Source organism: Carcharodon carcharias, chromosome 4, assembly GCF_017639515.1.
Source record: "Carcharodon carcharias isolate sCarCar2 chromosome 4, sCarCar2.pri, whole genome shotgun sequence".
Lineage (NCBI taxonomy): Eukaryota > Metazoa > Chordata > Chondrichthyes > Lamniformes > Lamnidae > Carcharodon > Carcharodon carcharias.
Window position 1 is genome coordinate 127,974,550 of NC_054470.1, and position 288,358 is coordinate 128,262,907.

Sequence of the window (288,358 nt, forward strand, 5' to 3'; positions counted from 1 at the left end):
CCCTCTCAAAGCCCATCTCCCTGGCAATGTGAATCACATGGGCCTTGCATCCAGGCACTTGCTCAGCTATTCTTGAGACCCTAACTTTCTTTTACCTTGCAAGTAAATAGACTGATTACAATCCAAAATTCTCAACACTTTTCTGGGACTTTGGAGACTCATAATTAATCCACTGTTAATAGATATGCTGCTTCCATAGTCTCCAAGTGTAAGCACCTTGCACCTTCTTCCATGTAAAACAATCTGTGCTCCTTTTAGCAGTCAAAGAATTTTTGTCAGACAGACGTCAGAACAAATCACATGACCCCTGCATTTTGCCTTAAATTAAAGATCCAGTCCCAAAACATAACAATCTTATAAACCTCATAATTGTAGCATCAGCTGCTCTGCTACATTACTGCCCATATGATGAAGATAAAAATTGATTTCAAACATTTCTACATTTTTGTAGAAATAGGCAGTGACTATAGGGTACTTTTTTTCGCAAGAAGAATATGGGACATTGCTACATGTACATTATACTGGTAAAAGTTTGCTTGTATTTTTAAACTTTTGGGCTGTCTGTCTATTCTCCTTTTTGCATCCCAGTACATTTTAACTTTTTATGTACATGAAAGGCACAATGGGGCAACCACAAACATGTGTATGCATTAAAATACCTGACACAGTGCAACAGTTTCAACTTCCACCACAGAGTTTATTCCATGCTTGAGTCAAACTTTCATGAATTTATCAACTATTTATTATGACTCTTTTATCGGTTGTAAATTACATAGCACTCATATAGAATTGCTTCGATATTATTCACATAAGCACTTACTGGTATTGCAGACTTGCGTGATAATATAAAGTGCAGAGACCTTTTTCCAACAAGCCCACTTCCATAATTGTGCTCGATTCTTAAATGTTTAAAATGTTTACACTTCACATGTTATGTAATAAGAATTATTTTTAGGTCTATACAGTGGCCATCAGGAAATTCAGTGATTTCTTTTTCTAATATAAATAAATAATCATGCTGACTCTGTAACTCACTGATAAAGTAAGAATAATTTGGCTAAAGTTAACCTATAAACCTCAGAAAATTCTTCAGCCATAATTTTAGTGCAGATTCAATGGAAATCCCATTGATGTCAAAGTTATGGTTACAGAGTGAGAGAAGTCTCATGGAAGTACACTGTTACAACCAGGTGAGGAGGAATGCAGTGACTCCTCCTTTTTACCGCTCCTCATTTGTTTATAGCAGAGGTTTTGAATTTTAAAAGGAAGCTGTATAACCAATTTAGCATGTACTTCACTGTGTTCAGTTTGTAAGAATTAAGCCAGATAGACATTGAAGAGTTAAACATGTAAGGGATTAGTTTCATTGTATTAAAGCCCACTCAGGTAAAAATATTCAATATGTACAATACATTCTACTTCCCACTAACGTGCACAAACACACTCAAACCGCAAGCATGCAGGAAAAAAATACAACTTTACAGAGTATCAGATGTTAAACTTGGCCAAGTTAAAGTGGAGATTAAAAATAAAGGGAAGTCAATAAAGATTCACTAATTTTATCTGGAGGCACTGGTTCTCAACTTAGGCAGTTACTTTTCACGTCCCTCTTTTTCTCCTGGAAGCACTGTTGTAGAAATCCAACGGCTTTGAGACAAGAGTCTCTGGTCTGCTGTAGAAATGTATGCACAATTTTAACTCAGCAAAACAGGTTCAAAACTTAAATGAACTTTGTAAAGAGAGAGAGACTGGGGTGAAAGACAGTCAATCTCTTCAGCAGATAGATTATCTCTCCCAAATCCCAGATTCAAGCATCCACATCAAATGTGGCACCAAATGATCTCTCTTCATGTCAGTTGTATGTGCTAAGAGAGGTGATCAGCTCACGTCTGGCACAGCTCCTCTTTGCTGTTGTGATAGCTGAGGTGATTAATTTTTAGGGTAGAATTTTCCCCCGGTTAGGGGCGTTGTGTGGTGGTGGGCGCGGGCCCAATCAGCACCCCTGATCGGGTCCGCGCTGCCATTTTACATGGCTGGGCCAATTAAGGCCTGCGTTAAGAGTGACAAGCAACCAGAAGCACTGTGTGCTCCCTGTGTGGGCGGGGGTGGGGTTCCCTCAGTTGGGAGTGCACTCATTCACGCATGTGCGCGGAAGAGCGCAGAAATCTCCCTGAGGCACCTTTGTGCTTCAGGGAGATAAGTTTTAAGTTTTAATAAAGAAAGAAAAATATTTAAGACATGTCCCCTCATGTGACAGTGTCACATGAGCTGGGGCGTGTCTATGAATTTTATTAAAATTTAAAAACCTCCCTGAAACCTCATCCCGCCCGTGGATGAGGTTTCATGATAAATGTGAAAGCTGCCTGGGCTCGTTGCCTGCCCCCCAATCTTAGGTCAGACAGGCAGCTCTGTTAATTATTTTAAGTGACGTGTAAATGGCCTTAATAGGCCTTTGACAGTTTGGTGGGCGTGCAGCCGACTCCGGTACATGCCCGCCAAACTGAAGATCTGAATGACGCGCGGTGACATCGGGACGCACGCCCGACGTAACCATGCGTCATTTTACCTGTTGGCGAGCAGGGCCCGCCCTGCATGCCAACCTGAAGATTCTGGCCTATGGGTGGTGGGTCCCACACTCCTGCATATAAAATGATGCGCGGTGAAGTCGGGTGAGTGTCCCAACGTCACCACACGCCATCGCGATATTTCTTTGGGTGGGTGCACGATGATCTCCGATGCGCACCAGCCATTAATTAACAGGCAACTTAAGGCCCTTGAGGCAATTGACGGTGATTTTTCGGCACTCGTGTGAACTTTAGGTCGGCGCACGGGCACAATGGGCAGGCGGATAGGACACATTTGTGTAAACCTCATCCACGGGTGGGATAAAAGGGGTCAGTGGGGTCGTGAGTGTGCTTTATCAAATATAGATTTTCAAAGTTACTGATACTCGCCTGGGTGATCTGCAATACTTCAAAACCCATACCAGCTGCTTGGTCTGGATTCACAACCTTCAGGTCAGCACTCAGTAGTGAGAAATCTTTTTTGGGCCTGCAGGTTTCAGGAAGCCTTCCCTTAGCCTGGGAATGGGAGTTGTCCTCTCCACTGGAGGCACCTCCTCTGAGATGGAAGGGAGGGCTAGAAGGGGGAGGAGGCCAGGAGTGCACATTCAGCCTCCAGGGGAGTTACCTTTAGGAGGACAGGCGCAGGCACAAGGGGCGCAGGGCCAAGAGGTAGACTAAGGTGGAAGGGGCTACAGAAGATGCCACTATCCTGCTGCCAGGGTATACAGGCGGCGAAGCAGCGACCTCAATATGACTAAGGTGCCGTGCCAAAGGAGGCTCCGTCTCTCAAGGGAGACAGTCAACTATATCTGTCAGATGACTGGCCCTGAGATCTCCGCGAACTGTGTGGGCGGACACTCCATGTCAGTGCCTCTAAAGGTCACAGCCGCCCTCAACTTCTATGCCCCTGGCTCCTTCCAGGGCTCGGTGGGTGATCTTTGCGGTGTCTCCCAATCAGCTGCCTGCACTTGCGTCAAGCAGGTACAGACGCTCTGTTCAGGCCTGAATTGACCTTCATCCACTTCCATTGGGACCAGGCAAGCCAGACACTGTGAGCCAGAGGTTTTGCAGCCATTGCTGCCTTCCCTCGCTTCTAGGGTGCAATAGACTGCACACATGTGGTCATCAAGGCGCCAGCAGGTGAGCCCGGTGCCTTCGTCAACAGGAAGGGCTTCCACTCCATGAACGTGTAGATAGCGTGTGATCACAGGATGCTGATTCTACAAGTCTGTGCAAGGTACCCGGGCAGCTCCCGCGAGGTCTACATCCTCAGACACTCTCAGGTGCTGGGGCTCTTCAGTGCTTCGGCTCGGCTGGATGGTAGGCTGCTGGGTGACAAGGGCTATCTCCTCAGAAGGTGGCTCATGATGCTCCTCCACCATTCAAGAACAGAAGCTGAGCAGCGGTGATACAATAGGAGCTACACTTCCACAAGGGCTGTGGTGTAGAGAGCGATTGGTCTTCTCAAGATGTGCTTCTGATGCCTGGACCGCTCAGGGGAGTGCACTCCAGTACCCCTCAGATTGTGTGGTTGCATGCTGTGCTCTCCACAATCTTGCACTGGAAAGGGGGGATGCTGTGGACAATGAAGATGTAGACGCAGTGGCTGTGGCTGCACACGATGAGTCCAGCAGTGAGTCCGAGAACGAGCTTGCACAGGGAAATGATGAGGGGGTCGACGCTGACTCGGGCATATTGCAGGAAGGCAGGGACACCCGGGAGGCATTAATCCAACAAACCTTTAGCTAGCACACCACATATGGACCTCCAGGACAAGCCTGGGCTGTATGCTCCATATTCGAGACCTAAGTGCAAAATCTGCCTGGTTAGGAACATTAACTAAGGGTCTTGTTAATAAAGCTGAATGTCCCACAAAGCACTCATTACATTATTGGAAACCATTCACCTGCAGAACAAAAGAGGCACCCTCAGCCATGGTAATATGTCTGAATTTAATATTGCAACCAAAGAAACTTAATGAAACAAAATGAAAAAGGTATTAAAGTTCACACCAACTCATAAAAACCTTATTGCGGGCCAACACAAAAGTACCAGTGATAAACCTGTGGTGTGCCTAAGGTGCCTTATGTTTATGTTTTCAGGTGCTACGTCTTGATGCTGCCCCATCGCTGGGAGTGGCATCTGAGACAACCTGCTGACTCTGCTGTCCTGTTGGCCTTGATGACCTTGGCGGTCGTCCTCTGGCCCGTGGAGCCTGTGCTGACCCCGCCTGGGAGGGAGCTGCCAGTTCCACAGCTGGCATCTCCCCAGTCGTCACAGCCGCATCAGATGCAATGGTCACTGGCAGAGGGGCGGAGGAGCTGCTGCCCTCATCTGGAGCACCCTGAGAGGTGCCCGCAGAGACGACAGGCAGCTGCTGCGCCGACGTGATGTCGCTTCAGACCACCCTGCTCACCGTGGATGGAAGGTCACCAAGCTGGGAAACTTGGTGTCCAGACCATTTCCCACACTGGCACTGACCAGCTGAGGTCAATGCCAATGTGAGGGCTTGCTGGTCCGAGCGCATCCCCAGGAAGCCCTGATGGGCCTCCTGGAGGAGCCTCTCCTTGAGAGTCGCCACTCTCTCCATGGAGGACGCATGGTGCTCAGGCATGAGGGTCATTGCTTCAGCCATAGTCCAGGTAGACTCCTCCACCATGGAGACCAAGCCAAGCATAGCGTCATGTATCTCCCCCAGATGCTCCCACACACCCGACTGCATTTCCTGTACTTGCTGCATTGTGGACGACTCCAGAGGCACATCATCTGACACCGACTGAGCATTGCCTGGACTCCTGCAGTCCTCCGACTGCTGGCGCCATAGGCGGTCTCTGTCTCTGCCAGCTCCTCCAGCAATTATGAAGTGCCCTCACCGCTGTGCCCCGGGACACTAGCCGATGCTCTAATTCCCACCGAGGTGCTAGTATCTGGGCTGGTGCCTGCATGGCAGAGATGGTGTGATGCTGGCGAGACTTCAGGGGCCGCAGATGTGAGAGGGGGCCTCTGCTGCTTCTCCTTCCGGCCCTGCTCCGATGATGCTGAAAGGAAGAACAAGGACACTGGATCAGTTGACATGGAGACAATGTCAATGTGCATCCCTGTCCCCCAGGTCATTATGCGCTCTTCCTTCCATAAGCAATAGTCAAGCCATGTTGCAAACTTCAATCACTGAACATTCAGCACTGCTATGGCTGTTGGGTGAACAATGCTGACCTCACTGCTGGGCAAACATACCTGCCCGAGGTACCCCAACCTCACCGACACCGTTGGACCTGGGCGCATGGCGCCTCTCCAAATCTAAAGCCTCCTGCTCAAAACGGCTGAGAATCACTAACTGTGCCAGCCCACCGCCAATCCTCAACCACTCAATGGCATTAGATGCATTCTTCTCCTGAAAAGGAGGGAAGAGCATTGATTAGTGGTAATTGTATCTGGAATCTCTTTGCGGACTGCCCACCCCAACCAGAGTGGGATATTGCAGGGCTCCAGTTTCTTCTCACCCTGCTGCTGACGAACACACACACAAAGATGCTAGGCCTGTCCCTATCCCTCCCTCACCCCCTTGGCCACATGCTGCTTATATCACATCAGGCACCACACGGGCTAACCTTCCACAGCAAGGAGGCGCAAGCACGTGGAGTACAGGGGGCAGCAGATAGATCAGTGCCATGCCACCTTGAAGCTCTGTCCCAGCATGTCATCACCCTGACTTTGTCATGACCTAGAGTTCCAGCACTGCACCCAGGTGCAGCTCCTCCAGGTTGCCCCCAAAGCAGTAATGTGGGTCCCAGTGTACCACATGCTGCGGAGGCAGAACCCATCTCTTGACCACCCTATCAGGGTGACCTCGGCATGGGTAATATCTGCTGGCCCACCCAGCAAAGGACACATGCCATCAATGATTCAAGGCAGTCACTTGACTCAGACTTTGGGGCGGGGGGCACCAGTGGGGAAAGCCTACCTGCTGGGTTAAGTGTCTAATGCCAACATGGTGCTCACCCTTCCTGAGCACAACAGGTCGTTGAACGCTTGCAGCACTGGATCCAGGTGAGCTGCACCATGTCACGGGAGCTCACCACCTCTGCCACCTCCTCCCAGGCATGTTTGGTCTTGTGGGGGGGGCCTCCTCCTCTTGTCCTGGGATACGAAGACCTCCCGCCATGTAGCCACCTCCTCGAGGAGGGCAGCAAGGCAATCATCAGAAAAATGAGAGGCACGCTGGCCCCCAGCCCTACCCGCCTGCCTGGCCTACTCACCACCAGCGCTCTGGGAAGCCTTTCCACTGGCCATGATTCACAGCCTTGGAAAGGCTGCAGCAGCTTTTTAAAACAGGCCACCGGGTCGCCATTGGACCCAGCAGTCATTGCAGTCCCGCCGCCACCTGCCCACTCCCGCTGTCTTTGGAAGCTGCAATTCACGCTGGGTGGGCCTTAATTGGCCCGCTCGCGTAAAATGGCGGCGTGGAGCTGATCGTGGGCAGCGATCATGTCAGCGCCTCACTGTGCCTGTTCCTGCTCCGCCAGCCAAAAAATTCAACCCTGTGTCTACATGAATGGATTGTGGCTACACAGATGCAAATTGGCAGCCGTTTTAAGCCAGTGGACAGAATTTTCCATTCCCACTGGCGTTGGGCATGCTCAGTGGTGTGAGCAGACAATGTGGTGAGAAGGCCAAAAATCAGTTTCATGATGTTGTGAAACCAGTTTGCAATTGTCCGCTCTGCCCGTCAATGGTAGGCCAGGTTTCCTGCCGCCAGACATTGGGAACCTAATTGTAATGCATCTGCGTATAATTATAAGCCCAGCCCGCTGGAACGATCCCTCCTCACTGGATTGTCGAAGCACATCAGCATGCAATCACGCCGATGTTTCAAAGCAGCATATATAAGGGGTGCACTTGCTGGATTGCTCTTCACTAGGGACTTCAAGGTTTGTTGGCCTACCTTGCTTCGGTCAGCGCTCGCAGTCATCAGCACCAGGCTTTACAGATGGCACCACATCACTTTTAGGGGGTTGATGGGCAGGTCTCTACCTACCTGACCAGCCATGAGGAGTGAGTGGCCTTTCAACAGCTGCAGGGCTAGGGCTTACTTGGGGAAGGGAGAGAAGTTGCCTCAGGCAAGGGAAGAGGCTGCAGGGTGAGGGCTGTGTGGGTAAGGAGGGTCTCCCAGGGTGTGCGTGGGGCACATGTTGATCTGTGCAAGTGGCCTCAAGATTGTGAGGGCTGAGGAGGCAGTGTCCAGAGAAGATGAGGCCAGATGGACATGTGAGGGTCTGTGTGAGAGAGAGAGTGGTGATGTCTCTTGAGCTGGCAGTAAGTGAGATGCCAGTGAATGTGTGATGGGCTTGAGTGTGTGAGTTTAGTGTGATGAGATGGTTGACTTACCCTGGCAGCACGGATGAGATCATTCATCCTTTATCTGCTTTGGATGGCCAACCTCTTCTGTGCAGCACTGGAACTAATCACCACTGCAACATCTACCAAGTTGAAGTTGTAATGGTGCTGCCCCTCCTGTGGCCAGAGCAGGGGTAGAGGATATCACAGCGGGGCTCTGCGGCACCCAAAATACGCTTGAGAGACGCATCACTAAACCTGGGAACTGCAGTCTTCTTGTCTTTCAGAGCCATGTCTTCTTTGCAGCAGCCCTGGGCTGGAAGCTCCGAGAGGTTTACGTGTGGCTGTAGTTTAAATGTGGTACATGGCGTGATGAAGCGGCAAGGTGACGACGTGGTGGGTGAACTCAAGCCCACCCGCCATTGAAACAGCGTGTTTCCCAGGAATGCATAACTAATGCGGCGGGATTGGGGCAATATGGCGTGAGAAGCCGCCATTGCGGCTGGCGGGTAACACGTCATTTTTCCTGCCCGGTGCTGCAATTAGTGCAAATCTGGGAAGATTCCTCCCAGTGTCTTTGTGTTCTAGACAAATGTCCCTTTTAATATGTGAAACTAGCCGATGAGATAGCAAATTAAGTCTATATAGCATATCTTTGTGACAACAATCAAAGGGCTGGATTTTCCAGCCCCACCCACTGTCAGGATCGTCCCGTCCCACCGAAAGTCAATGGGCCACCAAATTTCCTGCGGTGGGTCCCACCATGACAGGGTCAGAAAATCTGAGCCATAATCTCCACTAAGGGCATTTTCATGGTGACAGTTACCTGTTAGGCATGAATGAAAGTCAACATCACAGAATGCAAAGTGTTGTTTAAAGTACCTGCCTGGATTTTGCAATGGTAATAATATTGAAATTGTTAGCGATTGCAATCATTGCTCCGCTGAAGCTGACAGCAACTTGAGGAGTTCACACAGACGCAGAATGAGGAAATCAGAAATCAAGAATTTGCTGTCACTGATTTGACGCACCTCCAGAGAAGACACTATTGAAGCCCCCTCAGAAAAAAATCCGCATATTTTTACAATAGTATTTTTTAAACTTTATTTATTTTTATTTAAGCTTCTATGTTAATCCAATGATCTTTGTTTCTATCTGCAAATTTGGGTTAAAAGTGTAGGGATTCCACACTTTTAACTTCCTATTCTGCTATCTATGAGAATTCTTCAATGTGATTGGCTGCTTAACCTGCTTGATAACATTGCTGCTATTGGACTCCTGGGGCAGGATTTTAGGCTGGCATGTGGGAAAGTTTGGCGGGCCCAGGAGCGGCTGGGGAATGGACTGCCGCCCACAATCAGCCCCCAGCCGCAATTGCACACTGGCTGACCAATTGATGGTCAGCCAGCGTGAAACGTGTGCTGAAATGCTCAGCGCTGCTGGGGTGGGTGTTGGGAGGAGGGTGGGCGCTGACGTAAGCGTGGGTGCGGGCGAGCACTGAATGAAAGTTCCCTGAAGGCAGAGAGCTGCCTCAGGGAGATGAAGACTTCAAAACAATTAAAGAAAGATTTTAAAATCACGAAAACAATGTCCAAGCATCACAATCAGTTACCTGAACATATACATGTTAAAAATTCTGTCCACAGATTTTTACTTTTCTTCCATTTAATAACAGAAACCTCATCCTGCCCTTGGATGAGGTTTCATCAAAAATGCAAAGTCCGCCTGGCAGATTCGCCCAATCATAAGATTGGACAGACCACGAAAAATCAGGGACAGTTGAAACTTTAACGACTTTAATTGTCTTCTTAATTGTCGGCAGGCATGCTTCCAACATTCGCGCGCACCCACTGACCAAAATATCGTGCGAATGTGGGATGACATCGGGACGCTCACCCGGCGTCATCTCGTGCGATTTTGTGTCTGATTGGGTCAGATGCCTGCCTGCATGCTGACCTAAAAATTCTGCCCCTAGAGAATCACCTTCTCTTGGCTCCAGATTTAAACTGCCGTTCATTGTGAACAGGGAAATTGGCACCACAGAGATCGCTAGATCGTTGTGGGCAGCCTATTTCGAGGTCAGTGGTGAGCACTGTTTCTTCACTGCTTACCATAAAATCTGGCCCATTGTTTAAAATCAAATATCCTTATACATGATGTATAATTGAATCGGACAGGGGATCAGTGAATCTCTGAGTCATCAGGATTTTCTGATTTATAGAACTGAAATAGTGTTCCATTATTCCCTGTTGATATCCTCTAAGTCCCACTCTCTATTTTCTACAGGCTATTTGATTGTGTTCAACCACAAAGCAAAAAAAAACATGAACTTACATTATTTGTTTTATCCAGTTAGAAATGAACACAAAGAAACACCATTTAACAGAGTGAAAAAAAACAAAAAAACTGCGGATGCTGGAAATCCAAAACAAAAACAGAAGGGTTCTGTCGAAGGGTCATGAGGACTCGAAACGTCAACTCTTTTCTTCTCCGCCGATGCTGCCAGACCTGCTGAGTTTTTCCAGGTAATTCTGTTTTTATTTAACAGAGTGAGTGATTCTATAAAAGATGTTGTATTTGTCAACAGAATTATTCTGATAACCTGTCACAGTAAAGGAGTGAAGTGTTCCCATGTGAAATATATAAGGCAAGTCAAAAGCCATGGGCTGGACTGAACTAGGTCATCACAGAAAAATAAATGCCAGTAATGACTTGCTTTTCCTCCATAATCAGTTAATGGTGACAGAGTAAGATAAAATTTATTTGACTAAATTTTAGTCCAAGACCCTTACCATTGTTTTGGAGAACCCATTTCTCGATTCCGATTATTTAAAATTGGAACCATTTCTATGAAGTTAAGTTTTGTTTATCTTCCAAAAGAATATAGAATTTTCTGCAGAGTTCAAATGAAACTTTATTGGAGACAATGGGGGAATTTTTACATGATTAATTTGTGCATTTAGGTGCGGCTGTGAGGTGAAATCCTGGAAAAATGCTACATGTCGTGATGCCTGCCCCAACCCACTGACTTCCGTATTCACTGCAGTCCTTAGGCTGCATGGACACAAACAGAAGAGGCAGACTTTCAATTTCAATGTGGTGTTTGGTAAATCAGTGATATTGATATAGGTTTCGAAATTTAACTTTGGATCCATAGGTTTCCTGGGGTTCCTGAAACTCACCAGTGAAAACAAGGCAAAGACACAGCAGCAACTGAGGAGGATAAAGACCTGACTGGGAAATGCGCTATAATATACTCACATCTGCTTTCCCGCCTGCTTTTGTGAAAGGGATTCGCAGTATTTGATGTTGAGAGATCACTTTACACACTTCGGAGATGTCATCTACACTTTGGATATTTGGTGGTCTGATGTGCACTTTGGAACACTGATCCACCAGATCAGAGTTGGTGCCACTATGCTGGTATTCCAGAGACCCGGGGTAATGCTCTGGGTTCGAATCCCACCACGGCAGATGGTGAAATTTGAAAGCAATTGAAAAAATCTGGAATTAAAAATCTGATGATGACCACAAATCCATTGCTGATTGTCATAAAAGCCCATCTGGTCCATTAATGCCCTTTAGGGAAGGAAATCTGCAGCCCTTGCTGGTCTGACCGAATGTGACTCCAGACCCACAGCAATGTGGTTGACTCTTAAATACCCTCTGAACAAGGGCAATTAGGGATGGGCAATAAAAGCTAGCCTAGCCAGTGACTTGAACATCCCATGAACAAATAATAGAAACAAATTATGACCAAGGCGACCATCAGCAGGAGCATTAGGACCTGAACCATCAATAGGCTGTTCTTCACAGACCTGCAGCTCCACAGGAGAGGAGTTCAGCAGAGAGGTGCATCTCGCGTGAGCCATATACAGCACACAGACTGAAGATAAGCTTCCTCGACATGTTTGAACATCAGTATTTCAGGAGGCTCAAGGTGGTGGCAGACATTTGCAACCTGCTGGAACAAAACCTGCTGCCTACTGGACCTGGTGGCCATGTTTTACCAGTGGCTATCAAAGTCATCAATGCCTTCAACTTTTTTTGCCTTTGAATTCTTCCAGGGCAGAAACATTTGCAGGATCTCCCAGTTGGAAGCACACAAATGCATAAAACAGATGGCTGATAGATTGTTTGACAGGGTAGGTGATTATGTCAACTTTTCCTGCCCTTGATGATGCCAATCAGAATGGATGGGTGCTCAAGTGTGTGGCCCTGGTTGGCTTCCCACAGGTGCTGGGTGTCATTGATTGCACACATGTGCCAATTAAAGCACCTAAAAATTACCCAGGAGTGTTTGTCAGCCAGAAAGGCTTCCATTCCATCACCATGCAGCTGGTGTGCATAGAGAATTATATTTATGCAGGTATGTGTAAGATTTCCAGGCAGCTGCCAGGATGCTTTTGCCCTACAGCAATCCACCCTCCCTGATTGCTCTTCACATCTGGAAGAAGAGTTACCAACTGGCTGCTTGGAAACAAGGGATACCAATTAAAATGTAGCTGGTGACATCTCTCAGAAGTACAAGGAGTGAGGCCCAGGAGTGTTACAATCAATGCCTTATCGCCAGATGTGTCATCAAACAAGCAACTGGCTTGCTTGGACAAATCTGATGTCACCCTTCAGTACGTATCAGCTAGAGTTTCCAGAATGGTTGTGATGTGCTGCCATCCAAATATTCCACCTCCCATATATGTTGAATGAAAGACTCTGGAATATGTTGAACACTTCCCATTCTTTGACAGCTACCTCCCTCAAAAGACCACCATTGAAATGAAAGTCACCGTAGTCCTAGAGGACCATAGGCTGCTCTCACATTATGGGGAGATAACTGGTGGTGAGTTTAACCTGAGGGTCATCACACTTCAGGCAAAGGACAAGGTTGAGAAGGCAGGGCCTTCATGGATGACCTCAGCCAGTATGGAAATTGAATCCGAGCTATTGGCGTCACTCTGCATCACAAACCAGCCAACTGAGCTAACTGACGAGGAGGATAGCTAACACTGAATCAGCTCAGCCTTCTACAAACTACGGAAATGAGGGTTTGACAACAAATACCTCTGCAAGTCAACATAAGCCCTATTGTACAGAAGAATTGTCGTCACCTCTCTCCTGTACCACAGTGAGAGCTGCATAGATAGAGGGATGAGTGGGCCTGCAAAGTAAGTTAGTGTTTTTTTCACTTTGTGTTCATGAGGTGTGGCAATCACAAGCAAGGCAAACTCCATCCCTAACTGTTCTTGAAAAGGTGATGTTGAGCAGTTTCTTAAGTCCTTAACAACAATGTACACTCACAGTGCTGTTAGCAAGGTGTTTCCAGGATTTTGACCCAGTGATGGTGAACGAGCAGCAATATATTTCCAAGGCAGGATGGTTTATGACTTGGAGGGGAACTTGCAGGTGGTGGAGTTCCCATGAGTCCACAGTTCCATCCATTCTTTAGTGACAAACTAAAACAAAATTGGCCTTGACTGTCGTATATTGAATTACTGGTTATTCAGCATTATGTTCCAGTTCCACCTCTGTGCATGATCAAACTAAGGGCACTGGCACTGTTATTGTGTGTAGCTTGGGTCATTATTTGCCTTCCTTCAATCAGAATTATTTTGAGCGGATAAAACACCAAACTGTTTATGAGCAAGTTTTACATCAATGGAACATATTTTTTGCAACATGGTCACATACCCACTGGCAATGTGTCCATGAGTACAGCATGACTAATATTCCTTTCAGTGTAGAATTGCTTTTGATGGTTCTCTCAATTGTCTGTTGTAACTTAGCAGAAACCCCGGAGAAATGGGTTAAACAGCTATTTATCTTGGGTTTTCATCAATCTTCCACTGAAGTTACAGAGGGTATCAGGACAACCCACCACAGAGATTCCAGGTGTTCAAGTTTTTGTCACACATTGCAATATACCCTGTCAAGTCTTGTTCATTAGGAGCATCACTCATTCTTTTTGGTTTGGAAATATAATACCTCAAAGCTTAATCAGGTTTACAATTAGTTTCAGTCTTGTAACCATATATCACACCCTTGTTACTTTCCAAATTTTGCTATCCACGTACCACAGTGCATGTGTTTGCATTCTTTGGAGAGGAGCCAGGATGCATTGAATTGTCACTTGTCTATCCATAACCAACTTTTGTCTTTCAGTTGTGGCTACTTAATGCACACGTGCTACTCTTGCTTCCTTAGGTGTTAGACTTCACCTCATTGACACATTTGTGTAATTAATAAGGCTTAAGTTATCAAATTATACTGTACAGAAGTTTAGTGATAGAAAGTCTTAATTTATTTGTATTATTGGAATGTTGTTAAGTCTTTAAGTTGACATCTCTTTAAGAGTAAGATACTGCAATGTAGTTTTAAGGAGAAAAAACACAGGAATGAGCTGAGGTTGTAGTTGGGACACGTGTTGCATTTGGGCTCCAGTGAGTCCAGTATCATCAGTAAACAGAAGCCAGAACTGGGATACTGATTGGTTAAAAGGGTTACCTGAGGACTAGAATTATAAGAAAAGGGTGCCAGTCAAGGTTAGTTCGTTGTAGGGAAGCCATAGTGTCATGAAAATATAACAATTCTCATAATATTATTGTGATTTATTGTAAAAGTAGATTAATAGTGGGATTTGGATAGTTTCTGTGTGTGTGTATGGGGGGAATTAAACTAAGTTGGAGAGAGCTAGTCTGGAAACTTTGACTCATCAAAAGAAGCTAGGTTTGAAATGCTAAATACATAAACATGGCTGAAGTTTTAGAATATGAGGTGAGGAGAATTTACATTTTTAGATAAATTAGGGTAGTTTTAATTTCAAAGAGACGGTAGGATGTTACACCTAGCCAGAGAAGCTAGGCCAAGCAATGTGTTTATTTTCCCTAAGGTTATTGATGATATTAGCACCATGCAATAATTTGTATTGCAAGGAAGGTAAAGTTCCAAAGACATATGGGAACAATGGAATTTGCATTAAAAGGGAGAGACATTTATAAAGGAGATTGAGACTGTGTCAGAGAGAAGGCTTAACAAGATCTACCAGAAGCGTGAAAAGCCTCCAGTATGTGTGCCTCAAACCTGCTGCCCACAGAAACTAAAGCTGGGAAAAGCCATTTTGAACTCTAATGTCTAGAGTATTGTTTTGACTTGCCTGGATCTGTTTAAATCTATTCTTTACCATTGCCTTAATGGGGGTGTAACTGGAAGACAGCTCAATTAGGGATTTTAGGAGTTATTATAATAGTAATTTGTAGGTGTATGTATGTGCTTGAAATCTTTTTCTTTGTTAATAAATGTTTAATTTAGTTTTGTAAAAAAAAATCTCGAGTACTGGGTGGATTTCCTACTACTGAATTCAGAGCATGCAGATCAAAATAAAATACAAATTGCAAAATCGTTGTGACTATGTGATCAAGGTTCCCCCATGGGTTTGATCCACCTGGCACATATCATCTGCCATGTCATAACACATAGTACTTCTCTATTGGTCAAGAATTGTAAATATGAGGTGTAAATTGAGGTTAGGTAGATGTAGGGAAGCGATAAGCCCATTTCCCATTGGTCAGAAGTTACACATATTTGGGAGAAGTTACTATCTGTATTTACACAGATGCTCAGACTTGGGCTGAATATTGCAAAAGCGGCCTGCAAAATAGGGGAGCAGCATTGGGATAGTTTTGCCAGGGTGCAGCATTAGTCTCGAGGCACTTTCTGAAATGGGACTTTTGCTCGGAGGGAGTTAAGAGTTATTAGTTATGCCAGTTGACAGGCAAGGTTTATGGTTGACTGCAAAAAACCCAAAGATAAATATATGTTAGGTTTTGCTGCAAGAAGACCGAGGTAAATATAAGTTTAGGGCTTGCTGCAAGAAACCTACAGGTGACTATAGGTTTGGGATTTGCTATAGGAAGTCCAAGGTATCAGTGTTAGATTGGCATTAGAATTCAGTACTAGGGCTAGAAGTACTTGCATTAAGAAGGAAGTGAAAATGAAAATTGCCTTCAGCACTCAGCAGCAATTGTAGAGAGAGCGAGAGAGACAGAAAAGGCATTCAGCAAGTGGCTGTGAAATATAGACTGGGAAATTAGAGTTCAAGTCTTAAAGCTGCAAAGGGGCTTTTGTATGGATATTAGATTTAAATTGACTAAGGTAGAATCTTCAAGATTTTGATAGTCAGGAGATCCCAGAAGCTCCAGGAAACAAGAAAAGAAGGCACCAGTAGTCCTTGGAACAATGGGAAAGATAGTGTAACATGCCATGTCTTGACCAGTGACATGTTAAGTATTAATCTTTGTTGTCCAATGAACATTGTTAAATTTGCATTCTAAATTACTGATTTTCTTTGTTGCCAATAAGGTTATTTCCTGACAAGAATTTTCTTACTCTAGGGTTAGTATAGAGTTCAAATCCCATCACAGGGTTTACCTAAGTGCAGCTAATTATCATATAGAATTGGATGCAAATTGAGCTCCTGACTTTTGTCCCCAGACAAGACAGAAATTCAGATTAGGATTTTGAATGCTTTAACCATTTGTTATTAATATCACACAAAAGGATTTCAATTTATGGTTTCCTACAGTTGCTGGCCCACTCCTATCAACAATAAGTTCCCTTTTCTATTTCCTAATTCATGTACATTTGAAAAAAAAAAGTTTTACCACATTAGATTTAGATGCTGTGAATATTTTTATTGACACTGTACTTCACAAAAAATGTTGGCTTGCTTCAGGTCTTCTTCCTTCTTTTAAGCACTTTTGTCACATCTGGATGTTCTGAAATGTGATAAATTTTCCTGGAAAGATTGTTGATGAAGTACAGTCCCACCAAAGAGAAAACTAAACTGGAAAAAGAAAAGTTATCATTTAAAATACAAAAGTTCTGTTACACTTCATACACACTGCATTCCAAAGGATTTAGATACTGATGAGATTTTACTATGTTTGTAAGATGCCTTATTACACTGCTAATGTGAACTATTTTCTCCTTAACATAAACATTGTCAAATCAAAGAGTCAAATGTAATTCTGTTGAACTCACACCTCTCAGTGCAGATGGGGGATTAGTAAAACATCATTAACATTCCAGACACTTGTTTATTTGACTACAGAATGGCGATTAAGTTCAAGTACAAGAGTTGGTCATTAGCTGTAACGGCTGAATGTGTAAATGGTGTATCTAATTTCATCGTGGGAATTTGATATCAGCAAATCAAATCACCAGTACTTAGGAAAACACAAGGCTGCTAAACCAGCATTACAAAGCAGCTAAAACAAAGAGAAAAGAATGTTCTTGAGTTGAATACAGAAACCCTTTTGGGAAAGAGGGAGTTATATCCTACTTTAGACTTTTTTCACATACATGCTATTCAAGTAAATTTCTATTAAATCTTTCATCTCTCAGCTGTATTGTCAGACTTCCTCAGAAACTTGAGTCACCTTTAAGTGGCTCTTACATTTACCATAACATCTTCTTTCCATGCAAGGACTCTAGAGTAATGGAATTTCCTCAGGATTTTCATCAGCATAACTACAATCTCTTGACCTTAAGCAAGTCTGCTTTGTTCATCAGTCGAAGGTACAAATCACTTGCAGTGTGAAGGTTGTGCCTTGTTAAATTTCAATTTTATCTCAATCAATGTAATACACTTAGTATGTTTCACTGCTTAATTCCTGATATATTTCCAGTGTACTTAGAGGCTAAAGGTTAAGTTATGTGAATATGTGGAGAGGTTTTTTTTAAACAGAATTTAATCTAAATTTATATTATTTCCAATTAAATGGACCAAATTGTATAATTATTATAAATGCTGTGGTGGGAGAAAATTCCTGGGATGTTGTGACTGATGCAAAACATCCATTGGTGCCTGTGCGTCAAGGGAAAAACTAAGGCCTGGATCTTTTTGCAGAACACATAATAAAAATAACTCAAACCTGTACATTCGGACAGCTGCTTTCAGTTCGACCTTTTGACAGTTTACTTATGACCTGATGATGTCACAGATCTCGCCTATGGTGGTTGCTAGGGTGGAGTTTGGGTGGGGGGTGGCGAGGTGAGGTGGTCACACAGTACACCTTGTACAAAAGAAATCTACCAGCATCTCTATAAATCTGGTGGATATTATGTAGTTTGCAGTATGGTGAACATATTCAAAGGGGGAAATGGGAAATAATAAATTACAAATAGTTTAAAATGGCTTTGCTAATTTTGACTGGAAAGTAGGCGTGAATCAAAAGGAGTAAAAACAGAAAATGCTGGAAAAACTCAGCAGGGCTGGCAGCATCTGTGGAGAGAGAAATAGAGTTAACGTTTCAGGTCCATATGACTAGAGCTCTGAAGGAGTCATACAGACCCAAAACGTTAACTCTGTTCCTCTTTCCACAGATGCTGCCAGACATGCTGCGTTTTTCCAGCATTTTCTATTTCTTATTTCAAATTTCCAGCATCCGCAGAATTTTGCTTGAATTAAATTGTGCTAATGAACTACTCATCCATGTTTGGCACTGATCTGAGGCTCACTAATCCTCCAAAAATGAATGAACAAACATCACTGGAATGTGAGAATAATGTCAATCTTTATAACAACTAACAACATCCCTCATGCATTAGAGTGTCTCAGGACGTTCAACGATGAGAACAAAGAAGCTACCAAGTGGCAATGGGTAAATGACAAGAAATCAAAGTCCAAACAAGATTTTTGGTAGGGGTGAGAGAAGTAGTGAGGTGGATTGGCTGTTGTGGAGGATAGGGGCATAGTGACTGAAGGATCAGCCACTGATGTTAAATGGAGGGAGTGATGAATAAGCAGTATATCAGAGTTGGAGAGTATGAGGGTATCTGCGGAATACATACAGTTAGAGAAGATGTTGAGATAGAAAGGGGTAAGGCCATGAACACATTTGGAAACAAGGACAGGACCTTGAAATTGATTTGCTGAAGGACAGAGCCAGTGGAGCTTGACAAGGGCAGGTTAAGAAAACCGCCATATTAATTATCAATTCTCAGGAAACATACCCTTCCCACGGTGGGGGGGGCTCTCATTCGCCCACTATGCCATCACTTTGCCGCTTCATCACTCCAGGCACCATATTTAAAGTGGAGCCGTGCACACACCTCTCAGAGCTTCCAGCCCAGGACTGCTGCAAAGACATGGCCCCGAAAGGCGAAAAGCCTGCAGCTCCCAGGTTCAGTGATGTGTTCCTCAGCGCCTTTTGTACACAGTGGAGGTTCATTGTGATGTCCTTTACACCCACTCTGGCCGCAGAATGGGCAGCATCACTAATCCGGCTTGGGAGGCGGTGGCAACAGTGGTCAGCGCCAACGCCCTGCAAAAGGGGGCAGCCACCCAGTGCAGAAAGAGGATGAATGATCTCCTCCATTACCCCAGGTTAAGTTACTCGTCTCACCACTCTCAACTCATACACTCATAAACCCATCACACATCCACAAGGACCTCACTCACTGCCAGTTCAAGGGATATCACCATTCACTCTTGCACACACACCTTCATTGTTCTCATCCTGTCCATGGGACCACTCGCCACTCACACATGCCAGGCATACTTACCTGGCTTGGCAGGTATCCTGCTTACACTCTCTCTATCTGTATTCATGCAGGACAAGTTGGCACACAACAAGAGGGAGGGATCTCAGACCGGTGGAGGAATTCCTGAAATCAAGGTCCTCATAGGCTTTGAAAACAGAGCCATCCAGCTGGCCAGCGAAGATCTGGACCATTCCTGTGCTGACAGTGAGGTTGGCGGTGCTCTACCAAGTGAGGGCCCAGCAGTGCAGCATCCATCAGACAACCACGCTGTGAGTGATGTGTCCTGTTTCACAGGCTACTGCCATGCAATAATTATCTGTTCTTGCTTTTGTAGGCACATCTGGAAGACAGCCGACAGAGCCCATCACCCAGGACTCCCGATCAAGCTCCGAAGAAACCTCTAAAGGGGAATCTGAAGGCATCCTCCATGAAGTCCCTTCACAGCTCTCACCCACACCTTCCACCAGTGCAGAGACACACATCTTGGTGGGACCTAGCTTTACAGTAGACTTGGGATCACAATCTGGTGAGCACGTTGCACTGTCTGATCCACAGCAGATAACAGCAGGTCCTTCCCAGGTGTCTGGCACTCAGAGGACTGCTGGAGGCCACACATTTGCTGAGTCAGATGACAAGCCTCTGGACTTGGTCATGTGACAGTTGCTGGCACTGCAAAGGCATGCTTGGGAACATCAGGAAGCACCCCTCAGATTGCAAGGCACAATGGAAGAGTTCGTCCGCCTTCAGACTGAGGTGATAGCGCTGGCATGCCAACGCACTAAGGTCAACACTGGTAAGATGGTGATTGCCATGGAGACCTTGGTCCAGGATGTCGCTCCTCCACTGCCTCATGGACTGAATTCCATCATTCACGCCAGTTTGGGTCTCCAAAAGTGTGTACTTAACAGGGGTGTGGTGCAGCTTGATCTTACTGCAGCTACCCCTTCTTCTTGAGGAGTCAGCCAGGGACCCATGGGCACCCAGAGGGAGGAGACCATAAGGATATAAGATGTAGGAGCAGAAGTAGGCCATTTGGCCCGTCGAGTCTGCTCCGCCATTCAACGAGATCTTGGCTTATCTGGTTGTCCTCAACTCTACTTTCCTGCTTTTTCCCATTACCCTTGATTTCCTTACTGATTGAAAATATGTCGATCTCAGCCTTGAATTTACTTAACGCCCCAGCCTCTGCAGTAAAGAATTCCAAAGATTCACTGCCCTCTGAGAGAAGAAGTTCCTCATCATCTCTGTCTTCAATTATCAGATTATGCCCTCTGGTCGTAGACTCTGCCACAAGGGTGAAATAACCTCTCAGCATCTACCCTCGCAAGCCCTTTAAGAATCTTACAAGTTTCAATAACATTGCCTCTCATTCTTCTAAACCCCAATGAGTACAGGCCCAACCTACTCAACCTCTCCTCTTAAGGTAATCCCTCCATATCAGGGATCAACTTAGTGAACCTTCTCTGGACTGCCTCCAATGTCAACCTATCTTTGCTTAGATAAGGGGACCAAAACTGTTCACGGTATTTATAGGTGTGGTCTAACTAGTGCCTTGTATAGTTTTAGCAAGACTTCCCTATTTTGATACTCCATTACTTTTGAAATGATGGCCTACATCCTATTTTATCTTCCCTATTATCTGTTGAACTTGTATGCTAGCTTTTGGTGATTCATGCATGAGGACCCCAAATCCTCTGTGCTGCAGCTTTCTACAGTCTTTCTCTGCTGAAATAATATTCAGCTCCTCTATTCTTCCTGCCAAAGTGCATAACCTCACATTTTCCCACATTATATACCATCTGACAGGTTTTTGCCCACTCACTTAACCCGTCTATATCCCTCTGTAGACTCCTTGTGTCATCCTCACCACTTAACATCCCACCTATTTTTGCGTCATTAGCAAACTTGGTGATAGTACATTCACTCCCCTCACCTAAATCATTAATATATATTGTAAATAATTGTGGTCCCAGCACTGAACCCCTGTGGCACTCCACTACTTACAAGTTACCATCCTGAAAATGCCCCCTTATCCCAACTCTCTGCCTTCTACTAGTTAGCCAATCCTCTATCCATGTTAATATACTATCCCCAACATTATGGGCTCTCATCTTGTTAAGTAGCCTTATGTGAGGTACCTTACTAATTTGGAAATCCAAAACATTACATCTACTGGTTCCCCTTTATCTACCCTGCTTTTTACCTCCTCAAAGAATTCTAGTAAATTAGTCAGGCATGCTTTCCCCTTCATGAAGCCATGCTGATTTTGCTTCATTATATTATGCATTTCTAAATGCTCTGCTATTACATCCTTTATAACGGACTCAAACATTTTCCCAATGACAGATGTTTAACTAACTGGCCTATAGTTACCTGTTTGTCTCCCTCCCTTTTTGAATAAGGGTGTTACTTTGGCAGTTTTCTAATCCTCTGTGACCTTTCCAGAATGTAAGGGTTCTTGGAAGATTACTACCCGTGCATCGACTATTTCTGTAGCTACTTTTGTTAATATCCTAGGATGCAACCCATCAGGTCCAGAAGACTGATCAGCCTTTGGCCCCATTAGTTTCCTTAGTGCTTTTCTCCAGTGATAGTTATTGTATTTATTTCCTCCCCTGCCTTTTGCCCCTTGATTATTTAGTATTTTTGTTTGCTATTGGTGTCTTCTACCATGAAGACTAATGCAAAGTATTTATTCAACTCCTCTGCCATTTCCTGGTTCCCCATTATTATTTCCCCAGCCTCATTCTCTAAGGGGCCTATGTTCGCTTTGGTCTCTGTCTTCCTTTTTATATATTTACAGAAGCTCTTAGCGTCCATTTTTATAATGCTTACTAGTTTACCTTCAAAGTTTATTTTCTCCCTTTTTTTTTGGTCATCTTTTGTTGGTTTTTAAAACTATCCCAATCCTCAGGCTTACCACTAATCTTTACCACTTTGTATGTTTTTCTTTCAATTTGATACTATCCTTAACTTCCTTGGTTAACCATGGTTGGTTTATCTCCTTCATAGAATTCTTCTTCCTCACTGGGATATATCTTTGTTTTGAGTCATGAACTATTTTCTTAAACGTCTGCCTGTGTTCATCAACAGTCTTTTTTGTTGAGCCCATTTCCCAATCCACTCCAGCCAACTCTGCCCTCACTCCTTTGTAATTACCCTTATTTAAGTTTAGCACAGTTGTTTCCAACCCAAGTTTCTCACTCTCAAACTGAATGCTAAATGTTATGGTCACTGTTTCCTAAGGGAACTTTTACTCTGAGATCATTTATTAAACGCACCTCATTACATATTACCAGATCCAAAATAGCCTGATCCCTGGTTGGATCCACAATATATTGTTCTAGGAAACTGTCCCGAATATACTCTATGAATTCTTGTTTGTGGCTACCTTTGCCAATTTGATTTTCTCAATCTACATGAAGATTAAATTCACCCATGATTAATGCACTGCCTTTTTTACATGCCCTCATTATCTCCTGATTTATTCTCTCTCCTATAGTATAGTCACTATTAGGGGGCCTATAGATTACTCCCACCAGTGTCTTCCTCCCTTTATTATTTCTTACCTCCTGCAATATAGGTTCTACATCTTCTGATCCAAGATCATTCCTTGTTATTGTACTTATACCATCTCATACTAAAAAAGCTACTCCACCCTTTCTTTACTGCCTGTCCATTCGAAAAGTCACATCCCCTGAATATTTAGTTCCCAGCTTTGATCTCCTTGTAACCATGTCTCTGTAATGGCTATAAGATCATGCCCATTAGCTTCTATTTGTGCCATTAATACATTTATTTTGTTTTGAATACTGTATGCATTTAAGTAAAGAGCCATTAATTTTGCCTTTTTATCATTTTTCCCCCCCTTTGGCTCTATTTGCTGCTTGTACACTCTGTCCCTTCCTGTCAAACTCTGGGTATCATTACCTAAGTAGCTGCCCTGCAATGATGCCATATTGTTTTGCTTTATAAGTGTATATATCCCCTGTCTAGAACCCTCCCCAACTCTATTTAGTTTAAAGCCTCTCTACAGCCTTAGTTATTCAATTTTCCAGAATGGTTCAAGTGAAGCCCACCAGAACAGTTCCCTTCTACCCCAGTACTGGTGCCAGTGCCCCATGAACTGAAACCCATTCCTCCCACACTAATCTTTGACCCACGCATTTAATTATTTGAATTTATTTATCCTAAGCCAGTTTTCCCATGGCTCAGGTAGCAATCCTGAGGTTACTACCTTGGAGGCTCTGCTTTTTAATTTAGTTCCTAATTGTTCAAATTCGTTCAGCAGAACTTCCTTTCTAGTCCTATCAATGTCGTTGGTACCAACAATGACAATGACAACTAGATCCCTCCCCTCCCACTCCAAGTTTCTCTCCAGCCCTGAGGAGATGTCCTTAATCCTGGCACTGGTCAGGCAACACAGCCTTCGGGATTCACGCTCATGGCTGCAGAGAACAGTATCTATCCCCCTAATTATACTGTCCCCTACTACTACTACATTCCTATTTCCTCCCCCCACTTGGGTGGCTTCCTGTATCACGGTGCCATGGTCAATTTGTTCATTCTCCCTGCAGTCCCCGCTCTCGTCCACACAGCTTGCAAGAACCTTGTAACTGTTGGACAATTGCAGGGGTCGAGGTTCCTTGAACGCTAGCCCTTGGGTCCCCATACCTGTCTCACCTGCAGTCACAACCTCCTATCCCTGATCACAGAATAAATTTGAATTACCTAATCTGAGGGGCATGACCACTCCTGGTACAAAGTGCCCAGATAACTTTCCTCCTCCTTGATGTAGTGCGATGCCTGCAGCTCAGACTCCAGCTCCTCAACTTGGGTCCAAAACTCCTTGAGCTGCAAATTACAGATATGTTCGCTCTGGGACACCTTGGTGTCCAGCAGTCCCCACATGCTGCAGCAGCAGCACATCACTAACTTATTTTATTCAATTTATTAACTAATTACTCTAGTATCCCTGCTCTTTATACTTGAAGGACCCCCAGCTCTTTACACTTTACTGTAATAATTTTTTTTACACCACTATCGGTCAAATACTTATAAGGTATTTTTAAGAAAAAGAGAGGAAAAAGACTAGAGACTAAACACAAACTAAAGACCTTACTTTTACTCTAAAGGCTAAAGATACTCATCAATACTACTTACCAATCAACTGCTTTCCCTACACTCATGTCATGTTTGTGATGTCACTCCGCTGCTGGTCTCACTGGATCAGCAGATGCACAGCCCGGGGCCAATCACCCATGTGACTCCGGAAGTGTCCAGCCCTTCCGAAACTACCCTTCCTGTCACCCCAGCATCTCCAGGTGCCCCTGCCACACAGCAGAAACCTGAAAGCAGATCGAAGCCTTCCAGGCCTTGGCACCCAGAGGATGCCCATCAAGGCCATCACAGACAGGACGTAGTGGTCAGCAGGCTGCCTCCAACTCTGCTCTGACTGGCCAGGGAGCACAAGAGGAGCAGGGTTAGGAAAGTTAAGAAGAAGTAATTGCACAGCCGGGCATGGGTGTTAATCACATGTACATAATGCTCACTATTGTCAATAAACTTCCCGGAATGTCTCCCTGCCTAATGCCCCTTGTCCTGATAAGCAGTGTTCATGTCACTCAGATGTGAAACCTTTCTGCTCAACATAAAGGCAGGTGTCTCAGTCCAGGGTCTCTTCCCTGTACTTTGTGCAGACTTCAGACTAAGGTGATGGTCCAGCCTTACACTCCCTGGACACATTACTGATGCCTGCACCTCAACAGGGCTTGTAATTGCTGCCAAAATATCTTGGGCAGGCATCATAGAGTTCTCTCATTCTCTCTGTGTGCTCTCAGCACCTTTAAGGTGTGCCTGGCCCCCATCTCTTCAGCATCTGCGACCAGTGACACTGTGCTCCTGAAGAAGTCAAGTGCTGAAGGCAAGCAGGTGCTTTTAAAGTGCATCTCTATGATATGACCCTGATCACAGAGCACAATCGAGCTGCCTTTGGCCAGACAGGAGTCAGACATTCTCAGAGGCTGTGTGAAGATCTCTGGAGTGTCCTCCTTGCATGTTGTCATCATCCTCCTGGAATCGAGCAACTGTTAGAGACTCCACTACATCTCCATGACAGGAGAATTCTCACAGAGGGTATGCGCACTGCCATAAGCCAGACTGGAGTCAAACGTTCATAGATGCAATGTGAGGATCGTGTGGTATCTCCTCACTGCATGTTGTCATCATCCTCCATAAATCTAGCAGCTATGAGGGCATCCCGAGCAAGCCTGCCTCATCTGGCCAGTGTGAGGGCCTCAGCGCCTTCATCGTCACCTTCGAGGACCTTCTTACCTTCATCCCCATCCACCTCCTCCTCATCGGAAGAGACCTCCAGCTCCTGCATCTCCTCTTCAGCCAGCTCCTCTCCCCATTGCAGCACCAAGTGTAAAGGGTGCAGCAGGCAATGACAACGTGTGACCCCCTCTGTGGACTATATTGCAGGGCTCCATCAAACTGGTCCAGGCACCGGAACTTCATTTTCAGTATCCCGCTGGTTTGCTCCACCAAGTTGCAAGTTGCAGCATGAGCCTCGTTATACTATCTCTCTGCTGCAGTCTGAGGCTGCCGCATGAGTGTGATCTCTGGGTAGTCCTTGTCCCCGAGGAGCCATCCCTGCAGCCTCTGTGAACCCTGGAAGACGTCAGTGATCTGTGACTGACTGAGAATGTAGGAGTCGTGCACATTCCCTGGAAACCGTGCACAGACCTGCAGGATTCGTTTGTGGTGGTCGCACACCAGCTGCACATTCAGCAAATGGATGCCCTTGCGGTTGACATAGTTGACCATGTGTTGCAACGGAGATCTGAGCACCACCTGAGTGCAGTTGATGGCACCCTGCACCTGCAGGAACCTGAGATCTGGGCAAATCCAATTGCTCTTACATCCTGGCTCTCCTGGTGATGGGCAAAATGCACAAAGTTGTGTGCCCTCGCAAAGATGGTATCCATGACCTCATGGATGCATTTGCAGGTGGAGGCTTCTGAAATCCCACAGAGGTCACCTGTGGAGCCCTGAAAGGAGACACTGGTATAGAAATTGAGCACTGCGGTCACTTTCATGGCCACTGGCAGTGGGTGCCCTCCGTGTCCACTTGGCACCAAATCCTGCAGCAGCTGGCAGATGTGGCCAACCAGTTCCCTAGACATGTGCAGTCTTCGACGACACTGGTTCTCAGTCATCTGCAGGAATGAAAGATGGCGTCTATAGACCCTGGGACTAGCTAGGGACCCAGGCCTGCGAAGGCTCACTGTGGCTCTTTGACAGCGTGTGTGGGAGCCCCAGCTGCCCCTTCTTCCAGAAGGTGTTGCTCCCCCCTCTGCTAGGCACCTCCGTCGCTTTCTTCTCCATTGTCTTCACTCTATGTATGCCATGAGGCATACAGCTGGTTCACCAGGCTCCATGATCCTGATGTACTTCTCCTGCAGGATGAAAGAGAGAGTTGTGTAGACTAGCATGGATGTACTAAGAACTTGTTCTGGTTCAGTCTGAATGCCCCTTAACACATCCCGGAGAGTGTGGCCACCACTTGAATGTCCAGAGCTTAGTGTGCTTCATGGCTGCCCAAAACACCACCCACCTCCGCCTCACTCCACCTGACCGATTGGCAGCAGCTTTGCCCATTGGACTGCATGCTGTGCTCTCAGCTCAGGTGCAGGCATTCTCCTAACCCGCACTGCTAGGCTGCGCTGTTAGCTTGAACCATGGTCTAAACCGGAACAATGACATTGAAGGGGCTATGAGCACCTCCACCAGTAACTGCTCCATGGCCAGCTTTCGCAAGGAGATTGTACAACATGCCCAGTCCTCCAACTGTTCTGCAGTCCACCAAAACACTTATTAGTTTGCAGTCTTTGCCTGAGGGGTGAAAAGCTCTGCAGCACTTGGTGGAACTTTGATGCCTCTGTGTTGCTTGAGTGAGCAGATAAGCTAGAGTCCCAACTCCAATCATGTCAATGTGGATGTGTCTGAACCATCTCAGCTGCAGAGGAAAGGTCACTTTATACAAGGTTTGCCTAATGCGTGGCCGCTTCCCTCTCCCCCACACCCCACCTCCTCCACAACATGCTTGTGTGTCGCCTCAACTGCAGGGCAGCTTTTGGCCCATCCCCAACGCACCCTCCAACAGGTGACCCTCGCGAGCACACCACAATATTCCTGTGCACTCACCTCCGAGTTCCCCTCAAAGTGCAGCTGCCAAATGCTTTTTATATGCTGTTGTGAAAAATGTTGGCGTGCAATCATGCCGACAAGAGTGGATGATCTAACGGGGTGGGATGATTCTAGCAGGCTGGTCTTATAATGATATGCAGATGTATTACAATGAGGTTCCCAACGTCCAATGGCAGGAAACATGACCCACCATCAACAGACTGAGTGGATGATCGCAAACAGATTTCAAGACGTTGTGAAATCATTTTTGGCGTTCTCACCATATACACGCACGCCACCCAATACACCTGACACCAGCGAGCACGTAAAACTCCACTCTTTGTCTCCTGTGTTAATATACCCATAGTGTCAATTCTTATTCATAAAGCTCCTCTGAACTGCCTTTGGATGTTTGATTACATTAAAGGTATTACATAAATGGAAGCTGGTGTTGTTGTACTGCCAAAGAATGGTCTAGCAGCCATGAGCAGCAATATTTCAGAGAGCAAGAGAGGGAAGAAAGCACAGCTAGATCTGCATGGGATATAAACAAAGACCTACAGAGACAACCAACGCTCTTTATTACTAGCCGCAGTGAACGCTATTTTTCCTATTAACATTTAAACCACAGGAACACCTACAGAGATGTCACAGGAGTCAGCCAATGCAGAAAATGCTGGAAATGCCCAACAGATCAAACAACATTTTTTGAGGAACAGAGTTAACTGGCTGGATTTTTCAGGTGCCATGGCCCCAACCCTCCTCCCAGTAAAAAGACAGAGGGCAGCCCGCCCAATATTCCAATGTTTGCCCCACAGCAACTTGACGCTGGGAACAGAGTTAATTCCTTTAAGGCAAAACATCTGCCACTTTCTGGGGATGAAGTCCCACCTTAGAGAATTGCCAGCCAATCAGATGGCTGGTAGCTCTGTAGTGCTAGCTGGAAATGGTGGCCACTGCTGGAGCTACAGGCAGTCCGACCATGCCAAGGAGCCCAGGTAAGTCTGGGGTCAGGGGTCTCAGCGAGGGGTTGAGGAGAGGCTGGGGCCCAGATCAGGAAGCCAGGGAGAGGGTTAAAGGGGGAGATGACCTTGAGGAAGAGAAGATACCTCTGACTCACCAAGGGAACCCACAAAGGTGGTTCCCTGCCCTTGCCCAACACCAGTCGATGCAACTAAAGCTGTTAGGTTTCCCCTACGGTGTGGGGGTCCCCCCACCGTGGGTAAATTACTGGTGGAGGCAGGTTGAGGCCCTTAAGTGGCCAGTTATTGGCCACTTAAGTGCTTCATTAGGCCCGAGGGCGGTCATGCCACCTGACACCTCTCCATCCACCTATTAAATTTCAGACAGTTCAAAGATGAGTGGGTTGTCGGATTTCCACCACCACCCAAACCCCTACCCCTCCCACCTCCCTCCCACCACCACCACCATCCTTCACACCCCACCCCCCCACCACCCCCCGCATGTCAAATCAACAGGTGGGGGTGCTTAAAATTCTGTTCAACAACTCTCAATGATTCCAATTGCCCCACTAAGTATTCCCAGCATTTCCTGTTTTTATTTCAGATTTCCAGCACCACATTATTATATTTCTGAGATTTTTTTAATGTATTCGTTCATGGGATGTGGACATTGCTGGCTAGGCCAGCATTTATTGCCCATCCCTAATTGCCCTTGAGAAGTTGATGGCAAACTGTCTTCTTGAACTGCTGCAGTCCATGTGGTGTCAGAACACCCATAGTGCTGTTAGGAAGCGAGTTCCAGGATTTTGATCCAGGGACAGTGAAGGAACGGTGATATTGTTCCAAGTCAGGACCGTGTGTGGCTTGGAGGGGAACTTCCAAGTGGTGGTGTTCCCATCTATCTGCTGCCCTTGTCCTCCTAGGTGGTAGTGGTCACAGGTTTGGAAGGTGCTGTTGAAGGAGTCTTGCTGTGTTCCTGCAGTGCATCTTGTAGATGATACACACTGCTGTCACTGTGTGTTGGTGGTGGAGGGAGCGAATGTTTATGATGGTGGTAAGGGTGCCAATCATGCGGGCTGCTTTGTCCTGGATGGTGTCGAACTTCTTGAATGCTAGAAGGTCAGTAAATTAGGCTGAGGCCTGAAAACTTTGGGTCTGGGTCTTGTGGTGGGGATTCCACAAAGCCTTCTAAAGAGGTAGAACTTCAGACTGCCCTGACAAGGCAGTGTATGAGAGGCAGGAAATCCCAATATAAGGAGTTCCCGTGGCATCAGCTTCCCATCAGTTAGACATATTTACAGCTAGATGCTCTTCTTTTCTTTTGAGGTTATGAGATGGCACAGATTTGCCCATTTGGAAATATATATGTTTTGCAATTTTCTGCTTCATCTAAATGGCTTATAACACCACCTATACTTGTGTCATTGGCAAACTGGATATACAGTAAAATCCCGATGAGTCAAATGCTAGGGGATTCGCCCATAAATTCATTTTAAGCAAAGCTTTGTGATAGCCAAGGAGGTCTCATCCCCACATGAATACATCTCTATGTAACCCGAAATGCCTACAAATGTGGTCTGTGACAGAAACAATAGATTCAAGTGCCAGATGAAAGCATGGTAAAGTAACTGCGTGAAAAAAAATTGATTCAATTTTGTTCACACTTTCTAATTACCTGACCTTGTAAAAGAAGCTTTGCAGGCCTAAGCTTTAGAAAAGCTCTGTAACATTTTTCTGCTTAGCATGCTGTCCTTGGGTGTGTGCAATATAATCCACCATGTCATCAGTTCAGTCAACCATAGCCTGAATTTTGCGCTCGTCGGGCGCGAGCCATCAGTGGGTCCAGAAGCGGATGCGAAATGCGCTTCCGCCTGCTGATTGGCTCTGAAACACACCCAGAGGAAGGCTCAGCACTGCCACTGGGGGCAGGGAGAGGGCGGGCACCGGCGTCACCATGAGCACTTCGAGAGAGCTCCCTGAAGCAGACATTTGTCTCAGGGAGCTGCTGACCTGCAAGTAAGAAAATAAATCCCAAAAATGCTGCACAAATGTCCATGCAGCACAATCAAGCACCTGAAAGCAGGTCTCACAAAAAAAAAGTCCCCAGATATTTCTTTTTATTTTATAATCCTAACAGAGATTTCATCCCACCCTTGGATGAGGTTCCATCAAAAATGTAAACCCACCTGGCCAATTGGCCCATCCGCAACCATAAGGTTGGACAGGCCACGAAAAATCACTGATAATGGGACATTAATGGGCTTAATTGCTCACTTAACTGTTAGCAGGTGCTCTCCCGACGTTTGCACGCACGCGCTGAGCGAAACATTGTGCGAGTGCGCGATGACATCAGGACGCTCGCCCAACATCATCTCGTGCAATTTCACATCTTTTCGGGTTGGGCACGTGCCTTCCTGTGGATCATAAAATCCTGGCCCGCTTTCCAGTGTTTTTGTGCTGCAGTGCAAAATCCCAGAGCATATCTACGGCCTTTATGGCATTGACTAGGGAGACGAGTGGGAGAACATTCATCAGGATCTTCAGGGTCATCAACCTCCTAGGTTGAAGAATGTACTGTATCTACGATTGAATCATCTGTCAGTTCTGTCGTGCAGTGTGTGGCTTCATCCACCTCCCAACAAGACCGAATCAGCCAGTACCACTCCGCAGACTTTACCCTTAGCCCTGCAATGCTTTTCCCTTCAGGTGCTTATCAAATTCTCTTTTGAAAGCCAAGATAGAATCTGCTTCCATCTCAGGCAGCACATTCCAAATCCTAACTATTCACTGTGTAAAAACAGTTTTTCTTCATGTCACCTCTGGTTTTTTGTCACTCACCTTAAATTGGTATTCTTTGGTTCTCAATTTTTCTGCCATTGAGAAGACTTTCTCTCCGTCTACTATGCCCAGATCCCTCATGATTTTGAACACTTCCATCAAACCTCCACAAGGCCCAGATTTACACCATGACAGAGAGCCTCTCCATTGTGGTGAAAATAGCAGAACTGCCCAAAAAGACTAACCCCAAACCACAGCAGTTCCAATTTTCGTGGGGGCAGGAATAGAGGCAGGGTGTGTTTCATGCATGCATGTTTTACAGAGGGAGCTGGCCATTTAGATCATTAGCTGGGGTTTTGGGAGTCTTGGAGAGTGAAACCTGAAGTGTGGAGAATCAACTTCGTAAAAGCAGGTCTGAACTTTGTGGATTCACTTGGATAGCCAGGGTACAGGGTACCCCTTTGAAGAGATAAGGTACCCTCTTTGATCTGGTCCCAGGATGCCCTTGGTGCTCTTTGGTGGAGGTCAAGTTCCCTTTGGAGCAGGTCAGGTGCCCTTTGGGGTAGGTTAGGTGCACCTTGGGAGAGGTAAGGTGCCCTTTGGAATTGCTAAAGGTAGGTGTAAATGTGTGTAAAAAGTGCATGAACTCATTACTGACAAGCTCGTTGGAACTCAACGCACCTATCAAAATCAACTGGCTGAACTGTCAGAAGCACATGTCAAAGTGACCTGTCAAAAGAAGAAGATGGTTGTGGTTTTTAGGGGTCAATCAACTCAGTTCTATGACATTGCTGCAGGAGTTCCTCAGGGTAGTGCCCAAGGCCCAACCATCTTCAGCTGCTTCATCAATATCCTTCCTTCCATCATAACGTCAGAAGTGGGGATGTTCGCTGATGATTGCACAATGTTCAGCCCAATTTTTGACTCCTCAGATACTGAATCAGTCCAATGTGCAAATGCAGCAAGACCTAAACAATATCCAGGCTTGGGCTGATGGGTGGCAAGTAACATTTGTGCCACACAAGTGCCAGGCGATGACCATCTCCAACAAGAGAGAATCCAACCATTGCCCCTTGACATTCAATGGCATTATCATCACTAGATCTCCCACCATCAACATCCTGGGGGTCACCATTGACCAGAAACTGAATTGGACACGCCATATTACTACTGTCTTTACAACAGCAGGTCAGAGGCTAGGAATCCTGTGGCAAGTAACTCACCTCCTGAATCCCCAAAACCTGTCCACAATCTACGAGGCACAAGTCAGGAGTGTGATGGAATACTCCCCTCTTGCCTGGATGAGCGCAGCTCCAACAACACTCAAGAAACTCAATGCCATTCAGGACAAAGCAACCCGTTTGGTTGGCACCCCACCAACACCTTAAACATTCATTCACTCCACCACCGATGCACAATGGCAGCAGTGTGTACCATCTACAAGATGTACTGCAGGAACACCTGCAGGCTCCTTCAACAGCGCCTTCCAAACATGTGACCTCTACAACCTAGAAGGACAAGGGCAGCAGATGCATGGGAACAGCACCATCTGCAAGCTCCCCTCCAAAGCACACATTCTAACTTGGAAATATATTGCTGTTTCTTCACTGTTGCTGGGTCAAAATCCTGGAACACCCTCCCAAACAGCACTGTGGGTGTACCTACACCACATGGACTGCAGTACTTCAAGAAGGCGGTTCACCACCACCTTCTTAAGGATAAGTAAGGATGGGCAATAAATGCTGGCCCAGCCAGCAACGCACATTCCTTGAAAGAATACATTTTTAAAGAACTGTCAGAAGCACCTATCAAAGGGAGCTAACAAGCTGTCAAAGCATTTAAAAGTCCTGCCTTTTACATATTTGTAAAAGATGTCTTGCTATTTCACTCTGTCCATTGACATAAGCCTCAAGTTTTCCACCACTGGATTAACACCTGCCATTTCAAAGTTTGATTGCCAACTGCATGTTTTTATAAATTCTTTGATGTGGGAAGGATTGGAATGCTTTTTGCTATAAGGGATGAAACGCTTGCCATTTTAAGGCTTTATCTAGTTGAAGGAATGTAAATGTAGTAAATACGTTCTTATGATTGAGTGCTTTTTTCAATGTAGTGAAGACTACAATAGATACTTAGAACAGAATTTAGACCTCGGTGGGTAGGCGCGCACCCGAGCCGCTTGAGCATTAAATGACACGCATTGATGTCATGGGAGTGTCCTGAAGTCAATGAGCACTCGTGCTGTATTTCAGTTGGCAGGTGCGCGCAGGAGATGGACCTGTGCCCACCATTAATTAAGAGGCCAGTTAAGGCACTTGACACCTCAATTGTCGGCGATTTAACATAGCCGTGTGATTTCTCACCCATCGCATGGGCAAAATAGGCAGGCAGGCAGCCCACCTTTTGCAAAAGCTCATCCACTGGTGGGATAAGAAGGGTCAGCAGCATTGTCAATGCAAGCAATGAGGAGTTTCTGAGATCATGTGCTGCTGGTTGCTTTTGTGAACCGGACAGCTTCATCTAAGTTCTGAGCTTCACTCTGAGCATTTCTAGGCTTCATTTCAGGACTTTTTAGTCTCTCCTAGGCCTCCGGAGGATTCTGACTGTGTGGGCCCTTCCAGGTATCAGACAGACTTCCCTTACCCTGACAATGGGGATTGTGGTCTCCATTGGAGGTACCTCCTCTGAGGAGAGACAGAGGGACAGAAGAGAGAGGAGGCCAGGTGAGCCAATGCACCTTCTGGGGAGGGATCTGTGGGAGGAGAGGAGCAGGCACAAGGAGTGGAGGGCCAACAGGTAGTTCAAGGCAGAAGGGGCTGCAGAAGACATCACTATCCTGCCACCAGGGTTTACAGGTGGCAATGCAGCTACCTCAATATGCCTGAGGTGCAATGCCAAAGGGAGCTCCGCCTCTCCAGGAACTGTGACCTCCAATTGTCAGATGATTAGGCCTGAGATCAGTCCCGACTGTGTGGCCGGACACCCCATGACAGTGGCTCCGAAGGTCACAGTGGCCCTCAACTTCTATGCCTCCGGCTCTTTCCAGGGGTCAGTGGTGGGTGTGTGTGGAGTGTCCCAATCAGCTGTCCACAGTTATGTCAAACTGGTGACAGAAGCTCTGCTCATGCATACATTGAAATGCATTCATTTTCACACGAATGAGGCTGAACGAGCCAGAGGCTTTGCAGTGATTACTGGGTTCCCCTGGTGCCTTCGTTAAAAGAAAGGGCTTCCACTCCGTGAATGTGCAGATAGTGTCTGATCACAGGATGCAGATCCTGCAAGTCTGTGCAAGGTACCCTGGCAGCTCTCATGATGCTTATATCTTAAGACACTCCCAGGTGCCGTGGCTCTTCAGTGCTTCAGCCCAACTGGATGGATGGCTGCTGGGCGACAAGGGCTATCCCTTGAAAAGGTGGCTCATTACGCCTCTCCGCCACCCAAGAATAGAGGTTAAACAGCAGTACAACAGAAGCTATGCATCCACAAGGGTGGTGGACCATTGATCTTCTCAGGATGTGCTTCCGATGCCTGGACCATTCAGGAGATGCTCTGCAATACCACCCCAGACCGAGTGTCACTGATAGTGGTTGCATGCTGCGCTCTCCACAATCTGGCACTGGCAAGGGGGAACACAGTGCAGGAAAAGGATGTTGACTAGCTCCACAGGGAACCGATGATGAGTCCAGTAGTGAGTCTGAAGATGAGCACAGTGAGGAGAACGCTGAGGGTAACGCCTTGGTAACCTCCAGGGAGGCAGGGACACCAGGGATGTATTGATCCAACATTCATTCAGCTAGGCTACCAAATAAGAACTACCACCTCATGCCAATGCTGCTGCCTCCATCCTAGATCCCAGTGCCTGTGCAATAAAGTTTCAAGAGAACCACATCCAGCATTAAATACTGGCCTGCTCTGCACCTAGAGAACAAATGAAGCATATTCGGGCCAGTAACACAAAATTAAATGTAATTTAATGTTGGAACTCATAGATTCTTTAACTTAACAATAACCGGTGTTGGTAACCACACTTTTAAAAATGAAAAGCCAAATAGGGGGAACAAAAGTTCACCAGTGACCAGCCTCTCCTGTGCTTAAGGTGCTTTAAACTTATGTTTACGGCTGCTATGCCTAGCTGCTCCCCCTCCACTGGCATCGACATTGTAGACAGCCTGCTCACTTTGCTGTCTTGTTGGCCTTGATTACCTTGGTGGTCATCCTCTGGCCAGTGGAGCCTGGGCTGGCCCCGCCTGGGAGGGAGCGGCTAGTGCCACAGCTGTCATCTCCCCAGTCACTGCAGCCTCAACAGATGCCACATTCACTGGTGGAGGGCAGAGGAGCTGCTGTCATCATCCAGAGCACCCTGAGAGGAGCCCGCAGAGATGACAGGCATCAACGTGAGGTTGCTCTCGACCTCCCTGCTCACCATTGATGGAAGGGCACCTAGCTGGGATACTGGGTGCCACATCCATTCCCACATGGGCACTGAACTGTGTATGGGCTTGCTGGTCTGAGTGGAACCCCAGGAACCTCTGATTCTGTCCCTGGAGCAGCCTCTCCATGAGAGTCACCATTCTCTCCATGGAGGAGGCAGTGCGCTCAGCCATAGGGTCAATGCAGTGCTCATGCTCCATATGGACTCCTCCACAACAAAGACCATGGCACACATACCCTCATGGATCTCCACCAGATCCCTCCACACACACCACTGGATGTCCAGTATCTGTTGCCTAATGGACAACTCCAGAGGCCCATCATCAGCCTTTGACTGAGCATCATCCTGGTCATCGGCAGCACTCCAACTGCCTGTGCCCTGGGCACTCTCTGCCTTTGCCTGCTGCTCAAGGGAATGTAAAGTACCTTCACCACTGTGAACCGAGATATTAGACGATGATCTAATGTCCACCGAGGTGCTGGTATCTGCGCTGGTGCCTGTTTGAGAGACCGGGTGAGACGCAGGTGCTTGGGGAGCATGGTGGTCCTCCGGGGTCAGGGGTGGTCCTTCAGGGTCCTCAGTGCGAATGCTTGCTGGTGAACCTAAAAGGGAGAAGAAGGACATGTCATTAGTGAAAGTCATCACACTGTCACTGTGCATGCTAGGCACCCTGGTGAGACAACGGAGATCTGCAATATGGTGCCATCATCTTTTAATGCTCAGTGGGGAATCCAGATTCAAAGCTCACATTAATGAAAAGACTAAACTAGAATGGTTGCACAAGCTGAAATTCTCATCTCAGTGCACTTACCTTCGTCTGACACGCCAATCTCACCGTGGCTGGTTGATCGAGGTGTATGCCGCCTCTCAAACTCCAGTGCCTTCTGCTCATAACGTGTGAGGATGAGGTGGTGTGGGAGTCCCCCACCGCTCTGTGAACTCTCAATATTGTTATGGGATGTCTTCTCCTGAAGGGACAGAGGAGCATTGATTAGTCTACTCTCTACCTGCAGCACCATTGGCCAACTCCATGAGAAAAACCTCGGAGGGTACATCCGAGTCGTGGCCCTCGAGTCACAAGGCACTCAGTCCAAACAGCCAGGGCTCACCCCGTTGGCCAACTCCGGCATTATTGACAGTTGGCATTCAGACTCTAGCACCCCTGAGCTCCACGGGGAATGGCCAGCCCAAAACACTCAGTACACTGACCCATGCCAACATGTACTCACTCTACCTGAGCGCAGCAGGTCATTGAAGCGCTTCCAGCACTGCACCCAGGTGTGCCACATCACATTGTGGCTGCTCACCCGGGCTGCCACCTCCTCCCATGCCCTCTTAGTGATGTGCAGTGGCTTCCTCCTCCCATCTCTGGGGACAAGGGTGTCCCTTCTGGCACCCACTCCTCCAGGAGGGCAGTGAGGCACTCATTGGAGAAACGCGGGGCTGACTGCCCTGCCAGCCTTACATGGGTTCACCTTCCTGGATCACAGCCATTTTGCTGTTGTAACTGTGATGCAGGCAGTTCCCTGGGGCTACCTGCGCCGCTTTTGAATCGGCCACCGGATCGTCATTGGACCCAGTGGACAACATGCCCCTGTTCCCACCTGTCCCTTCTCAGGGCATCTCCAACCGGCTTTCACGCTGGGCTGACCTTAATTGGCCCGCCAGTGTGAAATTGCCTTCTGGCCTCTACGGCGGGCAGCAGTCGGCTTCCCGACCGCCACCGCCCACCCTTGCCAAGCCCGCCTACCGAGGTCAAAATTCTGCCCTTAGAACTTTATTTTATAGAACTTTATTTAGTCTCATCTCTGCGTGTGTCCTCAGGTCTGACCATGGTGGTTACTAGGTGTGTTGGCATGGTAGGTGTAAAGGCAAATGCTGGTGGGTGAAGGGGGGGGTATGGATTGACATGCATTGGCACTAAGTTGGCATTGGGGCTATAAAGGGCCCAACCCACCTCCACACTCAGCATACTCCTCAGTTCTTCCAGGGTCGCCCACCCCAACCTCTAATTCAGCATGTCCCCCACACCACCACCCCCCACCTCTGGTCTGAAAATCTAAGGTCTGGGCAGCCATTTTTAAAGGTCAGGCTTGCGGAGCCAGGGATTGCCTTGTCTCTGCTCACCAGATTCGGGAGCAAAAATCTGAGCCACAGACTCTGAGTCAGTCAGGCAGAGAGATTTGGGGAAGAAGACCCAGAACAGGTGCTGCTAGTCAAAAAAGATAGAGCTGATTTTGAGTTAATCCCCAAGTAGAGGACAGACCCCCTGTTCAAAGAAATGATGCTTGTAGAGAGTTAAAAACCAAGGATTTGCCAGAGGGCATATTGCTCCTGGAAGTCCATTTGATGCTCAGAAGATTGAGTAAAGGGACTTAACTCAATCTTCTTGGGGTAGGGAGAAGAGATCCCATTAAAGCTGGGAAGAGCATGGGACTTTATACGTAAGACCATATTTCTGCTGAGCCTGTAGTGTAACGTGTAAATGTGGCGAGGGATTTCTGTTAGGAATCCCTTTTCGGTAATTTACTGTATTAGTTGCCAAGTAAATAATGTTTAGGTGCTGTTGAAATGTCTTAAAATGTGAAATCTTGGGGGGGAATCGTCCCAGATTTGTACTAAGTGCAGTAGTGGGCGGGAAAAACGACATTTTACCTGCCAGGTGCAATGATAGCTTCTCACGCCGTATCATCCGAAACCCACCATATTACTCAGGCATTCACAGGAAACATGCCATTTCCATGGCTCTCGTTCGCCCGCAACACCATCACCTCACTGCTTCGGCATACTGGGTGCCATATTTAAAGTGCAGCCGCACACTCACCTTTCAGTGCTTCCAGCCCAGGACTGATGCTGCACAGATGATATTGCCCCGAAAGACAAGAATACTGCAGCCCCCCAGTTTAATGATGCATCCCTCGAGTGCTTTCTGGACGAATTGGAGGACCATCATGAAGTCCTCCACCCTTGCTCTGGCCGCAGGGGGTCAGCAACATCACTAACCCAGCATGGGGGTGTTGGCAGCAGTGGTCAGCGTCAATGCCCTGCAAAAAAGGACAGCCACCCAGTGCCACTACAGGATGAACGGTCTCATCCATTCTGTCAGGGTAAGTCACTCCTCTCATCACTCTTAATTCACACGCTCAAATCCACATCAAGGGACAACATCACTAACTTTCACACACACGCTCAAATCTCCATCAGGCTCATACCCTCTCAATCTCGAATCCACATCCTGCCCATGGCTCCACTCACAACATGAACATTCCATTGAGTGCCATGTGTTCTGCTGAGACTCTCTGGTTGGACAGACTGGGTCCGTTTCCACTGGAGTTTACAAGAGTGAGGGGTGATTTGATTGAAGTATATAAGATCTTGAATGGCCTTGACAAGGTAGATGTCGAAAGGATGTTTCCTCTTGTCGGTAAGTCCAGAGCTAGAGGGCACTGTTTTAAAATTAGGTGTCATGTTTTAGCACAGAGATGAGGAGAATTTTCTTCTCTTAGAGGGTTGTGTGACTTTGGAATTCTCTGCTCAGAAAGTGATGGAGGTGGGGTCATTGAATATTTTTAAGGTAGAATTCTTGTTAGGCAAGGGAATCAAAGGTTATCGGGTAGATGGGAATGTGGAAATTGAAACACAAGAAGAAAAACCATGATCTTATTGAATGGCAGAGCAGGCTCGAGGGGCTGAATGGTCTGCTCCTGTTCCTAAATCTTATGTTCTTACATTCCCTCCATCTGTTTTCATTCTGGGGAAGCTTGCTCACAACAGCAGGGAGAGGTCCCAGACCAGGGGTGCAGTGGCCCACGTTAGGCCCCTCACTCACTTTCAGGAGTGTGCCATTGCGCTGACTGGTGAGGACGTGGACTGTGCTTCGGTGAGGGTGAGGCTGGCGAAGAACACACTCAGGAGGACCCTTCAGCACATCATCCCTCTCTCAATGCAACTGTGAGTATTCTCTCTTCTGCTTTTGACTCTGCTGCCATGCATCTCTACTTTGGTTCACAGGGAGCTCTGCAAAGTGACTGACACCCTCAACCAACCAGTCCCTCAGCTCCATCCAGGTCCTCATCTTCAGCGAAGAGGACACCTCCTCCATTGAAGAGCTGGAAATAAGCAGCCTGGAACACACGTCAAAGCGCTTACCAACACCCTCCACCAATGCAGAGACACACACCTCAGTAGGAGCTAGATCTAGAGCAGGCTTGGGTTCACAATCTGGTGGTCACCGCATGGACATGTGTTCGCAGCAGGAGGAGGCAGGTTTGTGTGAGCTCCCTGGCACTCGGAGGACTGCAGGGTAAGAGACATCTGTGAGGTTCGAGTCAGATGATGAGCCTCTGGTTTTGGCCTTCCAACTCATTGTGGAGGGTCAGCAGAAGACGTGGGAACATCACGCAGAGCTGTTGGAAGCCCTCAACAGAATGGCACGTGAGTCAGAGGAGTGCATCCCCCTGCTCTATGATGAAGTGGTGCCTCCATGTGCGTGTATAGAAGCCTCCATGGGAGAGATGTGTGCAGACACGCGCTCCATTGCTGGAGCCATAGGTGAGTTCATGCAGTGGCAATGTGAGAGGGAAATGGAGCACCTTAACAACCCTCCAGGTGCTCCTAGTCTCAAGATGCAGCAGCTAGACATCCCTGGGACATCCACTCAGGAATCTCAGTGGCTGTCCACTCCCCCTGATTCTCCTTTGCCTATCATCCCCTCAACCTCGTCCTCGTCCTCTGTCACTGCAGAGGGAGCAGCTGGCCCACAGGAGATCAGCCAAAGCAAGCCAGGGCCCTCAAGGCCTCGGCTCTCTAGTGGACCTAGGATAAAGGAATCAGAGGCAGCAGGGCCAACCCTTGCATAGGCTGTTTCCACCCCTACTGCGGATGTCAGGGCAGCAACTAGAAGTCTAAGGTGTCCAAAAGTTAAGAAATTCTGATCACAGTTGGTTGCATGAATAAACACAGTTTGTCACTTTACAATCTGGAAATATATTTACTTTCACTGAATAATGTGTAATGGTGTCTTTCAGCTTCCTTGACAGACTTCGCGAGTCCTCCCATTGCATCCTCCTCCACTAACAATTCAGCTGCACACAGCCAGCCCACGAATGATTCTGGAGGGAGAAGCGTATGTGCGGCAGGGCCTTTCGGAGCCTTGTGCAGGCACTCGCCCACACTCATTCATCCTTCACATGTCACACTTATCTCAATTTCCTGAGCATTTTGGCACTCTTGTCCTTCAACATGGTTACTTTGCTTGCACAAATTTTGAGACCAACCCTGAGTCAATATTAGTTCCCTTGGGATATCCCCTATTGAAAATACCAAAGCAAATTAAGTATTTTACATTTCCGCCAATTCCTTATTTTTAATTATATCACCATAGCCTGTTTTTAAGGGGCCAACATTGCTCTTAATCACCTTCATTTTCTTGAATGTGTTTTGTGTTCATTTTGATATCCCTTTTCTTCTCATACTTCCTTTTCATAGCTCTCACTATTACCATTTGCCATTCTTTATATCTCTCCCATTCATTAGGATCTAAACTTTTTTTGCATTCTTACATGCTTTTTGATATATTGTCTCTTGCCTCTTTAGTCATTCATTGCTGTTCTTTAGGGCAAATGTAATTCCTGCCCCTTAGGGGTATAAACTGGTTTAGTATCATTTTAAATTATTTTTTGAAAATGTCCCACTGACATTCTGTCATTTCACCCCTCAACAGATTTACCCAGTTTACTGTTTGTGTCACAATACATTGAAGTCAGCCTTATCTAAATCTAGAATCTAAAATCTTGTAGGTATTTTGCAATTCTTCCTTTCAAGCACAACATTGAGCTCAACCAGATTATGGTTGTTATTTGATAAATGTCTATGCACTATTAGCCATTATCTAAGTCTGGTTCATTGCTCATTATTTAATCTAATATAGCATACTCCCTTGTTGCTTCTAGTATATATCATTGCAGAAACTATCCTGAAGACACTGAACAAATTTGCTATCTTTCTGACATGAGCTTGTCTGCTTATCCTGACCTATATGGAATTTAAATCCCCATTAAACCATTCTACCTTTACTACACACTTGGCTAACCTCAGCATTAACACATTCAACCACATCACAACTGTTACCAGAGGCCAATATGTAACTCCCACTGGAGTCTTAAATCTTTTCCTCTTTCTTGATTCCGCCCATTAAGTCTTCACTGGCTACTTCCCTCTCATTATAGCTTCTCTTATCGCTGAAGTGATTTCATCCTCAATCACAAATGCTAATAATCTTCCTCTATCAGACTCCCTAACCTTCCTATAAACCTTATATCTAGTGTATTCAGTTCCCAGTCCTATCTTGCAACCACACTTAATTAAACAATTACTTTCTTATGGTATGGTACATTGTGTAATACCTTGGCTCCAACTCTGTTGCACATTACTCTCACATCTCCTTGTTTATTTGCTGTATCCTTGCTAACATTCTTCCATGACACTGCAACACTCTTCGCATATTTCACAACTATTATTTACCCTCTCATCTTGTGCTGCTGCTTTATAGTGATTGTTATACTTTCTCTGCACTTTTCTTTAAGTTGCATAGTTTATTCCTGACCTTCTGTCAGATCCTCTGAGCAGTTACCACTAGCTTTGTTCTTTCGTTGACAGATCACCACACTTGTTTTCTCCTTAGTATAACTCAAGAAGCTGAATGCAATGATGTATTGCAAAGGTTATCAGTACATACACAGCTTGTTCACTAAAATGGGTTTTCTCAATGCCATTGAACCATTTTCCAAAAATACTGCACACTTCACAGTTATAGTAACAAACTTTTGAACATTTAGATCAGTCATGTGGCTCATTAGCTGCTTTAGAAACATTAAAGGATCATTAGTACAGGTACAAGCATGAAAGAATCATTGTTCATTTTTCATTGTAGCTAATAAAACCACATTTTCAGGAAGTGCATATTTCAAAAGTGTAGGTTCCCACCATTTTATTATCAGGTCATAAATTAAGCTAAAAAATAAGCATTTGCAAGAAGAGGAAATCTAGCCCTATTGTTTCTCAAAACAGGCTTCAGCGTCAATGCCCTGTGCCGCAGTGACCCCAGTTAATGACCTCAGCTGTGATTATAAATGAATATAAACTTTGTCCAAATGAAGTTCTATTTGGTTTGCAACATGAGTTTTGTACTTTCATCAGTCATGAGGAAAGCAAATAAAGACATGAATTTCTTACAGTTTTTAGGAAGCCTGTTTAGAAGAAGCTTGAATCACAGTTGAATATAGTACAAAGAATCCGTTATCGGTATTATTATGTCTTCTAGTTCCCACACGTTCAAAATAAACACACTTTAGACTCAAAAGGGCTGGAGCTTCATCAAGTGTATTTCTTGTATCTCACCATGTAGCTAGTAGACTGATACATTGTTACTCAGCACGTAACTCCAGTGCAAAATGTGGCATCTCAGATGGACATTTTCATAACAATAAGTTCCTATTTTCTAATTAACAAAATAACAGGTGTGGTCATGAGCTGAGGCTTGCTGGCTTGCATGCGGGACCAATAGTGTTATGATTATCTCATTCAATGTGAGCCTAGTGTTTAAGTTACTTTAGGTCTGGTGTGGCACTTGCAGCCAGCACATCTTAGGAAATTGCAGATGTGTGGTCAATAACTTTACATTAATTTCTGGCATAAATGTCCCCATGAGCACAAAATCCTGCTGGTAATTGTGGATCACAAAAACATGCCAAAAATGTCATGGTGATGAAAAACAAAAAAAAAATTAATCACTTCTCATATGCAAGCACCCCTTTAAGTCATAATGGGTTTAGATCTTGCCCATGCTGTAGCATAGGAACTATAGGAATACATTTATATTTTAGTGAAGTTTGTGTGCACTCATACTATATTCTGAAAACTGTGTCTGCTATTTCTAGCAAGTGCAATTGCTTAACATTAGTGAACAAAGAATGAATAGTGAACACAAAAGTTTTGGGATTTTGCTCAAGAATAATTGATATACTCTAATATTCGATCAGAAACTATACCCTATACAGTTGTTTCATATGTACAAAAGTCTTGAAATTCTGCTGAAATATTTTAACTCACTGAGTAATGCATATATGCCACATTCCTTCATGTACTATTTTAACAACATTGTCAACATCTTTATGTTAATAGGAATTTACATGATCACATTAACCAGTAAGCAGCAGAATTTCAGCCCAAAGTTAAATGGATAAGAATATTTGTCATCTGGACTTTAGCATTATTATGTTCATTCGTGCAGACATAATGGCACAATAAAGTAGTTTCACTTGCCTGGATTTTACAGCGATGAATCAGGTGGCTGTCCCTCCTGCCCCTTAGGAAAATTGGGTGTTATGACGTCGGGTCGGAAACACGACCCATGTCTGTAATAATGCAAAAGGCGAGCGGGGTGTGAGATCAGAAGTCCAAAATTGGACTGCCTTCCAAAAGATGCTGTTGTCTGCTAGTTGAGGTACTTAAAGGTGCAAATGAATGGATGGGGCCAATGCAATTTTACAGAATGCACACGGATCAAAGGGGGGAGTGACTCACGGTAGGTAAGCAGGGGCGCCACATGGGCCTGAGTTTTTCAGTCGGCAGGCAGGGTTGGAGGGAGCGCGCGGGGGCGGTCACAGAGCCCGCGATCGGCTCCAGGCCGCCATTTTACACAGTGGGCCAATTAAGGCCCACCCGGCATAAGACGTGAGCCATAGCGCTCAGCACTACTTGCACAGGCGGGGGGAGGAGGGAGAGTTGCGGCGTGCACATGAAAGAGCGCTTCAATCTCCCTGAAGCACAGAGATGCCTCAGGGAGATTGAAGTGCTTTTGAAATAAATAAATAAATGGTTTGAAAATTTAATTAAACATGCCCCTTTATGTGACTGTGCTGCAAGAGATAGGACATGTTTTTATATTTCAAAAAATTTTTTTATTTAAGTGGTAAAAGCTTCAGGAAACCTCATCCCATTATTGGATGCGGTTTCCTAAAAAACCTGAAGGCTGCTTGGCCTTTTCGCCTGCCCACCAACCGTAAGATTGGACGGGCAGCATAAACAATTGCATTAAATAAATCATTAATGGCCTTAATAGGCCTATCAGTTATCAGTGGGAATGCAGCTGACTCCAGCGCACGCCTGCCAAGCAAAACATCGCGATGCTGTCGGGGCACATGCCCAATTTCATCGCACGTCATTTTACGCGCTGGGATGTTGGGCCCACCACCCAACGCCGACTGAAAAATTCAGGCCATGTGTACAATATAAAAGATGGAGACTAACTCACTCTGGGATGGTGGAGGTGGCATCTTAGCCTGCTTCTAGATTTGAGGTGCTTTTGAATTTTGGATCTTGGGACAACTTTCCAAGGTGATACATTGCAAATAGAGCTCTGGAAAGGAGTCATAGTTCAAGGTACCTGGAGCTACACAGGATTCTTAAAAGAGAAGGATCAAATGATGAAATCAGATTACATTGTCCCCAGGCGCACTGTTGGAATCTGGTGTAGGCTCCTCCATTGAGGAGGAGAATGGACGAGAGAGAGAGAAGGGCAGCAGTCCCAGGACAGATGTGCCTTGCTGACCAGGTGCATGAGGAACCTGGGGCAGGGTTTTCCCTTCATCGGGTAGGCACAATGAGGGGGCCCAGGAGCAACTGCGAAATGGACCCCCACCGCAATTGAGCCCCGACCACAATTTCACGCTGGCAGGCCAATTTTGCTGCCCAGCGCAAAACATGGCCCTGCACTGGTTGAGAGGGGCTGAGTGGGGTCTGGGGCCTGTCGGCCGCTGGGTCCAATGGCAACCTGGCAGCTGGTTTAAAAGTGGCCCAGACAGCCCCCGGAATGCTGCCATGTTCACGGAGCTGGCACTATCGACCCGAGTGCAGCTGGACATGGCAGGCGGGAGGGCAGATCGTGTGGGCACTCAGCCCCCCACTTCTGTGATTAGTGCCTTGCTGTCCTGCTGGAGGAGGTGCTGCCAGGAGGAACACCCTTGTCCCCAGGGATGGGAGGAGGACACCACACCTCACCAAGAGGGCATGGGAGGGGGAGGCAGCGCTGGTCAGCAGCAATGACATGGTGCAGCGCTCCTGCCTGCAGTGCCAGAAGCTCTTCAATGATCTGCTGCACTCAGGAAAGGTGAGTACCATATTGGCATGGGTCAGCGTGCCGATGTGTTAAGGCCTGGCCATCCCCCTGTGGACCTCGGGGTGCTAGAGTCTAAGTCAATCATGCCGGAGCAGGCCAAGGGGGTGAGCCCTGGCTACTTGGACTGAGTGCCTTGCAACTTGAGGGCTATGACTTGAATATGCTCCTCAGCTGGGGTTGGCCAGGTTGCAATGGCACTGCATGTACAGAGTAGACTAATCAATGCTCCTCTGTTGTTTCAGGAGAAGACGGCCCACAACAATATAGAAAGGCGCGGGCCAGCAGAGGTGTCCTAATCCTCTTGAGGTATGACCAAGATGCCCTAGATCGCGAAAGCCAGCATACCCCAACAATCGCTGCAAAGCCTCTGGCTTGTTCTGCCTGGCTGACCTCGTCTGTACGGTAAAGAATAAAGGTCAGTACCCACCTGAACAGAGCTTCTGTCACCAGTTTGACACAACTGTGGACAGCTGATTGGGAGACTCCACACAGGTCCCCCACTGACCTCTGGAAAGAGCCGGAGACATAGATGTTGAGGGCCACTGTGACCTTCAGAGCCACTGGCATGGGGTTTCCACCCACATATTCAGAACTGACCTCAGGGCCGATCATCTGACAAATGAAGTTCATGCGCTCCCTTGAGAGGCAAAGCCTCCTTCGGCATTTCACCTCGGACATATATTGAGGTAGCTGCATCGCCGCTTATAAACCCTGGCAGCAGGATAGTGGCATCTTCTGCGGTCCCTTCCACCTTGGACTACCTGTTGGCCATGTGCCCCTTGTGCCTCTACCACTCCCCCCACAGGTCCCTCCCCGGGAAGCTGCATTGGGACATTTGGTCTCCTCTCCCTTCTGCCCCTCTCTTCCTCCTCAGAGGAGGTGCCTCCAGCAGAGATCATAATCCCCAATACCAGGGTAATGGAAGGCTGTCTGATACCTGGAAGGGTCCACATGGTCTGAATCCCCCAGGGGCCTGGAAGGCAGCATTGAGTCCTGAAATGAAGCCTAGAAATGCTAAGAATGAAGCCCTGAATGGAGATGAAGCTGCCAAGTACCAATAAGCAACCAGCTGCAAACTATCTCCAAAACTCCTCACTACTTACATTGGCAAAGCTGCTAACCCTTTTTATCCCATACTTGGATGAGGTTTGTGAAAATGTCAGCTGGCTGCATGCCCATTTTTCTTGTGCAATGAAGAGAAAATTGCACAGTCAATGTAAAGTCACAGTCAATTGGGCTGTTAAGGGCCTTAAGTGGCCACTTAATTAATGGCGGGCACCGTTCCGGCATCCGCACATGCCCACCGAGCAAAATATCATGCACTATTTTACTCTCATGCGGGTCGGCCATGTGCCCGCCCATGGGTTGAAAAATTCTGGAGTTGTTTAAGGGGCAGAAGGCTGCAGAGACGGGCAGCCAAATGTCAGATGCCTGTCCCTCAGAGCGTCAGTAGCACTGCCGGCAACCCTTTAAATCTAGTGCCTGTTCACGGTCTGCCCCTACCACAGCAGGACATCCTGCCCTAGGCCACCAAATCACCAGGAGTCCCATCAGTTGGCCGCTAATTGGCGGCAGCTCTGCCAAATGGCCATTAATTGACCAGCAGTCTTGTGGGTAAGCTGCTAGTTGGCCAGCCAGCACTTAATCATGACAGGAACATGGAAATGGGCTTGAGGGGCTCATGGCTCACTTTCACCTTTGCCCATGTGACCCTGGCACAATCCGTAAAATCCAGCCAATTTATTCTGAGTAGATTTCTTCAGGTGAACCTTTTCTATACTTCTTGCTGTCTCTTTGGCTTAAACCAATTTTTATATTAAGTGTTAAATTGAATAAAATGTTGATATGCAGTCTCACTGAAACACTTTGGCCATTTGAGTATTGGGATTGTTTATGTAAAGCTGAATTGTGATAAATTTGGGAATTTGGGACTTTGGCAAATTAGTTTGATTTCTTCAATTCAAGTCACTTTGGTTCCAGGATTCAGAATGCAGTTCTTTTTATTAATTCAGTCGTATCTAGTTGAGAAAATATTGAGGGTCATTTTATTCAGATCCCCAAATAGTTTTCAGAGAAAGGAAATTTTATCACATTGTTTGGATTTCTCCTGAACACAAGGCCTAGGGGCAAAAGGACAGGACGCAGGTTTCAGAGATAAAGGAACAGTGTTTTCTAACACTACTACTATTCTGTCTCCATATGCTTTCTGTCAGTATGAAGGATATAGTCAATGGTGCTGCCGGTTTTATGCAGTACCGAAAGTCAGAGAGCCAGCTGAGCAGTGGGTTGGGAGCTTGCAGTATAAACCCAGCTGGATCATTCACAGTATAGCCATTCATATACAGTTCCGTTTGAGTCACTTTTTATTTCTCTTAGCTAACACTTTGTTCTGCCTTTGAATTTGCTTTTGGTAAGCTACCTTTTTCATTCTACAGCTTTCAGCTGAAACCTGAGAGTTTAAAATGGATGCATTACACAACATTTTGCAGCCAGGTTTTAACTTCTGTAAGCTATATGGTATGAAATAAGAAAGATGAAGATGTTTCAAAAGGATCACGTGTGAAATCAATTAGTAGTGTCACTGCTATCTGAAATGTGACTTAATTGAAAAATTCAAGATGAAAAACAACATAAAAACTAATGTATGTTAAATAGATTGACCATGAGGTAAAGCTAGATGAGTACAGGAGGGAGAATGGAATAGACAGTTATGCTGATATTGTTAGATGAAGGAGGATGTGAGGGGGCTCACATGGAGCGTAAACGTCAGCACAGCCCAGTTGGGCTGACTGACCTGTTTCTGTGGAGTGCAGCATTGCCAACATATAATTTGATCAATGATTTGCTCATTTGTTTCAATGCATGCAATTCCAGATCAAGCAAGGCAGAAGAAAAGGTTTTTTTTCTCATCTATCTAAGAGTCAGACATATCAACACAAAGATACAAAATCAAAAAATCCTTAACCAAGCTATAAATGTTTGTAATTCTGTACATAAAGAATGGCATTAGTAAAGAATGCAGCTGGAGTCATCATTCAGCAGAAGAAATAGCACTCTGATTGCTGAGAACAGGTTTGGAGAATTTGTAACAGGGAACTAGTCGGAAAGTTGAGACCTTTTCACTGTGCCCTGCACATGATTATTAACTTAGCGCAACCAACTCTTTTGAATATTTTACCAGTTGTAATATTTTAGAGAGCTGAAGGCCTAACCATGGCGGAATTTTACTCTCCACCACATTGGGAGTAAACTGTCGAGACGATACCTGCCTATTGTCAGAAACTGCCCAATTTCCACTGAATTCAACTGAAATGAAAACTGAGCAATTTCAATAATGGGCAGGCAACTCACCCCATCACTTTATAACCCGAACAACGAAGACAGAAATTACCCCTCTCCCTATATCTCTTTGAGGTTTTAGAGGACCGGTTTTAGCTCAGTATTTGCCATCTTCATTCAGTCCAATAAGTTTATGGGGTCAGACAGCAAAGTGGAGTTGAGACCATAACCAGATTAGTCATGACCTTATTGAATGGGGAAGCAGGCTGAAAGGGCTGAATGACCTATTTCTGCTCCTAGAGTCCTGTGTTAATTGATTCGGGCTCTGCTGACATTCATGCTTCTGTTATACTTTATAACTACAGCATTTATGGCACTCAACCATCAGATTATAAAAATAAAGGGGTGGATGGAGAATTTATTTGCACAAGGTGGTATCTCACAGACAATTTTCTTTTATTTTGACTGAGAGGAGATAATAGTTGGTTTTAGATATTGTTAGAGACCATGTAGATTTAGTTTCTAACTTCACTACCTCGCCTTGATTCCTGGCTTGCTTTAGCAAGCTATTTACCCCAAAAAAACAAACTTTGTTGGTCAAAATGTATGACCAAGTTCCATTTTTCAAATTCTAACAGGCATTATTTTTCTACTATGGTGTATGTTTTTTTTTTATAAAGCATTTTGACGGAATAATTGGCACAGAGTGTATCCGTGAGTAAAATATTTCAATTTGCCATCCCTTTAAAATGAGTTTAAGCAGAGGGTTTCTTAACTCCCTCTCAGTATGCACACTGAGCAGCTGTTGATGTCAACATTTCTTGAAATGATTCAGTTGCTTTGTTAACATCTTCCAGAGCTATTAGGAGACATTTCTTTTCTTTTTGATGTTCAATGGCCTTCAGCAGGAGATAGTACAAATGTAGTATCTGCTCCTTTGTGTTCTGTTCATCTGGTCAGCCCATATTCATTTATCTTGTCAGAATTCTTAACTGTAAGCGAGGGAACCAGAGACTGAGAGAGACCAGAGAGCTGCTTTCTGAAGTTGATCCAGGTCATTTATCAGAGTGTGGGCAGGAGGGAGATGGGCTCGATTTCTGCCTACTGCACTCCAGATGGTTTTTATTCTCCTAATGTGCGAGTATTATTTCTAACACATTTTCACAAATCACTTCATTGAAAGTTAGTGTGAAATTCTACTAATATACTGTCTCAGTATCCATATAATTGTACAACACTTCATCTCCAGGGGTCTGGAACACAAAGGGGAGGAAGTTATATTTCAGCTGTGTAGAACCTCGAGCAGACTCCATCTGGAGTACTGCTTTCAGTGCCAGGCACTGCACCTTAGAAAAGATATATTGACCTTGGAGGGATTACAGCACAGATTTGACAGAATGATACCAGAACTTAATGGGTTAAATTATGACAGCAGGTTGCACAGACATAGCTATTCCCTTTAGTATAGAAGATTGAGGGATGAGGTTATCAAGGTGTTTAAAATGAAAATGATATAGGATAGATATGGAGAAAGTATTTCCTCTTGCGGAGGAATCCAGAACAAGGGGGCATAATATTAATGTTAGAGCGAAGCCATTCAGAAGTGAAATCAGGAAGTACTTCCATTACACAACGAGCGGTAGACATCTGGAACTCTCCCTCACAAAAAGGTTGAGGATGCTGGGTCAAGACTAAGATTGACAAATCTTTATTAGGTGAGAGTGGCGATAGATGGGATTGATATAGATATCAGCCACAAACTACTCAATGGAGGAACAAAGCTGAATGGCCTACTTCTGGTCTTATGTTTATAGAGCTCAGTATAAAGGATAACTGTCACATTCTTGTCAGATCAGTACTACATTGTGACATAGATAAGAGAAAAAGGGACTGGCTCATCTATAATCACAGTAGTCGCTAGCGTGTATTTGTATTCCAAAGAAAGGTTATCATATTGAGAGGCCTAGGGAGTGAAATTAGTGCTATTTTTTGGCACTAAAAGGTCCGTTAACATTTCTGACAAAAACTGCACTGGACACCACATTTGCCAAGGGGCCAGCACATACACACTTAGGGCTGGATTTAATGGAGGCGATGGGGGTCTCACTCGCCAGCTGGAGAGCGAGCGGGAGCCCTGCGCCTCTTCCTTTGTCAAAGGCCCGCCAAACTAAGAGTCACTGAGGCACTTAACTGGACAGCAGTATGCCTTCCCCATGATCAGGGACACTGGGAGCGGAAGTCCTGCTCCCCAAGAGGTCTCAATTGATGGCGGGGCAGGAAGGCTGTCCACGGGCCTTCCCACCACAGGCTTAATTGGGGTGGAAGCGGAAAGACACAGGGTCCCCACCCACCAACCGTTGCCCAATTAAATTCACACCACCATTAAACTTGCCACTGTGGAGGGCATTAAACTTAACACCTAACGTCCACTGGCAGCATACACACATGGCTGATGATAATGTTTATCAGTCTGCAATACTGGCATTTTGGATCTCATGCTCTACCTTAAATTCCCTTTTAACCTTCCACAACTGAACATTGCATAAATTACTTCCCCACCATCTGCTATTTAAAGGGATCATTAACTACTAACAGGTTAATTGCTAGTTTATTTCTCTTGCAGCTGCCGCAATTCTACGCATTTTGCATACTCTTCCATACTAGTTAAAAGTTTCAGTAACATACAATGAGTGGCAGAGGTAAGTGCTGAAATATGTATTTGGTAACTTGTACATGGAGCAGGGTTCCCAGATATGGGTGAACCTATAGGGCTTCCTCTTGGCATTGAGCATGTCTAGGAGAATAAGCAGAGGTTGCATGGAGCAGGAAAAGCTGCTAGAAGAGCGCAGCAAGTGTTTAGGTGCAAATATCTATCAGCCTTCTTCTGTAGCTTGACCTATCAAAGTCATCACCTGAGTCTGCTGCAACAGAACTAGAATGCAACTTCACCCTCTGGAAAGTTCACACCTGTGCTATCTTTTCCCTCAGCAGTGGCTACAGCTCCCATGTACCAGGTTCAGATCCCACCTCTATCCTATTGTCAGTAACTGAGCTGGCAGGCTTTAACTGTGAAATTAAGTGATAGTGTGCCTTTACCTTGCTCCTCCTCCACTGCCTTGTCAAGTTGCAGTTCTTGGGTATATGAAATTAAAAAAAGGACAAGGCTAGGTTGTGGTGAGTGGAGGAGAGAAAGTAAGAAGAGTATGCTTAAACCATCAGCAACCTCTTAGTTGGAAGAGTTACCATTGACCAGAAACTAAACTGGACCAGCCATATAAATACTGTGGCTACAAGAGCAGGTCAGAGGCTGGGAATTCTGCAGCAAGTAACTCACCTCCTAACTCCCCAAATCCTGTCCACCGTCTGCAAGGCACAAGTCAGAAGTGTGATAGAATAGTCTCCATTTGCCTGGATGAGTGCTGCTCCCACAACATTCAAGAAGCTCGACATCATCTAGGACAAAACAGCCCGCTTGCTTGGCACCCCATCCAACATCTTAAACATTCACCAATGACCCACAGTGGTAGCAGTGTGTACCATGTACAAGATGCACTGCAACAATTCACCAAGGCTCCTTCGACAGCGCCTTCCAAACCTGCAATTTCTACGACCTAGAAAGTCAAGGGCAGCAGATGGATGGGAACACCACCACCTGGAAGTTCCCCTCCAAATCACTCACCATCCTGACTTGGAAATATATCGCCACTAGGTCAAAATCCTGGAACTCTCTTCCTAACAGCACTGTGGATGCACCTACACCACATGGACTGCAGTGGTTCAAGAAGGCAGCTCACCACCACCTTCTCAAGGGTAATTAGGAATGAGCAATAAACGTTGACCTAGCCAGCAATGCTCACACCCCACGAACAAATTAAAAAAAGGGATTGTGGGATGTGGGAAAAGTGGGATAACAGTAAGCGGATTAGAAATGAGGATACCATCATCTTCAATGACTTCAGTCATCTTGATGACGTCGCAGCAATGACCTTTCTCATAGTGGCCAAAAACATGAGGGTCAAACTTGTTACAGCGCTGCATCCAGGTCCTTGGGGCTAAATTCCTAACGTTGACCTCTATGGCTATCTGTTCCCTTGTCTGGAGAGTCTCCCGCTCCACTGTGGATACAGGACATTTCTTCTCCTTTCCACCTTCTATCCCTAGATCTCCAGTGTAGCACCCATAATCCTGGATGCCTACACTTTCCCATGGTCAGCTATTCTTCACTCTTGCCCAGGACAGATTCACTTGTGGAATGACTTTCAGCACCTGCTCCAGCCATACTGTACTTTCCCTTTAAGAGTGCAGGCCAGCTTTAAATAATGTAGATTAGCTTTAGGTAGTAGCAAGTTTAGTAAGAATATTTGTCCCTCTGCTGAAGCGTGTGACCAATGAATAGTGCAGAGAGTGTTGGTTACATGCAGATATCATTTTAATGAGTATGAATTTGGCGTGCTGCCTTCATTCCATTCAACCAGCACAGGTTACAAGATCCCAAACCCATTCTCTGTCACTAATTGACTTAAAAAAGAAAAAAGAAAAACTTGCAATTATATAATGCTTTTCACAACCACCAGACATCTCAGAGTGCTTTACAGTCAATCAAGTACTTTTTTAAGAGTAGTGACTGCTGTAATGTAGGGACTTAACCTCCTCAAATTTAGGAAGGATGTGAAGGCATTAGAAGGGTGCAGGAAAGATTTGAGAGAATGTTTCAAGGGATGAAGAACTTCAGTTACGTGGATAGGTTTGAGAAACTGGAATTGTTCTCTTTGGAGAAGCGAAGAGAGGATTATAAGAAGATTTGTTCAAAATCATGAGGGGTCTGGAGAGAGTATTTAGGAAGAAGCTGTTCCCATTGGCAGAAGGATCCACAACCAGAGGAAACCAATTTAAGGCGATTGACAAAAGAATCAATGGTGACATGAGGAAAAGCTTTCTTACACAATGGGTGGTTAGGATTTGGTATGCATTGCCTGAGAATGTGGTGAAGGCAGATTCAATGAGGCCTTCAAAAGGGATAATTATTTGAAGAGAAAAATTTGCAGGGTTATGGAGAAAATGTGGGATAGTGGGACTAGATGAGTTAAGGGGAGGTGATGGCGTAGCGGTATTGTTACTGGACTAGTAATCCAGAGACCCAGGGTAATGCTCTGGGGACCTGGGTTTGAATCCTGTCATGGCAGATGGTGGAATTTGAATTGAATAAAAATCTAGAATTAAAAGTCTAATGATGACCATGAAACCATTGTTGATTGTTGTAAAGTGGTGGTTCACTAATGCCCTTTAGGGAATGAAATCTGCTGAACTTACCTGGTCTGGCTTACATGTGACTCCAGATCCACAGCAATGTGGTTGACTCTTAAATGCCCTCTGAACTAGGGGGCAGCTAGGGATGGGTAATAAATGCTGGCCTGGCCAGCAATGCCAACATCCCATGAACAAACAAAAAAAAAACTCTTGCAGATACCTGGCATGGACAGAACAGCAGAATGGCCTCCTTCTGTGCTGTAACCATTCTATGATTCTATGGATTAGTGAAAACGGGGTGAGGTTGTCAGATTCTGGTGGCTGGAACACCAATTTTGTTTGGGGTGGTGGTTCAGATTTCTCATCCTGGGGTTGGATGGGGTGGTCCAATCCCCAAACATGGGAGGGATGGGTGACATGTCTGATGGCAGCAATAAAGGTAAGCTTGAGGGTCCAGCTCCTCCTGACCAACAAGCAATGCGGAAAAGGCATGAAACAATGCTGGAACAGTTCTCACTTCCCTTTACCTGCCAGTTTCCTGAGACCTGCTTAAATCTGCCATGTGTAGCCTCATTATAATGTTTAAATGACCAAACAATTTCCTGTGAGCATTTGTCACCCCCTGACCAGGCTCCTTTAAACCAGGAAGTGTGCGGCTTGAAGGCAGGTTAGCATATTTACATCTCACAATCCTAACCCAACTGTTTCAGGGTTTAAAATTAGCAGCATAAAGGAAAGCAAGAAAATTTGCAACAGACATAATGCCACCGGTCACAAAATGGGCTTGGAGTAAATTATCCAGTGCCTAATTTGATGTTAGTACACAGTGTATTAAATTTTTGCCTTTTATCGCATCCTGCAGCCCATAAATGGGATACAGTTGGCTACATGTATCAGCAAAGAGGTAACTTTTACAACTACCTAGTTTTTGAGCTCAGGGCCTTCCAGAGTCAGTTATTTAGCCATGCCAACTTCAAGTCAGTACAAGCATATGATGATATTGAAGAATATCACAATTAAGAACATTAGATCAGCCTGAGGCAATTCACAAAGAAAATACCGGACCCAACTAGGCAAAGTCACCACAGAAGCATTGGCCACCTGGAAGAAATAAAGATGAGCTCTAAGATGAAGATCAGTCCAATATTGTGACGGTATATTTCCAATTCTTGAACACCACTAATGCCTCTATCTCAACCTGCTCCCGTTAATACCTTAGCCAATATTTTGTCATCTCAAAGCTTACTTTTTCCAATACTCTCCAATGCTCTTCAGCCCAAACAAACTGTACCTCACCCAGAACTTTGCGCTAAAATTCTATATTACACAAAGAATCATACAACCATTACTTCTATCGACCACTTCTGTCCAACAGTTAAGAGTTCCCACGACCAACAAATCAGATCAAAGCTCTATAGTCCTGCCACATCCAGTCATGAATTGTGGTGGAAAATTAACAGAAGGAGAAGGCTCCACAAATATCCCCATCCTCAAAGATGGGGTGGCCAGCACATCTATACAAAAGACAAGGCTGAAGCATTTGCAACCATCTTCAGCCAGAAGTGGCTGATCAATCTAGGTCTCTTTCTGAGGTCCCCAGAATCACAGATGCCAGTCTTCAGCCAATTCAATTCACTCCATGTCATTTCAAGAAATGGCTGAATGCACTGGATACTGTAAAGGCTGTGGGCCCTAACAATATTCCAGCAATTGTACTGAAGACTTCTGCTCCAGAACTAGCTGCACCAAGTCCTAAAGGACATTGCTGCTAGACTGGGTCTCTGGCAGGTGGTGAGGGAACCAACAGGAGGGAAAAACCTACATGACCTCGTCCTCAACAATCCACCTGTCACAGATGCATCTGTCCATGACAGGATTTGTAGGAGTGATCACAGTACAGTTCTTGTGGAGACAAAGTCACATCTTCCCATTGAGGATACCCTCCATCGTGTTGTGTGGCCCTGCCACCATACTAAATGGAATAGATTTTGAACAGATTTAGCAACTCAAAACTGAGGATCCATGAGGCATTGTGGGCCATCAGCAGCAGCAGAATTGTATACAACCATGCCAGGAGCGGCACCAGGCATATCTAAAAATGCGGTGACAACCTGGCGAAGCTACAACACCGGACTACTTGCATGCCAAACAGCAAAAGCTGCATCCAATAGACAGAACTAAGTCATGAATGGTGGTGGACAATTAACAACTAACTGGGGGAGAAGGGTCCACAAATACCCCCATCCTCAATGATGGCGGAGCTTAGCACATCAGTGCAAAAGAGGAGGCCGAAGCATTTGGAACTAGCTTCAGCAAGAAGTGCCAATTGGGTGATCCAACTCAAACCTCCTCTAGAGGTCTACAGCATCACAGATGTCATGTCTTTGGCCAATTTGATTTGCACACTGAATATGATATTGTGATATCAATAAACCATTGAAGGCACTGGATATTGCAAAAACTGAAGGCCCTGACAATATTCCAGCAATAGCGCTGAAGACTTGTGTCTCGAGTCAAGCTGTTCCAGTCAGTTGTTCCTGACAAGGTGAAAAGTTGCCCAGGTATGTCCTGTCCACAAAAAGCAGGACAAATTCAATCTGGAAAATTACCGCCCCATCAGTCTACTCTCGATCATGAGCAAAGTGATGGAAGGGGTCATCGACAGTGCTATCAAGCAGGACTTACACAGCAATAACTCACTTACTGATGCTCAGTTTGATCCACCAGGGCCATTCAGCTCCTGACTTCATTACAGCCTTAGTCCAAATGTGGACAAAAGAGCTCAATGAAGAGTTGTGGTGAAAGTGACTACCCTTGACATGAAAGCAGCATTTGATTGAGTGTGGCATCAAGGAGCCCTAGCAAAACTGGAGTCAATTGGGAATCAGGGGGGAAAACTCTCCACTGGTTGGAGTCATATCTAGCACAAAGGAAGATGGTTGTGGTTGTTGGAGGCCCAGGAATTCACTGCAGGAGTTCCTCAGGGTAGTGTCTTTGACCCAACCATCTTCAGTTGCTTCATCAATGCCCTTCCCTCCATTATGAGGTGAGATGTGGGGATGTTCGCTGTTGATTCCATGAAGTTCAGTACCATTCACAACTCCTCAGATACTGAAGAAGTCCGTGTCCATATGTAGCAACAACTGGACAACAATCAGGCTTGGGCTGTTGAGTGAGAGGTACCATTTGTGCCACAAAAGTGCCAGGCAATGACCATCATCAACAAGGGAGAGTCTAACCACCTCTCCTTGACATTCAATGGCATTACTATCCTGAATCCCCGGCTACCAACATCCTGGGGTTACTACTGACCAGAAATTGAACATCACCAGCCCATATAAATACTGTGCTTACAAGAGCAGGTCAGAAGCTGGGAATTCTGTGGCAAGTAACTCACCTTCTGACTCCCCAAAGCCTGTCCACCATCTACAAGGCACAAGTCAGGAGCGATGGAATATTCTCCACTTGTCTGGATGAATGCAGCTCCAACAACATGCAAGAAGCTGAAAGCCATCCAGGAGAAAGCAGCCTACTTGATTAGCACCCCATCACCACCTTAAACATTCACTCCATTCACCACTGATGCACAGTGGCAGTAATGTGTACCATCTACAAGATGCAATGCAGCAACTCCCAAGGTACTTTCAATGGCACCATCCAAACCTGCGACCACTACCACCTAGAAGGGTAAGGGTGGCAGATGCATGGGAACACCACCACCTTGAAGTTCCCCTCCAAGCCATTTGTCATCCTGAATTGGAATTATGGGCAGAATTTTCCGCTCGGCGTGCGGGTGTGCGCCCGACTTGCCAAAGCATGAAATAGTGCACAATGATGTTGGGTGAGCGTCCCGATGTCAACGTGAACTTGCGTGATATTTTGGTCAGCGTGCATGCATGAGAGTCGGCAGCATGCCCGCTGACAATTAAGAGGCCTATTAAGTCCACGAATCAATGAATTAACTTGTATTTTTCACTGCCCATCCAACGTTACGGAGTGAATCCACTTTGTGGACATTTTTTTCCAGCATTTTAAAAACTTTATTCATTGGTTTAAAATACTTCAGTACCCTGAGGCAGCTCTCTGCCTTCAAGGAGCTTTCATTGAGCACTCCCCGATGCCTGCGCTGACTTCAGCACCTGCCCTCCTCGCGCCCCCACCTTGACAGCACTGAGCTTCTCTGTAGTGCCCTCTCTGTGCACATTTCCCATATCTGTATTATTTCTAACACTTCTTAACTTCGTTAACTCAACCTGCCCACCTTGCCCACTCAACAACCCAAAAATCTGAAGAAGGGTCATACGGACTTGAAACGTTAACTCTCTTTCTCTCTCCACAGATGCTGCTGGCCTAATGAGTTTTACCAGGATTTTCTTTTCTTGTTTCAAATTTCCAGCATTCGCAGCATTTTGCTTTTAACCCAAAAATCCTGCCTTATATCGCCGTTCCTTCACTGTCACTGGCTCGAAATCTTGGAATTCCCATCCCCACAATACCCACACTATATGGACTGCAATGGTTCAAGATGGTGGCTCACCATTATTTTCACAAGGACAATTAGGGATGGACAACAAATGCCAACGATGTTCACATTCCATGAAAGAATGCAAAGAAACTTGGTCCCTCCCCTCCAGCATGTTACCTAAAAAGCTTTTGTACTTATATTCAAATTCCTTGCTCTTGCTCCCCCTGGTATCTATAAAACTCCATCCCCACAGCCATGCATGATTCTCCATTGGTGCTCTTCAGACTGTGATCCAATGTGTATCCCTATATCGTTTGCGCTCAGCAGTGAACCCTTCACCATTATGCTTGTGTACTCCAGAATTCTCTTCCTAAACCTCTGAATTAGCTACCTTTCTCTAATCTTTCAACTGACTCCTCAAAGATCAACTTTTTTGAACGTGCTTTATGTTATCTCCCACAATTTTCATTATTCCCGATGTTTGCTGTCAACTGCTTACCCTTGTAACGCACCTTGATACATTTTGCGATGGGCACTATATGTAAGCGTTGGACTGTTGGAACTGATTATTGGTATTAATGTATGGTTTTTACATTATTTGTGGGAAATTAACAAGAACCAGATGCTCCATTAGCTCTACTTGCTGCAAATTGCTGATTTGCTGCTCCATAATGCTTCCTGAATATCATTTGCTCACTAGTTGGTGATGAGATATTTCCACATTAGCGGGAAGTGTTATGAGCTGTACAAATTTCACACGCAAGCAAATTTTCCATGAATGCACATTTGGGGAATAGACCATGTCTACAAATTCTTCAAATTAAAAATTATAATTGATTTTTTTTTGATTCTCGAGGCCTTTGCTAATTGGGACCTAGTTGGACTTCAGCTGTTCATAATTCACTCTTGTGATTTATATATAGAATAAACAATGGAGAAAACACAAAAAATAAACCACTTAGTGACATAGGTTTACACAGCGCTGGGCTCTTGGTCATGTAGTCTGGTGTCAAGAAAATATTTATTTTTCTGTGAACCACTGATCTTTAAAGATTATTTGATTTGTCCCACTCCTAACTTTGTTATTGATGAGGAATATAAAGTAGCTTTAATCTCATTTTAGACAAAGTTGTATACAAGGTGTACAGAAAAAGACCTGATATTCAGTGATGTAATCCTCCATCTTGATGCCAGAACTGAGTTAAGTGTTAGAAATAACACAGGTATGGGAAATAAGCACAGAGAGGGCACTACAGGGAGAAATTAAAAAGAGGATTAGACACAGAAAGGAGCAACAAAGAAGAACAAATGAGTTAAAAAGAGCATATTTTTAAGTGAAAGTGAACATAAAAACAAGAGAAGGCTGATAAGAAAAAGGATAAATGCAAAAAAAACTGAAGAATGAATTAAGATTTTCTTTCTTTACTTTTTGAAATACAAATTTGAAAGGCTGGGAGATGAAACTGAAAGGTCGGGTAGATGTAACTGAAACACATCTGGAAGACTGAAACAAGAAGATTGAAAAATACTTGGATTGAATGCAAAGGCATTTCAATCAGCCCTGGAGAGAGAAAGAGACAGAAAGAATCAGATTAAGAGTTAGAAAATGAAGTGGACCTAACCTAGACAAGATGAGTGATGGAACTACTTGACTTAGTTAAACATATTTGTAACTGCAATTACTTCCTAGGTGATGTACATCACATTATTTCCCTGTTGAATCTGACTCTATGCACTTACCAATCTTGACATTTCTGCAGTAAACAAAATAAAGAAAGAAATAAAATGTGGCAGATTGAATTGCAGGAGATGACAGAAAAATGGAAAGAGTAATGAGGTATTTAGGGTATTTGAAGTAAATGCTGAAAATATGTAATTGTAGTATGAATAGTTTGGATCAAGGTTAATTTTTTTGTTCTTCCCCTATATCAGTAGGCATTCTCTAATTATTAGTGATAAATTGGTGGTGTTAAGATAAGATCCATTAGGCGAATGAGAACAATATGTAAAATAGGTTTCATGGAAAACCTATGATTATGTTTCTGTTGTGAGGTCTTCAACAGTATGAGTCTGTAGTGACCAAAGTCCTGACACTTGTTAATAATGGCATGTTACTATAGTTCAATCAGTGGCTCATGGAAGAATTGTACAAATTGGAACAAACATTCATTGCTCTCTTTTTCCTTTTGTGTGGTCATTTATGTTATAATATCATGGCCAACTGCTTTCAACTTTACCATCAATCCTTATAAAGCCATGTTTGTTAATAACCTAAATTGCAATTTGAGTGCCTACTTGCATTAAGTTTCAATCTGTGAAGGCAGTACTACATAAAACTGTGAGATTTATAGAATTACAAAAGAGCTGACAAGTTTAAACGTGAATGATCCAACAGAGGGCACTGGTGAGAAGTGGCTGAAGCATTCTGGGAGAAGTCACCGCAGACACCACAGCTCAGGAAGGAATCGAGGAGAAGGACTCTTGCACTCAACTGGAGGAAGAGCATCCAACAGAGGACACTGGTGAGAAGTGAATGAAGCATTCTGGGACAAGTCACTGCAGACACCATGACTCAGGAGGGAATCAAGGAGGATACATTGTCAAAGAATGGAATAGCCCCAAACGTTACATTGCTGTAGTGTTTCCATCCCCCCCTCCTCCTCAAACCTTAAAAAAAGAGAGAGGAAGAGGCAGTGCCTTCAGGAGTGCACCAGACCTGCGATGGACACTCTTCTGAAATTGGATTTTAAAGAAAAAGCAACTGATTGGTGAGTAAATCCTGGGAGCAGACTCAGAGGGAGGAGCACCGGAGCGGTGAGTATAAATCTAGCTTACCTCGGGGATTTGCAGCCTTGTCTCTATGGAGCAGACTCGGAGGGAGGAGCACCGGAGTGGTGACCTCGGAGCACAAACTAACTGAAGCCAAAACTGAAAAAGTGACATCACAGGAAAGCTGTGACCTGATTGGTTGGTAGGAAATCTACAACAAATTTGAAAAAAAAACACTGCAAAGCTAAGTCGAGATGGCTGGGCAGGTGAAGTGCTGTAGCTGTATGATGTGGCAGCTGGCAGATCCCATTGTGAGCCGCAGTGACCACATCTGCAGCAAGTGTTGGTTGCTGGAGGAACTTCAGCTCAGAATTGATGAGCTGGAGTCCGAGCTCTGGATGCTGCAGCACATCCGGGAGGGGGAGAGTTACCTGGATGCTTTGTTTCAGGAGGCGGTCACACCCGATAAATTAAGTACCTCAAATTTGGTCAGTAGTCAGGGTCAGCAGGGTGTGATTGCAAGTGAGGCAGGTAGAGGGATCCTGTGTTCAAGAACAGAGAGCCTCAGCTCTTGACCTTGTCCAACAGGTAAGAGGTACTTGCTCCCTGTGTGGATGAGGAATAGGGTTGTAGGGAGGATGAGCCAGCTGACCACGGCATCGTGGCACAGGAGGCCATTCAAGAGGGGGGAGCAAAAAGACAAGTGGTAGTTGTAGGGGATTCTATAATTATGGGAATGATAGCATCCTTTGTAAGCAGGATCGAGAATCCTGCATGGTATGTTGCCTGCCCGCTGCCAGGGTGAGCGACATCTCTGACCAGCTTGAAAGGATATTGGAGATGGAGGGGGAGGATCCAGTTGTTGTGGTCCACGTCGGGACAAATAACATAGGTAAGACTAGGAAAGAGGACCTGTTTGGGGATTATCAGGAACTAGGAACTAAATTAAGGAACAGGTCCTCAAGGATTATAATCTCCGGATTACTACCCGTGCCATGTGCAAATTGGCATAGGGACGCGAGAATAAGGGAAGTAAACACGTGGCTAAAAGAGTGGTATGGGAAAGAGGGGTTCCATTTCATGGGGACTGGCATCAGTATTGGAACAGGAGGGATCTGTACCATTGGGACGGTCTCCACCTGAACCGATCTGGGACCAATGTTCTAGCGAAAAGCGTAAATAGGGTGGTCAGCAGGACTTCAAACTAGAAAGTGGGGGGGTGTGGAGGGAAGGGTAAAACTCCAAGAAATATGACTAATGGGAAACAAAGCAGCAGGTTAGCGTGTGGGGGGGTGGATTCAACTTCATGGAAAATGATGAAAAAACTGAAAAGAAAGGAGAGCCCAGGAGAGGCTATTAAAGTCTCCAGAACACAAAATAGGACAGAGTGTTTGGAAAGGGGCTAGGAATCTAACTTCAAGCACATCAGATAAAGGGATGATAATGAGAAAGGGGATGGGAAATACAGGACAGAAGGTGTTGTATCTGAATGCACACAGTATACAAAATAAGGTAAATGAGTTTGTGGCACAGATTGAAATTGGCAGGTATGATGTGGTGGGAATCACGGAGACATGGCTGCAAGGGGATCAGGACTGGGAGCTAAATATCCAAGGATATACATCCTATCGAAAAGATAGGCAGATTGGCAGAGGGGTTGGTGTTGCTTTGTTAGTAAGAAATGAAATTAAATCAATAGCAAGAAATGGCGTAGGGTCAGATAATGTAGAATCTGCGTGGGTAGAGTTGAGGAACCGCAAAGGTAAAAAAACCATAATGGGAGTTATGTACAAGCCTCCGAACAGTAGTCAGGATGTGGGGCACAAGATACACCAGGAGATAAAAAATGGCGTGTAAGAAAGGCAAGGTTACAGTGATCATGGGGGATTTCAATATGCAGGTAGACTGGGAAAATCAGGCTGGTAGTGGATCCCAAGAAAAGGAATTTGTGGAATGTCTACGAGATGGCTTTTTGGAGCAGCTTGTGGTGGAGCCCACTAGGGAACAGGCAATTCTAGATTTAGTGATGTGTATTGAGGCAGATTTGATTAGGGATCTTAAGATGAAGGAACTCTTAGGAAGAAGTGACCATAATATTTTAGAATTTACCCTGCAATTTGAGAGGAAAAAGCTGGAATCAGATGTAACGGTATTGCAGTTGAATAAAGGAATGAAGGAGGAGCTGGCCAGAATTGACTGGGAGATGAGCCTAACAGGATAGACAGTGAAACAGCAATGGCAGGAGTTTCTGGGAGTAATTTGGGAGACACAGCAAAAATTCTTCCCTAGGAAGAAGAAGCATACTAAAGGGAGGATGAGGCTGACAAGGGAAATCAGGGACAGCATAAAAGCTAAAGAGAAAGCATACAATGCGGCAAAGAGTAGTGGGAAACCAGGGGATTGGGAAGCCTACAAAGATCAACAGAGGACAACTAAAAAAGAAATAAGAAGGGGGAAGATTAAATATGAGGGTAAACTAGCCAGTAATATAAAAGAAGATTGCAAGAGTTTTTTTTAGATATATAAAGGGTAAGAGAGAGGCAAAAGTGGACATTGGACCACTGGAAAATTACGCTGGAGAAGTAGTAGTGGGAAAGAAAGAAATGGCAGAAGAACTGAATAGGTACTTTGCGTCAGTCTTCACGGTGGAAGGCACGAGTGACATCCCCAAAGTTCAAAAGAATCGGGGGGCAGAGGTGAGTATGGTGGCCATTACCAAGGAGAAGGTGCTAGGAAAACTGAAAGGTCTGAAAGTGGATAAATCACCTGTACCAGATGGATTACACCCCAGTGTTCTGAAGGAGATAGCTGAAGAGATAGTGGAGGCATTAGTGGTGATCTTTCAGGAATCACTGGAGTCAGGGAGGGTCCCAGAGGACTAGAAAATCGCTAATGTAATTCCCCCATTTAAGAAGGGAGTGAGACAAAAGACGGGAAATTTCAGGCTGATTAGCCTGACCTCGGTCGTTGGTAAGATTTTAGAGTCCATTATTAAGGATGAGATTTTAGAATACTTGGAAGTGCATGGTAAAATAGGGCAAAGTCAGCATGGTTTCATCAAGGGGAGGTCATGCCTGATAAATCTGTTAGAATTCTTTGAGGGGGTAACGAGTAGGTTAGATAAAGGAGAACCAATGGATGTTATCTACCCTGACTTCCAGAAGGCCTTTGACAAGGTACCACACAGGAGGCTGCTCAGTAAGATAAGAGCCCATGGTGTTAGAGGCAAGGTACTAGCATGGATAGAAGATTGGCTGTCTGGCAGGAGGCAGAGAGTGGGGTTAAGGGGGTCCTTCTCAGGATGGCGGCCGGTGACGAGTGGAGTTCCGCACGAGTCAGTGTTGGGACCACAACTTTTCACTTTATACATTAATGATCTAGATGAAGGAACTGAGGGCGTTCTGGCTAAGTTTGCAGATGATACAAAGATAGGTGGAGGGACAGGTAGTATTGAGGAGATGGGGAGGCTGCAGAAAGATTTGGACAGGTTAGGAGAATGGGCAAAGAAGTGGCAGATGCAATACAACATGGGGAAGTGTGAGGTCATGCACTTTGGTAGGAAGAATAGAGGCATAGACGATTTTCTAAATGGGGAGAGAATCCAGAAATCTGGCGTGCAAAGGGACTTGGAAGTCCTAGTCAAGGATTCTCTTAAGGTTAACTTGCAGGCTGAGTCGGTAGTTAGGAAGGCAAATGCAATGTTGGCATTTATTTCGAAAGGACTAGAGTATAAAAGCAGGGATGTGCTGCTGAGGCTTTATAAGGCTCTGGTCAGACCACATTTAGAATATTGTGAGCAATTTTGGACTCCGTATCTCAGGAAGGATGTGCTGGTCCTGGGGAGGGTACAGGGGAGGTTCACGAGAATGATCCCAGGAATGAAAGGCTTAACATATGAAGAACATTTGAGGACTCTGGGTCTATGCTCAATGGACCTTAGAAAGATGAGGGGGGATCTGATTGAAACTTACAGAATACTGAAAGGCCTGGATAGAGTGGACGTGGGGAAGATGTTTCCATTAGTAGGAGAGACTAGGACCCGAGGGCACAGCCTCAGAGTAAAGGGAAAACCTTTTAGAACAGAGATGAGGAGAAACTTCTTTAGCCAGAGAGTGGTGAATCTATGGAATTCATTGCCACAGAAGGCTGTGGAGGCCAGGTCATTGAGCGTATTTAAGACCGAAATAGATAGGTTCTTGACTGGTAAGGGGATCAAAGGTTACGGGGAGAAGGTGGGAGAATGGGGTTGAGAAACTTATCAGCCATGATTGAATGGCGGAGCAGACTCGATGGGCTGAATGGCCTAATTTCTGCTCCTATATCTTATGGTCTTATGGTCTTATATTGTTATGAAATATCTTTATTTTACTTTTTCTCCGAGTATTAGTTGACATTCTCTGATCAGATTTTTTGATAGTGCTCTTGTGAAGCATTTTACTATATAAAAGAGGCTATATAAGTTGTCATTGTTGTTGTTATGATTGTTAGTCATAGATTGGCTAAACTGAGATAACATGTAGAAATTTCTTCAGAACAATTTGTGAAATATTTTATCCCTGTTGTAAGGTTCTCAACAGAAAGAACCTCGTGACAATCACTCACTTTTCCAGAGCTGCTTTATCCAATTCAGGGTAACAGGGAGTTGGAACCTATCGCGACAGGCAATGGGCATGGAGCACCCAGGACAGGGCATCAGCCCATCACACACTCACTAAGGGGCAAGTTAACCATAGCCAATGCATCTAATCAGCACGTTGTTGAACAGTGGGAGGGAACTGGAACACCCAGTGGAAACCCACACGGACATGGAAAGAATTACAAACTCCACACAGACAGACACCCAAGATCAGAATTGAACATGGGTCCCTGGAGCTACAAGGCAGCAGCACTAACCACTGTGCCTCCCTGCCACCTCATAGTGGCGATCATTAGTGATTAAAAGTAGTGTTATAAGAACACTTTAGGATATGATATTAGTGAAGAGATATAAATGTCTTGGATATAGTGTCTATGATAATGTGCGAATATATTAGTTTATGCGATATAATGATAAGGGACATGATGCGTGGGACAGTATGAAGCCGCATTTATTCATACAACTTTCCTTCTTCGGTTATTTTAACAGGGATGAACAACAACAATCACAATTACATAGTGCCTTCAAAGTAGTAAAATATTTCAAGGCACGTCACAGAAGCGTATTAAAAATAAATTTACATTGAACCACATAAGGCCATATTAGACCATACAGCTTTTAAGGAATGCCTTAAAAAAGGGAAGAGAAGAGATTTAGAGAAGAGAAGAGCAGAGCAAAGAGTATTGGTAGTAGAAGACGCAGCCACCAATGGTGGAGTAATTAAAACAAAAACAAAAAATGCTGGAAAACTCAGCAGGTCTAACAGCGTCTGTGAAGAGAAAGACAGAGTTAACGCTTTGAGTCCGTATGACCCTTCTTCATCTCTGAAACGTTAACTCTTCCGCCCTCCCTCAGTTGATGATTCAGTGCCCCTCCATGTTGACCACTGAGGGTGGCAAGGGTGCAGAATGTAGTTCGGGTGGGGGACTTCAATGTCTATCACCAAGAGTAGATAGGTAGCACCACTACAGACTGAGCTGGTCAAGTCCTAAAGGACACAACCGCTTAGTCTGGGTCTGCGCCAGGTGGTGAGGGAACCAACAAGAGGGAAAAACACACTTGACCTCATCCTCACCCACCTGCCTGCCACAGATGCATCTGTCCATGACAGTATCGGTAGGAGTGACCACCACCCAGTCCTTGTGGAGACGAAATCCCGACTTCCCATTGAGGATACCCTCCATTGTGTTGTGTGGCACTACCACCATGCTAAATGGGATGGATTTCGAAGAGATCTAATAACTCAAGATTGGGCATCTATGAGGGGCTGTGGGCCATTAGCAGCTGCAGAATTGTACTCAACCTCAACCTGTAACCTCATGGCCCAGCATATCCCCCACTCTAACATTACAATCAAGCCCAATACTCACCCGATGCCATTGCATGTCATTTTATGCTCGAGGGGGTCAGGCACGTGCTCACCTGCTCAGCAAAAGATTCAGTCCAAGTCTATTGATTCCCCTTTATCCATCTTGAATGTTACTTCGTCAAAAAACTCTAATCCATTAAATAAACATGATCTCCCCTTTACAAAGCCATGTTGGCTCTGTTTGACCACATGGTGATTTTCTAAGTATCCTGCTACAACCTCCTTAATAATAGATTGTAGCACTTTCCCTATGACAGATGTTAGGCTAATTGGCCTGTAGTTTCCCACTTTCTGCCTCCCTTTCTTGAATAAAGGTGTTGTATTAGTTATTTTCCAACATGCTGGGAGTGTTCCAGAATCTAAGGAATTTTGGAAGATTATAACCAATGCACCTAGTATCCATGCTGCCACTTCTTTCAAGACCTTAGGATGCAGGCCATCTGGTCCTGGGGGCTTGTCAGCCTTTAGGTCTAATAGTTTTCCTTGCACCTTTTCTTTGGTGCTACACCAAGTAACCTTTGATATGGTACCTTGTCAAACCCCTTTTTGAAATTTAACTACAGCACATACACAGTTATCCACGTTACTTATCCACGTTACTTGTTACTTGATTAAAGAAGTCCAATAGATCAGTAAGACATGACTTCCCTTTCACAAATCCATGTTGATTCTGCCTGATTGCATTGAGATTTTCTAAGTGCCTCACTATAGCCTCCTTAATAATAGATTGCAGCAATTTCCTGACAAAAAATGTTAAACTAATTGGCCTCTTGTTTCCTGCTTTCTTTATCCTTCCTTTCTTGAATTGAGGAGTCACATTCACTATTTTCCAATCTTATGGGACCTTTCCAGAATCTGGGGAATTTTGGAAAATTAAAACCAATGCACCTAATATCTCAACAGCTACTTCATTTAAAACTCTAGGGTGAAGTCAGACAGGAGCTGGGGACTCTTAGCTTTTAGTTCTAAAAATTTTCTCAGTACCCTTTCCCCGATGACAGTAATTGTTTTAAGCTCCTCCCTCCCTCCTTTTCACCTTCTGATTCACAATTATGTCTGGGATGTTATTTGTATCCTCTGCAGTGAAGACATGCAAAATATCTGTTCAATTAATCTGCCATTTTCTTATTTTCCATTATTAATTCCCAGACTCACTCTCTAAAGGACCAACACTCATTTTACATGCTCTTTTCCTTTTTAAACACCTGTAGAAACTCTTCCCATCTGTTTTATATTTCTGGCTAGCTTCTCTCATATTCTAATTTCTCCCTCCTTATTAATCTTTTTGTCATTCTTTGCTGTTCTTTATATTCTGTCCAATCTTCTGACCTGCCACTCATCTTTGTGGAATTATATGCTTTTTCTTTCAATTTGATAACTTTGTTAGTTAGCCATGGATGGTGCATCCTTCCCTTAGAGTCTTTCTTTCTCACTGGAATTGAGGTCATTAATTAATCCTGTCTCATTGCACATTACCAGATCTAGTATAGTTTCCTCTCTGGATAGTGTTGCTCTACAAAACTACTGAAAACGCCCTATGAACTCATTATCCAGACTATCTTTGCCAATTTGATTTGTCCAATCTAAATGTAGATTAAAATCACCCATGATTATCGCCGTACCTTTCTCACAAGCCATTTCTCACAAGGTCATTTATTCCAGTATACTCTATCCTACAGTGCGGTTACTGTTAGGGGGCCTATAAACCATTCTCACAAGTGTCTTCTTACCTTAACTGTTTCTCATCTTTATTTTCTACTGATTCTACATCTTGATCCCCAGAACTAAGGTCAACTCTCTCTATTATACCAATGTCATCCTTAATTAACAGAGCTACCCTTCCACCATTTCCTAGCTTCCTGTCCTTCCTAAATGTCTTGTACCCTTGAGTAACCTTGCAGCCATGTCTCTGTAATGGCTATCAGATCATACATATTTATTTCTACTTGTGCCATTAGTTCACCTGTTTTGTTATGAATGGAAAAGCATTCAGATGGAGAGCATTTAGTTCTGTCTTTTTACTATTTTTGTAACCTCTAGCCTTATCTGCTGGTGCACTCTTAGGTTTGTATATTCTGTCCCTTCCTGCCATTCTCTGACCATCATTTCCCTTGTTGCTATCTTGCTCTTTTGCTTTGCATTCTCTATTTAATTTATCTCATCGTCCCACTCTTGATCCCTTGACCCTGCTATTTAGTTTAAGGCCCTCTCTGTGATGTTACACTTTGATTTCTCTCAAAATGTGGCTGCTGTGCTCTGGAGCCACTGATTGAACTGGATTGGATAGCTCTCCTAGGTGCTGGTAGCTGCCTCTGGGTCCCCTTTTCACTCACTCTTCTAGATACTGTTGACTGTCTCTCGGACCTCTTTTGTTGTTTTGTTGTACTCATCCAGGCAAATGGAGAGTGTTCCATCACATTCCTGATGAGCTTTGTAGATAGTGGACAGGCTTTGGGGAGGCAGGAGGTGAGTCAATCATTGCCAAATTCACAGCCTCTGACCTGCCATAGTATTTATATGGCTATTGCAGTTAAGTCTCTGGACAATAGTACCCCCACAGAATGTTGATGGTGGGGATTCAGAGGTAATGCTGTTGAACATCAAGGGGAGATGGTGGATTTTCTCTTGTTAGAGCTAGTGACTGCCTGGCACCTTGTAATTCAAATGTTACTTGCCACTTATCGGTCCAAGCCTGAATCTTGTCTAGGTATTGCTGTATGTGGGTACAGATTGCTTCAGCATCTGAGGAGTGCAAATGGTGCTGAACACTGTTCTATCATTAACAGACATCCCAAATTCACACCTTATGGCAGAGGGCAGATCATTAATGAAGCAGGTAAAGATGGCTGGGCCTAGGAAACTGCCCTGAGGTACTCCTGCAGTGATGTCATAGGCTGAGATGATTGATCTCCAACATTCACAACCATCTTCCTTTGTGCTGTATGAATCCAACCAGTGAAAAGTTCCCATTGACTTCAATTTTTCTTGGGCTGCTGGATACCACTTGGTCAAATGCTGCCTTGATGTCAAGGGCAGTCACTCTTGCCTCACCTCTTAAGTTTTGCTCTTTTGCCCATGTTTGGACTAAGGCTGTAATGAGGTCAGGAGCTGAGTGGCCCTGGTGGAACCTAAACTGAACACCAGTGAGCAGGTTATTGCTGAGTAAGTGCCATTTGATAGCACTGTTGACGACACTTTCCACACTTTGCAGATGGTTGAGAGTAGGCTGATGGCTGATAATTTGCTGCATTGGATTTGTCCTGTTTTTTGTGAACAGGATACACCTGGGAAATTTTCCACATTGTCAGGTAAATGCCAATTTTGTTGGTGTACTGGAACATCTTGGCTAAGAGTGCGCTAGTTCTTGAGCACAGGTATTCAGTACTGCAGCTGGGATATTGCCAGGGCCCAGAGCCTTTGTTGTATCCTGTGCCTTAAGTCATTCCCTGATACCATGTGAAGTGAATGGAATGAGCTAAGACTGGCACCTGTGATGCTGGTAACCTCAGGAGAAGGCTGAATGGATCATCCACAGGGCACTTCAGGCTGAACTGGTTGAAAATACTTCAGCCTTTGTCTTTAGCACAGAGGTGCTAAGTTGCATCATCTTGAGGATAGGGGTGTTTGCGCAACCTCCTCCTCTGGTTACTTGTTTATTGGATACTAACATTTGCCGCTTGATCTGGCAGAGCTGAAGAGCTTTAATATGATTCACTGGTTGTAGTATTTCTTAGTCCTGTTTATATAACACTCTGTTTGGCATGCATGTGTTGTGTTGTATCTTCACCAGGTAAGAATCACATTTTTAAATATGGCTGATGCTGCTCACAGTATGTTTTCCTACACCTCCAAAGGTTGATCCCCTGGACTCTGACACTTCCTACCCAGCCAAGGTTGATCCCCTGGCTTGGTGGTAATGATAGAGTGGGGGATATGCAAGATCATGAGGTTACAAATTGTGGTTGAATACAGTCCTGCAGCTGCTGATAGCCTATGCACTCCATGGATGTCCAGTTTTGAACTCCTAGATTGTTTTGAATCTATCTAATTTCACACTGTGATGCTGAATACTTGTGCTCAAGAATTAGCGCACTCTTATCCAAATTGTCCCAGTACACCAAAAATATGATGAATGGCGTACTCAGTGCAAAATGGGATAGATTTGAACACAAAATAATGAATAGTGTCCTCAGTGTGAAGACAGATCTTCATCTCCACAAGGACTGTGCAGTGGTTATTCCTCCCAGCACTGTCACGGAGAGATGCAACTGCAACAGTTAGATTGGTGAGGAACAAGCATTGTAGGATTTCTCCTCTTGTTGCAGCATCTGCTGCAGGTCCAATCTGACAGATATCTCCTACAAGGCTCAGCCAATTCAGTCATTAGTGGTGCTAGTAAAACACTCTTACTGATGGACATTGAAGTCCCGCACCCAGAATGCATTATGTGCGTTTGCTGCCTGCAGTGCTTCTTCTAAGTGGTGTTCAACATAGAGGAGCATCGACTCAACAACTGAGAAAGGGCAATAGGTGGTAATCAGCTGGAGGTTTTCTTGGTCTTGTTGGACCTGATGCCATGAGACTTGATTGGGGTCTGAAGTTAATAGTGAGGAATCCCACCTGACTGTACACCACTCTGTAATCATCTCTTCCCAAAACATGGTCGGGCTTATGATGCAGACTGAGCATTTATCTTGGAAGCTTTTCTGTATCTAGTAGGTAAAAATTATAGGAACAATGGCTGGAAATTGCATTGGAGCTTCTCCCATTCTGCCACTGAATCTAGACCAACAGCATGTCAGGAACCTGTTTACATGATTTCCACAGCATTTCCAGCAAAGTTAAAATGATGTAGTGGGAGCACCTCCAAGGATATTCCTTTGCATTAACCTGTAGGGAGTTGTGATAAAAATTCATTGAAGCCCACTTTTGGACACAGGATCCAGCGTGTGTTCAAAATCAGAGGTCTGAGGCATGGCAGTAATTGGGCGTAGGATCTCATTGCAATAATAACAGAAACCTACTGGTTTTTGTCTTAAGCCCAGAAGCAGGTTGCCATTCCAGGGTCCAGTGTGGGCCACTTGCCTCAACAACAAGCAAATCCTAGAGGGGGTGGAGGAGAATGGGAGGTTGGCTAGTGTGGGGCTGGAGCAGCCAGCAGCAGTGCTGTGGTGCTGAGAAGATCACCTCACTCCTTCCAGCTCCACATTGTATTAAGCTGTAGCAAACAATAGAATGCCAAAGCAGAACCAACCAGTTATAAGAGACTGAATCTGAAAGTGGACATCTGATAACCTCAATTCCACATTCCCGCCTACCCCCCAATAATCTATCTAGCTTTGCCTTAAAAATATTTAATGACCCTGCCTCCACTGCTCTCTGGGGAAGAGAATTCCACGTAATAACCCTCTGAGAGAAAAAAAATCACCTCGTCTCTGTCTTAAATGGGTGACCTCTTATTTTTAAACAGTGACTCCTAGTTTCAGGGGAAACACCCTCTCCACATCCACCCCGTCAAGACCCCTCAGGATCTTAAAGGTTTCAATCAAGTCACCACTTACCTTTCTACACTCCAGTGGATTAAAGCCTAACCTGCCCAACCATTCCTCATGAGACAACCCGTGTATTCCTGGTATTAGTCCAGTAAACCTTCCCTGAACTGCTTCTAACACATTTACAGCATCACAGTATCTTTTTGGTGCAGGAGGAGGCCATTCAGCCCATCGAGTCAGCAATGGCTCTCTGAAAGAGTATTCCACCTATTCCCACTCCTCGGCCTTATTCCCATAACCATACACATTCTCTCTTTTCAGATAGCAATCCAATTCCCTTTTGAACACCTCAATCGAGCCTTCCTCCATCACTCTTTCAGGAAGCTTGTTCCAGACTCTAACCACCCTCTAGGTGCAAATTATTTTCCTCACGTCACATTTACTCCTTTTGTCAATATTTTGAATCTGTGCCCTCTAGTTCTTGATGTTCCCTCAAGTGGGAACATTTTCTCACTATTTACCCTGCTCATACGCCCTCAGGAACTTGAACACCTCTATCAAGTCTCCTTTCAGCCTTCTTTTCTCCAAGGAAAACACTCCCAACCCCTCCAATCTATCCTCATAGCTACAATTATTCATCCCGTGACTTTGTGATTGTGTGGCACATAGTCTACAATGCCAGCACTACACAAAGCTCTTCATGTATGGTCATAAACCTCATGGATGTGCGTTTGATGTCAAAAACATATTTCTTACCCAGATAGAAGTTTTTGTTGAGAAACAAAGAAGCAAGGTGGCCCCTGAAGTCTCTCCTGTATTGAAATCATTCTTGTGAATCTCCTCCATACTTTCTCCAATGCCTTCGCATCCTTCCTCAAGTATGGTGTCCAGAACTGGACACAGTACTCCAGATGAGCCCTAACTAGTGTCTTATACAAGTTCAACATGACCTTACTCTTATACTCAATGCCTTATTAATAAAGCCTAAGATACTATATGCTTCACTAACTGCTATCTCAACATGCCCTGCCTTCTTCAATGACCTATGTACGTATGCACCAAGGTCCCTCTGTTCCTCCTTTAGAGGTCCTCCCTTTACTTTGTACTGTCTCACCATATCTTTCCTGCTAAAATGAATCACTTCACATCTTTCCTCAAATAAGGAGAACAATACTGTACACAGTACTCCAGATGTGGTCTCACCAGTGCCCTGTACAAAAATAACCTCCCTACTTTTGTAATCAATTCCGCTTGCAATAAACAATAACTTTCTATTAGCTTTCCTAATTACCTGCTGTACCTGCATACCAACATTTAGTGATTTATGCTCCAGGACACCCAGATACCTCTGAATCTCAGAACTCTGCAATCTCTCACCGTTTTGATAATAAGCTTCTTTTTTATTTTTCCTGCCAAAATGGAAAATTTCACATTTGCCCACATTATACTCCAATTGCCAGATCTTTGCCCACTCGCTTAACCTATCTATGTTCCTTTATAGCCTCCTTACGTCCTCTTTACAAATTACTTTCCTACCTATCTTTGTGTCATCAGCAAATTTAGCAATCATTCCTTCGGTCCCTTCATCCAAGTCATTTATATAAATTGTAAAAGGTTGAGACCCCAGCACTGTCCCTGTGGCACACCACTCGCCACATCCTGACAACCAGAAAAAGATCCATTTGACCCAGGGGTCAAAATCGTGGAACTCCCTCCCTAACAACACTGTGGGCGTACCCACAACACATGGACTACAGCAGTTCAAGAAGGCAGCAGACAGCTCACCACCACCTTCTCAAGGGCAATTAGAGATGGACAATAAATGCTGGCCTAGCAAGCAACACCCACATCTCATGAATGAATAAAAAAAATGTCAATTCTCTATTTCCTGTTAGATAGCCAATCTTCCATCCATACCAATCTGTTACCCCCTACACCATGAGATTTTATTTTCCGAAATAACCTTTGATGTGGCACTTTATCAAATGCCTTCTGGAAATCTAAGTACAGTACATCACTGGCTTCCCTTTATCACACGTGACTCTTTCAAAAAGCTCCAATAAATTAGTTAAATATGATTTCCCTTTCATAAAGCCATGTTGACTCTGCCTGATTGAATTTAATTTTTCTAAGTGCCCTACTATAACATCTTTAATAATAGTGTCTAACATTTTCCCTATGACAGATGTTAGGCTAACCGGCCTGTAGTTCCCTGCTTTCTGTCTCCCTCCTTTTTTAAATAAAGGAGTTACATTTGCTATTTTCCAATCTAATCGGACATTCCCTGAATCTAGGGAATTTTGGAAAATTAAAACCAATGCATCAACTATCTCACTAGCTACTTCTTTTAAGGCCCTAGGATGAAGTCCACCAGGATCCAGAGATTTGTCAGCCCGCAGCCCCAACAATTTGCTCAGTATCACTTCCCTGGTGATTGTAGTTTTCCTAGTTCCTCCTTCGCTTCCATTTCCTGATTTACAGTTATTTCTGGGATTTACTTACATTCTCTATAGTGAAGACCGATGCAAAATATCTGTTTAATTCATCTGCCATCTCCTTATTTTCCATTATTAATTCCCCAGACTCACTTTCTATCGGACCAACACTCACTTTGTTAACTCTTTTCTTATTTAAATATCTATAGAAACTTTTACTATCAGTCTTTATATTTCTAGCTAGCTTTCTGTTGTACTCTAATTTTTCCCTTTATCTTTTTGTCATTCTTTGCTTTCTATATACTCTGCCCAAACTTCTGATCCGCCACCTATTTTTGCACAATTATATGTTTTTTTCTTTAAGTTTGATGCTGTCTTTACTTGTGTCTTTTCAAACCACAACAGTCACAGAGAATTAACATTAAGATCCTTTAACTTGTGTATATTTACTGCTGATTTGTTCTTTTGATTATTTTTATTTTAAAGAAGCTTGTGAAGATAGTACAACTTTAAACACTGGACCTTGATATTATAATTTTATGGTTCTTTCTTGGGATGATCATTAGTGGCCACTGCTGGTATTGCAGCAGGCCCCATAGCAGCTAGTATGGAGAAGGCCCTGGAGTGCAGACAAGTTAGTTGAGTTCACCAGGGACGGTCAGCTTTTATTGGGCAGCCACCTAGCATCCCTGCCATTGGTAGAATACTAGCAGCAGTGGGATCAAGCCATTAAATGGCAAATAATAGGCCACTTAAGCACCTCAATTAGCTTCTGGGCATGAAGGCCGTCCTCGACTTTCCCCACTCCTGACTTGAATGGTAGAGTCAGGAAGTGGATAGCTATCCCACTCCCCCTTCCCTGGCTTTTCCTCCCAATGCTATGGGTCCTGCTGTTCCCCAGCCTGCTCCCTGGGGGGAATCAAATTCTACCCATCATATGCAAATCCTGCCTCAATCCTACCCTCTAAAATAAGCACAGCTCACAACCTGCGCTGGTGGCTGCGAGTATGAGGGCAGTTGATGGTGGTTTTTATTTGTCACAGTTTTATTGCTCTTTCATCTCTTGCTCTTCGACCACTGCCTGGCCAGTTTACCATTTTTGGGTATATGAAAGGAGAGAGGCTCAAGGGTAGGCTTAGAGTGAGGAGAGGTTGCAGTGGGGAGGGTGTGGTGGGGAATCAGGAGGTGCACACTTATACTGAGCAACCTGTCTGCAGTTATACCATCTGCAGTTTGTAAATCAGGAGAGATTACGGGATGAAGGTGAGTGGGAGGTGAGGAGAGTGAGTACATAGGAGCATAGTATTATCTTCAATGTTTTCAGCCCTACTGGTCAGGACCACAGTCATGGTGACTCCATTGGCGGTAGCGCTATTTTCTTCACAGGACATGTAGCTGTGCATGCCCTCTGCCAGTTGGGTTCTGTTGCCTGCAATGTGTGCCTGCAATGTGTGCCACCTTGTCCTGCAAGAGAAGGGAGGTGTGTCAGTGAGTGTGCAATGTGTCTGGGTGTTGTGGCTGTCACAGTTAAATAACTGGTAGCGTATTTGAGATGTGCATGTGAGTCTTGTAGCAGTGCTAAGTGTGTGGGGGTGTGGTGAGCCTATGATTGCTAGATACGAGCCATGATTGATAGGGATTGTTGGTAGGTGAGTAATGGGTTTGTAGTGCATTGTGCAGTATGCAAGGCCAGTGATGCAGTTGGTGGGATATAACATTTGAAGATGTCTCACTGATATTGACCACTCATATGAGATCATTAAACTTCTTGTAGCACTGTATCCAAGCCCCCGGGGCTACACTGCTGACATTGAGCCACAGGCTATTTGTTCCCAGTGTCTTCACAGAGTTAGTCTGGAGGGCCTCCTGGCTCCCTGTGGATAGAGGGCTCTCCCCTCTTATCGACCTCCTGCACCAAGGTCTTCCATGCTGTGTCAAAGAACCTTGGTGCTGGCTCTCTGCCATGTTGTGCCATTCTTGTGTCTTCCCCAGGTCACTGACTCCCAGCACCTGCTCCAGCCAAAAAAACCCTCCCCTTTAAAAAGCATAGGCTAGCTTGACCTCATGATTTTTCATCCTTTACTCAGGCATGCAGCTGCATGCTGTAAGAATTTAAATAAGCAGAAGCATCAAGTTTGCATACTGCCTGCATCAGAAGCAGCAGGCATGGGTTAATCACACACCGTGATCCCTGCACCCGTCTTCAAGTGTGTTTGAATTTTGGAGCCATTCCCTCTTGATGTTGGCTCAATTTCCTCACACTGTTGAGCTCAGTAATTCCTCCAACTAGTGCAGAGTCAATCAACACTCTGGAGCAGCCATATTTTCCTCTGTGTAAATTTAAAAGAAACATTATTTCACTGAACTTTTATTAGGCTTAAAGTGACAATTTGGTAAAGAAAAAATTCTTGAACTTCATACACAAGAAAATATATCAAATACTTTGATAAATGTGCTCAAATAAAGTGACAAAAAAGGCAAAAATAAACAAAGGGATATTGAAAGTAATAAAAATTCATTGTAACTCTTTGGCTTTTAAAACAAGTGACTGATGATAACAGCAGCAATTTAAATATAAAATCTTAATTTTTTTCCCATTCAGTCTTAGTGACTGTCCTTCCATTATGGATTATGATCTGATACTAATAATGCTAATATCCAAATAGTTTGCATATTTAAACACTGCAGCCATGAATATTGATACATTTATAACTCTATGGAATTCATCACTAATGTAACTGAAGAATAGCTCTAGTCATTAATATAGCAGCAACCTGTCAAGCATAAAATCTTCTGTGACAGTATTTGCCTAAAACATCAATTTAAATGGCATTCCATAATGTTTGGAAAATAGAATAAATGTTCTTTTAAATATGCATTAGTAAGATTGTGTATGAAATGAAGATTCTTATCAAAGCAGGATAATATTTTACAGCAACATTTATCAGCATCTCACTGATACTATTCTGTGAAGATTATACCTCATTTTATTTCAAAATATTTGTAGATTTTAATTAGTCACAACTGTTGAAAAAATGTTGCTATTGAAGTCTTATAGAATTTTATTTAAAGAATTGGAAAATTATTGGAAACAAAATTAAAATTTCAATAGACAAAAGCAGTTTTAACCAAATTCATGCCAAGCAACATACGAAATGCCCTTTGCTGCTGCCAATGACTGTTATTGTTTTCTCTCTTTATAGAATTCCTCTTGCACATAACAGGCAGCTTTCTCTCTCTCTCTCTCTCTCTGGTAGTCCCTCGAAGCGAGGAGGGTACTTGCCGCGGAGCCTGTGGCAAGAGATTGCACGTGGAGGGAGGCTGTTGCTCTGCAGCTCCCACATGGTTCTGATAGACCGGGAGACTTGCCCACTCTTACCACCTGCCATAGGAGTATTGGAAGGATTTGCATGTTGATAATCAACCTTTTTGGCCACATGATGAATGCAGCTTCATGTGTTGGACTGGAACCCGGAGCTTCTGGTTGAAAAGTAGTGATGCATCACAAGACCTCCCCACAGGCAGCTTTACAAGACCTAATACAAAATTCTGCTCCTCAAAGGCCCAGATCTTCCAGTGATTGATGATGCTGCGCACATTGCCGCTGCCACCAACATTTCTGCACCCTGGCCTCTTTGTGATTAAGATCTGACGAGCATAGTAGTAGACAAGCAAAGCAAGGACACAGCCCCTTTTTACAAAATTAGCTGTCATATTCAGTAAGTTTTTAAAGATTGCAAGTTTTTCAGTGGGTTAGTGAATGGATGAGTGGCGTAAATGGATGAGTGGGTGTGAGTGAGTGTATGAGTAAGTGAGTGAGTGTGTTGTTGAGTTGGTGGATGAGTAAGAGGGTGAGTGGGTGGATGAGTAGGTTAGTAAATGAATGGGTGGGTCAGTTAGTGAATGAATGAGTAGGCGAGTGAATGAGTGAGTGAGTGGGTTGGTGAGTGGGCAGTCGGGTTGGGTTGGGGGACTGGTGCTGGGAGAGAGGGTAATGTCCAGTTGGGAGGGTAGTTGGGTCGGGTTGGGTGGGTGGTGGTGGGAGACAGTTGGGCAGGGCTGTAGGGGCGAGGGTAGTTTGATTTGGGGTATAGCTGGTTCAGGTTGGATATGGGAGGTGATTGGCATTGGTTCTGGTTCTCGGTTAGATATGCTGACTAATCATTGAGTTAGACGAGGTATTAACCAATGTAATGTCTTCAGGGTAATCATTCAGTTAAGTCCCGCAGATTTTTCTTAAGTCTCCAATTCTGAGCTCAAGGGTGGAGAGATTCATAGAGGGTCCCAGGCAGTGGAGATCAGCCTATCAAAGTTTAAACTTCCTGAGCAATTTCAACACATCTGTGGGTTGGTGCTGAGACTGCTGGTGAAGAGAGGACCCCAAGGTCCTGGATCCCCAGAGCAGGTTTGTCCAGGGCCTTGGGCTGGGTGAGCTTAGGTAGTTTAGGGAGAAGGGTTGGGGGGATGGGTTTAAGGGAGGGAGCCGGTAGGAAGGAAGGAAGGTACAACCTAAGGGGCCGCCCACGATCGGCAAAGGCCAGCCCCTGAAGATTGGCCTACCCCTTTCCTTCCTGCCGCTTAAACATTTAAGTTCAAAAATCGGGCTTCCCACTCCCGCCCTGCTGCTCACGCCATAAAGCATCAGGCTTGATAGCAAGCCTAATTGACTCATAACTGCTTATTTAAATATGGCAGGTGACTGTTGATTTCAGGGCCCTTACACCCCCTTCTCACTATGGGAGTGAGCTCAGGGGTGGGCAGGAAGGTGGCGGTATGGGCATCCACCAAATTCAGCCCATTGTTTGGATTGCACCACAGTGGTGGTGACCCCACTGATGTTGGATGGATGCACAGAAACCTTGGCCAAAACTGGAAACTGTTTAAAAGGGCTCACTGTCACCATGGGAGATCAAAGTCCGGTGGATGAGCAGTGGGGTCTATGATGAGAGAGTGGTTTTTGGTGGATGCTTTCTCCTGTCAATGATCCTGCCATAGGTCCTCAGCTGCAACTCCTCAACGTGGCGGGTTTAACCATTTGAGATGACTTGATGGAAGACTGGTGGGTTAAGAAGCTCATTGAATAAGGGCAGGTTTGTGCTGGAGTACATTTTCTCCGGTAGGTTGCCTGTTGCAATTCCCCTCCTGATGTGGGGGTGGGAGGTATGGGGGGCAATGTTGCTCAGTACTCAGAACCAAGGTCGGTGAGTTGGTTGAAGAGTACCTGGGATGATGCGCATTGTTGAATTGTATATCAATAATTTTGGTGTGGGCAAATTGGTAGCATACTGGGGCACAGTAATCTGCAGGTGAGTTTGTGATAGCAAGAGCAGAGGTCCTTAGGTTCTTGGCCTGTCATCCCCATGAGGTACTAGCCGGTTTGACAGGGTAGATGCTGAAAAGGATGTTTCTCCTTGTGAGGGAGACTAAAACCAGGGAACACAGTTTAAAAATAAGGGGTCCCACATTTAGATGGAGATGAGGGGACATTTTTTTCTCTCAGAGTGTCATTAGTCTGTGGAATTCTCTTCCCCAGATCATGCTTCAGCCTCTGGCCATAAAGGGTGACATTCAGTTCCCTCTTGGCGCTGGCATTGTGAAGGTGGAATGTGCTAGAGACTGTTTTACTGGTGATCGGTTGTAGGCACGATGTCTTGCTGTAGTCAGCCAGCTTTGCAATATCATCATTTAATGTGTCTTCCAGCTCAAGGAAAGTCTGAAACAAAAACAGAAAAGGCTGGAAAAACTCAGCAGACCTCACAGCATCTATGGAGAGAGAAAAACACAGTTAACATTTCGAGTCCGTACGACCCTTCTTCAGCGAAAAGTCTGAGCCCGTATGCCGCACTAGATGTCATGTGCACAGATAAACTTCCGGGACTAGGTTGGAAGTAGATCATTGGTGCACAAGCTGAACAGGGTTGGAGCTGAAACAGATCCCTGGGGTAGCCCATTCACCTGTTTCCTCCAGGCACTAGTCTTGTCACCCAAATGCACCCTGACCCATCTGTCCCGCAGTTGTAATTCAGTGGTGTCAGTAACCCAGTGAGGGAGAACCCTTGATATTTTAATGAACAGGCCAATGTGCATGACTGCAGTGAAGTCAAGGAAAATTACTCCTGTTTTGAGATTTCTTTGAAAGCCATTTTTAATGAAAGTTGTTAATGCGAGGAATTATATCACATGTGCTTCTTCCTTGTCAAAAGCCTGCTTGGTCTGCACCCGGGATGTTCTCCACTCCTGGCTTGATCTGCTGTCTGATTAGATGCTCTATTACCTTGAAGCATTCTGATAGCAGAGATATTAGCCAGTAATTTGATGTTAATTTAGGGTCTTTGCCTGGGTTGGGAGGCCAGTGACTTTAGACATGTGCCAGGATTTTAGCTACCTTCTCCTGCAAATGACCCTCCTAAAGAATTGGGCCAACCAGGAGCAGGCTCCTGGGCCAAGGTGTTTTAGGAACTCAGGGTGAATGCTGTTATAACCAGCAGCAGTGCTCAGCTTGATGGTTTGTAGTACTTTGCTCAAATCCAGGGTAGCAAAGTGTTCAGGGTGATGTCTGGAATTGCGATGCCTGTGGAAGGATCATCACTCACTCCAGATTTGCTTCTTCACTCTTTTTCTGACAATGCCTTTCCCATGTGAAGGAGATGGCTCGTTACCTGATCGGCATTTACAGCTGGGCAGCTTGACATTAATAGTCGCTGAGCTGCTTCGAGGTGACATAAGTAACCCAATAAATTGTAGGGTACTACTTTTGAAAAGCTTTTAGGTTTAAAACCTGGGAGCAATATAAACTGTGATCATTAACAAATCTTCGTGAAGAGATTTGTGCTTTACATCAATGTTTGCAGGAAGGTTTTACTTACCCCCAGCAACACATTTTGTAGCCCATCCCTCTAAAATTCCTTTGTGCGCTACTTTAGTGCAATCATTAGCCCATTTGAACTAAACAGATTAACTACTATGTTACAGTGACAAGTGAAGTAATTTTATACAAATGTATCCAGTACACTACCAGGGGAAATTAGATTCACTAATATTCTATCAAATATCCATATTCATATTTCAAAACAACTGTGATATGCAGGTAAATATTGTATTATGGTATGCACATGTTCACTGGAAATATACAGCTATGGCCAGTCTCAGAGTAACAGCTACAGTTCAGGTTCTAGCCCAGGCAGATCAGCATTTACCCTCTCCTGTCCAGCTGGGACCATAGCTGTCTTGTTTAAGAGAGAGTGTTGTACATATCTGTATCAAATCGTGTGCAGAGTTCTCTAGAGTTTTAAAAAGTTTAAATGTTTAGAGAGCAGGGAGGAGAGAGGGTCCTTACTTTTTAAACATTTGGATCAAGGTACTGAACACACTGTAAACCAGCTTTGACACCACATTGGACTTACTCTATGCAGTGTGAAACTGAAGCATCGTGAGCCTACTGTCCTCAGGCAATCTCACTCATATTCTATGTGGAGGCACTCTAAATTTACACTGTGAGTTCAGTGTTGCTGGAAATTGCTTTGCATGATTTATAATCTCTATGCTCATAAAAAGTACACATGTTTATGTAAAATGACTAGTAGCATTCTGTACTTTTAAAATGATTTAAAGAGTTTTAAAAACAGGCAGGCTGGCTCAAATGTAGCTTCCATTCACTGTGTTCAAGGCTACTCAACAACAAACTTATTTACAAATGCCTTTGACCTCAAGCTGCTTCACAGAGGCATATGGGAGAAAATGGATATCAAGCCAAAGATGGAGATGGGATGTCCAATGATTTGGTCAAAGAGGTGGATGTTAAGGAATGTTTTTAAAGGAGGAGAAGACTCAAATGTCAGTAGAAGGGCAAGAGAGGGATGCACTTTACTAAGCGTAAAGACAACAAGGCACAAGAAAAGGGCATTTGTTCCATTACACTCTCTCTTTCTACAAAGCAGTTTGCATTTTTGTGGGGTCTACCCCAATTATTTAATCTCCTGAAGAAGGAGAATAATTAAGGATAAATCACTGTGAACTTTTTTCCATGACCTGCAAATCAAACATAGCATTATTCAACTTTAACAAAATATGAAAGGCCTCTAACAGGCCTGTGTCTGCATGTCAGCTCAGAAGGTAATACATGGTTACTTTACAATAGGAAGATCTGGCTTGAAGCTGATCATTTGTTATAGCAAAGGTTCATTAACAGTGACATGAGTTTTTCATGGTTATACAACAACACACTAACATAAAGTATACTGTTCACAGCTCATTATTATAGATAAACAATATGATATGCTCTGTGCTGAATTTTCTTTATATATAGCTGCCAGAAGCTATAAAGAGTCTACTGTGCACTGCTACTGACGTCAATTTGTCTTCGGATTTCATTCAATTTGTGCCAAATGTAGTTGTGACCCACAAAATAATGAAAGTTTGTGGCTTTGCCTCCTTAAAGTCACACAGCTATGTTGCAAAGGCAATTTTATCAGTTTGTCAACCCTAACAATTAAAATCTTGATGCCTGCACAAAACTATTTATGCTTTTTTTTAGCATCTATTAAGATGAAGCCCAGTGGATTTTTAAATTATCGAAAACAATTAATTAAATCCAATGCAGGAACTTAGCAATCGAAAACTTAAACTTGAGAGTTGAAATCAGAATCTGAAACCCAAATTAATTCTAAATGTCTTTCCCCAGTAAACCAGTAATAATCAAAATGATCTGTGTGAGGATACTTATTTTGCAGCTAAATGGATAAGGATTTGGGGGCAGCTTGATGCTTAGGTCTGCCACTTTAATTCTGTCAGGCCTTAATAATTAGAGTGGGAGTGTAGAGCATGGTCAGGCTGAGGTATTTAGTTGCAGTAAATATGCTACCAAAAGGGAGGATGAAACCTGTGATGTTGCCTGTCTTGTCTTGCCACAAACCCCATTCAATGTTAACATGTCCCAAACCAGCATTGGCAGGATCTTTGGAGAAGTCAAGACTGCATCTTAGATTCCAGATTAATACTGGGAATGGTAATGGAAAAAAAGTACTGCCCAGTCTGAGGCCACGTGACAGAACAGAAGTGAGGAAAAAATGTACATAAAACATAGAAATAAAATATACAATAATATTGTTCTTAAATTCTGTTTTTCTTTCTGTGCTTCTTTGGACAATTTTAACATTGTTAAATGAATGACGTTCAGTAGTCATAGCAAATACTTGGAGGGTAATTTTGACCATTGCCGCTTGGGCAGTAATCTGGTGGATCAGATTGCCCACCTATTGTAAAACTCATCCAATTTTCATTCCAATGATTTCACCAACAGGGTGAGCGATTCACACCATCATGTTACCGCGCAGTCAATGAAATTGAAAATGATCCCCATTAGCGGCTCTACAGGGGGTGTGTGATCCACTCTGCCAGGTGACCACCAAGTGGGGAAGTTGAAAATTACCCCTAGAGTCATTAGATAGAGTTCTATCCGCTTTCCTGTCTGTCTCAGAAACCTGGACAATAAGTAAAGATCTATGGGAGTAAAAAGAGGCCTTTGAAATGTGAATGCTACTACGTATGCTTAAAATTCCATATACAGACCTAAGACCAATGAAGAGGTACTTGAAATTGCAAGAACAAAAAGGACTCTAAAAAGCTACATCCAGTAAAGCAAATGTCAGTGTTTCGCCCATTTGATCAGAGCTGAAAAGCTACAGAGATCTCTTCTAGAGCGCAAAGTGGAGGGCAGCAGAAAGATGGTCAACTTAGGCATATTTGGATGACAGGTGTCACAGAGTGGTTACACATGAGCTATAGTGGATGTGTGAGGACAGATGAGAGCGATCTGCCATTACAGTATATCTCCCGGTAAGAGTAGCTGCAAGCAACAGCAGCAGCATTAATAGAGTAGAGCATTTTAGTGAAGAAATCTAACAAGCTATAAAAAGATATTGTACTTGGTTTTCCACATTGACATTTTGAAACAAAATGCAAGAATATAATAATGGACAATGAGAAAGAGTACAGTTCTTGTAGCCAACTTTCTGATGTCAGATTTCATGTCAGATTTGTGTGAAAATTATTTCCTTTGAGTAAGCCAGCAATAAACAAGTGTTGGTGCCTCTGGGAAAGTGGGTTGTGGAAGCTTCCTTCTAGTGTAGGCAGCTGCAGCTTGTGCCAGTTGCTTCCTTTGCCGACATCAGGGCAGACTGTTTATTTTCACATGCAGCTTCATGAGCCATTATTTCAAAAGTTAAAACACATCTGAGCATTACAACTGAATTCAAAGAACTGGAAGGAGTTGTTTACCCAAATGCGTGCTTCCTCCAAGGTCAGTAAATTGTTGCAAAGTCAGTCCAAGGCCAATTGTGTACACAGGCAGAATATTAGGCATGTGCTTATCTTCTTCAAATATGCTGTATGCTGTTAACTAATGCTATTGGAAATTCTGACTAGTTTGTGATCTAAATATAATTTAATCTAAAAAGTCACCGTTGTAGTATAATTGATTAGCTTTTTCCCACACTATTGCAAAGGGCATTACAGCCTTTGCTTAATGACACACTGACAGATTAATTTAACTCTCTGAATGCTTGCCACAATATACAATACACAACTGCTGCCATCTAAAAAGACTAGGGCAGCAGATAGATGGGAACACCACCACCTGGAAGTTCCCCTCCAAGTCACTCACCATCCTGACTTGGAAATATATTGCTGTTCCTTCACAGTCACTGGGTCAAAATCCTGGAACTCTCTTCCTAACAGCACTGCGGGTGTACCTACACCACATGGACTGCAGCGGTTCAAGAAGGCAGCTCACCACCACCTTCTCAAGGGTAGTTAGGAGATGGGCAATAAATGCTGGCCTAGTCAGCGACACCCACATCCCAAGAATGAATTTTTTTTAAAGTACAGCAGCTTCAAAGCTAATGGTTAAGTAGTAAATTGATCATATGGTATAGTACAGAACCAAATAACCCAGGAAGGTTTAAGTTTGGTTCCTACTTTGTGATGAATTTTCTGATCTTGTCAGAGCAGCTGTGAAAACACTACAATTGGCCTCAGTAGGTGTAGGTGCACTCTAGTATCAGCTTGAGACCAAAACTTCAGCTTGCCAAGCACAGTCAACAGCACCCATTTCCAGCTACGGCTTTCCTGGTGCTCAGGTGGAGTCCAAATAGCTGTGACCACTGCTCTGATGCCCATGCGATGCCAAGAGGGTGAGGACCCCCTGAACTGGAAAAGTGCTTAATTCTGGCTCCTCCCTTGACCTGTAGCGGGCTGCTACAATTTTAACTTCAGCAGCGTCAGCTCTTTAACCTATGCAAAGCATGAACACTGACCTTCTAAAATGCTTCTCACCTCCATGACTCATCCCTGAATGGGGCTCACCTGCCTGCAGCTGGTCTGCAGCAGACAGTCATTGAACCCCGGCTGTCCTTACATTTACGAGATGGGCTTTTAACAAGCCCTTAACAATTTTATTTGGACTGTGTTTAGAAGCATGAATGAGTTCAGTCTTACAAGGGAGATCAAGTGAACTGCTTTGTCTTGGATAGTATCAAGCTTCTTGAATCTTGTTGGTGCAACACTCATCCAGGCAAGTGGAGAGTATTCCATCATCTACAAGGCACATTTGTGCCTTGTAGATGATGGACAGACTTTGTGGAGTCAGGAGGTGAGTTACTCACCACAGGATTCCTAGTGTCTGACCTGTTCTTGTAGCCACAGTATTTATATGGCTGGTCCTGTTCAGTTTCTGGTCAATTAATCTTCAGGATATTGATGGTGGAGGATTCAGCACTGAATGTCAAGGTGATGAGATGGTTAGATTCTCTCTTGTGAAGATGTTATTTGACATTTATCAACCCAATCCTGAATGTTGTCTATGTCTTGCTGCATGCGGACACAGATTACTTCAGCATCTGAGGAGTTGCAAATGGTATTAAAAATTGTGAAATTATCCGTGAACATCCCCACTCCTCACCATATGTTGGCGGGATGATCATTGATGAAACAGCTGAAGGTGATAGGGGCAAGAACACTACCCTGAGAAACTCCTGCAGCGATGTCCTGGGCTGAGATGATTGTCTTCCAACAATCACAACCATCTTCATTTGTGCTAGGAATCACAAAAAGTTAGCATGCAGGTACAGCAAGCAATGAGGAAGGCAAATGAATGTTAGCCTTTATTGCAAGGAGGATGGAATATAAATGCATGGAAGTCTTGCTAGAGCTATACAGTGCAATGGTGAGACCACACATAGAGTAGTGTGCACAGGTTTAGTCACCTTACTTAAGGAGGGACATGCTTGCTTGGATGCAGTTCAGAGAAGGCTCGCTAGGTTGATTGCAGGATGAGGGGCTTGTCCTTTGAGGAAAGCTTGAACAGGTTGGGCCTACATTCATTGGAGGTTCATTAGTGTTTGGAATTCTCTTTCCCAGAGAACACTGGAGGCTGGGTCACTGAATATATTCAAGGTTGAGCTAGACAGATGTTTGGTTGACAAGGAAGTTAAGTGTATGGGGGGGAAACAGGAAAGTGGAGTTAAGGCCACAATCAGATTACCCATGATTTTATTGAATGGCTCAAGGGGACAAATGGCCTACTCCTGCTCCTATTTCTTATGTTCCTATGTTACATATGACTCCAACCAGTGGCGAGCTTTCCCCCTGATTCCCATTGACTTCAGTTCTGCTAGGGTTCCTTGAGGTCATACTTGATCAAATGCTGCCTTGATTTCAACTCTGAAATTCAGCTCTATGTTTAGACAAAGGCTGTAAAGAGGTCAGGATCCAAATTGTCCTAGCAGAATCCAAATTGAGCATCGGTGAACAGGTTGTTGCTGAGTATTTGGCCTTGATAGCACTGTCGATGACACCTTCTATCACTTTGCTGTTGATTAAGAGTGGACTGATGGGGCAGTAATTGGCTAAATTTTGTTTTTGCAGACAGGCCACACTGGGCAATTTTCCACATTGTTAGGTAGATGCCAGTGTTGCAGCTGTGCTGGACAGTTTGGCTAAGTGTGAAGTTAATTCTGGAGCACAAGTCTTTGGTAATACAGCTGGGATGTTGTCAGGGCCCATGGACTTTGCTATATCAATGCCTTTAGCCAGCTCTTGATATCGCAAGGAGTGAACTGAATTGTCTGAGGACAGGCATCTATGATGGTGGGGACCTCAAGAGGTTGAGATCTGCTCAGTACTTCTGGCTGGAGATGGTTGCAAGTTCTTCAGCTTTCCTTCTGGACTGATGTGTTAGGCTCTGGCACCTTTGAGGATGGGGATATTTTTGGAGAATCTGCCTTCAATTAGCAAGTTAACTATCCAGCAACCTTCATAACTGGATGTATGCAAAGAACCTCTCTTCATTACTTTCATTGTGTTCTGCATTCTCTGCAGAGCATGGGTGGCTTACTGACTCCCAAGTTTCTTTCAAATTTGGTGTTGAGGAGTGTGTGAGACTGACATTCCCTCCAATTTTTCCTCCCTGTGAGGTGTAGGGCGGAATCTTCTGCTCTGTCCACTGGTGCGCTTTGAGGCGGGAAGGGCATTTAATGAGGTGGGATGGTAGCGTACCTAAAAGCCTACTAGCTTCCCACCGTCGCCAGAATTAAGTTCTTGGCAGGAAGGCCCATGGTCAATCTTCTCAACCTATCGCAAATTGAGGACCCTAAGTGGTCAATTAATAACCATTTAAGGGCCTCATCCCGCTGCAGCCAGTATTAACCAATCTGCAGGTGGGCCTGTCACCATGTGGCGTGCACAAAAGCTAAAACCACGTGGCCACCTTGTCACCTCCTGGGGAGGCGGGGATCCCTTGATCAAAGGCACTCAGTACCTGATCAAGGGACTGGACATCAGGGGGGGCCCCACTGAGAGCCACATCCTTGCCCTTGCTGCTGATCCCCCTGCACCCTTCTCCCTGTGAACCCCGCCCTGTGGTCACCTGCTGCAACCCCCCACCAACACCATCCCCGGCCAAACCCAACATTACTCACCTGTAGCCTGGCTTGTTCCATGATCCTGGAACTCTGGAGCCTGTCTTTCTGGCAGCAGCCACGCCCTTCCCAGTGATGCGGCTGGTCACAAGAGCTGCCGGCCTTTGATTGGCTGGAAGCTCTCATTAAGTGAGACTTCCGCCTCTGGGGTCTTGTTCCCAGGGGAAGGCCCACAGCTGGCCTCACCACTGCCTGATTGGCGAATGGTTTGGCAGGCCTTTCAAAAAAAAGCTAGCATGGGTCTCTTGTCAGCTCTCCAGCCAGCAGGAGAGGCACCCAATGCCTCAACATTTCCACCCAATGTCCAGTCTTTACTCAATGCAGAGTCAGTTTTTAGAGGAATAAATTCAGCTGCTTCATCAATGACCTTCCTTCCATCATAAGGTCAGAAGTGGGGATGTTCGCTGATGTTTGCACAATATTCTGCACCATTCACAACTCCTCAGATACTGAAGCAGTCCATGTCCAAATGCAGCAAGACCTGGACAACATCAAACAGAGGGTGGTAGTGAGAGGTGACTGAGAAGTATTCTGGGAGAAGTCAGCCCAGTCACTGCAACTCAGAACGGGATCAAGGAGAAGGACCCTTGCACTCAACAGGAGGAAGAGCATCCAACAGAGGCGGTAGTGAGGAATGACTGAGAAGCATTCTGGGAGAAGTCAGCGCAGTCATCACAGCTCAGAAGGGGATCAAGGAGGACCCACTGTCAAAGAACGGAATAGCCCCAAACAATACATTGCTGTAGTGTTTCCATCCCTCCCCCCTCCTCAAACCAAAAAAAGGAGAGAGGGAGAGGCAGAGAAGCGCACCAGACCTGCGATGGACACTCTTCTGAAAGTGGATTTAAAAAAAAACAGCTGATTGGTGAGTAAAACCTGGTGAGTTTTTTTTTCAATCTATTAAAGTAATTCATTGCTTAATACTAAGGTAGGAGCTAAAAAAAAGTATAGAGTAGTACTGTACAAGTATAATTAGTCAAGAAACAAGGTTCCTAGCTAACATAAATAAGGCCCTGAGCTAGCGTATTTTTAAAGGGAGTAACTAGCTTACTTGAGATGGATGTCATGGCAGGAGAACTCAGAGCCATGATATGCTCCTCCTGCGCCCCCAGCATCCTTCCTGACTGTGTGTGCGGAAGGTCTATCCAAATTTAGCTTCTAGCTAACCAGATTTTGGAGCTGGAGCTGTGGGTGGACTCATTGTGGAGCATCCGCAATGCTGAGCAAGTCATGGATAGCATGTTTAACGAGGTGGTCACACCACAGGTGAAAATTACACAGGCAGAAAGGGAATGGGTGACCATTAGGAACAGTATAGGCAACAAGAAGCAAATCAGGTACTTGTAGAATATAGAAAATGTAAGAAAATACTAAAAAAGGAAATCAGGAAAGCAACAAGAAGACATGAGTTGCTTTGGCAGATAATGTGAAGGTAAACCCAAAGGGTTTCTACAAGTATATTAAGAGTAAAAGGATAGTAAGGGACACAATTAGTCCCCTTGAAGATCAGAGTGGTCGTCTATGTGTGGAGCCTCATGAGATGGGGGAGATCTTAAACAGTTTTTTTGCATCAGTATTCACTCAGGAAACTGGCATAGTGTATAAGAAAGGAAGGGAAACAAGCAGTAGTGTCATGGAACATATAGAGATTAAAGAGGAGGAGGAGCTTGCTGCCTTACAGCAAATAAAGGTAGATAAATCCCCCGGGCCTGACATGATATTCTCTCGGACATTGAGGGAGACTAGTGTAGAAATTGCAGGGGCCCTGGCAGAATATTTAAAATGTCCTTAGCCACGGGTGAGGTGCTGGAGGATTGGAGGGTAGCTCATGTTGTTCCGTTGTTTAAAAAAGGCTCCAAATGTAAACCAGGTAATTACAGGCCAGTGAGCCTGACGTCAGTAGTAGGTAAATTATTGGAAGCTGTTCTGAGAGATCAGATATATAATTATTTGGACAGCCAAGGGCTGATTAAGGATAGTCAGCATGGCTTTGTGTATGGTAGGTCATGTTTAACGAACCTTGTAGAGTTTTTCGAGGAGGTTACCAAGAAAGTAGATGAAGGAAAGGCTATGGATGTTGTCTACATGGACTTTAGTAAGGCCTTTGACAAGGTCCCACATGGGAGGTTAGTTCAGAAGGTTCAGACACTTGGTATCCATGGAGGGGTTGTAAACTGGATTCGAAATTGGCTGTGTAGGAGAAAACAGAGAGTGATAGTGGATGATTGCTTCTCAGACTGGAGGTCTGTGAGTAGTGGTGTGCCTCAGGGATCTGTGCTGGGACCATTGTGGTTTGTTGTCTATATCAATGATTTGGATGATAATGTGGTGAATTGGATCAGCAAGTTTGCTGATGACACTAAGATTGTAGACAGCGAGGAAGGCTTTCAAAGCTTGCAGAGAGATCTGGACCAACTGGAAAAATGGGCCAGAAAATGGCAGATGGAATTTAATGCGGAAAAGTGTGAGGTGTTACATTTTGGAAGGTCAAACCAAGGTAGGACATACACAGTAAATGGTAGGGCACTGAGGAGTGCGGAGGAACAAAGGGACCTGGGAGCTCAGATACATAGTTCCCTGAAAGTGGCGTCACAGGTAGACAAGGTTGTAAAGAAAGCTTTTGGCATTCTGGCCTTCATAAATCAAAGTATTGAGTATAGGAGTTGGGACGTTAAGGTGAGGTTGTATAAGACATTGGTGAGGCCAACTTTGGAGTATTGTGTGCCTAACTACAGGAAGGATATTAGTAAGATTGAGAGAGTACAGAGAAGATTTACTAGGATGCTGCCGGGTCTTAAGGAGTTGAGTTACAGGGAAAGATTAAACAGGTTAGGACTTTATTCCTTGGAGCGTAGAGGAATGAGGGGACATATGATAGAATTTTACAAAATTATGAGGGGTATAGACAGAGTAAATGCGAGTAGACTCATTCCACTTAGATTAGGAGAAATAAACACGAGAGGACATGGCTTTAGGGTGAAAAGGGAAAGGTTTAGGGGGAACATTAGGGGGAGCTTCTTAACTCAAAGAGTGGTGAGAGTGGAACGAGCTACCATCTGATGTGGTATATGCGGGCTCACTCTTAAGTTTTAAGAATAAATTAGATAGATACATGGATGGGAGAGGTCTGGAGGGTTATGGACTAGGTGCAGGTCAATGGGACTAGCGGAATAAGATTTTGGCACTGACTAGAAGGGCCGAATGGCCTGCTTTCTGTGCTGTAGTGTTCTATGGTTCTATGGTTCTAGTAAAAGACTCAGGGAGGTAGTGCAGGGGTCCCCTGTGGTCATCCTCCTCTCTAACAGATATACCGCTTTGGATACTGTTGGGGGGATGGCCTCTCAGGGAAAAGCAGCAACAACCAAGTTCATGGCACCATGGGTGGCTCTGCTGCTCAGAGGGACAGGAGGAGGACAAGTGGCAGGGCTATAGTGATGGGTGATTCAAAAGTTAGGAGCACAGACAGAGGCTTCGTGAATCAAGGATGGTATGTTGCCTCCCTGGTGCCAGGGTCCAGGATGTCACGGAACAGCTGCAGGACATTCTGGGGAGAGAATGTAAACAGACACTGGCCATGGTACACATTGGCACCAATGACATAGGTAAACTAAGGGATGAGGACCTACAAGCTCAGTACAGGAAGTTAGGAGATAAATTAAAATGCAGGACTTCAAAAATAGTAATTTCAGGATTACTCCCAGTTCCATGTGCTAGCGAGAGCAGGTATAAGAGGATAGACCAAATGAACATGTGGCTGGAGAGACGGTGTAGCCGTGAGGGGTTCAGATTCTTGAGGCACTGGGACCAGTTCTGGGGAAGGTGGGACCTGTACAAACCGGACGGGCTTTTGCTAATTCTGTTGCGGAGTATTTAACCTAGTGTGGCAGGGGGATGAGATCCCAGGAGTAGGATCAGATAGGTCAGATTCAGATCAAAAAATGGAGGTAGAACATAAGCTAGAGATGTTGTGATGGACATGGAGTTACAGGAGAAGCAAAGTTTACAAAGCGTCCAGCAAGGGAAATTGACGGGGTTAAACTGTTTATACTTCAATGCAAGGACTATTACAAACAAGGTAGATGAGTTAAGGGCACAGGTAGACACATGACAGCAGGATGTCATTGCTATAACGGAGACCTGGCTAAAGGAGGGACAAAACTGGCAGCTTAATATCCCTGGCTATTGAATCCTCAGACACGATAGAGCAAGAGATAAAAAAGGAGGGGAGGTAGCACTAATGGTTAAAGAATCAATTCCAGTTGTGAGAAGGGGTGAGATACTAAATGGGTCAACAAACGAGGCTTTATGGATTGAGCTTAGAAATAAAAAAGGGGCAGTCACACTACTGGGAGTATATTCCAGACCTCCAAATAGTGAAAGGGAGATAGAAGAACACAGATGTAGGCAGATTTCTGCTTGTAAGAACAAGAGGGCAATAATGGCAGGAGACTTCAACTATCCTAATATCAACTGGAATTCAAATAATATAAGGGGCACTAAGGGAGAAAAATTCATGCAGTGTATCCAGGAAATTTTTCTCAACCAATTAGTGACAAACCCAACAAGAGGAGATGCAATTCTAGACCTAGTCTTGGGGAACGCAGAAAGGCAAGTGGATGAAGTGACAGTTGGCGACCATATCGGGGACAGTGATCACAATTCAGTTGGATTTAGCATTACCATGGAAAAGGACAGAGATAAGGCAGGAGTAAAAGTCTTGAACTGGGGGAAGGCAAATTTTGCAGAAATGAGAAGGGACTTGGGTAAGGTGGATTGGACAGCACGGCTGAAGGATAAAACAGTGGAAAACCAGTGGGAAGCACTAAAAAGCGAGATCCTAATTGTACAAAACAGACATGTCGCCGACAAAAATAAGAGTGGTACTGCCAAATCTAGACCCCCCTAATTGTCTAGAGGAATACAGGGGAAGATGAAACAGAAAAAGAAAGCATATGATAGGCACAAAGAACTAAGCACTGCAGATAGCCTAGATGAATATAGGAAATGCAGGGACGAAGTAAAAAAGGAAATAAGGAAATCAAAGACAGTGCATAAAAAAAATTAGGAAGTAAAGTTAAACTTCAACCCAAAGATGTTTTACCAATACATTAATGCTAAAAGGTTAGTTAAGGAAAAAGTGGGACCTATCAGAGATGAAGATGGAAATTTGTGTGTAGATGCAGAGGCTGTGGGAAGGATTTTGAATGAATATTTTGTCTCCGTGTTTACAAAGGAGGGGAGGGCATACATACAGTAGTCCAAGAGGAACACTGAGAGATATTGGATGGGATAGTTATAAAGAGAGAGGAATTACTCGAAAGGTTGAAATCCTTGAAAGTTGATAAGTCACCAGGGCCAGATGGATTGTTTCTGAGGCTGCTGAAGGAAGGCAGGGAGGAGATAGCAGATGCTCTGAGGATGATATTCCAATCTTCACTAGATACAGGGGAGGTACTGGAGGAGAAATGCAAACGTAGTTCCATTGTTTAAAAAGGGATCAAAGGACACGACAAACAGTTATAGGCCAGTTAGTCTTACATAAGTGGTAAGCAAATTAGTAGAATCAATCCTGAGAGATAGGATTAACTGTCATGTGGAAAGGCATGGATTAGGCAGGGATGGTCAGCATGGATTTGTTAAAGGAAGGTATTGCCTCACAAATTTGACTGAATTCTTTGAGGAAGTGACAAGAAGTGTTGATGAAGGTAGTGTAGTGAGTGTTGTGTACATGGATTTTAGCAAAGTATTTGACAAGGTCCCACATGGCAGATTGGTCAGGAAAGTAAAAACCCATGGGATTCAGGGTAATGTGGCAAACTGGATAAAAGGTTGGCTTTGTAACAGGAAACAAAAGGTAATGGTCGATGGATGCCCTTGCAAATGGAAAGTTGTCTTAAGTGGTGTTCCACAGGGCTCGGTGTTGGGACACTTGCTGTTTGTGTTATATTTTAAATATTTGGACATGAACGTGGGGAGCACAATTGGGAAATTTGCAGATGACACAAAGATTGGCCAAGTAGTGGACAGTCTAGAGGATAGCCATAATCTTCAAAACGATATAGATGGGTTGGTGGAGTGGGCAGTAAACTGGCAGATGGATTTTAACATAGAGAAGTGTGGGGTCATACATTTAGTGATGTCAAACAATTACAGGGATTACACAAAAAATGGGAATATACTAAGAGAGGTCGATGAAGTGAGAGATCTTGGCATACAAGTACACAGGCCCCTGAAGGTAGCAGTTCATGTAGACAACGTTGTAAAAAGGCATATTGAATGCTCTCCTTAATTGGCAGAGGTATAGAATATAAAAGTAAGGATATAATGTTGGAATTATATAAAACACTAGCGAGGCCACAACTAGAGTATTGTATGCAGTTCCGGTCACCACATTACAGGAAGGACTTAATAGCTCTGGAAAGAGTGCAGAGGAGGTTTACAAGAATGTTGCTAGGGTTTGAAAAGTGTAGCTACGAGGAGAGATTGGATGGGTTGGGGTTATTTTCCTTTGCATAAAGAAGGCTGAGAGGTGACTTGACTGAGGTGTACAAAATTATGAGGGGAGTAGATAGAGTGGACAGGATAAAATTGTTTCCCTTGGTGGAGAATTCTAGAACCAGGGAACATAGATTCAAGTTAAGTGGCAGAAGGTGTAGGGGGGACATGAGGAAGAACTTTTTTAAGCAGAGGGTAGTGGGTGTCTGGAATTCGCTGCCCAAGTTGGTGGTAGAGGCAGAAACTCTAAACTCTTTTAAAAAGTACCTGAATCTTCACCTTAAGTGCTGTAAACTGCAGGGCTATGGGCCGGGTGCAGGAAGATTGGATTAGAAAGGGCACCTGAGTGTCCTCGGGCTGGCATGGCCTCCTTCTGTGCTGTAACTTTTCTATGGTTCTATGGTTCTATGGCTGACAAGTGGCAAGTAACATTCGCACCACACAAGTGCCAGGTGATGACCACTTCCAAGAAGAGACAATCTAACCAACATGCCTTGACATCCAATGGTATTACCATCACTGAATCCCCTACTATCAACTTCCTGGGGGGTTACCATTGACCAGAAACTGAATTGGACTAGCCAAATAAATACTGTGGCTAACAGAGCAGGTCAGAGGCTAGGAATCCTGCCACGCATAAAACACCTCCTGACTCCCCAAAGCCAGGAGTGTGATGGAATACTCTCCACTTGCCTGGATGAGTGCAGCTCCCACAACACTCAAGAAGCTTGACTTCCAGGACAAAGCAGCCCACTTGATTGGCACTCCATCCACAAATATTCATTCCCTCCACCATCTATGCACAGTGGCAGCAATGTGTACCATCTACCTGATACAGTGCAGGAACTCACCAAGCTTCCTTAGGCAGCATCATCCAAACTCACAACTGCCACTATCTAGAAAGATAAGGGCAGCAGACAAATGGGGCAGAATCATCCCAGATTTGCACTAATTGCGCTAGTGGGCTGGAGAAAGGACGTTTCACCTGCTGGCCGCAATGGTGGCTTTTCAAGCTGTATCGTCCCAATCCCGTTGCATTAATCACGCACTCCCGGGAAACATGCTGGTTCAATGGTGGGTGAGATCTCATTTGCCCACCACGCTGTCACCTCGCCGCTTCATCACGTTGGGTGCCACATTTAAAGTGCAACTGCACACACACCTCTCAGTGCTTCCAGCCCAGGACTGCTGCAAAGGACACATAGCCATGAAAGGCAAGCAGTCTGCAGACCATGGTTAAATTATGCATCTCTCGAGTGCCCTTTGGATGCCGTGGAGGCCTGCCGTGAGGACCTCTACCCCCACTCTGGCCAGTGGAGGGGCAGCAACATTACCACTCTTGCTTGGTAGGCAATGTAGGGGTGACCAATGCCAATGCTGCACAGAAGAGGTTGGTCATCCAGTGCAGATAGAGGATGTATGATCTCATCCATGCCACCAGCGTAAGGCAATCATCTTACCATTCTAAACTCACATACTCACAAGCCCATCACACATTCACTCGCATCTCACTCATTGCCAGCTCAAGGGACATCACCACCCATTCTCAAACACATATCCTCACATGTCCACATGGCCTCATGTCCTCTGGAGACTGCCTCCTCAGCCCTCACCATCTTGAGACCACTTCAGTTCAACTTGTACCCCCACAAACACCCTGGGATATCCTCCTTTCCCAGTACTGCCCAGGTTTAATCCATGGGTATGTTTTAATTGGATTAAAGCCAGCTAGCCTGGGTGCTTTGATATGTACTAGTTTTGAGGTGTAAGACAGGTACAATTCATATGCATTTTTTTGAATAGAGCATTCAAGAAGTGGGGTGAAATCTGGCACCTAGCAAGCAGAGACCAAGCAATATGTTTATGTTGCTAATAAAGTTGGTACTATGAAAGAGGTTTTACTGTTAGAAGAAGCTGGTGATATAATGAGAATTTACATTCAATGAGATATGCTAGGTATAACTTCAGCAGTTTTGTGTGTGCAGAGCAGAGGCAATGTAAGATCAAAGTAGCTATAAGCCTTCAACTGTCTCCACAGGAACCAAAGTGAAAGGAACCTCATTTTGAATTTGTAAGGTGAAAATGCTTTGCCTGGTGTCTGCTGAAGGTCTATGGCCTGAATTTTTCACACGGTGAGTGGGCTCAGCAGGAGCTAGCAGGGGCGGTAACGGAGCCGATGGCCACCCGTGATCGGCTCTGCACCCACATTTCACGTGGGCATGCCAATTAAGACCTGCCCAGTGTAATACATGAGCCGCAGTGCTTAGCGCTACCTGTACTGGCGGGGGAGGAGGGAGACTCAGGGCCAGCGCTCTTTCACGTGCATGCATGCGAAAGAGCGCTTCAATCCCCCTGAAGCATGGAGCTGCCTCAGGGAGATTGAATCATTATTTTAAATAATGAATAAAAGGTTTAAAAATTTATTTAAACATGTCCCATCTCATGTGACACAGTCACATTATATGCTGAAGACATCTCCAAAATCTTGCAAGCTCACACTTCTGCCAGGTCCAGAAATTATGTAAACTTCACCTGTGATGTTGCGTATTAGAATGAGTTCTGGTCTTCATTCCTGGCTGACTTCCCACAGGTGCAAATACATGGCAATCCGTGTACTGCCAGATCAACCGGGATATTCATGACAATCAAGGGTTTCCACTCCATCATTGTGCAGTTGGCGGGCAATTACAGAAAACTATTACTACAGGGGTTAACAAGACCCCTGGGGAATTACCACAAAATTTACCATTTCACCCTGCTGCAGGCCTCTTTCGACCTGCAGGCAGACTTCAGTGTGGCTGCCAGGAGATAAGGGATATACACTTCAAATGTAGCAATAGAACTACAATGAATGCACTGGGCTACCTGCTGTGTCATTGAACAAGCCATTGGCACGCTAAAGATGCACTTCAGGTGCCTGGACAGACCTGGAAACATCCTTCAATACATCAACCTGAACCTCCAAAATGATCATGGTGTGCCATACTCTTCACAACATTGCGCAGCAGTGAGGTTAGGATCTGCAAGTAAAACAAGGAGGGGAGTGCAGATTGGCTGCAGATGTTTCCAAGGAGGATGAGGAAAAAACAATGAGGAGGAACGGGATGGGGAATTGCAGCATCAGCTGCTCACAGTGCTGCTGAGCAGGCATTAGTGAGGCTGACCCTCTGATGTGGACTATGCATAACTATCCCAGCCACTACCATTTGCTCTTGATCACTTCTGAAGTGCGTCAAACAGCATAATATTCATCATTTGTCTACCTCTCTCCAGTTTCGAAGAAGAGTCATATTGGACTCGAAATATTAACTCTGTTTCTTTCTCCATGGATGCTGCCAGATCTGCTGAGTTTTTCCAGCATTTTCTAATTTACTTCCACTTCCACTGCCTGCACCACGCTGGAGGAGCCATCCAAAAAAGTGATTGTCAAGATTCGTGGTGGTCTGCTGTATGTTGTGCAACCTTACCATTGTGATGGGACAGTCCTTGTCTCAAGCAAACAGCTGAAAAGCAGAAACATGAGTAGGGGTTTGATGCCTTGAAGCTATTAATGTACATCATATTATTGGAAAATATTTTTCTTTTAAAATAGAGGTTTAGTCTATGAGTATGTTTTAATTGGATTAAAGCCAGCAAGTCTGGGTACTTTGATATGTGTTAGTTTTGAGGTGTAAGACAGGTAGAATTCATATGCATTTTTTTGAATAGAGCATTCAAGAAGCGGGGTGAAATCTGGCACCTAGCAAGCAGAGACCAAGCAATATGTTTATGTTGCTAATAAAGTTGGTACTATGAAAGAGGTTTTATTGTTAGAAGAGGCTGGTGATACAATAAGAAATTACGTTCAATGAGATATGCTAGGTATAACTTCAGCAGTTTTGTGTGTGCAGAGCAGAGGCAATGTAAGATCAAAGTAGCTATAAGCCTTCAACTGTCTTCACAGGAAACAAAGCGAAAGGAACCTCATTTTGAATTTGTAAGGTGAAAATGCTTTGCCTGGTGTCTGCTGAAGGTCTATGGCCTGAATTTTTCATGCGGTGAGTGGGTTCGGCAGGAGCTAGCAGGGGCGGTCACGAAGCCGATGACCACCCACGATCAGCTCCGCATCACCATTTTACGTGGGCATGCCAATTAAGACCCACCCAGTGTAATACATGAGCCTCAGCATTCAGCGCTACATGTACTGGTGGGGGTAGGAGGGAAACTCAGGGCCAGCACTCTTTCATGTGCATGCATGCGAAAGAGCGCTTCAATCCCCCTGAAGCATGGAGCTGCCTCAGGGAGATTGAATCATTATTGTAAATAATGAATAAATGGTTTAAAAATTTACTTAAACATATCCCCTCATGTGACTGTGTCACATGAGATGGGACATGTGTTTATATTTATGAATTTTTAAAAATTTAATTAATAAAAGCTTTAGGAAACCTTGTCCTGCTTGTGGATGAGGTTTCCTAAAAAATGCAAAGGCCGCTTGGCCTTTTCGCCTGCCCACCAACATTAAGGTTGGACAGGCAGCATTTAGAATTACTTTAATTAGTTCCTTAATGCCTTAATAGACTGTGTACATATCTACAGCTGACTCCGACATGCACCTGCCAAAAGAAACATCGCAACTCAGCGCGGTGATGCCGGGATGCATGCCTGATGTCATCCCGCGTCATTTTATGCGTCAGCCTGTCGGGTCCGTCCCCACACACTGACTGAAAAATCCTGCCCTATGGGTTGTTGTTACCTTAATGGAGATTAGTTTGGGAATTTGATATAAGTTTTGATAGTCGTAATTTGTAGCCATGTGTACATATTTAACTTGTGTAAATTAATAAAATGTTTCATTTAGTTTAATATAAAACCTGTCAAGAACTCGTAGCCTGATTCCTGAATTTAAAGTTGCATCTCAAACATACCAGTTAAAAATATGGATTATGACAGTTGCTTATAGTTTCCATCTGGGATTTTTAAATAAATCCACTTTACTGAAAGGCTGCCTCATAACACTTGAGCATAGGAAGGAGGAGGACAAAGAGAAGGTAGAAGGCAGGATGCAATCTGTACAGCCCCTTCCTACTAGGCTGTGTGTGAAGAACTCATCTGAGTGCACTACCAGTAACAGTAACCACAATTCCCAGTTCACAAATAGGCACACAGCTTACTTCTCCTGTCAGTGGCTATCATAACATTTGCTTGCCACCACAAAACTTTCCAAAACTAATTTGTAATTGCATACAAAAGTCAACTAATTACCCTGATACATTCCTTTAGTGCCTGTCTTCCACGTGCCTTTGCCTTGCCTTGACTTCTACCCAGTGCTACCCTAGTGACCACATCTTAGCTGGTGGTGGCTGTTGACATCCAGTGAAGGATACTGCTTATGCTTTGAAGGATGCCTCGAGCAGGTTGAGAAGGCTTGGCTGCAGACTGCACCAACCCAGCATAGGCAGCAGAAGTCTGGGCTGGCTAACTGACAGGCAACAGCAACAGCACTGGCAAAATGGGAGGATTGGGAGGATGAATACCATCATCCTGAGAGACGGCAGCAGGTTCACGCATCATAGAGCCACTGCCATTCCCTAGGGTGGCCACTCAGCAATCCCAGTAATCTGTTGGTGGACAGATTGTTGGACTGCTCTGATACCCTGAAAGCCCATTGCAGATTGACATCTGCAGCCATTATGGCAACAGCCTGATCTTGCTTGGAAGCAAGCTGAACTTGCATGATTTCAGTCTGAGCTTTAATGCAGCACTAAGACATTTGATGGAACTTACTTATGCTGCAAAGGAAGCTAGCTTGGCTATCAGACACTTCATGATGGCCAGGTCCACAACTGTGCAAAGGTAGTTGGCTAACACTTCCATGGTGTAAAGGATGGGCTCCGAGCTCTGTGCAAGGACATATGTCAAGTTGCTGCCAGACACCTCAATGCCCCTTGATATTGACTTTGTGTTCTGTGGCAGATTTTTCAATCATCGTATTGGTCATTCCCATCAAAGTTTCTCTATAGGCTGCTCCATTGAAATCCTTATCTGAGTCACCTGCAGTGAAACATGTATGCGACCTCACCATCTTGTGAGTTGGCACTTGCGCTGCCTGCAGAACACTCATGCCCGGTGTCTCATTATGTGCAGATCCCACCTCTCTGCTATTCTCTAAATTAAATGCAGTGTCAGCATCTGAGCTGGTGGCTGTGAGCATGATATCGAGTGATGGTGTATCTTCATTGTCACTCACTTCTTGCTGTTCCTCCACTGCCTGGCTAGGTTCCACTTTTTGGTTTTCTGAAAGGAGAAAGGTACAATGAAAAGGTAAAAGCAAAAAACTGTGGATGCTGGAAATCCAAAACAAAAATAAAAATGCTTGGAAAAACTCAGCAGGTCTGACAGCATCTGTCGAGAGGAACACAGTTAACATTCCAAGTCCATATGACTCTTCAACAGAACTAAGGAAACATACGAACTCGAAACGTTAACTGTGTTCCTCTCTGCAGATGCTGTCAGACCAGCTGAGTTTTTCAAGGTATTTTTATTTTTATAATGAAAATGTTGTAGTGTGAGACTGAGAGGACAGGGAAAGTAAGAGGTGCACCCTCACTCTATGTGCAGCTTATAAATCACAGGGGAATGTGGGATGAGGAGAAGTAAGATGTGAGGAGAAGGATGAGGCATCTGAATATCATAATCATCCAGCAAAAGTTCGTCCAGCTGAAGCATTAACTCTGTTTCTTGTTCCACAGATGTTGAGTACTCCCTGCATTTGTCTTTTATTATTACCATTGCCTTTGATGGTTTCAGCCCTGACATGGCCTCAGCAATGGCCATACCAATAATGTCCAGCATTGTCCCTCCAAGGAGGTAGGACATGTTGGTGTACTTTTTAACCTTTTTGATTTAGCTTCTACCGCCTCCAGTTGTCCACTGCAAGAGAGAGGGAAGTGTGTCAGTGAGTTTGGATCATATGGCTGTCATTATCGAATAGCTGATATTGGGTGGAACCTTATGTTGATATTTTATTTTTAAGAGTTGGGACTGCTCCTGGAGTCCAACATTACTTGGGTCTGCTGTTCACACTCCAGTACCATCTTCCGGAAGACAGCCTTCGAATTGGCCACCTCCGCATTAGCCATTCAATTAAGAATGGTGAACAACCCAATCAAAGAGAAAACCTGCAGCCCCACCAGGTCAAGAATGACGCTCATGGTCTTGTCGTTGGAGCATGGAGCATCTGATTCCAATGACCCTGGCCTGTTGCTGAGAGCTTGCCTCCATGGAGCTGCTGGGCTCAGCACTCAGCAGGATGTTGCTGTGGTCCTGGAAAGATCTTGGCAGAGCCCTCCTACCCCCTCATTAGCCTTCAAGCCAGGCTCTGCGTGACTAGGAAGATTCCGGCCTGTGCGCACAAGCTGTGAGTTGGAAGTGTAAGGCTTGCAGCACCGCTAAGTGTCCGAGAGTGTGGTGCACCATATGAATGGTAGGTATGGGTCCCAATTGATTGAGATTGTTGGTACAAAGACAATATACTGCAGATGCTGAAAATTTTAAATAAAAACAGAAAATGCTGGAAATACTCAGTAGGACTGCCAACATCTTAGAGAAACAGAGTTAGCGTTTCAGGCCTGTGGCCCTTTCATCAGGTTTTGGTAGGTGAATGATGGCGGTGTGGTGATTATGCAGTGTCTGAGTAATTGATTGAGTTGCTAAGATGTGGCATTTGAAGATGCATTCACTGACCTTGACCTCTTGTGCAAGGTCATTAAACTTCCCTGCAGCACTACATCTTTGAGGCTTAACTCCCGGCATTGACCTCCACAGTTATGTGCCCCCCTGCCTTTTTATCATGTGCCTGGAGGACCTCCTGACTCCCTGTGGATACAGGACATCTCTTTACCTTTCCATGTCACCTAAGGCCTCCAGTACTGCGTCTAAAAATCTTAGAACATGCTCTCTCCCATGTTGTCCCATTGTTCAGTGTTTCCCAGGTCAGGGTCACTTCCTGGACACTTGCTCCAGCCGCAATGCACCATTCCGCCCCCCCCCCACCCCACCCTTTAAGAGGTGCAGGCTGGCTTTAACCAATGCAGGCTAAACTTAAGTGGGTGATATTAAGCCTTGGATGATATCAGCTTCCTGCTGATGCATCCATCCAATCAAGAGAGTGGTTACCACGGGATGGATGCTGAATTGAGCTGGTCCCTGCACCTATTTACAGGAGCTATAAAATTTAGACCCCGTTGTCTTTTCTTGCTTCTAATTCAAACTTTTTCAAATTCCCATCTTTAGATTGGTCCTTTAAATAATGGAGTTGTGATTGCATCATGTGGATCTTCATTATGTGTCTCCAACATGCCTTTGAGTTAGTATCAGAGCCAACATTGCAGGCGGATATGGGAATATGTTTATTGAATGCATTCATGATAATTTCCTAAAACAGCAGGTCTTTAAGCCAACAAGGAGACAGGCGATATTCAATTTAATTATGAGTAATGAACCAGAAATAGTTACTGATCTTGTAGTTATGCAGCATATTGGGAGTATTGAGCATTATATGTTTGAATTCATTACCAGGCTTGAAAGTGAGAAAGGAGGGTCACTAAGCTAGATCCTTGGATTCAAACATGGTTAACTTTGAAGGAATTAAGAAAAAAGTGCCTACTATATTGTGGGATAAATAATATGTTATTGACTCTATAGGATGGACTCAAGAAGATATTTAATGGACTTGCAAAATAAGTTAATGTTCCCAAAAGGCAAAAAAAATACTCTAGACAGATGCAATTATGGAAAAATAAAGAAAATAATGGAGGCTAAAATTAAACTCCCTTTTAGCAGATGTGCATTAATTTTGCTGGGTATTAGGCCAGAGAAATCAGGTATATCAGATCCCAGCATAACAGAGGTTTGCATAAACTATTTAAGGACCAATGTTCTAAAAAGGTAAGGATGGGGCCAGGGGCTCCTAATACCAGGAATTGCTGTATCCCTAGCTAACAAATAGACCCAGCCTACAAGCAAAGCAGTTCAAAAACAGAATTACCTGGAAAAACTCAGCAGGTCTGGCAGCATCGGCGGAGAAGAAAAGAGTTGACGTTTCGAGTCCTCATGACCCTTCGACAGAACTTTTTAAGCAAAGCAGTTCGCCTGGTATGACCAGGAATAGCATGGCTGGGGTTTTACGTTTGTAAATGCTGCTGTCCTGTGCATGCACAGAACCTGGCGTGATAATGTCAGGTCACGAACCCAACTTCAACATACTGGTTCCCATAATCAGTTCCCAAATTGGCAGCTTGCCCACCATTTTGGAAAAAAAAATCATTAATGGGCAACTGAGCTAGTTAACAAGCCAATTGACCCAAATATTATACTGCCCAACCCATAGTGCGGTTGGTGTGGGCAGACTGGCGAGGGTGGGAAGCTCATATTTTCATCATGTAAGGCGAAAAAACAGGAAGGAAGTGGGGCACATCTTTGGTGCGCATCAGGGGAACCCCTCCTCCAAGATGATACCCCCACCCCATGTCTCCTGCCTCCAAAACCCGAACCCCCAACCTCCTCGCCCCCCTGCCCAGGTTGCCCAAACCCTCCTCACCCAAAATTCCCAGGTTTACCTGAGCCCGTGATCCATTGCACTCTTCATTGTGAGGCATTCTTGCAGTCCCAGCAGCGCCCACTACTCAGTTCTGGCACTGCGGGGACTGCTAGATCTGTCAGCAATCAAATTGGCTGGCAGTTCTCGAGGGTGGGACTTCCTCCCACTGAGAAGTGGAAGTCCAACTCTCAGCCTGTTTAGGCCATCCCCAGTGTGTTATGTCTGTGGATTCGCCTTTCTTAAATTTTAAATTTTCTAACTGGGGCAATTGAATAGCCCCTCTAGCTCCATGTCACCAAATGGTGGAAGAGGGCTACACCTAGAACTCCAAGTTTGGATCAGACCTGGAACCCGCTAAGATAAATGGTGAGTTTATCAATTTTTAAATGCAACCCCTAAAGGATAGAAGAGCATCATGTGTGATGAAAGATAATAGAAAATTGGCATTGATATTAATTTAATGTGTATGTATATATAAAGGTATTGTTTCCAGCATTTGCATTCATTATTTTGTTTTATAAAGGATTAGTACTTCCAATGGCATCAATCTTTCCATATATTTATCGAATTTTTATTTGAAAATGCTAGCAAGGTTTTAGTTTTGAAATACTCCTGAACTTGTAGCACAACTCAGCTACATTGATCCTCGAAATCAATTAAGGTATGGCTGGATCTCACGGTGTCTGTTTTACATGCTTAAACACATATGAGGCCCAGTTTTGAGGAACTACTTCCCCTGCACCAATAATGTCTGAGTCACACAATCTTTCAAGCAGCCCTGACAGCCCCTTTAACAATGTTAGGCTCCTCCTATAAGTTGGTTTTAGGACCCCTGTAGGAAATTGATTTTTTCTTAGGAAAAGGTGATCCTGATAGTGAGACTCCATTTTACACATTTATATATATTTTTTAAAAGCCATACTAAATTTTTAAGCAATACATGTAATTTACATCCAATTCCCCTGAAGGAACCCAAATAGGATTTTTCACCTAAATTAAAATCAAGCATTCATTTAGCTGAGACCCAATGCCCTTGCCTTTAGCATGCATGTTATACATTCTACAATTTAGGTCTTATTGATAATCAGATAAATAAAAAGAGAGACTTGCATTTATAGAGCAGCTTTCATGACCACAGGATGACAGAAGACTGAAGAGCGCTGCTGGCTAAACCATAACAGAGGATTAGAATAATATGAAAAAAAAGGAGAAAATGAAAGACAAACAGAAGGAAAGAGAGAAAGAAATCAAACAAACAAAGAAAACAATTGCACTTATCTAGCTCCTTTCCTAATGTCAGGATGTCCCAAATTCTTTACAGGCAATGTAGCCAAGTTGTAATGTAAGAAATGTGGTAAGTAATATGCATACAGCAGGCTCTCACAAACAGCAATGGCATAAATGACCAGATCATCTGTTTTTTAGGTGATGGTTGAGGGAAAATATTGTCCAGGACTCCAGGAGAATACCCCTGCTCTTCTTCAAATAATATACCTGAGACCAGACTTGGCCTTGTTTTAAAGACTCATCCAAAAATGATATTTCCAACTGTGCAGCACTCCCTCAGTACTGTTCAGAAGTGTCAGCACTCATATGTCTTCAATGGGTGCAGAACCCTCTCTGAGTCAGAGACAAGAATGCTATCACTGAACCAAGACTGACCCCATAAATATGTTCAAACCCAATAAAGAACAAGCAATTACTGTGGTATTGATCATTTTATTCAATTAAAAAAGCAAGGAAATCATGAAGGTGATGTCAATAAACAGCTCGAAGAATGCCTTTTAACATTAAAACTGTCCAGCTGTAAATTCAAGACAGGTTTTAGACCTGTGAGAACTCTGAAATCTTTTATCATGTAACAGCCAAGGGTGCAATAATTATTCAGTGGAATTGACAAGTAAGTGACTAGTAGAAGTTAATTACAATTTTGATTTTCCATTAACCAATAAATTGTTATCTTATTTATTTTTCCTCTCAGAAAAGTGCAGCCAAGCATGACAAGCTTAATGTAATCTTGCAAAGAATGACTATCGTCTTTGATGACTTAAAACTTATACATAAGAAGATGGAACATGGAGCAGGGAAGATATGGAAAAAGCCAAACAAGAGCTGAAAATTGGCCAAAAAAACAGGGGAGGTGGTGGCATAATGGTATTGTCGCTGGACTAGTAATCCAGAGACCTAGTTGCTCTGGGACCCAGCAGATGGTGAAATTTGAATTCAGTAAAAATCTGGAATTAAAAGTCTAATGATGATCATGAAGCCATTGTCGATTGTCATAAAAACCCATCTGGTTCACTAATTCCCTTAGTGAAGGAAATCTGCCGAACTTACCTGGTCTGGTCTGTGACTCCAGACCCACAGCAATGTGGTTGAGCCTTAAATCTCCACTGAAATGGTCTAGCAAGCTACTCAGCTGTATCAAACCACTAAAAAGTCTCAAAGGAATGAAACTGGGCAGACCACGCAACATCGACTAGGCACTAGAAACAACAACGGCAAACTCATCCCTGTGGACCGTGCAAAGTCCTCCTTACTAACATCTGGGCGCTTGTGCCAAAATTGAGAGAGCTGTCTCCCAGACTAGTCAAGCAACAGCCTGACACAGTCATTCTCATGGAAAATGTCCCAGACACCACCATCACCATCTCTGGATATGTCCTGTCCCATCGGCAGAGATGGCGGCACAGTGGTATACAGTCGGGAGGGAGTTGCCCAAGGAATTTTCAACATTGGCTCCAGACCCCATGAAGTCTCATGGCATCAAGTCAAAGAAGGCCAAGGAAACTTCCTGCTGATTACCACGTGCTGCCCCTACAGCTGATGAATCAGTACTCTCCCATGTTGAACACCACTTGGAGGAAGCACTGAGGGTAGCAAGGGCACAGAATGTACTCTGGGTGGGGGAATTCAATGTCCATCACCAAGAGTGGCTCAGTAGCACCGCTATTGACCGAGCTGGTCAATTCTTAAAGGACATAGCTATTAGACTGGTTCTGCGGAAGGTGGTGAGCGAACCAACAACAGGGAAGGACATACTTGACCTCACCAACCTGCCTGCCACAGATGTATCTGTTCATGACTGTGTCAGTAGGAGTGACCAGCATACAAGTCCCGTCTTCACATTGAGAATACATTTCATCATGTTTTGCGGCACTACCACCATGCTAAATAGGATAGATTTTGAACAGATCTAGCAACACAAGACAACACAACCATGAGGCAAGGTGAGCTATCAACAGCACCAGAATTGTATTCGACCACAATCTGTAACCTCATGGCCTGGCATATCCCCTACTCTACCATTACCACATATGGATCAACCCTGGTTGAATGAAGGGTGCAAGAGGGCATGCTAGGAGCAGCACCAGGCTTACCTAAAAATGAAGTGTCAACCTGGTGAAGCTACAACACAGGTCTACTTACGTGCCAAACAGCATAAGCAGCAAGTGATAGACAGAGCTAAACAATTCCACAACCAACCTATCAGACCTAAGCTCTGCAGTCCTGCCACATCCAGCAATGAATGGTGGTGGACAATTAAATAACTCACTGGAGGAGAAGGCTCCACAAATATCCCCATCCACAATGATGGAGGAGCCCAGCACAGCAGTGTAAAAGAAAAGGCTGAAACACTTGCAACACTCTTCAGCCAGAAGTATCAAGTGGATGATCTATCTCGGCCTCCTCCAGAGGTCCCCAGCATTACAGATCCAGTCTTCAGTGAATTCGATTCACTCCACATGATATCAAGAAATGGCTGAAGACACTGACAATATTCCGGCAATAGTACTGAAAACTTGTGCTCCAGAACTTGCCACATGCCTAGCCAAGCTGTTCCAGTACAGCTACAACACTGGCATCTAGCTGGCAATGTGGAAAATTGCCCAGATATGTCCTGTACACTAAAAGCAGGACAAATTCAACCCAGCCAATTACCACCTCATCAGTCTACTCTCGATAAGTGAGGGAAGGATTCATCAGCAGTGCTAGCAAGCGGCACTCACTCAGCAATAAACCGCTCACTGATGCTCAGTTTGGGTTCCGCCAGGGCCACTCAGCTCCTGACCTCATTACAGCCTTGGCTCAAACATGGACAAAATAGCTGAACTCCAGAGGTGAGTTGAGCATGACTGCCTTTGACATCAAGGCCGCATTTGACCAAGTGTGGCATCAAGGGTTAGGGTTAGGGTTAGGAGCCCTAGCAAAACTGGAGTCAATGGGAATCAGGTGGAAAGCTCTCCACTGGTCAGAATCATACCTAGCATAAAGAAAGATGGTTGTGGTTGTTGGAGGTCAGTCATCTCAGTTCCAGGACATCACTGTTGATGTTCCTCAGGGTAGTGCCCTCAGTCCAACCATCTTCAGCTGCTTCATCAATGACCTACCTTCCATCATAAAGTCAGAAGTGGGGATGTTCGCTGATTTGCACAATGTTCAGCACCATTCAGATACAGAATCTCCAAATACAGCAAGACCTGGACAGCAGGCTTGGGCTGACAAGTGGTGAATATCATTTGCACGGGGAATCTAACCATCGCCCCTTGACATTCAATGGCTTTATCACTGCTGAATCCCCCACTATCAAAATCCTGGGGGTTTACCATTGACCAGAAACTGAACTGGACTATCCCATATAAATACTGTGGCTACAGGAGCAGGTCAGAGGCTAGGAATCCTGCGGCGAGCAACTAACCTCCTGACCTCAAAGTCTGTCTGCCACCAACAAAGCTCAAGTCAGGAGTGTGATGAAATACTCTCCCCTTGCCTGAATGAATGCAGGTCCAATAACATACAAGAAGCTCGACACCATCCAGGACAAAGCCGCCCAATTGATTGGCACCACATCCACAAATATTCACTCCTTCCACTATCGACGCACAGGTGCAGCCATGTGTACCATCTACAAGACGCACTGCAGAAACTCACCAAGGCTCCTTCAGCTGCACCTTCCAAACTCATGGCCACCACCATCTAGAAGGGCAGGGGCAGCAGATATATGGAAACACCACCACCTGGAAGCTCCCCTCCATGCCACTCACCATCCTGACTTGGAGATATATCACCATTCCTTCCCTGTCGCTGGGTCAAAATCTTGGCACTCCCTCCCTAAAAGCACTGTGGGTACACTTACACCACATGGACTCCAGCGGTTCAAGAAGGCAGCTCACCACCACCTTTTCAATGGCAATTAGGGATGGGCAATAAATGATGGCCTAACCAGCAAAGCCCACATCCCATGAATGGATTAAAAAAAAGTTAATTTCAGTATTGAGATATATAAGCTGCAAAAATTGGCTCTGTAGTACCAGGTTTTTTGATGATACAGGTGCAATTATACCTCTCAAATTGTTTTTGTGCACACATTTCTGGTGCTAGCCACGCCAGACACCATTTTGCTGAGGGCATTACAGCTTGCACAGGAAGCTCCTACAGCAAGTATGTGAAGTAGGCAAATCACATCAAGCAACATGTAACACTGATTTGAGGACACCGTTGCCATTTTGGAGTTCAGTGCTCCAAATAAAGCCCTCCCTTAAACTTGCATAGCTGAATATACATGTTCAGCAGCAGGACGGGCCTCCCACTGCTGTTATTTAAAGGGAGTATCAAGTCCTTTCATGTTAGTTGCTGATTGATTTCTACTGGCTCTTTCTGCGGTTGCAGTTTCCACAGTTGTTTAAAGTTGCTGTAGAACTTTGTCCAGACTTCAAGGATTCTGCACAAGCTTCTTACTCCAGCTATGGGTACAGTAGTTTGCACCCACTTCACCTAGGGTATGACAGTGGAGAGAATGAGCAGAGGCAACTAAAAATATGTCAAACTGCCAGAAGAGGGAGGAGGAGGAGAAGAAGGCCTGTCAGCAGTAGGCCAATGTCCACCCAGAATATTCCAGGCGCAATTCTCTGACCTGAACCTCAACAAGGAACAGTGTGCCAGACATCGCTGCTTTACTAAGGAAGCTCTTATTGAAATATGCCATCTGCTGCTGCAGCTCCAACTGTAGCCTCAGAACATGGCCTTGCTAGTGGCTATAAAAGTGAACCTGGCTACGGACATTTCACATTTGGCTCCTTCCAGGCTGGAGCAGGCAACGTTTGTAACATCTCCTGGTTTGCCATTCACTATTGCATAAAGGAGGTCACTGAGGCTCTGTGTTCTGAGAAGGCTGAGCACATTTCATTCCCTCTTGCCAGAGAGCAGTAGGCAGATTGAGCACACTGCTTTGCAAGGGTTGCATGCTTTGCCGTGTTGCAGAGAGCCATTGATAGTACAAATGCCACTTTGCGGGCACAGCATGTCAATGTAGTGCAACCTGAAGGCATTTCGCTGCCTCAGTATCCAACTGGTGAGCGACCATGCTCAGCATGACATTGCGGGTCAGTGTCTGGTACCCTGGAAGCAGTCATGATGCCATCATTCTACAGCAGTCCACTATGACATCTGCATTAGAGCCACAACGACAAACCACAGGGTGGCTACTTGATGACAAGGAGTATCTGCTGACGGCATGGCTCATGACAGTGGTGCGCGATCTATACAAAGATGGGCAGCATGAAACCATGCTGACACACGAAATAAGATAGGTTACATGGCCCAGTTAGGAAATGAGTTGAGGAGCAGGAGACCAAGAGGAGGGATAATGGGCATATACTCTAATCGGCAGGATATGACTAATGGTGCCCAACAGGAATCTGTGATGACCCCTCAACTATTCAATGTATTCATTAACAACTTATATGATGGGAAAGAAAGCTATATATCCAAACTTACCATGACAAAAATATAGGTAGCATTGCAGGCAGAGTAGATGAGTCATGCTATTTTTCTTCTTGATTCGCTGTCTGAAGGCAGGTTGAACCTACAGCGACCTCCACCACGGGTAGGGCGAGGAGGCAGGCCCCAAATCCACCCCACCTGGAATGCGGATGTGCTGTTAGCACCAATCTGATCCACAACAGCCATCATGCCAAGTGGGCCAACCAGCCTCCCGAGTTGCCTTGGCAACATATACTTTAACACGCATGTTGAAGTCTAAAGCTATGGATGGTGTTTGTAAAGGTTCTAATTTCTTCCATCACATGGTTGACCAGAAATCTCTCCTGCTCTTAACACCTTCCATTGGCATATGTTGGAAGGAATTACAAGTTGACTCTTAACATGTTTGGTCATGTTATGAATGCACCTTCCTTGGCCATTGAGTCTTGGAGTGGGTCTTGAACTGGAACTTCTGGCTCAGAGGCAGCGACACTACTTACTATGCCACAAGACCTCCTCATAATATTACAAACAGATCTTAGTAGATTCAGTCAATGGGCAAAATTGTAAGAAATGGATTTCAATGCTGGCAAAAGTGAGGTCATTCACGTTGGATCTAAAAAGAATAGAACAGGACACCTTCTAAATGGTAGAAAGCTACATCCAAAGAAACTTCGGGTCCATATATATATATATATATAATATATTATATATGTGTATATATATAATATATATGTATATATATAATTAAAATGTCAGAAACAGGTACAGAAAATAATAAAAAAGATCATGAAATATTGACCTTTATATCTAGAGGACTAGAATACAAGGAGGCAGGGGTTATGCTACTGCCATACAAAGCAGGAGTGCTATGAACAGTCCTGGGTACCACTCCTTCAGAAGGATATACTGATGTAGGAGAGAGAGTGAAACATAAATTGAAGAATGATACCTGAATTCCAATGGTTTAATTATAAGGAAAGATTGCACATGGTGGAGTGCTACCCTGTAATTTAAAGGTTAAAGTGTAATTTGTTAGAAGTTTTCAGGATATCAAGAGGAACAGATATGGTAGGTAGAAAAAGCGATTTCTGTTTGTTGGAGAACCTAGGGTTAGAGGGCATAGTCTAAAAATTAGAGACAGACCTTTCAGGAGCGAAATTAGTAATAGAAATGTGGAACTCTCTTCCAAAAGCAGCAATTGATGCTAGATCAGTTGACTGAGATTGTCTGAGATTAAGTCTGAGATTGATAAATTTTTGCTTACTAAAGGCATTAAGAAATATTGAGCAAAGGAGCTCGGTCACAGAACAACCATGATTTTATTGAATTACCGAGTAGATCTGAGGGGCTAAATGGTCTACTCAAATTGTTACATTTCTGTGTTCCTATGTCATATTTCCATACATAAATAGCAGTAGTGCCACAGCAGTGAAGTAAATCAAAAGGACAAGTTCAACAAGGCCAAAAGAAGTGGAAGGCATGTTAATGAGACCACTAAACTACTTTTTGATAGAGCAATAGACCTGTGCTGAAAATTAAATGGATTCTGGAGAATGGTGCAGTAGAAGTACCACAAGCCATTACACAGTTCGCATCACTTTAGGGAAACATCTGCAAATGTTATAAATAATGTAAATATATCAAAAGCCCAAGGATTAGATAGGTGACAGTACACAAAAGTCATTCAACATTCAAATAACATGAAGGGAACCAGAGGATATAACCAAATGAAAACAAAATATAATCGGTAAGCCATTAGTGCCAGGCAGTTAGCTTAACAAGAAAGCAGAAAAATTCTTGCTTTTATCCTGCAATGTTAATAACATAACATTATGCCAAGGTTAGCTATGAAAGAGGGTACATTTAATATCTGTTCATTTCAGAGCCATAAATGTAGCTTATTATGTGTTCAGGGTATATTTTATCCTGATGAAATTAGAAATGGGCAATTGAACTGAAATTTGGCTAAGCTAAATTAAATGAGCCTATAGTAAATTATCATAAAGTCAAGGATAACTATGACTATATTCAAGTTAATATTTGGCTGTCATTGATTCATAATTGATCTTTGCTTGCTGGCATATCTGAAGCTTTAGAAACATATTGCTCACCCCACTGAATTCAACTGCGTTCAAACAACTCAGGCTTTTTTGTGGAGTGAGATCTTGGCTAGAAACCTGCTAACCTGATTGATTTTAAAGTCATCCTGAGTTGATTTTTGCTATTCCTTGACATTGAAAAATGTACATGTGAGAGCCCTCAAACAACCACCCTTGATGCACTTAAAGTAGAAGGTCATAACAAAAGAACAAGTACAACTGTGTAATAAAGCAGCTGTCATCTTCTTTTCTAGAATTTACTTTGCATCTTTCATGTTTCATTAAGCAAACTCTTCAGAATCATCATATACTAAATTCTAATGAAGCCATTGTAGACTAAATTAAGTCCATTAAAGATATATGAATATTCCTTCTAATGTGGTGTAACGTCCAATTAATCTATTTTTGTTCTATCAGAACATTATTAACTCATTTGATTTTCTTAAATATTGAAATAGTTGAATACTATAAAGAACAAAGTCATTTGCTTATTTACTCACTATCCTTTAGTTAATTCAGTTAATAGCTGCAGACATAGAACATTGTCTAGACAATTGCCCAAATAATATGCTTTTGTATTGCTTTGTAAACCATGTGCCTTTCACCAATAAAGATTGCATAAAATAAGCAATTGGGTTGAATATTATACTTTCTTCAAAAATATGATTTAGCAAAGATTGGAACAATGCATATTGAGTAGTATTCTTGGGTATAAAAATCTTCAGTTTCCCTAGCCTTTCTTCTCCAGAGGGTGGGAGAACAAACATCCAGCCATCTTAGAACACTGTAAATGATTTTATGGCCACTTATGCAGATGCGTTGGAGAAGGTAGGGTGGTGAGAGTGATCAAATCTGTTCCCAGTTTATTGCAGCCAAGTAAATACAATGACTCTTACCCTATCCTGTGAACATTGGCAGATTAGCAAGAACAGAGGTCAGAACAGACATATTTTGATACTTTTGCTAAGGTGCAGCATCCAGCAGGTTTTCAGGGTTCCCAATTTTCAAGCATTGGAATAGTTGACTATCCATCAATAATGAATAAAAGAATTGCTTTGTGCAGTGCTATACAGCCTGGCAGGTCTCTGACTTGGTCTTAAGTCTGTGCTGACTAAGTTGGCCAGTTAGCAGCACTAAGGATCCTACAATGCCCAACAACAGCAGTATTAACAACTTGCATTTACACAGTAGAACACCCCAAGGTGCTTCAAGCATTATCAAATAAATAATTCACATAAGGAAGTTACAGAGAAAGGGACAAATGAGGCCATAGAGTCATTTGAAAGGAAGGATGAGAATTTTAAAATCAAGGTATTGCTGGAATGGGAACCAATGTAAATCAGTGGCTACAGGAGTGACTGGTGAGCAGGATCAAGTTAGGACACAGACAACGGAGTTTGGGTGAGTTCAAGTTACAGGGTGCAAGATATGAAGCTCACCAGGAAAGCACTGGAATGGTTGAGTCAAGAGGTAATAAATGAGGGGTTCAGAAGCAGATGAGCTGAAGCAGGGACAGAGTTCCTTTGGTCAAGGATGGAAAAAAAATATCAGCTAGACTGCTACTGTTTATTCTTCAACAGACCCTCCTGGAAAGTCAGCATGTAGATGCCAAGTAAAGACAGGACTTAGGTGTACCTTCCACAATCGACTAACTTGCCAACGGACATTGTCTGGACTCACACAGGAAGAGTGGCCAATCGGGTAAGTTTGCAGCGCTGATGGAAGTACAAGGTCCAGGGCATTCAAAAGAAGAGAAATAAAAGAGAGGAAATTGGATGAAAAGTATGTAATTGAGTAGCATGCAGGTATTGTAATAGCCACTTCCTATTTATAACTACTAGTGCTTCACACTTTGGGTCTTTCTATCTTTACCTTAATATTCTGACTCCTATAGCTTAGAATGATCCCTTAGGTGAATTTCAATTATCTATGCATTCAGCTCTGTCATCAATAGCCTTGATATTGAAGTAAGCTTTCAATATTGTGCCCAGAATGAACAGACTGGAATTATCCTATGCCTCTGCAATAAGCAATAGGGCATCACAACATTAGATCAAGTTTAGAATTTAAAGAGTTAAAATAATTTAACAAAAGATGAATAAATTAGTAAACTACAGCAATATATATAAACCTTTTTATCTAACTCCTTAAAAAGAAAACAACATAAGTTTGAACTGCTCAGCTATCCATTTGTAAATAATTTTCATTAGGCTATCTTTCCTTTCTTCTTGAATGTCTTATGCCAATTCTGTTTTGGAACTTCCAAACTCAAAAATTTGAATAGCTGCCACTGCTTAAACACCTCTGGAAAAGTTACTGCAACTTGGCAGATTTGAAGAATTTGGCCACATTAAAAAATAGCTGGCTGTTAGATAAATAACTAAGCAAGTCACACAAAGCTTTGCTTGTTTGAAAGTAACTTGTCTTCTCCCTCTAATATTGCTAGCAAAAATAACATTGCGATATTTTTATTGTTTTAAACTTGGGACAAGATTCTGATGGTTGCTAGTTTTTAAAAAAACTTTATAGGATTAGTGATTAAACAAATTGCCCCAAAGTAAAATGAGGCAGAATTGATTTGTTTTTGTCTACATATTCATATCCTTTACATATCCTAAGTTAATAACTGTGACACCAGAATGGTTGGGATATGCTTGTAGAACTTGACAACATGTATCAGCCCTTTTATTTGTGGAATTGTTCATTAAAGTACAATGGTTCAAATATGTGCACACACATAACTATGTATGAAAGGATTTATAAATAATGTTAGTGACAAATGTCTGGAATAACAATGGCCTACTTATTTATAATAGTTTTTGTGATATCTATGTTTAAGTGCACCCCTAATGGTCTGGTGGATAATGACAATGCCTATTGTAGACAAATCACACAACTTAGGCCACAGCCTTCTTCCTGTGTTGAATTGGTTGACCGTTACTTAGCAGGAGATGGTGCACTACAATTGTCCTTGGTATTCTAGGTCAGAGAAGTGAAAACACGAGACAATTTTTCCATACGCCAAGTAGATGGGGAAAGTGTGTGCAACATAAGGAGTTTTATTTCACGATGACTACCACTGAAAGCTGGGCACTCAGCATACAACTTTCAAGCTTTCCATGTAGTCCCATATGACAGCACAGCACATTTGTCCTCTGTCACTTAGAAATAGAACTATTGTCACATTTGCACTTGGAAAGGTGAGCCCACAAAGAAATTTTATACCTACTTGAACAATGCAAACAGCCCTACTCAAAAACAAGCTGGGATGTCAGTTGTACATTGGCATGATTTGTTTGTCCTCTTCAAATGTTCAGCAGCTCAACGCTACTTCTTGGCTTGCAGGGCAAGACAGCTGTTTTAGTTTAGATCCTCAGATATTGTGCACTTATGACTAGGAGTACACCTTTACCTCTAAGTAATCATAGCAAGTTTGGCGATTGTACAGAAAATCCTTGTCACAATTGTATGGTTTATTTGTTACTTGTCAAGTGATTTCAGTCACCCTCACATTCAGAGAAAGACACAATAAATAGTTCACTAGACTGATGCGTAGGAAACAAACCATGAAGTCAATTCATTAACCTGTAAATAGACAAATAAACAATAGCAATAACACACTGTAGATTTACAGTAGATACAGGCTTAGCTATCCAGTCTTGTAAGGTGGATAGCAACAAACTGTCACATTAGCTATGTTCAATTATTACGTATAAACTACATCCAATATTAGGTCCTTGCAGTATTAACTCTTACATGAGGGTTATTAGAAAATGTGGACATATCACCTCTCAGGCCTCACAGAGTCCTCTGACAGACACCTGAACCTTCCAGAATGTTGCCAAGAACTCAGGCAAATAAAAATGTAAGACAGAGTCAATTATTCAAAAATGCGTTTTGAGATCCAGCTGTCAGAAATCTGTTGTTTCCCTGATCATACACTTCCAGCAGAAACAATGCTCACAGTAGGTACTGGTCAGAAAATTTCCCAGCCCTCAGCGCCTGATTAAATTAAAAGGTCAGAAAATTTGAGTCTGTGGGCCTGTGATTTCTTGACCAACATTCACTTTGCCAAATTCAGACAGCTCAAATGCAAGCATGGAAAACTAATTATGTGCAAGGATATTGCTGGAATTTGGCTAGATAAAATCATACAGCTTATTAGCACTGAGCCCTGGCAAGCTTCCCAACATGACCACCCAATCTGTTAAAGTTGTTGGGTTTGAGTGTGAAGAATCACAGTTCTCATTTAATCTTTAGATTACTCATAACATTGCCGTAAAGGACTGCAGCTCAGCCTGTTTATGGTATCAGATTCCCAAGGCTACCACAATGGGTTAACTCAGTCACAATTTTCCATCATCAGGCTTATCACTTTAGTGTCACTACAACATGTACGAGACCCCGCTTAACTCTCCGAAGAAGGGTAGTTGCTAATTGGTCATTAGACGACTGAGAAATGTGGGTTTGAGCAACTCTGGAGAGACAACAGGAATCTCATAAACAGCATGGTGAGCAGCACAGCTGCTATGGATGCACACCATACCCAATGCACAGGCTAATTTTACATGAGCGACAAGAGCAAATACTAATTGGGCAACTGTGTAATACAAAAATTGTTTTTGTGCAGGAATAACATATAACTTAGTCCCTTATGATTATCACTTCTCCAACACATATGAAGCAATTTCTACATTCTCCGTCCTCCATTAAATAGTCTTCACATAGGAAGTCAAAATCTACATGAGAAACAAGATATTGCCAAAGCTCAATAAATTTATGCTTTTTTGCACAAATTGCCATATACCTATCACTCCTGTCCTCATTTCTTCTTATTATTCGTTAGTGGGATGTGAGCATCACTGGCTAGATGAGCATTTATTGCCTATCCCTAAGTACCCTTCTTCTGAGGGCATTTTTTTAAGAGTCAACTACATTGCTATGCAGTCTGGAGTCATATATAGGCCAGACCAGGTGAGGACAGCAGATTTCCTTCCCTAAAGTACATTAGTGAACCAGATGGGTTTTCACAACAATTGACAATGGTTTCATGGTCATCATTAAACTTATAATTTCAGATATTTATTGAATTCAAATTCCACTATCTGCTGTGGTGAGATTCAAACCCAAGTCCCTAGGGTCTCTGGATTACCAAACCAGTGACAATACCACCACGCCACCACTTCCCCAACCTGCCATGCCCTATGTCCCCCATTGTATCAACTTGCAAAATCTTACTTTAATTTTCAAATTCCTCCAAGGCCTCATTCCCCGCTGGGTGGAATTTAATGCTGCTCCCCCCCCCCCCCACCGCCTTTGTGGCAACTTTGTGGGGGGGCATTTAATTGTGTGGGAAGGTGAAGGTTGGGAACCCCACCCCTTCTCACCTCTGCCGATAAAGTCCGGGGCAGGAAGGCTCATGGATGTCCTTCCCTTCTGGATGCAAATTGAGACCTTTAGAAGGTTAGCTAGTGCCCATTTAAGGTCCTCAGCCCACCAATGGAGTACCACATGGGGTGCCCATAAAAGTGAAACCGTGGGCTTCAGGGGAGGGGGCTGGGGGGTGGCCCTTTGTTTATAGTCAGCCAGTGTCCGAGTGAGGGGTCCAGCATCAGGAAGTTTGGGTGCCTCCACCAGCCCCCTGCCCTTTCTTCTGACCCCCTCCCACCCTCTAGCCAGTGACCCCTTCCCTGCTACCCTCATCCTGCCCTCGCTCATTTGTGGCATGGGTCACCTGTCAATCCTAGGCCCCTGATGGCTGCATGACTGGCAGCAGCCATCTCTGATTGGCTGGCGGTTCTCAAAGAGTGCGATTTCCACCCTGGGTTCCTAATTCCCAGGGAAGGCCCAGCATTGGCCAGTTAAGTGCCTGGTGGGTTCTTAATTCCAGTGGGCCTTCCCTAATGGAGGAGGTACAGGGAACCGGCTGGTTTTCCAGCCAGTGGGCGAGATCCCCATATTCGACATTAAATTCTACCCTCTGGTTGGGTTTCCTGTCCCCACTGGCGTCAGGTGTGTTCGGTGGCATGAGCGGAGAATATGGTGCAATCAGTTTCACAATGGTGTGAAACCCATTCGAACGCTCAGCCTGCTGATGGCAGGACATGTACTCCGCCATTGGACGTCAGAAACCTCACTGTAATACATCAACATATCATTAGGCCTGCCCGCCAGAATCGTTCCTCCCGCTATTGGATCATCCACCCACATCAGCGGAAAAGCACACCGATGTGTTTCACAACAGCACATAAGCAATGCGCACCTGGTGAGCTGCACCTCACTCAGGACTTCAATGTTTGTTTACCTATCTTGCTTCGGTCAGCACTCGCAGTCATCAGCTCCAGGCTTCACAGACCATGCCACAGCACTCTTGGGGGGGGTGGGGGGGGGGTGGGGGGGGCACACCGCAGGTCTCTTCCCACCAGATCAGCCATATGTGGGTGGCTTTTCAACAGCTGCAGGGTAAGGTCTTGCTTGGGGAAGGGAGAGAAGGCTGCAGGATGAGAGCTGTACTGGGGAAGGAGGGTAACTCAGGGTGTGTGTGGGGGCACAAGTTAATCCCTGCAAGTGGCCTCAAGATGATGAGGGCTAAGGATGCAGTCTCCAGAACATACGAGGCCAGATGGACACGTGAGAGTGTGAGTGGTGATGTCTCTTTAGATGGCAGTGAGTGAAATGCCAGTAATATGTGATGGGCTTGAGTGTGTGAGTTTAGAGTGCTGAGTTGATTGCCATACTTTGGATGCACCCATGAGATCATTCATCCTCTATCTGCATTGGATGGCCAACCTCTTCAGTGAGGCATTGGCATTGATCACCACTGCCATCACCTCCCAAGCCTGGTTGGGCATGCCACTGCCCATTCTGCAGCCAGAGCAGAGGGTAGGGAACATCGTGGCAGGCTTCCACGGCATCCAAAAAGTGTTCCAGTGACGCATCACTAAACCTGGGACTGAAGTCTTTTTGCCTTTTATGGACATCTTCCCTGCAGTAGTCGTGGGCTGGAAGCACTGAGGTGTGTGCGTGAGGCTGGACTTTAAATATGGTGCCCGGCATGATGAAGCGGTGAGGTGATGGCATGGCAGGTGAATGGGAGCCGGTCTGCCTTTGAAATGGCGTGTGTCCCAGCAATGCATAACTAATGCAGTGGGTTTGGGGCAATACGCTATGAAAACCTGCTATCACTGCTAGTGGGGAAAACATTGTTTTACTTGCCCGCTACCACACTTAGTGCAAATCTGGGACGATTCCGCCCACTAACTCTGAAAACTTCTGAAGCACTATGTCTCAACTTGCACTCAGTTTTCACCAAATACTTTAGGAAGTAAACAGGTGGCCCAGGAGGGGCTTGAAGCTGAAACATCAACTTATCCTGTGTTTAGTGCAAGACATCACAGAAGTCGAAGCCTATGTTAGGAACAGCTGCCCAGAGACTTATTAAACAGCTGATTGCATTTAAAATGCCTGCTAGCATTCATTAAAGAGGCTGCATGACATTTTGATAACTAGCACTTCAATTAACATCCTCACCTAACACCAACCACTTGTTAGGGAGTAAGCATAGCATTGATGTTGATTTCAAGCTGTATTTAAATCAGTGCTTCCTAAACTTTTTCTCAATGTGAACCCATTTTAATGCCCCAGAGTTCCTGTGACCCTGGAATGAAAATTTCAGGGGGTATGAGATTTGTTGGTGGGCAGGGGGTGGGTGGGGTTGGGTCAGATCTGTGGCCTTCAGCTATTGAAAGGAGAGGGATGTGGGCTTCACATCACATAGCTAATAGCAGTGCATTATTTTCTTTCTGCAATGCAAGAATATGCTTTATATACAACACGATCAAAATTGTTTACTTTTGGAATCAAAAGGTGTAGCTATCCTTTTTGCAGGTTGCAGTACACCTTTTTGTAATGCTTGGCTGTAATCAGGAAATCTAATCCAGTAAGATAAAGGCAAAATACCACGGATGCTGAAAATCTGAATCTGCTCTGAAGAAGGGTTATGCAGACTTGAAAAGCTAACTGTGTCTTTCTCTCCGCAGATGCTGTCAGAAATGCTGAGTTTTTCCAGCATTTTTAGGTTTTGAATCTAATCCGGAATGCTTGATGCAATCACGAGAATTTCACAGCTGCTCATTTGAAATCCCGCTTATCGACATATAGCAGTTCTGAGTAAGTCTTAAAAACTGCACACTTTGTAAAACTAGACCTGGATTTTCACAATGATGGAGAGCTTCTCCATTGCTGCTAAAATGACAGTAGGGCTGAAAACCAGAAGGCCCGCCAAAAGCCCCACACCCCACTCCCTCCACAACCTACCATTTTCGTGGCAGCAGGAATGGGCCTGGGTCAGGATTTACGCATACGCATTTCGAGGAGGCAGCTGCCCATATAAGTCAGCAACTGCCTCTACTCACGTTTAGTTTTGGTGAGCCAGGTGTGTGAAACATGGCGTGTGCAGGTTAGACCTGGTAGGAGCAGGTCTGAACTTCGTGGAGTCCTCTGGAGAGGTCGGGAACCTTATGGAGAAGTAGGGTATCTCTTTGGATTTGGTTGTGGGATACCTTTGAGGGAGGTGAGGTGCCTCTCCCTTGGGAGAGGTGCGGTGCCCCTTGAGATTGTTAAAATTAGGCATGAATGTATGTAAAAAGTGCATAAACACAGTAACTGTCAAGCTAATTGGGACTATAAAATGTGTCAAAATGAACTGTCAGAATCAACTGTCAAAAGTGTCAAAATGAACTATCAAAGGGAAATGTGAAGCTATCAACGTCTTAAAATTTCTGCCCTTTAAATCTTTCAGAAAAATGCCTGGAGTTGTAAAAAAAACTTGCTATTTCACTTTGTCTACTAACATAAGTCTGAGGGCTATCCTTATGGGGTTTGTACTGCATGACTGATTATGCAACCATCCTTTATCATAGTAGGGAGCCTTCTATTTCACAGTTTCATTGACAGCTCCAACTGATTATAGACTACTTGAAGTGGTACTACGAATTTAAATATTTGCTTTTGTAAGGGATTAAGCATTGGAATGAAATATTTGTTTGTTGAAGGAATATAAATATAGTAAGTGGGTTTTTATGAATGAAAATATTATTTAAAAAATAATAAAGTCGGCAATAGACACTTAGAACATCATTTTATTTCATCTTAGCATTGGTCCTGAGGTCTGCCCATGGTGGATACTGGGTGAGTTGACATGGTAGGTGTAAAGGCAAAGGGTGGTGGGTGGGGGGAGAATGGGTTGGCACCAAGTTGGCATAGGGGTTTGAAGGGCCATGCAGAAGCATAGATAGGCATAGCTTGGCATGGAGGGTATGAGAGGACATGGAGGTGGCTAGAAGAGCATAGGCTGGCACAGAGGCAATGAGTGGCCATAGGGGGGTGTGGCATGGGGTTTTTGTTTAATTTGCTCATTCACAGGATATGGGCGTTGCTGGCTAGGCCAGTATTTATTGACCATTTTTAATTGCCCTTGAGTAAATGAAGGTGAGCTGCCTTCTTGAAATGCTGCATTCCATGTGGTGCAGATACACCCATAGTGCTATTAGGGAGGGAGTTCCAGGAGTTTGACCCAGTGACAGTGAAGGAACGGCAATATAGTTCCAAGTCACAATGGTGCGTGGCTTGGAGGTGAATTTCAGGTGGTGGTGTTCCCATGTATCTGCTTCCCCTGTCCTTCTAGGTGACAGAGATTGCGAGTTTGGACGGTGTTGCCAAAGGAGCTTTGGTGAGTTGCTGCAGTACATCTTGTATATGGTACACCTTCCTGCCGCTGTGCATTGGTGGTGGAGGGACCGAATATTTAAGGTGGCGGATAGGGAGCCAATCAAATGGGGCTGCTTTGTCCTGGATGAGGTTTCCAGCAGTAATTTTTTTAAAAATTACACGTCATTTTTAATATGTCCCTGTTCATGTGACTGAATCACATGTGGGGACATGTTTCTCCCATTTTTAAAATCTTTATTTTTGTATCCACAATCCTTCAGCCTTGGCAGTGTTTGCTACATGAAAGGCATGATAGGCTCAGTTTTATTTAACTTGCTTGTGCACAAACCCTGTATAGCATTTGTGCATTCCCAAAGAAATATCAACTGCAGTATATAATTTTATTTTGTTTATATAAATGCTGCAATTACGCATGCAAACTGCATCTGCCTGCTATTCATAATCCTAACCAATATGTCCTCTATGCTTTCACTCCATACATTGGACCACCTTTTATATTTGACCTTAAGTGCTGTATTTTCTGGAATGCATACCACTACTAAAAACTTGTGGAGCCAGGATTCAGTATAGTTCTTTCATCATCTTCCTCTCCAATGATAAAAAGTCTCCATGCTGTGAATGAGAAGGGTCCAGTAGCATTACAGTTTGTAGAGGTTTATTTCAGTTATAGTATGGAGGTGGAGGTAACTTCCATCTCCTAATAAAACTTCTCTGTATTTTTGCTTCTTAAGAAAGGAATAGTGCTGAGTTCCAACAGTGGTAACTGATATAAGCAACCATTGGAACATAGGACTTCAGAGCAGGAGTAGGCCATTTGGCCCTTCATGTCTACTCCACCATTCAATAGGATCATGGTTAATCTGGTTGTGGTCTCAGCACCACTTTCCTGTCTGCACCTCGTAGCCCTTCACTCCCATGCCGAACAAAAATCTATCTAACTCTGCCTTGTATAAATTCAATGACCCAGCTTCCACTACATTCTGAGGAAGTCAATTCCACATTCTAATAACCCTCTGAGAGAAAAAAATTCTCCTCATCTTTATCTTAAATGGGAGACCTCTTATTCTTAAACTATGTATCCAAGTTCTAGTTTCCCCACAAGAGGAAACATCCTCCCTTTATGTGCTATATCAAGTCCCCTGAATATATATTTGTTTCAATAAGATCACCTCTCATTCTTCTGAACTCCAATGGGTAGAGGCCTAATCTGTTCAATCTTTCTTCATAAGATAAGCGCCAGGGTTGGCAGGTAGCACCACATCACTTTTAAGGGGGCTGATGGGCAGATTTCTAGCTACCATAAGGCGGGGGTGACTTTTCAAAGGCTGCAAGGCTGGGGTTGCATGGGCAAGGAGGAGAAGTGGTCTCAGGCAAGGAAGAAGTTGCAGGGCGAGGGCTGTATTGATGAAGCGGGGTACCCCAGGGGGTTTATGGGGGCACAGGTTGATCTATGCAAGTGGCCTCAAGATGGTGAGGGCTGAGGACGCAGTCTCCAGAGGAGATGAGGCCAGATGGAGATGTAAGGGTGTGTGTGAGTGAATGGTGATGTCCCTTGAGATGGAAGCGAGTGAGATGCCAGTGAATGTGTGATGGGCTTGAGTGTGTGAGTTTAGAGTGATGAGATGGTTGCCATACCCTGGCTGCACAGCTGAGATCATTCATCCTCTATCTGCATTAGGTAGCCAACCTCTTCTGGGCAGCATTGGCACTGATCACCAATGCCATCGCCTACCAGGCCAGGGTGATACTGTTACTGCCCCTCCTGTGGCCAGAGTGGAGGTAGAGGACATCATGGCGGGTCTCCACAGCATCCTGAAGGCATTCCAGGGACATGTCACTGAATTTGGGGGGCTGCAGTCTTCTTGACTTTCAGGGCTCCATCTTCTGTGCTGCAGTCTTGGGCTGGAAGCACTGAGAGGTGTGTGCACGGCTGCACTTTAAATATAGCTCCCGGCATGAGGAAGCAGTGAGGTGACAGCATGGCGGGCAATTGAGAGCCCACCCATCATCGAAATGGCATGTTTCCCGGGAATGCATGATTCATGAGGTGGGATTGGAATGATATGGCATAAAAAGCCGCCCTTGTGGCTGGCAGGTAAAACGTTCTTTTTCCTGCCCGCCACCGCACTTAGTGCAAATCTGGGACCTTTCAGCCCTATATCTTTTTGCAAAAAAGGAGACCAAGACTATACACAGTGTTCCAGATGTGGTCTCACCAAGGCCCTGTACAACTGCAGTAAAACTTCCCCGTTTTTATATTCCATCCCCCTTAGAATAAACACAAATATTCCATTTGCCTTCCTAATCACTTGTTGTACCTGCATACTAACTTTATGTTATTTTGTGTACAAGGACACCCAGATCACTCTATACCACCGAGTTCTGCAATCTCTCTCCATGTAAATAGTATACTGCTTTTCTATTCTTCCTGCCAAAATGGACAAGTTCAAATTTACCCACATTATCTCCCAATTTTTTGTCCACTCACTTAACCAGTCCATAAAGATGTAAAAGCAATAACGTTGTTGTGGTGGGTGATTTTAACTTTCCCTATATTGACTGGGAATCACTTAGCGCTTGGGGTTTGGATGGTGCAGAATTTGTAAGGTGCATCCAGGAGGGCTTCCTGAGAAAATATGTAGATAGTCCAACTAGGGAAGGGGCAATACTGGACCTGGTATTAGGGAATGAACCCGGCCAGGTGGTCAAAGTTTCAGTAGGGGAGCATTTCGGGAAATGTGACCATAATTCAGTAAGTTTCAAGGTACTGGTGGATAAGGATAACAGGAGTCCTCGGGTTAAGGTGCTTAATTGGGGAAGGCTAATTATAACAATATTAGGCAGGAACTGAGGAATCTAGACTGGAGGCGGATGTTTGAGGGCAAATCAACAACTGACATGTGGGGGGCTTTCAAATGTCAGTTGATAAGAATTCAGAACCTGCATGTTCCTGCTAGGATGAAGGATAAGCATGGCAAGTTTCAGGAACCTTGGATAAAGAAGGATATTGTGAGATTAGTCAAAAAGAAAAGGGAAACATTCGTAAGGGCTAGAAGGCTGGGAACAGATGAAGCCCAAGGAGAATACAAAGAAAGTAGGAAGAAACTTAAGCAAGGAGTCAGGAGGGCTTAAAGGGTCATGAAAAGTCACTGGCAACCAGGATTAAGGAAAATCCCAAGGCCTTTTATACATATGTAAAAAGCAAGAAGGTAGCCAGGGAAAGGGTAGGCCCATTCAGGGACAAAAGTGGGAATCTGTGTGTGGAGCCAGAAGAAATGGGAGAGATACTAAATGAATACTTCTCATCAGTATTCACCAAAGAGAAGGACTTAGCAGTCGACTTATCTAGGGAAGAGTGTGTAGATAGCCTGAATCATGTTGGGATCAAAAAAGAGGAGGTGTTAGGCGTCTTGAAGAATATTAAGGTGGATAAGTCCCCAGGGCCAGATGGGATTGACACCAGAGTACTGAGGGAGGCAAGGGAGGAGATTGCTGGGGCCTTGACAGAAGTCTTTGCATCCTCACTGGCTACGGGTGAGGTCCCAGAGGACTGGAGAATGGCCAATGTTGCTTCATTGTTTAAGAAGGGTAGCAGGGATAATCCAGGAAATTACAGGCCGGTGAGCCTTAAGTCAGTGGTAGGGAACTTATTGGAGAAGATTATTCGTGACAGGATTTACTACCATTTGGAAGCAAATGGGCATATTAGTGAGAGGCAGTATGGTTATGTGAAGGGGAGGTCATGTCTCACTAACTTGATCGAGTTTTTCGAGGAAGTGACAAAGCTGACCGACAATGGAAGGGCAGTGGATGTTATATACATGGATTTCAGTAAGGCCTTTGACAAGGTCCCTCATGGCAGACTGGTACAGAAGGTAAAGTCGCACAGGGTCAGAGGTGAGCTGGCAAGATGGATACAGAATTGGCTTAGTCATAGAAGACAGAGGGTAGCAGTGGAAGGGTGCTTTTCTGAATGGAGAGCTGTGACAAGTGGAGCTCCACAGGGATCAGTGCTGGGACCTTTGCTGTTTGTAGTATACATAAATGATTTGGAGGAAAATGTAACTGGGCTAATTAGTAAGTTTGCAGACGACATTGACGTTGGAGGAGTTGCAGATAGTGAAGAGGATTGTCAAAGGATACAACGGGATATAGATCGGTTGGAGACTTGGGCGGAGAAATGGCAGATGGAGTTTAATCCGGACAACTGTGAGGTAAAGCACTTTGGAAGGTCTAATACAGGCAGGAAATATACAGTAAATGGCAGAACCCTTAAGTGCATCGATGGGCAGAGGGATCTGGTTGTACAGGTCCACAGGTCACTGAAAGTGGCAACGCAGGTGGATAAGGTAATCAGGAAGGCATATGGCATGCTTGCCTTCATTGGCAGGGGTATTGAGTATCAAAGCTGGGAAGTCATGCTGCAGCTGTATAGAACCTTGGTTAGGCCACACTTGGAATATTGTGTGCAATTTTGGTTGCCACATTACCAGAATGATATGGAGGCGGTGGAGAGGGTGCAGAGGAGGTTTACCAGGATGCTGCCTGGTCTGGAGGTTATTAGGTATGAGGAGAGGTTGGAGAAACTCGGATTGTTCTCACTAGATCGACGGAGATTGAGGGGTGACTTGATAGAAGTTTACAAAATTATGAGTGGCACGGACAGAGTAGATAGTCAGAAGCTTTTTCCCAGGGTGGAAGAGTCAATTACTAGGGGACATAGATTTAAGGTGAGAGGAGAAAACTATAAAGGTGATGTGCAGGGCAAGTTTTTTACGCAGAGGGTAGTGAGTGTCTGGAATTCGCTGCCAGAGGAGGTGGTGGAAGCAGGTACGATAGTGGTGTTTAAGAGCCAGCTTGACAAATACATGAATAGGATGGGAATAGAGGGTACGGACCCCGGAAGTGCAAAATGTTTTAGTTAACAGGCAATATGATCGGCGCAGGCTTGGAGGGCCGAAGGGCCTGTTCCTGTGCTGTACTTTTCTTTGTTCTTTGTTCTTTGCTCTATATCCCTTTGCAGACTCTCTACCTCCTCTTGACAACTTAGTTTCCTTTTTATCTTGGTGTCATTGGCAAATTTAGCGAGCATACATTCGGTCTCTTCATCCAAGACATTAAAGCAGATGGTAAATAATTGAGGATCCAGCATTGATCGCTGTGGCATTCCACTAGTTACAGCTTGCCAATCTGATAAAAGACACACTTGTCTCTGCTCTCTGCTTCCTGTTAGCTAACCAATCCTTTATCCATGCTAATATGTTACCCCCACAACATGTGCTCTTATCTTCTGTAATAACATTTGATGTGATGCCTTATCAAATGTCTTTTAGAAATCCAAGTACACAACACCTACCCATTTCCCCTTTATCCACCTTGAACACCTTGAATGTTACTTCATCAAAAAAGCTCTAATAGATTAGGTAATCATGATTTCATGGCTTTCACAAAGCCATTTTGGCTCTGCCTGATCACATTGGGCCATAGTGTCCGACTAGCATCGGAAAGTGCTGGCCCGCAGGAAGTGGAAGAAAGAAATAAATAAATGCTTAACTGGGCTTGAAAATAACGTTCTGTTCGCCAGAGCTGCTTGGGCCCTGCACCAAAAGACTCCTCGCCGGTCGCAGCAAAGTCCAGCTCCGGCGTATTCAAGGAGGCCAGGCCCCCTTTCTTACAGCACTAGCTGATGTAAAGCAGGTAAGTTTAAAGATCCAGGGAAATTGACATGCCAGGGGAGCGTAAATGCCCAAGGTAAGTGGATAGGAATTGGGGGTTGGGTGTGGCGGGGGTGGTTGGGGTGTCCAGGGGTGGTGGTCCAGGGGGGTGATCCAGGGTGGTGGCCTGGAGGTTGGGGGGATCAGGTGGAGGCCCAGGGGGAGGGTTTGGCTGTCTGGGTGGAGGGTCGGGGTAGGAAGTCCAGGAAGGGAGAGTCGGAAGTCTCGGGGAGGGAGTCTGGGGGAAGTGGGAGTCAGAAGTCCAGGAGGTGGGGGTCGGAAGTCCGTGGATGTGGTCCAGAAGTCTTGGGGAGGGGGGGTGGTTGGGGGTGGTTGGGGGTGGTCCAAGGTCAGGGGCCCAATGTTGGGGGGCTTCCGAGGTCAGGGCAGGTTTGGGAGGTCCGGGTTCAGGGGTGAAGTTGGGGGGGTCCAAGGTCGGGTGGGGAGTTTGGGGAGTCCGGGGAGGGGTCTGAGGTCAGGGGGAGTTGCGGGATCCAAGGAAGGGGGGACCGAGGTCTGGGGAGAGGGCACTGGGGGTTTCTAAGGTCAGAGGGGGTGGGGGGGTATTGGGTTGCGGGGGGAAGTCTGATGTCCTGGGGAGGTTGGGGAGTCCTAGGTTGTGGGGGCTGCCTGACATCGGGGTCGGGGTGAGGGGGCCTCCGAGGTTCTGGGGTGGTTGGGGAGTCCGAGTCCGGGGTGGGCGGGGGGGCGGGGGGGGGGCGGTGTTGTCTGACATCAGGGTTGGAGGGGGCGGGGTTGGGGGATCCAAAATTGGGGATGGCGATTGGGGGGTCCATTGGCTTGTTGTGGGGGGGTTGAGAGGTCTGAGGTCAGGGGGTGGTGGTTGGGGGGATCCAAGGGTCCAAGGTCAGAGGCAGCGGGTCCGAGGTTGGGGATTGCTTGGGGGTCCGAGGCCAGTGGGGGGGCGTCCAAAGTCGGGCGTGGGGTTGCGGGGTCCAAGGTCATGGGTGGTCCAAGGTGGGGGTGGGGGAGGGGGGTTGTGGTTGGAGGGTGTCGGAGGTCGGTGAGGGAATGTGGGGGATTCCCGTGGTGGGTGGGTCGTGGGTGTGCGGAGTCAATCTGGGTTTTTATAATAGTTACTCAGAAGTTAGAAGAAGTTTTAATTCTTCTAACTGTTAATGGGTAAAAATTGGCTAAACCCTGGTGGAACCATCATTTGCAATTTAAATTTGCAAGTTTGCAATTTAAATCGCATTCTCAGGTGGTTCCCTGTACAGTGCAGTTGTTTAAAGGAAGTGTGCACTTCTGGGCAATTGCAATGCAAACCCTTACCTGGGAACTTCCCAGAGAGATACCCCAGTGCAACTTTGGGGCACCTCCCAAATCTGACATTGGTGAGCGCGAAAGTTACCAACGAATGTGATTTTCTAAATATGCTGCTTCAATCTCCTTAATAATGGATTCTAGTTCTTTAGGCCAACTGGGCTGTAGTTTCCTGCTTTCTGTCTCCATCCTTTCTTGAATAAAAGTGTTCTATTAGCTATTTTCCTGTCCACTGGGACCCTTCCAGAAGCTAAGGAATTTTGGAAGATTATAATCAATGAATCATCTGTGCTGCTACTTTTTTTAAGACCTTTGGATGGAGGCCATCCAGTCCTGGGGACTTGTCAGCCTTTAGGTCGAATAGTTTTCCTAGCACCTTTTCCCTAGTGATGGTGATTTTTTCAGTAAACCCCTCCCTATTGTCTGCTGATTTTCAGTCATCTTTGGGAAGTTCCCTAAGGCAGACACTAAATACCTGTTCAACAGCGCCACCATTTCTTTGTTTTCCACTATCAATTGAGGGGAGATGTTGGCTTAGTGGTATTTTCACTGGGCTAGTATTCCAGAGACCCAAGGGCCTGGATTTGAATCCTGCCATGTCAAATGGTGAAAATTGAATTCAATTTTTTAAAAACGTCTGATGATGACCAAGTTGCTGATTGTTGTAAAAACACATCTGGTTTGCTAATGTCCTTTAGGGAAGGAATCTGCTGGTCTGGCCTACATGTGACTCCAAAGCCACAGCAATGTGGTTGACTCTTAAATGCCCCTGAACAAGGGGAATTAGGGATGGGCAATAAATGCTGGCTGAGCCAATGATGCCCACATCCCATGAGTGGATGAAAAAAAATCAATTCCTCAGATTCACTGTCTAGAGGACCAACACTAACTTTAGTTAACAAAAACAGAATTACCTGGAAAAACTCAGCAGGTCTGGCAGCATCGGCAGAGAAGAAAAGAGTTGATGTTTCGAGTCCTCATGACCCTTCAACAGAACTGAGTGAACACAGTTCTGTTGAAGGGTCATGAGGACTCAAAACGTCAACTCTTTTCTTCTCCTCCAATGCTGCCAGACCTGCTGAGTTTTTCCAGGTAATTCTGTTTTTGTTTTGGATTTCCAGCATTTGCAGTTTTTTGTTTTTATCACGAACTTTAGTTACTCTTTTCCTGTTCAAACATTTGTAGAAACCCTTATCATCTGTTTTTTTATTGCCGGCTGGCTTTCTCTCATACCCTGCTTTCTGCCTCTTTATCTTTTTAGTCATTCTTTGCTGGTTCTTAAAGTCTGTTCAATCCTCTGACCTACCACCAATCTGCAGTATTTCTTTCACTTTAATACTATCCTTGACTTCCTTGTTTAGCCATGGATGATGCATCCTTCTCAAAGAGGCATTCTTCCTCACTGTGATAAATCTTGGCAATTCAGGGAATGAGGAACAAATCACTGGAGAACTGGCATGCCTCCAACTTGCATGCAAGGTTTTCCATGGGAAATTGGACTTGCACACAAGCAAGCTTAACTGTAACTGCATAGCATCTGCATAGAATTGCTTGAACACATATTTATATTATTTTTAATGTTCTATTCAAATATACTGCAATTGATATTTCTTTGCGAATGTCTGCAGACATTCAGGGCAGAATCGTCCGTGCCTGCTGGTGTTGGGCATGCTCAGTGGCGTAAGTGGACAGTATGGCGAGAAGACCAAAAATCGGGTTCACGATGTCATGAAGCCAGTTTGTGATCATCCGCTCAGCTTGTCGATGGCGCATTCCCTGCCATCGGATGTTGGGAACCTCGTTGTAATGCATCTGTATATCATTGTAAGTCCAGCCCGCCGGACTCACTCCCCCCACCCCCTTCCACACCCCCCACTCCCCCACCCCGCTGGATTGCCCATCCATATCGGAGTGATTTCATGCAGGTGCAGAACACGTCTTGACAAGTGTGACATGCAGAAGTCAAGACTTATCACCAGGGCCTTGCTCACATCGCAGACATTTGAGGAGCAGCAGGTGCTGGAGCCCGACAGCAACAGCACACTGGAGGAACGTCCATGGCATGCTGGGTGAATTCTCATGGACATGGCTCTGCTGTGAAGCAGGCCATGGCAGTTGGAAAGTCACTCTGAGGGTATGCTCACATTGGATGAAAGTTGAAGGGGTGAAGAGGAAGGTCCAGCTGTGTTTGGGAGAGGAAGATGGACCAGCGGACCAGGGGGTGGGAGAGGAAGAGGAAATAGGTGACTGGGGAGGGGAAAAGACAGGGGGGGTGCTTATGATACACCGAATCCAGACCAGGCTGTCTAAATCAAAAGTGAAATGACAGTTGTGGTGGGCGAAATCAGGTGCTGCATGGGAGTGTGACCATTGGGTGAGCAGAAAAGCAGGCCAGCTCAGATGGACAACTGAAAGTGAATCCCAGCAGGCAGCATTCAAAATGTTCAGGACATTGAGATGAGTGTGATACGCGGAGGATCTGTGTGCATGGGAGAGAGCTTGCACGAGGCTCCGAAAGGCCTGCCACACACACACTTCTCTCTCCAGAATCACTCATTGGCCAGTTGCTCCCTCTCTGGAGACGAGGATAAGGTTGAGGAACTCACAGGAAAAGGCGACTCAGAGGGAGAGAACAGCCTCTGAGGTTCCTGAGTGGATGATCCAGGGGTCATCAGCTGCTGCTCCTCCCTTCAGGTGCCCTGGAGCCCTGGCCTGACCCCTTGATGGGAAGGAGCACTGGAGGGACGTCAAGAGGCTCAGTTTCCCTCTTGCGTTGCCACAGCAGGAACCCACCCATGGGTCCTCCGATGGAATGCAGGTTTGCACACAGCTCCATATTCTGCTGGACCAGGATCTCCATGGCATCCGCCATACTCCCCATGCAGATCTCCATACGCACACATGTGGGCACCAATTCATCAGAGAGCAGGCAGACCCACTCCTCTGATTTGCGTGCCACTCTGTTGAGGGCTTCCGACAGCTCTGCATGAAGTGCCCCTGCCTTCTGCTGACTCTCCAGGATGAGTTGGAGGGCCAAATCCAGTGGCTCAACATCTGACTCGGACCTCACAGATGCCTGTTCTCTAGCTGTCCTCTGAGTGCCAGGGAGCTCAGCTGAACCTGCCTCCTTCTGCTGCAGATACATGTCCATACATTGACCACCAGATTGTGAACCCAAGCCTGCTCTAGATCTGGATTCCCCCGAGGTGTGTGTCTCTGCGCTGGTGGAGGATGTGGGTAAGCACTGTGAAGGGTCTTCCAGGCTGCTTATTTCCAGCTCTTCAATGGAGGAGGTGTCCTCTTGCCTGGAGTTGAGGACATGGATGGAGCTGAGGGACTGGCTAGCTGAGGGTGTTGGTCGCTTTGCAGAGCTCCCTGTGAACTGAAGCAGAGATATTTAGTGCATGTCAGCAGAGTCAAAAGTAGGAGATAGAGCTCTCACATTTGCATTGAGGGAGGGATGATGTGGTGCAGAATCCTCAGGTGGGTATTCACTGCCGACCTCACCGTCACCACAGGCATGGTCCATGTCCTCACCAGTCAGCATGATGGCATGCTCCTCAAAGTGAGTGAAGGGCCTAATGTGGGCCACTCCACCCCCGGTCTGGGACCTCTCCCTGCTGATGTGAGCAGCCTTCTCCTGCATGAAAACAGATGGCGAGAATGTAAGCAGGACACATGGCACCTAGCGGAATGTTTGTGTGGTGAGCAGAGCCATGGACAGGATGAAGATTTGAGCTTGAGAGGATATGAGCCTGATGGAGATGTGAGGGTGTGTGTGAGATGTGAGATCACTGTGGATGTGTGATGGGTTTGTGAGTGTGTGAGTTGAGAGTGATGAGAAAAGTGAATTACCCTGGTGGAATGGAGGAGATGATTCATCCTCTTTCTGCACTGGGTGGCTGTCCTCTTTTGCAGGGCATTGGTGCTGACCACCACTGCCAACACCCCCCATGCTGGATTGGTGATGCAGCTGCCCCTCCTGCAGCCAGAGCGGGGATAGAGGACATCACGGCAGACTTCCACGGTGTTCAAAAGGCACTCGAGGGACATGTCACTGAAGCAGGGTGCTGCAGTCTTTTTGTCTTTTGGGGCAATCCTGTTGTCCGTGTGGCAGCCCTGGGCTGGGAGCACTGAGAGGTGTGCGCACGGCCACACTTTAAATGTGGCACCCGATGTGATGAAACGGCAAGGTGATGGTGTGGTTGGTGAATGAGAACCAGCTTGCCATGGAAACGGTGTGTTTCCTGGGAATGCATAATTAATGTGGTGGGTTTGGGACGATACAATGTGAGAAGCCAGCATTAGTGCAAATCTGGGATGATTCCGCCCTCAATTCAGCTTCTTGTTAATATTGAAAGTTAGTATTTTTTTACCTGATTTTGTTGCCCCTATAGGCTTTAAAGAGTCTGTGACTGTATACAATCAAGGAAAATACATTGTCAGGTTCAGTTGTTTGTAACATGCTTGTATACAAATCCTGTGCAACATTTGTACGTTCTCAAAGAAATATCAATTTCAGTACATTTTTTGATTTTGTTTATATAAATTCTGCAATGCTTCAACTCACAGTGAAGCTGATTGTAAAGTGCTTCAGGAGCCCAGCACTAATAGGAACTGTGAACTGGGTAAATAAGAATGGATTTATCTTTCCTCCATAAGAAGTTATCGCCTGAAGTTTCAGAGTTTATTGCTTAATATATGAAACCAGTTCAATGCTGGGGAGTTCAAAATTACTCCAAAATTCAAAGGTAGTTTGAATGAGGGCCTGCTGTTATATAAATAGCTTCATCTTATAATCCATGTACAATGTAATTGAAAACATCACAGAATCAAGTTAGACTGTACAGTAGAATTAGTATGTATTTTCAGTTAAATGTCAATACAGTTGAATAATTTTTCTCCATGTTATTTAGAGTCTATTTTATCAGTCAATATTGATTTTATTCAGCAGTTTAATTTTTTTTACTCATTGTTTTCTTCTCTGCCCTTTTCCATGTAAAAATGTCACATGGTTTGAAATGTCCTCTGGTTTATCCTCTGGGAAAATGTACGGTTGGTTTCCTCATCAACTTTACTGAGAATAGAAATATGGGAAATCACAGGAAGCCCCAAATCCTATCATTTAGTGGTATATTCCTTATTACATTAGTGAGCTAGACCCACTTTGGTTTTATTTATAATACTTTTGAATGAGGCACATTGAGCAATTTCACCTTCATTTCTTGGTTATATTACTATATGCAAGCTTGAAGCACCAATTCGCTTAGTCTCAGACATACATTCCAACCTGGTTAGTTGTAGGAGCAAGGATCCAGCAGTTGGCATTCTCACTGAATTTACCACCCTCCTCAATTCCTTCACTGTAAGCAGCATTTTGGTAACATTGCTTCCATTAGAACCATGTTCCACAGGTTTATTATTTGGACATTAGAATTGGTTGTGCCAGTAATTCAAATTTGTACTTTGGAAGTAGAATTTAAACCTGAATATCAAATAGGCTTTTATCTCTGAATAAAAATAGCACTGGAATTTCTCTTTTTTTCTAATTTGTGTTAAAGTTATGATTGTCTTCATGGCAATGATTTTCTGGTTGGGTAGAACTTCCTCCAAACACCACCAGAAACTGGGTTGGAGTTCATCACCCATCTATGCCAAGTTTCCAGTGGGAACTCCACTGCCAGATAGCATCCTGCCATTACTGGATACAAAATCCCAGCAATGCTGAAGCAGAACTGCAAGAAGGGAGGAAAATCCACTATAGGGGCCCAGATACTACTCCAGCTAGAGGGAAAATGGTTGAAGGTGAGGGGGTGGTGGTATTTCTGTCTGCATTTTCTTTCATTCTCTGCCACAATTCTGCACAAAATCATGGAGGAGGAAGAAAGTCTAAATATCATTGTTATACCTTGGATACCTTTAATATATTTATTTTTCTGCTCTTCTGTTTCTCCTTCCCCAAACTTCATTGCCCAAATTCAAAGCTATTTCTTCCATTAAGACTGGTGGTGTAATTTTGTATAGCAACATGTTCTTTGATTAATTACTAATTAGATTTTTGTCAAAATCAATTAGTTGTTAAAATATTTATATACCTGTATCATGAATTAAGTGAAGTTTTTTGCCTCACATGGAGAACCCTTCATTACATCCTATCAATCTCAACACAAGTTACCAGTAAAAGTAATGTAGAAAATACTTGACCATTGCATTAAGTATATTAAGAAACAGATGCAGGCCAATTAAATGTACATTTGTACTGTGCACATCCCATTAGTCAGGCAGCAGCTGGCTCCCTATAAGATTGGAATACGCGTTTATTACTTAAAGACTAGTCAACTGCAGCCAAACCTGATCATTTTAAGGTATAATTAATTATCAAATTAGTATGGCCTATCTTTTTGTTAGCATTCTACGTATATGCATTGGTTTCAATTATGGATTTGTTTTTGATAAAGAGAAGCAAGTTATGGAGATCAAGTGTCATTAAGAACGAGATGGAGTGAATTTCTAAGGAAACTCTCCTGCCATTTTTCTGTGGTCTCCATGGTTCTTCCACTGGCATTCCGACAGCTGATGCCGGAGAACCCCTGTAGAAATTCATCCCAAAATGCAAATTGAGTGCAGCAGAGACCCTTGTTTCTATTCTCAAACAGTCAGAAGACACAGCAACAGTCTAATAAGCACTGCTAAGATATTATATTCTTGATTTACTCCACATAAGCTAAGGGATGATAATCACTTAATACTGCTTGAAAGGGTGCAAAATAGAGTGTATCCTGGTGGGGTTCAAAAATAAGTCATTCTGCTTTGGAATCCAGCACTAGACTCACTACAAGATCCAACATTTCAATAAGTAAGCACATTTATTATTTCCATCCTAAATGTTTTTACAACTAATGACTGATAAAAATTACCTATTATAATTGAAGTCACAGGGTGATAATTATGACTTATTTATTTAATGATGGTGGTGCTTTCCATAAGAACAACAATAACAACATCTTTCACTAATATAAAACCTTCATTAACTAAGGCATTTCACAGGAGCATTGTCAGGCATTGTCAGGCAAAATTTGATATGGAACCTCATAAGAGAGAGAGAGGTGACCAAAAGCTTGGTCAAGTAGGTGGGTTTGTAGGATTGTCTGAAAGGAGAAAGAAATAGGGCCTGATTTTAACTCTGTGCAGGTTGGTGAGTTTTGATTAAATTAAGCTCTCACATTAGAGAGATGAGGAGGTTTAGGGAGGGTATTCCTTGGCCCCTATGGTCACATCTGGGAGCTTCTAATCTGGCCTATGGCTGTTCCAGTGAGAGCATGTAATGTGTGCCAGCGATTGCATTGTGTGTCAAGTGCGAAGGTGCAACTGCTCCTGGCTCCAGACGATTGGCATGGGGAGCTGTGAGATTAAAATGCAGTTCATGGAGAGCTTCAAAGAAAGTACTTCAGGGCCAATAAAAGAACTTCCAAGTAAGTTGGGGTTATCCAATGATCAGAGGGTGGCAGAGGCAAGCTTTTCTTGTGGAATATGGACGCCATGTTAAAGGGGTGAGCATGCATGGAGCAGCAGTGAAAACAGCGCAAGCTAAATATGTGATTAAGATTATTTATTAGATTTGCATTTTGGTTTCGCAAGTATATACACTATAAATTCAAAACTTCAATGTGTTATACACTTAGGTTTTAATACTCTTTATGGAAAGTCTGGCTAACTTTGATATTGTTCTGTTTCCCCATTTTATCATTCCCTCACTGAAGGTGTTGATTGTTGCTGAGGTCTGGAGCCCTGAGTGCTGGCTGTCCAGGATTTGCACCTGGGTACTTCAAGTCTGTAAGGGCATAGTAATACCTTGAAAAGTGCCTTCACCCACTCGAATCTATAATCTATTTTTAAAATCTTGCATCTATGTGTACGCGTTGTCAACTTTTTACATTATTAACAGCGCAATTGAACACGATTTTTCGTGGCCCATCCAACTTTATGGTTGGCAGACGGGCAAATTGGCCAGGCGGCCTTTACCTTTTTCATGAAATGTCATCCAAGGGCAGGGTGAAATTTCCATTAGGAAATAAAATAAAAAATATCTGGGGCCAGCATTTTTATGAGGTCTGCTTTCAGGTGCTTGATTGTGCTGCATGAACATTTTTTGCAGCTTTTTAATGCTTTATTTTCTTATTTGCAGGTCTGCAGCTCCCTGAGGCACCTGTCTTCCTTCAGGGAGCTCTCTCGAAGTGGTCATCCGTGCCCACGGTGACATTCTCGCCCGCACTCTCCCTGCCCCCACCCTGGCAGCACTGAACTTTACAGCATGCATGTCACGCTGGCTGGCTGTTAATTGGCCAGCCAGTGTGAAATCGTGGTTGGGGGCTCATTTCCCAACTGCTCCTGGGCTCGCCAATCGCGCATGCCCAATGTGGGAATAATTCAGGCCTATATGTTGCTATATCCAAATTTATAATGGTACCAGGAAAACTTCAGTTATGTTAGGAAATGAGAAAAGCTGGCGTTGTTCTCCTTAGAGCCAAGAAGGTTAAGAGTATATTTAATGGAGGTGTTCAAATGAGGTGAACAATGAGGAACTGTTCCTGGTGCTAGAAGTCTTGGTAACTGGAGGACACAGATTTAGGGTAATTGGCAAAAGAACCAGAAGGTAGCAGATGGGCATTTCAGAGATTAGTTTATACGAATTTCTGATAATTAGAATTGAAAAAATATCTTCTGCTCCTACCAGAGGTACGCTTAAATTGTAGATTTTTTGAAGAAGGCTGATGAATTTATTAGAAAGCGAAAGCTGTGTGGTTTTAGTTGAGGGTTTTGTATTTTGAGAAAATTGAAAATTGGAACAGGTGCAGAACAGGTTTCAGATGGACCTGGTAACACTTCTTTTAAAATGTGCCATGAGGTTATTAGCTGTAAGAATGAGAGGTAGAGAGAGGATACACATCACTGTACTTCCCACAAGATGTGGTGACACCTCTGAGGTGTCTCCTGATCTCTCCACATTTTCCTGCTCTTTTCTTTATTGTTTTTTCCCTTGGTGGTTCTTGCAACACCATATTGTAGATCACAATAAAGCAGTATTTATAATGGCTAGAAAAAAGCAAAATACTACAAATACTTGAAATCTGAAATAAAAATAGAAAATGCTAGAAGCACTCAGTAGGTCAGGCAACATTTGTGGAAAGAGAAAAAGAATGAAAGCAGACTTTGATGCCAATGTAAGGAGGGGTGACCAATTACATTCTTCACATTAAGCCAGGAGGGCATGAAAAAGAGGATAAGTTTTGTTTCATTTTTATGTATAATGTTTCATTGTGATAGTACAATTATAATTACCATAATAATAAAGGATTTTGTTTATTTTCACCAAAATTTATCTTTACTATAATTGTTGATCCCTTAATCATTTATGACCAAGCCCTTAATCAGGTGTGGCCATCTGGTCAAAACGTTTGCCCACCCTGGCCTAGACAGCGAAAGTTATGGCCACCAATAGGACAGATTTGGAAGAATGCAGAGTTGGAATAACCAGAATTTTAATGCAGTTAATAGCAATAATCATACCAAGGCATTCATTGTCAAGCTATAACCATTGAGTGTTAGTCTACAACTAATTAGCAGATGTATCAGCATTTTCTTAGGAAATATAAGATATCCCACTTCCAAGTTTGTGTACCAATATTCATCAATCACCTCCTTTACAGGAGCATGCCTAATTGTCTATTGGACTCATTTATCCTATTTGCTTCAATAGCCTTCCTTGGTAATGTATTCCATCTGGCTATTATCCTTTGGGTGAAATAGTTTTCTCTTAACTCTGCACTTATCCCTTATTTCCTAATTTTCAAATTACATTTCCGAGCTTTAGAAACCTCTTGGTACAGAATGTTTGGGATTGTAAACAGATGACGAGATAAAAACTCCTTAATGCGAGTTTTTCCGTTGAGTCTCCATGATCCAGGAAAACCTATATAATTCTTTTATAGTACAATAAATCACACTGTCAAATGAGCAAGCAAGCAGGTTTCCACTGGTGCCTAACCCTTTCTCTGCCTCAAGATTTCCCCTCACTATAACCAAGGCATGCCATTTGATTTCATATAATGGATCCTCCACTTTTGTTCCATTGGGCACATATTCGGTGAAATAGAACTTCAGTTCCTCACAGAGATGTGCCCCAGATTCCAGTAAATTCTTTGGCCCTATGGTCTCTTAAATAGTGGATGTGCAATCCCTAGCTTCTCCTGGAGAGTTGAGTCAGATGAGAAGGGGAATGGAGGGGTGTTTTGCTCCAGGAAGCTTTCAAAGTGGTGACTCACACAAATATGTAATTCCACTCATGCTGTCTGGATGAAATCATCTAACTCAGCAAAGGTCAGAAATTGAATATGAAACCATCAGAATCTGACGGGCTCTTTTTTGTCTTGTCAATTTTGCCATTAATATGATGACTGGAACAATCAATCAGCGCTTCTTCTTCCAAATTTATTTTCTCACATTGGCCTGGGATTTTATCGGTTTTTTCAGCTCTCCTTGGGGTCACATAGTAAATTGGGAGTATCTGTTTCACGATGGGTAAGTCATCACAGCTATATGGATGGATGCACCATTTTCATACATTCATTTGTCAAACAGGAAGAGATATGTGATAGATAGATGTGTGGACGTTCACTGAATACATGTATTTAGCTATAATTATCTTACGAACAGATGCTTTATTGTCGGACCAGAAGTAGGCCATTCAGCCTGTTGAGCTCATTGTACCAATCAGTCAGGTCATGGCAGAGCTGTATCTTAATTCCTTCTATCCACCTTGGTCCTGCAACAGTAACAAAAATCTATCAATCTTAGTTTGGAAGTTTTTAATTGGCCTAGTATCAACTCTATTTCGGAGGATATTGTTTCAGATTTCCACGACCCTTTTTTGTAAAATGCATCCTGAAATCACCAATGGCTTTTTCTCTAAAGTTAAGGTTGTGCTCTCTAATTCTGGATTCAAGAAACAATGTTTATAACATGAAGACTGATCACACAAAAGTACTAGATAGTTGCTCTCAGCTGTGGAAATGTTCCTGCATGTAAATAGTTGCCTTTTGGAGAGGATGGAGAAAGGGAGGAAATCAGAGGCTCAATTGTCTTGAACTTTGCACCCAGGGAACTAATTGTAGCCTCGGGGCAATCATGAGGAAGTTCAGAGTCAAAGGAACAACCACCTCCAACCCCCTTACCACCACCACCACCACCATCACCCAATGCTCAGCAAAGCATTACTGACAATAAAAAAACACATTTATTCTAGGATTCAAGCATGTGCAGCAAATCTTTGAAGCACACTGATTTTTGTTGCAGAAAGGTCTATACTTAGCTTTGTTCCTTAAAAAGGCATTTCAGTTTCTGTCATGGCCCATATGGGTAACAGAATAACAAAAATATTCTTGTGTAACTGTGACAGAAAAGGTTAATTAATGTTTTGCTATTTCTGTGAAGGTCTATGCCCAAGTGGCTTTGTTGCTTAGTTTTTTGTGTGTGATATACAGCGCATGTTGAAATATTGAAACAATGAACAATTCCTCAAACAGCCAATGATTGCTTTGAATCTGAATAACTTGTTCTTAGTTATTTCCTTTTCTGCTATCATTCTCTGCTGATTTCCTTCTTTTTCCTTGGTATATATAAAACAATCCGAATGGCATAATTCTGTCATATGAAAGCATTCCTGGAGGGGGCTGAAGGACTATGTGAATGTATTATAACATGCACAGCCAATATAGGTACAATAAAATAGTGGGAAAGTGAATAATTGCTTCCTTATTGGGAAAAAAAAACAAGCAAAAGGCTTATTTTCAGAAAATCTAACTGAACATGAGGGCGAATCTTTTCATCTCAACTAAATGGTTTCTTTCATGTATTGCAAGTGCCTCACTAGCCCAGATGTTGTCAAAAGCAACAGTGAATGGAAAATGCCCTCTGATTTTTTTTTCATTCACAGGAAGTAGGCTTTGCTAGCTGGGCCAGCATTTATTGCCCATCCCTAGTTGCCCTTGAGAAGGTGGTGATGAACTGCCTGCTCGAACTGCTGCAGTCCATGTGGTGTAGGTACATCCACAGTGCTGTTAGGAAGGGAGTTCCAGGATTTTGACCCAGCGACAGTGAAGGAACAGCGATATATTTCCAAGTCAGAATAGTGAGTGACTTGGAGGGGAAATTCCAGGTGGTGATGTTCCCATGCATCTCCTGCCCTTGTCCTTCTAGATGGTAGTGGTCGTGGGTTTGGAAAGTGCTGTCAAAGGAGCCTTGGTGAATTCCTGCAGTGCATCTAGTAGATGATACACACTGCTGCTACTGTGCGTCAGTGGTTGGGGGGGCAGTGAATGTTTGTGGATGTGGTGCCAATCAAGCGGACTGCTTTGTCCTGGACAAATCTATGAAAATTGGTAACATTGAACCCCTGCAGTGAAGGTGTGCAATGTCAGCACTGAGCACCAATCATATGTCTATAGAAATGCCAGCTACATCATTGCCCAGCCCAACAGAGGTGATGAAGTGGAGTGATTTCAAGAGTCTTGGGTCACATAATTTGTGGTTTCTGGATGGTAATACACCAACTGTAGACCAGGGAAGTGAGTGTCTGAAAATTGATTGAATTAATAACCAGGCTGAGCTTGCAGCATGTGGTCAATTTTCTTGTGAATTACCGATATTGTAAAAAAGTCACAAAGTTTCATGCTAAATGGGGTTCCTGGAAAGTACTGAGAATACTTATTGTTGCTCGTGTTGTATATTCAGGCTTATCAGATGAAATTGGGCATGTGATTCCTCTTTCAAGACTTCCCCCCCGCCAATAAAAGAATTCTAAACATGAATTGTGATTCTGAGGGTTTCACAATTCCTCCATTACTATGTCATCTCGAAATTGGTAGAAAGTTAAGAAATGGCCTCTATGAGGAAATTGCCTTTTATTGGTTGATTTTTAATTGGAATGACATCATACATTATTTGGAAATAAATTATTTAAGAGTGAGAAGAAAATAAATAAAACCTGAATACAATTGTTTCATTTATTAGCAGTAATTGATTGTGCAGATGGCAATCTTCCATCTTGGATTAATGGATAAAAGCAAAATACTGTGGATGCTGGAAATCTGAAACAAAAACAGGAAATGCTGGAAAAACTCAGCAGATCTGACAACATCTGTGGAGAGAAAAATACAGATGCTGTTAACTCTGTTTTTCTCTCCACAGACGCTGTTAGATCTGTTGGATTAATGGATTTTCCCTTACTGCTGTTCAATGCTTTCCTTAACAGCAAGGGAACAGAGACCTTAGGCTATTTTTGCTATTGCTATCATTTACATTGCCTGCACAGCACATATGCTTATTGAATAATCATTAAATTATTAATTATTTATTAATTATACACTAATTAAAGAAAAATAATTAATTAACATATAATAAAGGTGGCAGGGCAGGTGATGTGTTGGACAACGGTATGATCCGGGGCAATCACGTCTGCAGTAAGTGTTTGTGGCTTGAGGAGTCTCGGCTCAGGATCAATTAAGCTGGAGGCAGAGCTGCAGACACTGTGATATATCTGAAGGGGGATGGTTAACTGGGCACTTTATTCCAGGAGGTGGTCACACCCCTTAGATAAGCAGAACTTTAGGTCAATGGTCAGGGACAGGAAGGTGTGACTGCAGGCCAAGCAGGTATGGGGGATCAGCATGTAGTGATGAACCTCAAACCTTGGCTTTGTCCAACAGGTGTGAGGTGTTTACTACTTGTGTGGATTAGCAGAAGGACTGCAAGGTGGATGAACGGACTAACTGTGGCACCATAGTGAAAGATGCCATTCAAATCGGTGGAGTGGAGAGGAATGTGGTAGTCAAAGGAGACAGTATATTAAAGGGGATAGGTACTGTTCTCTGCAGCCACAAAAGAGAGCTCCAAAAGTTGTGCTGCCTGCCCGGTGCCAGGGTTAAGAGCATCTCCTTGCAGCTGGCGAGGAACTTGGAGTGGGAGGGGGAGAATGCAGTTGTCATGGTCCATGTGGGAACCAACACTGTAGGTACAGACAGGAATGATGGTCTGCTAAGAGAATTTGAGGAGTTAGGATCCCAATTAAGAAGCGGAACATCAAAAACATCTTTCAATTGTTACCTAAGCTACGTGCCAATTGGCATAGGGCTAAACAGATTACAGAACTAAACATGTGAGTCAAACTGTGAAGGAAGAAGGGGGTTCGAAGAAAGGGGCACTGGCATCAGTAAACAGGGAACAGTACTATTGGCATGGGCTTCCCTTGAAACTGGGCTGGAACCAGTGTCTTGGCCAATCATATAATTAGGGATGTGGACAGGGCTTCAAACATACAGAGGGTAGGGGAGGGTTCGGGTGAAGACTCAGAAATCCGAAGAGGAAGGTTGAGGTATCAGAACAATAAAGTGATGTGGGCAGAGACAAGCAGAGTGGGACAGAAAGGGACAGAGAGTTTAATTAAAAAATGTGCAGTAGTGAAAAAGGTCATTGCAGGGACTAGAAGTAAAAAAGGGAAATTAAAGGTTCTTTATTTGTGCACGAAGCATCTGCAATAACATAGATGAATTGATGGCACTAAATGATTTAGATCTAATTGCCAATACAGAAACTTGGTGGAAAATTTTACGCCTTGCGGGCTCACGTGCACCCGACCCAATCGGGCTTAAAATAGCATGAGAAGACGTCAGGCGCACGTCCCAATGTTAACCCGCACGTGTGCAATCTTCAGGTTGGCGGGCACGCGTGGTACTCAGAGCCTTGCCTGCTATAAATTAAGAGGCCACTTAACACCATTAAAAACCCAATTGAACCCAACTTTACTTTGCCCAAGCAATTTCCTTCTCATCTCACGGGTAAAACGGGCAGGCGGGCAGCCTGCATTTTGCAAAACTTCATCCAAGGGCAGGACAAAAAGATTCAGCGGCATTGCCAGTGTGAGCAGTGAGGAATTTAGGAGATAGTTTGCTACTGGTTGCTTATTTTAACGTGACAACTTCATCTCTGTTCTGAGCTGCATTCTTAGCATTTCTAGTTTCATTTCAGGACTCATTGGTGTCTTTAAGGCCCCCGGAGGATTTTGACAATGTGGACCCTTCCAGGGTATCAGACAGCATTCTGAAGATGGAGATTGTGGTCTCCACTGGAGGCACCTCCTCAGAGGAGGAAGAGAGGGCCAGAAGGGAGAGGAAGTCAGTTGTCCTAATGCAGCTTCCAGGGGAGTGACCCTTGGGAGGAGAGGCACAGGTACTAGAGACACAGGACCAGCAGGATGTCCAAGGTGGAAGGGGCCACAGAAGATGCCACTATCCTGCTACTAGGATTTACAGGCAGTGGCGCAGTTACCTCAATATGTCCGAGGTGCAATGCTGAAGGTGGCTCTGCCTCTCCAGGGAAGCCGTGGCCTCCATCTGTCAGATGATTGGGCCTGAGATCAGCTTCAGCTGTGTGGGTGGAAACCCCATGCCAATGGCGCTGAAAGTCACATTGGCCCTCAACTTCTGTGTCCCTGGCTCTTTCCAGGGGTCAGTGGGGGAATCTGTGTAGAGTCTCCCCATCAGCTGTCCACAGTTAGGTCAAGCTGGTGACAGGAGCTCTGTTCAGGTGGGTAATGACATTTATTAATTTCCATATGGACGAGGCCAGCCAGCCTGAGTGAGCCTGAGGCTTTTCAGTGATTTCTGGGTTCCCCCACATCCAGGGTGCAATCAACTGCACACATATGGCCGTCAAGGTGCCAGAGGGTTAGGAAGGGATTCCACTCGATTCCACAGTACTCAGAATCTGAAAGTCCATGCAAGGTACCCTGGCAGCTCTCATGATGCTTACATCCTGAGACACTTCTAGGTGCCGAGGCTATTCAATGCTCCAGCCCAACTGGATGTATGGCTGCTGGGTGACAAGGACTATCCCCTGAAAACGTGGCTTATGACGCCTCTCCACCACCCAAGAACAGCATTATAATAGGAGTCATGCCTCCACAAGGGCAGTGATAGAGAAGACCATAGGTCTTCTGAAAATGCACTTCCGATGCCTGGACTGTTCAGGAGGTGCACTACAATACCTCCCAGAGCAGGTGTCACTGATCGTGGTTGCATGCTCCGCTCTCCACAATCTGGCACTGGCAAGGGGAGACCCACTGGAGGAAGAGGATCTTGACACAGCTGCACAGGCCACAGAGGATGAATCCAGTAGTGAGTCAGAAGAGGAGCACACTGAGGGTGTAGAGGCAGAACTCTGTATCCTTCAAAGAGGCAGGGACACCGGGGATGACTTGATCCAATGCTTCTTCAACTAGGTTGCCAAAGATCTGCTTCCACCTCATGCCAGGGCTGCCGCCTCCATCCTGGATGTCTGAAATCACCCTGTCATTTGAACCCAAAGTCCACTCAGTGCTTGTGCAATAAAGTTTAGAGCCACTCACGTCCAACTTTAGATACAGGCATACCCTGCACCAAAAAAAAATACAAAGATAGAGCACACTCAGGCCATTAGGGTAAAAACAAAATTTACCTCATTTGACAATTCCAACCTATTTACATAAACTTCTCTGGTCTTCATTCCCAGACCAGAAACATAGACAAAATATTACAAAACAGAAGATCACTCATGAACAGTCCTTCTTGTGCTCATGGTGCCTTAAAATTACGTTTACGATTGCTGCATCATGGCCCCACCTGGGAGAGAGTGGCCAGTGCCACGGCTGGCATCTCCACAGCCTCAACAGATGCAGTCACTGGCAGAGGGGCAAAGGAGCCGCTGCTGTCATCCAGAGTGCCCTGAGAGGAGCCCACAGAGATGACAAGCAGTGCTGGACTTCAGTGTTCACAACGCAGAAGGTATGTTCTTCTCTGGCAGCCTTCAAGGAGCTGCCTGAGCCATTTTTAAACCGGCCACTGGGTCGCACTGGAACTGACAGCAGACAGGCCCCCGCTTGCCCCTTTCCGACCATTGGGAATACACGTTTCACGCTGGATGGGCCTTAATTGGCCAGCTAGCGTGAAATCACTGTGGGGGGGGCGATTGCAAAAGGCGGCCCATTTCCCAACCAGACACGGGCCCACCAATCACGCCCACCCACCAAGGGTGAAGTTCAGGCCATGGTTACAAGGCGATCAAGGTTGGGAAATAAACATTCCAGGGTGCACAATATTTTGGAAAGACAGACAGAATGGCAAAGGAGATGGGGTAACACTGATGGTAAATAATGACTTAAGGAAATTAATGAGAATGGATCTGGCCTCTGAAGATCATAAAGTAGAATCAGTATGGGTGGAAATTAGGAATACAAGAGTCAGAAAACACTCATGGGATTAGTTTGTAGGCCCTTGAACTATAGTTATACCATTGGACAGAGCATTAAACAAGAAATTATTGGAGCCTGTAACAAAGGAAATGTAATCACTTTGGGGGACTTTAATCTTCATATACACTGGAACAATCAAATTAGCAAGAATGGTCTAGAAGATGAGTTTGTCGAATGCTTTTATGACAGTTTCTTGAGCAGTACCTAGTGGAACCAACTAGGGATAAAATTATCTTAGTATTGCGTAACGAAGCAGGGTTATTCAATAATGTCATAGTAAAAGATCCACTGGGAAAAAGTGTCCATAATAGCATTTAATTCCATGTTGAGTTTGAAAGTGATATATTCCAACTGCAAACAAAAATCTTAAGCTTAAACAAAGCTAATTACATAGGTATGAGGGAAGAAATGGCTAAGGTTAATTGGGTAAATAGACTAAAAGATATGGAGGTAAATGAACAGTGTGAAACATTTAAAGAAACAATTCAAAATGTTCAACAAAGCAACATTCCATTGAAGAACAGAAACTCATTGAGAAGGGTCCACCTGTGGCTCACTCAGGAAGTTAAGGATAGTATTAGATTAAAAGAAGAGGCTTTCCAAAACAGTAGCAAGTCTGAAGATTGGGAGTGTTTTAGAAACCAACAAGCAAAGGGCCATCAAAAAATTGATAGAAAGGGAAAATAGAACATGACAGCAAACTAGCCATAATTATAAAAACAGATTGTAAGAGCTTTTATAAGTATGTAAGAAGGGAGAGAGTAGCTAAAGTAAACACTCGTCCCTTAAAATCACAGCAGGAGAAATTATCATGGGGAACGTAGAAGTGGCACAGGCATTGAACAAATATTTTGTGTATGTCTTTACAGTGGAAGACACAATTCCCATTCCAGAAATAGACTATAAACTAGGGATTAAAAAGTGAGAAAATTAGACAAATTAATATCAGCAGAGATAAGGTATTGAAGAAACCTAAAGGACTAAAATCCAACAAATCCCCACGACCTGATGACTTACATCCTATGGTTCAAAATGAGATAGCTGCAGCGATAGTGGATGTGCTTCCTATGATTTTCCAAAATTCCCTAGATTCAGGAATGGTCCCACTAGATTGGAAGTTGGCAAATGTTACATTGCTTTTCAAAGGAGGAGGAAGAGAGAAAACAGTAAACTACAGGCCAGTGAGCCTAACATCAGTTGTTGGGAAAATGCTGGAATGCATTATTAAGGAAGCCTTAACAATGTACCTAGAAAGGCATAATATGATTAGAACAAGTCAACATGGTTTTACTAAAGGGAAATCTTGTTTGACAAATTTATTGGAGTTTTTCAAGGATGTAACTGGCAGGGTAGATAAAGGGGAACCAGTAAATGTGGTGTACCTGGATTTCCAAAAGGCATTCAATAAGGTGCTGCACAGAGGATTATTTGGCAAAATTAGGGCTCATGGAGTTGGGGGTAATATATTAGCTTGGATAGAGGATTGGTTAACAGATAGGAAACAGGAAGTGGGCATAAATGGGACTTTTTCAAGTTGGCAGGCAGTGAATAGTGGAGTGCTGCAAGGATCAGTGCTGGGGCCATAGCTATTTACAATCTATATTAGTGACTTAGATGAAAAGACAGAGAATGATGTATCTAAGTTTGCTGATGATACCAAACTAGGTGGAAAGGTAAGCTGCAGGGAGGACACATAGAGGCTGCAAAGGGACATAGGTAGGTTGGATGAATGGGCAACAAGATGGTAGATGGAGTATAATATAGGGAAGTGTGAAGTTATTCACTTTGGTCATAAGAAGAAAAAGGCAAAATATTTTTTAACAGGTGAGAAAATTGTAAGTGCTGATGCTCAATGAGACTTGGGTGTGCTGTACAAGGAATGCAAAAAGTTAGCATGCCAATGCAGCAAGCAATTAGGAAGGCAAATGGCATGGTGATCTTTATTGCAAGAGGACTGAAGTACAAGAACAAAGAGGTCTTGCTACAGTTGTACAGGGTTTTGGTAAGTCCACATCTGGAGTACTGCATACAGTTTTGGTCTCCACATTTAAGAAACAATGTATTTGCATTGGAGGCAGTAATGTGAAGATTCACTAAATTGGTCTCTGGGGTAAAGGGATAATGAGAGACTGACTAAATTGGGCTTATATTCTCTGGAGTTTAGAAGAATGAGAGGTGAGCTCATTGAAACTGACAAAATTCTGAAGGGGCCTGATAGGGTGGATGCTGACATTGTTTCCATTGGTTGGGGAACCTAAAACACTGAGGCACAGTCTCAGGATAAGGGGCCAATCATTTAGGACTGAGAGGAAGAGAAATTGCTTCACTTGAAAGATTGTGAACTTTTAGAATTCTCTAGGCCAGAGGGTTGTGAATGCTCCGTTGTTGAATATCTTTAAGGCTGGGAATAGACTGCTTTTTGGTCCCTCAGGGAATTAAGAGATATGTGAAGCAGGTGGGAAAATGGAGTTAAAGCCCAAGATCAGCCATGATCATACTGAATAATGAAGCAGGCTCGATGGGATGTGTGGTCTACTCCTGCTCCTATTTCTTGTGTTCTTTTGCTCTTACGTTCTTATGTAGAAGCAAGAATTGCTGGAACTCCTTGTTATGGAAGTTCTCTAAGCTTTTATATTCTTTCATGGGATCAGGAATCACTGGCTAGACCAGAATTTGTTGCCCATTCCTAATTGCTCTTGAGAAGGTGGTAGTGAGCAGCCTTCTTGAACTGCTGCAGTCTATCTGATGCAGGTACACCCAAAGTATTGTAAGGAAGGGAGTTGCAGGATTTTGGCCCAGCAACAGTGAAGGAATGGCAATATAGTTCCAAGTTAGTATAAAGGGTTAACAGATGGGATAGGCTAATATACGACGAAGATGATGATAGAAACATAGAAACTAGGAGCAGGAGTAGGCCATTCAGCCCTTCGAGCCTGCTCCACCATTCATCATGATCATAGCTGATCATCCAACTCAATAGCCTGCTCCTGCTTTCTTCCCATACCCTTTGATCCCTTTCGCCCCAAGAGCTATATCTAACTCCTTCTTGAAAACATACAATGTTTTGGTCTCAACTACTTTCTGTGGTAACGAATTCCACAGGCTCTCCATTCTCTGGGTGAAGAAATTTCTCCTCATCTCAGTCCTAAATGGTCTACCCCCATATCCTCAGACTGGGACCCCTGATTCTGGACTCCCCCACCATTGGAAACATCATTCCTGCATCTACCCTGTCTAGTCCTGTTAGCATTTTATAGGTTTCTATGAGATCCCCCCCTCATTCTTCTGAACTCCAGCGAATATAATCCTAATTGACTCAATCTCTCCTCATATGTCAGTCCCATCATCCCAGGAATCAGTCAGGTAAACCTTCGCTGCACACCCTCTATAGTAAGTACAACCTTCCTCAGATAAGGACACCATAACTGCACACAATATTCCAGGTGTGGTTTCACCAATGCCCTGTATAATTGCAGCAAGACATCCCTGTTCCTGTAATCGAATCCTCTGGTTAAGGCCAACATACCATTTGCCTTCTTTACTGTCTGCTGCACCTGCATGCTTATCTTCAGCGACTGGTGTACAAGGACACCCAGGTCTCGTTGCACATTCTCCTCTTTCAATTTATAGGCCTTTCAGATAATAACCTGCTTTCCTGTTTTTACTACCAAAATGGATAACCTCAAATTTATCCACATTATACTGCATCTCCCATGCATTTGCCCACTCACTCAGCTTGTCCAAATCACACTGAAGCATCTCTGCATCCTCCTCACAGCTCACCCTCCCACCCAGCTTTGTGTCATCTGCAAATTTGGAGATATTACATTTAATTCCCTCATCTAAATCATTAATATATATTGTGAATAACTGGGGTCCCAGCACTGATCCCTGCGGTACCCCACTAGTCACTGCATGCCATTTGGAAAAAGAACCGTTTATTCCTACTCTTTGTTTCCTGTCTGCCAACCAGTTTTCTATCCATCTCAATACACTACCCCTAATCCCATGCGCTTTAATTTTATACACCAACCTCTTATGTGGGACTTTGTCAAAAGCCTTCTGAAAGTCCAAATAAACTACATCCACTGGCTCCCCCTTATCAACTCTAATAGTTACATTCATGAAAAATTCCAGTAGATTTGTCAAGCATGATTTCCCTTCCATAATCCCTGATTCTGTTCGATTCTGCCACTGTTTTCCACATGCTCAGCTATTAAATCTTTTATAACGGACTCTAGAATTCTCCCCACTACCGACGTCAGGCTGATTGGTCTATAATTCCCTGTTTTTGCTCTGCCTCCCTTTTTAAATAGTTGGGTCACATTAGCTACGCTCCAATCTGTAGCAACTGTTCCAGAGTCTATAGAATCTCGGAAGATGGCCACCAACGCATCCACTATTTCTAGGGCCACTTCCTTAAGTACTCTGGAATGTATATTATCAAGCCCCAGGGGTTTATCAGCCTTCAATCCCATCAATTTCTACAACACCATTTCCCTATTAATACTGATTTCTTTCAGTTCCTCCCTCTCACTAAACCCAACATTTCTTGTATGTTATTTGTGTCCTCCTTTGTGAATACAGTAACAAAGTATGTATTTAGTTAGTCAGCCATTTCTTTGTTCCCCATTATTAATTTCCCTATTTTTGCCTGTAAGGGACATTTGTCTTCACCAATCGTTTTCTTTTCACATACCGAAAGAAACTTTTACAGTCAGTTTTTATGTTCCCTGCAAGCTTATTCTCGTACTCTATTTTCCCCTTCTTAATCAATCCCTTGGTCCTCCTTTGCTGAATTCTAGACTGCTCCCAATCCTCAGGTCTGTTGCTTTTTCTGACCAATTAGTATGCCTCTTCCTTGCATCTAATACTGTCTATAATTTCCCTTGTAAGCCATGGTTTGGCCACCTTTCCTGTTTTACTTTTGCCCCAGACAGGAATTGTTGCAGTTCACCCATGTGCTCTTTGAATGTTTGCCATTGCCTATCCACTGTCATCCCTTTAAATAACATTTCCCAATCCATCATAGCCAACTCGCACCTCATACCATCGTAGTTTCCTTTATTAAGATTCAGGACCCTAGTCCCAGAATCAACTACGTCATTCTCCATCTTGATGAAGAATTCTATCATATTATGGTCGTTCATCCCCAAGGGGCCTCACACAACTAGATTGCCAATTATTCCTTTCTCATTAAACAATACCCAGTCGAGGATGGCCTGATCTCTCATTGGTTCCTCAATGTATTGGTCCAGAAAAACATACACTGCAGGAATTACTCCTCTACAGTATTGTACTAATTTGATTTGCCCAATTTATATGCATATTAAAGTTACCCATAATTACAGATGTTCCTTTATTACATGCGTCTCTAATTTCCTGTTTAATGCCATTCCCAATATCACCACTACAGTTTGGGGGTCTATATGCAACCCCCACTAATGTTTTTGCCCCTTGGTGTTTCTCAGCTTCACCAATACAGATTCCACATCGTTGGAGCTAATATATTTCCTCATTATTGCATTAATTTCCTCTTTAACCAGCAATGCAACTCCACCACCTTTTCCTTTTTGTCTGTCCTTCCTAAATATTGCATACCCCTGAATGTTCAGTTCCCATCCCTGGTCACCCTGCAGCCATCTCTCCGTAATCCCTACTATATCATACCTGTTTACATCTATTTATGTAGTTAATTCATCCACTTTATTGCGAATGCTTCTCGCATTAAGGCACAAAGCCTTAAGACTTGTCTTTTTAACATTACTTGTCCCATTTCCACTATTTTTCAGAGGCCCTGTTTGATTCTTACCTTGATTTCTCTGACTATCACTTTTCTTATTCCCCTTTTTGTCTTTTGTTCTTGTCTTTGATTCCCCTTCCTCTGACTCCTAGCATAGGTTCCCATCCCCCTGCCATTTTAGTTTAAACCCTCCCCAACCACTCTAGCAAATGTTCTCCCTAGGACATCAGTCCAGGAAGTGCCCAGGTGTAACCCATCTGTTTGTACTGGTCCCACCTCCTCCAGAATCGATCCCAATGGCCCAGGAATCTGAAACCCTCCCCTTCACACCATCTCTTCAGCCACATATTCATCCGATATATCCTGTTATTTCTACTTTGACTGGCACGTGGCACTGATAGTAATCTTGAGATCACTGCCTTTGAGGCCCTGCTTTTCAACTTACTTCCTGACTCCCTATATTCTGCTTTTAGGACCTCATCCCTTTTTTTACGTGTGTCATTTGTACCAATGTGTACCATGACCACTGGCTGTGCACCCTCCTCCTTCAGAATGTCCTCTAGTCGCTCTGAGACATCCATAACCCTAACACCAGGGAGGCAACATACCATCCTGGAGCCTCGTTTGCGGCCACAGAAACACCTATTTATTCCCCTTGCAATTGAATCCCCTATAACTATTGCATTCCCACACTTTTTACATGATGTAGCACCGGCACCATTCAGTCATGTGTTAGAACCTTGAGAGAGGCCGGATTCATGCCCCGGAGCAACATGCCTTTTCTGTAATCTGTTTAGAAGTAGTACTAGTGAATAAGTGTTAAGCAGATACCAGGGTATGTCTGCAGTTTGTCCACTAACCAAGTCCCATGCCTATAGAGCAAAGATCATCCCAGAATATGGTGACAGCAATGGAGCTATCAATGCAAAAATACATCAGTGTTATCGAAGGAACCACAAAGTGAAGAAAGTGTTGAAGCAGCTCATGTAAAATCAATGGAAGGAGGAAACACACTGGAGAAAGGTAACAATGACCATAACTATTGCATTCCCACACTTTTTACATGATGTAGCACCGGCACCATTCAGTCATGTGTTAGAACCTTGAGAGAGGCCGGATTCATGCCCCGGAGCAACATGCTATCTGCCCTCAGCAGTCCCTGTCCTTCCCCCACACATTTGAATGACTTGAGAACCCGCAGAGAGCGGATATCAGTAGCAGTCATGGAAGTTGAGAGATTGAGTAGGTTAGGATTATATTCGCTGGAGTTCAGAAGAATGAGGGGGGATCTCATAGCAACCTATAAAATTCTAACAGGACTAGACAGGGTAGATGCAGGAAGGATGTTCCCGATGGTGGGGGAGTCCAGAACCAGGGGTCACAGTCTGAGGATATGGGGTAGAGATTTAGAACTGAGATGAGGAGAAATTTCTTCACCCAGAGAATGGTGAGCCAGTGGAATTCGCTACCACAGAAAGTAGTTGAGGCCAAAACATTGTATGTTTTCAAGAAGGAGTTAGGTATAGCTCTTGGGGCGAGGGGGGTCAAGAGATATTGGGAGAAAGCGGGAGCAGGCTATTGAGCTGTATGATCAGCTATGATCATAATGAATGGCGGAGCAGGCTTGAAGGGCCGAATGGCCTACTCCTGCTCCTATTTTCTATGTTTCTATGTAAATGCCATTTTCTCCATTCTCAAGCAGCATTAGGCCTTCATGAAAAGGTGCAAAAGCTTCAAGTCAGTTCCTTTCTTTATGCGGTAAATCCAGTAGCAGATGACGTCTCCTAAAGTAGGGGGTGCAGGGGTCCACTGCAGACTTTGAGTCCATTCTTAAAGCCTTTAACATTTATTTTAGCCCACCACAGAATACCATTATTGAACATGCAGTTCAGTATACGATGCAGGCCAAATTCAGAATGCTAAATCGGGCTATAATCTGGCGTGACTCCGAGGCTTTACATGACACCATTGACTGGGTAGGCCCATGGACAGTAGCCCCACCCATACAAAGGCCCGCCAAACCAGGCAAAAGGGCACACAAGATAAACCAGCATAGATCCAAGCAGGGGGTGTGGAAGCTTCCAGTGCAGCAAAACTGGACATTTCAATCATTTCTGAAAATCCAACAATTTTAATCAAAGTTGAAGACAAGAAAGTATTTATGAAACACGTTCCATTAATGCAATGGAAAGTCAAGAAAAAAATGACATTACAGAGTTCCTAGAGGAGGTTGAGAGTCTTAGTCAGATGATTGGTCAGTTACAGTTAAGTTCAAGGCTTCAGCTCTAGAAGCTCAATCTATTCCTTCTGTTACAAGATTGAATCCCTGATAAAACTTTTATAATTGATACTGAAGCTGCTGTTAACATGTTAGCATGTTAGCAGGTGACCTCGACTGGCTCCAGCCAATGACCCTTCATCCATCACATATCAAATTACAAAGTCCAGGCGGTGAAGACCTTCCAATTAAAGGCAGGATTATAGCTTCTCTTAGCCACAAAGGCAACAGATTGTCGATTCTCTCTATGTCATTCACAATTAATGTACATCCTATTGAGTGGCGATGTTGCATACTTCTAAGAATCCTAGAAAAACCAGGTAACGGTCATCATTTGAATGACTCACTGTCTTTCATACAACAACCTTCAACCTTTTATTTAGAAGCAGTGGGAGTTAAGCGCTCAGGAGCTGAGGATTTTTACACATTCAGCAGTAAGTTCCTTTCTTTCACCTAGACATCATCCACTAGACCTCAAATAGAGACTGAAGGAATGAATCTCTCAGTTATTAATGAAGTAAGGCCTGAGTTGGCAGACACAGAAGGCATTTCAGCAGGTGATGACCATCTGCATGGAAACCACCTGGACTGGAATTGGTTATTCCTAGAAGAAAGTGATGAGGAAGAATTCCTTGTAGTATTGAGTGAACTCTTGGAGGTTGAGGTCCTGGAGGATGATTTGTCTGTCCAGTTGATAGATGCACCATATGAAGTCTCTGTTGTCTTTTTAGATGAGTCAACTGTGTTTTCAGTGCTTAATCTGCATTCAGATCTATGTTCCATTGAACTTACCAATGTATTGCCTACTTTATCACCTGTTATCCAAGAAGTGTCTTCCATAGAGAATGCCTCCCCTGAATCCAGGTCAGAGTCCATAGAGGATCACATTGCTAAAGAGCCAGTATTTTCCAGGGGTGAAAGTCAATTGATACCCATATTTCAGTTCCAGCTGAAAGCCTGGTCTAGAGGTTGGCACAAAAGCTGTGGCAAAGTATTTAGCACTTCTGAAGCTGTAGAATCCTGTACAGCAATCTTGCCCCTGAGTTAATTGTCTACAGGAAATTTGTCTCAGTACAGAAGATGAGGCTCCATATACTCAGCAAGTCTTCCAATTGTCTATAGTGGAGCAACTTCTTACAGAAAGAAGCGTGCCTCTGCTACATTGCCTACAGAAAGTTGACAGTCCTCCCAAAACATCATTGGGAAATCATTTCTTCTTGTATTCCTGAGAGTCTTAGAGGAATTTTGCCAAGTTTTGCTTCATCATCTAAATTCATTGGCCCAGGACATCGGTCTTACACTGCTGCATGAGCTGAACACCATCGCTGACACCATAGTTGGCCTCCAACAGTGTCAATGCAAGCGGGATGCACGGCAGCTTGATCTCACTCAAGCTTCCCCTTCTTCTCAAGGAGTCAGTCTGGGCCCCTCATGCACCAATAACGAGGAGGATCAGCAGGTGCATACCCCAGCATCATCCACCTGGGAGTGTTTGGCCCATCCGAATCCCCTCTTTCTGTAACCCCAGCAGCTCCAGCTCCACAAGCCAAGGAGCAGGCCACTGCTATACAGCAGGATCCTGAAAGTAGGCCGGGGCCCTCCAGGTCTCACCCCTCCAGATGACACTCATCACGATCATCACAGACAGGGCGTAGCAGTCAACAGGCTGCTTTCATTTCCGCCATGGATGTCAGGGAAGCACCAAGACATAGCAGCAGGGTTAGGAAGGTTAATAATATGTTATTGCACAGCCGGGGCATGGGTGTTAATCACTTGTACTTAATGTTCACTATTGTAAATAAACTCCCAAGAATATATAAAAGCAAAATACTGCGGATGCTGGAAATCTGAAACAAAAATAAAGATAGCTGGAAAAACTCAGCAGGTCTGACAGCATCTGTGGAGAGGAATACAGTTAACATTTCAAGTCTGTATGGCTCTTCAACAGAACTGAGGAAATATAGGAATGAGGTGAAATATAAGCTGGTTGAGGGGGGTGGGATAGGTAGAGCTGGATAGAGGGCCAGTGATAGGTGGAGGCAAAGAAGAGATTGCCAAAGATGTCATAGACAAAAGGGCAAAGGGGTGTTGTCGGTGGTGATATTAGCTAAGAAATGTGCTAATGGTGGCATTATGGATAGAAAGCAGGATGAGCCAGTAACAGATAGCCCTAGTGGGGGTGGGGTGGAGGGAAGAGATTGAAATAGGCTAAAAGGTGGAGATGAAATAATGGATGGAAATACATTTAAAAATATTGGAAATAGGTGGGAAAAGAAAAATATATTTTAAAAATTATAAATTATTGGAAAAAGGGGTTCGGAAAGGGGTTGGGGATGGAGGAGAGAGTTCGTGATCTAAAGTTGTTGAACTCAATGTTAAGTCCAGCAGGCTGAAAAGTGCCTAGTCGGAAGATGAGGTGCTGTTCCTCCAGCTTATGTTGAGCTTCACTGGAACAATGCAGCAAGCCAAGGATGGACATGTGGGCAAGAGAGCAAGGTGGTGTGTTGAAATGGCAAGCGACAGGGAGGTCTGGGTCATGCTTGCAGACAGACCGAAGGTGTTCCACAAAGTGGTCACCCAGTCTGCATTTGGTCTCTCCAGTGTAGAGGAGACCACATTTGGAGCAGCGAATGCAGTAGACTAAGTTGAGGGAAGTGCAAGTGAAGTGCTACTTCACTTGAAAGGAGTGTTTGGGCCCTTGGATAATGAGGAGGAGGGAAGTAAAGGGACAGGTGTTGCACCTTCTGTGGTTTCATGGGAAGGTGCCATGGGAAGGGGTTGAGGTGTAGGGGGTGATGGAGGAGTGGACCAGGGTCCTACACAAGATAAAGGCAGGTGTCTGAATCCAGGGCGTCCTCCCTGTGTTTTTTGCAGCTTTCAGACCAAAGTGATGGTCCAGCCTCACACTCACTGGACACATTACTGATGCCTGCACCTCGATGGTGTTGGTCATTGCTGCCAGAATGTCGTGGGCAGGCATTACAGAGTTCCATCATTCTCTCTGCGTGCTCTCAGCACCTTTGAAGCTGGCCCCTCACTTCTTCAGCATCTGTGCCCAGTGATGGTGCGCTCCTGTAGGGGTCAGGTGCTAAAGGCAAACTAAGGATCAGATGCATTTAAAGTTTCACGGCTTCATCTCCATGATGTGGCCCTGATCACAGAGTGCAAGCGAGCTGCCCTCAGCCAGACAAGTGCCAGACATTCACAGAGGCTATGTGATGATCTATGGGGTGTCCTTACCACATGTTGTCACCATCCTCCTAGAATCGGGAGACTATTAGGGCCTCCACTGCTTTTACACGACAGGAACCTTATCACAGAGGGTATGTGCACTGTCATAAACCAGACTGGACTCAAATGTTCACAGATGCAATGTGAGGGTCTATGGTGGCTCCTCACTGCATGTCGTCATCATCCTCCACAAATCTAGCAGCTATGAGGGCCTCCCGGGCGCATCAGCCTCATCTGGTCAGTGTGATAGCTGCTCTATTTGTGGAGGATGGTCATCAACCTCACCTTTGCGGACCTCCTCACCCTCATCACCACCAATGTCCTCCTCATTGGTAGAGATTTCCAGCTCTTCCACCTCCTCCTCAGCCTGCTCCTCTCCCCGTTACAGTGCCAGGTTGTAAAGGGCGCAGCGTGACGATGCGTGACACCCTCTGTGGACTATATTGCAGGGCTCCAGGCACCAGAACCTAATTTTCAACATCCTGATGTTTACTCCACCAAGTTGAAAGTTGCAGCATGAGCCTCATTATACCTTCGCTCTGCTGCAGTCTCAGGCCACCACACGGGTGTCATCAACCAAGTCCTCTGTGGGTAGCCCTTGTCCCTGAGGAGCCATCCCTGCAGCCTCTGTGGAACCTGGAAGCTGTCAGGGATCTGAGGTGTCCCGAGAATGTAGGAGTGGTGGACACCCCTTGAAGGATACGTTTGTGGCGCTTGCACACCAGCTGAACATTCAGTGAGTGGAAGCCCTTGGTCGACATAGTTGTTCACTTGTTGCCACAGAGATCTGAGCGCCACATTAGTGCAGTCGATTGCACCTTGCACCTGTGGGAAATCCAGGATCTGGGTAATTCCTGCGCCCTTATATCCTGGCTTTCCTGGTCCTGGACGAAATACACAAAGTTATGTGCCCATATGAAGATGGCATCCATGACCTCATGGATGCATATGTGGGTGGAGGCCTGTGATACCCCACAGAGGTCACCTGTGGAGCCCTGAAAGGAGCCACTGGCATAAAAATTGAGCACTGTGGTCACTTTCACAGCCACTGGCAGTGGATGCCCTCCATGTCACCATGGGGCCAAATCCTGCAGCAGGTGGCAGATGTAACTGACCAGTTCCCTGGACATGCACAGTCATCGGTGACACTGGTTCTTGGTCACCTGCAGGAATGAAATACGGCGTCTATAGACCCTGGATTTAGCTAGGCGCCGACCAGCGATGGCTCACAGTGGCTCTTCCATGCGTGCGTGGAAGCCTCAACCACCCTTTCCTCCTGAGAGTGCTGTTCCTCCGTCTGCAGTCAGGCACCTCCATCGCTCTCTTCTTCTTCATTTCCACTGTCTGTAAGCCATGGGATATACAACTGGGTCACCAGTCTCCATGCTCCTGGTATACTCCTCCTGCAGGATAAAAGAGAGAGATATGTGGGTTAACCTGGGTGTACTAAGAACCTCTCTCGGTTAAGTCTGAAGGCCCCTTAACGCATCCCGGAGAGTACTGGCCACCACTTGGATGGCCAGAGTTTAGTGCACTGCATAGCTGCCCAAAATCCCACCCACCTCCGCCCCGCTCCATCTGACAGATTGGTGGCAGCTTTGCCATTTGGACTGCATGCTGTGCTCTCAGTTCAGGCACAGGCATTTTCCTAACCTGCACTGCTATTCTGCACAGTTAGCTTGAACCATGGGGGTAACTGGTCCAAACCAGGATGGTGACATTGCGAGCGGCTGTGAGCACCATCACTAGTGACTGCTCCATGGCCAGCTTCCACAAGAAGACTGTACAATGTGTGCCGGCATCCAATTGTTTGGCAGTCCACTAAAACACTCGTTAGTTTGCAGTCTGTGCCCCAGGGTTGAAAAGCTCTGGAGCATTTGGTGGCACCTTGATGCCTCTGCATAGCTTGAGTGAGCAGATAAGCTAGAGGCCTGACTCCATGCATGTCAATGCAGCTGTGTCTGAACTGTCTCAGCTGCAGAGGGAAGGTCACTTTACACAACATTTCCCTAATGCAGGCCACTGCCGTTCCCCACACCCCTCACTGGTGCTTGTGCACCACCATCAACCACAGGGCAGCCCTTGCCCCAGCACTGCAATGACAGCCAGCCAGGAAAAGCGACTTGCCTGTGCCCTCGCGCAGTGCCTCAACTTTGAACTCCAACAGTTAACCCTTGCAAGCACTGCGTAACATTATTGTGAACTCACCTCCCAGTTCTCCTTGAGGTGCAGCTCGCCAAGTGACGCCTTATATATACTGTCGTGAAACACATCGACATGCAATCACACCAATGTGCTCGGATAGTCCAGCATAGGGGGATGATGCCAGTGAACTGGGCTTATGGTGATATGCAGATGTATTTGAATGAAGTTCCTGACATCTGGCAGAGGGATATGCGGCCTGCCATTGACAGGTGGAGTGAACAATTGCAAAACTGGTTTCACGACGTGTGAAACCCATTTTTGGCCTTCCCACTATATTGGTCGCTTATGCCCGCCACGATGCCCACCCTCAACGGGACCAGACGACTCCACCCATAGTTTCATGTAGCCATTAAATAATTGGCTAGTGTACTTGGGGGAGGTGTAATATAAAAGGTTAGCAGATGGCCATAGGTTAGCTCAATTGGCTGGGCCGCTGGTTTAGAGTGCCAACAGCACAGGTTCAATTCCTGTACAGGCTGAGGTCATCCATGAAAGGCCTGCCTTCTCAACCTCCCCACTTGCCTGAATTTGGCGACCCTCAGGTTAAGCTCACCATCAGTTGTCTCTCTCTCTAATGAGAGAGCAGCTCATGGTCCTCTGGGACTAGAGCTTCTTTCTAAAAGGTGGGATTATGCTAATGTATGGCATAGATGATGATGTACTACTGACATCAGTCAATCATGTGTTACACTACTGAGAAGAGCTGAAATCATGCCTAGAAGCAACATGCCTTCTCTGTAATCTGTTTAAAAATAGTATTAATAAACAAAAGTTAAGCAGATATCAGACTATGTCTACTAACCAAGTCCCATACCTAGAGTCCAGATAGAAGGATGTATGTGACTTATAGAGGAACTTGCAGGGTGGTAGTGTTCCCATGTGTCTGCTGCCCTTGTCCTTCTTGGTAATAGAGGTCATGAGTTTAGAAGGTGCTGTCGAAGAAGGCTTGGTGAGTTGCTGCAGTGTACCTTGTAGATGGTACACTGTGCATCGATGGTGGACACAGCAAATGTTTAACATGGTGGATGTGGTGTTGATCAAGCGAGTTGCTTTGTCTTGGATGTGAGTGTTGTTGGACCTGCACTAATCCAGACAAGTGGAGAATATTCTAGCACGCTCCTGACTTGTGCCTTGTAGATGGTGCACAGGCTTTGGGGATGAAGGTGGTGAGTTACTCGCCACAAGAAAATAATGATAATTAATGTTTTCCCTTTCATACCAAAAGGAAAATGCTGTAACATAGTAATGGAAAGGATCAGCCACTCACATTGTTTACAAGGCCATGGCAATTCTACATTGTCAGGTCTCTGGTCTTGGTCTTCCCAGCCAGGCACTCAAATTGGCTGACAAAGTAAGGAGGTAGGCAGCCTCTAGGCCTTCACCAGTGCGGCTCTGATGCCAATGTGCCTGACAATTACCAACATTGATAAATTAAATTTATTCTGTGGAAACACTTGACCTCTCCTCACTATTCCCCTATGATTGTACAACTGAGATCAAAAAGAAAAGAATGAGCCATCTTTCCATCCATTCAGTGGGATGGAGTATGATGCAGTGCATTGCACAATCATCTCACCCATCCCATCAGTGTTTTTCAATTCCATCTATGTTGGTACTGGTCCAGTGAAGTATATTGCACATTAGAATTAATATCTTGTTCTTCGTATTTGAAGAGATGGGAGAAAATGCTGATTTAATTCTGGTAATGTTCTTTATCTCATCCTGCTGGATGTGGCACTGGCTGTTCAACCTGTTAGTTGAGTGGGAGCAGTGTTTGTTGGCATGTTAAGGAGAACGGCAAGTTTGAGACCCTGTGATTTAAAATAAAGGATCCTAATCCCTATCATGATGTTTGACCTGAGGATTCTTTGGTTACAAGTTTTTACATGACAATGGGTTGGCACTTCATTTGTGTAGTGCATCTGCAATGGAGTTGCTGATGGGCAAAAATTAATTTGAGTATTCTCTTCACCCATTGTAAGTAGATAAATGAAGAACTAAATGGGTTCTGCATATGCAATTAGATGTATAAATCAGTCTAGGCACATGACCTTCTGTAATCACAGAAATAAAGACATGTACACACTATCCTATCTCCTAGCAGTCGACTCCAGGTGCAACTGTTACTTCGAACACTGGACTATTTTTCCAAATAGTTATACACTGTGGTTCTGATACTTGATAAGTATATTGAAAAGAGTAACAGTTATTTTTATAAAAATTGTACAATCAATTCTTAAAAATTGTTAGCTGCTGAAAATGCATTTAACTAATTGTCCTGTCATTGGTCATTTTAATAATTATGATCTGGTTGCTTAGCATTTGTTCTGCAGATAGCTGCTGATATTCCATGACGTTTACAGCCATTGGTCTATAGATTTGCTGCATAGTTTACTGGCTGACCAATCAAGGGATTGTGTTTTTTTCTGATATACAGTCCTGGTACAATTTTGGTTAACTTTAGGATGACGAGATGATGCAATGTTCGGTATGAAACCTAGGGAAAAGAAGTAAACAAAGACATACAGGGCAGATAGTGCCATCACGCCCCCTGAGCCTGAAGCTGTGCTTGAAGCTATTTGGAAATATGGCTCGTGGCAATTCCCCATCTCACATTTCCTTCAAACACTGCACCCTGAAGGGATCATGGAATTACAGAACTTACCCTGTTACATAGTTTTTGAATAATTATTTATTACTATTATTATAATTGGGGACAAAGGTTTTGCATAAAATGAGTAGTGAATAACAACAGCAAAAAATTAATCAAAATAATCATTTAGTTAGGACAAAAATGGACTTAAACACATCATTCTAAACAAAGAAGAAATATCACTCACATTGGGCAGTCATGACAGAAAAAATAAAACTCCATATGCATGTCCATGTTCAATGGGATAAATGGCCTTCAAGTGTACCGCAATGACAGTATGACTCTGATCCCATGTATGACAAGCACAAGAAATTTCATCACAAGTGTATTATATAGACTAACAAATATCCAGTAGTATTATGTATTTTTGCAAACATAATAGCAAGTAATTAAAAATGATGTTATAAAGCATGCCTGGCCATGCTAATATGCTGTGCCTCAAATGATAAGAAATGAGCTTGCACTCTCAATTTCACCACGTGGATAATTGCTAATCTGTACAGAATGGAGACATGGGTGAATGTCCACAGGGATGTTCTCACTTGTCCAACATAAATAAAGTGGAACAACTACAGAAACACTGGAAAAACAGTGCAAACAGCATTTTTGCTAATGTTCTGGGTTACTGCATCCTTCAATGGGCACAGGGGGCCCATAAAGGAGGTACCCCTCATCTTGACTGGCCCACAGCCTGAGCAGTGAAAGCTGCTGGGCTGCAAACTTGGTGCCAGCCTTATCCCACCCCAGGTGAAGTGTCTGCGGCGATGGGAGGAGGCCCTTAAACCCATTAATTGGCATGCCTCTTGATGCCTCCCTTGCTGTAGGTGAAATTGTGGCAGAGTGGGAGCGGGTGGTTTGGCATCAGGAATTTGCCCGTGACATGGCACCCAATCTTAAAGCCTCCCTCCTGCCTTCCAACCCACCCCAAGGGAGGCCGTGAAATCCTGGCCTTCACATGAATTGATATGTAGTTTATATTTAACTGTATAATAACTGTAAAATATTATTTTCTGGTTGTTTTTAAGAGGAATTTATTTTTTGCCTCTTGTTTTTCTTTTACAGCTCTATCTACATCACAAAATATTCCTGACCATGACAGCAAGAATGTGGCCTGATCTAAGTTTTTTATCTCTTCAACTCAAAACCAGCAGCTGGTGCATGTAAATGACCCAAGGCTTTTTTGCCCTTTGAGTTTCGTATTTTTATCCATGGAATGCTCTGTGCTCAGCTTGTCCCGCAACAAATGTCTACAGCTTGCAAAGTAGGGGATCATAAGCAGAAATCTATGCTTTCTCATTGTGCAGCACCACCATTGTCTGAATCCTTTGTCATGTAAATAATTTGGATCCATGGAATTTTTTGTCAGTAATTTAAAATATTTAGTTATTAACACATCCCACTAACTATTGTTACATTTACTGGCACTATACTGAAATACGTTGTATATGTAGTATACGAAGTAAGTAGCAAAAATCTGGAAATTTTTCTATTCTGTGCTCTTATCACATATTTAGCTCACATCCATAACGTTTGCAGCAAATCTACTGTTTGTCTCCATAGACTTAAAATGTGTCATCTTTATGACACAAATGTACACAGAAAACCTTGATCAGACATCAACTGTCAACTGCATTCAGCTTGCTCGCAGGCATCGTTCTATTTGTAGGTCAGGATTAAGAACAAAAATAAGTGCTCAGTTATACAGAGTGTATTACCAAGAGTCAAGGCTGCATAGTATTGGTTATTGCCTTCCTCAGAATATCAACAGAATTTTTAAAGTTAAAAAGTTTGACAGAATTTTTTAACTCTGTTTAAGCAGCCTGTTTTAGAACAATTGTTCGGGAAACGCTCAAACAACTTCGAAGACCCAGGTTAGAATCCACCATAGATTGATGGGATGAAAAGTCTGCTAAAGGCTGTTATCCAACAATAACACGGTGCAGTTATATGGTAAGTTTAATATAGTAAACATCCAAAGGCACTTCACCAAAGCACCAATATATCTTGATTAGTAATAGGAGAAGAATTAGGGGAAGTGACTGAAGAATGGAGAAAAAGACAGGATATGAGAACGGTTTTGAAGGTGGGAAGAATTGTAGTTAGATGGAGAAGATTAGGGAAAGCAATCAGCAGTGTATGAATCTGATGACTGAAGATTCTGGCACAGAATGTGGAGTGAGCAGTCTGAAAAAGAACACAGGGTCAGAAAAGCAAAAGATGTGCACTGGCAGTGGGACTGGAGGACATTGCAGAGGTAGAGAGGGGTGGACCCTGGAGAGATGGGTCAATAAAAATAAGGATTTTGAAATCAATTATTTGGGGGGTAGGGAGCCATTGGAAATTTGTGAGGAAAGGAGCAACAGGGAGCTGTGTTTAATGTGGGATAGGATGGTGGCAGTTGTGTTTTGGTTCAGATGCAGTTTACATAGGATGTAACTCAAGAAACAGTTGGGGAGAACGTTGGGCAGCCATGCAGCGCACTAAACTCTGGCCATCCAAGTGGTGGCCAGCACTCTCCGGAATGCATTAAGGGGCCTTCAGATTGAACCAAGAGTTGTTCTTAGTACACCCTTGCTAAGACACCCGTGTCTCTTTCTTTCATCCTGCAGGAGGAGTACATCAAGAGCATGGAGCATGGTGAACTAGTTGTATACCTCTCGGTGTGTACAGAGAGCAAAGATGACAGTGAAGAGTGACAGGGGTGCCTGGCTCGCAGAGGGAGGAGCAGCACCCTCTGGAAGAAGGGGAGGCTGGGGCTCCCACACATGCTGCCAAAGAGCCACAGTGAGCCATTGCTGGTTGGCGCAAAGCTAGACCTAGGGTTTATAGACGCCGCCTTTCATTCCTGCAGATCACCAAGAACCAGTGTCGCCGAAGACTACACATGTGTATGAAACTGGTTGGTCACACTTGCCAGCTGCTGCAGGGTTTGACGCCACATGGACATGGAGGACATCGACTGCCAGTGGCTGTGAAAGTGACCGCGACACTCAATTTCTATGCCAGTGGTTCCTTTCAGGGCTCCACAGCTCACCTATGTGGAATATCACAAGTGTCCACCCACAAACGCATCCATGAGGTCACGGATGTCATCTTTGCAAGGGCACACAACTTAATGCATTTCGCCCAGGACCAGAAAATTCAGGGCACAAAAGCACTGAGATTTGCCCAGATCTTGGATTTCCCACAGGTGCAGGGTGCCATTGACTGCACTAATATGGCACTCAGATCTCTTGTTGTGTGCCAGCTTGTCCTGCCTGCATGGAGATGGAAAGAGTGTAAGCGGGATGCCTGCCAGGCCAGATGATAAGTATGCCTGGCATGTGTGGGTGGTGAATGGTCCCATGGATGGGATAAGGACAATGAAGGTGTGTGTGAGAGAATGAATGGTAAGTCCCTTGAACTGGCAGTGAGTGGAGGCATAATAGGTTTGTGAGTGTGTGAGTTGAGAGTGATGAAAAGAATGGCTTACCCTGGTAGAACAGATGAGATAATTCTTCCTCTTGTGACACTGGGCAGCTGTCCTTTTTTGCAGGGCGTTGGCACTGAGCACTGCTGCCACTGCTTCCCAAGCCAGATTGGTGATCTTGCTGTCTATCTTGTAGCCATAGCAGGGGAGGAAGACTTCACAACGGGCCTCCATGCTGCCCAAAAGGCAGTCAAGGGATGCATCATTAAACCTGGGGGCTGCAGTCTTTTTGCCTTTCGGGGTCATGTCTTCCATGTAGCAGTTGTGGGCTGGAAGCACTGAGAGATGTGTGCATGGCCGCACTTTAAATATGGCGCCCGGCATGATGAAGCGGCAAGGTGATGGCATGGTGGGCGATCGAAAGTCTGCCTGCCATCAAAATGGCATGTTTCCCAGGAAAGCATAATTAATGTGGTTGGTTTGAACGATATGGCATGAGAAGACGCCATTGCAGCCAACTTAATGCAAATCTGGGATGATTCTGCCCCTTGTCTCTTTCCTTCTCTTCCTCCTTCTTGCAGCTTGTCCTGCTCTGTATGTCTTCTGTTCATTGTGGTCATGCTCAGTTCCAAAATAAAAGATCTACCAGGCTATGCATGTGTGGAGGCAACATGTTTCAACACAAGCTTTTAAACCACCAAAAAAAACTTCAACAACTAGACAAGTATAGGAAAGCTCCAAAATGCATACAATAGATCCAGCAGCCAGAAGAAATATAACTAACCTGTAAATAGTTCTTGATCCCTTTAAATAGTGTTGGTGTGAGTTGCTTCATGCCATTGAACACATGTTCAGCTGTGAGAGTTTGGTTGAAGTGTGGCATTTGAAAATGGCAGTGCTGGCTTCAATCAATGTTGCACAATTGTGTGCCACAGGGCCCAGTTTAGCCTCCTACTCTGTCTCTTTCTCGCTCCATTAAACTTTCTTTCCTTTGTTTTCTCTTTTCTTTCAATTGATTTCTATCCTACTTTTTATTTTTTTTTCTTGGATTTGTTCCAACAATGTCAAGTACACACCAGGAAGACTTCATTGCATTTACCAATCTGACCAAAGCATTTGACTTAGTGAATCATGAGGCCCTGTGGATTGTGCTCCTAAGATTTGGATGCTCCAGAAATTTCATCACAATCCTGCAATTACTTCATGATGGTATGACTGCAACTGTCTGGAATGGGAGATCTGAAACAGATGCTTTCAAAATACAGGCCAGGGTCAAGCAAGTTTGTCTGATAGCCCCCACATTATTTACAATCTACCTGACAGTGGCTATTTACCTCATAAAAGATCAACTGCCATCTGGTGTCAGTACTAAATACCATGTAGATGGAAAACTCTTTAACCTCAGTCACCTCCATGCCAAAACTAAACTGACCGCCATCAGTTTGCAGATGACAGCAGTATTGTTGCCCACTCTGCACCAGATTTGCAAGCCACTCTTGATCCCTTCAATGCTTCATCCAAGAAACTCGGCCTGTCCTTTTATGTTGCCAAAACAAAACTCATATAAAAACCCACACCTGGTTACTCAAATATTCCGTCTCCCATATATGTTGAAGGAGAGACTCTGGAATTGGTTGAGCACTTCCCATACCTTGGTAGTCACCTCTCTCAAAAGGCCATGATTGACGAGGAGATCCAAAGCCAGATCATCTGCGCCAGCTCAGCCCTCCACAAACTACGGCAGTGAGTGATAACAAAGACCTCTGCGAGTCAACAAAAGTCCTAGTGTACAGAGCAGCTGCTGTCACCATACTCCTGTACTAATGTGAGACCTGGACTGCGTATCAGCGACACATAAGAGCACTAGAGAAATTCTGTTAACATTGCTCCTGCCGCATTCTTTGGATTCAATGGGAGGACCATGCACAACTCCTGCAAAATCAACTTTGATGGACTAGACACTGTGTCTGGATGGCTGAAAAGTGTCTTAGAAACATAGAAACATAGAAAACAGGAGCAGGGGGAGGCCATTCGGCCCTTTGAGCCTGCTCCGCCATTCATTATGATCATGGCTGATCATACAACTCATTAGACTGCTCCCGCTTTCTCCCCATATCGTTTGATCCCTTTCGCCCCAAAAGCTATATCTAACTCCTTTTTGAAAACATACAATGTTTTGGCCTCAACTACTTTCTGTGGTAGTGAATTCCACAGGCTCTCCACTCTCTGGGTGAAGAAATTTCTCCTCATCTCAGTCCTAAATGGTCCACCCCATATCCTCAGACTGTGACCCCTGATTCTGGACTCCCCCATCATTGGGAACTTTCTTTCTGCATCTATCCTGTCTAGTCCTGTTAGAATTTTATAGGTTTCTATAAGATCACCCCTCATTCTTCTGAACTCCAGCGAATATAATCCTAACCAACTTAATCCCTCCTCATATGTCAGACCCGCCATCCTAGGAATCAGTCAGGTAAACCTTCACTACACTCACTCTATAGCAAGAACATCCTTCCTCAGATAAGGAGACCAAAACTGCACAAAATATTCCAAGTATGGCCTCCCCAAGGCCCTGTATAATTGCAGCAAGACATCCCTGCTCCTATACTCAAATCCTCTCGCTATAAAGGCCAACGTACCATTTGCCTTAAAAACAAAAAACTGCGGTTGCTGGAAATCCAAAACAAAAACAGAATTACCTGGAAAAACTCAGCAGGTCTGGCAGCATCGGCGGAGAAGAAAAGAGTTGACGTTTCGAGTCCTCATGACCCTTCAACAGAACTATGGTTCATAGTTCACAGTTCTGTTGAAGGGTCATGAGGACTCGAAACGTCAACTCTTTTCTTCTCCGCCGATGCTGCCAGACCTGCTGAGTTTTTCCAGGTAATTCTGTTTTTGTTTTATACCATTTGCCTTCTTTACCGCCTGCTATACCTGCATGCTTACCTTTAATGACTGGTGTATGAGGACACGCAGATCTCGTTGTACATTCCCCTCTCTCAATTTATAGCCATTCAGATAATAATCTGCCTTCCTGTTTTTGCTACCAAAGTGGATAATTTCACATTTATCCACATTATGCTGCATCTGCCATGAATCTGCCCATTCACTCAGCTTGTCCAAATCACACTGAAGCATCTCTGCATCCTCCTCACAGCTCACCCTCCCACCCAGCTTTGTGTTATCTGCAAATTTGGAGATACTACATTTAGTTTCCTCATCAAAATCATTAATATATATCATGAATAGCTGGGGTCCCAGCACCGATCCCTGCGGTACCCCACTCATCACTGCCTGCCATTTGGAAAAAGATCCGTTTATTTCTACTCTTTGTTTCCTGTCTACCAACAGTTTTCTATCTATCTCAATACACTACTCCGAATCCCATGCGCTTTAATTTTACACGCAAATCTCTTATGTGGGGCTTTGTCGAAAGCCTTCTGAAAGTCTAAATAAACCACATCCACAGTCAGTTTTTATGTTCCCTGCAAGCTTACTCTCGTACTCTATTTTCCCCTTCTTAATCAATCCCTTGGTCCTCCTTTGCTGAATCCTAAATTGCTCCCAATGCTCAGGTCTGCTGTTTTTTCTGGCCAATTTGTATGCCTCTTCCTTGGATCTAACACTATCTCTAATTTCCCTTGTAAGCCATGGTTTGGCCACCTTTCCTATTTTACTTTTGCACCAGACAGGAATAAACAATTGTTGCAGTTCACCCATGCGCTCTTTGAACATTTGCCATTGCCTATCCACAGTCATCCCTTTATGTAATGTTTCCCAATCCATCATAGCCAACTCGCATCTCATGCCATCGTAGTTTCTTTTATTAAGATCAGGACCCTCGTCTCAGGATCAACTACGTCACTCTCCATCTTGATGAAGAATTCTATCATATTATGGTCTCTCATCCCCAAGGGGCCTCGCACAACTAGATTGCCAATTATTCCTTTCTCATTACACAATACCCAGTCGAGGATGGCCTGTTCTCTAGTTGGTTCCTAAATGTATTGGTCCAGAAAACCATCCCGTATACACTCCAGGAATTCCTCCTCTACAGTATAGTTACTAATTTGATTTGCTCAATCTATATGCAGATTAAAGTCACCCATAATTACAGATGTTCCTTTATTGCATGTGTCTCTAATTTCCTGTTTAATGCCATTCCCAATATCACCACTACAGTTTGGGGGTCTACATACACCCCCCACTAACATTTTTTTCCCACTTAGTGTTTCTCAGCTCTACCTGCCAGGTCCTGTTTTCTAAACTCTCAAATGGTTAAATTCCAGGGGAGGACAAAGAAAATGCTTCAAAGACCATGAAGCTCTCCTTGAAGCGCAGCAGCATTGACATTAATGACTGGGAAGAGCTTGCTAACAATCGTTCAAAATGGTGACAACTTGTTCATCAAGCTGCATCACATTTTGACTCACAACAGCCAGAATCTTCTGGGTCTGCCAGCAATGGGAAGATTGTTGGTGGGGGCACTTAATTTGCAATCTGTCCAAAACCAATTTCCCGATGGCAAGATGAACTTTCGGAACTTTCAAGATGGGTTGAGCTTCCTGATGAACAATGTCAGGAAGCCCTTTTGCAAGTATTGGCATGTCATGCATGCTCATTAAAAGGCTAGCTTGCCAGAATTAAGGTCCCCCTCTAAATTAAGGTCCTCGCCAGCCAGTAATTAGAAGGTTCACATTTAGGACTGCATATAAGTGGCGTGCAGCTGGTGAGGTAGAGTCCTTCCAGGACTTTGAAGTGAGTAGCTGCTTCTTTGGCCTTCTTGGGGGTGGCTCAGAAATGTCAGCCTCTTAATTGAGATCGGGTACCAGTAGGCCAAGCTGAGCGAAGGCTGAACATGGGAGGCAGGCTAAGGGAGAAGGGTAGAGGGGTGGCTGAACATGGGAGGCAGGCTAAGGGAGAAGGGTAGAGGGGTGGCTGAACATGGGAGGCTGGCTAAGGGAGAAGGGTAGAGGGGTGGCTGAACATGGGAGGCAGGCTAAGGGAGCAGGGTAGAGGGGTGGCTGAACATGGGAGGCAGGCTAAGGGAGAAGGGTAGAGGGGTGGCTGAACATGGGAGGTAGGCTAAGGGAGAAAGGTAGAGGGGTGGCTGAACATGGGAGGTAGGATAAGGGAGAAGGGTAGAGGGGTGGCTAAACATGGGAGGTAGGCTTAGCGGGGAGGTAGGCTAAGGGAGAAGGGTAGAGGGGTGGCTGAACATGGGAGGCAGGCTAAGGGAGAAGGGTAGAGGGGTGGCTGAACATGGGAGGCAGGCTAAGGGAGAAGGGTAGAGGGGTGGTTGAACATGGGAGGGAGGCTTAGCGGGGAGGCAGGCTGAATTAGGAGAGGATGCAGAGGCTGGTCAGGGGAGGGAGGACCAGAGTAGAAAGCTGTCCCGGGAAGGAAGATAGACCATCCCAGGTATGTTACAAAGGTAAGCATGTCACATGCGTCTTGGTCCTACTGTAGGGCAGTAGAAGACCTCTCTGGGCAATGAATATCATAGAGAGATGTGTCTGAAGGGTGATCTCTGAGTTCCTGAATTTTGCCCCAGAGGTTTAAAGGACAATACTGGACCTCAGCGGGCACAGTCAAAAGGAGGAAGTTGGATCAGGTAGAGTGAAAATTCCAGAGTCACAGCCAGGGGTAGTAGATGGTCACATGGGGAGTCGCAGAATGTCAGGGTACAGCTGGTCTGGAGAACAGGAGGGGTCAGAGGAGTGGCATGGGCATATCGAAATGAAAGGAACCGAGGCGAGAGCAGGAATATCAACATAAATGATAACTGGTCCAGAGTAACGATGATGGGGAATGGCTGAATAGTTACAGGAGGGGGTGGAATGACAAAGTAGTGATTGTGGTGGTGGATGGAGGGAACTTGATGGGTAACAGGCGGAGGCTAGAAGGTGATTGATGTGCTGGCAAACCTCACACGCACAGTGCTGCAGCTCTCAAGGTTGTTGCGCAGGTCGTAAAACCTCTCAAGCATTTGATATGGGAGGAGTCTTAGAACATGTGGGAGGAGCTCTTGCCTCATTTTTTGGGCCGAGTGAAGGAGAACCCTATTAATTACTCCATGAAGAACCAGGTTCAGCTGGGTTCTGCTCTCGAGGTTCCAATGCCCAATAAACCTGCATCACTCCATGACTAATGGATTGCATTCCAGCAAGAACCCATCAAGGTCAGAAGCTGCCATTCATTCTGTGCAATATGCCATCTGCTGCTGTCAGAGGCAGGGATGAAGGGAGGAAGGGAAATGAATGCATCCAAGGAGCCTGATGATGGATGACAGCAAACTCTTGACGCCAAACCTCCATCTTCCCTGGTATGTGGTCATGGCTGAAAAGTGCTTATGTGGTAAGTCTTTCTCTGATGGCAAGTCAATGGTCCCTCTATAGAGTACAGAGGGTAATGGAGGGAGGGTTTTCCACATGGCTATGTTCACCCCAGTCAATGTGAAATGTCTCCATGTACAAGCATGTATGAACAGGAGTAACGCCCATCTCTGGTCCTCCAGGATGTCCTTCATCTGGAAGGGGTGGGATGGGGATGCAATGTCTAAATGGAAGCCAGGCATAGGGCTTACCACTAGCTTGGTGGCTCAGGGATGGAGGCTAATCTACAAAGAATATGCTCACTAGTGTTATGATGAGGCAGATGATGTGTGCCAGGCAGACCAAATCTACAAGTGAAGCTTGGCTACAATATCACAATGGTTTTGCAATTTGTATTTATTATGAGAAGATATGTGCACTGAATTCAGAAATAATTAGTCCACTAAAACCTTTAGAGATTATAAAAACTAAATTAAAACATTTATCAACAAAAGAAAAGATTTCAAGCAAATGCATAAAATTACAGTTACTTAATACTATAACAAATCCCAAAATCCCTAATTAACCTGACTCCTAACTACAAACCCCCTTTAAGGCAACAATCCAAAATAGATTTTAAATTTAGATAGGCAAGCCAGCAAGCTTACCACAACACCACTCGACAGTGGAATTCCAAAGGCTTTCCTCCATCTTTGGTACTGGGCACAACAGACTTCTTCAAAAGTGGCTGGAGGCTTCCCCAAAGCTGATTTACATGGTCCTTTTAGATTTCATATGGGCCCCCAACATAGCCTTCCATTTTTCTTCATTTATGTTTCTCTCTCTTTAATCTGTAAATTCCAGTGTTCCATATGTCTTTGGAAATTTACTTTTCCCATAATATAAAAATCTTTCATGTTGCCGATATGGTCCGGACCTTTTGGAAAAATAAACATACTTCTTGGCCTTGCTTATCTTGTTAGTTGTAAACATCCTGCTATCCCTTTGAAACCTAAACAACCCCTCCACTTATCTAAAAATGCAAATTGCCTTCACATTCTACATGCCAAGCCCTTATCCATATTTACTCAATAACACTTCAAATGCCTTTTACATCTAATTTCTTTTGATAATTTCAACCTTGCAGACTATCTGACTCCAAACCAATTAAATCATACAGACAAGATAATCTACACTCACATCCATAAATCTACTTTGCAATAAACCACAATAATATAATGAAAAAAAATGTTAGTTTCATGACACTAGATAGATTACTGCCATTTGTTCACAGGTCCACTAAGGCCTAGATGATGTAGGCCCCAGGCAACCCTGACTTGCTCCTGGCTCTCATCCAGATGAGAAGGAGAAACCAGTACAGGTTAGCACAGAGCTGGGAGGGGCAATGGCCTAAGCAGCAAGAGGCAGCAGGGCCTCAAGAAGGTCAGGATGCTGGTGAGCAGGGGCCAGTGCAACAGTGAGCATTGGCCCAACCTCAGGTAGAAGGAGACGGTACAGATATCTGATGGTAAGTGATAGACAATGCTGAAGGCAACTTAGGCTGCCCCAGAATATGGTTGCTCACACCTGCCAGCTTCTCCATGAGGACCTGCAGCTACAATGACATTGAAGCAATCACATGCCATTGCATTAAAGATCATTCCAGCCCTAAACTTCATGCCAGTGGCTCCTTACAGGGCTCCACTAGGGACCTGTGCAGCATCTCCCAGTCAGCAAAGCACGAGTGCATCCAGGAGACAAGTGCCTGGATCCTGAAAGCCACGCTGCCAGAGTTGTCATGTCATTATAATGATATAATGCCTTGGGATTATTTAATGTACAAGACACAAGGCACAAATCGCTCATAAGAGATTTGGTAAACATGTGGGTTCATTTATTAACACCAGGCACTTGAAAACTGTTGTACATTGGTATAAAGCTTGAAGACATCAGAACTCTGTGTGTGTGCGCTCAGCTCAAGGCAAAAGTAAAACTAAGACTGGATCATTTGACACACTTCCATTCTAGTGATGTCATGCTGATATCCCTTAAAGGCATATTACAACAAGAGTGTTGTGTTTTGCAGTAATCGCAGGTTTCCCACAAGTGCAAGGAGCTATTGACTGTACACAAGCGGTTTTGAGGGCTCGCTGGTGTCACCCTGTCACATTCATCAATAGGAAAGGTTTCCACTTTCTGAACATGCATCTGAAATGTGACACACAAGACAAATTCTGCATGTTTATGCTCGGTTCCCAGGGAGCTCTCACGATGCCTACATTCTGAACCACTCCCAGGTGCCACTGGTTTTTGAAGAGGCATGATGATTGCAGGGCCAGTTCCTTGGGGACAATGGATACCCCAGAAGACCTGGCCAATTACACCAGTTCATCATCCACAGAGTGCCACTATGGACAGCTACAATGCTGCACATGCATCCACAAGGTCCACAACTGAGCAGATAATAGGCTCCTAAAGATGAGGTTCAGATGTTTGGACTGCTCAGGCAGGGCTCTCCAATACTCACCACAGAGACTGTCCTAGATCATTGTTGTCTGCTGCACCCTGCAGAACCTCACACAAAAAAGGGGGGTTGTCTTGGCTGAGGGAGACACGGTGGACTGAGGTGTCTCCTCTGACAATGAGAGCAGTGAAGGGGGTGGTGATGATGAGGACCAGGATGTGGTGGGAGCACATAGAGAGAGCATTGCAAGGGAACAATACAGCAGACAGGCCTGTGACAATCTCATAGCTAACAGATTCCAGGCAGAGTAAGCTGCCGATACATTTAGAAACCATAGAACCATAGAAAAGTTACAGCACAAAAGGAAGCCATTCGGCCCATCTCGTCCATGCCAGCCCGAGGACACCCAGGTGCCCTTTCTAATCCCACCTTCCTGCACCCGGCCCATAGCCCTGCATCTTACAGCACTTAAGGTGCAGATCCAGGTACTTTTTAAAAGAGTCTAGAGTTTTTGCCTCTACCACCAACTTGGGCAGCGAATTCCAGACACCCACTACCCTCTGCTTAAAAAAGTTCTTCCTCATGTCCCCCCTACACTTTCTGCCACTTATCTTAAATCTATGTTCCCTGGTTCTAGAATTCTCCACCAAGGGAAACAATTTTATCCTGCCCACTCTATCTATTCCCCTCATAATTTTGTACACCTCAGACAAGTCACCTCTCAGCCTTCTTTGTTCAAAGGAAAATAACTGCAACCTATTCAATCTCTCCTCATAGCTACACTTTTCAAACCCTGGCAACATTCTTGTAAACCTCCTCTGCACTCTCTCTGGAGCTATTAAGTCCTTCCTGTAATGTGATGACCAGAACTGCACACAATACTCCAGTTGTGGCCTCACCAGTGTTTTATACAATTCCAACATTATATCTTTACTTTTATATTCTATATCTCTGCCAATTAAGGAGAGCATTCAATATGCCTTCTTTATTAACCTTGTCTACTTGAACTGCTGCCTTCAGGGACCTGTGTACTTGTACGCCAAGATCTCTCATTTCATCTAACCCTCTTAGTATATTCCCATTTATTGTGTAATCCCTGTAACTGTTTGACCTCACTAAATGTATGACCTCACACTTCTCTATGTTAAAATCCATCTGCCAGTTTACTGCCTACTCCACCAACCCATCTATATCATTTTGGAGATTATGGCTATCCTCTACATTGTCCACTACTTGGCCAATCTTTGTGTCAACGGCAAATTTTCCAATTGTGCTCCCCAAGTTCATGTCCAAAAATTTAAAATATAACACAAACATCAAGGGTCCCAACACAGAGCCCTGTGGAACACCACTTGAGACAACTTTCTATTCGCAAGGGCATCCATCGACCATTACCTTTTGTTTCCTGTTACAAAGCCAACCTTTTATCCAGTTTGCCACATTACCCTGAATCCCATGGGCTTTTACTTTTCTGACCAATCTGCTATGTGGGACCTTGTCCAATGCCTTGCTAAAATCCATGTACATAACATCCACTGCACTACCTTCATCAACATCTCTTGTCACTTCCTCAAAGAATTCAATCAAATTTGTGAGGCAAGACCTTCCTTTAACAAATCCATGCTGACCATCCCTGACTAGTCCATGCCTTTCCATATGACAGTTAATCCTATCTCTCAGGATTGATTCTACTAATTTGCTCACCACCGATGTAAGACTAACTGGCCTATAACTGTTTGTCATTTCCTTTTTTAAACAATGGAACTACATTTGCATTTCTCCAGTCCTCCGGTACCTCCCCTGTTTCCTTTACTATTTGGTTTTCTATCCTCTGCTGGCTGGCAGGCCACAGCTTCTTTTTGGTAACAGACATTATATTTTGCTGTCATGTACCTTGATTTGTGATAGCTGAATTAAATTGCACTACTTAACGTCTGCCCTGCTGGTGGTATGATCCTTTGCTTGCACCAAACTGTGCTAATATACAGAGCCCTAGTGCTAAATGCGTTAAATTAGAACCTGCCCAGCACTCCATTCTCCTGCGACCTTGGGCAAGTATAAGTAGAAATTAAATTTTTCCCATGTGTCCATTTGCATGGTGCCTTGAAAGCAACATGAAATCTTGCCTTGCAGGGATGTACTCATCTCACTTTTGTAAGATCTTAACCAGGGGACATCACTATCCTCAAAGGTCCTTACCACGTACTTGGTATCAACGACATGAAACAAACTATTAATACAATTTTCACTTTTTGTGAAAACCTTTATTAATCCACTAAGCAATGGTATATACTCTCAGCACCAGTTGTTTAGTAAGACCTGCATGTAGGTTCCTCCCGCGTGGTCGGACTGCTGAACGAGTTCCCTCACATGACTTTCCATGACTGACCAAATCACACTTCCTGGCTGTCCTTGGGAGCTGAAGCTTTATACCCCTTTCTGGTCCCTCAGTATATAAGGTAATGCCTTAAATCGAGTCATTTGATTGGGTTATCAATCTCACCCTGGCCATGCAAAGACAACCTGCATGTGGTCATTTCCTGCTCTCAGCAGGGGGTGTCTCCAGGTACCTCCCAGCAATAGATGTGATTTCTGTACGTTGGTAAGGCAGGAGGAAAGCCATTCACACATACCTCAGAGGTCATTGTCCAGGCCCGCTTCAATAATCAGGGTGTCTGGTAGTTAATCACTGCCCCAGTGGCCTGTCCTGACATGTTTGTGTCTGTGTAACCTTGTTCAGTCTTTATTTTTTTAAAAGTTCCATATAAGCCTCAGAGTTGATGTCTTCAGTCAAAAAGCTCCTCCCTTCATGTGATGTCCTCCACACTCCATGTTCCTACCACCCAGTCCTGAACTGAAGACATTGGTCCATCTCACAACTGGTTATGTTTTGACACATTTACAAAGATAATGCATATTTAAAAGAAACAAAGGGAGGCTTACAGCATCACAGAAATACTCAAAATATGAAAATGCCTTACACCTTCACACCTGCTCCCAAAGGGCAGCAGTCCTTGCAGACAGCTCTTTCAGGTGGAACTAGATATATGGGTGCTCAGGGAGGAGCAGCATGAGAACACCATTTGTCCCCTCGAGATCACTCCTTCGTGCAGGTTGATCAAGGAGGATCGTGTTCCAGCCCCTCGATTGTCACTCGTCCATAATAAACCCATATCCCTTGATATCTTTATCATGCTAAAAGGTTTGGAGGTTACTTTGGAGTCCACTCACTGAGAGTGCCTCACCTGCACTATGGGTTGTTGAGTAACAACCACTCCAAACCCTCCTGTTGCAGAGACTACTACAATCTCAGTCCTGGATGGCCTTAGTATTAGTGCAAGACTGTGGTCTGTAATTGTGGACACCTCAGCCAAGTTAAACATCTTGCCTGCATTGACCCTGCAGAGCCTTGTAAAAGCTGTTGATGCTTCATATGGATAGCCTCACAGTCCTTGGCATGGTCCAGCACACAGGCCCATTTGCTCTCTCTCACCTCACGGAATGATACCCCAGTCCTTCAATGAGGTCCAGTGTGCTTTGGTTGCAATCCCTTTATGTGAAGTCTGTTGCAACCTTTGATATGGAGACAAATTTTCATGGGAGGCCTGACAAAGGCTTCAGTTAACTGCACACACATCTCTTTAATCCTTCATTCAATCCCTCTTGCAGTCAAGGCTAAATTGCCTGTTGCTTCCTTATCTGCAGCCTCTACCTGCATGTTTGCTCAAAATTACAAATCACCAAGGATGGACAATAACAATTGGACATGCCTGCCACAGCACTCTCCTAACATGGAGGGAAGCCTCTGGCTTTCTATTGTTAAGAACACAGTGTAGAGCTTCACTCCCTAATTTACACTATTCCTTGCCATTCACAAAGTCTGTTTAACTCTGCTGAGTATTCTTTGCATCCACCCACATCTCACATCAGGGCAATAGCAGCAGGAGGTGCAATGGCCTCACTGAACACTCTGTGCAGACGTCATTTTCAGAGCTCAAAACGTTGTGAGCTGCAGGCAATGGATTGCATGATGCGTTCCTAAGCCGCACATTCACAAATGGTGACCAGTGCTTAATCATGCACATGTGGGATATTCAGTAATAATTATGTTAATAATGTGAGAGAACTGAATCTATAGGAGTTCATTGTCAGATTCTGATGGAGGACTAAATTCCATAACCTTAAATGCCTGCGACCATTGGAGCAATTAGCAGCAATATGAGAATGCAGGACACTTCCAAACAGCGCAAGTGAACATATATTTAAAAATGTCAAATGTGTATACAATGGTTGTACACTCATGTCACCTGTGTGCCTTCAAAACATTTTTATCTTTATTTTCCTATTACTATGTCCAGGTGCAGCCCCGACAACAATAGCTGAGGTGGAGGCAGCCTGCTGACTGCTATGCCCTGTTGACTGTGGTGACTTTGACAGGCAGCCTCATGTAGCCCAAGACCTAGAGGGCCTGGCCTGCTAAGGTTTTCCTGTTCAGGTGCAGGTGCACTCACCTTGGTCTGACCTGTTGGAGGCATTGGAGTCACTGGCAGAAGAGAGGAGGAGTGGCAGGGCACCCCTACAGTGTCATGGGATGAAGCCCCTGCGGTGCCTGGCTGGCACTCCTTTTCCTTGTCGGTGAGGTCAAGGGGCCATGTCCCCTTTTTGCCTCGCCATTGCTGCACTGCACCCATGGCTAGAGTGATGGAGTGCAGGTCCAAGCGCATATCGGCAGCCAATGCGTTGTTCTGCTGAACCTGGGTCTCCAAGATGACACCAACCTTTCCAGGGAGGCATCCAAGTGCTCACGTGCTGCAGCCATGTCAGCAGACAGAACATGGACAGACTCCTCCAGCCTTCGGTCCAGTCTGTGCATGGCCTCTGGCATCACTGCCTGATGTCCCCCTGCCTGTCTCAGCATCTCCAACCTGTCTCTTATGGTTGCATCCAGATGCTCGTCATCAGCTTGGGGCTCAGCAGGGGCCCGGTGTCCAGCAGCTCTCCAAGTGTCAGAGACATCAATTGAAACTTCCTCCACCAGCTGTGGACCCGCGTCAGTGATGTGTTCACCAGATTGTGACCCCCAGCCTATTGTAGAACATACACCCACTGAAGTGAATGTATCTGCACTGATGGAGGGTGCAGCTGAATGCTGGGTTGGTGCATCTCTGAGGCTTCTGAGGTATCATCCTCAGAGGTGGGGTTCAGGTTGGTTGGGTGGCTGGTCTCCCTTGTTGGCCTCCCCCTTTTCTTGCTGGTATCCAGAATGAAGGAAAGGAATATTTAGTGGATGCCTAAACAGGCTGAATGTCTCATTCAGTCATCATGTCTGACAATGGCTGACTGGAGACACCCTCACTGGCTTCCTGGGGGAATCCTTTCTCGCCTTCAGGCATGGTCCTGCTCCTCCCTGGCTAGTTCAGTGGCCTCCACCTTGAATGGGGTCAGGATTCAAATATCAGGCAGGCCGCCATTGGTCTTGGCCCACTGCCTTTTGTTGCGTGAGTTCTCGTCCTCTAGACAGACAGGAGAATTGTTTTTATTCATTGGTGGGATGTGGGTGTCTCACTGGTGAGGCCAGCGTTTATTGCCCATCCCTAGTTGCCCTTGGGAAGGTGGTGGTGAGTTGCCTTCTTGAACCGCTGCAGTCCCTGAGGTGTAGGTACACCCACAGTGCTGTTAGGAAGGGAGTTCCAGGATTTTGACCCAGCAATTGATCTGGAGAATATGGAGCTCCTAGCCTGCAGTGAGTGAATGGCTGTCCGGGCACCCTTTAAATATGGTGCCCGGGCCTACAATCTCATAAGGTATGTTTCCCATGTGATTTCCTGCCTGCCCACCACTGCGAGATATGTCAAGCTCCTCACGGATGCATATGTAATGAACTGAACAGTGCAAGGTCAGGAGTGGCCAGCGGAAGGAAAGAAAAGGAAACAAATCCTGTACTCCGGGTCCCACTACGTCATGGGATATCCTGCTCCATCTGCCAAAAAATCCATGCGTCAAGGATCAGCCTGTTCAATCACATGAAGACCCATGGCAGGTCTTCAAATCGAGGGACAGCCACCAACTTTTTAATGCTTTCTGCTGATTAGTGAGCAGAGCCAGAAGACCCTTCAATCATGCAAGAGACCATCAAGCGGAGTCTTATCACATCAAACTCAAGTCTACTTACATTATCCAACAAGTATTCATTATGTCCAGGTTACTAACAGCCTGTCTTTCTGACTGCTGAACATACTGTTATGCTTAGTATCATATTAATTGACTGTCATGAATGAAAATGTGTTTCCTCAGTTTTGGTTTAACTTTCTTGATTAATTTTCATTTTTGTTTCATTTAGCTAAAATTTTTATTTTAGTTTCCTTGATGAAAACCACTCTGCTGTCACATGAAAATTCTTCTGTATAACTTGGAAAGTAATTGGATTTATCTTTAATAAAATGGCTGGTCCTCCAGTACTCTATAAAATACCTACACAAATTGTTTCATTTTTTTCTGTGTCCATAATAACTTTTTATGATAACCTCTGTCATTTAACTCTGGTTTGGTTTCTTCAGATACTTTCAACTTTTCTCAATTTAATTGAGCAGACAGAGAGGAGTCAGGACCCTCAGTTTGGATCAGATTTGTCCCACATATGGGGCAGAATTTTATGTCCCGGGGGTGGGTGGGCACACACCTGAACCAATCAGGAGTAAAATAATGCGCAATGACGTCGGGGAAGTGTCCTGATGTCATTGCACACTCAGATGATATTTTACTTGGCGGGCATGTGCGTCCATTAATTAAGTGGTCCTTAACAGTTAAATTGAATGCGATTGATCCTTGCCCATGCGACTTCCAGCTCACCAAATGAGAAAAACGGGCAGGCGGCCAGCCGTTATTTTCACAAACCATATCCAAGGTTGGGATAAAAAATGGTCAGCAGCATTGCCAGTGTGAGTAGTGAGCAGTTTTGGAGATAGTTTGCTGCTGGTTGCTTATTGGTACTTGGCAGTTTCATCTCTATTCAGGGTTTCATTGTTAGCATTTCCAGGCTTCATTTCAGGAATCATTGGGGTCTGCCAGGCCCTCAGAGGATTCAGACCATGGGGACCCTTCCAGGTGTCAGACGGCCTTCCCTTACTCTGGTAATGGGGATGGTTGTTGCTGCTGGAGGCACCTCCTCTGAGGAGGAAGAGAGGGGCAGAAGGGAGAGGAGGCCAGTTGTCCCAATGCAGCTTCCAGGGGACAGACCTGTGTGAAGAGAGGCGTAGGTACAAGGGGTGCAGGACCAGCAGGTAGTCCAAGGCAGAAGGGGCTGCAGAAGACACCACTATCATGCAGCCAGGGTTTACAGGTAGCGACGCAGCTACCTCAATATGTCCGAGGTGCAATGCCAAAGGAGGGTCCGCCTCTCAAGGGAGACAGTGACCTCCATCTGTCAGATGATTGGGCCTGAGATCAGCTCCGATTGTGTGGGTGGACATCTCATGCCAGTAGCTCTGAAGGTCTCGGTGATCCTCAAATTCTGTGCCTCCGGCTCTTTCCATGGGTCAGTGGGGGATCTGTGTGGAGTCTCCCAATCAGCTGTCCATAGTTGCGTCAAGCTGGTGACAGAAGATCTGTGCAGGCGGTTACTGGCCTTTATTCTTTACTGCATGGATGAGGCCAGCCAGTCTGAGCGAGCCAGAGGCTTTGCAGCCATTGCTGGGTTCCCCCACGTCCAGGGTGCAATAGACTGCACACATGTGGCCATCAAGGTGCCAGCGGGTCAGCCGGGTGCCTTCGTCAACAGGAAGGGCTTCCACTCCATGAACGTACAGATAGTGTGTGATCACAGGATGCTGATTCTACAAGTCTGTGCAAGGTACCCTGGCAGCTCCCATGATGCTTACATCCTCAGACATTCCCAGGGGCCGAAGCTCTTCAGTGCTCCAGCCGGACTGGATGGATGGCTGCTGGGTGACAAGGGCTATCTGTTGAAGAGGTGTCTCATGACGCCTCTCCACTATCCAAGAACAGAGGCAGAAAAGCTTTACAATATGAGTCATGCCTCCACAAGGGCGGTGGTAGAGAGGACCATAGGTCTTCTCAAGATGCGCTTCCAATGCCTGGACCCGTTCAGCGGGTGTGTGACAATGACCCCCAGAGTGAGTGTTTCTGATAGTGGTTGCATGCTGTGCTCTCCACAATCTGGCACTGGCAAGGGGAGCAAGGGGAGGAAGGGGATCTTGACACAGCAGCACAGACCATAGATATTGAATCCAGCAATGAGTCAGAAGAGCAGCACGGTGTGGAGAATGCTGAGGGTATGGAGGCATGGAGGCAGGGACACCAGTGATGCCTTGACCCAATGATTCTTCAGCCACCAAAGATCAGCTTCAAACAGATGCCAAGGTTGCCGCCTCCATCCTGGATGTCTGAAAGGACCCTTTCATTTGAACACAGCTTTCCAGCTGCACTGCGAATGTTTGAAATAGATTGAAGAAGTCTGTCTCAGCCATGCATGACGTGATGTCACAAGCCTTCACAATGATATTGATGTCCATGATCTCCTGCATTGAGATCAGATATTGTAATCAAATGAGTGCATGCTGTCTCGCACACTGAATGCCATGTTAAACAGCATTGATCAAAACCTAGCCTTGGCCCTTCAGCACCCCACTGATGTGCAACAAGGTTGTCTCCAGCTCATTGCTAGCAGGGAAGCATGAGTGGGCCATGAGGGAGGAGCCAGAGAAAAGGGAAATGGAAAAGGGAACTCCACTCAAAGCGTTCCCACTTTTCACTTGTTGCCTCTCCAGGCCCAGTTATTACCCTATATATCCCTTGCACAGGTACATTTGGGACAGTCTTTAGCAGGGCTGTCACTGATTTCAAAACCCAGAGGACACTGGCCAAGAGCATCCCAGTAGTCAGAGCAGGGTTATGAGAATCCTGCTTCTTATTCTGCTGAAGCCACAGGGTCTGCACCACATGAGGCTGAATTTTACAGTCCCCTGGGGAAGAGTTTGTTGGGGGCCCACGAGCACACAATGATTAGCAACCCACCAGCAATACTTAATCTTAATTGGATGCCCACTTCCTGGTAGGCAGCTGACCTGATCCCGAGCCGCCCCCATTGAAAATGACTTGGATTGAGATCATAGCAGGGAATTGGCACAGAGGCCCACAGCACAAAATTGTGCACCCTGCCGCCTCAGGTCTCAGCCCCGGAACACTTAAAAATCTTGGCCTTCAACCGTGTTTCTCTCCACAGATACTATCTGACCTGAGCATTTCCAGCATTTTCTATTTTCATTTCAGATTTCCAGCATTTGCGGTATCTTGTTTTAGTGTTTTTTGTAAAGATTTGTAACTCTTTTTGTTACAAACTAATAAACTAAATTAACAAAATCAGGGACAAATTAAAAGGCAGCCCCTTAAATGGAAACTGCAAAAGAAAACAAATCACAAAGGAAAGTTACAAACACTAAATCAAAATGTGATTGAAGGGGTCTATAAAACACCCAAGTCCCCACAGTGCCCACCGAGCACAGATGGCCATGATGGTGCCGGCGAACACTCTGCGCTTCCTTGCAGGGTATTAGGAAAAGTTTTCAAGAAGCAGTAATCACACCTCGGCTAAACTGCTTAGCAGTATGTTACATTCTTAAGTTTAAGTTCAATTTTTCAGTCAGATAAAAATAATTTGTTTACACCGTCTTAATGAAGCACATAGGCCGTCAACATTGTAGCTGAGCTAACTTTATTGGTAACACATTTTCCTAACGAACACATTTCTGCAGTATCTGAACTCTATCAAGATGGGCTCCAACATGTGCTATCTGACCTTCAACCCCCAGGTCAGATGACACATAATAGTACAGAGTACTGTATAGTATCTAATACTTGAGTTCACTACCCCAATTAGCTATTATCATGATATACACCACTTTCTTATTTTGTTCGTTATTACCTGCTGCCTGGCAAGTAACCTTCTCAATTGTGACAAGTTTATGACAGAAATGCTTTGTTGATTGTGCAACGCTTTATCTTGGGGAATGGGTAGCCCAAATAGATTCAGGACATATTTGCCAGATGGGTTCACTGCTTTAATCTAACTAAATAGTGCCAGAATTGGACCATTATGGCATCCAGGGCCTCAATGTGTGCAGCTGCTGATGCCCTTACCACATCTCGTTCCTCCTCCTCCTAATCCTCATGTTCTGAAGAGGCAGACCACTCAGCATTTTCCTTTACCTACAGCTCCAATCCTTGCTGTAGAGCTACGTTGTATAAAGTATAGCATAACATTCTCAAGTCCCAGGCTGGTGAATACTGAAGGGAGCTCTCAAATCTTTCCACGCAGCTAAAATGTATCTTCAGCATCTTGATTGCTTGCTTAACACTAAATGGATATTGTTGGTAGAGGTCAGTCCTTGCAGCTCTGATTCAAAATCCTGGAATTCCTCGCATAACATCATTGTGGGAGTCTCATCATCATCAGTTCAAGCAGAAAGCCCACCTCCACCTTCCCAGGACAACTAGAGATGGGTAATAAATGCAGCAGTACCTATATCATTTGTCTACCAAAAACAAAGGATAAATAAATAAGGTGCTGTCATTCAGTGAAATGCTGCATTGGTACTTGCCCCACAATCCTCCTATGCACACACACACCCAGCAACCCCACCCCCCCATCCCCCAACCTCCAACTCAACTTTTTGTTGATGTGTCAAGAATTGAATTGGAGCAGCTGGAACCATATCCTCGGACAAGTTGCTGGGCCATCTGATGATGTAGAACCAGGACTCACATGGCCACCTGAAACTCAAGGGCACGATAGCACATCAAAATCATGTAATTCTGTAAATAGCAGCATTCTGGGAACACTATCAGCACAAGTAGTTCAAGGAAAATACCCACTACCACCTTCCAAGGGCAACTAAGGAACTAATGCAGTTTTGCCAATATCGCACACATTCCCTGAATAAATGGAAACTAAAATAAAAATAGCCATTGTTCAATGTGCACTTAATGTTTGTTTGTTGAGGGACTGTATGTATTGGAAAATGAATGTAATCCTTGGGTTCAGTCAGATGAAGCGAGCTCTAAGCGGTTGGCTTTATGTGTGATACTGAAGTGAGATAGAAGAACACAATGGTCCCAATAGTTACAGGGAACCTGGAAAAGAGCATGGGCACTTGTTGTGATGGTGGGGAAACCCAGAAATGCCAGGAATTTAACAGTAGGGCCTCAGTTTATTACCCTGTTTCTTGACCAGCAGCCAGCTAGAGAGATTGAAATGCTGGCTGGCAGCTGGGCAAGAAAGCCAATAGCAGAAGGTCATAGTTTAGGTCCAGGGTCATGGGGTTTATCATCTAATCCATGTATGTGAACCAGATTCTGCTCTTGTCAAACTGAATGAACTTAACTGATTGCTGATGACAGTAGAATGGCATTTGTCAAAATGCACCCTTTAAAAGTACCTAAACCAATTGGCAACCAACACAAAATGAGATAAATTGGAGACATCAGAAATAACTGTAAAACTTATTAATTCAATGGCAAAATGATTCAGTTACCACAGTGGAACTTAATTGAGGATGCAAGCTTTAATGATACAGGCTGCATCTGTCTTTTTTTAAATTCATTCATCGGATGTAGGCTTCGCTGGCTGGGCCAACATTTATTGTCCTTCCCTAGCTGCCCTTGAGAAAGTGGTGGTGAGCTGCCTACTTGAACTCCTGCAGTCCATGTAGTGTAGGTACACCCACAGTGCTGTTAGGAAGGGAGTTCCAGGGTTTTGACCAAGTGACAGTAAAGGAATGGCGATATATTTCCAAGTCAGGATGGTGAGTGACTTGGAAGGGAACTTCCAGGTGGTGGTGTTCCCATCTATCTGCTGCCCTTGTCCTTTTAGATGGTAGTGGTTGTGGGCTTGGAAGGTGCTGTCTAAGGAGCCTTGGTGAATCCTTGCAGTGCATCTTGTAGATGGTACACACTGCTGCTACTATGCATCGGTGATGGAAGGAGTTAATGCTTGTGGATAGAGTACCAATCAACTGGGCTGCTTTGTCCTGGACGGTTTCAATCTTCTAGAGTGTTGTGGGAGCTGTACTCATCCAGGAAAGTGGGGAATATTCCATCACACTCTGACTTGTGCCTTATGGATGGTGGACATGCTTTGAGGAATCAGGAGGTGAGTTACTCGTCACATGATTCCTAGCCTCTGACCTGCTTTTGTAGCCATAGCATTTATATGGCTAGACCAATTCAGTTTCTGGTCAATGGCCATAGGTAACCCATCTGATCATTCAAACAACTGACTTGTTTTAACTGAAGATTTGTAAAGGTTATATTTACTATAGAATTATGCATATTCCATTATATTTGTGAAACCAACTAACTCTGTACATTTGTATTGTAGAAACTGTTAAATGTGCCCTTATCAAAAATCTCAAATTTTTCCATAACTTATGTCTCCCTTTCATAACTCCTGGAATTGGTGAGGTCCTAATCAGAGTTAACATCTTGTGATATTGAAGTGAATTCCACATCTTGCCTTCAGGAAGTTCATTGGCATTTTTACAACATCTGATATTATTAAAACCTTTCGCAGAGGGGGGAATTAATTTGAATTCTGTAGCTTCATGTAAGAAAAATCCATCAGGTCAGAAGAATTTAGTTTGTTTTGTAGGTTATCAGAAAGTCCTTTTAGAAAGTAGGCTGCTTAACGTACAGAACTTCTATAGGACATCAATGCTGGTTAAAATAGCAAACTTTTACCTGGCTGTTTGCTGAGAAGTGAATTCGGTGAAAAAGGTGCTGAATGACACAAGGGGCAGAGTTTTAACTACCAGTGGGGTGAGTTAGGATGTGGGCAAGGAGAGGAGGGGTGGGGGAGCAGTTAAATCCCTAAAACATGCTGACATGTCAGAAACCTGACATGATCCTGTTCATTTCCTGTTTTTACTGGAAAGTGTTTAGAAGTGTGCAAAATTCCTTGTGGAGATGTTGGGCCTCAAATTTAAATATGAAACGAGGCAAATAACTTTGCTTTTAACCCAACCTTCTGGCTTTAACAGCCAGTGCATGGGGTTCCCAATCTGTATGGAATTCGTTAGGGTTAATGAGGCAAAAGCATAGCAGGAAGTCATTAATCAATGAAACTGAAGGGCTGGGAAGCCTTTAAGGGGTGAAACTGCATAGCTGCTTCTCTGCTTTTGTAAAACTAAGGCTTGTGCTCATAGCACTTGTTGGAAAAGTGTGCTTTCATTGCTTTACAGGTGACTTCCAACTAAGTTATTTCACTTATCTTAGACTTGGTCTACTTTGATAAATTTCCCTGTTGTCAACCTTCACTACAGCATGGGAGTGGATATAAAGTTAAAATGTAGACCTTTGATGAGTAACAAGAAGAGCAACAAGACCAAAAACAATAGCACCATGAACAGTAGGAGCAACACCAAGAGCAAAAACCAAGAGCTGCCTTCTCAGCAGTTACGTGCTGCACCGCAGGATGGAGGGGATAGACAAAGGGCTGCAGCTTGAAGGAAGCAATACACCTAGCACAGAATATACAGACAGAGAATCAACTTCCTTAACACAACAGAGCAACAATGCCTCAGGAGGCTCAGGCTTTTGCAGCAGGTCATTGCTGACATCTGAGCCTCCTGGAACCAGACCTCCTTCCAAGGACCAGGTAGGCCCACATTGTCAATGATTGTCATGATAACCGCAGCCCTGAATTTCTTAGCCTCCAGCTCCTTCCAGGGCTCTGATGGTGACAATTGCAGGATTTCACAATCATTTCAAATGGATTTGTTTCATTAAAACTCTGCCCAAAAGGGTTAGCACTCTGTCCGATTGCCTATGTGAAAAATCAGCCATCATTTCCATATTTGATCACCTGTTGGAAAATATGTGTGGATGTCAATGAGCATTGGTCTTCTCTGAGATGCCCTCCAAGGTCATAGAATTATAGAAATAGAGAGCCACTTCAACCCATCGTGCCTGTTCTGGCTCTTTGAAAGAATGTTCGTGCTTAGTCCCATACCAGTGGTTATTGTCCATAATGCTGCAAATTCCTCATTCTCAAGTATTTATCCACACACCTTTTTAAAGTTATTAATAGGGAGTCAATTAGTCTGCAAGTGTCAAGGCTCACACATGCAAAATGACCACTTAAGCAAGGTACTGAAGGATGACTGGCACGAATGGAATTATGAACTGATTATGCCCAGCCCCGTAAAGAGAGGGCAGGAAATAGCAAGGCAGGGAAAATAGGGAAGAACCAAGTCAGAATGCCTCCCCGATGGATTCTCACCTCCGGGAGATTTTCCCAGTGATGAACTAGGAACCAGACCACCTACCCACTCCCCAGAGGTGAGTGTGATTAAGACTCGGCTTAGAGGTCATTTTGCACGGGTGCCGGTCTTTTACTGATGTGGAGCAGCCTACATGAGGCCGTCAGCTCAATCAAAGCTGCCTCCATGCTTGGCAGACCAGGGGGGCATTGGGGCCAGAGGCTCCATGCCCCAATGAAGGGGTTACAGGGATGAAAGGCTGCAGCCCCATCGATTAACAGTCGTACAGATGGGTTTCCCCTTCAGGACAATAGACGTGATGGTCTGAATGGCCTCTTTCTGTGCTGTAACCTTTCTATGGTTCTAATAGCCCTGCCAACATTGGGCCTTTTTAATTGATCACTGATGTGTAGGCAGCTGAAGGTGTCTTCATGTTGAGGCACCTTTGTGCTCACCTAGCTGCCTTGACGGTGCCCACCTTTCCCATTGATTGGGCCTGCAGCCTCAGGAGCCAACCTTAAGGGCAGCAAGTGCAGAGGTAACTAATTAAGAGGTCACCTCCTAGAAGTTGCAACATCAGGCACACTGATGTCATGGGCAGGCTTGGGACCCCCATATGGGTCCATTGTTGGAGTCCTGACGCCTGCCGGAAAATCCAACCCAATGTTTTAACATGAGTCAAACCCCAAGAAGGACAGATGAGAACATTGGACAATGCTAAAACACATTGTTCAAATGTCTTTCCTAGTCTTCTCATTTAACTTATACAGTTGTTGAAAGGGATTGTACTGAGCTCATTTTGAACAGATATATAACTAAGACCAGATGAAGTTCACTATAGATAATTGATGTAAGCATGAATTCAATCTGTTTAATTTTCTCTATATACAGTAATAATTTTTAAAGTTTCTTATCCTAACCACAGTTGAAGAACACTGGATGAATGATTGTTCAGTTTAAATTTCTGTGAGTTTATTACACATAGATACTTTGGAGAGAATTACATCATGACTAGCTTTCAAAGTATTTAGAAATGAGACAGGGTCATTAAAGCATAAAGACACTGAATAATTAAATGTTGCATAGCCCAATAATACATAACGGAATGCAATATATTAGCCCTCCCACTCTCAATCAGTACTAAAATGCTGGAATGAGTAATGAATAGGATTTTTCTGTTCATACCTCTGCTGAGGTTCCCCATTCTAAAATTGTAAAATTATGGGTCCCCAGTCTTTGTTGGCAAGAATGATTGAGTGCTCAGTGAGAGAGATATGGTAAAGATTGTATTATGTTACACAACATTACAATTAAATATTTACTTTTGTTCCCAAGTTTGGGAATGGAAAGTTCTGCCAACATGGGAGGACTGTGCAGAATTCTGGATTTTGCTCAATTCCACTCTTGAATCAGTTTACAGATTGGTTCAGGACAGATTGTGAATGTTTTTACAATGACGGAGCAAATATAGATACAATTAAAAGCTGTTTTATCAGGTTATTGGTTTATGTGACATATCTCATTATAAAAAGTAAGTTTACTGTATTACAAAAAAGGATGGAACGTGAAATGAGTGGTGAAGGTGCAATATGTTAAATAAAGATCCAATAACACTTCTTAAAACAGGAATAGGGAGCTCTTCCAGAATTCTGGGCAAGATTTATTTCTCAAACAATATCACCAAAACAGATTTTTTATTAGTTTATTCCATTGTTTTTTGTCCCAATAGCATTTTCACACCATTTCTTTTTCTTCCCTTGGTATATGTGTAAAATTGCCAATCCTCACAAAATTTGTAGGAATTTCTACTTTCCTCTTGGATTCTGTTAAGTCTCACAAGTTGCATTAAAATCTTGACAGAATTTATACTTGTAACTTAACATCCATTCAATCAATGATAGACTTATTATGCCAGCTGAATAGCCCAGAACGTTTTAGAGCATTCGTCGATCAATGAATGAATGTTTCTGCGCCTGCTCAAAACAGATGAAAAGGCACGATGCTGTAAGCTGTCCAAGCACTGTGGTATCTGGAACAGCTTCAACTAGGGGAATTAAATTATTTAAGCATTTTTTTAAGGATTAAGTACACCATTAACTCACTGTTGAACTACAAAAATATTCCAGTACACCTGTTGAACCATGCATTTCATGGTACAAATCTACTACATAATCTGTTTTATTTTCTCACTAATACTGCATGAACCCTAAATGTCCTGGATAGCATATTTTTGCACCAACTTTGACTCTTTTGCTTGGATTTGCTATTCTTTCTCTGCTGTGTCATATTTTAAAAAGGAATGGATCTGTCATCTCTTACTTAAAGCTATAGTGATAACAGATTTCTACTTAGGAATTTTAATAATTTTAATCCATGAGCTAGATTACAAATCCTATAATGAAGTTATGAAATATTATAAGGGCCTTTAGCATTAGGTCTGTCTTTCACACCCTGAGCCATATATGTATGTTGTTACTATTTTATACACGGGTTTAATCACAAGGTATGCAGTTATATGCTTTATGAAAGTACAATAGGCTGAAACTTGCTGGAGCGGAGTATCTCATAGTGTGCCTGCTTAGGTAAAATTTTCTGCACCTTTCAGCTCAAAAACATCTTACCCTGTAAGTTGCTGAAATACAAGCTCATAATGGTGTGGTGAAGGCAACGGAACATCTGACACCTTACTGAATGTTGGAACCAACAGTCTATCTCCTTAACCAATGAGTTTTAAGAGTTGACAAATAAACAAAGGAAGCACTACGAAGGAGGATGAATTAGAATGGGTGAGTTCAATGTCAATACGGGTAAAAAAAGAGAAGTAAAGAAAAGGAAAGAAGTATTGGATTAAGAGAAGAGAAAAAAGAGGCAGAAAGGAAAAGCATAAGAATATATATATATATATAAATTAGACATTTTGAACTCTCCAGCAATTCACTATTTGAAGATATTTGACTCTAAAGTTTAAACTGTTCACTTTCTGCACCAAATAATTTTATTGCCAGTAAGGAACAATCACATCATTACAAGTGTCCTTATTATATTAATTACTAGACTTAACTTTTATGGCAAGTTTAATGGGCAATTAATGTGCAAATGCAGCAACTTCATGAAACTCACAGGAAAGTTAAGAGAGAGATGCTATTTTAAGAAGCTAACCAGTGGCACAAATCAGCCAGCGACACTGGGTATCTCTTCCTTACCACAGGTTGCTGGCCAATTCACATATTAATAATAGTAGGCAGTGTTTTTTTGATAAATTTGTTCCAGTAACAATCCTTGGCTCTGACACCACTCGAACTTCAAATGGTGAGTGCTGCACAGCACACTGGCATCAAACTAACTTTGAGCCACTTCTCTGAAGCATTGGCTGTGCTATCACTTTGCAACAAGTACAAATCCCTAATAGGTACAGTATTAGAGGCTGCAGTCCCTTTTTATTACCCTGAAAGGGCTGTTTTTCAACTTCTGGCTATTATCTTCCATTATCTTTGGACACATAGAGGACTGAGTTGATCAGAGAACATCTTAATAATTTTGCTTCTGGACCTGGCAAAATCCACAGTCCACAGGTTTGCGATGTGCAGAAGTAGCAGTGAAAGGTTTCTCTGACTTCTGGCTGCAATTCTAAGCCATATTCTTGATCTGGGTGCCATAAAGCACAACCATATGGTCTCTACCAGTTTGCTGAAAACCCTTCACAAGCTGTGGGTACCCTAGAGTATTATCTACCTTATTGATAATGACAACTAAATTATCCTGTAATATTAAGGATGAGGGGTTCTTTGAGAGGTTGCGAAGGGATTTACCAGAATGGTTCCAGGGATGGGGTATTTTAGCTGCAAGGTAAGTTTGGAAATGTTGACACTTGAAGAAAATAAATTGTTAGGGATATGGGGATAGAGCAGGGCATGGGATTGACTGGATTGCCCTATGGAGATCCTGACATAGACTTGATGGGCCGAATGACCTCCTTCTGTGCTGTATATGACTCTAAATGCTTGACTGAAAAGCTCAATTTACACCAGTGGGGCCCTCCTCCTCAGGGGTTGGGTACATGTAATTATGTTTGTTTTGGTGCACATTCAATATCATTCTACCAGCCCAGACAAAATAGTTCAAATCTGTCAAGTTAAAATTGGCCTGCAATTAGACTGCCATTTTAGTATCAATGTGAAATAATCGCACAATGTGAAAGTAAGCACCTAAAAGTAAAAATCAGAAGCATGCCTTGACAGTTAGATCCAACCCTTGCCTGTGCAGATTAAAGGGGTATGAGTAACTCCAGGTCATTTCCCATTGTTCTGAGCTTCCACAGCTTGAAGTATATCCAGCTCCATGCAAAGGAGCATTTTAAAAGTTCCCAAGTAGTTTCCCAACATTGAAATTTTAAAAATTTGTACAAAATCTTTGGGCTGGATTTTATAGGGTGCCGTATTTCCTCATACCGCACCGATCCCCCAACCTGACTATAAAATAGGGCAGTAGACTGCCCATCAAAAAGCCTGCTGTCCCACATAGTGTTAGATGCAAGGAAGAGGCATATAAATTGGTCAGAAAAAACAACAGACCTGAGGATTGGGAGCAGTTTAGAATTCAGCAAAGGAGGACCAAGGGATTGATTAAGAAAGGGAAAATAGAGTATGAGAGTAAGCTTGCAGGGAACATAAAAACTGACTGTAAAGGTTTCCATAGGTATGTGAAGAGAAAAAGATTGGTGAAGACAAATGTAGGTCCCTTACAGTCAGATACAGGGGAATTTATCATGGGGAACAAAAAAATGGCTGACCAACTAAATACATACTTTGGTTCTGTCTTCACAAAAGAAGACATAAATAACATACCAGAAATGTTGGGGAACACAGGGTTTAGTGAGAGGGAGCAACTGAAAGAAATCAGTATTAATAAGGAAACGGTGTTGGGAAAATTGTTGGGATTGAAGACCGATAAATCCCCAGGGCCTGATAATCTACATTCCAGAGCGCTAAAGGAAGTGGCCCTAGAAATAGTGGATGCATTGGTGGTCATCTTCCGAGATTCTATAGACTCTGGAACAGTTCCTACAGATTGGAGGGTAGCTAATGTAACCGCACTATTTAAAAAGGGAAGCAGAGAGAAAACAGGGAATTATAGACCAGTCAGCCTGACGTCGGTAGTGGGGAGAATTCTAGAGTCCATTATAAATGATTTAATAGCTGAGCACGTGGAAAACAGTGGCAGAATCGGTCAGAGTCAGCATGGATTTATGAAAGGGAAATCATGCTTGACAATTCTACTGGAATTTTTCATGGATGTAACTAGTAGAGTTGATGATGGTGAGCCAGTGGATGTGGTTTATTTCGACTTTCAGAAGGCTTTCGACAAAGTCCCACATGAGAGATTGGCGTGTAAAATTAAAGCACATGGGAATGGGGGTAGTGTATTGAGATGGATAGAAAACTGGTTGGCAGATAGTAGGAATAAACGGGTCTTTTTCTGAATGGCAGGCAGTGACTAATGGGGTACCACAGGGATCGGTGCTGGGACCCCAGTTATTCACAATATATATTAATGATTTAGGTGAGGGAATTAAATGTAATATCTCCAAATTTGCAGATGACACAAAGCTGGGTGGGAGGGTGAGCTGTGAGGAGGATGCAGAGATATTTCAGTGTGATTTAAACAAGCTAAGTGAGTGGGCAGATGCATTGCAGATGCAGTATAATGTGGATAAATGTGAGGTTATCCATTTTGATAGCAAAAACAGGAAGGCAGATTATGATCTGAATGTCTATAAATTGAGAGAGGGGAATGAGCAATGAGACCTGGGTGTCCTTGTACACCAGTCGCTGAAGATAAGCATGCAGGTACAGCAGACGGTAAAGAAGGCAAATGGTATGTTGGCCTTCATAGCCAGAGGATTTGAGTACAGGAACAGGGATGTCTTGATGCAATTGTACAGGGCATTGGTGAAACCACACCTGGAATATTGTGTGCAGTTATGGTGTCCTTATCTGAGGAATGTTGTACTTGCTATAGAGGGAATGCAGCGAAGGTTTACCTGACTGATTCCTGTGATGACGGGACTGACATATGAGGAGAGATTGAGTCGATTAGGATTATATTCGCTAGAATTCAGAAGAATGAGGGGGGATCTCATTGAAACCTGTAAAATGCTAACAGGACTAGACAGGGTAGATGCAGGAAGGATGTTCACGATGGTGGGGGAGTCCAGAATCAGGGGTCCCAGTCTGAGGATATGGGGAAGACCATTTAGGACTGAGATGAGGAGAAATTCCTTCACCCAGAGTGGTGAGCCTATGGAATCCGTTACCACAGAAAGTAGTTGAGACCAAAACATTGTATGTTTTCAAGAAGGAGTTAGATATAGCTCTTGGGGCGAAAGGGATCAAAGGGTATGGGGAGAAAGCTGGAGCACGCTATTGAGTTGGATGATCAGCCATAATCATAATGAATGGCGGAGCAGCCTCGAAGGGCCAAATGGCCTACTCCTGCTCCTAGTTTCTATTTTTCCATGTTTCTATTATTTTATCCTTGGTGGGGCTTCTATTGGCTAATGGAGAGACTTCTGTTTTCATCTGGAAGGAAGTCCCATCTTAGAAAGCTGCTAGCCAATTGGATTGGCTGGCAGCTCTGAGGTCCCAGCAGCACCAGGTTTGAGCCGTGGCTACTGCTGGGACCAGAGCCAGTCTGCAAAGAAAAGGAAGTTATGGAGGCTGGACTTTGGGTAAGTGAAGGGGATCGGCAGGGCCTGGCTGGCAGACCCCTGCAAGAGGGTGAGGATGTTGGGGGCTGGGTTTGAGAGGCTGGAGGTGAGGATTAAAGGAGTTATGACCTGGAGGGGAGCTGCCTCCAATAGATACAGGAGACATCCAAAGGAGGTTTCCCCACCACCCCTTTGTCGAACAAAGCTTGCTCAGACAAAGCTGCCAGGCTATCCAATTAACGTGGGCCTCCCCCTGCCATGGATAAAATAATGGCAGGAGCAGGAAGGAGCACTTAAGTGGCCATTAATTGGTCACATAAGGGCCTCAATAGGCCCAAGGGCAGGCTAGTCATCCTACATCTCCATCGCCCACCATAAAGTGGGAGACATATCAGGAGCTGGAAAGAAGCCACCAAGCGTGCCAGCAGGTGGCTGTAATATTCAGCCCTTTATTACTAGAAAATAGATGCTCCTGCCTAACATTAATTAATTGCCTCATGGGAGGATATCTACACAGAGAGCTCCTTTTGTGAGTGAGCTCAGCATGATCAGAATCACAGCATAGTCAGCAGTATAACTCCAGTCAGCATTACAGTGCATAAATGCTATCCTGAAAGAGAGCTGCAGCATGACTATGGATTTAGTGAATGATAGTCTATTGGGAAAGCAAGATTAGGCAAGATATTGAAGATTTTCAGGATAAACCTTTGAATCTACAGCAGTCAGTACAAAAAGCTGGCACCATTACATCACCCTGTTAACAATTCTCTCCTTTTTTATCATTGACACCTGTCAATTAATATTTATTATTAAAATCATAAGAAGTTTGATGGGCTGATAAGTTAGTAACGTGATAACTGAGTTACAGAAGGAAATACCACCAGTGTATATTTGTACTTGTCCATTCCAGTCCACATTCCCGTGTTAAACGTCATTGTTTATTTTCAGTCTACAGAATTTCTAATTAACCAAATCTGCAATTAAGTCAAAATTCCTGCTATAACTTGATGCTACTGCTTTTTTCCTGGTTACGGAAGGTCATTTTAATCAAATAGGTCAGAGATAGGGATAATTATAGACTAGTGAAAAATCTAAATATGGGAAATATAACTGGTAATTCACCTTTATTAATATTGCAATATTGTGACTTCACATCCTGGTATTTAACACAGTGCTCAAGCGAGTAATGGTATTTAATATCATGCTCACAAATGCTCACCCTAAAGCTGGTATTTCGACATAGGCAGGAAATTTCCTTGGGTTACCGTAACTTCACCAGAGTGCTGCGAAAATTCAGTGTGTGCATTGTGGAAACTTATGCACACATTAAAAGGACCTGCTGCCTGCATGAGGCAGGCACTTCAGCAACCTAGTCATTTGCTCATTTTTAAATGCTGGTGGCCAGACTGTCACATGCCTTTGTTACCTCCAGACTCAACTATACCAAAACTGTCCTGGCCACCCTCCATAAACTTGAGCTTATCCAAAACTCTGCTGCCCACACCTTAACTCACACAAAGCTATGTTCACCAATCACCCTTGTGTTTGATGGCCTATACTGACTCCGAGACCAGCAACACCTTGATTTTAAAATTTTAATCTGTCCATCACCCTGCTACTCTTTATCTCTGTTAACTCTTCCAGTTCAATAATCCCTTGAGATCAGGCCTCTTGTGCACCCCCAATTTCCATTGTTCCACCACTGGTGACTATGGCTTCAGCAGTCCAGACCCTAATCTCCGGAAATCTCTCTGAAACATTTCTACCTCGCTATCCCCTTTTCAATTGCTCCTTAAAAACTGTATCTCTGATGATGTTATTGGACTCCTAAGTCCAAGCATTTGCAATTATAATGATGATGAAACTGTCAGCACTCACTATCATTACAGTGTGAAAAGTATAGCAACTTCTGGTGTCCACACACGCACAGTTAAACATGGAAATCTGGAATTTGGTTTTGGTGATACTCTGTTCCTCTACAGGGTGCACTGTTCCAGATGTCACAGATGCAATGAACACTGAATCAGTGAATTGATGTGAACTTCAATTTTATATGTTATTCTCACAGCAAAAATATTGAAAATGTTGGGCCTTGTTGAGTGAAGTGTAACTGAGTTTTTAATGGTGCACTTAGTCATAACTACTGCTGAACAAGTTCTCTGTATCTGAAAAGCTAATTTTATAAGTGTGGAATCTCACTCCCTTTAAGTTCATTTAAAAATTCCATGATGCTTCAAATAATAAAAAATTTTTTTTAGCTTTTTTATGATATTTCATTTTCTACTTTAATCCTTTCTGTACAGTGTCCTAAAATGTGAGTTATAATCCCTGCTTTTTAGCTGCTGCTTTGCTCGCCATGATAATTCTTCAACCTGATTTGTTGATCAGCCCACCTACTACCTGTACCAGTGCTAGAAACCACAGTTGGCACAAGATTCAAAGTCATGCCGAGATAGAGGAAATTGATGCTCTGGACCCACTAAATCTTTGTAGGTGGCTTTTTTTGAGGTCAGTGATTAATGCCATCCCTCCGTTGCTGACCACAAAATCTGGGCTGCTATCTCTTTATGTGGCTCACTGTCAAAATTATTTTGCTAATGACACTATGAAGCACTTTGGGGCACTTTACTATGTTAAAAGTGCCATATAAGTGTAAGTTTTTGTTGTGAGCATTAATGGGCTGATGCTTACTCCAATTTGAGGCCATTAGTACCTCATTCGCAGCTATCTTCCAAGTTAAAACCAAGCCTAAACCTTGCCTGCCTACCACCCCTCCCCCCCACCCCCGACAACTAACATGCTTCCTGGCTGTTCAACTAGCCAAGTGGTTATGGTACTGGGTTTGTAACCCCAAGATCAAGAGTTCAAATCTCACAATGGCAAGCTATGAAACAATGTAACTTCAGCTGAAACAGATGGAAACAGGTTTATACTCGAAAGAGTTACTGGGTTTGTAACCCTGAGATCAAGGTCACTGATGGTGACTGCCCACCAAGGAGGAAGAATGGCTAGATTCTTGGAAGAAAACAAGGTGAGACACAAAAGTCACTGAAACCAAGAGAAAATATTGTGGAGCTTTTTTACTGTAGAGCCATTTGCAAACCTGCATTAAGAGTTGTTTGTGAGCATTATCAGGGGTCTTGTTCCATTCGTGTATTTCTATAAATTCATATACAGGAATTTCAATTTAAACAACTGAACATTATTTCTGTGTACATTATTTTGAATAAAGAATTGTATTCACAGTGTAGATGGATAAAATATCATGCAGAATGAATACAGAAACTGTCTTACAGGAATCAACTGATAGATAACAAAGAAAAATTACCTACCATGAAGTACATGCCACAGGATGCACTTGGTAAGATGTATAAAGTGCAAGGCCAAAACATGACAAAACTGGGGAGAAAATGGAAAAATGACTATCTATTTGAAGAACTCATTGCTATCAGTCAAAGTCTGACATTTAAGTGAGAAATAATTTTCAGAATTCTTTTACGCTTGAAATGAGATAATCAACATTATTCCACATGTCTGTTATCAGATAATATTTTAAGATTGAGTTTCATGAGATCCAGTGCCAAGTTTATTCAGCTGTAGCATTATAATACTCAGATTGACAACACAGTACAGTAATATAGGGAAAATACATTCCAATTTAATATTCACCACATTTGTTGAATTGCACTAGCAAACATCCCAGTCTACCAATTTAACAACAGAAATGGCAACCAAAGCTTCGCCCAATGGTTTACCAGATTTATCTAATTAGTTGCCGAGTCATACCATTGGGAATATGCCAGCTTTAACCCTTGGTGTGGGCTGAGTTTACTGATCTCAACTGAGGAGGTAGTAGGAGTAGTAAAATTAGCCTTGGTGACATTGGGTTAGGAAGGAGACCATCAGCCAAGCTCAAGACAGGGTCAGGGCCTGTCGTGTGGGAGGCAATCGGGGACTCAGTTGATAGGCCAGGGTGGGGCGGTGGTCACTGGTGGAGGGAGGTCCACAAGTCACTGAGCCTTAAGGGGTGGGTGCCCCAGTCAGAAAAAAGCTTCTGATGGAGGCGCCCCCACCCCCCAATTCCCGCCCAGGATTGATGCCCCCACAGCTGAATAGACTGTCAACTCTCAATGAAAACACTCACATGTGAATAATGAACTGCAGTTCATGGAACCTGTGCTCCCAAAGGAATCAATAGGAGCAAAGAATGTGGGAGTCTGGGGTGGGGGAGTGGAAGCTGATAGAAGTAGATGTTACAACGGAAGTGTTGCCTATGAACCAGCTGAAAAATAAAACAAAATGAAGGTAGTATGGTGGAGGCGATATCATACAGATAACCATGGACTTCATTCCTAGGCTGTCTGCAATTTGATCCCGCCTGCCATAGTCAACATTAATGTCAATGCACAGTCATAATTCCTGTTAAAATGGGCCTAGAGGGGCAATTTTTTTATTGATGCCACAATGGCTTTCCACACGAAGGGGCTTGATTTCTCAGATTCCTTTGTCGCATGTGCATATATGGATGAGACTCCAATCTCTCTTCTTCCTTCCTCCCCTCCCTCTCCCAGGCACTATGCAGCCCTCTGTTCGATGCTGGTGTTAGAAACTTTAGGGTCAGAATTTTGCCCAGCCCTCAGCAAGTTCTGAGGCGGATTGGGGAGGTGGGGGAGTGTCAAATTGCATAGACGGGATTCCATCCAGGAACATGTCTGTCCGGACGTTGGAGCAATTTCATGTTGGGGTGGGCAGGGCCTTGGACAGGAAGCCCGCCCTTGCACCAATTAAGGACCTTAGGTGGCTACTGAATAGCCAATTAAGGGCTATCTCCCACCCAGCGTCAATTTTTGGCTGGCAGATGGCTGACAGCTTTGGTGGGGGGAGGGCCAAAAATAAAGGGAGTTAGATCACAGGAGGGGAGGTCGGCGGGGGGGGGGGCCTCCATCAGAAGCCTCCTTCTGACTGAGGGCACCCTCCTCTTAAGGCCCAGTGATATGTGGACCGCCCTCTACCTCTCCACCCACCGCTCCACCCCCCACCCCCCGGCCTATCCCCCAAAACCCCGATCGCTCCCCTCACAAGCCTCCAGGCTTTCCTTACCTTCCCCGCCCAGACCCCTGTCAATTTCCTTTTTCACTGGTCCCCTGGACTTAGGCTCAGGAAGCTCCCGGCAGTGCCTCTTCCAGCCACTGCAGCACTGCTCTTTGTCAATCTGATAGGCCAGCAGCTCTCCAAGGCAGGGGGGGGTTTCCTCCCTAGTGCGGGGTGGAAGCCCCGTCTACTGCCAATCAATGCCCGTTAGAATGTAAAATGGCAGCAGGGCTCTCGGAGTCAGCAGGGATGTGTTCCCCGCTGAATCTTCGGGTGTCAGGGGCCAAGAGCCCAACAACCTAAAAATTCTGGCTTAGAATTTACCAATTTCCCTCATTTTTCTTTATGCATAGGATGGATCTATCACTCTCTGGGGATGTGGGGAGGGAAGACAGCTTAACATTTCAAACGTATATTCTTTGTCAGGATGCAACTTGGTTAGGGGAAGTTTATGCACTTGCTGTTGGCCTGTTTTCTCATCTCATAGAATGACGATATTTGCCATGTGTTTTCAGCATTGAGTTTTCATTTTTGTCCTACATCTACAAGTTTTGTGGGACTTTTTTATCCTCAATTTTTCACATTTCTTTCCTCTTATTGTTTCACCTATTTGCACACTTTGGCTTTTTAGTAACTTTTCACTAGTTCACTGAAATGATCTTTAATATGGTTAAACGATCTTTTTAAGCAGGTTACAGACCATTTAAATTCCCTGTTTATAATTGAAATCACTTCTTGCTTTTTCTTTCTGTTCTCTGTTTTGCTTTGCAGTCTACAAAAAAATCTTTTCTTCCTATAATGCCTGGCTGACCCAATGCATACTTCAAACGTTTTCTGTTTTTGCTTTCTTATCTTCATCTTGTCCCTACCCGCTCCCATGAACAAGACCTCTCTTTTTCGCTCTTTCCTCCCTCCCCTTCCAACATTAATGAGCCAGTATTCTCTGCTTTTCTCTCCTTGCTTTCCATCCCCCATATTAACAAAGCTGGCTTCCAGGTCCTCCTCCCACTCACATTAACAGACTGATCTTTCTCTTCATATTGAAAAAACTGTGCCCCACACCTCCCTTTTGCTCAAGCTGTTGCCTAATTAATGTTTTTATCTTATTAATACTTCTTTATAATAGATTAATTATAGTACATCTAGGATGTGACTACAATTATTCAGAAAACATGTTTTGCACAAATTAATGTAGCTGAGTGTCTTGTGTGTTTCTGATTCTCACCTTCAGGGAAAAAGCTTGCCTCAAATCCCATTCCAAACACCATGTTCTCTAGATTATTGACAGCCTGAATGAAAAGCAAGTCAAGGAAGAAAACAAACAAGTATAAAAATGAAGGCCTTGTATATCTGCTTTATTCCTGTGACAAATCATACAGGGAAACTAAACTGAAGCTATGATCTGTCACATCAATAACCTGCTACAGAGAAAAATGCATTTGCTTTTGCTCTTGCTTATTTCAAATTTTAGATTGTGCATAGCTGAAGCCATTCTAAAGTTAATCTTCCTCAATTTTCTTTTCATTTTGAATTTTGGGAGAGAGCACAGACACAGCCACTGACTTTGCCATCCACTGACAGCACAACACAGGCTAAAAATTCAGGCATGACAATTTTTTGGATGGATGGAGGTGCCACGTAGGATCAAAGTACTGGCTGGGTGGGAGGTACTGTATAAGCCCCTTGTGCCTGTGGTTCCTGCATGAACGTCTGCCAGATGGTTGCATGCAGGGAAACAACTGACCAAATTAAGTGACCTAAATCTGAAAATGCAAGGGGTGGTGCACTCGGCCGGACTAGCGAGGAGGAGAAAAATCAGGCCCAATTTCTTTCAGACCTGAGACTTCCTTTTTGGGAACAATGAGCCTTTTAGGTAAATCTATATTTCCTCGAACTCCATGGGAATATTACATCACTGTTTTAGATCATTCACAAACTTTCATCAGTTATACCTAATAAATGATAAAGGAGCTGCTTGAGAAAGGTGAACCACCTTCCATCAATCATGCTATATTTATACTTCCTGAAGGAAAGTAACAACCATTACATTGCCTAAAGAAAGTTACACTTATTAGACCATAAAAGAGGAAAACATCCGCTTGCTGGCTACTTTAATCAATGAAAACAAGGGCCTGAATTTTACCCTTGGGGTGTGCCTGAAGTCGGCGCAGCCGGAACCAGATGTAAAAGCAGCTGCCAGCGCTGTGAATGCAACATTACACTGGATGGCCAATTAAGGCTCGCCCAGCGTGAAACGCAACTACTGGCTGTTATTTCCATGCACGGGGATGGAACACATCGGGCACTGGGTCCAATGGGGACCTGGTGGGTGTTCAAAAACCAAGCAGGCAGCTCCCTGAAGACTGTCAGGAGGTGTGAGGGAGGCTGAGGGAGCTGTCTGGAAGCTACCCAAGAAGTGTCCTGGTGTGCAGTCATAGCCTCAGCACCTGGTGTCATGGAAGGCAAGAGAGCAAGTCGGGTGGGCACTCTGCCCTCTGTTTCTCAGGTGAGTGCCAGGGAGTGCTGGTCGAGGAGGTCAGTGCCAGGCCCAGGGATGGCAAGGGAAGGCTGCCCCACCTGACCAAGAAGACTTGGTCAGAGGTTGCCGCCCAAGTCAGTGGGCACGATGTGGTGCGCCGCACATTGCTTCAATGCCGCAAAAGGTTCAATGATCTTCTGCGGTCAGCAAAGCTAAATACAGAGATGGCATGGACCTATGCAGGGAACCTTAGTCAGGTGCCCATGGCTTGGAACATTCAGAGATCCAAGAGTGTATTTGCCAACTGGCACTGAAGCCTGCCCTGCCAAAGGCTGGGATGACAGCAAGACTGGCCTCACCTGCAGGTTGAGGTGTGCCACAGTCACACGGCCCAACTAATGCCCAGGTGGCAGTAGGGAGCGTGGGACCCTCAGGGACATGGAGCAATAATGAGGCTGTCAGGAGATGAGCAGTCCAAAATGGGTGGAGGAGTGCCAAATCTGTGCATCCTCACAAAGCACGAAAGTAATGCAGTGGAGCTGGATTGCCACTGGCCATCTCCCTCCTCCTGTCAAGGTGAGGCAGGGGTCTCAGATGAAGGTAAGAGTGCAGGTGACAGACACAGGTACGGTGGGTACTGGAAACATAATGGGCTCCTCTCATCAGAAACTGAACTGTCGTAGCCAGAGAGCCTATTGAAGCTCCAAGGCAGGTGGCACCATGCAGCAGGTCTCCACTGTCTCCTCAGCCCGTCTACCATGATAGTGACTATGATGATTGAATGTACTGATCTTTTGCCTTCCTCCTCCCACAGATGTGCCATCCGCAGGAGCCACTTGTGACCCCGAGGACACTCCCCATTGAACTCCAAGGAAAACAGCACACCTGCACCAGCGTCACACCGTCTCTCTGAACCAGGCACTGATGCAGATACTCACACGTCAGTAAATATTAGGTGTTCGGCTCCACAAGTAATGTACAGTGTTGAGGGCACATCACATTCGCAAGAGGAGCTGGCAGAGGTAGAGAGGCCCCAGGAAGCCGATAGTGGGAGCACAGCTGGAGACCAGGACCATGCTGTGTCTGAGACAGGTGCCGAACCTCTGGAGTCGTCCATCAGGTGGCAGATACTGGATTTCAGCAGGATGCTCAGGGAGAACTGGTGGAGATCCATGAGGGTCTGCGTGTCATGGTCTCCGTCATGGAGGAGTCCATGCAGAGCATGAGTTCTGCATTGACCCTTAACACCAAGTGAACAGCCTCCTCCATGGAGAGAGTCGTTACTCTCATGGAGAGGCAGCTTCAGGCGCAGACTCAGGGGTTCCTGGGGGTGCACTCAGACCTGCAAGCCCTCACACAGGTGATGACCTCAGGAGGTCACTGCCAGTGTGAGAGATGGATGAGGCACCTAGTCTCTCTGCTAGATCCCCGCCCATGAATGGTGAGGAGGGAGGTGCAAACACACCTCATGCTGGTGGACGAGCTGCCTGCCATCTGTGTGCATTCCTCTCAGGGCACTCCAGGTGAGAGCACTAGCTCCTCTGCCTCTCTGCCAGTGCCCACTGCATCTGATGATGCTGCGACAAGTGAGGAGTGCCCAGCTATGGGGCTGGATACACCCTCCCAGGCAGAGCCTGCTCAGGCTCCGACGGCCAGAGGACAACCACCAAGGCCACCAGGGGCACCAGGACAGCAGAGTCAGCAGGCTGCCTCAAACGCCACTGACAGCAAGGGAGGGGCACCAAAACACAGCACCCACAGACATAAGTTGAAGCACAACGGGGTATGTCACAAGTGACACTATTTGCATTAATTATTTTGACTCGTGTTAGGGATGGATGCTTTGTTTTTTCTTTGTATGTTCACGTGAAGTAACATAAATATTTATTTGACTTAAATGGGCTGTGTTGACTGGATGGTTTGAATAGCTGCCAGATGCAGCACAGGCTTGTAAATGTGTGGTGTTGTGTGGTACTGGCGTATTGAGTTGTGTTCTCTTTTATTGAGTGTTAGCAAAGGAGACAGTGCCATTGACTTGACAAGGCATTGATGCCTTGGATGCCTCGGTGAAGGTTCACTGGATCAAAGCATCCCTGGTGACCCTCCCTCCCTGAAGGCTCCTGTCCTCTGCCTCAAGGTCCTTACCCGGTGCCTCCCCAGGGTCTTCCTCTGGCTATAACTTGAGTCATCCTCCCTGACTTGTGGAGCTGCCTTGCTTTCCTGAGCTTCCATTGGATCCCCCTTGACAGAGCCAGGCTGTGCAAGACGCAGCATGCGATGACTATGAGGGAGACACACTCTGGGGAATTCTGCAATGCTCCTCCTGATCAATCCAGGCATCTGAAGTGCATCTTCAGCAGCCTGATCATCTTCTCCACCACCACCCTTGTGGAGGCATGACTCCTGTTGTATCTCTCCTTGGCCTCAGCTCTTGGGTGACAGAGTGGGGTCATCAGCCACCTCTTCAAGTTATAGCCCTTGTCACCCAGGAGTCATCCATCCAAAAAGACAGGAGACACAAACAGCCTTGGTACCTGTGACTGCCGCAAGATGTAAGCATCATGTGAGCTCCCAGGTTAACGGGCACAAACTTGGAGAATCTGTGCCCTGTCGTCACAGAGGATCTGAACATTCATTGAGTGGAACCCTTTCGGTTTACCAAAGCTCCAAGCTCACCTGCTGGCACCTTGATGGCCACAGGAGTGCCCAATCTAATACACTCTGGACAAAGGGAACCCAGCCATCGCAGTGAAGCCTCGAGCTTTCTCTGCCTGGCTCGCCTTGTCTGTCCAGAAGTAGATGAATATGTGGACGTGTCTAAAGATAGCATCAGTCGCAAGCTTGACACTGCTGTGTGCAGCTGATTGAGAAATGCTGCACAGTTCCCCCACTGAGCTCTGAAAAGAACCAGAGGCCTAGAAGTTCAGGACCTCTGAGACCTTCAAGGGCACTGGCATAGGTGTCCACCCAATCAGTCGGAGGCGATTTCCTGACCTATCATGTGACATGTTGCTGTTATGGTGCCCCTGGAGAGGCGGAGCCACCTGTGGCACTGGACTTCAGACATCTGGAGGTAGTTGGAGCGCTGCCTGAACACTCTAGACGCTGGGTAGTTGCGTCTTTGGCGTGGCCTCCCGCCTTGGCCTCCCTGCTGGCCCCTGCACCAACTGAGCCCCTGCCTCTCTTCTTAAAGGTGTGTCCCTGGGTCACTGCCCACGTTCACCTGGCCTCCTCTCCCTCCTGCCCCCCTCTCCCTCTCCAGAGGAGGTTCCACCAGCGGATTACACATCCCCATTAGATGGGATGCAGAGGAGCAGTGCCTTGAAAATGAAGGAACAATGTGCTGCAAAACTCAGGGGAACCTTCCAGGGAAGATGAGGACCTGAGATGCTGAAAGGCAGGCTTGACAATCAAACGAGATGCAAAGAAACTCGGGGACAACTCTGTACTCACACAGCAACGGACTGGCAATGACAGAGAAAGTGCTGCTGCTCCGGGGGCCTTTTACCCTGTCCGTGGATGAAGAAATGATAAAACATGATTTCCGCCCACCCATTTTGCCTGTGCAACACAGTAAAAAACCACATGGGCAGCTTAAAATTGCTGTCTATTGGCTTATTAATGGCCTTAATTGGCCTTTTAAATATCAGCGGGCGCGGATCCGAAGTGGTGAGTGAAAGGAAGGGGTTAGAAGTAAACAAACTCTCGGAGCATTTAAACATTAAGCTCGAGACAAATTAAACAATACAAAAATAAAGAATCGGAGGATAATGCTTTAATATTATTGATACTTTTGTCATAGTCCAGGAGCTGATCAAGTGAGTTTCTTTGGACTTGCTAGCAGTCTATTTACTATAATTCACTTGTAGCACAAATGGAGTACAGTGATATTTCATGTGGAAAATAGCTAGCTAATTAGGTTCACTCCTTAATAATTGACTTAATTACTGTGTTAGCCATTGAGTGCTAAATCATTACCGATACATTTAATCAAATATGTAAAATGGCAGTAATTATGTTAATTGTTTCGCTACATGCAAAAGATCCACAATGTTACCAGGGTGTTTCCAATTGCCTTTTGTTTTATCCAGTTAAATTTGCCAATCTTGAATAATTTGACGAAGTGATAAAATTAAAGATATTTAGCCAAATTACATTCATGTCACTGCAGGGACATTGAGTTCTATTTCGGTACCTGTGGCCTTTCTTGCAGGCCAATTTTGTGCCTTTGGCGCTGGCTATGAATGACATTTTGTCAATCTAAAAGATAAATTGCTGTATGGAGAACCTGTGTTGGAGATCTTCTCAGTAAAATAATTCCAAAAGCATGATGAGATAGTGATAAGGATATCTTTTCCAAAAAAGAAAAGTTTGAAATGTTGTGGGGAAATAATAAAGATACATATTTGACAATATATGGAAAGAATGAGGAAAATCCAGGAGGTTGTGGTCTGCCTGTTTGCATTGAAGGACAGGAACAATATTTTGTGGCAACTGAAATCACAGATGCTGCTAAAAAAAACCTGCTGCCATCTGTTCATTGGAGTCAAGCAGTTGAAGGTAAATTTGCAAGTCCCTTAAGTCCAGGGGGAGAGGTGTTGGAGGTGTTGGTGGGCAGGGTGGGGAGGATCCTTGCTGAAAGAGACCACATATGTGAGATAGGGTTAAAACACAATTGTTTGAATCTCTGACCCAAACCCCTTTAAAATTGTTGCTCCCCTTTGAGCACGTAGGATGAGCAAATTTACTCTACAGTGTAATGAGAAGCTTACTAACCACTATTAAACCAAATTAAAGCATTTTCTGAATGGGCAATATTGATGAAAGAACATATTAGTCCAAAACATTGGTTGTTGTTGAATATTTTAAAAATCCACTCGAGAAAATGGGATGGTAAGTCTCTTAATCAGTTTTTGGCTGAACTGAGGAACTGTCAATCTAGTGCTTGTTTTGAAAGTCATTCTTAGATAGAGACTTGTGTATTGGCACAATTTAAGTGAAGTTCAGAAAAAACTTTTCAACAGAAGCTGATTAACATTGAACATGAAGGCTATGGACTGACATGTGAGTGAGTTCCTACAACAGGCCGGAGCAAACAAAATGAGAACAAAACTCCAAAGGGAATAAGCTTGCTGTAGGAACAAAACGGATTCACATAGCAGATTTCTGCAGCTGAATTGTCAATTACCCATGGGCAAGTTTGGGTGGGCTTGGAAAATTGCATAATTGGAAGGTATCACTGGGTCCTGATGCCTCAGTGATGTGTTTAGATTTTGAAAGGGAGGGCGGGAGAGGGGAACCCGCGTACCACCAATTAATTAATTGTTGAATTCTTTGTGATACTCATTAGGCATATTGAGAACAACAGTTGGCAATTTTCAAATTATCAACATAGGGAAATGGAGAGTCTGGAATATGTTTCAGCATAGCTGTCGGGAACATAGTGGGGAGCTAATACTGCTCAAGACTGCTCTCAACAGAGAAGTTGGAAAAAAAGGGAGAATGAAACTCAGTTGCTCATGCAGTGCCACAGAATTGCCATCGATAGAACTGAGAGGCTTACAGAACATTTCGTGCTCGCTGACATCAGGCGTGATCGGTGATGAGTGGACAATATTGCGCAATCGGTTTTACGATGGCGTGAAACCAGTTCGTGATTATCCACTCAGCCTGCCAATGGTGGGCCATGATTCCTGTTGCTGGACGTTGGGAACCTCATTGTAATAACATCAGCATATCATTATTAGGACAGCCCGCCAGATTCGCTACCCCTCCCCACCCCCCCGCCACCACCACCGCTGGATTGTCCGTCCACATCGGCAAGAAAGCACCTCGACATGTTTCACAACAGCACATAAAAGGCGTGCACTTGGCGGCCTTCACCTTGAGGGGAACTCAGAGGTGAGTACACAGTAATGTTGAGCAGTACTCACCAGGGTCACCTGTTGGACTTCAAACTTCAGGGGTGTCTGGGGGTCGGGGTTAAGGGCAGCCCTGACATTGAGGCTACTCGTGGCATAGGCCGGTTATGGGCAGCGTTGAAGCGACTGGTGGTGGGGGTGGCAAGTGTAGCCCTGCTGTTCAACATAGCTCACAAGCATTCAGGGCGAGGGAAGTGGCCATGCTTTACAGAAACCTGTATAAAGTAACCATTCCTCTGCAACTCAGACAGTACAGGCACAGTCACATTGATATGATTGGGGTTGGGCTCCTTGCTTATCTACCTACTGAAATAACGCAGAGCCATCAAAGTGCCACAAAGTGCTCCAGAGCTTTTCAGCCCCCGACCGCTCCTCCATCACTCCCCACATTGTAATCCATCTGCCACTTCTTTGCCCATTCTCCTAACCTGTCCAAGTCTTTCTGCAGCCTCCCCGTCTCCTCAATACTACCTGTTCCTCCACCTATCTTTGTATCATCTGCAAACTTAGCCAGAATGCCCTCAGTTCCTTCATCTAGATCATTAATGTATAAAGTGAAAAGTTGTGGTCCCACCACTGACCCCTGTGGAACTCCATTAGTCACCGGCCGCCATCCTGAGAAGGATCTTCTTATCCCCACTCTCTGCCTCCTGCCAGACAGCCAATCTTCTATCCATGCTAGTACCTTGCCTCTAACACCATGGGCTCTTATCTTACTGAGCAGCCTCCTGTGTGGCACCTTGTCAAAGGCCTTCTGGAAGTCCAAGTAGATAACATCCATTGGCTCTCCTTTGTCTAACCTGCTCATTACCTCCGCAAAGAATTCTAACAGATTTGTCAGGCATGGCCTCCCCTTGATGAAACCATACTGACTTTGCCCTATTTTACCATGCACTTCCAAGTATTCTGAAATCTCATCCTTAATAATGGACTCTAAAATCTTACCAATGACCAAGGTCAGGCTAATCGGCCTGTAATTTCCCGTCTTTTGCCTCACTCCCTTCTTAAACAGGGGGGTTACATTAGCGATTTTCCAGTCCTCTGGGACCCTCACTGACTCCAGTGATTCCTGAAAGATCACCACTAACGTCTCCACTATCTCTTCAGCTATCTCCTTCAGAACTCTGGGGTGTAATCCATCTGGTCCGGGTAATTTATCCACCTTCAGACCTTTCAGTTTTTCTAGCACCTTCTCCTTGGTAATGGCCACCATACTCACCTCTGCCCCCCGACTCTCTTGAACTTTGGGGGATGTTACTCTTGCCTTCCACCGTGAAGATTGACGCAAAGTACCTACTCAGTTCCTCCGCCATTTCCTTGTTCCCCACTACTACCTCTCCAGTGTCATTTTCCAGCAGCCCAATGTCCACTTTTGCCTCCCTCTTACCCTTTATATATCTAAAAAAAACTCTTGCAATCTTCTTTTATATTACTAGCTAGTTTACCCTCATATTTAATCTTCTCCCTCCTTATTTCTTTTTTAGTTGTCCTTTGTTGGTCTTTGTAGGCTTCCCAATCCCCTGGTTTCCCACTGCTTTCCCACTTCGCCACATCGTTTGCTTTCTCTTTACCTTTATGCTCTCCCTGACTTCCCTTGTCAGCCATGGTTGCCTCGTCTTCCCTTCAGTATGCTTCTTCTTCCTAGGAAAGAATTTTTGCTGTGTCTCCCAAATTACTCCCAGAAACTCCTGCCATTGCTGTTCTCCCAGTCAATTCTGGCCAGCTCCTCCCTCATGCCTCTGTAGTTGCCTTTATTCAACTGTAATACCGTTACATCTGATTCCAGCTTTTTCCTCTCAAATTGCAGGGTAAATTCTATTATATTATGGTCACTTCCTCCTAAGGGTTCCTTCACCTTAAGCGCTCTTATCAAATCTGCCTCATTATACATCACTAAATCTAGAATTGCCTGCCCTGCAATACAGTCTGCAGAGAGTGTCACGCATCGTCATCGTCTGCTGCACCCTTTACAATCTGCCACTCCAATGGGGAGATGAGCTGGCTGAGGAGAAAATACAGGAGCTGGAAATCTCCTCCGATGAGGAGGATGCCGATGGGTATGAGGAGGTCCCTGGAGACGATGATGACAGGGATGAGGCCCTCACATGGGCTAGATGAGCCAGGCACACTTGGGAGGCCCTCATAGCCGCTAGATGTTTGGAGGATGATGTCGACATGCAGCAAGGTGATCCCATGGATCCTCACATCATATTTGTGGACGTTTGACTCCAGTCTGGCTTATGGCAGCACAAATACCCTCTGTGAAAATGCTCCTGTCATGGAGATGCAATGAAGGCCTTAATAGTCACTCGATTGCAGGAGGATGACGATGACATGCAGTGAGGACAATCCATAGATCTTCACATAGCTTCTGAGAATGTCTGACTCCTGTCTGGCTACGGGCAACTCGCTTACGCTCAGTGATCAGGGTGATATCGTAAAGAGGCAGTCATGAAACTTTAAAAGCACATGATCTTTTGTCCGCCTTCAACACCTGAGCCCTTCAGGTGCAAAGCGTCACTGGTCACAGATGCTGAAGAGATGGGGGCCAGCCCCACCATAAAGATGCTGAGAGCACAAAGAGACAATGAGAGAACTCTGTGACACCTGCCCTGTACATTCTGGCAGCAATGACAAGCACTGCTGAGGTGCAGGCATCAGTAATGTTTCCAGTGAGTGTGACACCGGACCATCACTTTGATCTGAAGGCTGCACAGAGCACAGGGAAGAGGCCCTGGACTGATACACCTGCCTTTATCTTGTGCAGAAAGGTTTCACATCTGAGTGACAAGAGCACTGCTCATCAGAACAAGGAGCCATAGGCAGGAAGACATTTTTGGGAGTTTATTGACTGTAGTGAACATTATTTACAAGTGATTAACACCCATGCCCAGGCTGTGCAATTAATTCTCCTTAACCATCCTAACTTTGCCGCTACGTCTTGGTGCTCCCCAGACATCCACAGCGGAGATGGCGGCAGCCTGCTGACTGCGACACCCTGTCTTTTATAGAGTTGAACCCGTGTAGCAGTGCAGGAGCGGCATCCTGGACCAAGATCTCCATGGCAGCTGCCATCCTACCAGGTGCATTGGCATGCCGGCACTATTACCTCAGCCTGAAGGCGTACAGGCTCCTCCATCATGCCTTGCAATCTGAGGAGTGCAGCAGACATTCCTTCCTTATGTTCGCAAGCTCCAGCAACTGAGACATGACCTGCGTCCAGAGGCTCATCATCCGACTCGGGCTCAGCAAAATTCTGGCCTCAGGCAGCCCGCCGAGTGCCAGAAACCTGGGAATTCCCTGCCTCCGCCTGCAGTGGATCAGAAAGTGTGATATGCTCACCAGATTGTGATATCGGGGCTATTTTAAAGCTAGGTCCCACTGAGGTGTGTGTCTCTGCGCCGGTGGAGGGTGTTGGTGAGCGCTGTAATGGGACATCAGGGAGGGTGCCTTCAGATTCCTCTCCAGAGGTTTCTCCAGGGCTTGATTGGAGGCCCTTGGTCATGGACTCTGTCAGCTGCTTCCCAGATGTGCCTGCAAAAGCAAGGAGAGATAATTAGTGCATGGCAGTGGCTTGTGAAACAGGACACATCACTCACAGCATGGCTGTCTGATGGATGTTGCACTGCTAGATCCTCACTTGATAGAGCACTGCCGACCTCACCATCAGCACAGGAATGGTCCAATTCTCACCGGCCAGCTGAATAGCTCTTTTTTCAAAGTCCATGAGGACCTTGATTTCAGGCATTCCGCCACTGGTCTGCGACCTCTCTCTCTTGTTGTGTGCCAACTTGTCCTGCATGAATAGAAATGGAGAGAGTGTAAGCAGGATGCCTGCCAGGCAAGATGATAAGTATGCCTGGCCTGTGTGGGTGGTGAGTGGTCCCATGGATGGAATGAGGACAATGACAGTGAGTGTGACAAAATGACTGGTGATGTCCCTTGAACTGGCAATGAGTGAGGGCCCTGTGGATGTGTGATGGGTTTGTGAGTGTGTGAGTTGAGTGATGAGAAGAGTGACTTACCCTGGCGGCATGGAGAAGATCATTCATCCTCCTGCAGCACTGAGTGGCTATCCTCTTCTGAAGGGCATTGGCGCTGACCACCACTGCCACCGCCTCCCAAGCCAGGTTAGTGCTGTCGCTGCCTATTCTGTGGCCAGAGCAGGAGTAGAGGGCATTCCGGCGGGCCTCCATGACATCCAAAAGGTGTTTGATGGACGTGTCAATGAGCCTGGGGGCTGCAGTCTTCTTCAGTTTCAGGGCCATGTCTCCCATGCAGCAGTGGTGGTCTGGAAGCATGGAGATATGCTGCCTGCAGCTGGACTATAAACATGGCGCCTGGTGTGATGCAGCAAAGGGATGATGGCAGGTGGGTAAATGAAAGCCCGTTTGCCATGGAAACGGCATATTTCCCAGCATAAATAATGTGGCGGGCTTGGGACAATACGGTGTGAAAACCCACCATCGCAGCCAGCGGGTTAAATGTTTACCCTACTGCTACCGTGCTTAGTGCAAATCTGGGATGATTCTGTCCTTAATCTTGTGAGGAGAATGTTTGGACTTTTGAGAGAAATGTGAGGCTGCTAGCATCTGTGGCCACCTTTAGCCGTGTCTTCTTAGTCTGTCCCTTTTTCAAGGAGACAGGAAGACAGTTCTTCTGTCTGCCATAGCCTCAATCAGGGCCTCAAGGGAGACTTCAGAAAAATGAGTGGCCACCCAGAGATGGCTGCCCAAACCACTGCTGGCCCTCTGCTCGCCTTGCTCCTCCATTTGCAAAGACAACAGCAAACCCAGGCATGGCTGCCATTTGCTTTTTAAATTACCTCTCTGTGCCTAACTCCCGCCTCCTGCCCATGCCCCCAACTTCAGGCCAAAAAATGGCCTTTACTTGGAAAATTGCATCGTGTCACTGCCACTGACACGATCAGGAACCAGGACCCAGAAACGTTCCCAGGTATTGCCAACATCAAATGAAAATCCCTGGTTTCTATCAAATGGTAAAATGTCACCAATGTGATGGGATCAGATATATAAGCAGAAAATCTTCCAATTTAATAGACAATATTTAATTTATCAGTCCAAAAATCATCATAAAATATTGACCCCGATAATACGCTGCCCACAACATAAAATGTTTGACATGAATACTCAGGCAGGTGCAGGCAACCTAATTTTTTTAAGTTCTTCAAAGGAGGGGAAGGGAGGGAAGGGTTTGCTCTTTGGGGGCTGCCCTTTGCTGATCACGGGGCAGCCACCCTAAGATGGAGCCCCCATTACCTGCCCACACCTTAAACCCATCCCCTTCAACCTCCGCCCTCCTCCCTGACTTACTCAAACCATCCATACCCAAGACCCCAGACTTACCTGCTTTGGCGAACAATGGACCTTCTTCCTTCCTCTCCTGCATTCCTGGCAGTGGCCATTGATGTGCTGTTGGTGCTGCCAGGATTTAGAGGGCAGGAATCCCTCCCTAATGAGGGGCGGAAGTCCCACCTGGCCTTCGTTTAGTTGCCCCAGAGCACTTTATGACTGTGGGATGAGTGGACCTAGAGCATGTCGACACCAACTTTGTTTCAGGGGGCGGGGGCATGCCGTCCACCACCGCCCCCATCCCAGTAGTATTCAGCCCATTGCACTGGGGCACTGAGTGCTCCTGACCCCACAAATGTATTATTTTTAATTTAGACTTAATAAATTAAGATTCATTTCTAAACATCATATGGAAAAGTTCACCCTATAGGAGATTGTACACCATCCATTTCATCTTCTCAGAAAAGATTCGGCAAACAATTGCCTTCTCCCCCAAGTAACAAATTGAGCAAAACATTATCTAACTTGACATCTAACTTGCGTCCTGCCATCAAGAAGCACCATGTCCTATACAAGATTTGATCATTTCACCTTGTGCTTACTGTTATAACCCATAATATTGAGATTTGAGATACATAGTTTTTAAACATTAATTTAAATAATAAGCAAAGCACTTTCACTGAGGACAAATTGTGATAGGTTTTCCCAGTGAGTAATGTTTCCTGTGGAGAAAATAAATGGAGTAAATTACCCCTGAAGTGTCAGCTGGCTGTGTTTGCTGCCAATGCCATGCATGTGCAGTTCTAGTGTTTCTCTGCCTTCTTTACTCTTTTAGCGCAGGTCAGGACTTGCAGGGAAAAAAAACATCGGGAGACAAAGTGCACAGAAATTAATGGGAAATTTCCCCATTTCAACCTCATCACAGATAGAAGAAAGTTTCCAAACTTGGAGTGGGTGATAGAGCAGGAGGTGTTGGGTGGTGGGGTCATGGGGCAGCGGTTTAAAGCTGTGGGATTGATACATTTAAATGTTCAATTCGCAGTCATTCCCTATAGGTTGTTTGCAATTACACTGTAATCCATCCCGTTAAACTTAAACTTTTTGTAATATTGACTATGAGTATTAGTATTACATTTCTCCTTTCAAATTTCAGTTAGATTATGAACCAAGTCTGTCCAATTACTCAATATTAAGTGTATTACAGCCCATCATCTTGGTTTTCTTGGAACATATTGTAGCAGAATTATATCCTTTGTGTAATCAAGACATTAACTGCTTTCTGACTGAGCAGTGACATCCGCATGGACCAGTGCGCATGCGCAGATGGCCATTTTGCATTGGCAGGAGGCACAGTGGTGTCAGCTTGCCTCATTTACTGGCATACTTGCCTCTGAATCATAAAGAATCAAACTCTACTTGCAGTCTTGAATACATTATTTTGGCTAACACTTTGAGCACCGTGCAGAGAGATTACTACAATGTCAGGGGTCTCAGCTTTTGGAAGACAGGTGAAAGTAAAAGACGATATTTTTTTATTCACTCATGGGGTGTAGTCGTCGCTAGCTAGGCCAGCGTTCCTAATGCCCATCCTTAATTGCATATGCCACTACTTAAACAAGAACAGGTTTTTTTTTTGGTAAATTAGCCGTGAAGTGGTTTGGGATCTTGATGATGTAACAAGGTGCTATATAAATGCAAGTGCTATTTTCTCTTCAAACCTTGATTTTTCTCTTTACGTAAATTTTCACTAATTCATGTGTCAGTCACCTACTTGACTATCAAGATCTTTTGCATCTTCTCCAATAATCTTTGGCTTGCTCCACACTTAGTACCAACAGGCTGGTTGCACATTACGCTCATGACCAGCATGCTTTTCCAAGGGGCAGTAGAACTAGGATTTGTTTCATAAGTTATCCACACAGTGAGTTGGTACTCTCAAAGACTCTCAGGAGAAGAAAGGAAGTGAACTCAAGCCTCTTCCAAGCATCTCTTACAAAAGCCTGACCTGAGAGCATGTCAGTTTTTATTTCATGTATCTCCTTGTAGATGTTTATAGATACCTAAATGTAGACCACCTTCTTGACTGAAGAACAATGTGTGGTACTTAAAACAATTGCAAAAAATTGAAGAGAAAATATGGAAGAGGAGTTGGGTTAAATAAAACTGGGAACGAACAGTTCAATCTAACCACCATATTAGTCTCGGCATTCATGTCTCTCCCCTCTCTCTAAAGTGGCTAAATGATTTGGTAAGGATGTAATTAATATAATTAAAATATAGTGGGAATTAAATCCTTAGGATGAGAAGGGAACCTGATGAAAATCATTTGATGAGATAATTAACGCAATTAAAATGGCAGAGAGAGAATATAATATTTACAGAGTTAGCTATATTTAATTAAATTATATGAATATTTAAAGTGCGTATAACTAAAATAATAGGACTGCTTACAGTACATCAACATAAAGTGATAGAACTTAAAGCACTACTTAAAGAGTAACACTCAAATAGCAGAGCTCATTATGTACAATGAAAAATATATATATAGCTTTTTGTGCTGTAAATAAATGGGTTCTCACTTGTATACTTAAAAGAATGGTATTTTCATCTGAAAGTATTTAGTAAACCAGACTTTTTTGTTTGTTCTTAGGAACATGATGGAAGGGAACTTTAATTTATCCAGCAGAGATCATTTTCTCCATACCAGCTAGGTGTTAATCTGTTGAGGTGTCCCACTGCCTTTCAAAGCCAATAAGGTAATTTTGAATTACAATCACTGTTCTATTGTAGGGACACGATGAAATGACATAAATCCCTTCAAACAAAAACAGAAAATGCTGGAAAAACTCAGCAGGTCTGACAGCATCTGTGAAGAGAGAAACAGAGTTAGTGTTTCGAGTCCATATTACTCTTCTTAAGAGCTAAAGAGAAGTAAAAATGTGATGAAATTTATACTATTCAAGGGGGGTGGAGCAGGTGAAGCTGGATAGAAGGCCAGCGATAAGTGGAGGCAATGGAGAGATTGCCAAAGATGTCATGAACAAAAGGACAAAGGGGGTGTTAGTGGCGGCACTCTTTTGTTCATGACATCCTTGGTAATCTCTCCATTGCCCCCACCTATCACTGGCCTTCTATCCAGCTTCACCTGCTCCACCCCACTTAAACAGTATAAATTACATCACATTTTTACTTCTATTTAGCTCTGAAGAAGAGTCATACAGACTCGAAATGTTAACTCTGTTTCTCTCCACAGATGCTATTAGACCTGCTGAATTTTTCCAGCATTTTCTGTTTTTGTTTCAGATTTCCAGCATCCGCAGCATTTGTTTTTAGCTTAAATCCCTTCAAATGCTTCTCAAAACAGTTGTGATATCATTATAATGGAAATGACTCTTCTCCCTTCCCAAACAAGTCAAAAGGTTTATAAAATATTTCTTTTGGAATAGAATCTTCCTCTATACCTTGAACTGCAAAACTCACATTTGGAAGTACTGATTTTCCCAACTCGGTGATAATATCTCTTAAAGCAAATCTGAAAATGCGAGAAACACACAACAGGCCAGTCAGCACCTACAGAGTGAACAGACACATTGACAATTCTGGTGTGAAGCATTAAGACATTAAAAATGCAAATACACAATGAAGTAAGTGCTTGGAGAAATGGGAGAAGGAAACATGGAAAACTTGGAGGTTGAGGTTGGAGGAGTGGATGTTGGTGAAGTTAAACTGCTGCTATTGATGCATCTTCAATTTCATCCACTCCACCATAAATGCTCCTGACCTTTCCCTTCAGCAGCAATGGCTCACTTTATTCTACAGGCATCCTGGTCCTCAGTGCCATATCATCTTCCATCTCATCGAACGGTTTAACACAATTGTTTTCCTTTTCCTTTCATGTAATATGGACTGGAAACTCAAACAGCTCTTGGATGTCAGCCAACCTCCAAATTCCCCTGCTTCACCTTCTTATCCTATGTTTTTAAATTTACCTGTTCCTATATTTTCTCAGTTCCTTCTGACCTTCTCCTCTCTGACCTGAAATGTGATCCTTAGTATGAGACACAGCTTTATCTCCCTATGGTGCCACATCAACACGATGACACATTTGGCTTCTGCCTCCTCAGACTCTATTTTTTGGGTTAGGAGATTCCCATCACTACTCCCCGCCACCCCCCACCCCACCCCCACATTCGCTCCCCACCACCATCTTCAACCCTGTATGACTGGTCCTTTCTTCTGTCTCCAGCCTTCACTACTCAATCAGACTCATTCTCCTGGCCTCTTTTCTCTTCTCAATCTTTTCATTAACAATTGCTCCCTGCAATATTCTGTTTCTCCTCTCCTAAAGGGAAGAGAATAGAAATGAAAATTCTCCTGCCTGCTCCTTTTATGTACCTGACCTCCTCTCATATTTCAGTTCTCTTGAAAGGGTCTGCAGCTGAAATGTTAACGTGTCTGTTGTTTCCACAGATGTTGACATATCTGCTCAGTGTTTCCAGCATTTTCTGCTTTTTTGTTTCAAATTTCCACAAATGAAAGGCAGTTAAATTTTATTTCTACCCAAGGTGAATATTCATCTTTGGCTCAGATAGTATCGTTCTATACATCGGCAAGGATCAAAGTTGCTGCTTCTGCTCTCACACATCTTGCTCACAGACAATGTCAGTTTGGTTCTGGTTGTGATCTTCTGCTGTTTAGCACGGCACAATGCTGATAAGCTCATCACAATACAATTATTGACAGACAGGTTTCCCTAAGGACTTCTATCAGTGACTATTGAGCTGTGAATTATAAAATATCCTGTTGTAGCATCTCTAGGCCTCTATTTGGTAGAATTTTTTTTAAATCTGTTTAAACTGCAGCAAGATCTTCTTATACAATGACCAAGAGTTTGTCAGGCCATTGGGGGCTCACCCACCAGTCGGAGAATCAGCAGAGAAGCCCCATCAGTTCCGTGGTGAGGGCCCAACAGAATCAGGTACCCTTCAAGCGCTTAAGTGGCCACCATCGGACCTTCCCCATGATTGGGTCCCTGGCAGCGGAAGCCCCACCTGCCAAGAGCTGCCAGCCAACCAGAGTCCAGCAGCTCCTCATTGCCGTCAACACCAGCAGGAGCGACAACAGCTATTAGTAATGCACCTATCATAGGCCCAGGATCATCATGGGACCCCAGGCTTTCGGTAGTCAGCCCCCTCTCCGATGCTGGATACCACACAGAGTGTTTGACCACAAAGAACCCTCACAAGGAGACCACTGGCAAACTTGATAGGGTTTGTTGGGCAGCCTTCCAAGGGCATTAGAAAGCCTTGCAGCCCCCATTTAACCCCTAAGCCACTCCTAAGTTGTGATGGGATAATGGATATCAGTTGGCTCATTAATGAGGTTAATGGACATCCTGCCACCATCAGCCAGGAATCTCACTAATTGGGCAAGTTATTGCCACTGTCGGCTGATGCAGGGCTTCTCCAACTATTAAGTGGACCCAGCCACTGTGTTTCCTGCCACAATGGGCTGCAATAAATCCAGCCCAATAACTGAATCAGAGGCCTGGATTTTCATCCTCAAGGTGGGTAGGGGGAGTCGGGAAAATTCCTGGCTCGGCCCCCCTGCCTCAGGAGAAAGTGCCCACAAAGGCGGAATATTCATTGCCAGGGGCCGGGTGTGATCTGGAGTTGGGTCAGCTGACCCAGGAAGAAGTACAGAAGCAGCCATGGGGCTGCCAGGTATCGAGGTGGACGGTTTAAAGGGCCTGCCTCAGTGCCATGGGACTTTGTCCTAGTGAAAAAAAAGGAAAGGCCCTTCAGCCTTCACCCTTCCCATGCCCCCTTCACCCTCCAAACACTTCCCATGCCACATCCCATGCCACCTCATGCCCTCTTGCCAGGCTTGGCCCTTCCGCCCACCCCCTTATTTTTTTATTGACAGCTCTGGCTTTCTGACCTCTGCGATTAATTTCACAATGTTTGTTAACATAAGTCAAGTAGTTTCAAGTGTTTGTGCTTTGTGGTTTTTGAATCTTCAAAGGGGCTGGTTGATTGACACTTTTATTAGCTTGTCCAGACTCTTTTTCAAGCATAGGCAAAATTTATCAATGAATTACATATTTTCAAAGTTTTTTTTCACATATATCACTTTACACAGTGATGTTCATTGGTTCTAGAACGTGTACTGTGGGTCAATGGGCATGGAAGTGCCAGAGCTTGGCATAGAGGACATTAAGGGACATATGGAGTGGGTGGGCAGGTGTAACTCAGCATGGGACCATGAGGGGAGCCTTTTGAACTTACCTTTTAAAAGGTCCACACATGCACAATAGGGTTCACCATTCCTCTAAGGGAGCATGAACCACATAAAAATCTGACCTGACCTCATGAAAATTGCAGAGGAGGAGGAGATCCCCATCTCTGCAATGCAGCTGGCCAGCTCAGGAATGCCAGATGCGGCTTCTGACAGTCTGCATCCTTTAAAGACACTCCCAAAAATTAGACGGCCTGGGAGTGTGGTCGCGAACCCTGGAAACGGGACCCGCCAGCCACTTTTAAAGGGCTCCCTAGTCAACCCGACTCAGTGAAAATTCAAGCCACGATTTTCTGGAAGATTGAGTGAAGGGATGAAATTCTTTTCACTGTGGCTCACATGGTCACCATTTGCAATCCACATATGGGTAATGAGTCGCCATATTGTCACTGCATTAATTTATGCAGAATCAGCAAATATATGAATTCATTTATATGCAGCTAATTAAGTTTTTATGTTTCTTTACTGTGCTGAAGTCAACCTAGATTATAATACCATTAGTAATTGTGACTGCATAAATGTATTATGACAGTTTGGGAAACTTTTGCTAAGTGTTTTTTTTAAATTATGATCTAATAAATTAATTTCCAAGTGAACAACTCTATTCCAAGCAAATGCATCTTCATATCAGTCAAACCGATTATTAAATGGTTATGCAGATACCACACTGTATTTATTAATGCATGCTGGAAGTGAGCATCAAACTGGCTCTATTATATGGATTTTTGTTTATCGGTTGATTACAAAGCAAGATTACCAACAAGCTGTCTGCAATTTTGTTAGGGCAATCGTACACTCTCTGAGGAGGAGCTGATTTTGAAATGATTGGTGGGTAACAGTAATAAACAAAATAACATAAATAAATCCTGTGATAGAGCAGATTTTTTGATAGTATCAAAATGTATTAACCAAAACAAAAATGTTTCATGTTGCTCTCAATTTATTACCCCAGGCTTACTTCAGAAATTGATCTGACAATCTTTCATGTTTCATTCAGAGTGCATTGAATGAGAATTGTTTTCCCTTTTTCTAGTGCATTTGCAGGAACATGCTACTCTACATTCAACCACATACTTGCTGGAGATGTTTTTTTTTGGACATCTGGACAGTAACGGACAGCAGAAACCACAACATGGATTTACTTGTAGTAATGCACCATGTTACGAAGATGGATCAGATATAAGGCAGTTTGCTAAGCAGGTGTCACAGGAGATATGGGATCGCTCATTTTGTATACATGGATTTTCAGAATCTTATATACAGACAAAAATGCCATATTAAAGTCTCTGTTGATTTGTGACCTCTTGGACATTCTCGTGGAGACAAATCATGCACCATTGTTGATCCCCAGTAGGAAATAGAAGTGTTGAACCAGTTGCTAGGCAGTGTGATGAAAGTTATGCCTCCATAAAAGTAAGTGCATTAGATATTAAGTGCACTTAAAAACATAAAAAATCTCAGGACTAAAATTGAATATAATCCCAATTTTCCACTGCTGTTAAAGATGAATTTCTATCAATTTGCAGACTCACTTGTGCTTGCAGCACAGAAGGCATGCCTGGTCTAATTTTGTGATGCAAGTCCCTCTTTCTAACTTAATAGCCAGTCATACAATTGTAGGAAAAGTTTAGCCTTCACCACATTTGGCAGGAATCATAAACACAGAACAGAAGAAACTGGGGCTGTAGTAGAACATACCATGCATTGAAAAACTCATGACTGAACGCCAGCATCAATTTCACTTTACTACCTATCTCTGTATCCCTTGATTCTCTCAGTACACAAAAATCTATTGATCTCAGTCTTGAATGCACACATCAACTGAGTATCCGCACCTCTCTAGGTAGACAGCTCCAAAGACTCACGCCCCTCTGAGTGAACAAATTTTACCTCTCTCCAATCCCAAATGGCTCTCCGCTTATCTTACGACTATGACCCCTGGTTATAAGCTCTCCATCCAGGCGAAACCACCTCTTAGCCCACTAAGACTTTTACATGTTTCAATGAGATCAGCTCTCATTCTTCTAAACTCATGAGAACATAGGCCCAGGCTAATCAATCTCTGCTCATAAAATAGCGTGGTCATCCCAGGATCAACCCAGTGCAGGGAAGGGAACAGCTCTCAAAGAGTTGCAGCTAACCACTGAAGGGCAATCTGTGGTAGCATCATACAATTGAAATTAGTTATTAGAATCTTAGGTTGGAGACATATGGGCAATGCTGTTTTTTTTTCCAGTTGACAAAGTAATGGTGCACAAGATGCACCAAAGAAGGATAGGCCAACTTGGGGCAGAAGACCACATAAGTGCAAGCTACTAACAAGTTGTAGTTGTTATCCAGTTCCTTGACACTTGGCTGCAAATAAGGAAGAAGTTTGCTGGCATTAGGATGAAGGTGATTTTGAGTGTGCTCTCAGAGTAACCACATTTCTTGCAGCCTATCAGCTGGAGCACAAATTCAATTAAATTGCAGCTTTTAAAAAATATAATTAAATAAAACATAAAATGCTTCAGAATGTGTAGAAGATGTGAACAAATTGCTATATTGAAATAGGTATTGCAATGAACTTTGAGTCCTGTAAAAAGAAGCAATTGCCGCAAAATCCAGAGTTCTGAATTCTTAAACATATTGACATTTCTATCAATGTCTTATATAAATAGCCTGGATAAGTTAGTCCTGCCAATATCTCTATGGATTTTTTTGCCCTAGAACTGTTGGTACTGACTTTTCCCAACATATTGAACCATATACCTCATTTACTCTAACTCAAACTGTTTCACCAAAATTGGATACAGCTGTGACATACATAAGATGCTTCATTGTTTTTTTTCCCCCTTGATTTAAATGATTTTGTTTGTATACCAAGGTTCATTCTTTTCAGAATGCATAAATTTTAGTAAATTAGTGCCCTTGTATTTGATTTCCATCTGTGTTTATCTGAATTATTTTATATAAATCTTATAAGAATATAAGAAATCAATCTGTATCACTTCAGGCATTTTGTTTCTCATACTCAATCACTAAAATGGCATACGATTTATTCATGTGAGTAACGTGGTGATGCAGAATATCAAATCTATTTTTAGTGAGAAATCCAGATAAAGAGTTGAAGGGAGCACACTGCCAAGGCAGGAAAAATAAAGGAAAAGAGAAGATAAATCAAGGAGTGATGATTCAATGACATAAAATGTGGTTCCAAGAGTGAGACAGGAGGATCTCTACTTGCCATCACGAATGATGGTGAAACCCAACATATGAGTTCAGAGGCAAGGCTGAAGTGTTCACAACCATCTTGACCCACAAATGCTGAGTTGTTGATCCATATTGGCTTTGTACTGAGGTGACTACCATATCTGTCTTCAGATACTTGAAAATCAAAAGGTGAATGGGAGGAAGAACTTAAAACAATCACCATCACCAGTGAAAAGGCACTCAGAAAACTATTCGACCTAAAGGCTGGCAAGTCTCCAGAACCAAATGACCTGCATTCTAGGGTCTTAAAAGAAGTGGCTGCAAAGACAGTAGATGGGTTGGTTACAATATTCCAAAATTCCTCACATTCTGAAAAGATCCCAATGGATTAGAAAATAGCTAATGTAACACCTTTATTGAAAAAAGGAGGGAGACAGAAAGCAGGAAACCTGCTCAGCATAACATCTATCATAGGGAAATTGCTAGAATCCTTTACTAAGGAGGTTATAGCAGGATATTTAAAAAATCAAAAGGCATTTGATAAGGTGCCATATCAAAGGTTACTATGCAAGATAAGAGCACATGGTTTAGGGGTAGCATGACTGGTTAGCTAACAGGAAGTAGAGAATAGGACAAATAGGTATTTTTTGGGATGGCAAGCTGTAACTAGTGGAATGCCACTGGGATCAGTGCTGGGGCCTCAATTATTTACAATCTATGTCAATGACTTAGATGAAGGGATTGAATGTATGATAGATAAATTTGTCAAAGATCCTAGACAGGTAGGAAAGTAAGTTAGCAAGTGGAAGTAGAGAGTCTGCAAAAGGATATAAGCAGGTTAAGTGAGTGGGCAAAAATTTGGCAGATGGAGCATAATCTATAAAATTCCCACTTTGGCAGGAAGAATAGAAAAGCAATATGCTATTTAAATGGAGAGAAATTGTAGATCTCGGTGGTACAGAGAGATGTGGGTAGTCTGGTACGCAAATCACAAAAAGTTAGTATGCAGGTACAGCAAGTGATTAGGAAGGCAAAAGGAATGTTGACACTTATTGCAAGGGGGATGGAATATAAAAGTAGGATCACATCTGGAATACTGTGTACAGTTTTGGTCTCTTTATTTGAAAAAAGGTTAAAATTGCATTGGAAGAAGTTTAGAGCAGGTTCACTTGACTCATTCCTGGGATGAAGGACTTATTTTATGAAGAAAGGTTGAACAGGTTGGACCGATACCCATTGGAGTTTAGAAGAATGAGAGGTGATCATACGGAAACACATAAGATCCTAAGGGGGCTTGTAAGGGTGAATATAGGAGGATGTTTCCTCTTGTGGGGGAGACTAGAACTAGGGGACACAGTCTAAGAATAAGAGGTCTTCATTTTAAGACGGAGACGAGGAGATTTTTTTTTTCTCTCGGGGGTCATTCGTGTGTGGAGTTCTCTTCCCCAGAAAGCAGTGGAGGCTGGGTGATTAAATTTATTCAAGGTAGGGTTAGATTTTTGATAGACATGGGAGTCAAAGGTTATGGGGGACAGACAAAAAAGTGGAGTTGAGGGCACAACCAGATCAGCCATGATCTTATTGAATGACAGAGCAGGCTCAAAGGGCCGAATGGCCCATAATGCTCCTAAGTCCTATGTTCCTATAAGTGATGCAGGTGTTTAGTCATTCAAACTGTCTGCACTGCTAGCCAAGCTATTTCAGTACAGCTATTACACAGGCACCTACCTGGCAAGAACATACAAATCAGGATCTTATGACATAATTAGGACCTCTTTATTTCAAGCTACCTTAACTCAAAAAAATTATAATTCTGCCAAGTGCTGATTCTGTTCAGTAAAGCCTACCAGGATTTATTTTTAAGGGTAATTGCAAGCAGTACATAAAGTAGTATTCACCTGCCAGCACGGAAATCATAGGTATTGCATTTGCAAGACTTTGCATGTTGTCCTTTTTGGATTTATGAGCTGCATTTTCATGGAGTCAGAGATACTCCAAGCAGGGGTGAAAATAGTGGTCAGGACCCAATTCTGGGATTCCTGACCCCCTTTCCTGGAGTTTCCCATTTTCAGGAGTGCCTTTTATGGATCGTGAGCCTGCCCCCTGCACTCCTGACCTGGCCAGCTCCACTGTGGGGATAGGCATGTCCTTGACCTCTGCAATTTTCCTGGAGTCAGGCCAACTTTTCAAAGAGTTGTGGCTCACAGCCTCACCTCACCTCAGAGGTGTCATGAACCATATTCTGCGTGTGAGAATCTTTTGAAAGGGAAGTTCAAAATGTCCTCCTCATACCCCTCATGCCAAGGTATGCCCTCCACTCACCCCCTAAGGCACCTCATGCTCCCATATCATGGTATGCCTCCACCCAGCCCTTTTTCCCCCTCATGCCTCCATGCCAAGTCATGATATTGTGCAATTGAAAAAAGAGACCAGAGAGCCAGAGCTGTCAATCAAGCAATGTTTTCTCTGAGGCACATTCGTTTCAGTGCTGTTATGGATTTCTGGGCTCTCAGCCAAGCCCCATTGTGCCTTTGTGGCTGAGAGCGAAACATCCATTGGAGTACTGAAACATCTGAGCCACAGGGAAAACATTGCTCGATTGACAGCTCTGGCTATCTGATCTCATCTGTCAATTGCACAATGTTTAATTACGTGGGGGCATACCTTGGGTTGAAGGGTCATAAGGGTATATCGGAGACATACCTTGGCATGGGAGCATGAGGAGACATAGGATGTGGGTGGGGGCATACTTTGGCATGGCAGGCATGAGGAGCCATTGTGGATAGGTGAGGGGAAATAAGGTGACATGGGTATGGCATGGGGTGTATGTGGAGATGAGGGGTGAAGGCTAGAGGGCCTGACCTTTCTCATTATAACTGGGACGAATCCCACAGAATTGAGGTAAGCCTTTTAAGCAGCCTGCCTCAACACCTGACAGCTTCTGTCACTATGTCCAAACTCTTTCCTGGAGCAGCAGGCCCGACTGCAATCCACACCTTCCTCCCTCTCCCCCAAAAATGAAAATCTTATTTTTTCTGGCACTTTCTCCCGAGGTAGATGGGCCAAGCAGGGAGTTTTCTTGACTCCCACTATCCACCTTGAGGATGAAAATCCAGCCTTACATTAGCGAGTTAGCTTGGAGGTTGCTGTTTTGTAAATTCATTTTGTTTATACATTTTTCATAAGCACGTAGGGATTTTTGTTAATGATTTCACAGGATGAGGGTGTCGCTGGCTGGCCTGTATTTATTGTCTGTCTCTAAGAAGCTGGAATTGAGCCGCCTTCTGGAACTGCTGCAGTCCATGTGGTGAAAGTAGAGCTACAGTGGTGTTGGGAAGGGAGTTCCATGATTTTGATCCGGCGACAATGAAGGAACGCTAACATATTTCCAAGTCAGGATGGTGTGTGCCTTGGAGGAGAACTTGGTTCTCTTGGTGGTGTTTCCATGCATCTGCTGCCCTTGTCCTTCTAGGTGGTAGAGATTGTTGGTTTGGAAGATGCTGTCAAAGGAGCCTTGGTGAGTTACTGCAGTGGACCTTGTAGATGGTACACACACTGCTGCCACTGTGCATCAATGGTGGAGGGAGGGAATGTTTAAGTGAAAGATGGACGATCAAGCTGCTTTGCTCTGAATGCTGTCGAGCTATTTGACTGTTTTTAGAGCTGCACTCATCCAGGCAAGTGCAGAGTATTCCATCACAATCTTAACTTGTGCCTTGTAGTTGACGGGCAGGTTTTGGGAAGTCAGGAAGTGAGTTACTTGCTGCAGAATTCACAGCCTCTTATTGGCTGTTGGAGCCACAGTATTTATATGGTTAGTCCAGTTCAGTTTCATGAAAGAACACACAACCTCCTGTTAAGCGATGCAGTCACCCTTTAAATAAGCCTCTTTAAGCAACTCATCAGAAATCCAACCCTAAAACCAAGGAGGCTGCTCATTACTGATGTGATTATAGGGGCAGCCAAACAATCATAAAATTATGAGGCTTAGCTGTTAAAATCAACAAGGACTCACAATGAATCACCTGGCATGTCACCTGCCCCATCTCATTCATCTCAATCCGTCTCAGTTAAAATCAAAACATTTTTATTTTTTCTTGTCTGTACATAGCTTTCCTTATTGTTTGAATCACGAGCGCTCCATTCAAGGTTTTCCATTTGATCATTTGTTCCATTATAAATTAGAGATCTTTAGTCCTCTGTGCTGAGTTACAGTTCCACAGTTAACACCCAGTTGCCCACACATGTGCCCACATCATGAATGAACCTGGGCAGTGAGTGCTACAGGCACATTTGAATGGGATCACAGCTGAGTCTCTCACTGACTGTTGCACTGGATAAAAACTCAACATGTAAATTAGCTGGCAGCCATAATTGAACCAACTTTATTTACACCTCCCCGACAGAGAGGGCAGCAGAGAGGGCAATATAACAAAATACTCAGATCTTGCAATATATAAACTGACCTCACCTAATATTCACATGCACACATGCATGGGTTCCTGAATAACAGGGTCCTGGCAGAAAGCTCTCCGTTCCATTATTCCAGAGATCATGAAATCAATTTTGTATCTTTACATCTACAATAACAACAGTTGTGTTTATATAGCACCTTTAATTAGTAAAACATCCCTAGGCTCTTCATAGAAGTAGTGCAAGTTAAAATTTGACAGCAAGCCACGTGACGATATATTAGGGCAGATGATCAAAGCTTAGTCAAAGAAATAACTTTAAAGGAGAGAGATGTATAAAGAGGCAGAGAGGATTTGGGAGGGATAAAAGCAAAAAACTGTGGATGCTGGAAGATTTGGGAGGGAATTGTGTCCTGTTGAAACCAGTTAACTCAGCCCAGGGTGTGGACTAAACCTAGGATCTTCCTGTTCTGTACAACTCAGTTCAACTCTGCACTGATTAGAAAGTTTTGTCCTTTGTCACAGGGCAGGAGGTTACAGGGGAAAGTTGAGGGCTTTACTAAGAAATTAATTAGACATGAAAATACTGTTTAATGGACAAACGTTTAATGCACTTGCATGATACCCTTCTCTTCAGTATTTTAGCAGAGGCCTCAACCCATGTAAGATTAAATTATTGCGTTAAAATAGTAGCTAGAAGAATGTAATGTAAACATGTTCAGCCCCCGTCCATTGATCTCATCGGATCAGTTTTTGTGTACTATTCTTGTGGAAAAAGCATATTTTTCAAATGACTATTTTATTAAGTTCTAATAATTCGATAATCATTCTAAATAATCAGTATATTGAGCTAGTCTAGCTTATACAGCAAAGGATACAGTCAGTGAAAAAATAAACAAATATGATGTCGCAAAGCCAGAGAAGAAAATCAGTCCTTTGTCATTTACCAGTTTTGCTTTGTATATTTTCAGGGTTGAGTAAATCAGGATCGACAGCGAGAAGGACAGAAGGAATGATACTGCAGTCCTTTTACCTGTGAGTAATTACAAAAAAAAATTAAACGGAAATAGGAACAGAAATTACCTTGAAGTATGAAATGATAACCTGAAAGTAAGTTGTAGGATGTGTCATAACCTGTATGTGATAAAGCAAGAATTAGTAGAACAGTATTATAATGTGGCTACAGGCATGCATTCCATCTTCCTCAAACAATATCACAGGCAGAATGTTAATATCTGTATATCGCATTCTCCTGCTGGTACCTTACATTCAAACATTAGAGTGTTGGTGCTTTTTAACTTATCTTATTAATATTCACTACCTGAACTTGCAAATGAGACACTATGCCAGGACAAAGTGGTAACCATAAATATTACAAATTATGCATTTGGGGACAGTATAGTGAGGGGAATTGACACTGTTCTCTGCAACAAAGAGCAAGAGTCCAGAAGGCTGTGTTTCCTGCTCAGTGTCAGGTTTCTGGACATTTGATCTGGGCTGGAGGGGAACTTACAGTGGAAAGGGGAGGATCCAGTTGCCATGGTCCATGTAGGTAAGAAATGACATAGGCAGGACAAGGAAAGAGGTTCTGCATAGTCAGTATGAAGAGCTAGGCACTAAGTTAAGAAGCAGAACCTCAAAAGTAATAATCTCTGGATTACTACCTGAGCCACATGCAAATTGGCATAGGGAAGATAAGATCAGGGAAATTGATGCATGGCTCAAAGACTGATGTGGGAGAAATGGGTTCAGGTTCATTGGACATTGGCACCAGCACTGGGAGCTGTACCGTTGGGACAGTCTACAACTGAACAATCCTGGGACCAGTGTCCTAGCTAGCTGCATAACTAGGAAAGTGGAGAGGGCTTTAAACTAAATATGAGGGGTGAGGTATCAAGCTTGGGTAGATGTAGCAAATGATGTAGCAAAATAGTAACATGGGAAATGAGGGTCAGAGAACGGCAGGAAGGGACTGAGAGAAAAACTAAGCATACACCAATAGATATCACGGAAATAACAAAAATACAAAACTAAAGGCTCTGTATCTGAATGTGCATAGCATTCATAACAAAGTAAATGAACAGATAGCACACATTAAAGTAAATAACTATGATCTGATCACCATTATGGAGGCATGGCTGCAAAATGACAAAGACTAGGTTCTGGATATTGAGGGGTATGTGACATTGAGGGAGGAAGAATAGGAAGCTAGGCAAAGGTGGAGGGGTAGCACCATTAATCAAGGATGGCATTTGTGCAATAGTTAGAGATGACCTTGGTCAGGAGATCAGGATGTAGAATCGGTTCGAGTGGAGATGAGGAACATTAGGGGAAAGAAGTCACTAGTGGGAGTGGTATACAGGCACCCAAACAGTAACTACAATGTAGAACAAAGTATACAAGAAGAATATTGGTTGCTTGTGTAAAGGGACAGCAATAATCATGGGTGATTTTAATCTATATATAAACTGGAAAAATCAGATTGGCAGTAATAGCCTGGATAAGGCGTTCATAGAATGATTTTGAGATAGTTTCTTAGAGCAGCATGTTCTGAAACCAACCAGGGAGCAGGTTATATTAGACTTGGTATTGTGTAACATGACAGGATTAATTAATGACTTCAGAGTAAAGACACCCCGTAGGTAGCAGCAACTACAATATTCTGTACTTGGATTTCCAGAAGGCACTTGATAAAGTGCCACATCAAAGGTTATTGTGGAAAACAAAAACTCGGTGTAGGAGGTAACATAGTAGCATGGATAGGTGATTGGCTGGCTGGCAGAAAACAGAGAGTATGCATAAATGGGTCTTCTTCTGATTGGCAGGTTGTGACAAGTGGAGTCCCATAGGGGTCTGTGCTGGGGCTTCAACTTTTTACAATTTATATCAATGACTTAGATGAGGGGAGTGATGGCATGGTAACTAAATTCGCAGATGCCACAATGATAGGTATGAAAGTATGTTGTGAAGAGGACATAAGGAGGTTGCAAATGGATACAGTGAGTGAGTGGGCAAAGATCTGGCAGATGGAGTATAAGTGGGAAAATGTGAAGTTGTTCACTTTGGCAGGATGAATAAAAAAGCAAAGTATTACTTAAACAGAAAATGACTGCAGCATTCTGAGGCGCAGAGGGGTCTAGGTGCTCGAGTGCATGAGTCACAAAAAGTTAGTATTCAGGTACAGCAAGTAATTAAGAAGGCTGATGGAATGCTATCGTTTAATGGTTCCACCAGAGCCACTCAGCTCCTGGCCTCATTACAGCCTTGGTTCAAACATGGACAAAAGAACTGAACTACTGTGTTGAGGTGAGAGTGACTGTCCTTGACATTAAGGCAGCTTTTGACTGAGTGTGGCTCAAGGAGCCATAGCAAAACTGGAGTCAATGGGAATCAGGGAGAAAACTCTCCGCTGGTTGGAGTCATACCTAGCACAAAGGAAGATGGCTGTGGTTGTTGGAGGTCAAGTCATCTCAGTTCCAGGACATCATCGCAGGAGTTCCTCAGGACCAACCATCTTCAGCTGCTTCATCAATGACCTTCCTTCCATCATAAATTCAGAAGTAGGGATGTTTGCTGATGATAGCATGATGTTCAGCACCATTCATGACTCCTCAGATACTGAAGCAGTCCATGTCCAAATGCAGCAAGACCTAGACAATATCCAGGCTTGGGCTGACAAGTGGCAACATTCGTACCACACAAGTGTCAGGCAATGACCATCTCCAACAAGAAAGAATCCAACCATCACCTCTTGGTGTTCAATGGCATTACCACCACTCCCACTATCAACATCCTGGGGGTTACCGTTGACCAGAAACTGAACTGAGCTAGCCATATAAATACCGTGGCTACAAGAGTAGGTCAGAGGCTAGGAATCGTGCAACGAGCAACCCATCTACAAGGCACAAGTCAGGAGTCCGATGGAATACCCCCCACTTGCCTGGATGAGTGCAGCTCCCAAGAAGCTTGATACCATCCAGGACAAAGCAGCCCACTTGAATGGCACCACATCCACAAACATTCACTCCCTCCACCACCAATGCACAGTAGTAGCAGTGTGCGCCATCTACAAGATACACTGCAGGAACTCACCAAAGCTCCTTCGACAGCACCTTCCAAACTCACGACCACTACCACCTAGAAGGACAAGGGCAGCAGGTAGATGGGAACACCACCACTTGGAAGTTCCCCTCCAAGTCACTCACCATCCTGACTTGGAAATATATCACCATTCCTTCACTGTCGCTGGGTCAAAACCCTGGAACTCCCTCCATAACAGCACTGTGGGTGAACCTACACCACATGGACTGCAGCAGTTCAAAAAGGCAGCTCACCACCACCTTCTCAAGGGCAATTAGGGATGGGCAATAATGCTGGCTCAGCCACTGAAGCCCACATCCCATGAATGAATAAAAAAAATTATAACGAGAAGAATTCAGTTAAATAGAGCAATGATGAGACACATCTCAAATACTGTGTACAGCTTTGGCCTCCTTATTTAAGGAAGGATGTAAATGCGTTGGAGGCAGTTCAGTGGAGATTTACTAGTTTTATACCTGGAATTACTGGGCTATCTTATGAAGAAAGGTTGGACAGACTGGGCTTGTTTCAGCTCTAGTTTAGGAGATTGAGGGGTGACTTAATTTAAGTATATAAGATCCTGAACAATCTTGACAAGGTGGACATGGAAAGGATAATTCCTCTTGTGGATGAGTCCAGAACTAGGGGGCACTATTTTAAAATTAGTGGTCATCCTTTTAGGGCAGAGATGAGGTGAATTTTTTTCTCTCGGAGTGTTGTGCGACTTTGAACCTCTCTGCCTCAGAAGGTGGTGGAAGAGGGGTCATTGAATATTTTTAAGGTGGAGGTAGATAGATTCTTCTTAGGCAAGGGAATCAAAGGTTATCAGGGCTAGATGGTAATGTGGAACTCGAAACACAAACAGATCAGCTATGATCTTATTGAATGGCGGAGCAGGCTCGAGGAGCTCAATGGTCTACTTCTGCTCCTATTTTGTATATTTGTATGTAAACAAAGTTGCATGGAACTAGAAAGCCTGTGTCCAAATCCACATACAAAAAAGAACTCATTTCTATCTAAAGTCAGTAATAACACAAAGCAGGTAAATATTATAGGCCAGCTAATTGAAAAAACTGAACAGCCCTATTATTCATGTTGTTTTGAAAGGGATTTGAAATTCCCACAGAACTATGCAATAGGCTTTCAGTTTTCTTTTCAACCTTACCACCGGCAAGCTACAGAGAATACAAGTGTTCTTAAATGTGCCACTTCCCATATGTTCCAGCTTTGTTCAGAGCCAGATGGGGCAACCTACATATTTCCATTTGGTTAAGGTACATCTGACTGTCATAAAGAGGTGATTAATCGGTTTAGCTGCAAGGGAAATAATGAGCCTCTTGAGTGGAGCACAGTAATCAGTGCACTGAGTCCAAAGGTATAGTTTCTGAGATGATGTGAATCTCAGAAATTAAAACAACTCAGCATACCCTGATTTTAGCATACCAGCAGTAAAATAAAAAGTTTCTAAAACTTTGCATCCCTTTAACAAAAGGAAGGAACAGAAGCGAAAATATGATGCTCAAAATCTTGTCTTTTTTTTAAAAGCAGAAAAATGCCAGGAAAACTCAGCAGGTCAGGGAGCATCTGTGGAGAGGGAAAGTGTTAACATCCCCAATATGCTGGGACTAGGGGAGTCCAAAATCTTGTGAGAAACGCAGAAGAATGTTAAGTGCATCTGTCAGTTGCTTTTTAACCTGCCACCTCATTATTGTTTTGCTTCTGGGTATCCTGTCCAAGCAGCAGGAAGGGGCCTGATGACAACTTGCATGAAGCAATCCCAACTCCTGTATTTGAAGAGTCTACCCAAAGATGCAATTTGGAGGCCTTTGGAGTTCTGAGGAAGAAAGGAGGAAGGAAAAAAATAAGAGGGAGACGCACAAAGGTTGCACCTCGATGTCCCTGGAAGTGTTGCTAGGGGAGGTGAAGAAAAAGTGGGATATACTATTCACCAGCAATGAAAGAACAAAACCTACAACAGAAAGCAAGAAGGCATGTTTGGAGGTGGCAAAGGAGATGAGCACCAGGAGCATAGTGCTATACTCCTCAATGGAATGCAGTGAGCCATTGAATGACCTATGCAGGTCGGGAAAGTTAAAGACAGTTGCATATTCATCTACATCCTGATGTCCACATCATTCCAACACTCTCACCTCTCAAATGCACTCCACCACATCCATCCTCTCACCCATTACATGTATAAGTGTTCTCCTCTCTCCCTCTCTCTATCAATGCATTTCCTCGCATCCCCACTTCTCTTACTCACACCCATCCTTGTGCAATGTCATGCCTCTCCCTCATAGTCACCCTTACCAAATATACTGCATCCATTGGTTGGACACATGCCATAACGCTGACAAAGTTCTTTTCTTTCACATTCTGCAGAGGATAGCACAGAACACAAGGCCGTGGCAGAGAACAGAGGTGGCCCTCCATAGATCTCACAGCCAACAAGCACAAAGGAGAAGATACTGTAGATCAATGGAGTTTTGGTGTGCCTGGCATCAGAGATGAGAAGAAGGGGCCTCCCACCTACCTGAATGAAGTATCAGACAGCCAAATATCATGTAACACTGACTCATGTTGACTTGATCACAACAGCACATGAAATATAATCATGTACATACTGATAGCTTCGAAACTTCTTACATTGACAGTAATAATTCATTTGTCTATCTCCCATAGCATCCTCATACATGCAGAAAGTCACACACGATCACTCTATGGGTGCATCGTCACAGGTCATATACAGACCATGCACCAGCCCTGCTACTCGAACTTCAGTGCGGCCAGTTTCAGAGATAGTTGGATTTTCACCTGGTGACTCACATTTCACAAGTTAGCAAAGACAGATGTTGGAGACAGGGACAGCAGTGGAAAGACTGTATCAGAGGGTGCTCAGCTGGAAACAGATGCTTTATCCTGGGGGCCATCAATGAAAAGCATAATCATTGAAGGGCAACAGAAGTTGAGTGATGTACCAGTAGGCATTTTGAGCACACTGTTCACAATAGCAGAGAGATCGGAAGAGTTGCCTCAAGCACGAGTGATTTCCTGTTGCAGGCCAGTGTAATGATATCTTTGTCCTTGGAGAGTGACCAACGGCTTGAAGCATCAAACCTAGCAATTAAAGGAGCATATATAGGTCTTGAACAAAGGCTTGCAGACACTTGGTACCACATTAAGTAGGGTGACTGATACTCAAGCCTTAGCATTATGGCAACCAATGATCTGCAACAAAGTGCTTTCTCCAGCATAGTGATTGCCAGTGAAGTGCAGGTGGGCCATGGAATGAGTGATGGTGAAAGGACCCACTGAAGTGGGGCCTCGGTTCAAAACACTTCCACTTCTTACCCATTGACTCCCCCACCCCCGACTTCTGTCGGGTTATTATAATGATCCAATGCCTTGGGCTTATTGACTGTAGAAGACAAAAGGCACTAATTGATCAGAAAGGATTGAGGACACATGTTCTGGGTTCATTTATTAAGACTAGGCACAATGCTTCTTTGTGCTGACCTGCCAATAGACTGTCTCTGTTGTGAGTCTTCTTGTCCAATCTATACTCATGTGTGCGTGATGAAGTTGTTGAAAGATATCAGGTTACAAAGATTCCGGAACGATGACCTACCTGCCTTTAAAAATTACTCCGTGGGAGATGCCTACCTCATCTCGATAAGGCCAGAATGTTCTCACATGTTTATGGACATGCTGAATTGAATCAGGCCATCCTTCGATGATTGTTTTCCACAGTTTCTGTAGTGTAGAATCTTTCATCATTTATTCTTGTAGCTGCTGGCATTTGCATTATGAAAAATGTACCAAATCAATTTGGAGAACACCTTCAAGTTCGATGTTAATAATGTCAACTTGTAGATCTAAGGATATTTTTCCTGTTTTCGCTGGGTTAGGCAATTAGCTAAGTGTATCCGATGTGATCATCTGGCTTGCACCTAGTCGTAATCTTGAATCCTTAAAAAGAGACGTTGGGATCTTGGCAGTGCACTGGTCAATGGTTTTCACCAAATCACCTCCAGTGGCTCATGGTCTCTACCACAAATCTTTTGCCAAATAGATAGGTATGAAAATACATTATTCCACACACTAAAGCTAATGTTTCCTGCTTGATGTTGAAGTAATTGGATTACATTTCAGACAGAGATTTTGAAGCAATGCAATCAGTTTGCCTTTTTGTAGTAAGCATGCTCCCAGACCTTTCTGTAAGGCATCTATCTCCAGGGCAGCTTTTCCCTCAGATTGTAAAATTGCAATGTTGTTGTTTCTGATGATGACTGTTTCAGTGCTTTGAGAAGGTATTGGTGGTCTTCGTGCCACAGGAAAGACACATCCTTTCTCAACAATTCCCTTAGTGATGATGATTTTTGAGTGACATTGGGAATGTATGGAGACAGGAAATTAAAGAGACCTAGACATCTTCGAAAATCACCCTTACCTTGAGGAGGGTGCAATACTTAGAGATGGCCTTGGTTCAGAAGATCAGGATGTAGAATCGGTTTGTGTGGAGATGAGGAATAGTAGGGAAAAAAGGTCATTAGTGGGAGTGGTTTACAGGCCCCTAACCGTAGCCACAGTGTAGCACAAAGTATTCAAGAGAAAGTTTTGTGAGCTTGATATAAAGGAACGGCAATAATCATGGGTGATTTTAATCTATACATAAACTGGAAAAATCAGATTGGCAGTAGTAGCCTGGATGAGGAGTTTTTAGAATGATTTCGAGACAGTTTCTTACAGCAGCATGTTCTGGAACCAACCAGAGAGCAGGTTCTATTAGACTTGGTATTGTGTAACGTGACAGGATTAATTAATGACCTCAGAGTAAAGGCACCCCTAGGTAGCAGCGACCACAATATGATTGAATTTTACATCCAGTTTGAATGGGAGAAGGGTGGGTCTCAGACTAGTATTTTAAACTTTCAGATTTTAAACTATGTGGGGATGAAAGCTGAGCTAGCTGAAGTGAACTGGAAAACTAGGCTAGAGGACAGATCAATAGAGAAGCAGTGGCAGACATTTAAGATGATATTTCAGAGTATTCAGAAAAGTACATTCCTACTATAAAGAAAAATTCTAAGGGGAGGACCCACCACCCGTGGTTAACTAGAGATGTTAAGGAAAACATAAAACTTAAAGGAAAAAGCACACAACTCTGCAAAGGTGAATGGCAGGATAGATGATTGGACAATGTGTAAAGAATAGCAGAGAATGACTAAAAGGTTAATCAGGAGAAAGAAATTAAAGAATGAGCGGAAGCTAGCTAGAAATGTAAAAATGGATAGCAAGAGTTTCTACAGGTACTTAAAAAGGAAAAGACTAAGTAAAGTGAGTGTTGGTCCTTTAGAGAGTGACAGTGGGGAGTTAATATTAGATAATAAGGAAATGGTGAAAGAAGTGAACAAATATTTTGCTCCAAAGTTCACTATAGAGGATACAAAAGACATTCTATTAATAGCTGCAAATCAGGAGGTGAACGAGAGAGAGGAACTTGGTGCAATGGAAATCACCAGGGAACCGGTACAGAGCAAATTGATGGAGCTGCGGGCTGGCAAGTCTCCAGGTCTGATGACTACATTCTAGAGTCTTAAAAGGGGTGTCTAATGAAGGTAGTCAATGTGCTGGTGTTAATTTTCCAAAATTCACTAGATTCTGGAAAGGTTCCGTCAGGCTGCAAAGTAGTAAATATAACTCCTCTATTCAAGGAGGAAGGAAGACAGAAAGCAGGAAACTATAGGCCAGTTAGCTTGACGTCTGTCGGGGGGAAGTTATTACAATCGATCATGAAGAATGTTATAGCTGGGCACTTAGAAGAGCTCAAGGCAGTCGGGAAGAGTCAGCATGGTTTTAGGCGTACTGTGCTTGGATTTACAGAAGGCATTTGATAAGGTGCCACATCAAAGATTATTACGGAAAATAAAAGTGCATGGTGTAGTGGGTAACATATTAGCATGGATAGAAGATTGGCTGGCTGGCAGAAAGCAGAGAGTATGCATGAATGGGTCTTTTTCTGATTGGCAGGATGTGACAAGTGGAGTCCCACAGGAGTCTGCACTGGGGCCTCAACTTTTTGCAATTTACATCAATGACTTAGATGAGGGGAGTGAAGACATGGTAGCTAAATTTGCAAAGGACACAAAGATAGGTAGGAAAGTACGTTGTCAAGAGTATGAGAAGGTTGCAGATGGATATAGATAGGTTGAATGAGTGTGCAAGGATCTGGCAAATTGTGTTTAATGTGAGAAAATGTGAAATTGTTCACTTTGGCAGGAAGAACAAAAAAGCATTATTCTAAGTTGCAGAGGGATCTCAGTGTTCTGGTACATGAGTCAGAAAAAGTTAGTATGTAGGTACAGCAAGTAATTAAGAAGGCTGATGGATTGCTATCCTTTATTCTGAGAGGGATTGAACATAAAAGTAAGAATGTTATGCTTCAGTTATACAGGGCATTGGCGAGGCCACACCTCAAATACTGTGTGCAATTTTGGTCTCCTTATTTAAGGAAGGATGTAAATGCATTGGAGGCGGTTCAAAGGAGGTTTACTAGATTGATACCTTGAATGAGTGGGTTGTCTTATGAGGAAAGGTTGGACAGACTGGGTTTGTTTCCACTGGAGTTTAGAAGAGTGAGGGCTGATTTGATTGAAGCATACAAGATCTCGAATGGCCTTGATAAGGTGGACGTCAAAAGGATGTTTCCTCTCGTGGGTGAGTCCAGAACTTGGGGGCACTGTTTTAAAATTAGGGGTCGCCCTTCTAGGACAGAGATGAGGAGAAATTTTCTCTCTCAGAGAGTTGTGCGACTTTGGAATTCTTTGCGTCAGATGGTGGTGGAGGCAGGGTCATTGAATATTTTTAAGGCAGAAGTAGGTAGATTCTTGTTAGGTGAGGGTATCAAAGGTTATTGGGGTTAGATGGGAATGTGGAAATCGAAACACAAGAAGATCAGCCATGATCTTATTAAATGGCGGAGCAGGCTTGAGGGGACGAATAGCCTATTCTTGTTCCTATTTCTTATGTTGTTGTGTTCTTATGATCAACATAAAATTAGCCATGAGCACAAAGCTGACAATCCTGGAAAGCTGCATCCCAGTAAATTTGACATTAGAATGCGAGCGTTGGACAATGAGAGAAGCAATGCCAAGAAGAATTGAAGCTTTAGAGTTGTTGTCTTGGAGGCGAATGATGATGTCTTGGACAAGTCACACTATCAATGAAGAGATGTTAGCAAAATCTGATACCAAAAGACTCTGCTGACCAAGATCAGGCAGAGATAATTATTTCTTGGGCACATAACAAGAACTTATGATTTAGAAAGTCTGTTGCTGATGGGAAATATCGATTTTAAAAGAGATTGAGATAAACAAAGAACAACATTTTTAAGAGCCTCACAAACCGCATTAATGTACCTTTGTATCTTTGGGATGTTTATAGTGTCCTCCACCATGAAGACTGATGCAAAATATTGATTTGAATTATCTGCCATTTCCCTGTTCCCCATTATCAATTCTCCAGTCACATGCTCCAAGGGCCCCACGCTCACTTTAGCCACTCTCTTTCTTTTTATATATCCGTTGAAGTTTTTGCTGTTTGTTTTCATATTTCGTGCCAATTTACTTTCATAATCAATTTTCTCCCTCTTTATTAGCTCTTTAGTCAACTGCTGCTAGTCCTAAAAAATTTCCAATCCTATGGCCTACCACTAGTTTTTATCGCTGTGTATGCCTTCATTTTTGATTGAATACTTTCCTTGACCACCTTTGTTAACCATGGGTGCTTCATTCTTCTCATCGAGTCCTTCTTTTTGACTGGGATAAATCTTTGCTGAGCATTATGAAATGTCTGCTTAAATACCTGCCACTGCTCATCTGCTGACCTTCCCCTTAGTCTATTTTCCTAGCCCATTTTAGAACTTTTTCTTCATATCTCTGTAATTGCCCTTATTTAAGTTGAGGACATTGGTTTGAGAACCGAGTTGCTCGCCCTCAAACTGAATTTGAAATTCTACCATGTTGAGAATCGTTCCCCCTAGAGGATCCTTAACTACGATACCTCTTATTAATCCCACCTCATTACACATTACTAGATCTAAAATAGCCTGTTCCTGGGTAGGTTCTGCAGTGTTTTGCTCTAAGAAACAATCCCTGATGCACTCTACAAATTTGTCTTCCATGTTATCCCTGCCAATCTGATTTGTCCAGTCCAATTGCAGATTAAAATCACCCATGACAATTGTAGCGCCCTTCTACATGCCTCCATTATTTCCCGATTTATACTTTGTCTTACAGTGAGGCAACTCTTCGGGGGCCTATAGATGACTCCCACCCTGTGACTTCTTCCCCTTGCTATTCCTTATTTCCACCCAAACTGATTCCACATCACGATCTATTGCACCTATATCACTGCTCATCACCTCACTGATACCTTCCTTTATTAACAATGCTACCCCACCTCTTTTTCCTTTTTGCCCATTTTCCCAGAACATCGAATACCCTTGAATATTGAGTTCCCAGTCTTGGTCACCCTGCAATCACCTCTTTGAAATAGCTATCAAGTCATGTTCATTTATTTCTATTTGTGCTGTCAACTCATCTATCTTGTTACAAACTTTGCATGCATTTAGATAAAGAGCCTTACACTTTGACTTTTTACCATTATTACTCATTCTGGTTCTAATTTCTGCTTCACTCTTCTGCTTATATTTTCTGCCCCTTCCTGTCACACTTTGATTATAGTTCACCTCTCCACTACCTTGCACGCCTGCTCTCTCATTTCTTTTTGATTTTTTAAACTTCCCTTCAATTAGTTTAAAGTCCTATCTACAACCCTAGTTATACAATTCACCAGGACACTGGTCCCAGCGTGGTTTAAAAGAAGCCTGCCCCAACAGAACAGCTCTCTCCTTCCCCAGTGCTGGTGCCAGTGCCCCATGAATCAGAACTCATTTCTCCCAAGCCAATCTTTGAGCCATGCATTTACCTCTCTAATCTTATTTACCTTGCGCCAATTTGCACATGTATCAGGTAGTAATCCAGAGATTATTACCTTTGTGGTTCTGCTTTTTAATTTAGCCCCAAGCTGCTCGTACTCCTTCAGGGCTTGTATGCCATGGTCTCCGAGGGTGGGGATAGATTCCTTAAAGATGGAATGCCAGCGCCCAGCTGGTTCCACAAGTCATGGAGAGGCAGAGGTCTTTGACAAAGGTAAGAGTGCAGTGCACAGATGTGAGAGTGTTGGAATGTGTAAACGTTGTTGTGTTGTCTCATCTGTAATGGAAACCTCAAACCTCAAACCTGGAGTCCCCATTGTTCATTGAAAAACCATGGCACCATGATGCAGATCTCCATTGTCTCACCAGCCTGCCTGGTATGCACAGTGACAGTGAGATGACTTAAACTAATAACGTGTCATTTTGCTCCTCTAGAATTGCCATCCAACCGATGAGTGCAGCACCCTGATGAGCCACCCTTGAGGCCAGAGGACCAGTGCCCGTCAGATGCACCTGCATTGCACCCCCTCTCTGCACCAGGCACTAGCGCAGATACCAGTGGCATTAGATCGTCGGCTACAATGTCAGTGCACAGCGGTGAGGGCACAGCACACTCACATGAGGAGCAGCGGACGTAAAGAGTATCCAGGGCACTGGCAGTCGGAGGACTGCTGGAGACAAGGACCATGCTGGGTCCGAGGCAGATGATAAGCTTCTGCAGTCGTCCATTAGGCGGCAAATGCTGGATGTCCAGTGGGATGGCAGGAGGATCTAGCGAAGATTCCTGAGGGTTTGTGTGCCATGGTCTCTGTTATGGAGGAGTCCGTGCGGAGCATGAGGTATGTATTGACCCCCATCGCCGCGTGCACTGCCTCCTCCATTGAGAGAGTGACGACTCTCATGGAGAGGCTGCTCCAGGAACAGAATCAGGGGTTCTGGGGTTGTGCTTAGACCTGCAAGCCTTCACATAGGCAATGACCTCAGGAAGTCACTGCCAGTGGGAGAGATGGATGAGGCATCTCTGCTAGATGCCCGTCCATCAATGGCGAGCAGGGAGTTCCAGATTGACCTCATGTTGGCACACAAGCTTCTTGCCATCTCTGTGGGCTCCTCTCAGGGCACTCTGGATGATGGCAGCAACTCTTCCGTCCCTCTTCCAGTGACCGTGGCATCTGATGAGGCTGCGATGTCTGAGGAGTTTCCCAGCCGTGGCACTGGACGCTCGCTCCCAGGCAGGGCCTGCACAGGCCCCCTGGGCCAGAGGATGACTGCCAAGGTCATCAAGGCCCACAAGACAGCAGAGACAGCAGGCTGCCTCCAATGCCGGTGCCAGCGAGGGGTGGGTCACCAAGACACAGCTCTCGCAAACATAAGTTTAAGGCACCTTGAGCACAAGATCTTCTGTTCTTCCATGTTTTGTTAATTTGTTTAGTGCTGTGACCATTAACACCTTATAATGTTATGTTCATTTTCTGTGAGTGCCAACAATATATAAATTATGCTTTTGTGTTACTGGCCTGAGTATGCTTCACTTGTTTTGTAGGTGCAGAGCGTGCTAGTATCTCATGCTGGACGTGAATGGCTCTAAACTTTATTGCACAAGTACTGAGTAGACTTTGGAAAGGATCATTTCAAACATTCAGTAAGGAGGCGGCACCCCAGCATGAGGTGACAGCAGTGCATTGTTGGCCTAGCTGAAGGAGTGTTGAATCAAGGACTCACTGGTGCCCCTGCCTTCCTGAAGGCTCCAGTGGTCTGTCTCCACGTCCTCACTATGTTCTTCCCCAGTCTCCTCTTCTGATCCACCACTGGAGTCATCATCTGTGGCTTGTGGAGCTGCCTCAAGATCCTCTTCCTTCATTGGGTCCCCCCTTACCAGGGCCAGATTGCAGAGAGTGCAGCATGCAACCACTATCAGAGACACATGCTCTGGAGGATATTGTAGTGCTCCCCTGAATGGTCCAGACATCTGAATCTCATCTTCAGCAGACCTATGGACTCATCTATCACCACTCTTGAGGAGGCATGACTCCCATTATACATCTGCTCTGGTTCTGTTCTTGGGTGCTGGAGAGGCATCATAAGGCACCTTTTCATTGGATAGCCCTTGTCACCCAGCAGCCATCCATGCAGAGGAGCTGGAGTCATGAACAGCCTTGGCACTTCTGAGTGTCAGGGGATGTATGCGTCATGGAAGCTGCCAGGGTACCTTGCACAGACTTGTAGAATCTGAATCTTCTGGTCACAAACTATCTGGACGTTCAAGGAGTGGAATCCCTTCCTGCTGATGAAGGCACCGGGCTGACCCGCTGGCACCTTGATGGCCACATGTGTGCAGTTGATGGCACCATGGGTGCGTGGGAACCCAGCAATCGCAGCAAAGCCTCTAGCTCGCTCAGCCTGGCTGGCCTCACCCACATGGAAATGAATAAATGTCATCACCCGCCTGAACAGAGCTTTTGTCACCAACTTGATGCAACTGTGGACAGCTGATTGGGACACTCCACACAGATTTCCTACTGACCCTTGGAAAGAGCCAGAGGCATAGATATTGTGGGCCACTGTGACGGTCAGAGCCACTAGCATGGAGTGTCCACCTGCACATTTTGATGTGATCTCTGGCCCAATCATCTGATAAATTGAGGTCACTGTCTCCCTGGAGAGACAGAGCCTCCTTCAGCACTGAGCGTCTAACATGCTGAGGTAGCTACATCGCTGCCTGTAAACCTTGGCAGCAGGATAGTGGCTCCTTCTGCGGCCCTTTCCGCCTTGGACCCCCTGCTGGCCCTGTACCCCTTTTGCCTGCGCCTCTCCTCCCACAGGTAGCTCCCTTGGACGCTGCCTATGGACACTTGGCCTCCTTTCCCTTCTGCTCTTCTCTTCCCCCTTAGATGAGATACCACCAATGGAGTAAACAATCTCCATTACCAGGGTAACAGAAGGCTGTCTAGTTACTGGAAGGGTCCACATGGTATAAATCCTCCAGGAGCCTTGGAGACACAATGAGTCCTGAAATGAAGGCTAACAGTGCAAAAACTGAAGCTGAAAACAGAGATAAAGCTGTCAAGTTTCACTAAAGAGCCAGAAGAAAACTATCTCCTAAACTCCTCACTAATCACAATGGCAATGCTCCAAACCATTTCTATCCTGCCCTTGGATCACAATTCATTAAAAACAGGTTGCCCACCTGCCCTTTTTCACTGTGCGATGAGCACAAAATCACACTCACAACATAAAATCATGGACAATAAGCTTTTTAATGGCCTTAATTTGCACTTTAATTGCCGGCAGCACAGCTCCAGCTCCCGTGTGTGCCGGCTGACCTCAATATTGCTCACGTGCGTGAAGATGTCAGGACTCACACCCGACAACATTTTGCGCAATTTCATGTATGTTTGGATGGGGCACGCGTCCTATCTCTGAATGGAAAATTCAGACCAATGTGTATTTTCACCCAACACATTTTAAAAGGCACAATCTCTAGCGATCCAAGATTAAAGATGATACTTACTCTAAAATATACCTGCTAGATTGTTTACGTTTCAATTTTGCTGTGACAGTAAACCAGCAGCATTCTAAAACTATTTAGCCCAAGAGCCTTGAGTTCATAACAGCAGAATAGGGACAAACTAAAGCATTATGAAATTACTTTGTTGTTTCATGTACAACAACAGAAAAATATAATGTTCCATTCAGATGATGGATATATTTCTTTGAATTGTAACAAGTTCTTGGTACTGAATTGAAGGCACAGTGTATTTGCCTGCCAGGCTTTTCTGTTTCTTTAAAAACAAGGATAATGTGTCATTCAAGCACAATAGCCCAGAATTTACTGGAGTGGAGTATCTTCCAATGTACCCCATCCCTGATACTTCAGCTCAATCTTTTCACTCCACAAATTGCTGGAAGATACAAAAGTCAATGGGACCTTAACAATGGAACCAAGAGTGTATCTCTTCAACCAGTGAGATTTAAGGACTGAGAAAGAATTGAAAGAACAATGGCACTATAATATCCTTAACCAAAGTCACAAACAACATTCTCTATTATTGTCATTGTGGTGTACTATCCTTCTTTTTTGGCTTTTCTGCAGCCTTTGATATAGTTCACTGCACAACATTCTCCTATGCCTATCCTCTATGGTCCAGCTCAGTATGACTGCGCTCACCTTGATACCACTCTTAGCTACCTGATCATAGCCAAGTCATCTGGATTCACTTCTGAAACACACTGTTACCTCCATTGTCACCCAAGGACCTATCCCCTCCTCTTGGTAATATTCAACCATAATCATGAGGATTGTTTCCACAAACATAGTAGCAACACTCAGCTCTAGATCTCCATCAACTCCCTTGACTCATCAAATACCTAAGTATTGTCAAACTGGTTGTTCAGCATCCAGTTTGGATGGACTGTAACTTCCTTAGCTAAATACTGGTATGACTGAAGCCATCATCTTCATCCCCACCACAAGCTCCAAACCCTTGCCACCAATTTCACCCAGTGTCTCAAGCTGAACCAAGCTGTTCGCAATCTCAACATCCTGTTCAGTTCTAAACTCAGCATCTGAGAAAAATCCTCCCGGTCACAAAACCCTTCTACTTCTACTTCCAGAATATCATTGCCTCCATCCCTCAGCCCATCTTCTGCTGATAAATATCTATGCCTTTATCACTTGTAGATTCAACTATTCCAAAGCTCTTATGGCTATTCTCCCATCGCTCAAAATCTGTAATCATCAGATATACCAAACTTTTGATGTGCATATGCTATTCAGTGAGGGGCCAGATGGTTCAGTTAAACAGCTAGTGTGTGGATCAAATTAATGCCAACAACACAGGGTTCAACCCCTGTTCCAACTGAGATAGACTTGGGGCCTGCCTCCTCGCCCAGCAGTAGTAAATAAATCACGGCACTTTACCATGGTTTGGTGAATAACTGCCAATGACAGTTATTAGAGCCTAAGAAGATGATCCTATCCACACCACTCCAGCCCACCTATCAACAACATCCTTCTGGACTTATATTAGTTCCTGGCTCCCAATATCCACAGTTAAGAATTCTCATCCTTTTGTTTATATTCCAAAGAATGATGCATATCCAGCCAGTTCGCCATAGCACTGACAATTTCTTGCACTTGCAAATTGCCTTCACAGTTCTCCAATGTATTTGAAACCCACTAATGTACTGGGGTTTTCAAAGTCACAGCAATGCAAACTATCTTTTTGAGGACAACCAAGCTTGCTAGTGTAGTATTTAATCATTCAATTGTTTGCTGTTTGATTATGTGTGTCTGTTGATTCTTAATATCCTGTTCCATGTGTTGCTGTCAAGCCTTTGTGTCATTATACAGAGAAACAGAAATCAAGTTGAAGGCAGGCAGCTGGAAGCATGAGAGAAACCATTTTTAAAAACACTTGTAAATAAAGTTCCTGCATACATGGAACCTAGTGTCTCATATCTGTATGTCTCCAAGGCACAGTACACAACAATTGATGGAGAATAGTTTAAATTTACTGGCTCCAGCACATCTCCTTTCTTCGCTCAGTGATCCACCCACGCCGTGGGATCAATGTATTGCAGGCTTCAAGAACTGCTTGCTCACTACAATCCAGATGAGGCAGCGATCCACAAGAAGGCAATACTTGCACATTGTCTTAGAGCTGAAGGCCAGCAAATGTTCGAGCAGCTCACAGGAGACACTTCTATATTTGATACGGTGGTAAGTGCTCTCAAAAAATACTTCAGGCCAAACAAAAGTGTGATGATCAAATGACATACATTCTGGCAGAGATGCCTGAAAGCTTGTCACTTCAAAAATGTGCAAAATTGTGGAATACTCATTGATCCACAACACTATGTCCAACTCAAGGGAAAAAGTGTAACTCATGCTCAAAGTGGAAGCACTTTGCAAAGGTGTGTTCAGGTCGTTGGTGAAGAGGACTTCATCAGTTCAGCACGTAGGGGAGTCTCTTCCTGAATGTGTGGTATAAGCTGCGTACACCATCACAAATGATAAAGCACCAGGTAATTTTAAGGAATGCTCAGTCAAGATTGTAGACATTTCAGTGTCACTTCTCGACTTTGGCATGAAAGTATTGACCAACAAACTCCACCATCGTTATTTTTTGCAACTTCCTCTCACTCATGCAACAAATACTCTTCAAGCTTAAACAAAAACAGAATTACCTGGAAAAACTCAGCAGGTATGGCAGCATCGGCAGAGAAGAACAAAGTTGACATTTCGAGTCCTCATGACCCTTCAACAGAACTAAGTAAAAATAGGAGAGGGGTGAAATATAAGCTGGTTTAAGGTGGGGGGGTGGGGGGAGAGAAGTGGGGTGGGGGGGGGCTGGTGGTTGTAGGGACAAGCAAGCAGTGATAGGAGCAGATAATCAAAAGATGTCACAGACAAAAGAACAAAGAGGTGTTGAAGGTGGTGATATTATCTAAACGAATGTGCTAATTAAGAATGGATAGCAGGACAGGCAAGGTACAGATAGCTCTAGTGGGGGTGGGGTGAAATAAGACTAAAAGGGCATAAAAGGTATGGATTTAAAAATAATGGAAATAGATGGGAAAAGAAAAATCTATATAAATTATTGGAAAAAACAAAAGGGAGGGGGAACAAATGGAAAAGGGATGGGGATGGAGGAGGGAGTTCAAGATCTAAAGTTGTTTAACTCAATATTCAGTCCGGAAGGCAGTCAAGTGCCTAGTCGGAAGATGAGGTGCTGTTCCTCCACTTTGCGTTGAGCTTCACTGGAACAATGCAACAAGCCAAGGACAGACATTTGGGCAAAAGAGCAGAGTGGAGTATTAAAATAGCAGGCGATAGGGAGTTCTGGGTCATTTTTGCGGACAGACCAAAGGTGTTCTGCAAAGCGGTCGCCCAGTCTGCGTTTGGTCTCTCCAATGTAGAGGAGACCGCATTGGGAGCAACGAATGCAGTAGTCTAAGTTGGGGAAATGCAAGTGAAATGCTGCTTCACTTGAAAGGAGTGTTTGGGCCCTTGGACGGTGAGGAGAGAGGAAGTGAAGGGGCAGGTGTTGCATATTTTGCGTATGCATGGGGAAGTGTCGTAGGTGGGGGCTGAGGAGTAGGGGGTGATGGAGGAGTGGACCAGGGTGTCACGGAGGGAACAATCCCTACGGAATGCCGCCGGGGGGTGAAGGGAAGATGTGTTTGGTGGTGGCATCATGCTGGAGTTGGCGGAAATGGCGGACGATGATCCTTTGAATGCGGAGGCTGGTGGGGTGATAAGTGAGGACAAGGGGGACCCTATCATGTTTCTGGGAGGGAGGAGAAGGCATGAGGGCGGATGCATGGGAGATGGGCCAGACGCGGTTGAGGGCCCTGTCAATGACCGTGGGTGGAAAACCTCGGTTAAGGAAGAAGGAGGACATGTCAGAGGAACTGTTTTTGAAGGTAGCATCATCAGAACAGATGCGATGGAGTCGAAGGAACTGAGAGAATGGGATGGAGTCATTACAGGAAGCGGGGTGTGAGGACCTGTAGTCGAGGTAGCTGTGGGAGTCGGTAGGCTTGTAATGGATATTGGTGGACAGTCTATCACCAGAAATTGAGACAGAGAGGTCAAGGAAGGGAAGGGAAGTGTCAGAGATGGACCATGTGAAAATGATGGAGGGGTGGAAATTGGAAGCAAAATTAATACATTTTTCCAGGTCCAGATGAGATCATGAAGCAGCACTGAAATAATCATCGATGTACTGGAGAAAGAGTTGTGGGAGGGGGCCGGAGTAGGACTGGAACAAGGAATGTTCCACATACCCCATAAAGAGACAGGCATAGCTGGGGCCCATGTGGGTACCCATAGCCCCACCTTTTATTTGGAGGAAGTGAGAGGAGTTAAAGGAGAAATTGGTAAGTGTGAGAACAAGTTCAGCCAGACGGAGGAGAGTAGTTATGGATGGGATTGTTCGGTCCTCTGAGCCCTCAGACCATCCCGGTGAGGGATAGAGGTGTAGAGGGATTGGATGTCCATGGTGAAGAGGAGGCAGTTGGGGCCAGGGAACTGGAAATTGTTGATGTGACGTAAGGTGTCAGAGGAATCACAGATGCAGGTGGGAAGGGACTGGACAAGGGGAGAGAGAAGGGAGTCAAGATAACGACAAATGAGTTCCGTGGGGCAGGATCAGGATGACACGATTAGTCTGCCGGGACAGTCCTGTTTGTGGATTTTGGGTAGGAGGTAGAAGCGGGCCGTCCGAGGTTGGGTGACTCTCAGGTTGGAAGCTGTGGGAGGAAGATCTCCAGAGGAGATGAGGTCAGTGACAGTCCTAGAAACAATGGCTTGATGTTCAGTGGTGGAATCATGGGCCAGGGAGAGATAGGAGGAAGTGTCTGCGAGTTGACGCTCAGCCTCCGCGAGGTAGAGGTCAATGTGCCAGACAACAGCACCACCCTTGTCAGCGGGTTTGTTCCAGTGAATCTCAACGCAAACTGGAGGAACAGCACCTCATCTTCCAACTAGGCACTTTACAGCCTTCTGGACTTAATATTGAGTTCAACAACTTTAGATCTTGAACTCCCTCCTCCATCCCATCCCCTTTCCGTTTCTTCCCCCTCCCTTTGGTTTTTTCCAATAATTTATATAGATTTTTCTTTTCCCACCTATTTCCATTATTTTTAAATCCATACCTTTTATGCCCTTTTAGTCTTATTACACCCCACCCCCACTAGAGCTGTACCTTCCATGTCCTGCCTTCCATTCTTAATTAGCACATTCGTTTAGATAATATCACCACCTTCAACACCTCTTTGTTCTTTTGTCTGTGACATCTTTTGATTATCTGCTCCTATCACTGCTTGCTTGTCCCTACAACCACCAACCCCCCCTCCCACTTCTCTCCCCCCACCCCCCCACCTTAAACCAGCTTATATTTCACCCCTCTCCTATTTTTACTTAGTTCTGTTGAAGGGTCATGAGGACTCGAAACGTCAACTTTGTTCTTCTCCGCCAATGCTGCCAGACCTGCTGAGTTTTTCCAGGTATTTCTGTTTTTGTTTTGGATTTCCAGCATCCGCAGTTTCTTGTTTTTAACTCAAGCTTATCATGATTCTATTTTTCCAGTTTTGGAAATGATCACAGTTCCAGTGTACTACAAAAACATTACAATTGATAGGTTCCTGTTCTACGTAGCTAAAGGCAGAAGCCTTATGGGGTAAACCTGTTCAATAAGCTTGGCTTCAAAGTTGAAGACCCCACCAGAGCACACATTAACATGCTCAGTGACACAGATTATACCACAGAATTTATTTACCGGATTTGGGGAGATTAAGGGGAACTGTCATGCTCCTTACGTTGACACATCGATTTTGCTGGTTTCACAAAATTTGAGACAGTTGTCATTTGCAACCTGTGCCGAAATGTCACAGTAGCTGAAATGACTAGAAGCAGGCAGTATCATTGAGTGAATCATCTCATTATCATGGATATTGAATCTAGTAATTGCACAACGCAAAAATGGCAAATTTAGGCTATCTGTCAACCTTAAGGCGATCAACAAAGCAATCAATCCAGATAAGTATCCACTTCCTGCAATCCAAGAATTATCAGCATCATTTCATTACTTCACAGTCTACATGAAGCTTGACATGAGACAGAGCTATCTTCAGTTACCACTAGCAGAGCAAAGCTGATATCTTACAGCTTTTGTTACTCATGAAGGCATGTTTCAGTACTGCAGTCCACCCAATGGACTAAGTTCAGTGCCTAGTGCAATCCAGTGGATCATTTCTTCAGTCTTGTCACACTTTGAAGGGACAGGAACCTGCTTGATAACATCATTGTCCATGGAAGGGACAAAGCAGGACATGATCAATGGTTCTCACTATACTCGAACAACATGATTTGACACTCAACAAGGACAAATGCATATTCGCGGCATCCGAATTTGACTTTCTAGGAAATATGGTGACAGCAGCTGGAGAAACACCTATACATGACAACATCAAAGCCATTCATGTGCTTTCAACCCTGTCTATTGTGAAAGAGTTGGCATCATTCCTCAGTACTACCAACTTCTATCACAAATCCAATCCTAGGTATGCAGAGATCGCGGAGCCTCTTCGGAAGGTATTCCTCAAAGATACACAATGGGAATGGACAATCATACAGCAAACAGCATTTGACATGTTAAACACAAAGATAGCATCTATATCTTTCCTCACGCCTTTCAGCCCACATTTGAAAATGTATGGCACAACAGATATGATAGGAGCTTTACTCTCACAATGCATTTAAGGAAGCAAAAGACCAATTGCTGCATGTCACGTGCATTGTTAGAAACTGATGCCAATATTCTACTGGAGAGCAGGAAGCTCTATATTTTTTTATTTTCACTTATGGGACGTGGGCGTCGCTGGCTAGATCAGCAAATATTGACAATCTCTAATTGTCCTTGAGAAGATAGTGGTGAGCTGCTTTCTTGAACTGCTGCAGTCCATGTGGTACACCCACAGTGCTGTAGAGAGAGGGAGTTCCAGGATTTTGACCCAGTGACAGTGAAGGAACAGTGATATATTTCCAAGTCAGGGTTGTGAGTGGCTTGAAGGGGAAATTCCATGTGGTGATGTTCCCAAGGCCCTTGTCCTTCTAAATGGTAGCATCGTGGGTTTGGAAGATGCTCTCTAAGGCACCTTGGTGAGTTCCTGCAGTGCATCTTGTAGATGGTGCCAACTGTTGCTACTGTGTGTCAGTGGTGGAGGGAGTGAATGTTTGTGGATGGGGTGCTAATCAAGTGGGTTGCTTTGTCCTGGATGGTGTCGAACTTCTTGAGTGTTGTTGGAGCTGCACTCATCCAGGCAAGTGGAGAGTATTCCATGACACTCCTAACTTGTGCCTTGTAGATGGTGAACATACTTTGCGAAGTCAGGAGGTGAGTTACTCACCGCAGGATTCCTAGCCTCTGGCCTGCTCTTGTAGCCACAGTATTTATGTGGCTAGTCCAGTTCAGTTTCTGGTCAATGGTAACCCCCTGGATGTTGATAGTAGGGAATTCAGTGATGGTAAAGCCGTAGAACGTCAAGGGGCGATGGTTAGATTCTCTCCTTTTGGAAATTGTCATTGCCTGGCACTTGTGTGGCAAGAATGTTACTTCCCACTTGTCAGCCCAAGCCTGCATCTGTGCTTGTGAATATTGGCATATGCATTTCTAAGGCAGAAAGTTCACTCTCTCCATACCGATCACCAAGTGCTGACTATATCGTTAGCCACATCAGGATTTGGTCATCACCTATACGGATCTATAGATGGTCAGATTGCCTTCATCAGTATACCTTCAAGGTCAAATATCTCACAGGTTCACGCAACCAAATATCTGACATGCTTAGCCGTATTTTTATCACAGTGAGCGTTAGTGATAGCAAGGCAACTTGTGACATTGAAGGCTTTGTGATCACATGTGACCACGAATCTCATTAAACGAGATGAGTTGAAGACAGGATCGGCGACAGACAGTTTACTGTAAAAATAAAGCCAGTACCTAAAAACTGAGTGGCCTCATGCAATACAGGAAAAACTAATCCTATGCTACAGAGTAGGCAATTAACTCACATTGCTTGATGACAACTGTATCGCATGTGGAACTCGAACAGTTATGCCAAAAGTGTTACAGCAATGTGTATTGCATCTTGCCCATGAAGGACATCCAGCTGTTGTTAAGGTGAAACAACAATCCCGTGAAACAGTCTGGTGGTCAGCAATAGATGATACAGTGAACTGATATGAGACCATACTCATGCAGGTCAGTGCTTGGTATCCTGAGAGCTTCCATTCTGTGGCCTTATAGAAGAGTACATTAGAAACTGCATAACATGTACAGTCAGTGAAAAATCTGTTAAACTATGTCCCGCACCTATACAACTGACCCCAGGGCCAACAAAACCATGGCAACAATTCCAAGTAGATATTTTTAGAGAAGAGAAAGCAGCCCCAAGGAATCAACATGTTTCGTTTGCAGCTCATGATCTACATAACAAATGGCTGCAAATCACTACAATAAATTCCATAACAACCACTTTGGCCTTTTAGACAAATTGTTTACAAAATAGAGTTTGCTGGAGACTATCATTGTGGACAATGGACTGCAACTTCAGAGTATAGGGCAAGGACAGTATTCCCAATGGCTGTGAAGGTGACCAAGGTTGTGAATTTTTGTGCATCAAGCTCATTCCAGGCTGGAGCAGGTGATATTTGCAACACCTGCCAGTTCACCTTCCACTGTTGCATAAGAAAAGTCATTGGCTCTGTAGGCAGGAAAGCTGAAATATTTTATTCTCTCTTGCCAGAGAGAAGCAGGCAGAGTGAACACTTGGCTTTGCAAGAATTGTGAGTTTCACCATGGTGCAGGGTGTTATGCACGTGTTGCTTTGTGGGTGCTGCATTTAAGTTCTGAGATGCACTGATTTGAGACCATACTCAGTGCAGTGCACTGTACCTTCTACATTTCAACCACCACAACACACCAGAAGGTGGCTATTGGGCAATAGGGTCTATCCACTCATCACTTGACTTAATACTCTCAAGTGCAACTCATGCACGTGTGGGCAGCTTGCCTGTACTGAAGATCATGTTGCTACACAAAATGTGATCAAGCATGCTAGTCCTGTGCTGAAATAACAGTTCCACTGTCTGTTCCACACTGGAGGAGCCTGGCAGTAACATGCAGTGCTGGTGCCAAGATTTGGCGTGAGTTGCTGCAAGCTGCACTATCTCACCATGATGAGGAATCGGCTCTTGCCACTAGGTATACAGGTGAACAGCTGACGAAGAGGAAGAGGGGGAGGAGGAACAAATGGAGGAAAAGGAGGAGGAGAAAAGTAAGAGGAAATCAACACATCAACTTCCCAGGTAGTCTGTTATCAATTCATCTGAACGCTAATCCATTTCCCCATTCATCAACAATCCCATATCTTACTCTCCTCCTGTTACTAACCATCAAAGCATCCACTTTGGCCAGAACAGAAAATAAAGGTTGCAACAAAACAAACATTTCAAACCAAACTGATAAATTAATAGGTCAACTAATCAACCTGCGCATTCCCTTAGTGCCTGTCTTCTGTGTGCCTTTCCTGTCTTAATGTTACCCCAGTGGCTGCAGCATAACTGGTGGAAGGTTGCTGACTTTCAGTTGGGGAGAGATCAAATGAGCAAAAGAGAGCAGGACAACCTAGAGTAGGTCTGGCCTAGAAGGCTTGGCTTCAGCAGCAGTCTGGGCTGGCTGCCAGGTAACAGCAAGGGCACTGGTGGAGTGGCAGTGATTGTTAAACCTCTAACAGCTATTTGGTGAAGGAGGAGGCCAGAAGTCAATCCTTACTCAGTTTACAATTATTCACAATGTAAGACATTACAAGCGTACAGTTCCTAACCTTACTCACCACCCCAGTGTCAATGAGTTTTTTTTTATTCATTCATGGGATGTGGGCTTTGCTGGCTGGGCCAGCATTTATTGCCCATCCCTAGTTGCCCTTATGAAGGTGGTGGTGAGCCGCCTTCTTGAACCGCTGCAGTCCATCTGGTGTAGGTACACTCACAGTGCTGTTAGGGAGGGAGTTTCAGGATTTTGACCTAGTGACAGTGAAGGAACAGTGATATATTTCCAAGTTAGGATGATGAGTGGCTTGGAGGAGAACTTCCAGGTGGTGTTTAAGTGTCTCTTTATATGTGCTCAAGTAATGAATGCCCTCCACCTGTTTAACTTTACCCTTAATTTATACTGTAAGCAGTGGTAGGAAAATGAATGCTGACATTCTGAGAGAGGTGAGCAGGTTCATGCTCCAGGGTAGCACTGCTACAACTCTGGGGCAGCACCTCAGCAATCCTAGCAGTGTGTTGGAGGATAGACTGCTGTGGCATCCTGCAAGTCTCGTTGAACACTAATATCCACAGATATGTTGACAGCAGTCTGAGCGTGCATGGCAGCAATCAGAGATTGAATGATAGCAGGCCAGGCTCTCACCCCAGCACTCAAGTGGTGGGTGGCTTCTGAAATAGCTGCAATGGAAGCTGAGACATCAGCCATCAGACACTGAGGGCAGAACTTTTCGTGCCCACTGGCATCGGGTGTGTTCAGTGGCGTGAGCGGATAATATGGCAAGAAGGCCAAAAATCAGTGTCACGACGTCATGAAACCAGTTTGCGATCGTCCGCTCAGCCCATCACTCGTGGGCCACGTTTCCCGACATCGGTAATACATCAGCATCTCATTATAAGGCTAGCCTGTTGGACTCATTCTACCCCTTTGGATTATCCGGCAATCATGCCAACATGTTTCACAACAGGATATAAAAGGTGTGCACTTGGCGGGCTGCATTTGACGGGAACTCAGAGGTGAGTGCACAGTAACATTGCAGAGGGCTTGCGAGGGATGCCTGTTGGACTTCAAGGTTAAAGCGTGTTGTGGGGGTGGTGGCAAAGGCTGCCCTGCCATTCAGGTGACTTTGTGGGGGGGCAAAGGCTGTCCTGTGGTTCAAGGTAGCGCACAAGCAAGTGTAGGAGGGGTGGGGCGGCGGGGGGGGGGGGCGCTAGTGGGCAAGGGAAGCAACCACGCATTAGGGCCACATTGTATAAGGGGACCATTCATCTGCATCTGAGACAGTTCAGGTGCAGCCACATTGACATGTGTGGAGTTGAGCCTCTAGCTTATCTGCCCAAAAGCAACGCAGAGGCATCAAAATGCCACCAATTGCTCCAGAGCTTTTCACCCCTCGGGTACAGACTGCAAACTAATGAGTGCTTTAGTGGACTGCAGAACAGCTTAAATGACTGGGCACATTGTACAATCTCATTGCTAAATCTGGCCATGGAGCTGTCATTGATGGAGGCGCTCACAGCCCCTTGCAGTGTCATCATTCCGGTTTGGACCAGTCTCCCCCATGGTTCAAGCTAACAGTGCAGCCTTGCAGTGTGGGTTAGGCGAATGTGTGCGCCTGAGCTGAGAGCACAGCTTGCAGTCCAATGGGCAAAGCTGCTGCCAATCGGTCAGGTGGAGTGGGCAGAGGTGGATGGAGTTTCGGGCAGCCATGCAGAGCACTAATCTCTGGCTATCCAAGTGGTGGCTACACTCTCCAGGATGCATTAAGGGGCCTTCAGAATTAACTAATATAGGTTCTTAGTGCACCCATGCTAGTCCACGTGTCTCACTCTTTCATCCTGCAGGAGGAGTATATCAGGAGCATGGAGCTGGTGAACTAGCTGTATGCCTCGTGGTGTACAGAGAGCAAAGACAATGGAGAAGAGAGTGACTAAGGTGCCTGGCTTCACGGGGGGAGGAGCAGCACCCTCTGGAAGAAGGGGTGGCTGGGGCTCCTGCACACACTGCTGAAGAGCCACAGTGGGCTGCCACTGGTCGGCGCCTAGCTAGACCCAGGGTCTATAGACGAGAACAGTGTCACCAAAGACTGCACATGGCCAGGGAACTGGTTGGTCACATCTGCCAGCTGCTGCAGGATTTGGTGCCACGTGGGCATGGAGGGCATCCACTGCCAGTGGCCGCAAAAGTGACCGTGGTGCTCAATTTCTATGCCAGTGGCTCCTTTCAGGGTTCCACAGGTGACCTCTGTGGGATATCACAAGCCTCCACCCATAAATGCATCCATCAGGTTACACATACCATCTTTGCGAGGGCTCATAACTGTGCATTTCACCTGGGACTGGGACAGCCAGGATGCAAGAGCAATAAGATTTGCCCTGATCTCAGGTTTCCAACAACTGCAGGGTGCATCGACTGCACTCATGTGACACTCAGATCTCTGTTGCAACACATGGTCAACTATGTCAGCTGCAAGGGCTTCCATTTGCTGAATGCGCAGCTGGTGCATGACCATCGCAAATGCATCCTGCAGGTCTGTGCAGGGAATGTGCACATCTCCTACATTCTCAGTTGGTCAGAGATTGCTGACATCTTCCAGGGTCCTCAGATGCTGCGGGGATGGCTCCTTGGGTGCAAGGGTTACCCATAGAGGATGTGGCTGAAGACACTCGTGCGGCGGCCTCAGACTGCAGCAGAGGAGAGCAACTTGCAGCTTGGTGGAGCAGACCATCTATGCTGAAAATGAGGTTCCAGTGCCCGGACCAGTCGGATGGAGCCCTGTGATATAGTCCACAGAGGGTGTCGCGCATCGTGATCGCCTGCTGCTCCGTTTACAACTGGCACTGCAACAGGGAGAGGAGCTGGCTGAGGAGGGGATGCAGGAGCTGGAGGATGAGAAAGGCATTGATGGTGATGGTGAGGAGGCCCTCGAAGGTGACGATGATGGCATTGAGGCCCTCATGCTGATCAGATGAGGCAAGCGCACTTGGGAAACACTCATAGCTGCTAGATTTGTGGAGGATGATGATGACATGCAGTGAGGAGACACCATAGATCCTCACATTGCATCTATGAATGTTTGACTCCAGTTTGGCTTATGGCAGCATACATACCCTCTGTGAGAATGTTCCTGTCATGGAGACGCAGTGGAGGCCCTAATAGTCGCTCAATTGCAGGACGATGATGACGACATGCAGTGAGGACACTCCAGAGATCTTCTCATAGCCTCTGAGAATGCCTTGTCTGGTCAAGGGCAGCTTGCTTGTGCTCTGTGATCAGGGTGATATCATGGAGACGCAGCCATGAAACTTTAAAAGCACCTGATCCTTTGTCCGCCTTCAGCGCCTGAGCCCTTCAGGAGCACAGCAGCACTGGTCACAGATGCTGAAGAGATGGGGGCCAGCCCCACCTTAAAGGTGCTGAGAGCACACAGAAAGAATGACTGAACTCTGTGACACCTGCCACAACATTCTAGCTGCAATGACCAGCACCGTCAAGGTGCAGGCATCAGTAAAGCGTCCAAGAAATGTGAGGGCAGACCATCACTTTGGTCTGAAGGCTGCACAAAGCACAGGGAAGAGGCCCTGGACTGAGGGTCCTGCCTTTATCTTGTACAGTAAGGTTTCACATCTGAGTGACACAAACACTGCTCATCAGAACGAGGAGCCATGGGCAGAGAGATATTTTTGTAAGTTTACTGACAATAGTGAACATTATGTACAAATGATTAACACCTGTGCTCAGGCTATGCAACTACATTCTCTTCTCCTGTTTAAAGACCTAAGGGGCCTTCACGACTCCTTGCAGGCATTGCCTGTCTTTCACCAGGACCTGATCAAAGTCTGGAACACGGACGCCTCACGACATAGCTCTCCCCCGTCAGGAGCACTGGCTATCGTCAGAGAGCCGCTGCTCAGGAATCTGCCCCTCCATCCCTTTCAGTGGCTGGCGGAGAGGAGGGCTGTGGCTGCCAGAGTGACCAGGATCGGGGACGTACTGGGTGGCGGAGGAATGGGCTGGATGCTGCCACAGGAGTTGGTGCATCGCGCGTCAATGGGCATCTGGCTTGTGGCCAATGCCATTCAAGACCTCAGGATGGTCGTGCTCGGACCTGAAGTCATACTGGGCCTTGAGGTAGTGTAGGTGAACGGTGGTCTTCCAGATGAGCGTACCCCTGCTTGGATGGATTTCCACATTGGCCCCAAGCCCCGAACCCTCCCTTGGGAGCCGCCTCGTGGAAATGACCTCCGTGTCCTTTAGCACAGCATGGAGGGGTTCCCTGTACAGGCTGCAGATGCACACTCTTCACTTCATTGCCCTTGCTCGCTGCCCAGACACGCCCTGGCGTGCCTTGTTGCCTTCTTGTGGTGGAGGTCCCTGTTGGGGGGCCCTCTATGGAGGTGTCCTCCTGCTTTCCATCGGGGACCTGGGGTGGAAGGTATTGCATGCAGCAGTCCCTATAATTGTATGATGTGTCGGTTCACGGACTCCCAAGATACCTGCCCTTTTTGCAGTCTTGTGGAGTCCGTGGACCACGTTTATATCGAGTGTTGTAGACCGCGCTCCTTTTTCAGTTATTTAAAGAACCTTTTGTTAATGTTTTGTTTGCACTTCAGTCCCACGCTCCTGATCTACGGGCACCCGGTGCGAAGGGGATGCCAGGAGGGAGGAGGACCTCTTCGTGAACCTGCTCCTGGGCCTGGCTAAGTTGGCCATTAACAGGTCCAGGCAGCAGGCGATCGAGAGGGTTGTCCAACCCGACTGCCTGCCCCTCTTCCGCGGCTACATTCGCGGCCGGGTGTCCCTGGAGAGGTAGCACGCGGTGTCTGCCGGCACCGTCGAGGCCTTCCGTGCCCAATGGGGACTGGGGTGCTTTATCAACCCCTTTAGCCACACCCTAACCAAGCTGTTCCAGTACAGCTACAACTGGCATGTACCTGGCAATGTGGAAAATTGTCCAGCTGTGTCTTGTCCACAAAAACTAGGACAAATCCAATCTAGTCAATTATTGCCTCACCAGTTTACTCTCAATCAGCAGCAAAATGATGGAAGGTGTCATCGACAGTGTTATCAAACAGCACTTTCTCAGCATCGCCTGCTCACCAATGCTCAGTTTGTGTTCCACTAGGGCCATTCAGCTCCTGACCTCATTACAGTTTACAGAAGTGAAGTGAGAGTGAATGCCCTCAGTTTGAAGGAAGCACTTGACAGAGTGTGGCATTAAGGAACCCTAGTAAAATTGAAGTCAGTGGCAACTGGAGGAAAACTTTCCATGGGCTGGAGTCACACCTAACACAAAGGTGTAGTTCCTGGAGGCAATCAACTCAGTCCCAGGGCATTCACTGCAGGAGTTCCTCAAGGCAGTGTCTCGGTCCAAATATCTTCAGTTATTTCATCAATGACCTGAGATGGATAAGGTCTGTGGAACTGTCAAACTATCAAGTTATTTAAATGCCCTGCTCTTTAAATTTTGAAAAAAACATCCTGCTGTTTCTCTGAGTTGAAAAACATCGGTGTTTGCAATTTCATTTGCTTTTTGTTGACATAAGCCTGAGGGCTATCATTATAGTATGCTTGATTGCTTCCTCAACCTATGATTATCACAGTGGCGGGGATGTAATTTCACAGTTTGATCAACAGCTCCAAGAGGTTATTAAGGGATTAACTGTTTTTGATGTGGGACTATGAATACAACTGTTTGTTTTCATAAGAGATTAGGTACTTGAAGAGACTTAAATGGATTTAATGGGCTTTTATCAATGAGAGTGTTTTTTTAAATAGTGAAGTGTGTAATAGAAGCTCATTTTATTTCATCTCAGCATAAGATCTGAGGTTTGCCCATGGTGGATATTGGTGAGTTGCCATGGAATGTGTAAGAGTAAAGGGTGATGGGTGGAGTGTGGATTGGCATAAGTGGATACTAAGTTGTCATGGGGTTAGAAGGACCATGGGTATGGGTAGAGGGGCATAGATTGGCAAGGAGGGTATAAGGAGCCATGGGAATGGGTAGAGGGGCATAGGTTGGCGTGGAGGATATGAGGGCAAGGGGTAGGTGGAGAATGAGTTGGCATGGATGGGGCATGAGGACCGGATGCAGTGGTGAATGGTGTGAGGGGTGAGGGCTAAAGGGCACAATTGATTTTATTACAACCTGGACGAAATCCCAGAGCACCAAGGTGGGCCTTTTAAACAGCCTGCCTTGGCACTAGGCAGCCTCTTTGGTTGCTTGCAACCTGTTTCCAGGAGTGGCAAGCCTGACTCCACCAAGCAACAAATGCCTGTGAAAAAAATCAAGCCATTCAGGACTGTTCCTCCCAAGGTATGTGCGCCGAGCTGGAAATTTTCCCAACTCTACACCCTTACCTTGGGAGCGAAAATCTGGACCTGTGTCTCCTAACTACAGGTAAATCCAGACATCAGAATCACTACTTCAAGCTTCTAAAACATTGCTTAATGAAAACTCTGGTTTTGACATAGGCTTCCTTATAGCTCTCATCAATCCTATTAGTTTCTACAATGACTAGTATTATTATTCAGCAGAGCTTTAGCAGAGTCTGAGTAATATTTTAGATTTTTCAATGCACCATGTAGCAGCTCACTTCTGACTCTCCCAGTCCTCCCATGACAGCCTGAAAGGACTCTGAAGCATCAATAATTAGGCTGTGGTCTGTAGGATGCTCCTACGATACCTAACTTCCACCCCAGCTCAGGGACCCCCAAAGAAATTCGTTGAAAACTACAGAATCCTGTGACATTGGTAGGTCAATGTGAAATTGATGGTGTGGTTACTTTTTAAAGGTGTCTCAATGGCAGCATTTAGGAAGAAAAGCACTGGAGAAAGCACCAAAAAGATTTACAAAGATTATCCCAGAACTCAAAAGGTGCAATAATAAGGAAAAACTGAACTAACTGGGGCTTTGTTCTCTAGGAAAGGAAAGACTGAGAGGTGACCAGAAATCTTCAAAATTATGAAAGGGTAGACTGTACAGAAAATGTTTCCACTCACTGGGAAATTAAAAACTAGGGCCATAATTGTAAGATAGTCACTAATTAATCGAATGAGGCCTCAGCTATTTACAATCTATATCAATCAATTAGATGAGGGGATCGGGTGTAATGTATCCAAGTTTGCTAATGATACAAATTTAGGGGAAAGATAAGCTGTGGGAGGACTCAAAGTGGCTGCAAAGAGATATGGACAGGTTAAGTGAGGGGGCAAAAACATGGCAGATGGAATATAGGACTACATTTTAATGTTTGGACCTACATGCAGCAGGAAAGGCTTCCGGGGGTCAGGAACATGAAAATCAATGGAGCATTTTTTCCCACCAATTAACTGAGCCACTGCATTTGCACCCTTCTTCCAGATTTCCTGACCAATTGAAATGGACGGGCATGATCCATGGCCCATACCAGAATGTTGAAGCCTCAGTATTTAAAGGAACTCCAATGAGGGACAGAATGGAAACATTCTACAACTGCCAAGTGAGAGACTGCAATGTAAATGATGGACTTTCAATGAGGGAAAACTGCCTCTTTGGTTCTCTGATGCAGCCCATGAGGTTGTGCCGCGGCTATAATGGCGCACAGAGAAACATTGTTCCCAGTAAATGGGGGGAAGAAGTCTGCCTCTGGAACCAAGCAAGTATGGCTGAAAGTGACTAAGCAGGTTAGCAACAGGAGTATGGTCCCTCATTCATGGATACAGCGCTACAAAGGAGGTTCAATGGCCTCATCAAGGCAGGAAAGGTGAATGACATGACACATTCAAGCAACAACCTCCTCACTCTGACTTACTCAATCTTGTCCTGCTGCACTCCTCAGACCAACGCATCTTGCAGGTCCACCTATTCTGCTCTCTTGAGGCACCTCCAGACATTCCCATCTGACCAGCCGCCACTGACATTCACACTTATCCTAATGCCATCTCACACCAATCCCTCACAATCACCCTCCAAAAATGCTCTCAACATTCCTTTTCTCACACTCATAGTTCACTGCTTTCTCTCCTTGTAGGAGAAGAGATCGCAGAACACGAGGAAAAGGCAGAGGAGTAGGGTTGATTGATGGCCACATCCATGAAAAGAGTGGCTACCTACATGCAGCATCAGCCATGGCAGGCAACCAAATGCATGCTGGCTCTCACCAATGGCCTGCACACTCCGGGCAGAATCTTATCAGCTGTGCAGAGGCAGCTTTGGAGGCAGGACGGTGGAGAATTTTTGAAAGGTGCACATCAGGTCTTCTACCCAATGCTTTCCCGCCTCCGAGCCATCTTGTTGGGGTGGAGTGATACGAACATCAGCTACCCACCCAACAGTGGTGGGTAGCTAATTATAAGCTATCAAGTGCCCACTTAGGGAATATTGACGACACTGCCAGAATCCTACCATCACTGGATTGGTCCCCTACTGAGGCTGAAGCCCCTCCACATTGATGGCCTGGTAACTGTGGCAACAGTTAATTTGACCTTTCTTTGAAGTGTTCAGAGGACACCTATATCTTGAGATGTACCTGTGATCTCCCTCTTACGTCATCAGCACCCACCTCTTCCAATGGGGCTGCCAGCCACTTGGAGCCTTGGACACTCCCCATCAACCCTTCTGTCTGCTCAGTGCACCCACTGTCCTTAATTGAACAGGCCTCCCAGAGGCAGCCTGTTAACTGGCTGCCTCTGGTAAGATCGCACAGGTGGGCAGACCTCAGGAGACATGAGGGTCAGGACTTGGAAATGTTCCTGTCCCTCATTTGAAAACTAAGATGGTAAGATTCTTCTCTCAGTTTGACAGTTTAAATAGCATAAATAGGAAAATCGTTGAATTCCACACTGAACTGCAGCAAAATGTTCAATTTTTCATGAGCAGGGAAGTGCAGATGGGCCATAAGAGGGGAGATGCAGAAAGGGGGGATGGAAGTAGCGACTCTGCTAAAAACGTTCCCACTCTTCCTCCTTTGCCCACAACCCCCCATGTACTGATTCCTAAGAACATAAGAAATAGGAACAGAAGTAGACCATTCGGCCCCTTGAGCTTGCTCTGCTATTCAGTCAGATCATGGTTGTTCTTCTTGTGTTTCGATTTCCACATTCCCATCTAACCCCGATAACCTTTGATTCCCTTGCCTAACAAGAATCTATCTACCCTGTCCTAAAAAGGCAACCTCTAATGTTAAAACAGTGCGCCTGAGTTCTGGACTCACCCACAAAAAGGAAACATCCTTTCGGCATCTACCTTGTCAAGGCCGTTCAGGATCTTGTATACTTCAATCAAATCACCCTTCACTCTTCTAAACTCCAGCAGAAACAAGTCCAGTCTGCCCAACCTTTCCTCATAAGAAAACCCACTCATTCCAGGTATCAATCTAGTAAACCTCCTTTGAACTGCCTCCAATGCATTTACATCCTTCCCTAAATAAGGAGACCAAAACTGCATATAGTATTCGAGGTGCGGTCTCACCAATGCCCTGTACAACTGAAGCATAACATCCTTACTTTTATGTTCAATCCCTCTCATGATAAAGGATAGCATTCCATTAGCCTTCTTAATTATTTGCTGCATGCTAACTTTTTGTGACTTATACTAGAACATCTAGATCCCACTGCACCTCAGAATTATGCAGCTGTTCTCCATTTAAGTAATACTCTGCTTTTTTGTTCTTCCTGCCAAAGTGAACAACTTCACATTTTCCCACATGGACTCCATTTGCCAGATCTTTGCCCACTCTTCCTAATTGCTTGGAGTTCTTCTAAGTGCCCAGCTCTATCCTCCTTAATGATCGATTCTAATAACTTCCCCGCAACAGAAGTCAGGCTAACTCACCTATAGTTTCCTATTTTCTGCTTCCCTCCATTCTTGAATAGAGGGGTTATATTTGCTACTATCCAGCCTGATAGAACCTATCCAGAATCTAGCAAATTTTGGAAAATTAACACCAGCACATCGACTGCCTCATTAGCCATCTCTTTTAAGACCCTAGGATGTTGTCCATCCGGACCCAGAGACTTACCAGGCCACAGCTCCATCAATTTGCTCAGTACCATTTCCCTAGTGATTTCAATTTCACCAAGTTCCTTTCTCCCGTTCACAGCTATTGCAGCTATTACTGGAATGTTTTTGTATCCTCTATAGTGAACACGGGAGCAAAATATTTGTTCATTTCTTCTACCATTTCCCTATTATCTATTATTATTAGATCATTATTTCCTGCCCCAATGGTTAAGGCTGCTCCTGTATAGGTGCTCGCAGGCTACTGAGGCTGTGGCTGATGGGCAACTGTGAGGAACCCTATCACTGAGGCACAGGGAAGGTAAAACTGAAGCCACACAGACACAAAAATGGCCATTGAGCAAGCCTTTGTGATGTGGAAGATCTGATTTAGATGCCTGGACAGTTCTGGGGATGCCCTTCAGCATGCACCAGCCAGAACTTTTAGAATGATAGTAGTCTGTTGCACGGCGTAGCGCAGCAGAGGGAATTGGAGCTGCAGGAGGAAGAAGGTGGGGACCTCTCTGTATCTTCAGAAGAGGAGAAGCAATAGGAGGAACAGGAGGAGGAGGCTGATGTGCCAGGGTAGCTGCGACCACAAACTGACATCAGCCAGTTCCAAAGAGGGTAGCCATTTTCCACAAGGGGACATTCGCTGACTATGCTTGGTGGCAGACTTAACTAGATCAACGAAGGTATCATGACAGCTTCCGGGATATCATGTGCAGATAGGCAAGAAAATCTTTTGGTGGTTACATAGCAGCTAAACATTAATGGAGTGGAATCCCTATCAATTGATGAGTACAGCTGGTAGGTCTGAGGGTGCCTTGATTACCACATGTGTGCAATCAATAATTCCCTTTATCTGTGGTAATTCAATCAGAGCAGAAAACCACAGGGGTCTCACATTCTGACTGGCAGTAACAAAACAGACCTAAATGTTGGCCCTGGCCAACATGGCATCAGTCACCCGGGAGATATGTTTGTGGGCAACAGATTGTGAAATCCTGCAGATGTCACCAGCAGATCCCGGGAACTAGCCAGAGATGAAGAATTCAGTGCAGCAGTGATCTTGACTGCTACTGTCAAAAGCATGCCTCCTTAGTCCACCTGAGCAGCAGTCTCTTTCTCAAAGGCTGTAAGTGCCAGCAAGACCTGCCATGAAATCTGAGCCTCCTGAGGCACTGATGATCGGACATGTCCAGAAAGCTAATCGTCTACCTATATGTCCTGTTTTGGGGGTATTGCCTCCTGCTAGCCAGAGCTCTGTGTTAACCCTCTCTATCTTATGACGCAGCAGGTGAATAAGAGAACGCAGCTGGAGCTGTTGCTGGTACTGCTCCTGCTGCTGCTGTTGCTGTTGCTGTTGCTGTTGCGCCTCTTGTTCTTCACACGAGGTCCGTGGTACAGCTGCATATGTGGCTCCAATGCTGCTGTGAAGTGCAATGCAAGGGTCTGGCACATAATGGGTTAATGTGGTACTGAGTAAAGTACCACCCACACAGTGATGTAAGAAGGCATATGGAGCAAACCCAAGGTCAGTGTGGTGTTGAAGAGAGACATGTATAAACCTAAGCATGGAGACAGCTCCTAGCTTGTGTACTTTACTGTACATGTGTAAATAGTTCTAGTCGTTAATAAAGACTTGCAGTTAAACTACAGAAAACTACGGAGATTTGTTTAAGAAATACCGCTCAGGAACCAACACCTTCCCAACATAAAGGCTGACAGTTAGGAGGTGCAGGCCAAAGACAAAAATTCTAAGATAGGGGAAATTGCCTCCAAAGTATCGGAATCACCTCCAAAACAGTGAAAGCACATTCTTAGAACATATCCTGTGAGCAAAAACATTTTATTTAGGCAAAGAAGCAGATGTCAGATCTCAATATTTAAAAGACTTTTCAGCCTGTCAATAGCTCAGCCCCATTAACTGCTGCTGTCCTTTAGCCTTGCTCAACCTATTGAGTTTCAGACAGACAGGGAAACCCTGCGCTGAGAGTTATAAAACAGGATCCAAGGATAAAAGACGAAAACTTGTGCCCTTTGAAAAATTTCAGGCACTGGGACCATTTCCAGGTCCTGATCCTGCGTGGGTCAGAGGTGCACAAAGAATCTTCCAGGAGGCAACCAATAAAGAGGTTGCCTCCATCTTCGCTGTCCAAGTAAGGGCTCCCGAGATGGGAGGCAAATAGGTGAGCCCATAGCACTGGGTGGACAGCAACCCTACAACCGAGGTGTGCAAAAATAAAGGTGCCCTCAAAATAGAAATACCCTCAGAAGTCTCCACAGGAAGGGTAATGGCCAATGCTGCAGCCTTTGCACTTTTGGGGTGCATTCATAAGGCCAGTGATAGGGGCCCCCAGTGGCCCTCTAACCTGCTCCAAGAGACCATCTCTAAGCTGCTGCTGGCCTCCTCACTCAGTGGGGGGTCAGTCCTATGCCAGGAAAATCATGGCTGTGCCAGAAACCTTCCCCCATTTGGTCCCCTAATTGGTCTAATTGGCTACCCACCACTGCCAGACATCTAGCCACTGCCCTGTTGACCATGCCTTGAGCAAGTTCACTCATCGGTAGAGACGAAGGCACAAAGACTCAAGACTAGATGTCACAAAGATAACAAAAACACTAAGCTGAAGGTTTTGTACCTGAATGTGAATAGCATAATGCGCATAACAAATTGATAGCACATATTGAAGTAGATAAATATGATCTGATTGCCATTACAGAGGCCTGGCTGCAAGATAACAGGGATTGGATCCTGAATATTGACCTTCAAGGAGAACAGGAAACTAGGTAAAGATGGAGGGGTAGCACTGTTAATCAAGGATGGCATTTGTGCAATAGTTGGCAAAGACCTTGGTCCAGTAGATCAGGATGTAGAATCAAGATAAAAGCAAAAAACTGCGGGTACTGGAAGTCCAAAACAAAAACAAAAATACCTGGAAAAACTCAGCAGGTCCGGCATCATCTGCGGAGAGGAGCACAGTTAACATTTCAAGTCCAAATGACCCTTCAACAGAACTAAGTCTGACCTGCTCTTGTAGCCACAGTATTTATATGGGTAGTCCAATTCAGTTTCTGGTAAATAGTAACCCCCTGAATTTTGATAGTGGGGGTTTCAGTGATGGCAATGTCATTGAACATCAAGCGGCTATGGAGATGGTCATTGGTTGGCACTCGTGTGGCGCAAATGGTACTTGCCACTTGTCAGCCCAAGCCTGGATATTGTCCAGGTCTTGCTGCATTTGGACATGGGCTGCTTCAGTATCTGAGGAGTCATAAATGGTGCTGAACATGGTGCAATCATCAGCAAACATCCCCACTTCTGACCTTATGATGGAAGGAATGTCATTGATGAAGCAGCTGAAGATGGTTGGGCCCAAGGACACTACCTTGAGGAACTCCTGCAATGATGTCCTGTAGCTAAGATGACTGACATCCAACAGCCACAACCATCTTCCTTTGTGCTAGATATGACTCCAACCACTGGAGAGTTTTCTCCCTGATTCCATTGACTCCAGTTTTGCTAGGGCTCCTTGATGCCACACTCAGTCAAATGCAGCCTTGATGTCAAGGGCAGTCACTCTCACCTCACCTCGGGAGTTCAGCTCTATTGTCCATGTTTGAACCAAGGCTGTAATGAGGTCAGGAGCTGAGTGGCCCTGGCGGAACCCAGACTGGACGTCAGTGAGCAGGTTATTGCTAAGCAAGTGCCCCTTAATAGCACTGTTGAAGACCCCCGTTACTTTACTGATGAGCAATTAACTCATCAACCTGCGATTAATGTTGAACCGTCAACTTCTGAGGTGTGTGATCGACCTAGAACAGACATTCCAGATGTTTCAAAAGAGTTGCCAAATCCTGAACTGCCCTGTTCCGATAATGTTCCTCACAGTGCAGCTCCAGATCCTGTTGATCCTGTTCAGGAACCTCTAGTGGTAGATTTACACCACTCTAGCTGTATAAGAACGTCACCTCAGAGACTTGATTTATAATCACCTGAAATTGTATGTATGTTTGTTGGATTGCTTAAATGATTTTCTGTTAAGAGTAATTGTAAAAAACAAAAGGGGGAGGAAATGTGGTAACTGGATGTATGATCACTCTCTCCTGTCATTCATGGGTCATGTGATGTACTGTGGGGGCTCCGACCAGTGAGCTCTTAGCACGGGCAATCCGCGGGGCAGGGCTTTTTCCACTGAGAGACCTGGTGGAGCGTGCAAGTACTGAAAATGCCTCTATGATAAAATTTAACTGTTTTTTGACAAAACCAGCCTGCTCCAGAGAATCATCACACAGTGGCAGACATTTAAGGAGCTATTTAAGAATTCTCTGAATAAGTATATTCCATTATAAAGAAAAATTCTAAAGGGAGGGCCCACCATCCATGGTTAACCAAAGAAGTTAGGGAAAGCATCAAAATTAAGGAAAAAGCATAAAACTGTGCAAAGATGAGTGGCAGGTCAGATGGTTGGTCAGAATATAAAGAACAGCAGAGAATGGCTAAAGGGTTAATCAGGAGTAAGAAATTAGAATATGAGAGGAAGCTAGCTAGAAATGTAAAAATGGATAGCATGAGTTTCTATGGTATTTAAACAGAAAAAAATAAGTAAAGTGAGCTTTGGTCCTCTAGAGAGTCAAAATGGAGAGTGAATAGTAGATAATAAGGAAATGGTGGAAAAAATGAGCAAATATTTTGCTTCCATCTTCGTTATAGAGGATACAAAAAACATTTCAGCAATAGGTGTAAATCAGGAGGTGAAGGGGAGTGAGGAACTTGGTGAAATTACAATCACTTGGGAAGCAGTACTGAGCAAACTGATGGAGCTGAGGGCTGACAAGCCTCTAGGTCCAGTTGCACTTCATCCAATGGTATTAAAAGAGGTGGCTAATGAGGTGGTCAATGTGTTGGTGTTAATTTTCCAAAATTCCATAGATTCTAGAAAGGTTCCTTCATGCTGAAATGTAGCAAACCCCACTATTCAAAAAGGAAGAGAGGCAGAAAACAGGAAACTATAGGCCAGTTAGCTGGATGTCTATCATGGGAAAGGTGTTAGAGTCGATCATTAAAGAGGTTATAGCTGGGCACTCAGGAAAGTTCAAGGTAATAGGGAAGAATCAGCATGGTTTCATGAAAGGGAAATCATGCTTAACTAATTTATTAAAGTTCTTTGAATGAGTAACATTTGCGGTGGATAGACGGGAGCCTGTAGATGTACTGTACTTGGATTTCCACAATGCATTTGATAAGGTGCCACATCAAAGGTTATTGTGGAAAATAAAAGTTCATATGTAGGGGTAACATATTAGCCTGGATAGAAGATTGGCTGGCTGGCAGGACAGACAGTATTTGCATAAATGGGTCTTTTTCTGATTGGCAGGGTGTAACAAGTGGAGCCCTGCAGGGGTCTCTGCTGAGGCCTCATCTTTTTACAACTTGCGTCATTAACTTAGATGAAGGGAGAGAAGGCATGGTAACTAAATTTGCAGACGACGCAAAGTTAAGTAGGAAAGTATGTTGTGAAGAAGACATAAGGAGATTGCAGGTGGAAATAGATAAATTGAATGAGTGGGCAAAGATCTGGCAGACAGAGTATAATGTGGGAAAATATGAAGTTGTTCACTTTGGCAGGAAGACTAGAAAGCAGAGTGTTGCCTAAATGGCGAATGGCCGCAGAATTCCAAGGTGCAGAAGGATCTAAGTGTTCTTGTGCACATGTCATGAAAGGTAAGTATGCAAGTACAGCATGTAACCAAGAAGGCTAATGGAATGCTATCCTTTATTACAAGAGAAATTAAACATAAAAGTAAGAATGTTATGCTTCAGTTATACAGGGCATTGGAGAGACTACATCTTCAATACTATGTGCAGTTTTGGTGTCCTTATTTAAGGAAGGGTGTAACTGCGTTTGAGGCAGTTCAGAGCAGGTTTACAAGATTGATACCTGAAATTGCCGGTTTGTCTTATGAGGATAGGTTGGATGAGCGGGCTTGTTTCCACTGGAGTTTAGAAGAGTAGGGATGTGACTTGACTGAAGTCTATAAGATCCTGAATGGTCTCTATAAGGTTGACCTGTGGGTGAAACCAGAACTATGGGGCACTGCTTTAAAATATAGGACAGAGATGAGGAGAATTTTTTTCTCTCAGAGGGCTGGTGAATTTGAACTCTGCCTCAATCAGGAGGTGATGGAGGCAGAGTCACTGAATATTGTTAAGGCAGAGGCAGATCAATTCTTGTTAGGCAAGGGAATCAAAGGTTATCAGGGGTTGATGGGAATGTGGAACTCGAAACAAAAACAGATAAGCCATAATCTTATTGAATAGCAGAGCAGGCTTGAGGGGCCAAATGGCCTACTTCTGCTCCCATTTCATATGTTTATATGATTCGGAGAACTGACCTGATGAACAGGTTTCAAATTTTGCTTTGGGTCCCACCTCCATACCCACATCCGTGGGGCAATTCTGCCCAAAGATGCAGTCAAAATACATTTTATATGCGTTAATTGCAGACCTATCTGTGCCATGGAGGATTTCCCCCCTTTAAATAGTGAAGTTTGAAACGTCAGGTGTGAGTCATGATCACACCCACTCACACACTACTCTGATTGGTTGGGAACCTGGACACAGATGCAAATGCTGTAGCTGAGTCAAAAGTTACGAAAATTCTGCTCCAAAAACTTTGGGTATAAAATTTCATAATTCTGCCCTAAATACCTAATGAGACCTTCTCTGTGAACTTGTGCATCCTTGGAATGATGTTGCTCATACAATGGGTAGTTATAGATGGGAAATAAATGTAGCCTTGCCAATATTGTAATTCAGAAGATCCATCAAAAAGTTTCCCTCCCCTTCTCAGGCTCAAATCAGAAAAGTGAACCCTAAGCTACAATTTGGGGCCAACAGAGAATTGAGCTAACATCAGCAGTGGTCCCCCCTCCCTTCCCCATCCCCTCCCAATCTTTTAAGTTCTCCATTGGGTTTAGCGTCTATAGCTGGAGAATAAATATTTGTCCCAGATGAATTCTCTCATATCCTATCCTCCAGGAGGCAGCTGTATTTTCTACTGATCTTCTGAAAAAATGATTCCTGGAAGAAACGTTGTCCAGCTCCTATTTTGTGGATTTTTGGCACACCCCTGACCCTGACAACTTTACAATGTGTTACACTATTTATACATTCACAAGCAGTTTAAATATTAGAAAATGTTACAGACAGCTGACGCAGCTGACTAAACTCTAATCCTTGGCACTTCCATACATACTGATATGACCCCTTGCTACATGTTAAATGTTAATAACTTCAATCTGTGAGTAACCTACAAACCTATAACCCGACTGAGGAGTTTAGATGACATTATAAACCCCTGGAGTGCAGCTTGAACAGTTTATGATTAATAGCAGAATCCCTTAGGTTAGATTACAGCAGGAATATCCATCCCTTGGCCCACTTCCCAACCTCAGTTAGCCCAAGGGCATTGCTTGAGAGGTCCCAACCAGAAGGGAAGAGCAGTGCCGCTGGGATCAGGAGGCAAGTGTCAGCCCATTGCACTCCTGATCAGAAAGCTAATACCACAAAAAAACCTAGCCCAACATAGAAGCACCCCTAGCAACATTATTTTGCACAAAATCTCTCTAAACTATTTTAAATATCTTATAAACCTAGCTTACCTAGCAAAGAAATAACATTAATTGGTGTGTAGGTGTCAGTACAAAACCATTAAAATGTTTTCTTGAAGAACTTTTGTGATCCAAAAGGAGACTTTAAACTTGCAAGCTGCTGTTTGGCTTACAATTTTATTCAAATTAACAACAATGCAGCAAATAGGGATGGGCAACAAATGCTGGCCTTGCCAACAACACACACATCCCATGAAAGAATAAAAATAGTTACAGGTAACGGAAACCTTTTAAAGCAGTTTGGAGATAGTTTGGAGATAGGGGATATAATAATTTCAAAGCCAAAAAAAATGCATCACAGAACATCATAGTAATCAAAAATTAACGTGTGATATTCTATTTGCAGAAGGATTTTTTTATGGAAAATAGCCTTTTTCACAATTTCTATCAAAGGTGGTTTATGACAATAAGTAATGCTCATTTTCACACACACACACACTTTACAAACATTGGCTTCACCTGTCATGGACCATGACATTACTGCCCCTTTGTTTAGCAAATCCCCCTTGCTTTAGAAGGTAAAGTTGGCTATGGTTCATTTTCAAGGGTGCTGACGGTGTGTAAATACTTGTCCGAAACTGGGTCTCAGCTTCATTTCAATAATTTGGATGATTTGCTGATGCTTTTCACACTTCTAGAAGTGCCAAGCCAATCGGCAGCATTCCAATTTCAGACCACCTGCCGCACCAATGGCTAAGGCCTGGGGGTAGGTTGATCATGTACTGGCAGTGACCTTCAGAGCCCAGAGGAGCTCTCCTGTTTTCCTTGGCTCCACAGGAACATTGTTTTAAATTTGCAGCCCATTTTACAATCGGCTTAATTTTCTTTTCCACAGTGGGAAAGCGAATTGGGCAGAATGTAGAATGATGGCATTGTGCTCTCCCAGTTTTATGGCTTTTCCCAAGACAAATTCAGCTTCCACTTTTATCTAGCTAGCACCTTTCACAGCCTCAAGGCATTCCAAACTACTTCACAGCAACAAATACTTTGGCATGTAGTCAATGTTATAATTTCAACAAATGCAGCAACTAATTTGCCAACAGAAAGGCCCCACAAACAGCAATGAGATAAATGAATAATATTCTGCTTTAGAGGGATAAATCTTGACCAGGACACTGGGAGGACATCCCTGCTGTTTTTTGAAGGGAACTTTTATGTCCACTTGAGAGGACAGATGGGGATTGAGGTATCATCAAGCACAAATATTTTCAATATCTGACAAATATGAAATGGTCGATGCTAAAATTTAACTTTGCATCATGTACTAAGAGCAGTGTGTTCTGATTATTGTGTACAGTATATCTATTTTAATAACAATATAACTAATTATCAAACATATTCAATGTGTATCCTGATTACTCACATGTTGCCTTCTTTAAGCGGAAAAATGCTGGGCAGAATTTAATGCCCTCCTCTGAGGCAAATTTGGAGATGGGGGTGGAGGGGTGGGACATCTAATCAGGTAGGAGGTTCCTGGGTGGGATCCCTGCTGCCTTCCTGCCTCTACCCCGATCATCTGGGGTGGGATGGCTCTTAGACAGCCCGCCTAGTTTGCTCTCAGAACCCTGGGCTGGGGTGCAGGTGAGTGGTGGGGCGGGGGGTAGAGAATGGGGGAGGTGGTGGTGTCTGAGGGGTGGGAGGGGACGTCCCTTGATGCCAGGTGCTCAGTATCTGATCAACCCGGCATCAGGAAACGGGTGAGGGGGTGGATTTAAGACCATACCCCTGCTATTTCCTCTGGCCCTCCTAGCCAGCCACTGCCTTTCCACAATTCCTATCGCACCGTCACTCACCTGTCCCCAAGGTCCCTTGCTCATTCTGGGCCACTTGTGGTCTGTTACTACTCCCCAGGTAGCACTAATGGTAATGATAAGCTGCTGGCCTCTGATTGACTGGCAGCTCTCAGTGGTCAGATTTCCATCCCCAGAGTCCTTGATCCCAGGACAGGCCTGCCACTGGCCACTTAAGTGCCTGACTGCAGGGCACTTAATATGGCAGGCTTTCCCAACAGGAGGCCACATGGGCCTCTCATGATGGCGAGACCCCCATTGCCTGGATTAAATTTCACCTGTTACATCATGTGGTTCCCAGCATTTGAAATTAACATATTTTTAGACACAAATGCTGAAGCTCACATCCAATGTATTTCTCAGGTCTCATCATGTGCTGTGGAATAATACATTGTTAGTTGGCTACACAGATTGTAGTGTAGTAGTGAATGATGTGGCATCCTGAATACTTATGTATGCCTGCACATAACAACATTGTTCCTAGCTTTTGTCAAAGAATATAACAATGGAATAGGAAATTTCAGATTTTCCCAAATTCAGAAGTGAATTAGCCTTTACCTTTTCATCACCAGAAAAAAGTGTCAAAATTTGGTTCAGCAGCACACATCTTTTCAGCATTTTGAGTGTTATTTTGCCTCAAAAGTACCAGCCACATTATATGCACATACTCCTAGTGCTAGCTGTGTCGAATGCCATTTTGATAGCACCAAAAGTGCCATGTTTTGGTTAGCACCAATTTGATGCAAGTGCTACAATTTAGAAGCTCAATGCTCCAGCTAATGCCCTCTCTTAGTCTCACACACTGAATATATATTTGGCAGCAGGAAAGACAAACCCCCCACCCCAACTCCCCCAACAGTTTGATTTAAAGGGATTCTCAGCTACTTTCAAATCCGATGCTTTTTGATTTTACTGACTCTTGCCACAATTGTGGAAGAGTTTGATCGTTTCATAATTCTGTAAAGTTGCTGAACTTAACAGGGATTGGTGTGGTACATGCTGAAAGATTTTGTCCTTACTTCAAGGATTCTGCACAAACTATTTTCAATCAGACATGGATGCTGTAGTATGCATTCCCCTTGGCTAACAGCATAAGAACACAAGAAATAGGAGCAGGAGTAGACCACATGGCCCACTGAGCCTGTTTCACCATTCAATATGATCATGCCAGATCCTGGGCTTCAACTCCATTTTCCCGCACTCTCCCCATAACCCTTAATTCCAAGAGACCAAAAACCTGTCTATCCCAGCCATAAACGTATTCAACCATGGATAATGCACAACCCTCTGGGATAGAGAATTCCAAAGAGTCACAATCCTTTGAGTAAAGGAAGTTCTCCTCCTCTCAATCCTAAATGATCAGCCTCTCATCTTCGTATGTTTTAGATTCCCCAACCAATGGAAACAATCTCAGCATCCACCCTATCAAGCCGCTTCAGAATTTTGTAGGCTTCAGTGAGATTGCCTCTCATTCTTCTAAACTCCAGAGAATATAAGTGTGACAGGAAGAATCACCTCACCGCCCTTGTGCATTCCCTTGGTGCCTGTCTTTCTTGCGCTTTTTTTTGCCCTAGCAATCCTACACAGTTCCACCGCAGCCATGGCTGCAGCATGGCTGGTGGGAGGCTGCTGACCTTCAATCAGGGAGAGTGCAGATGGTCTTGCAGCAGCTCAGGGCCTAGAAGGCCTGTCTTTGGACTATAACATGTTGACATGGGCCATAGCTGTCTGAGCTGACAGGATGACTGGTAGAGTGACAGTGGTGGGAGTGCAAATGCTGTCATCTTGCTTGCTAATGGCATTGTCCATCACTTCTATGCTGAAAAGGGTGGGCTCCAACCTCTGTGCAAAGCCCAGTGAAATGTTGGTGTTCTCGAAGCTCCATGCCAAGTCTGTCAAGCACCAAGCATTTCATTATGCATCTCAGCCACCTTCTGTAGTGCCTCCCCAGCCATCAAAGTGCTCATTTGAGTCCTCTGCAGAACTTATGTGTGACACTGCCCTTTAGCAAGCCGGCACCTGCAATACCCTTGTCCTACTCTGGCTGCAGGTCACTCGTAAAGGGTGTCTCACCATGTGCAGATCCCACTTTCATTCTATCCTATGAATTACGTGTAATGTCAGTATCTGAGCTGGCGGCTGTGTGTGCGAAATTAAGTGTTTCTTCTTCATCGCTATCTTCTTGCCTTTCAACCTGCTGCTCCTCCACCACTACCCAGCCAAGCTGCAGTTCTTTGGTCTCTGAAAGGAGAAAGTCACAAGGGTAGGGCTGTGGTGAGAGGCAGTAGGAAAGCAAGAGGTGCATGTTTACACCATCTGCAGCATGTTAATCAGAAGAGATTGTGGAGTGAGGGAGGAGTGGGAAGTAAGAATGAGGATTAAATATGAGCATTCTGTCACCTTCAACGATTTCAGCCCCACTGTTCACCATCACCTCAGCAATGGCCACTTCAATGCTGCTAAGCAGTGTCTCCTCCTTGGGTTAAGGACCTGCCTCCATATCTGTCCCCTGATGGTTCACTCCTGCTGCCTTCAGTTATCTACCATCATGTCCTGCACAAGATACGGAAGCGTCAGTGAGTATGCTGATCTGTTTGGATGATGCGGCTGTCATGGTTAAATAGCTGCCAATGTGTACATGCTGTGGAATGTGGGTCTGAGGTTTGCAGCAATGCTGAGTTCCGAGAGTTAGGTGAAGCTATGAACATCAGAGTCACGAGTTGGTGGATGAGTGTTGGGGGTGTGTACATTGAGCTGTGCTGGAGTTTGGGGGTGTAGTTAGTGGGATGTGGCATTTGAAGCTGGATCTGCAGGCTTTGCCTACTAATATGAAATCATGGAGCTTTTTGCGGTACTGCATCCCGTCCTCGGGGCAAGACTCCTAGCATTGGCTGCAATGGATACCACCATAGCCTCTGCAAAATTTGACTGGAAGGCCGTCTGACCCCCTATGTATAAGTGACATCTCTTCTCTCCTCCACCTCCTGCATCAAGGCCCCCAGAGTGGTGTCGGAAAATCTTGGAGGCTACATTGTACCATTATTGAATGTTCACCATGTCAAAATCATTTTTACAATAACTTCTACCACCTGTTCAGCTGTACTGTACCTTTCTTTAAGAGGTGATGGCTAACTTTAATTCATGCTAGCCTCTCACAGACATGCAGTTATTCAACAAAACGGTTAGAAGTGATTGCACCCTGCAATCATTTAGATTAGCGGGCAACATGAAGTTTGGGTATTATCTATATCAGAAGCAATGGATGTGGGATAATCCCATATCATGGGGAGGATTTAATGTCCCTCCTTGCAGGCAAGTTTGGAGCCGCGGTGACCATTTGATTGAGGGAGAGGGTACAGGGTGGAAACCCCGCTGTCTTCCCCACTCCCCCCAATCAAGATTTGAATGGGAAGTGTGGAGGTGGCCTTCCCACCTGGAGGCCAATTAAGGCCCTTAAGTGGCTCTTATGAGCCTAATTCTGCCACCTCTGGTATTCTACCAGTAATAGATGAGGAACATTTGCCACGCAGAAAATGTGCCTACTGGGGTTGGGTCCTTTGTACCCAGGCACCCTACGTCTAATTGAGAGACCCAGCATCAAGAAGGTGCGTGCTCCGCAGGAAGGTACATTCCTGCTTTTGCCTTCCCACCCCTTGCTAGCATCCCCCCACCCTAGTACATCCATCCTGCCCCATTTACCTCTCCCCAGGGATCCATTGGTGATCCTTGATGAAGGCCCGAGTACAATACCAACAGTTGCCACTACTCCCAATGGTACAGTTGGTACTGGAGAGCTGCTGACCTCTGATGGGCTGGCGACTCTCAGGGGTGGGATTAATTCAAGGAGGCCAGCACTGCCCAGGTGAGCCTTGAAATAGTGCTGGGCCTCTTGAAATGTTCAAATTGAAGTCCCCACCGCTTTTGCAACCAGTGGTCATGAACCCCTCCTTAAGCATTCAATCCCACCCCACAATCCCATGCCTGAAAATTGGGCCCAGTCCAATTTTGCACAAATACTTTTAATATGTCAAATAGGTGTACAAATTAACACGTATAACAGAAAGAATAGTGATTTAGAAAGTTGTAAACTACAATGTTTGCACAATGTGATTGAGATCCTTTTCTTTACTAGGTTAAGTATTTTATGGATAAGATGGAGTGACCCCACTCACCTCAACACACAAACAAATCCAGCTAAAAATGTACTTAGAAATTTCAAAATGCATTTCTCTACATGTAAAGGCCTTGTAGCTAACATGAATTTCCCACACCTGTAAGCAGCACATGTAAAATATGTGTCATTCTTTCAAATGATTAACTCAGATGTCAATATCACAACTAAACAGATGGGGAACCTGCAATAACAAATATGAAAAGGAAATGAAAATTATCAGCTGGAAGTTTTAACTCAGCAGGTTACTTTTCGGTAACCGCTCTGACCAATTAATTGCATGGCCATAAAAACAGGAGGTAATTTTAACTGTTGGGCTTCATTTAAATGCCATCAGACCACTTCCCAACAGAGCACACAAAGTGGCTCCCCAAAGATCAGCTTGTAGGTAAGTGGCAGAAAGTGTTCTTGCAGGAGGGAGGGAAAGGGTGGAGTCTGAAGCAAAGGAAGCCACACTTTTCTTTTTGCGGCTTGGAGCAGCACTCATAAGCCTCCAAGCCTCACAAAGGAAACTTTCTGACTTACATTTTGAACCACTTCATTGTTCCTGATAGCTGTTGACCTGCTGTCAAGTGGCAATCCGGGTTAAAATGCAATTAGGGTATTATTAACAGGGTAGGACCCCAATTTACATAAATTCATGAAACACCCAACTGATTTTGGCAGGTACCTTAGGTGACTGCTGAACCCTGTAGGTTAAGATCACAGATGGTGAAAAATAGGGGAGCTCCGAGTGAGTAACTAACCTTCTCAGTTTTATTTGCAGTTCCTTCCATTCCCATCTCCGACCTCCCAGTTTGGGTTAAAATCAACGCCGATCAATCTCCAGTCAGTAAAGAGCTGTTAATCTAAAATACTGCAGGGCAAAGGCAAGCTAATCAAACCACAGAGCTAGCAAATTCTACAAATCCATTCCGCTGCCATCTTTGTTCGTAAGCAACTTGAACAAATAATACTAAAATTAGGCTTGGAGCATAATGGACATATATCTTTTTTAAATCACAATTAAGTCATTAAACTTAGCCATACAGCTGCCGTTTAATTCAATACTGTTTCCCTCTCATGGCCTGAATCGCTTTTACCAATCTGGGACTTGAGTTCATGAAGCTTCCCACAGCCATTCTATCCTATCCTAAATGAAGGTATTCAACGTGAGTAGCAGGCTAAAGCTCTCTGGGATAGAAGTACCAGGGCGCAATCGTCCCAGATTTGCACTAAGTATGGTAGCGGGCAGATAAAACGTTACCCGCTGGCCACAACGGCAGGTTTTCATGCCATATCTCCCCAAACCAGCCACATTATTTGTGCACTCCCAGGAAACACGTTGTTGGCATGGCGAGCGGGCTGTCATTCGCCCACACGCCATCACCTCGCCACTGCGTCATGTTGGCCACCATATTTAAAGTCCAGCTGCAAACACACATTTCAGTGCTTCCGGACCACCACTGCTGCACGGAAGACAGGTCCCTGAAACTGAAGAAGACTGCAGCCCCCAGGTTCAGCAATGCATCTCTCAAGCGCCTTTTGGATGCCATGGAGGCCCATCAGGATGTTCTCTACCCCCACTCTGGCCATAGGGTGGGCAGCAACAGCACTAACCCAACTTGGGAGGTGGTGGCAGTGGTGGTCAGCCCCAACGCCCTTCAGAAGAGGACAGCCACCCTGTGCTGCAAGAGGATGAATGATCTCCTCCGTTCCACCAGAGTAAGTCACTCTTCTCATTAATCAACTCATACACTCACAAACCTATCATACATCCACAGGTCCTGCATTCACTGCTGGTTTAAGGGACATCACCATTCACTCTCACACTCACCATCATTATCCTCATCCTGTCCATGGGACCACTCACTACCCACACAGACCAGGCATACTTATCATTTGGCCTGACAGGCATCCTATTTACACTTTCTCCATCTCTATTCATGCAGGACAAGCTGGCACAGAACAAAAGGGAGAGGTTGCAAGCGGATGGCAGAATGCCCAGAATCAAGGTCCTCACATACTTTGAATCAGAGGCATCGAGTTGGCCAGTGAGGATCTGGACCAGTCCTGTGCTGGCAGTGAGGTCAGTGATGCTCTACCAAGAGGGCCCAGCAGTGCAACATCCATCAAACAACCATGATGTAAGTGATGTGTCCTGTTTCATAGGCCACTGCCAAGCATTAATTATCTCTCCTTGCTTTCGCAGGCACATCTGCAAAACGGCCAATGGAATCCATGACCCAGGGCTTCCAATCAAGTCCCAAAGACACCTCAGGAGAGGAATCTGGAGGCACCAGTGTCACAGCACCCACCCACACCCTTCACAAGCGCAGAGATACACACCTTGGTGGGATCTAGCTTTAGAATATCCTGGGATCACAATCTGGTGAGCACATTTCACTGACCAATCCACAGCAGATGAAGGCAAGGACTTCCCAGATTCCTGGCACTCAGAGGACTGCTGGAGGCCAGAAATTTGCTGAGTCTGAGTCAGATGACGAGCCTCTGGACTCGGCCATGTCACAGTTGCTGGAGCTACAAAGGCAAGCTTGGGAACATCAGGAAGGGACGTCAACTGCACTCCTCAGATTGCAAAGCACAACGGAGGAGTCCATCTGCCTTCACTCTGAGGTGATAGTGCCAGCATGCCAGCGTAACAAGGTCAACACTCGTAGGGTGACGGCGCCATAGAGATCTTGGTCCAGGACTTTGCTCCTGCACTAGTGCGCAGGTTCAACTCCATCGCCGATGCCATAGTTGGCCTCCAACAGTGTGTACGCGAGAGGGATGCCAGGCAGCACAGTCTCACTCCTCAAGGAGTCAGTGTGGGGCCCCCGGGCACCCATAGGGAGGAGGATCAGCAGGTGCACACTCCAGGCCCATCCATCCAGATGACTCAGAGAGTATCCGGCCCATCCGACTCCCCTCTTCCTGTGACCTCAGCTGCTCCAGCTCCACAGGCCAAGGAGCGTGCCACTGCCACACAGCAGGACCCTGAAAGCAGGCCAGGACCCCCCAAGTCTCGGCCCTCCAAGGTCATCACAGGCAGGGCATTGCAGTCAGCAGGCTACCTCCACCTCCACTGTGGATGTCCAGGGAGCACCAAGACGTAGCGGCAGGGTTAGGATGGTTAAGGATAATTAGTTGCACAGCTTGGACATGGGTGTTAATCACTTCTAAATACTGTTCACTATTGTCAGTAAACTCACAAAAATGTCTCCCTGCCCATGAGCAGTCTCCCTTCTGATGAGCAGTGTTCATGTCACTCAGATGTGAAACAATTCTGCACAAGATAAAGGCAGGTGTCTCAGTCCAGGGCCTCTTTCCTGTGCTTTGTGCAGCCTTCAGACCAAAGCCTCACACTGCCTGGAAAGGTTACTGATGCCTGCAACTCGGCGGTGCTGGTCATTGCTGCCAGAATGTGGTGGGCAGGCGCTTCAGAGTTCTGTCATTCTTTCTGTGTGTTTTAAGGTGGGGCTGGCCCCCATCCCTTCAGCGCCTGTGACCAGTGATGCTGTGCTCCTGAAGAGCTCAGGAGCTGAAGACGAACAAAGGATCAGGTGCTTCTAAAGTTTCATGGCTACACATTGATGTTATCACCCTGATCACAGAGCGCAAGCGAGCTGCCCGTTGCCAGGCAGGAGTCAGACATTCACAGAGGCTATGTGAAGATCCATGGAGTGTCCTCACTGCATGTCGTCATCATCCTCCTGCAAATGAGCGACTATTAAGGCCTCCACTGCATCTCCATGACAGGAGCATTCTCACAGAGGATATTCATGTTGCCATAAGCCAGACTGGAGTCAAATGTTCACAAATACGATGTGAGGATCCATGGGATCACCTTGCTGCATGTCGACATCATCCTCCACAAATCTAGCAGCTATGAGGTCCCCTCGAGCGCACCTACCTCGTCTAGCCAGTGTGAGGTCCTTATTCCCATCTTGCCTCCAAGGACTTCCTCACCCTAATCCCTGTCTGCCTCCGGCCCACTTCATCGGAGGAGACGTGCAGCTCCTCCATCTCCTCCTCAGCCAGCTCCTCTCCCTGTTGCAGCGCCAAGTTGTAAAAGGCACAGCAGATGATGATGATGTGTGACCCCCTCTGCGGACTGTATTTCAGGGCTCCACCAGACTGGTCCAAGTACTGGAACCTCATCTTCAGCATCTCAATATGTCTGCTCCTCCAAGCTGTAAGCTGCAGCATGAGCCTCGTTATACCATCGCTCTGCTGCAGTCTGAGGCCGCTGCACTGGTGTCATCAGCCACATCCTCTGCGGGTGGCCCTTTTCCTCGAGGAGCCATCCCTGCAGCCTCTGTGGACCCTGGAAGACTGCAGGGATCTGTGACCGACTGAGGAGGTAGACGTCGTGCACACTCCCTGGAAACTATGCACACACCTACAGGATGTGGTCCTGCAGGTGGTCGCACACCAGCTGCACATTCAGTGAGTGGAATCCCTTGCAGTTGATGTGGTTCACCCTGTGTTGCGACAGAAACCTGAGCGCCACATAAGTGCATTTGATCACACCCTGCACCTGTGGGAAACCCAAGATCTGGGAAAATCCAATCATTCTTGCATCCTGACTGTCCTGGTCCTGGGCAAAATGCACAAAGTTTTGTGCCTTTGCAAATATGGCATTCATGACCTCATGGATGCATTTGTGGGTGGAGGCTTGTGAGATCTCACAGAGGTCACCTGTGGAGCCCTGAAATGAGCCTGGCATAGAAATTGAGTGCCACGGTCACTTTCACGGCCACTGGCAGTGGATGCCTTCCATGTTACCATGGCACCAACTCCTGCAGTAGCTGGCAGATATGAACGACCAGTTCCCTAGACATGCGAAGTCTTCGGCGACACTGGTTCTCAGTCATCTGCAGGAATGAAAGGCGGCTTCTACAGACTCTGGGTATCGCTAGGTGCCAGCCTGCAATGGCTCACTGTGGCTCTTGGGTGGCATGTGCAGGAGCCCAGCTTCTCCTTCTTGCTGAGGTTGCTGCTCCTGCCTCTGCACTGCCAGGAGCCTCAGTCACTCTTTTCTCCGTCTTCTCCGTGCTCTGTAGGCCATCAGCTAGTTCACCAGGCTCCATGATCCTGATGCACTCCTCCTGAAGGATGAAAGAGGAAGACATTTGGTTAGCATGAGTGCACTAAGAACCTGCGCTGGTTAAGTGTGATGGTCCCTTAACACTTCCCACAGAGTGCTGGCCACCACTTGGATAGCCAGAGCTCAGTGTGCTGCATGCCTGCGCTGTTAGCTTGGACCATGGGGGACACTGGTCCAAACCAGGATGCTGACATTGCAAGGAGCTGTGAGCGCCTCCAGCAGTGACTGCTCCATGGCCAGCTTTAGCAAGGAGATTGTACAACGTGTGCAATCGTCCAGCTGTTCTGCAGTCCACTAAAACACTCAAGAAGTTGCAGTCTGTGCCGAGGGATGCAGGGATGGTGGTGGCGGGGAGGGCTGGGAGGTGGGGGGGGTGGTGGTGGGTGGGATGGTGGGGGAAAGCTCCGGAGCACTTGGTGGCACTTTGATGCCTCTGCGTTGCTTGAGTAGACATATAAACGAAGAGCCAGATCCCAATCATATCAAAGTGGCTGCGCCTGAACTGTCTCAGTTGCGGAGGAATGGCCACTTTATACAGGTTTCCCTAATTTGTGGCCACTTCCCTCACCCACCCTACTTCCCACCCCAAATTCTCATGCACTATATTCAATGGCTGGGCTGCCCTTGCACCCTCCCCCGCCATTAGTACCCTCAATGACAGGGCTGCCCTTACCATCCACCTCCCCACCAGGAGTCACCTCAACCACAGGGCTGCCCTTAACCCCGACCCCCCTACGCCCCAGAGGCTTGAAGTCCAACAAGCAACCCTGGCGAGCGCTGCACAACGTTACTGTGACTCACCTCTGAATTCCCCTCAAAGTGCAGGCCGCCAAGTGTACATCTTTTATGTGCTGTCGTGAAACATGTCAGCGTGCTTTCTGGCCGATGTGGACAGACAATCCAGCGGGGTGGGGGGGGTGGGGGGGGTGGGGGGGGGGGCGGGAATGGGGGGGGTGCGGGGGGGAGGTAATACAATGAAGCCCCCAATGTTTGATGGCAGGAAACACGGCCCACCATCAGCGGGTTGAGCGGACGGTCACGAACTCGTTTCCCGCCATCGGAAAACTGATCGCACCATATTGTCCGCTCACACAACCGATCTTGCCCAGCACCAGCGGACACAGAAAAATCCACGCTCAGCTGTGTAAGCACTTTGTGGACTACATCTCTCAGAATTCTGCTCAATATTTTCTCTAGTATTTTCTTTAAATGATTGAAAGCAAGTCTATTTATTGCAGGAGAATGCAATGGCTTACTTTCTGCAGTCTCCTCCCCAAAACAGCTGAGAAGCAGGAACAAATAAATGTGGGGAAATCATTATTAACACCAATAAATAATTTTCAGGCAGCCAAAATGTTTGTATTAGGAAAGAATAAAAAATAATTTTTGTCCCCCAAGTTTCCCCATAGTAAGACCCAATGTGAGATAAGCTCTACTTCTGGAGCTCTTTTACAAGAATTTTGTGGGTCAGTTCATTTGAATATCATTTGGAGGAGTCATTGGTGTCAATCCTGTGTAAAATGTCAGCAATGCATTGGGTTGCTTGGAAGTAGAGTGTAGCCTTTAGAATTAGAGTTCTGGCTGAAGACTGCAGTAGCAGCATGGAGCAAAAACAGGTAAGTAGCCAAATGCTTGACTTAATAATTTCATTCTCAAGTACCTTGACTCAGCTTTCTAAGCGTTTTTGCACTACTTTACAAGAGTGTTTACCACTGGAACATCTGCTAGAGGCAGGCAAAGAAGGGACAAGGATGTAGCATAGTGGCAGAAATAATGTGCCTAAAATTTCAATTAGCAAAGCCTCCTTGATGAAATAAGCAGAGGAGATATAGACAGCTGATCTCCACACAAGAGCACCTGCAAAAATTGGCTTTTTGTGCTATGTGAAGAGAGGTGACACTGACCCTGGCACTCCTTCGGCCCCAGGACTGCAAACTAGTGCTGTAAATATTTCAATGTCCTGACAGGACAGGAAGGGTAACAAACCATCTACCCTAAGCATGATCCACATTCAAAGATTAAGAACAATTTCACTAACTTTTCTTACTGCACACTAGTTAAGGGAGATACTTTTGGGGTCATACAGAATATTATTTGCTTCCATGCACATCATTAAAACTTATATCACTGTTTTAACAGAATTTTACATGGGGTGGATTCACATCCGTCTAGTCACCAAATGGGACATACCCAAGAGGTCCCTCAATTAAAGACAAGGGCATGGAGCTCATGCTGAGACACCGTGCTCTTAATGTATGAGATAATGAGGTCAAAAACACAGTACCCAGTGCCAAGTTAATGACGGCACACCTAAACAGTCATCATAGCATCCTGGTGAGGCACCACACAGCCACAAGCATCCACTTGCTTTTCTGTTTTCTTAATCTCAAGAGAATAATGCTAACCCATTCTTAATTTCCACCTCCATTCTTGTACGTCCATCACAACATTGGGGGCAGGTTTGGGGGCGGGGGCACACTGCAGGAGGAAGAGTTGAAAAATGATGAAGAGAGGAGGAAACCAAACTTTGTTTTCATCAGTTGAAGATGACGAAGGCAAGTCAGGTGATGAAGAAGAGAAAAAGGGGAAGAGAGGGTTAA